Genomic DNA, 288,358 nt, shown 5'->3' on the forward strand with positions numbered 1-288,358 from the left:
GCTACATTTCAAGTGCTCAGTAGTCACATACAGCCCAGAGGCTATTCTACTAAACACAGAAGCTCTACTGTAATTATTTGTGTATTCATTTGTCTTCCCCAATAAGTCAGACTATGTCTAATTTATAGGAACCTTTATATTGCCTAGCATAAGGGTTGGCACTTAAGTGGAGTTTTTTAAGTTTGTTCACTAAAGAAAGATAGATGGAGAAATCACTTGACTCTATTGCAACATTAAATCAAGAATACTCTTTCTTAAAGATTACAAATGGCATTTTTGTAGTTATATACACATGTACAAGTACACATACGCAGAAGTAACGGCCTGTATAAAAACTAATTAAGAATAGCTACATTTCTCTCTGTTATTGATTCCTTCAATGATAAAAAAAATGCTTTATACATATCCCCCTCTCTTCTGTGATATTCCTTCTTTTCTCCTCTTAACACACCATGGGTTTTCTCCACAGCACTCTGTTTTTACATTCTCTAGTTGCTTCTCTGTCTTACCTTTTCAAATTACATTTTAAGCTACTGAAGACATGGGGGGATTCCTTGTATTTTAAAATTACTCTCACACCTGGCTCAAAAGTAATAACAAAGTGCAGAATTTTAATATATGACATATAATCAATTTTCAGGTGACTTCTCTTTTGTTCAAAGTTTTCCCAATCAATTCTAGAAGCCCAACTCAGTATTCACAGTGGTCCCACTACCTCTGGGTAGCTAAGACCAGAGATCTACCACCTAATCAGTTTTATTCTAGGCGTGACAATGTGCTCTGTATGTAATTATCCTTCCTCAAGAAGGTGGGATGATTTCCTAATCTTCGTCACACACCCCACCATTACCTCGTCAGAGTGTTCTCAACAAAAATGTGCAATGTGTCAGGGAAGAGGCTTGGCGAAAGAGCAGTTAACTTACATGCGTGAGACCCTGGTTTGATCCCTGGCACCTCCCTCCCCCCTAAAAAAATATGGGCCCCAAAAGCAAAAGCCAAGCCTAGACAAAACATGTGGAGAAACAGAAAGACAAATGCCTGATGATCTCACTCTTTTGTAATCTGCGGTATATAAAGAAACAAATGAAAGAAAACCTTTATAGTTCATCAGAGTGGAGGGGGGGGGGGGAACGGGCTAAAATGATGAAGCCTTCAATGGACTGCGATGGAAAGATAAATTAGTACTTGAGTGGTGGGTGTGTGGTAGCAAGACTGTCCCCGTGAAAACATTTAGAGTCTTATGTACGAATTTGTTAAAAAACAAAATAAAAGATATTTCAGTAAATGTTGCTTCCTGTCTTCATTCCCATTACCCTCTATCAGCCAGAGGATGAAGCAACATTAACAGAAGAGTATTCAAAGGGGCGGGAGATATCCTTGGTCTCGTTACTCACATCTCCCTCGAACAAATAACTCTGATCAATCTGTTCACACATACATTCCTAGGAAGGGGACTGTAAAAGACTTAATTCGAATTCTAATAAATTAAAAACAAAAGGAAAGTGGCACTAAGACGTCTCGGTGAGTGGGTCGTGGGGCGCCTCGACGTCGGTGCTGGCACTCTTTCTGTTCTGCTGGGGTCGCTCTTGAATGGCTCTCATCTCTGCCGGGGTGAACTTGGGGGTTAGCACCACACTGTCATAATCAAAATCCTCATCGAGTGAGAAGGGCTGAACTTCATCTCCGAGTATCTATAAAAGGTGACAAAGGAGGGAAAACATATGCAATCATTGTAAATGAAGATAAAGCGGAACGCACAAACTCCCTATTAATATTTAAACAAACTTTTTTTTCAGGCTTTAGCACTCTCAGCTGATTAAGCTGTTTTTAAGTAAAGGAATAAATTCAATTATTCAATTTGACCTAATTTAAGCTTCTTAATATGCCCCATTTGTACCATCCTGCATCTGAATGAATATCATTAACTAATTCTGCCCGCGGCAGAAATCAGAATGCCTCTTTTGCACACATTCATTACATTTTTACCACTTGTATTGTCAGGGCTAGTGGCAAATAATAACACTAAGTTACATTAAAATATGGGAAAACATACTTTAAGATTTAGATCAACCTTACACTGCCACCATTTACCAAAAAAAAAAAAAAAAATGTTACAGCGGTTAGGGCGTTTGCCTTGCACTCAGCTGACCTGGGTTTGATTCCCAGCATCCCATATGGTCCCCAGAGTAACGGCAGGGGTAATTCCTGAGTGCAAAGCCAACCCCTGTGCATCGCCAGGTGTGACCCAAAAAGAAAAAAAAAACCCAATTGTTATCAATTTTCAAATATCCAAAGGAATAATTAATACACTTAATATTTCACATAATGATTGTAGTTATGTGAAACTGGGTCTATAACAGTTGGAATTGAAAAACTCAGCTTTGGACCCAGGGATGTGGCTCAGTGGTAGGGTACCAACTCTGCATGCCTGAGGCTGACGGTTCAATCTTGGCATCACCCCACATCACTGGGTACAATCCCCAGAGCTTCATGTGCAATCCTGTATGCAACTAGTATGTCCCAAACCATCAAAGGAACAACCACAATAAAAAAGAGGGAAGGAAAGAGGGAAATATGAAAAAATAAAAATATAATTATCATCTTAAAATTTAAATCTTGAGAATACCTTTTATTCTGTGATAAAAATGTTAGAGTACTGTAGATCTTATATACAAGATGGTATACCTGCAAAGATGTAACATTTTTATATAAAGTTATTCATAATCTAAGTTTTAAAAGCCTTCTAAAGTAATGAGAATTGTTTTTCCAAGCATATTTTCCAATAAACAAAAGAGACTATCTTAAATCTCCTCGTTTCATCTTCTAAAAAGTCTTTCCAAAAGCAAATGAAGTGTGAGGCAATGAAATCAAGGCACCTCTATGTCTATAATATGTATGGTTATACTGAAAAATTGAAAACTAAGATTTATGCAAGATTGAGGGGAAACGCCCTAAAGTTGCAATCAACTTAAATATTCTGGCAAACATGTGGCAAAAAATCTTCAGTGTATTTGGCAATATTCTTGAAAGTGAACTGTAAAGCAAAGAAACAACATGCTGTTGCTCTTACAGGTGAAAAAGAAAAAAAAAACAAAACAGAAAATAACCATTTTCCATTTGGTTCCACCACTATGTCGCCTGTCTTTGTAAGTTGCACCTCACAGTTTGATGCACAGGGCGAAGAGCAAGCACATCTACCTGTCAAGTGGGCCAGAGAACAAACCTCAGGACCCAGATTATGCCTCTATTAGGAAGGGTCTGTGCGCTTTCCAAGGAAGATGATGACAGGATCTGCAGGGGTGCAGTTCCCTTGGGTGCCAGCCCCCGCAGTAGGAGCCCTATGGGCACAAGCAGTAATCTTCAAGAGCTCTGCCAGCTGGCAGCTTCACACCCTTCTGCAGGGGTGAACAACTTGCCCAAGGTCACAAGTAAGGAAGGAAAACAAGATTTGAATTACCACTGACCCCCCCCCCACCCCCAGACTAAGCATCCCCTTCTCAACAACCACCACCACCACCACAACCATAAACCCCAGCATAAATCAACCTTGATGTTGTCACTAAGTCATAGCTCTTTGGGAGAAAAAACCCTTCTGAATAAGCAAAATCATTTGCAGAATCACTCACTTGAAAAAAATGTAGCCAACACTCCGTCTTTGAAAGAGCAACTGCGTACAGGAAGTAAATCCATTTGCAAGAGTGACTGATCTGTCTGTGCACTTGGGTCACCTCTATTTTGGTCTTTGGACAACATTCATTGGTGCCTCAAGGACTGCTCCCTGGAGTGCTCAGAGGGATCGAACCCTGGGCGCCCACGTGCAAAGCATGCCTGCAGTCCAGCCAAGTAAGTTATCTCCTCAAGCCCCATTTCAGTCACTTTACAAGAGATTGGTAATCATCACTGTCCAAGTGGCAGCAGGGTCATACTGCAAAGTCCAGCTCGAGAGAAGAAAAACCTACACTCTCTCACCACCAGATCCTTTCCTTAAATACAAAGGCTCTGCCATCCCCAGCTCTCCTCTGTAAGCACGGAGTCCTACAAACACCTGCCCACACTCCGGAGCTATTCTACAAAACCCAGGGAGAGATCATGGGGGACCCCTTTAGGTCGATGGAATTCTTGCTACCCTTGTCTGCCTGGCGTCCACATATCTAGCAAGCTTGAGGCTGCCGTTACTTATGTGTGTCCTGTGCACAGGTGACTTTGAACCCTGTCTGCAGGCACTAAAGCCTGCTTAGGCCTTTCTAGTCATTCATTAGATGCCATTCAATCACTTCCTTCTGAAGCTGGAGTCCAGTCTTCAATTAGACAAAATGGGTCAGGATCTGGCTCAGTGGTTGCATATGTGAGGTCTAGTTTTTGATCCCTGGAATTAAAAATAAAAAAAAAAAAAACACAAGGGCTTGGGAGATAGCCCAGTGGTCAAACAGAACTCAGCACCACTGGACACAGCATAGCTCTTAGGCCCTAGGAGCAGATATCAATACGAGTGGCCCCTGGGTTATCCGAGCACAGCTTAGGAGGGACCAAATAAATAAATCAGCATCAAAGCTAGTGATCTCAAAATGGAAAGACTTTATTTTTGGTTTGGGGGCTACACCCAGCAGTGCTCAGGGATCACTCCTGACAGGGCATGGGGGACGAAATGGGATTCTGGAGAAGCATCCTACCTGCTGTATTACTTCTCCAGGGTCTCAATATGAAACTAGAGCCAGGCTGTCTATGGGAAGAACTGTAGACTGAGCACAGAGCTCCAAGGGAAATGAACCCAGGAGTGCATGAAGGGAAAAACCCAAAGGAGAAAGATGGTAAGAAAAACACAGTAAGCCCTCACTTGCTATCACTTACAGATTCTTAGAAACCTGTGCTTCAAGGAAAATGACTTACAGTGAAATAATTTTGACCACAAGCAGACTTCTCTACAAATGCTCAGTTCCCCTGACCCTTTTCTGGTCACAAAACATTTTCCATTAGAGACCTCAAACACTTCTCATCCACAACAATAATTTGTATTTATTTGCTCATTCATTTTTCAGCCCACTGACTCAGACTCAAAAAAAAAACAACAAGGTGGGGGTTGGGGGAGGGAGGCTGTCACAGTCTGTCACAGAACTCAGAGCACACAGAACTAGGAGTGCACTTCTCACAGAGGGGTCTGCCATGCACACTCAAAATCACACTGACAGGGAGAAGTGAGGCCCCCGGCGAAGGAATGTGCACCTCCCTGGGTTGTCAGAAGAAGCAAAAATAACACCCGGAAATAGCCACGCAAACCAGGGGAGAACCGGCAACGCCATGCAGGCGCTGGCTCCAGTGAAGAAAAAAATTGTTTGCCCTCTCTCTTGTGTTTCCATAAGAACAATGTCAAACTAAGCACAAAAAAAATTTCTGAGGAGAGCAACCGATAGAGTGCAAACCAATGGAGTGTCAGGGGTGACCATGCACGTCAAACACATTAGAGACACTCATTAAAATAAAGGCTAAGCTGGAGTGATAGCACAGCGGGTAGGGAGCTTGCCTTGCATGCAGCCAACCCGGGTTCAATTCCCAGCATCGCATATGGTCCCCTGAGCACAGCCTGGAGGAATTCCTGATTGCAGAGCCAGGAGTAACCCCTGAGCATTGCCGGGTGTGACCCAAAAAGCTAAAAATAAAAATAAAGGCTAAGAGAGCTGGGGAGAAGCACACCCGGCAAGCACACGAGAGATGCATATAGGATGCCTGAGTTTGATCCTGGCACTGGGCAGTGCCCTGAGCACTGCCAGGAGCAACCTCCATGCAACATTCCAGGAGTAGCCTCTGAGCACTGCTGGGTGTGGCTTGAAAAACCAAAACAGAAATTGAGTCTGACATGTGTTCAATAGGACTAGGCAGTATTAAGTCACTCAATTCCAAATACATCTAAGCAGGCGATTGAAACAAGGATATCATGCAGGACATCGAACAAGGAGCTCAGGAACGGAAGCAGAGAGCAGCAGGAGAGTTAAATCTGAGGTTGACTAAGACCTCTAAGGAAATGAAGAACAGAAAAGGAAAGACTGGCAAGTAACCTAAAAACAGCTGAAGGTAGTTTCCTTGTTCACATCAGAATGGGAGACTTGGACAAGCTTGCAGTGTTGCGGGAAGGGAGGGAGAATGATGCCCTTACCATCATCTATCTGAAAATCACACCTCAGAGGTTAACGAGGATGTTGATTTTTATGCTGATGTCAATAGATATCAATAAATATTGGCCACCTGCCCACGATATGCATGGTCCACCGAACTCAGCACCAATTCCGACCTTTCTGCAACTTAAATGAATTCATTCGTCCGTGAGTGAATTTAGTGTTCCAAGACAAGGAGCACTAAGAAACCGGTGGCTCATTGCCACATGAAGCCAGCTTTGATAAGACAGCTCTTAAGAGAAAGTAAGGCTGCAAGCCAACGGACGGGTTTCAGCTGTTGGCTGTGGTGGCACACTTTGAGAATGCTCTTCTTTCAAGCGAGGTTCATTCTAGGGTTCTAAGCTATTACGACTCCAAGGTTTTTGGGCTGGAGCACAGCGGGTAGGGCGTTTTACCTTGCACACGGCTGACCCGGGTTCAATTCCCAGCACCCCATATGGTCCCTTGAGCACTGTCAGGAGTAATTCCTAAGTGCAGAGCCAGGAGTAACCCCTGTGCACCTCCAGTTGAGATCCAAAAAGCAAAAAAAAAAAATTAATTTAAGGGGCTGGAGCGACCCGAGTTCGATTCCTCCGCCCCTCTCGGAGAGCCCGACAAGCTACCAAGAGTATTCGATATGCCAGACACAGTAACAACAAAGTCTCCAATGGAGACGTTACTGGGCCCGCTCGAGCAAATCGATGATCAACGGGAGGGCCTTTACTTTTACTCAAGCAAGGGGCTGGAGCGATAGTACAGTGGATAAGACGTTTGCCTTGCTCGGAGCCGCCCTGGGTTCAATCCCCGGCATCCCATGTGGTCCCCCAAGCACCACCAGGAGTAATTCCTGAGTGTAGAGCTGGGAGTAGTCCCTGACCATCACTGAGTATGACCCCCCCCAAAAAAGCTAAATAAATAAATTTTTATAAAAAGACTCCAAGGTTTTTAGATTACGAACTAAAATCCTGACCTATTTCAAGAGAAGAATTTGTGCAATGGAACTCCAAATCCCCTGCTTCGAAGCAGGAAACAACTGCGAATTAAGTTATTAACTTGTTATTTTTGCCTAAGGAGCTGCTGAGAGAAATATGTGGATTTCAGGTGTCTAATTTCAGATCTAATTGAAATCTTTTGTAGCCTCTCAGGAAATAGAATTTGTACACTAATAGAAACTGCTAGTTTCCTTAAAATTGCTCATGTGACTTAGTTTAACAGAGACACTGTTACAGAAAGAATCATTTCTATTCATAGTAGTACACAGGCAAATTAAAGAAAACAGAACTAATGCTCAGATCAATAATGCAGCGTTTAGCCATAGGCTATCTTACAAAGTAATATGGTAAATAAACTGTCTTTTTAAGTGAAAAAATTTAGAGTACCATTATGAATTTAAAAAAACTGGAGATCTTACTAAAAGATGAACATAAATTTCTTCTTTGACCATTTCTGTGGTTTGAGGGTGTAGAAAAAAATATATATATATATTTAAACTTTTGGGGTGGGTCATACCCAGTAATGCTCAGGAGTTACTCTTGGTTCTGAACTCAGGAATTACTCCTGGCAGTGCTCAGGGACCATATGGGATGCTGGGGATAAAACCAAGATCAACCATGTACAAGGCAAATGTTGTACCTGTTGTACTATCGCTCCAGCCTGAAATCATAATTTTTTAAATTTTCTTAGCATAAACTCTTATTCATGTCAAGAACTCTTTAAAGTGCTTCAAAACTTCCAAAATTCATCAAAATCAAATAACTAAGAACTTTCTTAGAAATAAAAGGTGAAAGTTATTGGGAAAGGTACAATTTTACATAAAAAAAATCCATGTACAAAAGCTGTGCTAAAGAAAGAATTAAATTGCAGAATTAAATTGCAATCCATTTCAGGAAGTTGATGGATTCTTATTAGGTAAGTAAGAGGAAGTTCAGGCATTCAGGAGATATTTGCATATTCTGACACTGAAGTCACAGAATGCATTTACCATCTCGGGCCCAAAATAGCCCTTTGGTAAGCTTTTAAAGAAAATATTTAAAATAAACATAAAATATATTTTATAAAATACAAAATAGTATGTATTGGAAATGGGTGATTATACTCTGATATTGGTGCTTCAAAGTAAGTTTTAAACTATTAATCCAAGGAAAAAACTGGTATACTATTGTGATTCTAGACAATTCTAAAAGTTTTCATAACAAATAATGATTAGAAATAAAAATTCCAACCAAGGTTCTGCTTTAGATAGTCCAAGAACAGCAAAAGTTATTAATGATGGTCTATGAGTTGCCAAACAAAAACTATTCATATCATTTTGACTCCAATATTTTTTAAATGTTTATATTTTTGGAAATATATTTTGTTCCTCACCGGGGCCCCTTGGAGGGGAGCGGGTTGAGCTTTCCTCCCGGCCCCGATCAGGGCTCCGGCAGCCGAAGACCTCCAGGACCAGCCACCACCAGGCTGAGACCACTCTCCGCACACATGAAGGTACTGGCAGAGCGACAAATCCATGCGGGTTCTGGGGCCGAGATCTCCAAGCCTACTCGGATTGGAGTTGAGCATCCTCCACCCAGATCCTCCAAATTCCAGTAGACGGGGGTCACACCCACCACCTGGCCCCCTGGCGCTGTGTAATCCCATCAATGGCCAAGACTCAGAGACTATAAAATCCAGCTCCCAGAACCACGCGGCCGCAAATGCAGCCGCGCGACTTCTTATTATGACATCTTATTATCTCATTCCTACTTTGGACAAACTGGCAGGCTACCGAATGTAGCCTGCCCACACGGCAGAGTCTGGCAAACTCCCCGTGGCATACCAAATATGCCAAATACCAGTAACAATGATGGGTCTCATTCTCCTAAAGAGCCTTGAATATAATCTCAGGGCTAGGATGAAAGAGATGTTACTGGGGCCTGCTCGAGGCAATCGACGAATAACAGGATGATGAATGAAAATGAATTTTTGGAAAGAAAGATGCGTCTGTAGGTTGGTTTTTAGGTTGATTTGTGTTGGGCCACACCCAGTGATGCTCAGAGGTTATTCCTGGTCCTGCACTCAGGAATTACTTCTGGCGGAGAGCAAGGAAGCGAACGGGTAGCCAGGACGGAACCTGGGTTGGTGTGTGCAAGACAAGGCAAACACCCTACCTGCTGCACCGTTTCTTCCTATTGCCATACGATGGGTTTTAAATCACATTTTACCAGCTACTTGATAAATTCCAAAATCATATTTTTCTCTCCCAGCCCCACCAACTAAAACCACTCTTAGGAGACGTAGTAGTGAATCCCAGAAGACAACAGCTCATGGAGATCTCTCCAGCCCGTGCTAAGGGGATTTCATTAGGCTTCTCTCAGATGAAGCGGGTGTCCCTTCTCCTCCCACTCCAGATGAATCCCCGGTGATTTAGAGTCTCACAAATGAATCTCAAAATAAATTAGTTCTCTACAGAGATGTCTCTGGACCCCAATCATTTACATATTTAGAATTCCGGGAGAGGCCATGGGACCTCTCATGATATTCATAATAAGCATTAGAAAATAAATTATCTAGAATCTGCCTGTGGCACGCAAGCTTGAATGGTGGTGAGAAATTTTGAAATAATGGTGCTGGGAAGGTGTAAGTGGTGGGATTGGTTTTGATATATTGAATGTATCAATTGATGTGAACAATCTTATGAAAATAAAATTTATAAACAAAAAAAGACAAGCACCTTATTCAATGTAAAAATAAATGAATAAATAAAACCATTCCTACAACATTTTTTGTAAGTACGCAGTGCCTCGACCTCTGGCTAGTCTAATAATGTATTAGACTATAGCTGAAGTCATAAAAAAGTCTTTAAAAAAAACCTGATTACTTCTAGAAAAAAAAACAAACAAAAAAAGCCTTGTAATTTTAGTTTCTGACTACTCAGAAAAAGCCATCTCTAATTCTAAAAGCATGCTGAAAAGTAGCTATCCCTGACAGTTTATCTGAGAACCAATTTGATGTTTTAATATAAGCCAGCAAGCATTCTACATAAACTTTTGTGATGTCCATGAACAAAAAGCTCTATGAGAAAGGGGTGCCTGAAATTTGAAATGTGTGGGCTATTTCTGGTAGACTGTTTTGATATTGGAGTAACTTTAAGTGACTAGTATCTGAGTGATTCCTCAGATACCCAAAGATTTATTAGAAAACAGTAATGAAGGGTTTGTAACAACTTCTCACACCTAATCCTCTTTCATGCTCCTTCCCCAATCACCAGTAGCCTCAGCTGATGCATTTGTTTTTTTGGTATATACAGAGTGGCAAATGATAACGAAAAATGAACAGTTTTCAAGGGTCTGAGTGTGCATGGGGTTAGGGCACATGCCTTGCATAGTCAACCTTGGTTGTATTCCTGGCACTATATGGCACACCCAAAGCATCACTGAATATAGCCCTGGAAGCCCCAGATCATCCCTGAGTACCCCTGAACCAAAACCAGGGTGGCCCAGGTAATTTCTACCATCACAGGGCCTGAGCAGCACCACTCCTTCAGGCTCTAACACTGAACCCCCCTAGCTGAGGTTGATCCAGAATTGACAGGCCCCCTGAGTATTGCTGGATCAGCCCGCCCCCACCCCCGCACCACCATCAATCCAACAACAGTAAGAAAAAAATAGATGCACAACATCCATGCTCTACACTGAAGAAGACAGAAAGTGCAGCAGAACTTCATTCTTCTGGCTCTTCCCCCAGGAAGCATGTGACTAGGTGATATTAGTAATCCCAGCCTTCCCTTGACCAGATATGGCTGCATGAACTGTAAGGTCACCAATGGAAAATGGACAGAAACTCTGAGTTCAAACCTTGAGGGAACATCGTAGCCCCTGGCTCCTTCCCATCCTCCAGGTAGGACAATAACCTGACTTTGGACAGTGAAGTACACTGTTGTAAGGCAAGGGTGGGGAACTTTTTCCTGCCTGGAGCCATTGAGATGTTTAGAACATCACTGGCAGGCCAGGCCATACCAGCAGATGTGCTGCAGGGAGCCAGTGCATCCAAATCGGTCTTATCGTGCAGCGATGGTCTTTTGAGCATAGGCTTTGTATGGCTTGCAGACCCAAAGTTCCCCACCAGTCTAAGACACAGTAGAGATGGACAAGTGGGCTCTGTCCCTGATGGTCCCAGGAATCAGAGCTACCAGCTCGGTTAACGCTCTTGAAAGACTCCACAGACTGTTTCTGGAGAGAAACAAACTCCTATCTCTTTTCAACCTAATAAATTGGCATTGGTATTCTCTCCAAGAGCAGCTGGCTTTACCTTAACTAATACAAAAAGTCTGTACAATCATAGAAAACAATAATAATAATAATTAGTATTAAAAATCAAAGAAGATACGGCCAGGTTGTGCTGAAGGCTAGGAGAAAACAGTCTATCTGTTCTAACCAGTCTATCTGGTCAAATTCCCCAGGCAGCACTGTCCTCTCACAGTGTGCATCGTGACATCGGAATCGTTTTCATGTCAAAGCATAATTGCACCCTGAGCTTAAAAAGAAACACTCATGTTCAAAAAAGAGATGGCTATGAGAGGCACCCAATGAGGCGAACTTAAATGCTCAATTCTTCCAGTGTCTGAAAAGGACAGTGGATGATATCCAGGCGTTTTTGAAAGGACAAATTCCCCAGGGAGTACCTCTTTCATTTGTAGGGGGGCTCCGTTCACAAGGGGTCGTGGCTTTACTTCAGGGGCAAGTGGCCGGTTCACAGAAGGCACGAAGGACGGAATGCTGGTGCAGATGTCCTGTTCTACTTCTCCTGGAAGCAGCAGCAGCAAATCTGCTGGACACAAAATATACCACTTGATCCTGATACCAAGTTCACAATTTACCTAAATCATAGGAAAGTCTGTAATAGTCACAAGAATGAAGCAAATAGGCTCCAGGAAAAAAAAAAACAGCACTCACAATTCCTGCCTGACCTCATTTAGAACCCTGACTCAAGGGACTCCCCTTTTTATAAAATAGAGGCCACTGGTGCATTTACTATTATCTTATTGTGACAAAAATTACATCGTAACTAATAGGTCTGGGAGAAATAATTGTTTGGGGAGTTACTTGATCATACTTTCCACCCCCAGCCCAATTTCTACTCTGTAGAAAAAAATAAGGTAAGAAGATGCTCCTTCGCCTCATTTTTCCATATTCTCCTGAGGGGTTAAAAAAAAAGAGAAAAGAAAAGAAAGTGGAGTGCTCATTTCCTCCAGAAACAATAAGACAGTATTTCAAAAAATGTAATACCAAAAAAAAAAAAAGACAATGATGCCAGAAGGAAAAAACTAAATTTCAGAGAAAAATCAAATACTCTGTCATATTAAAAATGTAGAGTCTAAGGTTCTGCCCTTGAAGCAACTTGGCTTGGGGATGATAGTACAATGGGTAGGGCATTTGCTTCGCACAAGGTCAACAGGGATCTCCAGCATCCCATATGGTCCCCCCGAGCATTGACAGGAGTGATCCCTAAGTGCAGAATCAGGAGTAACCGCTAAGCATCACCAGGTGTGACCCAAAAAGGAAAAAAAAAAAAACTCGGCTTCAGTATCTTCACACATAGTCAATATCTAGTGCTGGCTTCCTGTTCGTTTCTATGTAGCTATGCTCCCTCATTTCTGCATGTGGGAAAGAACACAGACAAGTCACAAACAGCTAATCACTTCCCAGGGTCTTCTTTGAGGAGGGCAAAGAGGAAACAAAGACACACGAGGAGCAGCACTGGGCTCCTCCTCCGGCTAAACTTTCCGAGAACCAGAAGGACAGTTAAAGCTACTCAATGTGCAGCTGCCTCAGGATGCCGCTGCCTGCTCTTCAATGATGATCCTAATTAAGATACTAATTAAGTTCTTAGTGGAAATGATTAATTAACAACAGGCAGGCTTTGGCTGTGGCCAATGGTAGCATATAAAAATGGAGCAGGTATTGCGATTGAAACATTGCAACAATAACTGTCACTGTCATTGTCCTCCCATTGTTCATCAATTTGCTCAAGCGGGCCCAGTAACGTCTCCATTGTGAGACTTGTTACTGTGTTTGGCATATCAAATACGTCATGGGTAGCTTGCCAAGCTTTGCAATGCGGGCGAGATACTCTCGGTAGCTTGCCGGGTTCTCCGAGAGGGTGGAGGAATCGAACTCAGGTTGGCCATGTCGGCCGCGTGCAAGGCAAACGCCCTACCGCTGTGCTATCGCTCCAAATTCCTAAGAGTAGAGCAATGGAAAACCTAGCATAGAAATTGAGAATGTGATGATCCCCGAGCATAGATCACGATCACAATCAACCTGTTGTTCGTCGATTTCCTCGAGCAGGCACCAGTAATGCCTCCTTCTTCCTAGCCCTGAGATTTTAAAAGAGCCATTTCAATGCTCTTTCAGGATTAGGAGAATGAGATCCATCATTGTTACTGGTATTTGGCATATTGAATATGACACGGGAAGTTTGCCAGACTCTGCCGTGTGGGCAGGATACTTTTGGTAGCCTGAGCATAGAGCCAGGAATTAATTATGAGCACAGCCAGGTGTGGCAAGAGCCAAAAGAGAAAAAAAGAAATAGCGACTATGTGTGGAAGGTGGGGATGGTGAAGAAGGTAGTTAAACTATGATTGATGACTAAAAATGAAGAAAATAGGGATGTCAACTGATCCAGCCTTTTGGAAAACTATACGAACATTCCCCAAAAAACTAGGAACTGAGCTTCCATTCAACACAGCAATTCTGCTCCTAGGAATAGGGCCCCCAAAATACAATGCAGGAAAGGCATCTGCACTATGTTCATTGCAGCACTATTCAAAATAGCCAGAATCTGGAAACAACAGAAGTGCCCAAGCACGGATGAGTGGGTAAAGAAACAACAGTACATCTACACAATGGAATATTATGCAGCCGTTAGAAAAAAATGGAAGTCATGAAATTTGTTGATACATGGTTAGACAAGGAGAGTAGCATGCTAAGTGAAACAAATCAGAGGAAGAGGGACAGACATAGAATGACGGAGCTCATTTGCGAGATATAAAAAAAAAACATAGTAGGAGAAAAATACCCAAAGGCAATAGAACAGAAGGCCAGAAAGACCATTAGTAGGAGGCTTTCCACAATAGGGGGAGGGTGGTTAGGTCAGAGAAGAGATGATTATGACAATGACAGTGGAAAGTGATCACTCTGCACAAAAACTGTGTGCTGAAAGGAGGTAAAGCAATATGCATGATGGCCTTTCAATAACAGTATTGCAAATTACAGTGCTCATAAAGCAAAAAAAGAAAATGTCTGCCATAAAAGACGGCTGGGCTGGACAGTGTGAGGGAAGTAGACACCGGTGAAGTGATGGGTTCTCAGACATTGTACAATTAAAACTCAATCATGAAAAACTTTGCAATTTTAGGGTGTTTGTCTTGTACACAACCAACATGGCCGACCTGAGTTCGATTCCTCCGCCCCTCTCGGAGAGCCCGGCAAGCTACCAAGAGTATATTGACCGCACAGCAGAGCCTGGCAAGCTCCCCGTGACGTATTCGATATGCCAGACACAGTAACAACAAAGTCTCCAATGGAGACGTTACTGGGCCCGCTCGAGCAAATCGATGATCAACGGGAGGGCCTTTACTTTACTTTACTTATGGTAATCAATGAATCAAAGGGAAAAAAAGAGAATGGTACCTATGAAAATTAAGAGAATGTGGGACCAGCATGAAAGTACAGAAGGCAGGGCTTTTGCATTTGCACATGGTCTATCTAGATTCAATCCCCAGCATTCCATATGGTCCCCCAAGCATTGCAGGGGTAATTCCTGAGTGCAGAGTCAGGAGTAATCCCTGAACATTGCCAGGTGTAACTCCAAAAGCCAAAAAAAAAAAAATTAGAGGATGTGATCTAATTATTAGCATTGTAGCACTTTCCTCCCGTTGTTCATAGATTTACTAGAGCGGGCCCAATAACATCTCCATTATGAGATTTGTTTTTATTGTGTTTGGCATATCGAATACATCATGGGTAGCTTGCCTGGCTTTGCCATGCGGGTGAGATACTCTCAGTAGCTTGCCAGGCCCTCCGAGAGGGGTGGAGGAATCGAACCTGGGCTGACCGGGTCAGCCGTGTGCAAGGCAAATGCCTTACCCACTGTGCTATCACTCCAGCCCATGTGATCTAATTAAATAGAATAAATAAAATATATATATATTGACAGTCAACACATATAAATTGAAACTGCTTAGGTATTAGCTCAACTAATCCTCCCAGCCCTCTCTTAGATCTTATAGGCATGAGCTGTAAGCACTAACTATAACGTCACTCAAACCACACTGGAAAGCAGAGAACCAGGTAGTCTTTCTGCATTGCCCGTGTCAGATCCCATGTCTTAGCCCAAAGGCCTTATTATGACCTTCTTCCAAACAGGCATTAAAAAAAGACAAATATGTAATAAAGTCTTCAAGCTATGTATCTAAACTGAGGGCCCAGAAATGTCCCTGCCACAGTTACTCCATATTAGGTGCGACTCATACAATTTATATCCCAAGTAGTATTTTTATATGTAGTAAGGCTGGCCTTCTACTGCCCATGTCCACAAATTCAAAGCCAAAGTCCCTCAACTAAGACTCCTGGTAAAACTACCTTGACCAGTACAAGCCTGGGTAGAAACCTGCCAAGTGCAAAGGTATGAACAGAAAGGCTTAATGTCTCTTAATGTGAGAACCATCACCCTCTGACCTGTTGGCCCGCAAACATCAATTCAAATGTGAAATCAAAATCTATCCTACTTCCAATACTATCTAAATTCTGATGCACTGGGGAGGAAGAGTCTTTCATTTATTTACTGAAATGCTTTACTTCCCTAATGTACTTGCAAAGGAGGTAATGTTTTCCACAAAACATGGTTTCTTTCATAAAATTTCCACTTGCACAGGAACAATCCTTTCAGCACAATAAGACACCGTGTCCTCAGAATTTAAAATTCTTGTCATTTGCTGCTTCAATGCAAAAGTAAAATGCCCAACTGCATATCTACCGGTGCTTAACATATATCTATTGGTGCTTTCTACACTGTAAATTCTCAACAAATGCTTGCAAATACGAAATGAATCTCCTGCATCTCAACTTTTAAACTAAACAGCAAGTATCACGTCTACCCTGTCCAAAGAACATTGCAGATGCTATAAAATATGTGTAGGCCTTACCCTCAAATAACAAATTTTGTTACAGGGATAAGATTCTTATACATGAAATCAATCGGAGAATACTCAAGAACAAAAGTGAATAACTTTAGTTTGACCGAGAACAGATTTGCAACAGTGTGAAATCAGGAAGGATGGGAACAATCTGATCTCAGTTATGGACAGGGACAGCAACAGAGCACTTGCCCTACATGTGTGAGGCCCTGGGGACATGTTATGAGAAAACTATCTTGTTTTCGCCAGTTCACAATCATAGGTGGGTTTATAATCTATTCATATTCTCTTGGAGTGAAATTATTATGTCCAGCAGTCTAGAGGCTACTTCTGGTTATACTTTATTCTGCTGGTCAGGGTGCATGGTTCCGTGGTGGTGCTGGGGGCCCAGAGGACTACACAACTGATACTCAGGAGCCACTAAGACTATACCCAGTAAGTCACAGTGGGCCACCAAAACACTGGCTGGCAATGCTCAGTGGTAGTGGTGCCAAGGATTGAACTCAGGGCCTCATGCATGCCATGCATGGGCTCCAGTGCTCTGAGTCATCTCATAGACCCCATGAAAATGATTATTTACAACAAATTTATCTTGTGAAATGGAGAAAATCTGAGAAATGCAATGGCTTTCATATATTAATATCTACATATCTAATAAAGGGAAACTGGATTCTACATTTACTTCTGCATTCAACCTTTAGAAAATGATGTTTCTGGAGTTGAAGCGATAGTACAGTGGGTAGGTATCTGCTTTGCACGTGGCCGACCCGGGTTAGATTCCCAGCATCCCATATGGTCCCAGAGCACTGCCAGGAGTAACTCCTGAGTATAGAACCAGGAGTAACCCCTGAGCATCACCAGTTGTGACCCAAAAAATAAAAAAGAAAGAAAATGATGTTTCTACTGAAGTAAAAGAAAATCTAGATATATAGTCTCACATAGATATACAGTTGGAAAGCGGAGAATTACAGTAGTCTTTTATAGATATCTTTCCTTGGCACTACATAGAATCTGGACAAATAAGTTTCTAAAAGTGAGTTTAAGGTACAATCTTAATCCATTTCAGCAAACTTCTCATGTTATTCTGTTAGAAATCCACTAGTCTGTCTTATGTATTGAATGTATCTTTCCACTATTCATGATTTTGTAATCTTGTGAATAGAAAATATTGGTTCACTGTGTGTGTTAAGCAGATCTTCTAAATGTTGACATATTTCATTATCCAGTCTAAAAATCACATTAGTTAACAACATCAATTTTACAGAAAGAGATTTTAAATATTAGGAAGATGTCAAGCATACAGTATTGGATATAAGTTTTCCAAAAAACCTAATTTTCACTTGATCCACTGCCAATTTTATCATTGCCAATGAATATTACCAGTCATTAATCTTCAAGAGACAGACTCACTTCATTCATTTTTTAGAACTTTAGTTTGTCATTCTTTCAAGCACAAATGTTGAGTCATGAGAAAAAAAAAGGAAAAAAGTAAAAGTTCAGCACATCATTCAATCGCACAAGATTTTTGCCACGAGACAAATACTGTATTTCAAATGCAGAAGTTCTTCATGCATACTTATTTTAATACACAAAACATTAAAATGAGCTTTACTTGAGGACAGAGATTTAATAAAACTAGTAACTTTTACCACCTCACCAAAGATATTCAGTGGAAAGTGGCATTTGTTTTTAATTACAAATTCTTTTAAAAAATTATTATTATGTCAATGGTAAGATTCTGTGTATAATAATTCCAGCCCCATGCCCTCTGCTACAGGGTCTGCTTCCCTCCACCATCGTTCCACTGTATCCCTACCCCCACCTCACCCCATCCTATTCCCCTTCAGTACAAATTCATGAAAATGAATGATGAGTAGTTAATTGGTGCCACTGCCATGATCACAGTTAAGTTATAAGCACTAGATCCCACACTGTTTTTGCAATATCACTACAAACTTGAATACATCTGACCCTCAGATAGCAGACTTTCCTGTGGGTTACCAAATCATTCTCAGGAGTGTGGTTAGTCTAATCTTTCCACTGCGTGCATTAGAAAAGCAGGATAAATTACAAAAAATCAACTCTTCAGAGGAATTAGAGAACTACCTGGGCAGTGCAGGACTTAAGTAATCAAGGTCCCATACAGCAAGAAACTTCTAAAAGGGGAGTCTAAGAGTCTAAGCTGCTTTCCAGGTTGTGGTATTTATTGCTTTGTAATTAGAGATTGAGGAGACAAGAAGAAACATGGTAAGAGGCAGGAAATCCAGAACAACCAACAGGTTTACAGGGCTGAAAGAGTAAAATTTAAGAGTTTACAGGTGATCCAAAAAAAGAGGGGACTTGAAGGTCTATCCACTGATAATAAGCAAGGAACAGAAGAAGAGCATTCCTTACAAAGCCTGAAATTTAGTCCCATATCGATTCAACCACAAATTAGTTTAAGATGATCTATTCCTACTCTAATGTCAAGCAAACCACTCAAGCAATCTTTTTTGCTAGAATAGATAACCATCATCCAGAGTCTACATATTTTATTTATAATGACTAACACTCAAATAAAAATGATCAGGTAAACAAAATGTATCAAGAAGAAGATATTAAGGGGACAGAGACATTGTATGGGGTTAAAGCTCTTGCCTTGCATGAGGCAACTCCAGTTCAATGCCCAGCACCATATATGATCCCAGAGCGTCACCAGAAATGATCCATGAGTACAGAGTCAGGAGTAAGTCCTCAGTACAGTGGGGTGTATGATCCAAACATCCCTTCCAAAGAGGGGTGATTTAATTATATAAAGATACTCATAGGACTTCTCACTTATTTGAATTATGAAACATGAAAACAAATACAAATAAAACACATAAATGAGACATAAATAACTACTTAATATGCTCCAAAATTATATCACAAAAAATTGATAATTTGAACAGAGATCTAAAACTATTCTAGATCTCTTTCAAGAACTTCAATAAATAAAATATTAATAGCTTTAGATACAACACAAGAAAAGACTAGTAAACCAGAATATAGATAGCAGAAAATATTCCAACTAAGTAAATAAAATGAAATATATCACATCACACAGCCACCACCATGTAAACAACAGCTCCACAGCTTCATTGGAAGAGAAGATCTTGAAAGAGATACAACCCAAGCTGCTGAAACTCATGGTATAGTGATCCAACAAATGAAAATTCTAGGATGTCTCTGGAGTAGAGAAGTCTGAGGATTGTCCCAACTCTACAGATCCTGGATTTCCTGGAGTACCACACCTCCAAAATCCACACTACTGACAGCCCGGTAGGCGCACACCCAAATTAGATGGGAAAGTAGCATTACTGCTCAATAAATAATAACACAGAAGACTTAACTAGCAACAAGCAGTTCAGTAAACCCTCAGACAATGACTCCACTGACCCCATTGTGAGACAGAGCAATTTTCACAAATTTTCTTTTACTGAAGTATGTTTTGATAATCTCAATAACCATTTTGATGTAACAAGCAATATAATAAATTATTTTGGACCTGCTAAGGGTGAAGACTTGAGGGGGTGGGAAATTGTGGACAATGGTGAAGGGAAGGTCACCCTGGTGGTAGGATTTGTGTAGAAACATTGAATGCCCAAAACAACTGTATTATGAATAACTCTGTAAACCATGGTGTTAAAGTTTAAAATATTGTTTTTAAAGAAATAAAATAGCTCTCCACAGGTTCAGACAAGCCTCACCTATGAGGGAAACTGCAGAAAAACCCAAGTACGCAGGACCCATGACTGAGATCTCCAAGCTCACTCAGAACAGGACTGTGCCTCCTCCCTCCAGGTCCCTAATTTTCCAGTAGCTTGGCAGTCACACCCACAAACTGTCCCCGGCACCATATAATCTCATCAATAGCCAAGATCCAGAGACCCTGAAATAAAGCTCCCAGAAGAGAGTGCCACAAAATGTTCTAGAGCGCACGGCTACGATCTCTTACACTCTAGTCTACTGATGTATGTACCAAAAGCGGTATACATTTGTTTGGGTTAAACATACATGCTTGTAATCTCGTATATAAGGACTTAAATGGCTCCATGATGAAATACAACAATCTTCATACACTTTCCTCTTATGGTAGTGGGAAGGTGTATGGTGGTGTGATTGGTGTTCAAATATTAAAAATAATGAGTTATTGTGAACAACTTTATAAAAACAAAATTTAAATTAAAAAAAGAAAAAATAATAATAAACATGATGCTGGGGCAAGAGTGATTGCACTGTAAGTAGGGCACTTGTCTTGTATCTCTCTGACCTAAGCTCAAGCCTTAGCACCCAACCTGGTTCCTTAAGCCCTGCCAGGAGTGATCCCTAAGCCATGAGCCAGTAATGTAGCCTGCGCACCACCAGGTCTGGCCCAAAAAACCAAAACCAAACCAAAACAAAACAAAAAAAGCCAGAAGATGCTATAAAGACCATAAGAGATATATGAGATATGGTAAAAAAAAAATCCAGGCACTGATAATATTCAAAGTGGTACCATTGAAGGCGTTCCAAGCCGCTCTCTTCCTCCTGCGCAGCTCGGGTGCCAGGTCATTTGTCATGTTGACCTCTCGACCTAGGTACACATAGCTATTGCATTCGGAGATGGTCGTTCCATTGAGAGCGAATGGGGCGTCAGGAACAAGGCTGTTTCTCATAAACATTGTCTTCGTAAGATTCAGATGTAGTCCTACCTTTCCACACTCACGGTCAAAGTCAGCCAGCATTTGTGCCGCTTGGCTGATGTTTGGTGTTATTAAAACAATGTCATCAGCAAAGCGGAGGTGGTGTAGTTGCCGACCATCTATCTTCACTCCCATTCCTTCCCATTCCAGTCGTCGCATGATGTTCTCGAGGGTGGCACTGAAGAGTTTCAGTGAAATGGTATCACCCTGCCGCATCCCTCTCTTGACATCAACGATCACTTCTTTGTAGAATGGTGAGATCCTGGTAGTGAATCCGCAATACAGCTCACGGAGGATCCTGATGTATTGGGCTTGAATGCCCTGATTGGCTAGGGCTTCAATGACCGCTTCCGTCTCAACAGAATCAAAGGCCTTCTTTAAATCAATGAACGTTAAACAGAGCGGCATCTTGAACTCCCGAGAAACCTCAATGAGCTTGGTTATTGTGTGGATATGGTCGATGGTGCTGAATCCTTTGCGGACCTGCTTGCTCGCATGGTTGTCCTTAATCTAGTGTTCTGCCAATCCTATTTAGGATGACTCGAGTGAACAACTTGTAGATGACAGACAATAGGCAGATCGGGCGATAGTTACCAATGTCATGGATGTCTCCCTTCTTGAACATTAGTATGGTCCTGCTGGTTTTCCATTGGGACGGAACCTTGCATTCAGACAGGTAGCGAGTGATGAGCCAAGCCAGTGTATTGATGAGTACTGACGGCAGGTTCTTCAGGTGTTCAGGTCTGACCTTGTCTGGGCCGGGTGCTGTTTGTTTTTTTACCGACGAAATGGCGTGTCGGATTTTGGAAGGGAGAACGTTGGGAACGACATATCCATCCTGTGGAATTTGTTATGTCGGCAAGTGGACATGGCTATCGAAGAGATTTGAGTAGAAGTCATGGATAATCTTCTCCATTGCTGTTCTGGAGGATGTGATGGATCCATCAGGACGTCGGAGGGCAGTCATCTTCGTCTTATAGTTGGCGAAGGACAGGCGGGCCTTACGAATACTTTTCCCGGCTTCTGCCGCATCTACCAGTACTTCTGCTCTTCTCTCTTTAAGGTCTTCCTTGATCACATCTCTGCACTGCTTTGCGAGCTCGGACGTTAGCTTGCAGTTGCCTGAGGCATGCGCCAAACCACGCTGGTGAATTAGCTCAAGAGTTTTCGAAGATAGGCGATTTTTTGTGGCTATCTCTCTCTTGGCGTTCCTCGCACATTCATGGAGGTGGTGAACCAGTCGATCGTATTCCTCGTCAATGTTGTCAACAATGGCATCTTCCCATGTTGCCGCAATAGTACCAAAGAGTTCCCAGTTGGTGGTCATTCTGGGAGTTCTCTTTTTGAACTTTGCAGCCCTTTCTCCCCGCTCTGTGAAGTAGAATTTTGCACGAAGGAGATGGTGGTCCGATCCCATTCGAAATTTTGGGACAACAGCGACATTGGTCAGGCAAAACCGTCGATTGAATATGATGTGGTCTATTTCGTTGTGGAATCGTCCACCGGGAGACTCCCATGTCCATCGTTTAGATTCTGCCTTCTGGAACTGTGAGTTACCATGAATGGTCTTGGTCGACATGATGAACTCAGACAGTCTCTCACCCTATTCGTTCCATTCTAGGCCATGGGTCCCAATGTGAAGTTCTTCAGCTGATCTTCTCGGTCCTATCTTGGCATTAAAATCACCCACAATGATCTTGTAGAAGGTGTGGTCTTCTTTATAGAACTTCTCTAGCTCCATATAGAACTTCACGATTTCTCTTTCATCATAATGAGATGTTGGTGCGTAGACAACGAAGATAGAAACTGCAGGCAGTGAGCCACATCTATTCAAATGTAAACGTCTGATTCGGGTTGTTAGGCATTCGAATGAATCAATGCTCTTGGCCAAGTTTGTGTTGACAAGGACACCGACGCCTCCAACACCTCTTTTATCGCATGTTCCGAGGAACAATTCTTCTCCAGTGTCGAAAACAGCATGGTGAGATTCGTGCCTTCTTGTCTTGGTCAGACCAGTGATGTCGTACTTGATCATTCGCGCTTGTACCATCAGGTCCTCGATGGATGCATCTGATGCTAGAGTACGTGCATTGAAAGTACAGACGATCATTTTTGTCTTCCTTCGTAGTGGCAGCCTAGGTCGGCCTTGAGATTTTGTCGGCCTCTCCTTTCTCATCCTTCTCAGTGCTGCCATGTCCGTGAAGCCTTCAGGGTCAGGTGAATGAGACCAGTTGTAGTTACTGGTTTTGGCATATCGAATACACAGCAGATAGCTTGACAGGCTCTTCCGTGCGGGCAGAATACTCTCGGTAGCTTGCCAGTCTTTCCGAGAGGGATAGAGGCTTTTGGGGTGACCTCTAATCACCCTTGTAGGTGTTACCATATTTGAACCCTATCAAATATGGTACGACAATTCCAGAAGATGGGTATTTAGTGTTTTATGATGTGTCCGGAAAGCGTCCTGGAGTGTGGCGACGGCTGGGTAGTGGAAGTAGTGTCGAGAGTGGAAGTCTGCCAGTGGGGTATTTATCTGGGTAGGGTGGGTCTCCTGTGTACAATTCGATCCCTGGGTGGTTGATGGAAGCAGACAGGGCAGGGTAGGGTAGATAGAACGTCGAAGAAATAGCTAAGAGGACGAAGAACCTCCGGGTCCGGGCACATCTCTTTGATTCCACTGTTCTTCCTGCATTAACATATGCCTCAGAGACCTGGGCCCTATGCAAACAAGATGAGGACGCTATTCAGGTCTCCCAAAGAAGAATAGAAAGATCTATGCTTGGAATATCACGTTTCACTCAAATGAGAGAACGAATCCAGAGTTCTGACATCCATCGACGATCAAGGATCAGGGACGCTGTCTCATTTGCCAAGGTGTCGAAAATCAGATGGGCTGGTCACGTAATGAGATTTAAAGACGACCGTTGGACTAGAGCTGTTACTGATTGGATTCCACGGGATGTCAAAAGACCGCGTGGCTGCCCACCTACCAGATGGTCAGACTTCTTCGTCAAGATCATGAACGATCGGTTTGAGGCCCTTCATGTTCCCAGAGCGAACAGATGCCATTGGGCTACACTAGCACGCAACAGGGACAAATGGAGACGTTACTGGCGCCCGCTCGAGCAAATCGACGACTAACGGGAAGTTAAGTGATAAGTTAAGTGATAAGTGGTACCATTGAGAATTTCCCAATATTGACAACACTCTTTACAAAACTCCAAATAAAAGAAATACAAATAAGACAATACCGAAGAGTAATGAAATTACTGTCAACAAAAAGAAAAACACAAATGTGTTCAAATAAGAGGGAAAATACTGTTTCTAAGCAACAGCAATCTGATTGACATCTGGTGTTTCAACAGCTTTCAATAATTAACACCAGAATAGAATAACATCTATTACATATGAAGGGTGTGCGGGAGACCAGAATCCTTTGCCTGACAAAAAGAGGAGTCCACAGGGTGGGAGAGACATGCTAAAAGTAGTCTATAGACCAAACATGATTGCCACTCAATGCCTCTCTTGCAAAACACAGTACTCAAAAGAAGAGAGAGAGAACCAGGGGGAGTGCCCTGGCCACAGAGGCAGGGTGGGACGGGGGGGGGGGGGGGGGGAGGGGGGATGCTAGGACCTGTGGTGGGGGAGGATGGGCACTGGTGGAGGGATGGGTACTTGATCATTGTATAACTGAAACCCAAGCACAAAAATTTGTAAGTCTATAACTGTACCTCATGGTGTTTCACTAAAAAATGATAAAAAAAAAAAATAAAATAAATTATCGAGTAAAAAAAATTTTTTTTAAAAATAAAACTTTAAAAAAATAAAAAAAGAGGGGTCCACGGGCCAGAGGACAGTACAGCAGGTAAGGCACTTCCCTTACGAGTAGCTGCTCAAGTTTAATCTGCCATCCCATATGGACCCAAAACCCCATCAGGAGTGACCTCTGTGCACAGAAATAGGAGTGACCCAAAGCAAACAAACAAAATACAGGCCCTGAAACTGTGGAGACAAAGGTTCCCTCAGATACTACTCAATATCAGGGCATGGAGCTGTCTTCTTCTGAGAAAGTGTGAGAGACAGGCTCAAAATGGACCACCAGAATTAATTTAGCTTAGCTTAACAGGAACCCACATTGCAAAATAACTGGTTTTTCTGACCCTGAGCAAGGAATTCAGATACAGGTGCCCCGAGTTGCAAGTCATGAGAAGGTGTGTGTGTTGGGGGGGGGGGGGGGGGAGAAGAGGGGGCGGTCAGACCAGATAACCAGATGTCTCTCACAAGACCCATGTCACAAGACCCAGGACTGCTGTAAAAAAAAGGACATTCCTAAGAACTGACGCAAATGCTGATCTTTAAACTATAGGCTAAGAGTGATGTACTTTAAAATGGATTGGTCAGGAAAGTAAGGGTTATTACAAATCTATTGGCTATGAAATGCACGGGCTCTGCTGTAACGGCCGAGGAAGGCCTATATAAGATCTCCTTTGAAGAAGCTCGGGGTCTTTACCCAACCTGCTGGACCTGCGTGTCCGTGTAGGCGGTTGGACCCTGGCTAGCCAGTCTTAGAATAAACCCTGCTTGCTGTTTGCAGTCTCTGGAGTCTCTTTGTCATTAAAGGGAGATTTCGATCTGCACCCTTAACAGAAAGCACCCAAAGTGTCTCCACCTGGGATCTCCAAACAACAGATCCAATATCGGGAAGGAAAGGAATGACATACCTGAACCCTAGAAAATATTTTTGAAAGCCAAGTGTGGTGAAGAAATAAAGTCAGTGGTAGAAAAACAATACGACAGGCCCTTCCTTGTTGCCCCAGGCAAAGCTGCTGCTTAAACAATAACAACAGAATCTAATCAGTAAACCTCCCAGCTGCCAAAATTATACAAGCATCTTGCCTATTTAAAATGTCACATTTCCCATCTGATATAAATATTTGCCTTCTGCTCACATTCCTGAAGTTTAATACAAATTAGATTCAAACTAAAATTCACCTTGGCACAGGCTATTTAATTTTCTGTCCTTTCAAATGACCCAGATTGTGCATTATGAATATCGTGAAGCCCTGGTGGTCTTTCTGGTAATTGGAATGGATCCTGGGCGCTGGGTCTGCTTTTCAGCCCAGACTTTCTACATTACTTTACACGAGGGAAGGTCTTAACTAGTTCATTCAAATCTACTGAGACATGGCTCAGCCTCAGGAACCTTCCATACACGAATGCAAGACTACCTATTACCTGATTTCCGGTGTGTGTGTGGGGGGGGGGGGGGAGGGACACTCATCATCATCATTCTTGTGCCATGTTTTAAACTATAAAATTAGAGAAGGTAATTTAAAAAAAAAACTTGAAAGACTACTTAAAGCAAACAATGTGAAAAGAATGGAAGGGCTTAAAAAGGCTAGTTTAAGAGACAGATATCACCAAAATCAGCTTCATTGGCAAGGTCATTTTATGTCAGTAATCAGACCTTCAATCTTACTGGAAGGAGGAAAGAAATGCGAAACAGTACAAAAAATGCACAACATGCGCTTTTACACCCTCTTAGGAATCTAATTTTATACTGCATATGCTCTACCTGCACACCAGAAGCATTTGTCTCAAAAGTGTTTCCACAAACCTTGTCACCTAATCCCCTAGAGCAACAGGTTTAAAATTCATGTTACTAGATTCTACCAAAGACCTGAATTAGACTTTTTCTTAGGTACAGAATCCAGGAATCTGCATGTTTAAAATAACACACACACACACACACACACACACATACACACACACACACACACACACACACACACATCCTCACAAATTAAAAAACCCAAACCCTTCCCTCAAATTCAAAAAGAGCTTTCAAACTCAGCTTCCTGGTAAATCCTTCCTATCCCTTCTAATTCAATTGGAGCCCCTAAATTGCTCATACAGAAATTCAGAGCTGCCTAAGCTATTACAGTTACGAGAAACTCTCCCTGGAGCAAGTGATTTCTTTAGATCTCTGATCTCACTTGAACCAAGTAAGTAAAGAAAAAAAAATCCTGCAAAGTCTACTGGTAAGGAGAATGCTTGAGAAACAATCCTTTCAATAGTGCTGTGTACTGATTAGAGACAGAATAAAAATACTAAGTGCTATCAATTAGCAAAGCCTCTCCAAGACCCACAACCAGGGGATACAGAACCAATTTACGGAGCTTGCCATCCCTAACCAGTCACTTTAATACCAATCTGTTTATCATAAGCCAGTATTCCCCAAGTAATGGCCACGATTCGTGTTTATTGTACTTTTAGGCTGCAATCAACACATAGGCACCAATTCAATGAAGCTGCCTCTTCCCTACCATTCAACTCGACTGAGATATTCCTGCATATACAATCAGAAGAGAGCGTTTTCAAAGAAAATATTTTGAAACCATAATTTTGAACATATTTTAAAGATCTTTCAACAACAAAGGATACTTATACTCCCACACAAATGTTAACCCAGAAAGGAAAAAGCCCTCATCTCTATAATTAAGCATCAGTAACTAGTACGAAGTCTGTCTGTCTTAGCCCAGCCCAGGGGGCGGAGAATGCCCCAGAAGAAATGTTTATGGAATGTCTTTAGTACTAAGTGTTTGGTCTACATCACAATCACGACCACCCTGTTGTTCGTCGATTGCCTCGAGCAGGTGCCAGTAACGTCTTCTTCGTCCTAGCCCTGAGATTTTTTTTTTTAAAGTGCCATATTCAAGGCTTTTTCAGGGTTAGGAGAATGAGACCCATCATTGTTACTGGTATTTGGCGTATTGGGTATACCACGGGGAGTTTGCCAGACTCTGCCGTGTGGGCAGGTTACATTTGGTAGCCTGCCAGTTTGTCCAAAGTAGAAATGAGATGATAAGATGGTAAGATGATAAGTTTCTGGGAGCTGAGTGTGATAATCTCTGGATCCTGGCCGTTGTTGGAGTTATACGGCAGTTGGTGGATGTAACTGTCTAGCTACTGGCAGGTCCAGTCCCAAACCGTGCAGGCTTGGAGATCTCAGCCCCGGGTCCCACACACCTGGGTTCCTCTGCCAGTTCTTTTATGCGTGAGGCTCATCCAAGTGTGTGGAGAGTGGTCCCAGCATGGCCTTGGCTGGGCCCCAGAGGTCTTCAGCTGTTGGGCCCTGGTGGAGACAGTCAGGCACAGGGTAGGAGACTCTGCCTTGTTCTCTCCCAGGAGCTGAGTGTGATAATCTCTGGATCCTGGCCGTTGTTGGGGTTACACGGCAGTTGGTGGGTGTAACTGTCTAGCTACTGACAGGTCCAGTCCCAAACCGTGCAGGCTTGGAGATCTCAGCCCCGGGTCCCACACACCTGGGCTCCTCTGCCAGTTCTTTTATGCGTGAGGCTCATCCAAGTGTGTGGAGAGTGGTCCCAGCATGGCCTTGGCTGGGCCCCAGAGGTCTTCAGCTGTTGGGCCCTGGTGGAGACAGTCAGGCACAGGGTAGGAGACTCTGCATATTTGGTCTACATATTTGGTAAATATCTATAAAAATAAACATTTGAGTCTTATTTTTAATCCTTTATTTTTTGTCTATTTTATAATCAACTCTGATATTCTATGATTTATGATTAACATTCTATCACTCAAAAATAATCTCAATTTACAACATGGAGTATCTTGTCTAGGAATTAGTTTCATTTAAATGATAATACTTGAGAGAATTATAAAAAAAAATTTCAATCTTCTGGTAAACCTTGGGGAAGAGGAGCACCTTTATTTCATTTAAAATCAAAGACATTACAAGCTTTCACATTTCAAATGGAATTTTTGTTACTGAAAAACTATGAGTCTAGTTTTTTCAACCTCTGGGAAGTCAGAACTTCATGTTTGTTGGGGGAGGGGGGGGCAGGTGGAGGAAGGAAGAAAAGAAAGAAGGGACGGAAGGAGGGAGGAGAGGAAGGAGAACTGCCTAACATCTTTTTTGTAGACAAACTGTAGAATAAGGGATGGAGCGATAGCACAGTGGTAGGGCATTTGCCTTGCATGCAGCCAACATGGCCGACGCGAGTTCGATTCCTCCACCCCTCTCGGAGAGTCTGGCAAGCTACCAAGAGTAACTTGCCCACACAGCAAAGCCTGGCAAGCTACCCATGATGTATTCGATATGCCAAACACAGTAACAACAAAGTCTCCAATGGAGACGTTACTGGGCCCACTCGAGCAAATCGATGAACAATGGGAGGACAGTGACAGTGACTATAGAATAAAGAAAAACAGTAGAGAGAGGAAGCAGAAAACATTCATACCCTGGCTCATCTGCGGCTTAATCTCTTCATCCACATCCAAGTCTTCTAAAGCTAGGAAATTGTCAACCTAGAATAAGATTCACAGCATTTTTATGCATATTGGACCTGAAGAAAAAAAGTGCAATTAAGAATGCATGAACCCACTCCCACAACATGCAAAGGAGCGACGGCACACACTTTTCTTATTAACTTTTGGGTCTCAGCTTAAAGCCTTTGTGCTCATGATGTTGTTTTCCCAGAAACATTGGAAAGAAACAGCAAAACTGGAAGTTGGCCTGGACTTTGTCGGCACACAAACAAGGTCTCTATCCTGAAAGGGGAAAACAAGCCTGCGGAGCTTTTGAAAAGGGACTTCATTCCAAATTCTCTCCCAGAATATAAACTGTGGCCACCAAGACAACCAAAACAGGGCCTGGGCTTTTTTGTTTTTGTCTGACTGCCTTTTTGTCTCAAGCAAAGGGTAGTCGCTGGTCTAACTATAATCATAACAGCGTGTTTTGCTCTTAAAAGAGCCATAGAGAAGAGACTAAAAAAAGGCAGGAGAGAAAAAGTTCCTTCAAAACAGAATCATCCTGCCCCAAGTAAATCACAAGAGAGGTGAGCAGGGCAAAAAATCAAGTGTTCCCTCTTTCGAGCAAATAAAACTGAAAATTACTTCAAAGGTAAAAAGCAGAGCAAATGACCTTTCCAGACACAATAGCAGCATTTCAATGAAAAATATTCCTTCTGGATTACTGCTTTCCACAGCAAGCTGACAATGAGACATTTTAGATTAACCAAATGGTAACATTTCAGACAAGAACTAATTCATCTCTGGGTGAATATCAAAGAGGGTAAATAAGAAAATGATTCCACCACTGGTAGGAGGGAGGCCTCGTAGCGGCATAATAGCAAGATGCCTTTTATGCCCATGACCTAAAACATGTGCATAACAAAATGCCTTAAAATTACAAATTTACATCTCATAATTGGAATTCAAAAGACAGCCTGGGTCTTCCTCCAGCTCTACTTGGCAGACCATGGCTAGTACATAAGAATTAAACATGGTAAGTAGCTCTCCCTGCTCGTGAGCACGGAATGCAGTTATTTCTTGACACCCAGTGACAGCAAAAATTTATCTTCCATATGACTGGTTTCAGAGATCTGAGATCAGAGAATCTGTGAAGACTGGAATTTCCCTGAATGGTATTTTCTCTGAATGGTAAAGTCCTGATTCTCTATCAAATCCCCCCTTCAATTTGTTAAGGTTTGAGAAAGAAAACCATATTCCACATATTCCAGAACCCAGATCTAACCAAGGTCAGGTTAAATTTCTCAAACACTAATTTAAAAAAAGAACTCTCTCTCTCTCTCTCTCTCTCTCTCTCTCTCTCTCTCTCTCTGAAAAGCTGCTAAATTCTCCATCACTGTATGAGAGACCATGAATGAGTTAATGCATTCCATGTTTTTCTATCTTTAAGGTTTTGCAGGGGAGCCAAACTCTGCCACCCCAAAACACATCTTTTTCTTTTGGCAAAAGACTGAATTCCTTTGAGGGGTTTTGAAAATGACTCTTTTGTTTTGTTTTTTGTTTGGGGACCACACCCAGCAGTGCACAGGGTTTATTTCTGTCTCTGTACTCGGGGATCACACCCAGAGGTGTCTGCGGGACCATAGGTGGTGCAGGGGATTGAGAGCCAGTGTGTGCAAGGCCAGTGCTTTACCATCAGGAATGCCTCCTCGCCTGCCCTTTATTCCTGAGGAAGAGTGGAACTCGAACCTGATTATCTTTGTTCACTGTGCCTTCTCTGAAAACTTACAACCCTGACCTTCTCTTTCTCCTTCCCAGTGGCTTCAGAGATAGCTGAGCCATTTAAAGATGGTCAAGTAACCAAACATGATGAGTTACTCAGTGTCGCTGTCTCTCCCAGGTACACAGGAGGTACACATGTTCACAGGAAGTCCATATTAAACTGCCTTTGGATTTTTTTTCTCCTATCAATCTGTCTGAAGTGTGTGGCCCAGCTCATGAGGAACCCAAAGGGGAAGCTGCTGAGTTCCTTGAATCCTGACAGGTTTGTTTTTTGTTTGTTTGTTTGTTTTCTAAAGAATAAAATTGAATCATGACTTACCATTATCTTTCCTGCCCGACTCATATCACCATGCAGGGAACCACCAACTTTCTGACCTTCATCCAGGACTATCTGGAAAAATAGAGGAAAAAAAATAAAAACCCCAAACAGTGAGGAAATCTTATTGAGCTAAAATGAAACAATAAAATAAAAAATAAATAAAGGAGCTGATCTTATAAGCCCTTCGGATGACAGAATTGTCCTGCTGGTTTCTGGAAATGAGCTGTGCATAATGGGCCAGATTCAGCAGGAATGGTCAGGAAGTTTTCGGGATTTTTACTTCTGTTCTCATCTATGCTATACCAGATTGCTAACCTTTATATTTACAAATGAAAACGCTTCCCACCACAATACCCTTTCATTCTTTCTCTGGGAACCCCTGAAGGTCAAATAAAAGAATACTAACATGTTTTCAAGTTAATGATAAAATAATGCCATCAAACATTTCTTTGCTTCTCACATGATGGTTATAAATTTCACAAATAATGTACTTCCAATTTGCCAAAGGTTGCCAGTAGAGAGTGAATCTATTCATCTCACTGGAAGTAAGTTCTAGAATTATAGAAATTTAGGTCTCTGCTAGAGATGAGACTCATATATCTAACACAGATTGTTTTGTTCCTTTCCTAAAATGACAGTCTCATAAACCAATGTTTCTCAATTTTTTTCCAACTGTGGCTCCTTTCCGAGCTTGTATCTCTCTGTCCTATCAGTTCGAACTCTAGTCTCAATCTCCCATTTATGAGATTCTAAAACTTGTGGACACCTAAAATATCCTGGGGGGGGGGAGGGGAGTGTGTATACGGCCCCCAGTTGAATAACACTGTCAAAAAGAGTTCATCTTTCTTTTTGAAAGAATGATGGAGTAGAAGGTAGAATCTCAAATGACAAAAAAAAAAAAAGTAAAGTAAGCATTCTGTGAAAAAACACTAAAAGTATTTAAAACATCTTTAAAACATTCTGTTAAAAACACTAAACATGGGGGTTGGAGCGATAGCACAGCGGACAGGGCATTTGCCTTGCACACGGCCGACCCGGGTTCGATTCCCAGCATCCCATATGGTCCCCTGAGCACCACCAGGAGTAATTCCTGAGTGCAGAGCCAGGAGTAATCCCTGTGCATAGCTGGGTGTGACCCAAAAAGCAATAAATAAATAAATAAATAAATAACACTAAACACATAAAATCTTGAATTAAAATTAGAAAAGATAACATCCAACATTTATTGGTTAAAACATAGAAAACCATGATAACAAATTCCACTTTAAATCTGAAAGAGATTAACCCACTGGACAGGTTAAAGGTAAATTTTGAAAAGGAAATTCTTTAAAAACATAATAATAATAATAACAAACTCTGTTTCAAACAGAGGATACACTGCTGAAAACACATTCAAGAAGAATGTGTAATGTCAGATCCCAAAAAGTTAAAAACTGGGGACAACCCAAGTTACCATTATAAACTTTGGTTGGTGAAATCATGAAACATAATGATGATTTTGAAAAACTTTACCAAAACTCTGCACCCTTCTAAAATTAGAAGTCTGAGTTACTGACCCAGTAACAGTCCAATATTTCGGTCTTACAGGCTGTCTCGTTGGAGGGCAGGGCTGCGGGGGAGGGTGCACATTCCTAAGCAGTGTTAAGCAGGTAGGAATGGGTGGGTGGGGGGCACAAATTCGTGGCCAACTGGTCTGGAGGATGCTGTGCTGTTGCTCAGCCTTGTGATTCCAGGGGTTCCTGGATTACCACTACCAGGGGGTCTCATGGCCATACTCAGTGGTACTGGGAGCCAGAGGGAGGTTCTTCAACCAGCAGTGTTAGGAATCAAACCCAGGTATACAGTGCTTGCTAGGCATGTAGTAGTATCTCTTTTACTGTTGTTTGGGGAGGGGGGCACACCCAGCATTTCTATGGGCTGACTCCTGACTCTAAGCTCAGAGCTCACACCTGGTGGGGCTCAGGGGACTCTATGGAGTGCTGGGGATGGGTCCAGATGTCCGTGTGCATGGTAAGGTGCTGCCTTCTGTACTAGCTGTCCAACCCTCTCTAACTTTTAAATGTATGCTGTTTCAGGGCCGGAGCTATAGTATAGCAGGTAGGGCATTTGCCTTACACGCGGCTGACCTGGGTTCCATCCCATATGGTGCCCCAAGCACCAACAGGAGTAATTCCTGAGTGCAGAGCCAGGAGTAACCCCTGAGCATCTCCAGGTATAAGTAAAAAAAAAAAAAAAAAAGAAGAAGTAAATGTATGCTGTTTCAACTGAGATTTTTCCCCCCTCAGACTATTTCTTTAAATACACAATGGCATCACCTGTTCCTCTTCTGAACATTGTGATGAAGTATGCAGAAAAATGGTTTTATTTCTCAGATGGTGGCCCTCTGGTTCACTTTCATGAGTTGATTTTCTTGAAGTAAATAAGGTTTCTGAATAGTCAGTTCCAGCTACTCTTCTTTGGGTCACATCATCCTCTGAAATGGTAAAGTTATATAGTATTAAAAAGAATCTGCTACATTCAGTTTAATTTATTTTTTTGTTTACTAACAGCATTTTCTTCACGACCCCCAAATATTTTCAAAGAAATGTATAAAATTAATTATCCTAAGGAACTATGCACTCTTAACTTTATAAAACTCTTTCTAAAATGCTAGGAAATATAATACTATTTCATATATTGTTCTAAAAATACATACTGTGAGCTTATTATATACCAAGCATTATATATATACCTGTTGTTTAAAGGTCAGCATAGAACTTAAAATATGTATCCCATTTCCTCTTAGATTTTAGCAATTTTTCCCTTTATACGGAAGCAATAAGGTGAATTTTTTTCTCCTTATATGTCCAAGTGATTTTAGAAAATTTGTAAGACAAAATGACAAGCATCATAATCCTAAATGACAGAAAATCCTACTAAATAAAAATTTTTTCAGAAGCCATCTTTCTAATCATTACACATATATATGTTTAGATCATATCAAATTATACTGTTAATATTGTAGTAAAATGTAATGAACAATTTTTTTCTAAATGTGATAGTCATGATTTATTTTTAGAATAAGGAAAAATCTCAAATTTGTCCAATTAATGGACTGAGAAAGTTATACCATGATGCCACTCTAGAAATGTCAGGTATAAATCTGGATGAGATATAACTCATTAAACTTTGGCCATGTTGTCTTTGAAAACTGTGAGAGGACTGTCCCAGAGGGTCCTACAAATGTAAACTAAATTATCAAAGCTAGAGACAAAAAATAATAAATTATTCTGGAATCATGCTTTAAACTACAAATTATTGTTAATGTCATTACTTTGTATAAAACAGAAGCTCACAAATTTATTTGAATACCGCCCTCTTTTTAGAAAAAAATTACTCTGTGCCATCCTGTAAATATTCATTCATTAAACAAAGAAAAATTAATCCCCAACTGCACTTAAGCTACAGTCCTCCCCCCCCCCCATCTCCATAAACATATAATTCCAGAATCCATGGGAAGTGGTATCACCCACTTTGAAAAACCCTAATAAAACCACAGTATTAAAACAAGTAACATTAAAAACCAGCAATACTTTTAATAAGCATCTACTATATCTCATTTAAGCCTTAAGACAACCCTAGAGGTATGTATCTGTAGGATAACATTGGTATGTCATTTCTCCCTGGCCACAGGGAGCTTAGGTTTTTTGGGTTACACCCATCACAGTGCTCCTGAGGCATTCCCATTCTGGTGCTTATCTTTAATCTCTTCTCTGTGCTCTCTTCCCCAACCAGTTAATCACCATTTTCCCCTAAAAGAGTACCTGCGATTGTAAAGTCAAATTCCTCAGAAATCTGACTTTGTATTTGTAAGTGAAATACTGCTTTTCTCCTTCCCTTATGTCGTTTTGCATTGTTTACTTCAGAGTAATGTACTTTTTTTTTGTATAAACACAGGAAGACAGTTAATGTTATGCTTCCTAACTTCAGAGTTAATTGACTCCAAATAATATTCACTCTTGGGAATCAGTTTTCTTGACTTAAGCCTCAGTTGCCCTTACTTCCTAGCACCCCAAAAGCAGTGTCCCGACAAGGGCCTGGATGAACCCAGGGCAAGCTGTAAACTACCCTAGCATCAAAAGGGGCCAGGGCAAGCACCATAATACTTAAGCATGGTTAAGAGCATGGTCATGGTCAAATTCTGTCATGATCCAAAGAGTAACAACTGGTTTTAGATCCTACTAGGGTTAGGAAAAAAATCTGGCCTGAGCACTGCAGTCTGGGATCTACAGCAAAAAGTCCCCAGGAGAGCCACCCTACAAGCTTAATGTATCACTTACTGTGTCCATAAAAAAATGAATAATATTAAGAAGTAGAATTAAGATGAATGTTTGTGGTTGTTGGACTAAGGAAAGGAGAAACACACTCCTAGATGGTATCTGGCCCATGAGTGGATCTCCTGGCTGCAGATCTTTAGAAGAGCTTCTCCAGAAGGAAGGTCCTCTACATATGTTGATTGTGCTGCCTCACCTCACCTGCTACCCTCAAGGCTTGGAGGAAGCTGCAAGGTGGAGTGTAGAGACTAGCAATGAGGGACAGGAAGAGACGGGAGTGAGGGGCGGTGTGAGACTGGAACAGGTGCATAGGGAGAATGGAATAAATGGCAACTGATCACCAACCAGCCTGGTGGCCCTGTTCTCTCCTTCATACATCTGTTGGCGGCAGATGCAGGCTAGGGTGAGGGCAGTGGCTCATGGCCCTGAATGCAAATGACAGACGAGAGATACATTGCCACCACCTGCAGTGCTCACTCATTTATTTTGTCATTACACAGATATCCTTAGAGCCCATTCTACAGATAAGAAACCCAAGATCTACAAACAGGTTACTTATTTTGTCCATGCTGTTAAGTAGCAACGTGGGGATCTGAACCCAGGTCTTCTGAGTAAAAATCCATACTCCCAACCATTAAGCTACGCCACTTAAATCTAACCCAGATCTTCTGGCTAAAAATCTATATTCCTAACCATTATGCCACTTAAATCTAACAGTCCAAACAAAAGAAAAAGGGCCTCCGAGAATTAAGAATGCAGCAGAAAAAGAAATTCCAGAGAAGAGACAAGGAGTGAGTGAGTGCAATAGTACTAGACGAACCAAGGACCAAGTTCTTAGCTAAGATGTACTAGGTATGTTCCAAAAGTAGAATTCCCTTGCAACAAATGAAAAAAGTATAGACAGGAACTACAGAAAAGTGACAGAGGGGTTCAAGTGAGGCCAAGTGGCACAAGTCAAAGTATTGTCAGGTTGGGGAACCCTTGTTCAACCCTTCTAGTGCTCCACCATGAGTGTTTCCAGAGACACAGAAAATACTTAAGCGGTGAGCTTCTTAAACAGGCTTCTATACTGAGGGGACGAAGTGATAGCCTAATACAGTAAGGTAGTCACAAGTGTTTCTCTTCAGTTAATAGTTCTATGGCACCAGTACTGGTGAGATCCTTGATCTGATCATCACACCCTAGGACTGTCCAGTTGGAATCCTTTGTTTAATTCTGAATATTGGATCGTTGGTAGAATTAAGACTTGTGGAAATCTCCATAGAACACCGACACAGAAATACCAAGTGGGGAAGAGAGGTAAACAAGACAATAATACACTGATAACTCATTAAGCTGGGGAGGGAAAATACAAACACTGAACACATCACTCTCTCTAAAAGGATTAGATTAGCTAATAACCACAAGCACAACAGGCCAGCTTGCTCTGTTTCCTCCTGCAGGAGCTTCATGATTTCTAATTAGTTACTACTAGGAGGGTAACCCCTGCGTTGGCCTCCACAAATTCCAAAAAACTTGAGCATAAAGCACTGGCCTTGGCTACTGGAGTCTTAGAGCAGCAGGGGTTTCTGCTATGAGTCAGGCAGAGGGAAGATTGCTACTGTAATAAACAGCACGACAGAAGACAAGTTAGGAATCATTTTAGGATTCAACCTGCTTACGTCTTGCTCATTTACAGCCACAACAGTTCCGTCCCTAATCAGTGCCAGCGCCAGATAACAAGTGGTAGAAGGGCAGAGCAAGATGATCCTGGGTCTGCTTGAGAATGGGGGTTATCTGCATAATAGGGCTCCTGCAACTTCATCTAAATAAGACGCAATGCCTCCTGTGATGACCTGTTATTTCTTAGTGTCTTGTTTAATACAGAAAGGAGCAAGCTCAGCTGTCCCTGCCGTCCCTGCCTGTCCATTATGTCTAGCACAATCTAAATCCAGTATTTACTAAGAAAATACTATATACCCAGCACAACACGGCTATAATTATCTATTGACATGAAAACTTGAAGAGCACAGTGATTTCTGGGAAGAACAGATGTTTCAAAAGGATGGGTTCCATTTGTTCTCATAATCACTCAATGTACCCCTCCATCTGCAATGAAAGAGGCAGGTTATTTGACAGAAAATCAGATGAGATTCCTTCAAAATTAAAAAAAAAAAAACGCATGTATAATGAATGTCCAACTGCTGATGCTGATGTTGAATTGATGTTGGGTATTCCATACCTAACAAAACTTCTGGTTCACTCTTTTGAAACTTCTTCCTTCTGTAAGCATAAAGCTTTCATTTTTAAAAAAAAAAAATCAGAAGATTTATAGAAGATAAATATCTTTCTCTTTCACACTCTCTCCCTCAGTTCCTTCTTCCTATAACTTACAAAAATAGAGTGCATCACTCCAAAAATCCAGAAATACTTCTTATGAAGGATTTTATCCACACCTGGAAGTTCTCAGGGCTTACTCCTGTCTCTGCACTCAGGGATCACTCCTTGTGGAGCTCAGGGGACCATACGTGGTGCTGGAGATTGAACCTGGATTGGGCATATGAAAAACAAGTGCGCTACCCACTGTATGATAGCTCCAGAGTTTTATAACTTGTTTAAAAACAGCAAATAATAATAGCTCTTGGCAGAACGAGATGGAGAAAAAAGTTCTTTTCCAATATGAGAGTGTCAAAAAGGCAAAAACCGGTGCAGTCCAGAATCCACAGTGGCCAAACAGCTGATTGGCGAGCCAGCCTCTGCTTCCTAGAGCTATCCTGGTGGCAATCCGAAAGTGCCACCCAAGTGTCTGTCTCATCTTCTTCTGTTTCTGTTTTTCATCAGAGCTCTTTTCTACTGTTTCATCTTATCCCTAATGTTTCTTGCTTTGAAATAAGTGTCAGACATAATACACTTTAGAAATCTGACAGCAATATTTCAGAGAACAAGTAGGTTATTGAGACCTGAAAGAGCGTTTCTTTGGGCATTTCTGAGTCAAAACTTCAATATAGATGAAACAAAGAGGTTTTTTCTAAAGGTTTCATTATTCTGAAGCAATGGAATTTCAATTTTCTTTTGATACCAGACAAGCTTCCAACAGATCTCCCTTACAAGGCCACCAACTATATCTACAGTGTCTAATTTCAGGCCAAAGAAAAAGGTTACACTCCTTGAAAAAGCTGAAAATACCAATGCTCTACCCCAGAGCACTGCCCAGATGGCCCCGGTGTCCCTGAACACTCCTAGAACGGCAAGGTGGTCCCAGGCACCACAAGGACTGAGTACCATCACCCTGTCAGGTGGCTTAGTACTCACTAAACCACCACGCTGTGTGGGCTGAGGAGAGCCAGGAGTCATCTTTGAGTCCCTTTATTTGAACGATCGGTTTGAGGCTCTTCATGTTTCTAGAGCGAACAGACGCCATTGGGCTACACTAGCACGCGACAGGGACAAATGGAGACATTACTGGCACCCGCTTGAGCAAATCGATGATTAACGGGAAGTTAAGTGATTAAGTGATTAAGATTTGAAAGCACCTCCCCTCATGAAGAAAGAAAGAAAGAAAGAAAGAAAGAGAGAGAGAGAGAGAGGAAGGAAGGAAGGAAGGAAGGAAGGAAGGAAGGAAGGAAAAGAAAGAAAGAAAGAAAGAAAGAAAGAAAGAAAGAAAGAAAGAAAGAAAGAAAGAAAGAAAGAGAGAGAGAGGGAGGGGGAGGGAGGGAGGAAGTGAGGGAGGGGGGAGGGAGGAAGGGAGGAAGGAAGGAAGGAAGGAAGGAAGGAAGGAAGGGGAGGGGGGAAGGAGGGAGGGAGGGAGGGAGGGAGGGAGGGAGGGAGGGAAGAGGGGGAGGAGTGAGGAGAAGGAAAAGGAAGGAGAGAGGGAAGGGAAGGGAAGGGAAGGGAAGGGAAGGGAAGGGAAGGGAAGGGAAGGGAAGGGAAGGGAAGGGAAGGGAAGGGAAGGGAAGGGAAGGGAAGGGAAGGGAAGGAGGAAGGAAGGAAGGAAGGAAGGAAGGAAGGAAGGAAGGAAGGAAGGAAGGAAGGAAGGAAGGAAGGAAGACGCCTTGATCAATTCTAGCACGAATCACACACTGATTGACATCTGCCTGATGAAAGCTCTCAGTCCCTTTCAGAGAACTCAATTTTGAATGAAATTTTAAGATTCAAATTCAGATTCAGATTCACCCACTCCAAAGCCAAATTCCCCGTCATGCCAAGAAGCCCCATCACCCATCACAGATCACTCCAAATTGCCTCAGATTTCCCAACAAAGCCCGCCAGCCACCTCTGTGTGTTTGTTCTTCTGCACCACGGTCAACAGCAATATAAATCAGGAACATGCTCTCCGTCACAAACAGATATTGACTGTTGCAAGATGGAAAGGAAACATTCATGGGGGGAAATTCAGTGCAACAGCGGGCAGTGGCAAATAGCCTTCTGCAAAGAGAATAGGGGATAAGCAATCATGCTTATAACAAGGTTGGGTACTTTGGAAGTCAGGGGGTGATTTTCACATTATACTCCTTGCCTAGAGCGATGTTTCTCTGGACAATAATATTTGCTCTTGATTTGTCCAGCCAAACTACTTCACTCCACTGCTCCTTGATCACAGGCGCCTTGGTATCTGGCCTCCCCCGGAGCGATAGTCGTTAGGATTAAATAAGCAATTTAAAAACCAATCAATCATAAATCAGAATAAATCCAAAGAAGCTAAATTCAGCAGACAAATGTTTTCTCTAAATTCCCTTTGCAGTGCTCCGAATTCCAACTGTTTTATGTTCTTCATTTGAAAGGGCACAGGGAGGAGAGGATTACCTCAGCCTGGCCAGTCGGGAATAATTGTGCTTTCCCCGAGGCTGGATGATAATTGACTCATTATTCATAGTCATAGCTCTCAAACTGCCAAGACACAAATGCGCAACCCAGGCCCGGAAACAAAAAAAAAATTGTGTGTCAAAAGCCAAGAAGAGGGACACAACAGCAATAAGTTGAAAATCTGAAATGTCTAGTGGCAAGCACTTACAGAGAGAAAAGGGAGTAAAGTAGATACAAGTTTATTTTCAGGAAGAAAATCTACCTTAGTGGCGAGTTCTATAAGTCATCCCATCCCAGATTTATATGCTGGCTACTCAGCTATTAGGAAAGATGAAATCTCACCTTTTACTACAGCATGGATGGACCTGGAGGGGAACTTGCTAAGCAAAATATGGTAGGAGGAGAATGATATTGAAGGGTGACACGTAGATGGAGTATATAAAGAAACAATGCAAGGGAGCAGATGATGCCAATGAAAAGGAGGCTTTGAATTCTGACCACAGAACAGAGCTTACAAAGAAGGGGAGAGAGTGGGTGAGAAGGGTGGAAGGGTTCAGTGAATTATTACATTCACTGGCAGTGAGCTGAATTATTACATTCACTGAGTAGTAAGACTTAAAACACGTTGACACCCTACAACATGTAATCATTTACAGTCTAACATGGCATTAAAAAAAATTAGATCACCTCAATAAGAAAATAAGTTAAGAGGTTTGCTTTCCAAGCCTGTGTTCTCTCTGGAATGATATTAGCTCACTTGCTTGCCTCGGTCTCTGCTTTTTCCACTCTGCAGAAGCGCCTGTTCTCTCTTGAACACCTTCTTTCTCTCTTTCTCTCCCCTCACATCATTCTAATCAGTGTCTTTCTGTAAAAATTATCTTCCTTCACATTGCCATCTCCACCTGAAAGTCTTTTCTGTGAGGGAAGGGGACAGACCCAGAACACCTGTGCCAAGGTGAGGACTGCCTTTCCCTTCCTGCAAAGGGCAATTCCTTGCTCCAGTCTTCGTCCATGGCATCCCCAGAAATAGGGTGACAGGGATCAACTTTCACATTGTGCAGAACAAGTGGACCCCAAGGCGTAACTTGATGGCTACCTAGAGGTGCTGGTGGGACATGAACGTCTGTTTCAGGTAGGTGTTCATGGCAGACTTTACCTGTCCTAACCCAAGCCAGGCATTTCCCCAAGCACTGGTGGCTGAGGTGGGTCAAGCAAGTAGAAGGGCAAAGCATCCTTTCCTCAAGTCTACCTCCCTCACTCCCAACTTTGCAGAGCCACCAGCAACACCACCATCCATGTGACCTTCTTTCCTCCAATGTTTCTCTCCCAGGCCCCAATCCAACCACTTAGCCAGCACACAACAAATTCACTTCTTATTGCTTCCTCCAAAAAAAAAAAGGAAATGGCAAATGAAATTATCAGGGGGGAATTTTTTTTTAAAGCAAAAAATGAACATAAGAAAAAGTTAAGAAACAAAACTTTCATTCTAGACTTCAACTATGTGCAAGATGACGAAGCCCCTGTCTCTTACAGAATTTACGAAGAAGTTAAGCCAGGGGACAGAAACCACCAAAATTGAACACCGCCGTGGCAGAAGGTAAGAAGAAAGGGACCAAGTCAGAGCATGGGTAAAATCACAAGTGGTTTGGGAGCCTCGCTACCTGCTTCCCCAAAGAACGGGTTGTCTCAGCTGGGCGTGGGAAGACAGAGTTTCCACCAGCAAGCACAGGGAGGAATGAGTTGTCCTGGAGAGAGAGGGAAAACTGACTATGCACCCATGGGGAGGAGGCACAGAGGCTGAGTAAGAATCACCTCACCCAGCGGTCCAGTGGCGTGTGTGTTATATATACTATACTGATGCCACCCTGGTGCCAGCAAATTGCTATGTGCATTGACACTGTAAGAATCAGCTGATGAAAAAGTGGGGCCACTGAAATGGAGCAGCAGCCTCTGTGGCAAAGCTGTGGGTAATAGTGAATCATGTGCTATCACTCTTAGTGGACATGAAAAAGGCAACAACAGAAAAAGACCTGGGTGTGGGAGGTGCCTTACCCAAATCAGAACTCACAGGGAGTCTGATAACACACCACTAAAATAGGTAAGGGTATCAAATTAGTCCAGATATAAGGACTTCTAGACCCCACCCATGGTCTGAAGACTTCTCCAAGAAGAAAACCTTAGAACCCTTACTTAGGAGAAGAGGGACCATCCTCTCTGCAAAGACACAGCTGTGAAGGGACTCTCCGGGCTTCCACTGCTGTTGATCAGCTAGCCTGTTTCCTGAACCTCCATCTTCAAGTGGTTTGTGCCCACCTCCACTTCACTCTTTCCTGCTACTTGAATTGCATGCTTGTATTTGTGTAACGTAGAATCCCTCAATAAAATTATATTGTAGCTATATGCAGTTGGCTTGAGTCAGAGTAAAACCTCTTCAGGTTAAGGTGGCAATTAGCACTCTTGCAACCAAACCTGATATTATAATTTGGAAAGGGTGCAGTATACTGAACATTACCATGGGCCATGGGATTTACAGTCAGAACTGGGCTTTAAGAGATCAATCAGGGACACTCCTTCACTGTTGGTGGGAATGTCCACTGGTTCAGCCCTTCTGGAAAACAGTATGGACGATTCTCAAAAAATTAGAAATTGAGCTCCCATTTGACCCAGCAATACCACTCCTGGGAATATATCCCAGAGAGGCAAAAATGTATAATCGAAGTGACATCTGCACTTGTTTGTTCATTGCAGCCCTCTTTACAATAGCTAGAAACTGGAAGAAACCTGAATGCCCAAGAACAGATGACTGGTTAAAGAAACTTTGGTACATCTACACAATGGAGTACTATGTAGCTCTTAGAAAAGATGAAGTCATGAAATTTACATACAAGTGGTACAATATGGAAAGTATCATGCTAAGCGAAATGAGTCAGAAAGAGAGGGATAGACATAGAAAGATTGCATTCATCTGGGGGATATAAAGTGACAAAGTATGAGATTAATACCCAAGAATAGCTGAGATCAGCACCAGGAGGATTACTCCATAACTTAGAGGCCAGCCGGGTATCCTAGAGGAAAGGGCTGTTCGGATAGAGAAGGGAGCACCAAATAAAGGATGTTTGGAGGATCCTCCCAGGAGGGGAGATGCATGTCGAAAGTAGACTATGGACTGAACATGTTTGCCACTCAATGCCTCTTTTGCAGACCACAACACCCAAAAGGAGAGAGAGAACACAGGGGATTGCCCTGCCACAGAGATGGGGGGATGGGGGGATGGGGGTGGGAGGGATATTATCCATGGTGGTGGAAAATGGGCACTGGTGGAGGGATGGGTATCTGATCATTGTATAATTGAAACCAAAGCACAAAAAATTGTAAATCTACAACTTTAAAAAAAATAAAATAAAATAAAGGGGAAAAAAAGAAAAAAAAAAAAGAGATCAATCAATAGAACAGAGCACAGTGGTTAAGATACTGGTCACAGTAAGTACTGCAGGATAACGTTGGTTTGCCCTTCTTCCCTGGCCACAGGGAGTTTGGGTTTGTTCATTGCTCCCCCAAACTGTAATTACCTTTGCCTCCTGATCAGACTCTGCTGACTTGTAAATATTGTTTTTCTCTTCTCCTTAATGTCCTTTGCATGGTTAGTTACTTCAGAGCAATTGTATGGACACAGGAAGACAGATAAAAAGATAAGCCTGTAACTTGGGAGTTAATTGACTCCGGATAATATTACCTCTCTCGACTTAAGCCTCAGTTTCCCTTACTTCCTAGATCCCTAAAATCAGGGACCTGACAAGGGACTGGATGGACCCAGGGCAAGCTGTGAGCTACCCTGGCATCGAAATGGGCCAGGCCAAAGTGCTATAATGCTTAACTATAAGAGCATGGTCATGGACAAATTCTGTCATGATCCAAAAAGTAATAGGTAGATTTATTAACCTGCTACGGTTAAGAGATTAATCCAGCCTGAGCACTATAGTCTGAGTCTGTGGCGAGATGTCCCCTGGAGAGTCGCCCCTATAAGCCTAAATGTATCTATTACTGTGTCCATACAGAATGGCAAATATTTGAAGAAATAGGAAGTAGAATTAAGATGTTATTTAAGTTACTGGTCAAAAGAGAGGAGAGAAACACCTTAAGTGCTGTTTTGCCCTAGTGGGCTGCTGGTAGTCAGAAAAGCTTAATAAACATGTTGATTGCGCTGCGGGGGGGGGGGGGGGGGGGGGAGGCTTGGTTTGGGAGGCCTCGTTAGAGAAGAGGTGGTTGCTGGGGAGAGACTGAGAGTTAGAAAGTTGGGGGCAGAGCAAGGGGCCAGAGTTGCAAGGAGATTACACAGCAGAGGATGGAGAGAGCAGGAAGAGCGTGAGAGTTGGAGAGAGCTGAGGGTGAGTTGGGGAGAGAGTTGTGACATTGTGGAGAGTTTAGGAGAGATGAGAGATAGAATAAATGGCAACTGATCACCAACCAGCTTGGCCCTGTTTCCTCCTTCTTCGGCCCAAGGCAACGGCCATCCCAGGTGGGGAGGCAGTTCAAGAGCCGTACACAGGCATTAGTTAATGTGTGTTAGCATCACCAGAGCTAAGAGGAGTTTACATCAGTACAAAGCTAGTGTCATAACCCAGGTGAGAAGTACAGAGAGACTGCAATGGATTTCAGAAAGGAAAACGGGTCTTATAAATTGAGACTGAGCTCGGGGCTTCTAAAAAAGAAATGAAAACTCTCCTATAGGTTATATTTCCTCTCTTCAGATATTTACCTTATCTTGCCACTGAAATCTTTACTATTATTTTAGCTGAATTTGGTATGCACTGGGTAACATATTTTTCCATGATTTCTATGAAAATAGAAATAAAGCAATTTCTATGGGAGTAGTAATAAAGCAAGCTTGCACCCTGCCAAATGGGCCATACTCTGATGCAGAGAGAGAACCCATATTAGCCCTACAGATAAAGAGCTCACTTTCTCAACAGAGTCAGTCAAGGCCACCCAAGGGAACCAGCTCAACTCCCTGAATCCCTGACAGAGGGACAGCTTCTGGTGAGGATGACCACAGTTGAGAGGCACTTTGTCATTACTAAAATGTTTGCTTCTTTTTTGTATCACAATCACATCTACTTAAAACTTTAATTGTTTTGTTTGTTTAGTTTGGGGGACCATATCCAACCGTGCTCAGGGCTTACTCCTGTCCCTGCATACAGGGATAACTCATCACTGGTAGTGGACTTGGGCAACCATAGGGGGTGCCAAGGATTGAACCCAGGTCCGCCCTGTGCAAGGTAAACACTCAACCTGCTCTACTATCTCTCCACCTCAAAACTTTGAAAATCTGTTCCCCAAAACATGTATTTTCTAAATAAAAACAAATATTTCCAAATAGGATTTTCCTAGTTCTTAAGCAAAATACAGACTCACAAACCAAATACTCATTCAGTGAAAATTGGGTAAGAATCTATGTATCCTAAAATATTGCCTTGCATACCTTTTTTTTCTTTTTGTGTCACACCCGATGATGCACTGGGGATATTCCTGGCTCATGCACTCAGGAATTACTCCTGGTAGTGCTCAGGGGAACTTATGTGATGCTGGGAATTGAACCTGGGTCGGCAAAACGCCCTACCCACTACGCTATCACTCCAGTCCCCTGCATATCTTTTTTGAGGGCTAATTTACAATCTGTTCACTTTAAATGTACCAACCAAAGGTTTTATGTGCAATCATTATGACAATTAAAAATTTTTAGATCATTTTCCTCACCCCAGAAAGGTCTTCAGTCCTCATCTGCAGCTACTCTCTGCTTCAACTGCAGGCAGACACTAATCTATGTGTTTAAATCAACAGATTTGGCCTTTTCTAGATATTCTATCTATATAAATAAAATCAGGTGAGATACGATTTTTTATGCCTGACTTCTTTGCTTAAGGATAATAACCCCTTGTTGATACATCCAAGTAAGAATATTTTACTTATTATCATTCTCAACCACTATTGTCCATTTGTTTTACAATTCACCAGTCAATGGACATGTGGATGGTTTCCGTATTTTGCATCCCCTTGATTATGAAAGAACCACTATCACTAACTCAAGTCTACACAGTATCACAATATGGTAAAATGGAAACAACAACAGACGATTGCAGAATTCTGATTTTCTTTCCTCTGTTCACTGACACTGCAAAGGTCTACCCATCTTACTTCCTCAGTAGGGTCACAGTTTTACAATCAGACTACTCACTATATACGTTCCTGTTTCTTCAGGTTTAGATGAAATCATCTGCTATTCATTAATCTACTTCTTCCCATTAAAACAGAAACCCAGGAAAGCTGGGCTCTCTCCCCCAGGAATTTAGAGTTCCTGAAAGGGGAAATACCCATTCACCTCTTCAAAGGATGTATAACAATTAATTCTAGAATGCAGTGTGCTATCCATCCTTCAGCCCGTGAGCCCCTGTTGTTTAACACTGGCTAGGCTGAAAGGCCAGAGGAGGAGCTCAAAAGGTACAGGACATGGCCTCTGTTTATCAGAAATATATTTAATAAATCATGCTCACCCAAATGCATACATTGTGCCTATCTTTCTGCCCATATTTCCACATCTCAGAATTTATCCAAAAGAAATAATTAAGTGGGCAAAGATTTTACTACAGACACAAAAATATCTACTTTAGTCCCTTTAAATGTTTCACTTAACCAAGGCTTTAAATTTTTACATATCTTGGGGCTGGACCGATAGCATAGCGGGTAGGGCGTTTGCCTTGCACGCAGCCAACATGACCGACACAGGTTCGATTCCCAGCACCCCATATGGTCCCCCGAGCACCGCCAGGAGCAATTCCTGAGTGCATGAGCCAGGAGTAACCCCTGAGCATCGCCGGGTGTGACCCAAAAACCAAAAAAAAAAAATTTTTACATATCTTTGAACAAGCATTTCTAAATATAAAAATTTATCCAGTGGCCATAAAAATTAAGGGTACAATGATGCAGCTACTAAAACATATTTATCTATACACATACGCACAAGTGTATTATATTTTGTCAATAATTTTCTGTGTCTATGTGTGCATATATTTGACATATTAGCATATGTCTAAACCTACATATAGTCAGCATTACAACAAGGACTTTCAGGACTACCCAGGTGATCTTCACATGACCTTAGGAGTCCCAAGAGGGACCTAAAAAATAAGGACCTAAAAATTAGTCCACAAACAGGACCTAAAAATTAAAAAGCAGGATCTGTTCACTCATAAATAGCAGTTAGAGAAAACAGATTAACTACAAAAAAACAAAATTCAACACTGAGACTATAAGACCAAGTAATGGCCACCAGAACAGAAGAGGAAGAAGTGGTACAACTGAGACAAAAGGGACAACTGTATGGTGAAGGACAGAACTGGAGTTTTAATGGGAAACACGGTAATGTCTACATGTGCTAACTTTTACCTAATGCATGATTTTCAATGATGACACATTTTACCTAATGCACGATTTTCATATGATGAAGCAAAGGTTCAGATGCTATGCTACTTCAATTTAAATTAGCAAATAGGATGATGGGGTCATGTAACACTGAATATAAACTGTGCTTTAAAATTTAATTAAATTTAAAAAAATCAAAAGGTATCTGACACCTTATTTTTGTCAAAGCATGTAAATACCTTTTCCTAAAGGTTATGTGTAGGCATAGTATTTAATCTATCCACAAGAGGCCAGTATAGCATTAGATCCTGAACTGTATCATTTTACACTACAAAATGGACACCACAAACACTGTATAAATGCACTATACAGAGACACTGCGTATCATATATTATTCCTACTTGGTTTTACTCTACTACATATAACTGGCTTATTTTACTACACATGGTTGGTTACTTCTAGAAATAGAATACGAATAACTAATGCTATAAACAGAATTTTACATTTTTTATATTGCACATTTAAGATTTCTTCAATAATTAATCTTGATGTAGCTCTTCTAAGTCATGAGCCTCATAATCAAAAACCTTTACCCTTGGGGCCGGAGCGACAGTTCAGTGGGTGGGGAGTTTGCCTTGTACCTGATCAACCTGGGTTCAATCCCGGCTTTTTTTTTTAATCTAAAAAAAAAAAATCTTGTAATGCACAATTGATAACAGATAACATTTTAAAGAATACTTTTACAAAAGGAGAAAAGCCTGCAACAGGATGGCTCCCCAGAAGGAATCTATAGACTGCCCATGACGTTCAGACGAATCAGGAGTAAGCCCTGAGTATTGCCAGGTGTGACCCCAAAGAGCCAATAAATAATTAAAAAAAAAAAAACCTTTACCCTTGAGTAACTCTTTAAAACTTACCAAGTACCTCTTGTCTATTTCCTCTGGTTCTCACCAAAAATATATGAGACACTGAGTGCTTAGAGTAGGTAAAAGAACAAACATGATAAGCTCTCAGTATCTGTGTTACAGAGCACAGTGCCCAGAAGTGGGGGAGGGAGGGAGGGAGGAACAGAGGAGAGAGAGAGAGAGAGAGAGAGAGAGAGAGAGAGAGAGAGAGAGAGCCTACCATAGACGCAGGCTGAGGGAGATGAGGTGGCGGGAGGAAAACTGGCATCATTTGTGGTGGGAAATGGAGACTAATGGAGATGGGTGTTGGATCACTGCATGACTGAAACCTGATCATGAGCAGTTTTGCAACTGTGTATCGCACAATGACTTAAATTAAAAAAATTAAAATTAAAAAAAAACACACTAGACCATCAATGCAGATAGAAAGATTCTTGATTTATAGATTCAGAGAGCCTGAGACACACACTCAAGTGGCAGCCTTAATAAGTGCATGGACCAGATCTTCTGAACTTTAAGCTAGACTACAGAATATACTGGCCCTTTCCAACATACTGGCCCCACCCAAACAAAATGAGAAATATAAAAACTGTAAACTTCATAAAATTCAATCTTATCAACCAAAAAAAACTCCCCATTTCCCTGAAACTAAACTCTTTTGCTTGCTTGCATTAAGATGCCTCGTCTTAACTTTCAATAAAAAAATTTAGGGGCTAGAGCGATATCACAGCAGGGAGGGCATTTGCCTTGCACACAGCTAACCCAGGTTCGATTCCCAGCATACCATATGGTCCCCCAAGCACCACCAGGAGTAATTCCTGAGTGCATGAGCCAGGAGTAACCCATGTGCATCACTGGGTGTGACCAAAAAAGCAAAAATAAATAAATAACAATCTTTTCTTCACATAAATTTGGAGAAAGTTATATGAAGCAACTTTCTTTTTTGTCTTCTTTGCAAATAAGTTCTTGGAGTTTAAAACTTTTTCAGGTAGAAGAACCTCTTCTGCAAAAATCTGTAACAATCCAGAATTTATACACTAGTGTGCAACATAAAGGCAATATCAGAGCCAACAAATAATACATATCTCTTTCATATTTCCTCATTTTTTCCAGGGTACTCCAGAATATCCCTCATGGAAAAGGTCTAAAACATAAAGATAGAAAATTGTTCTTACACTCTTTTCTTAACTGGTAGAGAATGTCCATTCACCCTAAAATCAAAATCCCCAAACCTAGGGTTATATTCTGGATGTGGTTTTATCAGTACTGTGTAAAAAGTAGTGAGCATAGCCTTACCAATCAACCCTCACTCTACAGACTATAAGCAAGCAAGCTGCCATTGTGCTTCCACTCATCTGGAGCCTGTGGAATACCAACATACAGAGAGAAATGAAGATTGACATGTTCAAGTGAGGAATCTGGGTCATTCATCTTCTGGTCCCAGATGCCAGCTAAATGCTGAATATATGACAGGAATACAGCCAATACTGAAATCACTGCAACATTAACACTCCATTTAAGGGCTAAAACCAATACCCAGAAATTAGTTGACTGGCTACAAGTCGCAAAAAAGTGTCATTCATAGGTAAAGGAAAAAATAAAATATAACATTTGATTCACAGACTCCCTGCTTTTCTTTTCTAGCTAGCAAATCATATCAAATCTAAAACAGACGCTAAGTCCAGAAAACACATGAAAAATGCAGGAACGGTTCTTTCCTATGCTACAGGATAGAGAGCTAACAACAGGTATCACTCCAATTGATCTCAGTTCAAACAAACCCAGAGTGGAGAAAGCTGCAGAGAGAACACTAAAAATCTCATACTAGACCAGCTGTGATTCCAGTTTCGTAGTAGGAAAATATGAGTCTGGTTAAAATCAAGTTTCCTGTTTGCAACCCTTTGGGTTTAGCTGACCATTTCAAAGAAAATATTATCGTACTATTTCAATGGCTTGAAATAACATTTTGCTAAAACTATCCATATTTGAATATGTGCCCAGTCAATCGAATCAAGGGATGTACACAATTGTATGACCTCCTGGGTGGAGACACTCTTTTCCCTCAAGTACGGATACAATTACCAACAAGTAAAATCAACACTTCAAGCTGATTTAATACATTTCAGATAAATACATAGACAACAAAAGTGCACCCATTTCACATAGTTTAAATCAGCTACTTTACGGTTGGTAGTAGCCATCATAAAAGTTTGTTTGGCTACAAGTAGTCCTCTACTTGTATTTTGTAAAAATTCAGAGCAATAGCACAGTGGTAGGGCGTTTGCCTTGCACGCAGCCAACATGGCTGAACCGAGTTCGATTCCTCCGCCCCTCTTGGAGAGCCCGGCAAGCTACCGAGAGTATCTCGCCCGCACGGCAGAGCCTAGCAAGCTACCCATGACGTATTCGATATGCCAGACACAGTAACAACAAAGTCTCCAATGGAGACGTTACTGGGCCCGCTTGAGCAAATCGACGAACAACGGGAGGACCTTTACTTTTACTTTACTTTACTATAAGATCCTGGGTTCGGTCCCTCGCACCAAACACACACAGAAAGTTCAAAATCCTATTGACTTGAGAAATCTCTCTCTCTCTGATTTATATGTATGCATAAAAATATGTTCTACTAACAAAAGTGCTTTTATTTGTACACAAAACAAATTTGACAATGTCTCAAAATATCTTACTTCATGGAGAAAAATACTAGAAGAGATATTTATTGTAACCAAATACTATGCATTAAAAGTACTGCCAGAAATAAATTTAATGATTGTAATTCAAAATGTTGTAAATACTTAAATACATTTTCCTTCCTTATCCAATTACACCTAAACTACAGCAGACACGGAAAACAAATGATTATCTACGGACCAAATATTCATGTGTAGAATAAACATGAATTGTAACAACCACAGCTGAAGATTTATGCTAATATATCTGAAACAAAATGGCTTGATCAGCTCAAAATCCATCATAATTTGAGGGGGGAAATTTCCTTCTGCAACTGAACCAGCAGTTTTCTACGTTTCATAATTTGTCAATTTGTTCCCTAAGTGTAGTGATTTAGTGATGACAAAAGAAATAGAAAAACAAATGAAAATTGCTTAATTATAGTTTGCAGATGTTCCCTCAAAGAGAAGGAGCAGGTTAGAGCAGCTGATGCTATTTCTTCCATAGGGCTCTGCTATAAATTAGTTCACTTCATTCCATCCTTTTTCCTCCTTCAGCATTTCTATGTGATACTTAATGTTACATAAAGTTGTGATAAAAGAGTCACATATGGATAGCCACCAAATTTATGATCAACAAAAAGCTATGAACTTTTTATTCTTCTCTCTCTATTCTTTTAAGGCAACACCAAAAAAAATTCTAAAAAGCTTTGAAATAACACTGGTTCTTTATTCCCTCCCCTTGGGATACTAAATTAACTAGGTGGGCTATTTTTTAATTGCTTTCAGCATCAAATCCTCCTATGATCCTTTCTACAACAAATTTTTGTTGAGGTTCATATCCCAATGGCCTGTGTCTTACGTTGAACTAATCCTACGCTGTGTGCTGGGTTATTTTCAAAGTGCACTCTTTACTGGTAGATTCACATTTGCAAAAGTGCTTCCCGAGTTGCCTGTTTTTCTTAATATGGCTAACGGAAAAAAAGAAACAGTAAGACACTGCAAATGGCCTATGAATCAAAACACCGGTCTATATTCTGTAGGGAATTAAATGTCTGATAACAACAGTGCAGAAAATGTGGTTGAAGTGCCACCTGGAAGCATAAAACTGGTCAGTTCGTTTCCAACTTCCTCTGGTAGGCAATCTGCCAGTTGCAAGGGTATCAAAACAATGTTTAGCCCACTGGTGTCGATCTAAGACTCGACAGAAAACAACTGCAAAAGGCTATACGCAGCAAGGATTATTTTTTTGTTGCTGTTTTCTTTTATGAGAGTAAGCTGTTTTTCTGCTCTGCTGAAATTCCTTTTCCTACTCTGAAATTGGTAAGAGGGCCAGCTGTTCTCTCCGTTTTCCTCTGTGGTATTTTTCGAAGCAGACTTTATATTCATTCTTCAGACTGGCAAAAGACTCTATACTCTGGTGGAAGTTTAAAGATGCATTTCTAACGTTCAAATTCAAAATAGCTTTGGGGGCCCAAAATGACATGTCAACTTAGGAAACGAGTTGTTTTATGTGCTGTCACTGGTTTTGTCTTTAATTACCTTTTTTGGGAAGCTGTCAAGTGTGAGTACTAATATCCATGGCTGAACTGACAAGTCAAAATTTACCAGTCCACAAGTGGAAACCAAATCCCAGCCCAAGACTCTAAGCTCTTGACAGAACATACTCTCAATAAGGAAAGAAAGACAAGATGCCTGAAATTAGACCTGTGTAACTTTAAAGATGTCACACAGCTTCTGCCGATCTGTGTCTCTAAGGCCCGAAACTTGGGACTCATCTTTGACTCTCTTCTCCTTTATTCCCACCAGCTGCTGTCACTCCCTCACTTACAGTGTCTCATCAGCCCCCTTTTTTCTGCATTTCCTCCTCCAGTCCTCTTCCCTACTGACACAAACATTTCTTCTAAGCATCCTGGAATTCAGCTGCTTCTCACCTTTGCCTCTTCTCTCTAGCTCTCAAGATCACTTGCAATGTGTCTATGTGCTTACATGTACATGTGTGGGTGCATGTGTGCACACATGTATGTGTGTGTGTGTATGTGTGTGTGAATTCCACTGTGGCTCACCCAAAGCTAAAATATGAAATGCAAAGCTGGGGATCATACTACATGCCTTTGTAGGCTCTTCTTTCTCAAGACTTTTCACTAAATGTAGATGTCTTTTAGGACCTAGAGATGTGGTACAGCCCCTGCTTAAGGCGAGAGGCCACTAGTTACATCCCCTGGAACTACAGCACATGCCACGTGGGATGATAGAAGAAATCCCAGTGAGATCCCTAATGGCACAACATTCTCCAGTGCACCAAAGCCACGAGGGGCAAGCATGAAAACCAACTGTGTGACCAGACAAGGTAATCACAATAAAGGCAAGGGGAGGAATATTAACAAATACGAAGGAAGAGGGAAGTTGACTTGACAGGATACTCTTTCCCAGATACATTCATTCATTCATTCATTCATCCTGTTATTTGTCGATTGCATCGAGCAGGCCCCAGTAACGTCTCTTTCATCCTAGCCCTGAGATTATATTCAAGGCTCTTTAGAAGAATGAGACCCATCATTGTTACTGGTATTTGGCATATTTGGTATGCCACAGGGAGTTTGCCAGACTCTGCCCTGTGGGCAGGCTACATTCGATAGCCTGCAAGTTTGTCCAAAGTAGGAATGAGATAATAAGATGTCATAAAAAGATGTCCTGATAAGATGTCGCGTGGCCACGCGGTTCCGGGAGCTGGATTTTATAGTCTCTGAGTCTTGGCCGCTGATGGGATTACACGGCGCCAGGGGGCCAGGTGGTGGGTGTGACCCCCGCCTACTGGAATTTGGAGGATCTGGGTGGAGGATGCTCAACTCCAATCTGAGTAGGCTGGGAGATCTCGGCCCCGGAACCCGCATGGCTCTGTCCCTCTGCCAGATTCATTGAAGGAAAAAGAAAATGCTACAAACATCAAGTATTGCAAGTATAATGAGAAAAACATAAATAAAGTAGAAGTGAAACTATGTACAAAAACACAAAAATTTTGACAGAGTCCTATCAAGTTCAGTAACTATTCAATGAATAGTACATTAGTATTGTAAGGTAATATAGAAATAAGTAAAATCGCTTGAGAAATTGGATCCTAGGAATTTTAAGATCAAAATGAGAGAAATACTTATCTTAGAGTTAGCCACAAAAAAATCTGAATAAAGGGGTATGGGGGGGAGAGAGAGAGAAGGACACACACACACACACACACAGAGAGAGAGAGAGAGAGAGAGAGAGAGAGAGAGAAGAGAAGAGAAGAGAATCGCTTAGCTACTCTAACCTCCATCTAACTACCCTGGTTACTATATATAACAAAAAGGAGCTGAAAAAGAAAAACCTGAGTATTATTTTCTTAGCCACTGCTCCTGAAATACATAATTTCTGTGTAAGGGGAATAGGCACAGTAACTAACCACTTGAAAAGGTGAGAGCAAATGCTTCTCAAATTGGATCATGTGACAATACTGGATGGACAATTAAAAGAACCTGTTTTTTTCCCCTTTCAGCAGTGTAGCCATAACTCTACATCTTATTAAAAACAAGGCTAAACTCCATCTTGAAAACTAATTCTTCAGAAAATATGAATACCCAGGCTGGTATCTCAAAGGGCTAGGGTTCATGTTTTGCGTGAGGGAAGTCTGGATTCCGTCACTAGCGACACTGAGTATGGCCCCCCAAGACATACACAGTATATGTAAATATATTATTTAAGTAGAGTCATGACAAAAAGGGACCATCACGAAGAGATCCATTTTCATTTCTTTTAACTACAGCTCTGACTTGTGCTCTATGTCTTAGGACTCCCGGCCATTTTGGTTCAGTGATTATCACAGACACACCTCAGACAAACTCTTCAAGAGCAGACTTTAATATCCTCCTCCAGGATCACTGGATGGCCCTCACATGAGCGAGCTCGCAGAGACTGCGTTTCTTCCCACTAAGGTACTCAGACGTAAGTATAATTTGCTTATTTGTGTCTCTCATTAGAGTACCTGAGGAACATAAACTATATCTTAAGTAATTTTGAGTTCCTGAGTGCCTAAAATAATACTTAGATCATCAGACAGAATTGTCAATGAGTGCAGTAGCAGGTAATCAAATACAAGTATTCCCATCTTTTGGGAGATGTGTGCAGAAAGTAGATAAAGGACCAAACATGATAACCTCTCAGGGTCTGTATTGCAAACCATAATGCCCAAAAGTAGAGAGAGATTTTGGGGAATCATGTCTGCCATGGAGGCAGAGGGAGGGTGGGAAAGGGGGGTTATGCCAGGGATATTGGTGGTGAGGAATGTGCACTGGTGGACGGATGGGTATTAGATCATTGTGTGATTGTAACCCAAACATGAAAGCTTATGACTAAAAAAGATTCCGATCTTTTTTTTATAATCTCCAAAATATAGATGTATGACAAAAAGGAGGCATTTTTTTCTTTCAGACAAATATTCTAGAGAGTCTGATAAATTAATCATACAAAGAGACAGAAATACCAAAGATTGAAACTTCGTCGCTTATCTTTTTCCACAATAATGTCAAAGATATAATAATGTCTTTACCTGTAATGAATAAAATAAAAATTTGCATGATGATTTTATAATACCAATCTTACAATTTTGTCTTACTCCTTTGAACAGATGAAATTGCTGAAAATTCAATTAGCTCTTTGCTAAGAATTAACAAAATATATATCATTAAACAGTTTGGGAAAACACATTTATTATCTGGTAAGAACTATGTTTTTATAAGCTGTTTTAAAAAATACATATCCTGCAAAACATAATCAACACAAATGTGCTGTATTATGCTATGATATTAACAGCTTCCAACTGTTTTCCAAGAATCTAAAGCAATAATGTGAATTTCTTTCAGTAGGGCTGTAGTTTAATTTTTTTCCAGGAAAGTATTTTTAATAGGATTACTGACCCTTTTAACACTCTTGGAAAGAAAATGAATCCCATGCGCATTCTGGCATATAACTATTATAAAAATAAATAGAACAGTCAATCAGTAAAAACGGTAATGGACTTGAGAAACTAAAGCTAATAACGAACTGTATGTTAAGTATATGCGATGATAACCACTTTAGCAAAATTATTCCATTGCATATCAAAAAAGTAAAATAAAATAAAATGACCCCAAAATAAATGAAGGTATGGGAAGGGGAAAACTTTGAGGAAATATCTTATGTCTTTCTTAAAATAGAACCACCTTCACTGGATCAATTCTTCTGGCTATCACTCAACTCTTAGTCCTGTTTCATATTAAAATGTTTTAGGGGTATGAGTAGGGGGACTGCAAGGACATTTACTGATTTAAGGCACATTTTTGCATTCGCAATTCGGTGCTTTAAGAGGAATGTTTTTCAGGTCATTAGTTTATAATGTGAAGTGGAGCCTAGGGATATTTTGAAAGGGGAAAAACCCAGTGCTCAGAGATGCAGTTTATGTGACATGCGTCATCATTTATTTCAGCTCAATTTGGGGCCCAAAACTAAACTCAAAACGAAGTCATCACATCTGCAGCAGTTTCTTTCTCAGCATGCAATGATTGTACAGAAATCTGAAAACACAGTCAAAACCATACCCCCAAAACAAAAACATTATAACTTCCTGAAAGTCTTAATGCCCTTGCAAGAAGTTCTTACCATTTCATAGCACCAAAATTAAATCAGTCATACAAATAATTTCCAAAATACCTGTATTAATATCAAATAATCCACTAAAATGCCACTGGCATACCAGAAGACAGTTATTTCTGGCAGTTTTTTGTTTTGTTTTGTTTTGTTTTGCTTTTGCTTTGCTTTGAGGCCACACTCAGAGTGCTGGGGGATTATTCCTGGCTCTGCACTCAAGAATCATCACTCCTGGTGGGTCTGTGGACCATAGGTAATGCCAGGCATTGAACTCAGGTTGGCAAAATGCAAGGAAAGAACAATAGCCACTGTACTATCTCTGTGGCCCCAATTTCTGCCAATTTTATATTTGTTCCCACACATCATCCTCTCCACTTCAAGATGCCATGTTTGGGCTCTTAAAATAGGAACTAAATCATTGGCAAGCACCTATTTAAATTTTGTATAAAAAGTCCTATACGAAAAGAAGACTTGGTCATAATCTTATTCACTGCAATTCAAAATCCCTTTAGTATAAATGAAACAAATGTCTGCACTTTTATTTAAGTGAAAATAAAAGTTGTAGATATTCCATCTTGCACAGTGAAAGAAATACATAATAAGCAATTTCCCTTTCTTCATAATGAACACCTTCTTTCTCTCTGGTTAAGGTATGAGTCATGTCTTAAGAGGGAGGTACTCCCAGAGTTTCTTTACCTCTGGGATTACGTAACTCTGTTCTCAGTCTTGGGATCACTTTAAACTCACCAAACGTTCTTTTACAAATAACAAGATTCCTAGACGCCAGCTATGATTTAGAGTGGGCGCCAACATCAGTATTCTCAAGAGTGCCAAAAAGATGGAAACCAAAGGGTCAATGACCCCAAAAGGAACAAGTCTCTGAGCAAGCCAAAGGCAATCTGAAGCAGGACCAAGAACAAAGATGAAAGATAAACTCAAATGACTACCGGGGCCACTTACATTAATGAAGCAGGCAATTTATATGCAATTTTTCAGAAAGTGTGAGCGCCAGAGAGGGTGACAAACTCACAGAGTTTGTTTAGCTTCTGAAGTTCTAGCAGAAATTGACAGAGAAGTTATAGTTTCTCCCTTACTCAAAACACACACACACACACACACACACACACACACACACCCACACACACGATCACGATCACAACCATCTTGTTGTTCGTCGATTGCCTCGAGCAGGCCCCAGTAACGTCTCCTTCGTCCTAGCCCTGAGATTTTTTAAAAAGTGCCATACTAAAAGCTCTTCCAGGGTTAGGAGAATAAGACCCATCATTGTTACTGGTATTTGGCATATTGGGTACACCACGGGGAGTTTGCCAGACTCTGCCGTATGGGCAGGTTACATTCGGTAGCCTGCCATTTTGTCCAAAGTAAGAATGAGATAATAAGGTGTTGCGCGGCCGCTCGCTTCCGGGAGCTGGGTTTTATAGTCTCTGGGTCTTGGCTATTAATGGGATTACATGGTGCCAGGGGGCCAGTTGGTGGGTGTGACCCCTGCCTACTGGAATTTGGAGGATCTGGGTGGAGGATGCTCAGCCCCAATCTGAGCAGGCTTGGAGATCTCAGCCCTTGGACCCGCACGCCTTTGTTCCTCTGCATAAAGGTACCGGCAGAGGCACGCACACACACACACACACACACACACACACACACACATTCAAAATTTAAAATGGGGACTCTATTAAACAATATTAACACTCTGTAGGGTAAACACACTATAGGGGTTTGGTCTATCACAATGAGTTTCTCATTTCTAGTCTAAAGGGTAGAAACAATAACATCACTATCATTACAACAACACAAACACGCACTCATTTTGTAAGTCCCCTTGACAAATACTCACATTGATGACCTCAACTAACTTCCATCAACCTTTGAATTATAGACCTTTATTCTCCCTTTATTCTTGCTTTATTCAGTAAATCCACCATCACACTAATGACTCTGAAGCGTTGGAGGCAAATGCTGGGATTCAAATGTAGCCAGTGTCTGCCACAGCATACAGCAGATTGTATTTTTTTTCAAGTTTTAAATATGCTTTAACAATCTCCAGTGATAACATATATGTATTCAAAATTGAGCGATGAGAAAATACTAATTATTTTTTTTTTTTGCTTTTTGGGTCACACCCAGTGATGCTCAGGGGTTACTCCTGGCTTTGCATTCAGGAATTGCTCCTGGCGGTGCTCAGGGGAACATATGGGATGCTGGGAATAGAATCCAAGTTGGCTGCATGCAAGGCAAACACCCTAACCGCTGTGCTATCGCTCTAGCCCCAAAAAATACTAAATGATTTCTCAGGTTCAATGACTATTCTCAAGTTCAATGACTTTGATTCCAGACTAAAACTCTTGGTTGTATTACGATATGGTTATTTATATGTATCTGTTGCAAGCTGCCCTGATGATAATTACTTGGTCAAGAAAATGGAGTGACTATTTATTAATTAGCCTGTCTGGAACGGCATCAAAGATAGATATGATCATAATAAAATTGTTCTGGACTTCAAATGCCATAAAAGAGCCAATTCTCCATTTCACCCTTGTTTTATTGTTGTTGTTGTTATTGTTTTCTGAGCCATACTTAGTAATGCTCATACGTTACTCTTGGCAAGATGCTCTGAACCTATCGCAGCAGTGATACCTATCCTCAGGGGACCATGTGGTGCTGGGGATTAAACCCCAGAATCTTTCATGTGTTCAAGCTCTTTGAGCTGTTTCCCCAGCTTCATCCACTTTACCTTTTAAAAGATGAGTAAAAGTGCTCAGAAATTCTTCATAGGTTTGCTCATGACAACTGACAAACTTTTCGAGAACATCTTCAACTGATTGCTCTTCACCCATGATCTCCAATGCAGATATCTGGGCAGGCATTCCTATTCACAAGGCCACTTTATCTAAGAGACAAAGGAAAGTATGAGCTAGAGAGTAAAATAAGACACCAGTGTCTATGAAAACACTAAAGGTGGGAGACAGAAGGAGTTCAAGTCTCCAAAAGAACAAATTAAGACAATAGAGCAATAAACTCTGCATTAAGACATAAGAATTTTACCCAAATTCTGAATGCTGAATTTCTTAAAAACCACAACTGAATTTCGCTTCAGCTTCCCTATTTCCATCTTAACTCACTGGAATATCATCACAAAATTGCAGTAGATAGACGAGTTTTTTGAGTGAGGTACCCTTCACAGAATATGTCAACCTCTCATCCATCCAATGACAAAAACAATTTTTTAAAAGTTTTGTTGAATTAAAGAGCCATCCTTTATGAAGTTATTGATAGATGCACCTTAAGCATATAATATCCCAACCCAGTGTCACCACCAGTGTCCAAAAGTATTAGTCAACATTTATTAGCTATTTATTTAGAACTCATGATAAACAAGTGCTATTCTGAGAACTTTCCTGGTTTGTTTCTGTTTTGTTTGTGGGGGGGGGGGTGTTGTTTTGTTTTGTTTTGTTTTGCTTTTTTCTCTTTGCAGTATCAGGGGTCAAACTAGGCCATCATCACACACCATGTGTAAGGCATGTCCCTAAGTCACATCCCCGGCTCCTGTTCTCAGCACTTAAATGGTAACTTCATACAACTTAAGCAGGGTTAGGGATATTGCACAGTGGTAGAGCACTTGCTTTTCATGTGTGAAACCTGAGGTTCAATCCCCAGTACCCCCCAGCACCTACCAAAAATCCTAACAACCCTTGCCCAGTTAACAGCCAGCAGGTTAAAATTGCCATTCTTAGGAGCCTAATTCCAGGGCCTGTGACCTTAATCACTTCCTCAAGCTTAAGCCTCTGCATTGTGTGATAACCATTTACTCATGCCTGTGCTATTGCATTACTGCTGCCTAACAGTGGACCTGTCTGAGCACCAATGTATCTACCAACTGAGAACTCTGAACATTCCAGAGAATCTTCAGGAAAGCTCCATTAAAGACTCCCTCCAAAACTGGGCCTAAATATCTCTCCCTGTACACTAACCCAACTACCCCTGAGCCCCATAGGATGGTAGTAAATAATTTTAGTCCTACGTGTACCTGACATCCTTTCAAATGCTTAGAAAAGTCTATGTTGTCCTTTCTTAGTCTTCTCATTTCATTCACTGAAATAGAATTTCATTTTCAAAACCCCGCACAGATTTTGTTTCTCTCTGAAGGGTTTAGTCATCCATCTCCCATTAGCCCCAGGGAGAGCTAGTCAGAATGTCTCTTAATGCCTTGCTTTAGGAATAGTTGTGTTCATTTCTGTGTTATTAGACCTGGCACCCATTAAGGGCAAGATCCACATCTTTTCATCGTTTTATCCCAGATGCTTAATAGCTTAAGTTATGGCATTGGCTAGCAGTCAATCAATACTAATAAAGAATAACCGATTTGAACAGGTACTTTAGTCAAGTATTGCTAAAAGTTGGCAAAACATCCAACTACAACTGCCCAATCACTTCACCTGTGACCTTATGTGACATAACTTCAAATATTTTCACCTCCTGATCAATCTCCCTGAAAAAGTCTTCTCACTAACCATACCGCATGCTTTTAAAATAAGCCATGTAGAAATTAGGACAAGACTTCAAATATGGTCTACACATAATGAGATCTAAGTTTCTCATTCTAAGTATTGCACTCCTATTCAATAGCTGAAAATCCCATTCTTCTGCTGGTAGCACCCTTCACACTGACAGTTTATACTGTCAGCCTAAGATGTAATATGTAAATCCTTGGCACAGTTTGAACTTTTTTACTTGTAATATTCCATCCACTCTGTAAGAAATCTCATTCTTGCTTAGTTTAGAATTAACCTACTACAGAAAGCTGAAGAGCTAAAGAATAATTACTAAAGCCTTCCATATAACTACTGGGGAATAATATAAAGAGGCATTTTTCAATATTGCATTGCTAGAAGAGAACATACTTCATTTCTTCCCTTTTGTGACTCAAAATAAAAATCTACCCATTACTGAACTTTATTTGGTACTTAACAAAAAGCCTGTTAGAAAAAAAAATGCTTCTAACCTCATTTAACAATAATACCTGTTCTCAGCTAACATGAAGGTACTTAATAGTTTTTATTTATTCTTTTTAATGAGACTATTTCTCAGAGGGAATACTTGCTTTTTTCTTCTGAACTTGCTTTTAAAGTATTTTACCAGACTCACTGAGATTTTGTGTGAGACAGATAGAATTTGCATCAATTGTCTTTCTACATACACTCCCAGAACACTCCAAACATTTCCAACCCCAACGGTTTTAAATAAGGAATCATGGGGGAAAGAGAGATAGTACAGCTGGTAGGGTATTTGCCTTATAGCCAGGGTTCAATCCCCAGCACCCCATAAAGTTCTCTGAGCCTGCCAGGAGTGATCCCTAAGCACAGATACAGGAATAGGACCTCAGGACAACCAGGTGTGGCCCCAAAACAAACAAAAATGAAATGTTAGCAAAGATGATAGTGACAGTTGTTAATCAGACTTAGAATTTTGTCCTTTGCCTACCCAAAGAGGTACACAGACAGGGACCTCTCTTGACTCTATGGTATTGATATTACCTAAAGATAAAACAATTCTAGGTGAAACATGGTGGGCGGGAGGAGACCAGCTGAAAATAAAAAGCATAGCTGTGTACCAACTCAAAATAAAAGAATCTGTTTCAGGCTATTCGTACCTAAAAATCAGATATTGGAAAAGCCATCAGTTACAGCTTATGCAAATTTATCTGCAACACCGCCAGCCTTCACCAATCCAAAATTTAATAAATTATGCCTGCAGTTGATAGATAATGATGATAAAAGCACTCAAAGTTGGTTATTATTTTTTGAGCATAGGATACGTGCTTAGAAAAATTAGAAAAATGTCAATCTGCTTTTCAGAAGTGGACCCCACAAAATTCCAACACTCCATTATGTCAGGGTCTTCCTCAAACCATCTGGGTCATCTACTTCAACAAGCAAATCCCAAACTGAAAGAGCCAGTTTGAATTTTTATATTTCTGCACATGACTTCTGAAAGATTCTTTAAGAGTGATAATAAACATTTCTTAAGACTTCTTTCCAATTCTCAATTTGATTTGTTTTGAGGATCTAGACTCAACACTACTCACTTTTTACTAAAGAAAAGTAATGGACAGACTGTTCAAAGCACGAATTCAAAATTCTTCGAGGCTTTCATTTTGTGTGGTTATCCCAGTACGAGGAGGCTATGTTCTTAACTGATTTGGGGGGTGAGTGGGTGAGGATGGAGGAAACTGTTGGGAAGTCCAGTTTCACCAATTATCATTATCCAAAGAATTTAACAAATGCTTACCTTCAAAGTTGGAAGTTTTTCTTATCTATAAAACTAAAATCACCTAATGTTAAAAGTCCCCAGGGACTGACAGACCATATAATCATTAATCATAATCATTTACACTCCAGTGGTTTATGCAAATCCTAGTGGTTTTCTAGTAGGAAGCATAATCTTCAGTTACCATTCATCTATTGTGTTTTATCAAAAAGTACTTTTCTTTAAAAAAAAATTTGAGACTAGATAATAGACTTCTTTGTGTTCTATTTGGTTTTTCTGTTTTAAGTTTAGCATGCTACACAAAAGACCCAGAAAAAAATTGTGATAAAAAGTAAATATGTATAATTATCTACTGGTAAATCAGCAACACTTCCACAATTAAATCCTCCAGAAGCAAAGGGAAATGCTACATTCTGCTTAAACACAATTAAAGGAAAAGCATGAGCTTGGGCTTGGTTAAGAACAGAGTTCTCCTTTTACCAAGTCTCTAAGACATAGTGAGAGGAACAATTATGTGCCAACGTCCTCTACAAATTTTTCTATCAATAAATAAACAACACTAAATCCAGTTCGCATTCTGAGATCACTGAAAGGATATTATTATAAAATATAGTATCACCACTGATTTTGAGCATCTTTGACGTTTATCTATAGGTTCTTGCTAAAAGCCACTTACTAAAAACAAATGCAACTTTAAGAGGCAAGAGTGGTAAACCTTGAAATATTAGTCTCTTCTCAAAGTACATAATAAGCTTTTTAATTATGCATTGTATATCTGTAAAGTATACTTGTTGAGTTGTACATCTGTCAAAAAAGAAAAATTTTGACCCTTGAAAATAATAAACAACACATTTTTATCACACTTGATAGCCTGTGTAGAAACTATCAAAGTCAACTGGCTCCAATTTTCATAGTTCTGCTCAACAGAAATCTCCTGCTGTGCTGAGAGGTAAGAGTGAATATGATCAAAATAATACCTTGCCTAAGGAAATAAAACCATCAACCTTAGTTCTTCACAGGATGAGTCCTTTTTATATTTAGGAAAATGGACAAATCTCAAAAAAATCAAATTATATTGTAAGTGTACAGATTTATTTATATGTCAGAAAAGAAATGGTATGAACTGATTTTTTTCCTTGACTGAATTATAAAAAGTTTGTATCTTCTATTTTTTTTTATGTCTTTTAGATCTGAAAAAAAATTCCAATGACAGAAATGATCAGAGTTGAGAGATATCTCAAGGTCATCTAGTCAAAGAGAATCAATGAAAAAAAAGTTAGGTAAGAATTTTGCCAAATAACATTTCTATTGCTGAACATTATTCTCTGATTCTCTATCAAACACAGAGTAATTAGATGTTTCTGATTATTAATTTCAAGGCATACATGAAGTCAGCTGAAATTAAGCAAAAAGCAGCAGTTCTAATTTTCCTGGATGAATAAATCCATATCTCTGCCTATATATGTATCCCAACAACACAGAAAACTTGGGTGCAAAGTAGATATTATAAAATATATAAAAAATATAAATGAAAGTATGCAGGTAAAATGTATATATAGCACTGATATACTATAAATATAAATGAAATATAAATATAAAATATAAATATAAATGAAAGTATGCAGGTAAAATGTATATATAGCACTGCAAGGTAGCACCGTCCTCCCATTGTTCATCGATCTGCTCGAGCAGGCACCAGTAATGCCCCCATTGTGATACTGTTTTTGGCATATCTAATATGCCACGAGGAGCTTGCCAGGCTCTGCCGTACGGGCAGGATACTCTCGGTAGCTTGCCAGGCTCTCCAAGAGGGATGGAGGAATGAAACCTGGGTTAGCAGTGTTTCATGGATAGCATGCCCTACCCACTGTGCTAGCATATATATGAAATAGAAAATTATTCTACACTTCAATGGACATTGTATCAGAATGAGATAAAACCGAATTCTAGCACTAAAGAATACACTGCACTTCGAGATCTAAAACTCTCTCAAGAAGTCTTATCTACACTTTAAAAACATGGAATCACCAAAAACACTGACAGTATAAACATCTAGACTTTCATATAAATCTCCCGAGGCATTATTCTTTGTAGGGACTTTTTTTTAACAACAACACTATTGTTTCAGACATACAGTACTGTTATTATTAAAGTCATCATTTGGTAAGCAGTAGGACGGTCTTAGAGATAATTGTTAACAACAAAACTTTAGAAGAGAGAAGCTGTACTGTCATCCACTTAGAGTGAACAGAAGTACACAATGACTGTTGACTACAAAATTTTAGCTGAGAGAAGCTGTACTATCATTTATGAAAAAAATTGAAAGTAAGCATGCCTTTTTTTAATGGGTTAGATATTTTCCCACTATTATTAAGATCCTATAACTTACAATACTGTGACTGACAGTTTCATGCTTACAATGTTTGCACACCACACCCACCACCAGAGCGCCTACTTTGCTCCACCAGTGTTCCCAGGACTCTCCCAGCCACTCTTCTTCCCACCCTACCCCAGTACACTAAATTCTGTATACCAACTTTCCAATTTTATTCCCTATAGCTATTTTTTGCTCTCTTACTATGCATCTTTATATTTCTCACAAGAGAGATCATTTCCTATTTGTCCCTTCCCTTCTGAATGACTTTACTGAACATGATACCCACTAGTTCCATCCACATGGTAACAAATTGCATTATTTCAACTTTTTAAATAGCTGTATAGTATTTCACTGAGTAGATATACCACAACTTTGTTTGTTTTAATTTTGAAGCCAGACCCAGTGGTGTCAGGGCTTATTCTTCACTTTGTGCTCAGGTATCACTCCTGGCAGGGGCCATATGGGATGCTGGGTATCAAACCCCGGTTGGTCACATGCAAATATCCTGCCTACTGTACAGCCTGGCCTCCACCACAACTTCATTATTCACCCATTATTCACATTTCAATTGTTTCTATAGCCTGTGTATAGAAGCATATATTAAAGTTGCAATGAATACAGGCTGCATGTATCTGTTCAAATTAATGTTTTATGTTGGGGGACAGTGGGTAGATGCCAAGTACTAGTATTGCTGATTTGTATGGGTGTTCTAGTACTTTTTTTCCTTTTTGAGAAATCTGCATACTGCTTTCCTTACAAGTTGAATTAGGCATTATTCTCACCAACAGTGAACAAGTGTTCCTTTCTCACCACAACCCACTAACACTGGAATAAAGACAGGATCACAGGCCAAAAGAACAGAATTAAGAGTCCTAAAATAAATGATCAAATTTATGGGCAGCTAATCTATGACAAAGGAGCTAAGTACTTGAAGTAGAGCAAGGAAATATTCTTTAACAAATGGCGCTGGGAAAACTGGATGGCCACTTGCAAAAACAATGGAACTATCTCTCACACCATTCAAAAAAGTTAAATCAAAGTTAAAGACCTCAAGATTAAAGACCTCAAGATTATATCAGAATCCATAAAATAAACTTAAGAAAACTCAGACAAACCTTTCCAGGAAAAGGACAAGACACACATCATCAATGATTTGACTCCAGGGACGTATACAATAAAAAGAAAAATAAATAGCACTATATTAAATGTAAAAGTTTTCCATGAGGAAACATAAGACACCCTAGAGAATGAATTAAAAAATATTTGCTCACAATGTACCAGATAAGGGCTAATATCCAAAATGCATAAAGCACCCACAAAGCTCAACAATAAAAAAATCCAATAACCCTATCCAAAACTAGAGAGTGGTGATAAACAAGACTATCCCAAAGAAGACATATGGATGGCTGGTAAACTCATCGTCACTTATTATTAGGGAAATGAAAATCAAAATAACAAACATATATCATCTCTCACCAGTGAAAATGGCATATATCCAAAAGATCAGAAGTAGGTATGTCTTTGCTGTATTTTTGCCTTGAGAAAATTTTGCCTTATGGAAAAAGACAACAATACTGAAACTTGTATCTAATAAAAACTGTGGAGTCAAATATATGTTACCATGAACACAGATGTCACAGAAAATGCCTTCACAGAAGACTGAGTTCCTTCCTGAAAAAAACATTACCTGTCTATTCAGACCTCCATTTCTGAAATAGGAATGGTGCTGATGGGCTGTTGCTTCATAACTATTTTTAAATTAGCGCAATAAGAATTGAGTGAACGTTTTTAAGTGAAGAGTGTAACAGGAACAAAAACAATTAAAATACATCAAAACAGAATACACAGAAAACAAAAAAACAAATCATAGACAATCTTTAGGCTATGATAGGCTATGATAGGCTTTAGATAAGCTTGATACCAAAAGCATGATCTAGAACCAGAGAGATATGGTTCAAAGGGTTGGAGTGTGCTGGGCATATTGGAGGCTAAGGTTTGATTCTAGGCACTGAATCAAAATCTTTAAAAATCTAAGTATCTATAAACATAGAGCCTTTTAAAAAACATAGCAAAGACATACCTACTTCTGGTCTTTTTGATGCCATTCTCACTGGTGTAAATGATCTTTGTTATTTTGGTCTGCATTTCCCTAATAATAAATAATGATGAGTCTATCAGCCATCCATATTATGTCTTATTTGGAGAAGAGCTTTTCATCACCTCTTAGTTTTGGATAGGGCTATTGGATTTTTTTTGCTGATTTTGTGGGTGCTTTATAAATCTGTCTCCCAGCACCTCCAGGAGTCATCCCTGAAGAGTGAGCCAGAAAAAAACCCTTTGTAACGCTGGATGTGGCCCCAAAACAAAAAAGTGACATAAAAAAGGTGACATGATTCTTAAGATAAAAAAGTAATAAATATTATCAAAAATTCAAATATTTTCTATAAAAGATCCTCTTAAGATAAAAAAAAAATTAAGGGCTTAGAGAAAGTACTCATATATCACATATACAGCAAACTCAACATTAAAGAAAAGTACAATTTAAAATAAATGACATGCACAGACATTTCAACAGAGGATCTAAATGGTAGTTCATATGAAAATACATTTGATATCATTAGTCACTGAAGAAATGTAAAATTAAAATCACAATGAGATAGTAACGCCAAATCTGTCAAGAATGCAGTTTCTAGTATAGATAAGCCATACACTGCTGGCAACCACATAAATGATTTAGCTCTTAAGTTCTTTTGAAAACAAAAAATGGACCCACAAACTAACAACTGCATTCATAGACATTTATATCAGAAAAATAAACTTCTACCCAAGCAATAACTTGTACTGGAATATTCATAGCAGCTTTACTCATGATAATCAAATCCTACAAACTATTTGCTGTGCTCTAAATAATGTATGGATAAACTGGAGCATTCATACCATGAAATATTAGTCTATAATAAAAAGAAACTATTAATTTATGTAATTTATACAATATCATGGTTGAATCTCAAAGAAATTTCACTGAGTGAAAAAAAGCCAATCTTTAAAAAAATACATAAATATACATGACTTCATTAATGCAACATTTGTGAAATATCATAGTTCTCCAGACAGAGAACAGGTGGTTGCCAAGATCAGTGATGAGGAGTAGAGATGGGGATGGATCTACCATACAAGGAGTTACTTCAATGGAAGTACAGCTGAGTATCTGAATTGTGGAGACAGATTATACAAGTGTATATATTTGAGTTACATACACATATATAAATGTGTGTGTAGAATGGGAGAAATCTAAATATGCTCTGTGGATTGTTCCAGTGCCCCCCAATTTTATGTTCTAGTTTTTATAAGACATTAACATTGCTAAAGACTGGACCAAGATTTCATAGGATCTCCTTGTATATGTCAATTAGTCTTATCTCGTGAGTCCATAATTATTTCAAAATTATAAGTTTGAAAAGTGGAGGAGAGAAGAGTATATCAATTAAGGAAAAATATAATCTAAGGGGAAAAATATTATTACATTATTACAAAAAATTTACCAAAACGTTTGAACTCAGACATGTTGATTATTTTCCTCCAGCAGAAAGTTCTGCAGGTTGGGAATAATACTAATCTTTAAAATTATACGTTTAAGCAGAAATTTTCCTCTTGAAAAACTTGTTTCTCTTTCCTGTTTATCCATCCAGGCTACCGTAATAAGGTTTCGTGAGGCCATCATTCATGAAGCCTTGCTGTTCATCAGCATATTACATAAAATCAATTTTATTTGCCCAAAATACATTCTTCCTCCAAGGTATTTAAGTCAATCCAGAAATGTCTGCACTCACTCACTGAGACAGGTCAACCAAATATTAAATTGTTTTCAATTATACAGTTATTAATTCCATTAAACAAAAAAGAAGTGAAGTTAACATTCGACTTTCCTCTCCATCCTCTTTTTGATTAATTTCAGAAGATCCGTTGTTTTGAAAATAAGGATGATTACCTTTCCACGACTATTTTTGTTTCTTTATTTGAATTCTAAATTCAGAACTTTAGAGCTGTGTGTAATCACACAACTACCTTGAGTCCTAACAAAATTCATACAAGAATATTAATTGGCCTCAAGTCTAGTACACTTAGGAAGAAAAATCGACAATACTGCAATCATTTCCAATTTATCCTCAGAAATGTGATCAGCTACCTACACCAGTGAGTGAAGGCAATAACAGTGAGTTTCTTGAAGAACATTAGTTCAGTTTTTTCATAAAGCAGTGACTCCATAAATGGCAGAGATTCTGAGTCGACTTTATAGTGCTATGATAACACAGTAGCAATCCAATATACAAGATTTGCTAGCTCAATTGTCATTCCACCTTTACATGGGATGCAATGGCCCATCAATGCACAGTTCATCTGCATTATACAACAGTGACTCCACCAATCTCCATGAAAGTTACCCTGACTCTCTTACTCTCCACTTCCTGATCCCTACTTCACAGAACAGAGAATACCAAAAGGCCTATTTGAAAGCAAAACTTACAAAGTTACTTAGAAGCAGTCATAGACCAAAGTGAATCACCTCTTCTTGCAGGAATTTATTTCCAAGTGTTTCAAAATTCCAGGTATTGTAAAATAAAATCAATCTTTTCATTTGAAAATCTCTTGGAAGAAATAATATTTTAACATTATTTTTTATATTTTATTTTTATAAAATATTATTTTAATATTATTTAATAATAAGACATTTCTCAGTTATTTTTGATTCTACACCTCTATGACTGTGGAATAATAATAAACAGATTTTAGAGGTAATTCTAGACATCCCTAACTTACAACTTCTTTCAGTATTTTGCAGTTGTTTTTTTGGTGGTTGTTGTTGTTGTTTTTTGTTTTTTTGTCAGGTTGTCTCAATGTTCACAACATAACACACACACAAATAATTTATTTTGGGGGTGGTGGAAGAGTAACCTCCCGGCAGTGTTTGGGGACCATGGGGTGCCATGGATTAAATCCAAGGGACATATATAAGAAACATACACTCCAATCCCTTGAGCCCTAATATAAATAATTTCTTTTTTGCCAACATAATTTCTATACTCAAAGATAGAAAGTAAGAAATGCAAGTCCCCTGCTTCTCTAAAAATAAAATCTTAAGTGGCTTTTTTCCATGTAAAACGTATCAGAACTGTTTTTCCATCTTATTTTACAAGAAAAAAAATCCCCTTCAAAATGGAGAATACAGAACATATGAAAATACCAGTCATTCTGGTTGAGTGGTCTGCTTTAAAGAAAAGTGACAAGTCACTTGTCATGAGTTCTCTTAACAATCCATCATATTAACTGTAAATCGCTTCCTCTATACATTTCCTTGTCCTTCCTCTTTTCTCTTCTTTACCATTTTCAGTTGTGGTTGAATGTGGGATTCATTCAACAAGCCAAACATCTTCCTTTTCGACACTGTTTATCTATTATTAATTTTCCTTGAAAAGCAATCACTTTTTTTGAAAAAAAAAAAACTAAAAACTGCCTGTGCTTATATGAATAGGACTAAAAGCTGTCACAAACCTTATTTCAAACATTAACTCATTGGGCAACAGTATCACTTATTTCTCCAGACAAGTGGACACGGAAGTGTCTGAAAGGTGCACTGCATTTCTTGGAAAACTTGATCGTTAATTCACAGAAGGATATTCCCCCCACTCTCCCTCACCCCAGCCACATGCACTGCCCTTAAGCTCTGTGACCCTCGTCAAGTCATTTCATTCTTATGGTCTTAAGTAGCTGAAATATAAAAGTATGAGCTTGAAGCTGTCTTCCATAGCATTCTCTTTCTCCTATTAAGCTGTCTTTTCACTCAATTATTGTCTCACTATATTCAATTCCTTTATTTCCTCTGACCGGGGTGGGGGTAGGGGAGATTACTTAGATTACTTTATTCTGTAATTACACCAACTTGTATTCTCTATTTTCCCACTATTTTTTTTTCCTTTAAGGTAGAAAAGAACCAACAGATTGGCAGTTTGCATTTTCTTATTCTGCCTCAAGTCTTAAGAATGGGCTCTGTGACCTGTAGTTATGACTTCTTGATGAACTTCTAAGAACTCTAAAGGGTAAATGTGGGAGTAATGTAAATAATGCTTATTCATAATTAAAATTTGCCTCATCTTTCTACTACATATGTTCTCTAAGGGTAAAACCAGTTTCCAATATTTTTTCCCCTAATTTCACATGAGTCTACACAGTGAATGTTCAGGAAATATTGAGAACTATTTCATATTTAGTTTCTATACTGTGCATTTTGGTAGAGTGTGACCTTGACTGAACGAGAGAGCACAGAAAGTTTAATGTTCTCCTAATGGCAGAGCAAGGGCTCAGAGTTTTAAAACTCATTTCCAAAGGTGTTGCTAATTTCCAGTTTCTTCAAAAAACGACTAACACATTCAGCTAAATGTCATGCCACAAACTGCTTATTTTTTAGTGCTGGTAAAAATGCAAAGGCTAAAGTACTTGCCTAAACCTACCCATGCTCACTGTGTTCCATTTCCTACTTTGCTATTACTGTGGAGTTATCCAATATGTCAACTTTATGAGCGCTGTCACTGTCGCTAGAATTTCAAGTATCATAATCATTATATAACACCATAAATAGGTTACGGAAATAATTCAATATTCTTTTGCAGACAAAGAAAAAAATCATCATGGATGTAGCTAGAGAAATTATGATGCCTTTTTAAAAGATGAATCAACATTTCAAAGACAATCAACCAAGCAACTATGCTATTCACCAAGTGTTTTTAGTCAACCCAGAAAATATCCTAAACTCTTGCATAAAAAAGAAGGGTAACATATATTTCCTATATAACTACATAGCATCACCATCATAAAACAAAACATACGGAGTACACTGTACTATGCAATTTATACCAATTAATTCTCACAATGGGCTGGAGCTATAGCACAGCGGGTAGGGCATTTGCCTTGCAAGTGGCCAACCCAGGTTCTGTTCCTCCGCCCCTCTCAGAGAGCCTGGCAAGCTACTGAGAGTATCCCGCCCACACAGCAGAGCCTGGCAATCTCCCAAAGGCGTATCCAATATGCCAAAAACAGTAACAACAAGTCTCACAATGGAGACGTTACTGGTGCCTGCTCGAGCAAATCGATGAACAACAGGACAGTGTTACAGTACAATTCTCACAATAAGGCTGAATCACCTCCCATGATGGAGACTAAGAAACTGAAGCTTACTAAAGTCATTCAGCTAGTAACTGGGCAGAGACTCTAAACTCAAACCCAGACCTTTCTGCTTCTTAGTTTTTTGTTTTTTTTTGTTTTTTTGGTGGGGGATGGGGGGGGTCTGTGCTCAGGGCTTACATCTGGCTCTGCACTCAGATCATGCCTGATGGTGCTTGGGGAATGATAAGGGATGCTGGAGATCAAACACATCAGCCACATGCGAGGCAAGTGCCCTACCCACTACACTATCTCACCCTGAGCACAGAAACCCCCCCACCCCCCTCGGAGAGCCCAGCAAGCTACCGAGAGTATCTCGCCCACACAGCAAAGTCTGGCAAGCTCCCGTAACTTATTCAATATGCCAAACACAGTAACAACAAAGTCTCAAAAATGGAGACATTACTGGGCCCGCTTGAGCAAATTGATGAACAATGGGAGGACAGTGACAGTGACATATGAAAGAGGATTAAAATTAGAATACAGCACATATATAAAATGAAAAATATTATAGTTGGGTACTAAGCATAAGGGGTCATCTATTTTTTCACGTAACAATTATAGTAATCAAAACAATGTAGTATTTGTAAAAAAGAGAAAAAAAATAGATCAATGGAACAGAATAGAAAGTGCAGAAATAGAGATAAATACAGCTAACAGATCTTTGAGGAAAAAGTCCAAGCAATACAAAAGGGAGCAATGACAATCTTCTCAAAGTGAAATCTTGCCTTTTGCAAAAACACAGATGAAACTAGAGGGGGTCAGCTAAGTGCAATAAATTAAAAGAAAAAAGAAATATAACAGATGATATCACTCATATGTCAAAAAGGAAAGCAAGGCACATGAACAGACAAAACCAAATTAAAACAAACTCTAGATTCCGATCACAGAGCTGAAAGTACCAGAAAAAACAAAAGGGCAAAGTCCATATGGGCTCCAACTGACTATGATGGAGACAGTGGTACTTCAGTGGTGGTCGTGGTGATGTGCTAACATATATTTTGAATAGACATGACACTGTGTGCCTAAAACATACATGGTAGTGTAAACTAATATTATAACAATTCAATAAAGATAGCCTTTTTAGCAAATCATACAAGAACAAGTGTACACCTACATGCAAAAGGAGGAAAAAATGAATGGAGAGGGGCTGAGCGATAGCACTACGGGTAGGGCATTTGCCTTGCACTCAGCCAACCCAGGTTCAATTCCCAGCATCCTCTATGTTTCCCCGAGAGCCGCCAGGAGTAATTCCTAAGTGCAAAGCCAAGAGTAAACCCCTGTGCATCACCAGGTATGATCCAAAAAGAAAAAAAATGGAAACAGAGTTTGTATACCCTTCAAAACAATTAAATCAAAGTGTATCATAGATATAAAATGTGTACCACAAACTATGAAACTCTTATAACAGAAGAAACCTATAAAACCTTGGACACAGCAATGATTTTTACCTATACTACTAAAGACTACTAAATGATTTTTACCTATACTATTAAAGACAATCCAAATGCAACAAAATAACTGATAAGGTAAACAATATATATATATATATATATATATATATATATATATATATATGTGATACACACATGGTCTATAAAGAACAAATAGAAGAGAATGGGGAAAAACCCACAGACTGGGAAAAATACTGCAAATGAAACATGCAATAAAGAATGATCAACTTTATGTAAAGTAAAAGTAAAGTAAAGGCCCTCCCGTTGATCACCGATTTGCTCGAGCGGGCCTAGTAATGTCTCCATTGGAGACTGTTGTTACTGTGTCTGGCATATCGAATACTCTCGGTAGCTTGCCGGGCTCTCCAAGAGGGGCAGAGGAATCAAACTCAGGTCGGCGATGTTGGCTGTGTGCAAGGCAGACGCCCTACTCGCTGTGCTATCGTTCCAGCCCAACTTTATGTAATTCATAGTAATTTAAAAAAATAAGTAATTTGGTAATGGTAACGGTAATTACCATTGTAATGGTAATTTTAAAAAATGGCTGTGCAAATTATATAAAAAAAAATTTTTTTTGTTTTTTTTTGTTTGTTTGTTTTTGGGTCACACCCGGCGATGCTCAGGGGTTACTCCTGGCTTTGCACTCAGGAATCATTCCTGGCGGTGCTCAGGGGACCATATGGGATGCTGGGAATCGAACCTGGGTTGGCCGCGTGCAAGGCAAACGCCATACCCACTGTGCTATTGCTCCAGCCCCTAAAAAAAACTCTTAAAATTAGCAACAACACAATTTTTAAGGCAGGACAAAGGGATAAAGACTTTAACAGGTACCTCAGCAAAGAAAACATACAGATGCAAACACTTCATACTGAGAGTCACAAAAGAAAATGCAAATCAAAATAAGAAAACATTATGTATCTATTAGAGTGGCCAAAATCCAGAATGGTATGACAAAATAGTACTGTCACTATCAAAGACAGTCTAATGGTTCTCCTCAACATTGAACAAACTATCATATGACCTACAAATTGTGCACCTTGATATTTACCCAAGAAGTTGAAAACTTATATTCACATTGAAAACTGAAAAAGAATGCTTATAGCAGCCAAAAGACTAAATCAACTAAGATAGCCTTCAATAGGAATATAAGTAAATATAACTATGGTAACATCAATACAATGGAACACTAGACAGCACTAAAAATAAAATCAAGCTATAAAAGCATGTAGAGGAAACATAAGTGCACATTACTAGAAGAAGCCAATCTGAAAGGCTATATAACATTTGATCCCAACTATATGAAATTCTAGAAAATATAAAATGTGGAAACAATAAAAATGAAACAGTCCAAGATACCAATATATGTAGTAAAGAGTACTGTGAGGACAGTGAAACTATTTCATTGGGGTTTTTTTCAGTCAAGCAAAATAATTTTTATTTAAAGAAACTTCCCTTAGAGAACTGTGAAAGGAGAGAGCAAGAAAAAAATGTGTTCAAGAGAAAACACAGGCTTTGCCAGAGGTGGGGGGGGGGGGGGGGTGTGGAGGGGGAGAAGCTAATAAAGTTATTTTATGTGCTGCAACAACAACAAATACGTGTATGACAAGTATGGATTCTACAGATCTGACCAAATCCATAGAATGTACACCACCAGGGAGTCTTTATGCAAACTATAGACTTTGAGTGATAACGATGTGTCAATGTAAGTTCATCACTGTACTGAATATACCTGTGTTAAGGATACTGATAACTGAGAAGGTATGCAAGAGTTGCAAGGAAGGGTGAGGCATTTGGAAAAGCCCTAGGCCTTCTACCTGTTGCTATGAACTTAAAAATGTTCTGGGGGCTGGAGTGATAGCACAGTGGGTAGGGCATTTGCCTTGCACGTGGCCGACCTGGATTCGTTTCCCAGCATCCCATATGGTCCACCGAGCACTGCCAGGAGTAATTCCTGAGTGAAAGAGCCAGGAATAACCCCTGTGTATCACCCGGTGTGACCCAAAAAGCAAAAAAAAAAAAAAAAAAAAAAAAAAAGAAAAAGAAAAAACTGCTCTGAAAATTAAAACCTATCTAAAATAAAGTCAGCTCTTGAAAAATGTTCTGAATCCTTTGCTTTATCCTTCCCTAGCTTATAAAACTTTGAAGGAACAAGAAAGTCTATCAACATAGTTTTTGTCATGAAAACAAAAGGGGGTTATCTTCCATGGCTCAGCACTTTAAAAGTTATCAATTCAATTAATATTTCTGCAAGTCTTTTGCAATGAGTATCTTCGGTATTTGTTTGTTTTTTGCTTTTTATTGGGTCACACCCAACAATGCTCAGGGGTTACTCCTGGCTACACACTCAGGAATTACTCCTGGCAGTACTTGGGGGACTATATGGGATGCCAGGGATTGAACCTGGATCAGCCGCATGCAAGGTACATGCCGTATCTGCTGTACTATTGCTCTGGCACCACAATGAGTATCTTCTTTACCCCATCTCAGAGACACAGAAACCGCTAAGGACTGTGCCTACTTTATATAGAAAAATGGCAGAGCTGGCAGAGGAAATTAGATGGATGGATGGCCTTGATACCAAAGACCATTTTCTGAAGCATTGCAGAGTATAGTATAACCAAGCAACCCCTTAACACAAAGCTGGAAGTGAGCCTCTAAAAATTATTTCCTTCTAAATCTTGCTTTTTACGGGACCACTGAAGAGCAATCTGCAGACAAAATGATGGACATTAGTATAAATAATCTCTGCTTTAGGAAAAACAATTTCCCATGAAAGTCCCGAGAGTATCTACTGGAATCACAGTTGCATTCATTTTATTGTTTTTCTAAAATGTTTTCAATAAAAATATCGTAGTATCATTCAGATTTCAACAATTTTTGTGTGTCATAGCAGAAGAATAGTAGTGGGTTGTGTTTATGTTTCCCACCAGTAAGGAAATAGTTAAATCTTGAGGGCACATTCTGGTGTCTATCTCCCTCAACCATCTAAAGAAAAAATTTAAAAAAAGAGGTCACAGTCAGTTACTCCCACTAGACGCCTGTCTCTGAACATCTGTAGGCAGACACAGACTCTCTCTCTCCTGCCTTCTGCTTGCCAGTAAGACTGGGCAGTGACTTTCCCTTGCAAAAGCTGACATTTAGTGCCTGGGTTAGCTGCAAAGATTCAGAGAGGGACTGAGCAGCCCCTCTGACCTGCAGGTAGGTCCAATACCTTTCATTTCTAACAAAGCTTTTAAAAGATGGAAGCTTACATGTGTAAATTTGGCCTCCCTGCTCCAGCAATGTGTTAGTACCGCTGGACTGGGTATCCAGGTGAGAAAGGGTTGATGGAGAATATGGAGACTGTGGGACTTTTTGGTCTTAGGAGTGCTGCAAAACTTTAATTCTGGGCTGGAGCAAAAGTACAGCAGGTAGAGCTTTTGCCTCACACATAGTCAACCAGAGTTCAATCCCTGGCATCCCACATGGTTCCCCCAGCACTGCCAGGAGTAATTTCTAAGTGCAGACCTAGGAATTACCCCTGAGCATTGCCAGGTGTGATCCAAAACAAAAACAAACAAACAAAATTTAACTCCCGTAGCATCAGAGTTCATGGACTTAGCTCAATGGCATAAATGCTGAGCTAGCCTAAGAATCAGGAAGACTACCTAATCCTGATTTCCTGGTTTCACTGCCAGTAAAAAAAAAAAAAAGAAAGAAAAAATAGTGTGGTAACCTGATTTTGCAAGAGAGTATTAATTCGAGCATTCAATGACAGCAGTAACCGGAGGATATGAACTATAGAGAATATGAGCTATTTGGGACCAGTCAGGAAAACATGAGCAACACTGATGAGTAAGAAATGTCCAGAGTACAGTAACTTTCTTTGGAAAGAAAGAAAAAAGTCAGTTCAGACACAGGAACGTACAAACCCAGACCTTACACCGTTAGCCCTCTTTTGAGTCTCAGCTGTGGCCTGGCTTCACAGAGAATAAATGAAAATCACCTTACTGCAGGTTGTTAGCACGGGGCTGGGAAAATTGTATAACTGCTGGCCCGATATATCTGTCTTTTTAAAAGAATCTTTTATGTGCTGACTTTGAAACTTCTTTCGGTTGAAGAAGTGTCGACTTTTTCAAAATCTACCTGTTTTTATCTAGCCTATTTAAAGAAAAATAATTGACTGGATTATTTTAGTTCTAGTATAAGCTTTTTAAAACTATTTTTAAAAAACAAATGATTTAATACACTTATATTAAAGCCAAAGAAGATATGTCATATTTTAAATCAGTGGAAACATATTTAAGCTAGTCAAGCAAATGTCTCAGAAACTTAGAGAGATGTGGGAAATAATGGGGAAATGGTCTAATGGTCTGATTATTCTTCAAATATATAAATCAGTAGGGCTTTAAAGTGAATAATCCAAAAATTAAGTTGCTGGAGAGTATTATGAGAGGATCTAATTCATCTTAACAGTAATAAAAATTGCCACCATCTTTAGGGCTTCAAAATTATGATGTGAGTTAATAGCAGATTATCATCTGGAGAAGCCTGGCCAAGAAATCAGAAATCTTTATGGATGAAACTATAAAAATTATAATACTCTTTATGTATTGCCCAAGAAAATGTTTCTGTTTAATCTAACAATCATCATGTGTTCACTAACAAAAAAAAAAAAAAAAGCCAAAACCCTCTGGCAACCTTAAAATGAAGAACCTTAAAATAATACGTCAAAAGCTACTAATGAGGACTTTTTTAGTTTTTGAAGTTTTCTGATTTAGTACAGTGGGCAGAGTATTTATCTTGCACGCAGCTGACCTGGGTTCAATGCTTGGCATCCCAAATGGTCCCCTGAGCATCATCAGGTGTGGCCCTAGGAGGGTGGGGGCTGGAGGGGTAACATCATCTATGTGTATGTTTATCCCTTGGGTTATGGCTCCCTTTATATCCCTGTAACAGTCCTCGCAGGAGTTTAAAAAGCAGGTTTGACTTCTCACTTCCTCCACCCAAAAGAAGGCAACTCTGACAAACATCATACATCATGATGAGTGTAACTGCATTTTGACTGAATGAAGGTACAATGTTTCCTTTTAGTATCATAGGAGAACATTTTCTTACCTGCACAGATGCCTTCCCTTATGTATCCTTGAATAGGCCAAAAATGAAAGAAACATTTGTCTACATACTTCATAAGCAGGACAAAATACTGAACCTGTAAGCCACCAAGGTCAGAAGGAGAGATGTACTTTCATAACATTAGTAGGAACCTTCCCCATTCACTGTTCCATCACTTAGTTTAATATCCCACAGAATACTCATTAAAATAGCACACCTTGAAAAATCTCTCAAGTAAATGAAAGATAATAAGAAAATATTCACCATTAACTTCTGACCTACAGGAGTGCTTCAAGGCACTGCACCCCACCAACATCTCATTAAAGTAACCATGGACTCTAAATGGTTCAAGGAACTTCCACAGGGAGGATAAAAATTAATTAGGTATCAGTTAACATTCATTGAATACTTTTTATATGCCAGGCACTGTACTATTTGATTGACCACCTTATTCCTCAAACAACCCAATGAAGAATGCAATAGTAATATTATTCCCATTTTCAGCTAAGAAAAATAAATAAAATAATTTTATTTCAGACTTAGATTTCGATTTAGACTTAGACAAACCAAGTACTGAGTCTGCATACTTAATGAGGGATCAGAGGAATATTTCCTGCACCAACACCTGCATGGCATATGCTTCTCAAATTCTCACTGATTGAAAAAAAAATCATCCATCTGTACCCACTAAGCAGATTCAGAGATCCTGCAGCCATTCTAATCATCCACAACATGATAAATAGCATCTGTTGTGACTGGTATTTCTACTATTAGTATAACAGTAATATTATCAATACTAATTAATACTAATATTATTACTATCACATATTATATAATTACTTGAGCATAATCATAAGAACTATCCCACAACTAGTAGAAGCCATGCTCTAAAAGTCTTATGTGTATGAACTACCTGTAACTTACATCAACTTGTGAGAGAGAAAAAATGAGCTCTTATTACTGATGAGAAAAATAATAACACAGATGCAGCCTAGTATGTACATGCGCACAGCCAGCCAGCCTTCATAATTCACATTCCTCTTAACCAAGTTCTAAACTTAATGTCTACACTGTTTATACTGTTTATAAGCTGTTTTAAACATTAACACTTTACTGCACTTTACTGTTGTAGTTGTAACAGTCAAGGAATTTGTGGTATCTTTTTTTTTTTTTTAGCCTTTGATGCTAGGACATCACTCTGCAAACAGGGAGTGTATTTCTCATCAAGGCTCCTTTTATCGAAGGTAAGTACGAATAAAAACCAAATAAAGTATCAAGCTGACACCACCTCCTAAATCTCTAGCTTAAAATACATAATACAAATATTAAATCTCAAATAAACGTCGCGCCTCTCTGCTTAGTGCCCGTTTCCTACACTACTAAAGAATTCTTTTAGGTGCATAGGGCTAAAAGAGGCATCTAAAATAGTAGCCAGTGATTATTATGCAGAAAGCAGGCGAACAAAGTGGGAAAGGGAAGAGGGAGGGATAGAAGGAGGCGGGGAAAGGTGTTTAGAAACTCCTGCTTGCCTAGAGAACCCTAAAAACACGGGCAAGAGCACCTGCAAGAGTGGTGAGTGGTATTATCGAGTTGTTTTTCCCCTACACTTGAAGTATTCGGAAACGGAGCTTACGATTTTGTCGTCGTTTTTGGAAAAACTGATGCCCCCTTTAACGCCACCCCACCTATATCCCAGCAACCGCCGTCCCATCCAGCCCCCAGCAACTGAAGGATGCTCGGGAGTTGCGAGCCCCGGCGTCCCTTCCTCCTGCTGTTTCCAGGCAACGCCACTTTCCCTACTGGGTCACTCCTTAAGTGTCTCAGGGAAAGGCGCCGGCCACCCAGGCGCACCTCCAGGTGCTGCAGCCCTCCCGGAACCCGGATGTGGGGTCTGCGGACACTCTCACCTCCCATTCCCCACTTTTCCGCCTTGGCTCCCATCCAGTCACTTCGCACTTTTGAGTGTCCTGGACTGAGACATCTGGGGTGGGGGGATTGGGGGGGTGGGGGGGGAGACTCCTTTTCCGGAATAATAAACTATTGGAGCCAAGACGTGCCCAAGGGAAACAGCTTCCTGGGAAGTGTAGTTCTTTCTGCTAATAAGTAGTGAATTGTTAAGAAAAACGGACTACACTTCCCAGAAATCTACGGGCAGGCAGTCCGTTTCTGAAACATGACCCAGCTGCTTAGATTGTAATTAGGTAGAAAGGTTCTGGGGCTCTTTGCTTTCCTGGCTTTCTGTGTTTTGCTTAATTCTGTTCCTGTGTTTGGCTAATTCTGTCCCTCTGTTAAGCTTGTGGGAGAACCTGTTTTTCCGTAATGTTTTTTAACCTGAGAAGGAATCTCAGCATAGTGATTTATATGAAGAATTCCTACGGTGGTGGGGAGTTTGAAGGGATGGGTATTGGAACCATGAATAACTTTTTAATTGTATATCTCAAAGTAATAAAGAAAGAAAGAAAGAAAGAAAGAAAGAAAGAAAGAGCCAAAAAAGTCATCTAAATGACTTTTTTCTTAAATATTTTCAGATAAAAGACCTAAACACATCAGAAACCATGTCCCTGCAGATGGTAACAGTAAGTAATAGCATGGCCTTAATTCAACCAGGCTTCTCACTGATGAATTTTGATGGGCAAGTTTTTTTCTTTGGTCAAAAAGGTTGGCCCAAGAGATCCTGCCCCACTGGAGTATTCCATTTTGATGTAAAGCATAACAATCTAAAGCTGAAGCCTGCATTTTTCTCCAAGGATTCCTGCTACCTACCTCCTCTTCGCTACCCAGCCATTTGTCTATTCAAAGGCAACCTGGAGTCTGAAAAACATCAATACATCATTCATGGAGGGAAAACACCAAACAATGAGCTTTCAGATAAGATATATATCATATCTGTTGTTTGCAAGAACAACAAAAAAGTTACTTTTTGCTGTACAGAGAAAGACTTAGTAGGAGATATTCCTGAAGCCAGATATGGTCATTCCATTGATATGGTATATAGTCGAGGCAAAACTATGGGTGTTCTCTTTGGAGGGCGCTCGTACATGCCTTCTGCACAAAGAATCACAGAAAAATGGAATACTGTGGCAGACTGCCCACCTCATGTTTTCTTAGTGGATTTTGAATTTGGATGCTCTACATCATACATTCTTCCAGAACTTCAAGATGGACTATCTTTTCATGTCTCAATTGCCAGAAAAGATACCGTTTATATTTTAGGAGGACATTCACTTTCCAATAACATTCGCCCAGCCAACCTGTACAGAATAAAGGTTGATCTGCCCCTGGGTAGCCCAGCTGTGAATTGCACAGTCTTGCCAGGAGGAATCTCAGTTTCCAGCGCAATACTGACTCAAACAAGCAATGATGAATTTATTATTGTTGGTGGTTATCAACTCGAAAATCAAAAAAGAATGGTTTGCAATATCGTGTCTTTAGAGGATAACAAGATAGAAATTAGTGAGATGGAGACTCCAGACTGGACCCCGGATATTAAGCACAGCAAGATATGGTTTGGAAGCAACATGGGAAATGGAACTGTCTTCTTCGGCATTCCAGGAGACAATAAGCAGGCAGTTTCAGAAGCTTACTATTTCTACATGTTGAAATGTGCTGAGGATGATGTGAATGAGGATCAAAAAGCACTCACAAATAGTCAGACATCAACAGAAGACCCAGGCGACTCCACTCCCTTTGAAGATTCTGAAGAATTTTGTTTTAGTGCAGAAGCATATAGTTTTGATGGTGATGATGAATTTGATGCCTATAATGAAGATGATGAGGAAGATGAGTCAGAGACAGGCTACTGGATTACCTGCTGCTCTACTTGTGATGTGGACATTAACACCTGGGTACCATTTTATTCAACTGAGCTCAACAAACCTGCTATGATCTACTGCTCTCATGGAGATGGACACTGGGTCCATGCCCAGTGTATGGATCTGGCAGAGCGCACACTCATCCAGCTGTCAGAAGGAAGCAACAAGTATTACTGCAATGAGCATGTGGAGATAGCGAGAGCATTGCAAACCCCCAAAAGAGCACTACCTTTGAAAAAGCCTCCACTGAAATCCCTCCACAAAAAAGGTTCTGGTAAAATATTTACTCCTGCCAAAAAATCCTTCCTTAGAAGGCTGTTTGATTAATTTTGCAAAACACTTTCAAATTTGATGCATCAAAATTTTAACCTTTAATTAAGGCATCAGAAAGATATATTCTTATTTATGATTATTAAAATACTGTTTTGTTTACGCCCACATGCATAAATATATATAAGGTGCCATGAAGAAATACTTCTAATACCATGCTAAATACTTGAAATATTTTACTCCAACATCTTTTAAATGAGAATTTCTGATCTCAACTTTTAATGCAAGGAGTCTTAAAACACAGAAGTGATGGCAATCTGAAATGTGTTGTGCATGAAAAACTATCAGTAACAGTTTTGTAAACCACAGTGCCTAAATTTTTAAGTCCCTGTCATAAAGGCAGTCTGGCAGGTTGTAGGGAAACTGGGGACATTAATGTAAGGAAGTGGACAGTAGTGATGGGATTGGTGTAAGAACATAGTATGCCTGATACTTAATCATGAATAACTTTGTAAATCAAGCTACCTTAATAAAAAATATTTGAAGAAGTGATAATCACAAAGGTATACTTTTAGTTAGGGAATAAGCTATGTAATAATTAATATTAAATCAGTAGAAAAGCTAAACCCCAAAGGAAATGAATAAGTTATTTCATGCATCCTAACAATTTTATGGTTGTTTAAAAATTAAAACTGAGTAGATCTGTATTCCAAACTTGAGCTCTAAGTTGGTGCCTTGATTATTTCTGTGACCATGAGAAGTTCCTTCTAGACAGAGAGGAGATAGACATTATTGATGTGAATGAAGAAAAAGGATTCTATAACATGTCTGTTGCATTGTATTGGTAATCTGCATGCTTTATCCTAAAAGAACTCTCCATCAGGTATGGAGCACAAAGGATAACCTAAAGTCAGTCACCTGAGCTGATTTTCTGAGAAATTTAATGGAAACAATCTATTGCCATTGAGCATTCAGAAGGGGGAGATGAATGGGAGTGTGCCAAGAAAGAATCACCAAATAAATATAACGGAAAAGAATAATATTGATTATTTTCCCAAATCATAAAACATTAAAGAACTCCATAAAGTTAACAGCAAGATGAAAATAGAGGGAAAGGAAGTGTGCATGTGTGCGTTGTCTAGCTTGCTGCCAAGGAAAAGTGTGAATAGGCTTACTAAAGTCTAATGAAAATTTTCATACGCTAGTATGAAAATGTAAAAGGACTGTTCATTTGGCAGTTTCGATATATAAATTGATAGTAGCCTTAGAACAAATGCCATCCTTCTTAAAAGTATTTTTTCTGGAAAAACATTTCACCTACTCTAAGCTTAAGCTAGCCTCATTGTCAATCAGTCTTCACTGAGAGCCCACAATGTGTAAGGTAATATTGCCTAATGTAAGGAAAGTAGGAACCACAACAGATTTAGATAACCTAAATATCTCAAGTATATTAATCTTTAGTATATTTGGTAGTATAATTTCGCCTTAGATTAATATGGGGGCTGTGCCAGGGAAGCAGAGGGAGAGTGCAGGCATCAAGACACATGCCTTGCACGCAACTGCCTCAGATGCAATCCTGGTTCAGATCCCCGGTATCACATAAGTTCTTCTGCTAACAGTTCCATGTCTCAGATACTAATAGGGACCTGAATAAATTAAATCCTGTTTACTTTGGGGCTATACTGGGGATATTGGTGGTGGGGAATGTGCACTGGTGGAGGGATGGATGTTTGATCATTGTGTGATTGTAACTCAGACATGGAAGCTTGTAACTATATCTCACAGTGAATCAATAAATTTTTTTTAAATCCTGTTTGCTTTGTTTCAATTCTGTAACATTATCTATTCCTTTGAATAGTTGGCTGTACTATTTGCATTTTTGTTGTTTCTACCACCTCTATGAAACCAATAAAATATTTTAAATGTCTTTTGTTCAAACTGATTTATTCCAGTTATTAACAGTCATATTAATCTACGGTCACGGTCACGGTCCTCCCGTTGTTCATCGATTTGCTCGAGCGGGCTCAGTGATGTCTCCATCATAAGACTTGTTGTTACTGTGTTCGGCATATCGAGTATGTCACGGGTAGCTTGCCAGGCTCTGCCGTGCGGGCGAGATACTCTCGGTAGCTTGCCGGGCTCTCCGAGAGGGGCAGAGGAATAGAACTCGGGTCGACCATGTTGGCCGCTTGTAAGGCAAACGCCCTACCCGCTGTGCTATCGCTCCAGCCCCCATATTAATGTAAGGCAAAATTATACTACCAAATATACTAAAGATTAATATACTTGAGATTCTGTAGTTTTTGTTCTTGTTGCAATGGTGGGGGAGACTCTAAGTAGTGCTCAAGAGGTCCTGACCCACCCAAAAATTCTAACCAACCAGGCTAGCAATTCAATATCACTTGATCACTTGACTTCCCATTAATCATCGATTTGCTCGAGCGGGCGCCAGTAACATCTCCATTTGTCCCTGTCACGTGCTAGTGTAGCCCAATGGCATCTGTTCGCTCTAGGAACACGAAGAGCCTCAAACCGATCGTTCATGATCTTCATGAAGAAGTCTGACCATCTGGTAGGTGGGCAGCCACACGGTCTTTTGACATCCCATGGAATCCAGTCAGTAACAGCTCTAGTCCAGCGGTTGTCTTTAAATCTCATTACGTGACCAGCCCATCTGATTTTTGACACCTTGGCAAATGAGACAGCGTCCCTGATTCTTGATCGTCAAAGGATGTCAGAACTCCGGATTCTTTCTCTCATTTGAGTGAAACGTGATATTCCAAGCATAGCTCTTTCTATTCTTCTTTGGGAGACCTGAATAGCGTTCTCATCTTGTTTGCGTAGGGCCCAGGTCTCTGAGGCATATGTTAATGCAGGAAGAACAGTGGAATCAAAGAGATGTGCCCAGAGCCGGAGGTTCTTCGTCCTCTTAGCTATTTCTTCGACGTTCTTGAAGGTGTTCCAAGCCGCTCTCTTCCTTCCTGCGCAGCTCTGGTGCCAGGTCATTTGTCATGTTGACTTCTCGACCTAGGTACACATAGCTGTTGCATTCAGAGATGGTCGTTCCATTGAGAGCGAATGGAGCGTCAGGAACGAGGCTGTTTCTCATAAACATCGTCTTTGTAAGATTCAGCTGTAGTCCTACCTTTCCACACTCACGGTCAAAGTTGGCCAGCATCTGTGCCGCTTGGCTGATGTTTGGTGTTATTAATTTTCCCTAACCCGAGCAGGGTCCTAATCTAGATGTTACTTTTTGGATCATGACAGACTTTGTACATGACCATGCTCTTAATTTACAATTAAGTATTATGGCACTTTGGCCAGGCCCATTTCGATGCCAGGGTGGCTCACAGCTTGCCCTGGGTCCATTCAGACCCTCGTCAGGATCCTGCTTTTGGGGTGCTAGAAACTATGGGCAATTGAGGCTTAAATAGAGAGAACAGATGCCCAGGAGCGACTGTCATTCAGGACTCCCAAGTTACAAAAGCATAGCATTAACTGTCTTTTTGTATCTATAAAAAAAGGACATTGCTCTGAATTAACTATGCAAAGGACTTAAAGAGAAGAGAAAAGCAATATTTACAAGTTAACAGAGTCTGATTAGGAGATAAAGGTGATTGACCGATTGGGGAAGCAGAGCACAAAGAAAGAGGTTACAAGTAAACACAGAGGAATGGGAGCACTGTGATGGGAGTAACCCAACAAACCTAAGCTCCCTGTGGCAAGGCAGAAAGGACAAACCACTCTTATCCAACAAAGGAAGAGAAGAAAATAATGTCACTCAAATACAGGGTGACCGTGGTAAGAGAAAGTGACCAAGGTGAGGTTATTGCAGAATCTCCCTTTTCCTACCTGGGGTAAGTGGGAATCTGATCTGGACAAGAACCACAAAATCGGCAGGCATTATGTAACCAGCCTAGATATCAAAAGTGCTTCAAGTTACTACTCCTCTGTTTAAATGCTTCACATTCACAATCCTTCTCAATTTTGTGCAATTCCTGCGCATCCCAGTCCTGACAAGAGCTATTGACAGATGCTCATCCTTCCTCTGCAGGTACTCATCAGGTCCAGCCTCCAACTCTTTAATCACCTCCGGGATCAAGTCTTCTCCCATATCACCAAGACCTGCCCCAGGAGGGTCTGCCCAATTCTCCATTATGCATTCTCTTCCTCACCTTAGGCCCATCTGCCCCTGTCACTCTGACCTCCCTTCACATAGTTCTCCCACCACAAAGTTTCCCAAAGGCTGTTGTTCTAGGTCTATCACCTCCTCATCTGCCCTCATCCTCATTTTGCCATTTTTGGCTTAAAGTTTCTTTCCTCCTAGATACACAGATTCCCCAGTTTATGGGAGGGCTCCCAAGTAGTGCTCAGGAGGCCTGAAGGTGCTTCTCAGGAATCACACCAAGCAGTGCAGGAGGCCATACTCAAAAGCGTTAAAGGAACTACAAGGTGCCAGAATTTAAATCATGGTTGGCTGCATTCAAGGCAAGTATTTTACCACCCTGTACCACCTCCATTGCCCGATTCCCCAGTTCAGATTCCATAGTCAGGTTGAAGAGAGAGTCCAAAAGGTCCGTTACCAAAAGACTAGGGCATTAGTCTTACAGTCTTTTTTTTTAAATTTTCCTCCTTTGGTTTTGTCATTCATTCATTCATTTATCATCCTGTTATTCGTCAATTGCCTCGAGCAGGCCCCAGTAACGTCTCTTTCATCCTAGCCCCGAGATTATATTCAAGGCTCTTTAGGAGAATGAGACCCATCATTGTTACTGGTATTTGGCATATTTGGTACGCCACGGGGAGTTTGCCAGACTCTGCCCCGTGGGCAGGCTACATTCGATAGCCTGCAAGTTTGTCCAAAGTAGGAATGAGATAATAAGATGTCACAAAAAGATGTCCTGATAAGATGTCGCATGGCCGCAAATGCAGCCGTGCGGTTCCGGGAGCTGGATTTTATAGTCTCTGAGTCTTGGCCGTTGATGGGATTACACGGCGCCAGGGGGCCAGGTAGTGGGTGTGACCCCCGCCTACTGGAATTTGGAGGATCTGGGTGAAGGATGCTCAACTCCAATCCGAGTAGGCTTGGAGATCTCGGCCCCGGAACCGCGTGGCTTTGTCCCTCTGCCAGTACCTTCATGTGTGTGGAGAGTTGTCTCGGCATGGTGGTGGCTGTTCCTGGAGGTCTTCGGCTGCCGGAGCCCGGGTCGGGGCGGGGAGGAAAGTTCAACCCGCTCCCCTCCAAGGGGCCCCAGCGAGGAACAGGCAGGCGCGGGGGCAGGAGACTATCATGGTTTTGTCATGGGAAAGATATTGGTGAATGCTGCAGAATATACATTAACAAATAAGTGTGAAACAAAATAATAAATTGGTGCTATAATGCTATTGAATCACCTTGAGATAGAACATTACAAAGCTGTTCATGATTGTGTTTCAGTCAATGTTCAAACACCCTTCCCTATACCAGTATAACTTCCCAGCACCAATGTCTCCAGTTTTCCTCCTCCCAAACTTCCCCCACCTCAGCCTGCCTTTATGGTAGACACCTCTTTTCTCTCTCTTTCTCTTTCTCTTTCTCTCTCTCAACATAGGCATTATGGTTTGCAATACATATGTTGAAAGGTGATCATGTATATCATTTTTCCTACCTTCAACGCTCAGTTCTTTTTTTAATTTACTTTTATTTTTTAAAAATTCACAATAATTTATTACATTTAATATTCCAAAACCAATCCCACCACCATTACACCTTCCCACCACCATATTTCAAATATTTCCACCCCAACCCCCAAAGCCTGCCCCCAAAGCAGGACCTATTTATACATGATTTATTTTGTATTCCTTGTTATGAATAATCCACTAAAAAATGATCCCAAAAAGTTTCCTTAGAGGAAAGTGTGTAAAGATTATTGTATTTCACCCTGAAGCCATCAAGCCTTTGTCTTGGAACATAAATGGTGTAGAGTATGAGATATCACGCAAGTGCACGCTCCAGGAATACTAAAATTTTAAATACAGTGATACAGCTGCTGTTAACAATATACTTTTAAAAATGGATGGTGACTTTGGAGTCCAGAGGCATCTCTGTGGCATCAACATCCAGTTCTTGTCCAGAGTGATCATTTCCAACTAGTGTTGACATCATGGACCCTTCACTATCTTAACTACCCTCCACCCCCCAACACCCTTGTAATTTCCAACTATTTTTTTTAATTTATTTATTTATTGAATCACTGTGGGAAAAGTTACAGAGCTTTCGGGTTTAGGTCTCAGTCATGTAAATATCAAACACATTTCCCTTTACCAATACTTATTTTTAACCCCGAACCCCAATAGACCCCCACCTCCCACCCCTCCCAATTCTTGTGAGGGAGATGAGTTCTAGTTAATACTCTATCTACTTTGACTAGATAGATTGTTTCGATAGAAGATGCACAATTATTGTTTAGAGTTTACGACCCACCCCCCACAATCAGATATGCTGAAACAGCGTTGTGAAATGATTTGCTTTCTACAACTTGGTTTAAGAATAAAATGATGTCGCGGCCGCACGGTTTTGGATTTCTGCTATTTTACTTATTGACCCTGGAAGAATTTCTATTAAAAGTTAGATAGTTAAGAGATTGGTTTCTGTGCTCTGGAGTCGTGGCCGTGCCGGAGAGCCGCTCGTGGGGGGCAGCTGGCGACCTCGGTGGGGCGTGGGGGACGGCCCACAAAGCCCCCCTTCCCATGAGGTCCCCGCCGCTCCCGCCGAGCCCGGCTCAAACCTGCTGTCCACAAGGCTCCCGTGCGGCCGCCATCTTTCTTTCCAGAGAGGAGTGGGCCCACAAGGCTCCCGTGCGGCCGCCATCTTTCTTTCCAGAGAGGAGCGGGGTAATTTCCAACTATTAACTAGTCCTCCTAGCCCATTTTCCCTGGCCGTGGACATTAGTTTTATATTAATGTTTTTATATTCGACAAATGTATGTGGTCATTTTGTATCTGTCCATATTCTTCTGACTCATTTTATTGAGCATAATACTTGATACTCTCCAATTCCATCCTTTTATAGGCAAACTTCATGACTTCATTTTTCCTGACAGCTGTGTAGTATTCCATTATGTAGATGTACCATAGTTTCTTCATCCAGTCATCTACTCTCAGATGCTCAGGTTGTCTCCAGCTTCTGGCTATTCTTAATAGTGCTGCAATGAACATAGAAGTTCAGATGGTGTTTCTGCTATGTGTTTTTGGACCCCCGGATATATGAAAAAATGCTTTACATCACTAATCATCAAGGACATGCAAATGAAAACAGCAATGAGATATCATCTCATGCCACAGAGACTGGCACGCATCCAAATGAACAAAAACAACCAGTGATGGCAGTTGTTTTGGATTGCATGCATCCAAATGAACAAAAACAACCAGAAAGGGACCCTCATTCATTACTGGTGGGAATGCCTGTGGAGCAGGGTGATGGGCACTGGAGCAGGAAAAACCCAACCTTGCAAAACAGCCCTGAAGTGAAATCTCGCAAGAGGGAGTAACTGGGCAAATTTAGCAAAACAGGATGCCTGTATCATGTGTCTGGCCTTAAGCCTCTCTCAACCCCCTAGTCACGTAGGCCTGAAATGCAGAAGCCATCATTTATGCCTTAAGCAAGTCATTCTAACCGCAACATATAGCTTTGAAAGGGATTGGACCAGGGACAAAACAGAAAGGAAAAGGTGATAGGCTAATAGTGTTAAGTGTTATGTGATTGCACCTCCTATAAGCCAAAACCCTCTATAAAAATGGGTGTGTGTGGCAATAAAGTGAGCTGTGAGCAACTGCTCCTCTGGAGAGGTTTCTCTGCGCACTCATCCTCCTTCATCCCACAGCCGGGCTCTTGCCCAGACACATCCAGGCATCTTGGGGATAACTTCTCCAACATATGCCAACTGGTACGGTCTTTTTGGAAAACAATATGGACATTACTCAAACACTAGAAATTGAACTAGTTGACTTAGCAATACCACTTAATATGCCTTACAGTCTTGAGTTCAGTTCCCAGCACTGCATGCCCACCTCTTTCCTGACCCCTGCCACACACACACTTTAGCACCATCAGAGTAGGCTCTGGTGGCCTCTAGCACAGCTGAACTAGAGCAGCACCTCATCACCAGGCCTTAGCACTACACCATCAGGCTAGCTAATACAGAAGGATAATATATCACAAAGAATAACCCTCAGACCCCCTGAGCACTGATACAGAGGATTTTCTCCCTTACACACTCCCCCAAAAATGAGGAAGGAAAACCCCATGGTCCTATTGTACTTGCATGAACTGCTCTGAATGCATGCAGTGCTCTCCTTCATGATACCTAGGACAATTTGCAGTTACGTATTTATTAGGTTTATTATTGATTTAACATCTACTTCCCCATAGCTCTTTGCAAGCAGAAACCATCTGTATTGTTCCCTGTTCTATTTCTAGTGCCAAAAGCACATTGTCTGCTTATGGAAGGAATCCTATAAATGATTAAATATAAACTGAAGGAATTATAAAACACATCAGGAGTGATATGGAACTTGGCTCACTCTTTGAGGGTATAAGATGCCACATCCTTCAAAGGAGAAATAATATTTAAACTAGATCAAGGGATACAAATTTTCCATTTTAAGATGGGCACATTCTGAGACTCTGATGTACAACATGATGATTATAGTTAACACTGGATTACACATTTGGAATATGTTGAGTGTAGATTTTAAATGGTCTCACACACACACATAGTGGAAACTATGTGAGGTGTCAGATGAGTCAATTAACTCCTTGTTGGTAAACACCACATGTATATACCTATCAAATCATCGGGTTGTACACTTTAAATATAGTGTATGTTAATTACAATAAATCTGGGAGGTGGCGAGAGAAATAAAACAATGCAAGATTAGCACTCTTCAAAAGAAAATAAATTTAGCTGGTGTTGAAGAGGATTGCTAAGGGCCCACAGAATGCCAAAATTTATCCTTTTACTTTCTGGTCTGTGAGTTCATGAAGGATGGGAAGGGGCAAGGCTGGGGAGGCTGCCCAGGGAGAAGAAACAGCCTGCTTACCTACAAATGCATATAAAGTCCAACATTTTATTTTATTTTTTTATTTTACTTTATTTTGCTTTTGGGGTCACACCCAGTAATGCACAGGGATTACTCCTGGCTCTGCACTCAGGAATTGCTACTGGCGGTGCTTGGGGGGACCATATAGGATCCTGGGAATCAAACCTGGGTCAGCCGCGTGCAAGGCAAACACCCTACCCACTGTGCTATTGCTCCGGTCCCTAAAGTTCAATATTTTAAAAGTGGTTGTGATTGTTCTGAGGCACCCACTACGAATTTCAATTCAGAGTTGAAAGAAATGGGAAGTCTCCATAGAGGTAACCCTGCGAAGCCTGAAATGTCGTGGTTCATGAGTTGACTGAGTCATGCACAGGAAGACAGAGCAGAGGGGAAATTGTGAACACGTGGCTTTGCTATTTTCTGCTTGAGATAAATTTCAGTGACCCTATATGTATTCAGGAGAAATCAGTAATACCAAATTCGAAAGGATGAAATAAAAATTATATGCAAAATGCTTACTACAAAGAAAGTGGTCAAGGTAGTTGCTGTTGTTATTGCTGTTGTTACTATTATCATTATTATATCACTTCTATCAGGAATCGTACCTAACTAAAAAACCTGGGCTCTAGATCTGTTCTACTGTGATCTGTGTAGCCCTAGACAAGTCAACCACTTGAACCAAAATTCTGAGACTATAAATATCCTCATTCTACATATTCATAGAAGAATAATGAATAGGGAAAAATTCAAGTGTGAAAGGGAACAACTTCACATTCTTATCAGATTCTCAAGGAGTTGAAAACCAATGATTTCCCAATTCTAAATTTTCAGAAAACGTATGATTTACTTGAAGCATCTCATCCTATAATAGGATAAATTACAAAATCACAATCACAAATCACAAATCATCCTGTTATTCGTCGATTGACTCGAGCAGGCCCCAGTAACGTCTCTTTCATCCTAGCCCTGAGATTATATTCAAGGCGCTTTAGGAGAATGAGACCCATCATTGTTACTGGTATTTGGCATATTGGGTACACCACAGGGAGTTTGCCAGACTCTGCCATGAAATTACACTCTGCTGTGAAATTACACTCAGTATCATCTTCCTGCTATTGCCCCTTATGTAAAAGGTCACCATATTTGTGTTTCATTTCCTTAAGAAAAAAATTATCACTTTATTTTTAAATGTCGCAGTGGTTTGAATATAAATCACAACTAGCCAGTATTTCAAATCTTAAACTTTTATTTCAAATACTCGCCATAAAGTTGTTAACAATGACCATGATGTTAACAGAAAGTGAAAACATTTAAACATAAAAGTATTAAAACACACACTTCATTTAATATTATATTTCATATAAGAAATAATAGAAAAATTACTCAAACGTTCCCTAAAACAATAACAAAATGCTCTTTGAAGTCACTGAACAACGGGAATTATTTGTAGAAAAATAAAGTGAAGTGCAATTCCATAAAAAGAAACACGTCACCAAAAATTATTCTGAGGTATATTTATGTTGATTACTATTGATGGAAAAAATAAAACTGGCACAAAAATCTGCTTTTATTTAAAATCACATAAGACTGAAAGAACAGAACCATCACTCATAGAGTAACTGAAATCACCTAAAATCCTACAATCAAGAATTACTTGCATCCAATGATGATTCATGTCTCCTAACCACCACAGCTGCTTACAAATCCTGCTTCCTACCTGTGTGGAATTTGAATTCTGTTTGATGTAATGCAAGATCCACATTCTCATCCAAAACATTTTTTTATTTTCATCTATATTTTGTGAAAACAAATTGAAGCAAACCCAAATTCCAGTTTACCTGGGAAGAAAAGACATATTTTCCTCCTGCTTTTGCTTTTCAGTGCATGTTTATTAATCCCAAAGCGCTTTTTTGACCCCACATGAACCATTCATCAATTTTCATCAACCATTATCAGTGGTCCCTGCGGTGTACCTCAGTGGGTTGGCAAAAAAACTTGTAGAATCAGGTTTCACAGGAGAAAAATGCATTGCACTTCTGAAGTCCCAGTCTATACTTAAAAAAAAAGAAGAAATCTTCTTTCCATGTGCTAAATTTCCCTGGAGTAGATGACTGCATTTACAATAGGCATTGTCAAAAATAAAACTTAAGTATAAAACCAGGGTCTAGGATATTGCAGTCTCAACAATGAGCATAAAACAACCAATGGCAGTATTTCTACATATTGAAATTCCTGAGGCCAGATGTTCCTGGGGTTTATCAAAATGTGATCTGATTAAGGGATTATGGGGAAGGTTGTGTTATAAATCATGCTGTTAGTTACATGCATTCAAAATAGTTTCTACAATTCTAGGAAAAGGGAATTTAATATTGGAAACTACTTACAGTGGCACCAATCGAGTAATAGAGTAGAAACAGGTAAAAAAATCTACACACCAATGTCAGCATGCTTCAGGGAGTAGGATGATTACATGAATTTAACTGTGTATTAGTGCAGAGACATGCTTGTTAGGATTAAACAGGATGAAGGAAAGAGGTGACTTTGAAGCCTATTCGTTTACAAAATGCAAAACTAAGTTTTCAAGAAGTAACATTAAAATATGTATAATGTTTTTGACAATTACAAAATGTCTTTGACATTCTCTACATATACATATATATCTTTATAAAGCAAAGAAACTGCTGCATTTTCTAATGGAAAATACTGGGTTCAATCCCTCGAAAAGCACCAAATGCATACCATTTAAGATAATGTCACTGATGCACTTTTGACAACTAAATTACAAAGCTCTTTGATATACTTTGTATGAAGAGTGGTAATTATGGCCAATAAAATCAAAAGAAGAAAAAACTAATTAACACTAACATATCATTACGACTCACTAAGATATAAAATCCTATGCTTCCTCTAAATTGCCAGCAATTGGCAAATTTCAAATTCCCAAGGTTACACACAATAAGTTCCAAATCACTGGAGCCCCAAAGGTGTGTGTGGGGGGGGGAGGGGTCGAGGAGGAGGGCGTGGGGAACTATAGCATTATTTTCTTCTCTGAAAAATATTCACAGCACACCAATGACAAAAGTCAACTCATTGCATCCCCCAGGAAATGTAATCTCAAGATTGTAAATACAATTTATTAGATGTGAATCCAAATCTCATGTTTCCTCATAATGATTTTTTTTAAGATAAGTTGTGGTTTGGTTTTTTTTTTCTTTTTTTTTTTTTTTTTGCTCTGTGTGATAGAAATAACAAGTAATTTGGAGATAAAAATCCTATGCTCAAATTCCAAATTTAGGTAATTATATTCCTATAATTTGGAGCAAATAATTTAACTCTCCATTTAATGGAGCTTATAAAAACACCTAAACCACTGAGTTCCTGTGAGGAAGTATGAGGCAAAATGAAAATAAAGAAATTCCAAAATTGGCAACAAATGCTCTATAAATGTCAACTCTTCCCTGTCTTGATCTAAACTTAGCAAGTGGAAAAATACAAAAGCATCCTGCTACAAAAATCTGACCACATGATAAGTAAATCGATCATAGTAGAAAGAACAATATATTGAAGAGGGAAGGATTCTATGAGGCCTGGATTTAGTGCAATTGACCCAAGTTACTTGTGGGGGAAACCTGACAAAAACTTTCAGCAAGACAATAAATCTATTTTACCTCAGTGAGTAAACCAAGAGTGTAAAAATCTCATGGCTTTAAAGTATATGGAAAAGCATTTGGCCTCTGTAAATTAATTGAAATTAAAAAGCAAAAAAAAAATTAAAAATCAGAAAAAGGGCCAGGGAGATATCTCAATTGGTCAAGCACATGCCTAGCATATGTGAGGCCTGGATTCAATCCCCAGCATAATAAGACACCCCACCCTATCACTGCTGCTGTGGCCTTGGTGAGCCCCAAGCGTATCATTGCCGGGTCTATGCTCTGATCTGTCAGATGTACACAGCCTGACTGAGCATCTTGGAAAATGGCCCCCAAACACCTCCACCACACTCAGCAACACTAGGCATAACCCTTCCCTGCAAAAAGTAAAAAACAAAAACCACACTTGCCTACTAATAGGTAAGTCAACAATATTATCAGAATAACTACCTCAAGTTTACCATTGTATTCTCATCTCATTATTTGAAAAATTCACAGCAATAAATGACCTCCTACACTTAAAAAGGTACAACAAAGACTTCATTTAAACCTGCAAAAAAAGGGTGGAATTTCCAAAAACTTTCTGGATGTAGGGTATTTCTGCACAAATGTACCAAACGAGAAAATGCATTGAAAACACTTGGTAGAGGTCATTGCCCCATACAAACGTAAGATACTATTAATAGAGAAATCTGAAAAAGCTCTTTTGAATCTTCTAAGCCAACAAAACTTATAAAATAAAGAACCCTTTCTAAAATATGAAACAGACAACGCCTGTATCTCAATACAAACTCAAATAAATTGAGGGGAAACAATGCAAACCACCAGACCAATTCCCTTTCCTGGCTTCACTGCTGTTCTTTGATTTCGACACCCTCAGTCACTCACACGTTCCTTTGTTCATCTCTCTGCTCCCCTGCAGCTTACTCCTGATCTGAGTTATTGAGCTTTCAAGTAACTGATTTCTCCTGTTGCTTTCCTCGACTCCTGAAACGGCTAAAGTCGCCAGCTCATCAGTTACCCATTCCTGACCAGGTTTCTACATCTGTGGCCTCTCCCACCTGCCACTTCTTGTGTGGCAAAGCCCCTTACACAGGCATAGAAGGGTGCTCTGAGAAGGCTTCACTGCACTCCCCCCACCAGGGAAAAAAAAAAAGCCTCATTAACAAAACCAACTCAAAAGTGGCTGTCTTTCTCAAAACTCCATCGAATCCTGCATGTCCAGAGAGTCCTCTATGCCTAACGGATCCCTGTCGCCCTCCTGCGAGTTCATGAGAAACCCAGTTTTTTTTAACGCCTTATGCGCATTCATAAACTTCTGCAGGTACTTGGAGGTGTACAGCCAGTGATGCTTCAACACATCCTCCATCTCGTAGCACTTGGACTGCCTGGCGTTCATTTTGCGGAAGCGCCTGAAGAGTTTGTTGCCGGACTCGTTGCCCTCGCTGGCCCAGGCCCCGATGGAGCCGTCCCTCTCGATGATTTCCGGCACGTGGGCCAGCGTCTTGTGAAAATAATTGGTGATCTTGCCCTCGTACCGATACTTGAACTTGGTGGAGAGGAGCTCGGCGAAACGCTGCGAGTTGAAGCTGTACTGGCAGAGGGCCTCGGGGCACTCTTGAGCCGGGCAGGAGGAACGCCACACGGGTTTCATCTTCAGGTAAAGGTCCATGAGCTCCCGCAGGGCCTCGTGCCTCTCGGGGCTGGGGATTAATTCGCAGACGGCCTCCACCGTCTCCTGCGTCATGAGCTTCCGGGCGAAGTTGCCGTTCATGCGCATGATGGGCTTGAGGTTCATCTTCTTGCGGAGGTGCTTGTCCAGCGTGGCCTGCCACCGCTTCCGCTCCTCTTTGGAGGCCTGCGGCTGCTTGTAGGCCTCCCCGATCTCCAGCTGGAAGAGCTTGTAGAACTCGGCCGCGTTGCCGATGTCGCAGTGCAGCGCGTCGATGGACGGCACCGTCTCGATGAAGGGCTTGGCCGAGACGCCCTTGACGCGGTCGCGCAGCTCCTCCACCGACTCGTGGTAGGGGTTGGACCGCCACACCTCGTAGCGCTGCAGGTTCTCGCCGTGGCTGCGCGTGATGGAGTGGAAGACCAGGTTCTGCGAGGCCTCCAGGCGCGTGGCGTCGCACAGGGTGCAGATGTACACGGAGCCCGACGCCTCCAGGCCCTCCACCTCGCGCACCAGCTTCTCGTCGTAGCCCGTGCCCCGGAAGCGGAAGTGGAAGGTGCGCGGCAGCCCGCCCAGCTCCAGCCGCAGCTGGCTGCCCTTCATGGCCTCGCGCTCGGCGATGAGAGGGCTCAGGATGGCCGTGAGCGTCTCGTGGTCCGACTCGTCGGCCAGCATGAGGCACAGGGGCTTGCAGCACAGCTCCGAGTTGGGCTTGGACTCCTCGAACACCGTCACCTCGCCGCCCCCGCGCGGCACCGTGATCCGCATGATGGTGAAGGAGAAGCGGACGGCCTTCTCGGGCACGGCCGGCCCGCTGCCGTGCTTCTCACTCACGTCGCCCATGCCGTCGCACGACTCTTTCACCACCACGGTGAAGGGGCCGTCCAGGTAGTCCTCCACATCCTGGGCCCTCATGCCGTCCAGGATGTCCTCTTCCATGTCCATCAAGGCCGACACCAGGGCCGCGTCGTAGCGGAAGCGCTTGGCGATGGTGTCCACCGGGTACTCGTCCACGGACGCGGACAGGCCCGAGAGGCCGTCGATGATGCCCACGTCCGTGCTGGAGGAGACGTTCTTCAGCGGGGGCTGCCACTCAAAGGCGTGGTACCCCGGCAGCAGGACCTTCTCGGCGCTCCGCAGGGCGTGCAGGGGCTGGAAAATCTGCCTCCCCGTGATGGCTTTCACCGTCCGGTACATCTTGTGGTACTGACTGCAGCTGAGGAAGGTGTTGACGCGGATGGCCAAGCAGACGGCTGGCTGCAGACCAGACCCGCGGCCCTGCATCAGGGCCTCCAGCTCGTCTGCTTGTCTGTGCTCATTCCTGGCCCGCAGAGCCAGCAGGAACAGGGTCAGGCACACGGACTTCACGTCACCCCCTTCCTCTTTGTCGGCGAAAGCCTTGACTTGCATCTTGAGCTCCCTGAGCCGGTGTTTCTGAGCCCTCCGGGTGAGGGAGAGGAGATGCTGGCGGGGCCGGCCTCCTTTATTAATATGCACCAGAGTCTCTTTAGAGTCCTTGTGGCTGGAGATGTGATGATTATATTTTTGCAAGCTGACCTCTTCCTTGCAGTCTTTGGCGGGACACCTCACCAGCAGGGAATTCAGGATACTCAGAAAAGACTTCGCTGGACTCTCCAGGTCCATGGGAAAGCAGGGATAGTTGCAAGAAGGGCAATAACTGCCCAGGACTTTGAGACATCTGAGAATGCAGGTCCTGCAAAAGACATGTTTACAGCTGGTCTCCACTGGATCAGCCAGAATATGTTCGCAGATCTGGCAGGAGATGGATTTCACAAAGTGTGCAGGGAAATCCAGAGCAAGGAGCTTGGTACTGAGATGCACCTTGCTGCAGTCCGAGATCTTCTTCAGAGCTTCCTTCCTGCGGAGCCCTGCCAGAGCTCTACTCCTGCGCTGACGGGCTTGTCTTGCCCTGTCAATCACAGTTTTGAGCTTTTTGCTAAGCTGAGCACTGGGCTGCTGACTCTTCCTCTTGAGTCCCCGGTGGGCAGCAAAGCAGATGTCACAGGACGTTGTGTGTGGGAGCCACTCCCTGGTGGCACTCCTGGGGAGGCGCACCTCCCAGGAACCACTCCGAAACTTCCGGTGCATGAGGCTCCAACAGTGGTGGCAGAATTCCGTGGGGTGCACAGAATCGACGTCCGCTTTCACATCAATTCGGAAAACCTTCGCAATGAGGTCTGGCCAGGAAGTGACTCTCTTTTCTTTCTTCCGCAAGAGGCCTTGGGTTTTCCCATCCACAGGCCCATGGACTGGGTATCTCCTCTTGTGGCCAATGGTTTTGAAAGAATTCCCACAGATGCGGCAGAGTTGTCGGAGGTTGGCTTTGTGGATTGCTTTGTCTCTTGCTTTCCCATCACTGTGGGATTTCTTCAGAAACTTGGGGTGGGGTTTTAAAGCTGGTTGAGTCGGGGCTGGCTTCAGACCTTCAGCCTTGTCTGGGACGGTCAGAGACTTCTGAGGAGAAAGTCTCTCCTCAGAGGAAGCTTTTTCCACTGGAGGTTCTTCGGGTGCTTTTTCCAAAGATCTCACCCTGAAGAGCTTAAATTTCCACTCTGAAAATTTAAGGTATGGGTGCTGGATTTCATCAGGGGGAGTACTGAGTGCCAGGGTGGGTGGCAAAGAGACAGCCATACTGGCTGAGGTACCTAGGAACAAAGAAAACAAGTCAGAGGAGGGGAAAAAAAATCAATATTCCATTGATGTTTCTTGGAAGGATTGCAAATAGAGGCATTAAATAATTCATTCACTCAAAATGTTATTTTTCAGACCTATTTTAATATGCTCTGTCAGGCACTAACCATTCAGCAGAGAACAGTAATTTACTGTTCTAACAAGTTCATTTATACTTTGTGTAAATGAACAGTGTGACTGTGGATACCACTATGGATTGTTTTATATCTGTACATAAAAATGCATTTCCTTTCCACTAAAACTCCAAAGTCTTTAAAGGAAAAGAAAAAAATACTTGAGTGAATCCTCACTGCCCCTTCTTCTCCCCACCCCGACCCCAGTTTCCTAGTACATGTTTGCTGAATAAATGAAAGGGGAAAACTGACAAGATGAAAGAAAAGTCATATTTTCCACACTGTATTAGATTGTATTAGCCTCGTTGCACTAGCTGGACAATATATTTCCAGCTTTTTAAAGCAATCTCCCAGGAGGCTGGTTGTTTATTTCTTCCAAACAGGTCATAAAGGGGTGATAAAGCTACAGACCCAAAGAAACTAATTACTCAGTACTTGAAACGGATGAAGTGAATTTTGAGCTTTATGAATCCAAACTAATAATAAGTATCATGGATAGTAATTAGGCTTACAATTTTAATTAGCGAATGCTGCTGTAAATTGTAAAGCTGTGTCTACATTAGGAACAAAAACCACAGAACTCTCTAAATGCACAACAAACTATGGTGTGCATGTACAGATTCCAAAGGGCTTTTGAGAAGAAAAATGCAAAGTATTTTAGGTACTACACTGAGAAGAAAAATGCAAAGTATTTTAGGTACTACACACAGGTTGGAGCGATAGCACAGCGGGTAGGGCATCCGCCTTACAAGCGGCCAACATGGCCGACCCGAGTTCGATTCCTCCGCCCCTCTCGGAGAGCCCGGCAAGCTACCGAGAGTATTCGATATGCCAGACACAGTAACAACAAAGTCTCCAATGGAGACGTTACTGGGCCCGCTCAAGCAAATCGACGATCAACGGGAAGGCCTTTACCTTTTACCTTTACACACAGGTTATCCTGACAGTCATTACTCTATCATTTGTAATTAGAAGAGGTAAGAGTAATATTTTTACTTCTGACAAGCATCAGCAATTTTATATGCGGGAAAAAAATGACTCACCGATCTGTATTGTGGGAAAGATATCAATGGTGCTACCAAAAAACAAGTCTGATAAAGCCAGTTGAGTCCTCTCTAGATCCAATTTTGAACAGCGGTAGGGCGTTTGCCTTGCATGCAGCCAACATGGCCGACCCGAGTTCGATTCCTCTGCCCCTCTCGGAGAGCCCAGCAAGCTACCGAGAGTATCTCGCCTGCACGGCAGAGCCTGGCAAGCTCCCTGTGACATATTCGATATACCAGACACAGTAACAACAAAGTCTCCAATGGAGACGTTACTGGGCCCGCTCGAGCAAATCAATGATCAACGGGAGGGCCTTTACTTTACTTTACTATGTTAAAAAATACATGACCAACTGGGACCTGTGGTGGTGGAAAATGGGCACTGGTGGAGGGATGGGTATTTGATCATTGTATAATTGAAACCCAAGCACAAAAATTTGTAAGTTTACAACTGTACCTCATGGTGTTTCACTAATAAAATTTTTTAAAAAATACACTACCATCTGTGAAAATAAATAAGTTCAATATTAAACTTTTATTATAAATAAGTCAACCACAAGGTATGCTGCTAGAATCCTGTGACCTATCTCCCTTCCTCACTCCCTGTTCTGTTGACTCCATTGACCTGAAATGTCAAAATCTACCAACATAGATTTACTAAGTACTCCTCTGAAAAGAAGTGTCATCACCAAGCAGTTATTGGCTATTGGCATCCTGATGATAAAAAAAAATCTGTAAGGTTTTTTTTTCTTTTTTCCTACTTTATTTAAACACCACAGTTTGCAAAATTGTTTATAATGATTTGTTACAAGCATTCAATATTCTAACATCAATTCTACCACCGCTGTCACCTTCCCTCCACCTTTCTCTCCAAGTTTTCAACCATCCCTCAAGTCTGCCTCCATAGCAGGCCACAATAATTTACTTTATATTGCTTGCTATCACTAAGTGGCTGATGGAATGATCAAGAAACACTTCAGTGAAAGAAAATTTGTGAAAATTGTATCTCGTGAAAATGGTTGTATCTCACAATAGATTAGTTTGTTTTCTAATAATTTTCAAAGCTTTATCCAAACTAGAAGCAATATAGGGGGAAAAGAGTTCATCTTATTTTTCCATTAAGACACACCAACATGCATCTCTCTGTGGAGGCTTTAGCAGTTTTATACTTTTTAAATCTTACCTATGACTTTTACTTTTTCTAAAATAAACGTGTATTGCTTTTAGAAGAAGATAGAACTATTAAGAACTAGGTCTAATGAAATTTTTTAAATACATCTCATTAGTAAAAATTACAAATCTTGCCATTACTCAGCATTAGTGATGATGTGGGGAAGTGAGAGTGTCTTCATACATTCTTGTAGAAGCGTAAATTGGTGTACTACAAAAAATAATGAATAAATTGATGTATTATATTAGTGGAAAGTGTATTAATGTCTTTTCAAAGCTTAAATATATTATCTTTCGTGCAAGAAAAGTAGGTTTAGGAAGTCATCCTATAGAACATTCCTACAAGTATTCAGTAATTTTTCTATGGAGAAAGGTTAGAAAGCATGATAAATTAAAAGATTTGTTTTTAAAAGTATGTTACTTTAATCTAAATAATCACCAATAGGACATTATTCAATAAGCTCTAATTCAGATGGATAATGGAAAGCAGCACAGAAATGTAAAGTGTCTGCATACATTGATGTATGTGGGCAGTTCCTACGAACATCAGGGACATGGAGGGATACCCATAGACCAAAGTGTGAAGGAAATAGGTGGAGTCAAACCCCTGAATGCAGATTTGTTTAGATTTGTATAGAGCTGAAAGTACAAAGATCTGGAAGGAGATGTATTAAAATCTTAACATTTGCTTTTTTAGAAAATACAGAGCCAGAAAGGTAAATAGGGTTTTTTAATCTATTTTATATTTTAATCATTTTATATCACTTCAATTTTCTATAATGATCATCTAAATTTTTGTTTAAAAGTGTTTTTAGGGTAAAAAATTTTCAAGGGGTAAATGTTCTTAAAAACTAGGTGCAGGAAAAGATAGTACAGCAAGTAAGGTGTTTGCCTTGCACACAGCTGACATATGTTTAATCTATGTCACTCCATCTGATCCCTCAAGTACCACCACGAATGGCCCCTAAGCACAGAACCAGGAGTAAGCCCTGAGCACAGGCAGCTGTGACCCCCAAATAGGCAAAAAAAAAAAGCTAGATGCATATGTATCAATCATTTCTCCATATTCCTAAATTTACCCCAGAAAATTTTAAGGCCTATCGAAGCTTCAAATCACCTTTCTTACCCCAATCCTGTTTTTATGGGAAATATGTAGAAAGGAGACTAAAACATAGCCTTAAAAGCTAGCTGAAATATAATGTAAGGACATGAAAGATTTATTTGTCGTCCTGTTTTGATATTCATAAATCTTGCATATGCCAGTTTAACCTGCCTTTTAACAAAGGTCAAGTAGTAGGACCAGCCTCAGAATCTGAAAGGTAAAGTAGAAATGGCTGCCTCAGCCCTGTGCCCACTGGGCATTCCATTGCCATTCCTGCAATCCCCTGCACTCACAGCTACAGTGGCCCTTCCTCCACCTTGCCTGACTTCATTTTGACGCATCAGTCTAGGTGGTTATTGGGTTTGAGCTCTACCATCAGATACCCCAGAGAATTGGCTTCAACAGACCCTTCCTCATCCCCCACACTTCTACCTCCCAGAACTGACCCCCAACTTCACATCTTCCACATGACTAAAATGCAGTTCCAAGTGACAACTCTGTTCCAGTGTCTCATTGTCACACCTGTCCTACTCACACTTTCACTCCTTCCACCAAACTACCATCTGTTTGCCAACCCTGACATTAAAAGCCAAGAGCATCACTAACCTGAGCTAGCTAAAGCTCCTGGTAGGGCACGTGCTTTGCATGTCTGACACCTCAGATATCAGGCATTGTCCAAAACACACAACAAAGCTGACAACACCAAGTACCTTTCTGCAAAGTTTCAAGGATCCATAAAATTATCACAGTCTTGCTTGTTCTTTCTTCCAAGCAACTTTTTTTTTTGCTGGAACTACTTCAGAAAGAAAAGTCTAACAGCACAAACCCTGAATTGGAGTCCTAGCTCAAGCACATCATCTCAGAGCAAGGTGGCAATTGTCAAAAATGTTGGTGCATCTGAATCACTAGAGAGCTTGTGTTTAAAAGGTAGTGCAGATAATCAGCTCCCAGGAAGTTTGATTCTGTTTATCTGGGATGGAATCAGAAATTCTGTGTTTTATTTTTAAAACAACCTTCCGATGATCCTTCTACGAGTGGCCCACTGGTTAGACTTTCAGAAGTAATAGTCTCCTACTACTTCACTCTAGTCCAGATACTTACCAGTACCTGGGAAACCATGCATTTCCTTCAATCCTGGAATTTGCTTCTGATTATTCTTCTTGCCTGCCTAGCATGGTGCTCTTTCTCAGATTAAACCTTTCCTCTGCTAATTTGAGTACTCCTTCACTCAGGATGCACCCCTAAAGCCCTTTCTCTCTTCAGCACTCATTTACAATAATATAGTTAGCTTGCATCTTCTTTAGGACCCTCCAGTGTCTTTGTAAAGTTAGCCTCTTGCTCCTGTTCTCTTTTTCCATGCACTAGAGAAAAACTCAAATTGATGTCACTTTACCTTGCTCCCTCCCTTCACCCTCCTGCAAGGAAAAAAAAGTCCAAGAACTTTGGCTTATAAATAAAAACTGGAATAAATACTGTGACTGGAGGCATGAAAAGTCTGAATGTTACCTTGCTCACAGGCTGCCTGGCCCAGGTATTGGGAAATCTGTGATTCAGTTGATGTTTCTGGAGACCAGAGAGAAGCAAAGTGTTTCCCTCTTGTTGCTCTCCTGTTCCTCTGGGGCTCCAGCTGCATTATTTATCTATTGGCCTTCACAGTTCTTCCTAGCCCCCCCACATCAGAGAGCTAACCACAAATGATAGCGACCAATCACAGGCTGGGAGCCCCCCAGCTCCAGCTGGCACCTGGCTCTTAGGAAGCTGAACTTGGGGGGAGGGGGCTGAGTGAAGAGAAGAACACAATTGTTTGTGTTGGAGAATTGTCAAAGCTGCCTGCTCATGCCCTATGGCTGTTGTGGTTAGAGATTATCCTCCACCATGATCTCTGGCTTCTGTCAAGATCCACCAAGAGCTATAGCTCTGTGCCTCAGTTTCCTCATCTTTAAGATGGGAAAAGAAACCTGATAAATACACATGTATAAAAGCTTTTGCAATAAAAATGAAGGTGGGAAATGACTTAGCTCTGCATATGCCCTGGATTAAAGCAAATCAAATACTAACTGTACCGTAAATTCTTTAAATGTTGAAATGGTATTCAAAGCATCTAGAATCCTCCTACCTAGTCAGTTTGCAATCAGGGAGTCTCGAGGTACCTGTCATAACCCTAAGTTTAACTGCAGTTGTGAAATCAACAGATGTGTAATTAAATCTTGTCTTGGGTATTTGAATCCTTATTTAAACTTTAAAAGCCAAAATCTTCTCATCTACGAGTAGAATTCATAAAATTTACCCCAGGTTATTAAGAGCAATAATATTATATAGCGTTCAATTGTCACACAAGCTATGTATTTACATTGTTGCCTAAAGAATGAAAGTGGAAGTTGAGCACAACAAAGTTGCCTATGGTCACGCCAACACAAAATAGTAAAGTGGTATGGGCTCTCCAACCCTTGTTCTTAACCACTCTATTAAATTGAAAGTCACTTGTAGTAACAGGGCTTGGTTGACTCAAGAATAAATGTCAAGAGAGAGTAGGCGACAGTAGCAGAGTCTCTGTTTCAAATCCCCTCCTAATTCTTAGACTAATGTCTTCTTAAAGTGCCTCTGAGTTCATTTGTTAATTGTGGGATTGCCTTCTTCTCATAGGATGTTTGTTCAACAGAACAGTCAAAGGGGCAGGTGCAAGGATTTTTCCTTGCCTTCATTAATTACTCCTAGTCCCTCAATTTGTGCTTATTATGTCTGTCCAACTACACAATAATCCTAGGGACACAAATTATGCTTAATTTACAAGATTAAATTCATTCAATACTATTAGAAGAGAAGGAAAAGTGGTTTGTGGCTTCTAGAAGTTCCTGTGCATTTATACCCAAAGGGATGAAGGAGTCTTTGCCTGAGGTTTACATGACGCAGTGAGGCTGGGCAGGTCAGAGCTGAGAATTTCCTGAAGAAAGGTTAGGATTCAGAATGATAGGAAGCAGAGTCTCTAAAATACAGGCTTTAAGTCTGGATATCCTCTTAAACCATGGGAGCCTGGTGCAGCCTCATGGAAGCAAGTGGACAATTCAGAAGTTAATAGCCTTAATATCCATCATTCCACACTCCAGAATCCTTTATTTCCAATGGATATGTGAATCACAGAAGGAGAAGAGACTGACCAAATTTCTTGCTTTCCACGGAGGGGAACAGAAACAATACCATCGAACAGAGCAGGAATAAATCATTAAATTCAGGCTCCTAGGGATCACGTTTCAGTTCTACAGACCCACTGAGAAGTAAAACTAGGGTACAGAACCAACTGACTGTCCCCAGTACCGCCTGGGTTTAGCCCTGAAAGTCCATAGCAAACAGGTTAGTTGGTCACCCTTCAGCGTCAGACAGAGTTGGAAATTTTTGTCCAAGCCCCCGAATTCATAAATAGAATCCTTTCCAGTTGTTCTTAGGGAAGTGGGTATTTTAAAAGAGTCATCATAGAAAATGCACTAGACCACAGGGGACAAAGGCATGAAGGTTAAATTGGTTCAACAGAGCAATGTCATCAGTCATATAGAACTTTAGTAAGTAGAAAATAAAAACAGGATTGGCAAGTTAAGTATTAATAATAAACCTTAAATGCTTATTTTAAACAAAAAATATTGTTTTCCTATGGATACCGTCTTGCTTTGTAAATATCTGGATTAATACCTCAGATTCTTTAAAGGAATGATTTCTACCCTTTTTTTTTTTTGTTCTTCATAACACCTAGTATCTCTTTCCTCTATGGTGAAATCATATAGCTGCCCCCTGTTCCCTGGCTGAGAGATGAAAACACTGAATCACAAGGAAGAACAAGCTGACCATAAACCATTATCTTTTCCTGCTCACTAAAGTCTTCCCCAGCCTTACTGCCGCCTAGTATTTCTTGCTTCAAATCCTTCCCATATGGAAAACCCAAGCTCAAGCAAATTTTGACTTCCACCATAGAGCAGGAAAGTCTGAGCTTGAGTTCTACAGAATTTTAGCAAATTAAAAGAAAACATTGCCTACAGATCTTAGCCAAATTGAGCAGGTGGAAATGAATTAAAAGGGTAAATTGGAGTTTTGAATAATCTGCTGCCAGTTTCCATGCTAGAGTTGGGCCCTCTTTGCTAAGTGATGTGTTCTGGGTTAATCACAGATATTCCTCCCAGGTCCAGTACTAGCTGATTCCCTCCAGATACCAGCTGTCACTCCCTTTTACCTCGCTCTGCATCCAAGCCCCAAGCCCTCCTTTTAGCAGGTTGCCTTAGCTTATTCTTCTTGGCCCCCTACAGGCCCTTCTAAGAGACCTTTTCAAATTCAATTTCTTCCCTGACAGCCATGAGCTCTAGTTGCTGATATCAATCAAAATCTACTCCTGCCTTCATGGACTGAGTGTTCGAACACTGCATTTTGCACTCTTATCATAATCCACCAGATGCTGTTTACTGACATTGTGATTACATATAGTATCATGTATCTATATATCTCCAGCTAGCAAAACACTTGTCTTCTAACATGGCCAATTGAAACGCCAGAGCTTGGAGTGAACATAGAAGTTATCTTCCCAACGGATACATCTTAAAAGTGAGAAACAGTCCCCGAAGGGCACTGTTGTCCTGTTCAATGTCACAAGAGAGATTTAGCAGCAGAACTAGTTCTACAAACCAGCCTCCTAAGTCCCAGAACAAGACTGTTTCCACTTCTCTGAAAAAGGAGCCAGCCCTTCCTCTCTTGCCCCAAACCCCCTTTGCTCTCTCAACCTAAAAAGGAACTGGAGCTGGCAAGAAGCAGGACCTGAGCAAGTCACTGTTAGCTGAGAGACTTGGTGATGATACAGATTCGCCATCTCACGGGACAGGAGACAGTCAGCATCCCCCTCTGCTCATTTCTCTCCCCCCACTTCCCAAGTCTCGAAATTGCTTGCTAATTATCTCAATGTGGATTATCCCTGTTAGTAAATTTTCTAATGCTTTATTAATTGCTCTAAACGTCAGCTGCAGCTCATTCCCCTCCAATTCAGGAGTGCCAGGGCCTTTGTTTCTGATGTGAGCTCAGCTGTTTTCTAAACAGCTAGTGCCATCGTGTGGACCCAGAAATGTCTACATTACAGAAGAGGCAGCAAAAGTTATCAGAAAGTCTCAAGACATTATCAAAGCTGTGAACTGGTTAAGATTGACTCATCCCCTGCCTCTCCCTATCCAACTTCTACCCTCAATACCCCAGCCCCTTTCACAGTCCCCTGTCTCTGTAGGAAATTCCGTAATTTCTATCAACTAAGAAATAGCACCAAAAGCCCAGACTGTCAGAAAACCTTGTTCAAGACTCCATACCAGGTGAACTCTGGACAAAAGCCCACTTGTCAAGTGAAACATTATCAACAGTTTCAAGCAGGGCACTTGCCTTGCATGAGGCCAATCTGGGTTCCATCCCTTTATCAAAGCTGTGAACTGGTTAAGATTGGCTCATCCCCTGCCTCTCCCTATCCAACTTCTACCCTCAATACCCCAGCCCCTTTCACAGTCCCCTGTCTCTGTAGGAAATCCCGTAATTTCTATCAACTAAGAAATAGCACCAAAAGCCCAGACTGTCAGAAAACCTTGTTCAAGACTCCATACCAGGTGAACTCTGGACAAAAGCCCACTTGTCAAGTGAAACATTATCAACAGTTTCAAGCAGGGCACTTGCCTTGCATGAGGCCAATCTGGGTTCCATCCCTGCACCCCACATGGTCTCACAAGCATAGCCAGGTGTGATCCCTGAAAACGGAGGCAGGAATAAGTCGTGAGGAGAGCTGGGTGTGAACCCCAAACCAACCAACCAACCAAGGAACAATTGTTTAAAAAAAATTGAAAGGTTAAAAAAAATCTTTCTGTGATTCCTTCTGGGGTTCTAACTCCCTGTGTAAGATGCTGATTCCAAACAGGTGCAGCTCTACTATTCCTCTGAGTCCTAGATTTTCATTTTCAGGTTGTGCTCAGATTTGCATGGAAAGTTGTATCCCTGTGACCGACTAAGTGGCTCTTACTTTGCTTTCAGTCAGTGGTTCACTGCTTTCTGTCCCACATTACATAGCTGAAGTCTAACTCCAGGTGACATGGCTTTTTGTCTTTTAAAAGACCCTTCAATGGTCTCGCAAGGTTGATCTAGTGATGATGAATTACTTTAATTTTTATTTATCTACAAAACCTTTATCCTTCCACCCTGTGACAACCTGACAGGATACGTTTCTCAACTGAGCATCCTTTTCCTTCAGAACTTAGAATATCTCCCTGTCATGACCTTCTGTGTCTGTGTGGTTTATGTAGAAATCCATACATAGACTAGGGGCAGAGGATCCCTTATTTATAATTTGTTTTTCTTTGATGCTTATAGCACTCTGTCCTGATCCTCAGAGTTTAACTCTCTAAGTACAATAAGTCTTAGAGTATATTTGTTTGGCTTTATTTTGTTTGTAACTCTTTTATTTAAATATATATTTATTTATTTATTAATAATAGAATGACCAATGTTACTGGTTTAGATCTGCTGAACTGTTGCACCATATCCACCACCAGATTATGTCGATCCCTTCCCCAATACCCCAAAATTCCCTCCTACCTCCCCCAGCACCCTCAGATCATACTTTATTTGACTATGTATAATTTATTTTCACCAGAAATTATCTAATTCCTTACTTTGTTTCCTTATGTTCCATAAATGACATTGAACCCCTTACATTAGAAGGCTTAGTTCCTTTCCCAATTTAGGGAAATTATTGACTGCTTACTCTTCAAATACGGTTTCTCCCCCTTCATTCCTTTCATTCCATTTCTTCATTCCATTCTCCCCCTTCCAAGACCTCCACAGTGCTTTACTTACCTCTTGATGCCAACTCTGCACAGTTTACCATTCTGTTTCCTGTTTTCCGTTCCAGTTGAGTGTTTTTTGAAGGCCAGACTTTCTGCTCTCAACTCCACCCACTGTCTCTCCTTGTTGACCATGGAATCCCTCTCTGGTGGGCCTTAGTTCAGCCCTTCTCCCTTCTTTATTTGAGGGACAGTGGTATGGATGTTGGTCAGGCTTCATCTCAAAGGCAAGGGCGGATATAGAATCAAGTTCTAATTATTTTTTGTGAAGACATGTCATGAAGTCATCTGTAAGCTCTTTCTCAAAAAATATAATTTACTAAGTGATTTTAAGTGTTTATCTTATAGACTTTTCTAGAGATATTCTTCCCATTCACACTACACATGAAGGTACAATCTTCAAATGCAGATAGAAATTCCACTTCAGGGACCAACCATTACAAAAACCTATGATGATCTTAATTTAGTATGTATTATGTGAAAAATTAGTACCATAGAAAAAATATGTTGTCAGAACATGACAGGACATCATGAATAGTTCTCAGACCCCTTAAGCCTCCTTGTGGCTTTTCTTTTTCTCGTTTCCCACAGATTGTTATGAGATACCAAGACTATCTTGTGAGAGATCTGTGTAAGTTACCAGCAGTCAACTCCAATTTTAGTGGTCTTTTGGCCACCTGGGCTCATGACTTACTTTCTTCAGCAAAGCATCTCCTCCTTGGTAATAATAAATTTCAATCTGTAATAATCAATATTTCAATAGTATAATGTTGAGATAATTTATGTTTTATGCCTGTTGATCTGAAAGTAGGTGTTGTGTTCCCCAAATTTATATGGTGAAACATTAACATCCAGTAATAGTTTATCAGACAGAACAGAAAGAGATAAAATTAACCCTTCTTATACCTTTTTTTTTCTTTTCAGATCTTAAACATCGGTAGATATTTGATGATATCTACCCATCTTATGGAGGGAAACCTGATATACTTATTCCTTTATCCAAATGCTAATATTATTCAAATGCATGTCACAGACACACTCAGAAATAGTGTTTCACTAAATACTGGATACCCTGCAATGCAGTAGTGCTGACAAAAAATGTATTATCACAAATGCCTCCAAAGTCTAGAAACATATGATATGAAATTAAGGCAAACATGGTAGCTTGAGACAATGAGATTGTGACTAAAGAGTTCTAAGATTCTTATTCAGTTATTCTTATTCAATTATTCAGATTCAATATTCTGCTCTGTCACTCTGTGGCTCTGATTTTGAAACACTCATGTGACCATACTTGCATGGTGAGTTCCTCTGTCATTTTTTGCAAAAATGGATAACCCCTTCTTTCAAAAATGTCCATGAGGATTAAGTAATTAAGTAAAAATACCTGGCCCAAAGTCTGACTACTGAAAGATATTTAATAAATAATAGGTGCTATCTGGGGATAATAGGCAAGTGATCACCCTTTAAGAATATTTGAATAGGGGCTGGAGTGATAGCACAGCAGGTAGGGCATTTGCCTTGCATGCGGCCAAGCTAGGTTCTATTCCCAGAATCCCATATGGTCCCCTGAGTACTGCCAGGAGTAATTCCTGAGTGCATGAGCTAGGAGTAACCCCTGTGCATTGCCAGGTGTGACTCAAAAAGAAAAAAAAAGAATATTTGAATAAAGTTTACTTTATTACAGTAAACTATAAGATCAACCCTAACAGATTAGAACAGAGATATGAAAAGTCAGACCAAAAAAAAAAAAGTCAGTCGTTAGTTTATGGAATGAATGGTGTAATCTCAAAATTTATATACTGATTTCCTAAGTTCAGTGCCCACAACATGACTATATTTGAGATAAATTACTCAAAGAGATAGTTAGTTTTAAATAATATCACTAAATTGGGCTTTTCTCCAATATGATATCTATCTATATAGTTATAGATATAAATGAAGAGATCCGGACACAGATACACACAAAGAAAAGATAGAGGGAGAAGATAGTCACCAAAAAGTCAACAAGGAAGGAAACCCATCTCTGAATCAAACCTTAGTAAAGTAAAGTAAAGGCCCTCCCGTTGATCATCAATTTGCTCGAGCGGGCCCAGTAATGTCTCCACTGGAGACTTTGTTGTTACTGTGTCTGGCCTATCGTATAAGTCATGGGGAGCTTGCCAGGCTCTGCCGTGAGGGCGAGATACTCTCGGTAGCTTGCCGGGCTCTCCGAGAGGGGTGGAGGAAACGAACTCGGGTCGGAATCAAACCGTAGAGAAATCAATTCTAACACCTTAATCTCAAGCCACTAGACTCCAGAATTATGAGAAAATGAATTTCTGTTGTTAGACATTCCATCTGTATTTGGCAGTCTGAGCAAGCTATAACTATCATGAGTGAACCCTCTGAAATGAGAAGTCAGAAAGATCTACAGGTATACATAGAATCAACAAGAAAGTTCCAACCCAAAAATGTGACTTTCCAATATTGCATCATTAATATCTTGAAGAACAAGCTATCATTGCCTGATTTATCATGTTTTTAAAATCATTAAACCAAATATTTTTGCTCTGGTTGCATTTTCACTTTACATTATCTAATTATAATTTGAGTTCTGCTAAGAAAGTTTATATGGTAAATTTTCCAGATGTCTAAAATGTTTCAACTGAGGCTGAACTCTCCCCCATTTCTAATGAATTTGACAGAGGTGTCAATCACATAGCCTTTCCTCCTTCATTGACCTAAAGTCCGCCAAAGTTTTATATCTTATTGGACAGTGATTGGACAGAGGTGATCATATGGCCTAAGTAAGCCAAGTGGATCTGGAGAATGCTCTGAAAATGAAGGAGAGGAGCCCTCTCTTCTCTCCACGATTATAAACCCAAAGGACTCCTCTTCCTCGAACAGAAACCACTGAACCCATGACCTGTAGCTGTCAAACATTATCATGCTACCTTATGACACAACTTCGACGAAAACGAAACCCAACTAGACTACACAAGAGAACAGAAGCAGCTAAAGAGAGTTGATGATGTATTTTAAACTCTTTGGTTCAACTATGTGTGAAACAACCTTCAACTTCACAAGCCTTTCAGTTATAGTAACCAATTATTTTCGTGTTTTTTATTCTTAGGTTGGGCTGAATTTAGGTATCTTCCCTTAAAACTGTAACACAGATACTTTCTTATATGACTCTTCTTAAAAGTCTTTGTTTTCCGGAGCTTTGGAGTCATATCTTAGGTTAAATTTCAACAAAATGAGGAAATATCTGGAAATTTAGAGCCTTTCTTGATACTGGCAGGCAATATGACAACTGCCAAGTTCCTAAGTTATAAGTTTTAATTTTGATTGGTCAGGCTATTTTTTTTAATGTAAGAGTACTGCTATTTATTCAGCCACTGATTAGCTGATTGAATTGTGCATGAACTCCACCTTACTTTTTTTTCAATTTTTATAATTTTATTTATTGAATCACCATGAGAGCAGTTACAAAGCTTTTGGGTCTAAGTCTCGGCCATACAATGAAACACCCGTACCTTCACCAGTGCCCATTCTCCACCACCAAAAACCCCAGTACACCCCCATCCCACACCCTCCCCCTACCTGTGAGGTAGATGATTTCCACATTACTCTCTCTCTACTTTGATCACATTCATTATTTTGACACCAGACCCACCATTATTATTTGAGATTTTACCCCAACACTCAGATCTGCTGAAAAGGTAACAGTAGACAATTTGTGTTCTATTGCTGGCTATGAATAACATATGATGTCACGTGGCTACAGTAGGGCCATGTCATTTTGAAATTGCGAAATTTTTACACTTAAATGTGGAGGGATTGAGGCTGGAGAGATAGCACAGCGGGTAGGGCATTTGCCTTGCATGCGGCTGACCCGGGTTCGATTCCCAGCATCCCATATGGTCCCCTGAGCACCGCCAGGAGTAATTCCTGAGTGCAGAGCCAGGAGTAACCCCTGTGCATCGCTGGGTGTGACCCAAAAAGCAAAAAAATAAATAAAAATAAAATAAATAAATAAATAAATAAATGTGGAGGGATTTCTGCCAAAAGCCACTGGGTTTCGAGATTTGCTCCTGAGTGTCTGGGATCATGGCCGTTGAGCAGCTTGATCAGGAGCCAGAGAGGCCATTCGTGGGCGATGACTTGGGGTCTCGTTGGGGTGGGGAGGACAGGCCCGGCTCTCAGGTTATTATTTTTTTATGTTTTGCTTAAATTAGGTCAAATTTGGACTTCTAATTTGAACAAAAGGTTATCTTAACAACTGTTATTTGTAATACATAAAATTTATTCTTGGGGCCAAAGAGACAGTACAGCAGGTAAGGTGTTTGCCTTGCATGTAGCTTACCCAAGTTGATTTCCAGCACTCTTACGCTCTCTCAAACCCCACCAGGAATAAGCCCTTAGCACTGCTGCATGTAGCCCAAGTACAAGCAAAACCTAAAACTTTTTTAAAGTCTCTAATGTTAACTGCAGCTGTGTTTGTTATAAAGTTAACATCACGTAAACATCCATCAGTAAAAGAACAGAAACTGCAAAAAAAAAAGTACAAATGACACAACTTGTACAGACAGCAGTGGGCATTATTGCCAGAATTTCATGTGTCCTGTATCATCTCCTCAAACTGTCATAACAACACAAAATACCAGAGACAAGGGAGCATCAAGGACAGAAGAGCAGGGGCTGGAGCGATAGCACAGTGGGTAAGGTGTTTGCCGTGCACGCAGCCTACATGGCCGACACAGGTTTGATTCCCAGCATCCCATGTGGTCCCCTGAGCACAGCCAGGAGCAATTCCTGAGTGCATGAGCCAGGAGTAACCCCTGAGCATCGCCAGGTGTGACCCAAAAAGAAAAAAACAAAAAAGGACAGAAATGCATCTCTCACACCTCTTGAGATGGACCTCCAGGCCCGAGAAGCAGCAGCAACAGTTTTTGGTGCAGGTTCCTTCCTTGTCTTCCAGATGACACCCTGTCACCTTGTCCCACTGCTGTGACCTCAGCTCCATGTTAGCACGCATCCACTGTCCCTTTTTTCTACTATAAGGGCCATTACAAAGTAAAGAGGAAACTGAGTGTTCCTCCAGGATAATGTTTAAGAGTTATTGTTAGCCAAGTACAGAACACTGCCCTGGCTAGAATTTGTTAAAAGGAGAGGGAAAGTACGTTAATGTGTTGTTTAAATAAGCATTTGATATCTCTGAAAAGGCTGCCTTCAGAACAGGGGCCTGTGCTAAAGGTGAATTTTTGCGTTTCTCTACTAGCACTGTCCTCCCATTGTTCATCGATTTGCTCAAGCAGGCATCAGTAACATCTCCACTCTGGGACTTGTTGTTACTGGTTTTGGCATATAGAATATGCCACGGGGAGTTTGCCAGGCCCTGCTGTGCGGGCGGGATACTCTCAGTAGCTTGCCAGGCATTCCGAGAGGGGCGGGAGGGGCGGAGGAATTGAACCTTGGTCGGCCACATGCAAGGCAAATGCCCTACCTGCTGTGCTATCACTCCAGCATTTTTCTACTAATTTTTACATTTGGAAAGGTTCTGGGAAACAATTGCTTCCTCAATTCTTCTGTCCTCTGGAGCTGGCTTTCTCACATTGGTCACTAACACCCTCAGCCTGAGTGGCCGCCCTGGCTTCTCCTCCTCTCTCTGCCTTCCTCTTAAAAGGAAACCCATGATTGTGTCTCGAGTCCACTAAAAAACCCAAGATAATCTCCTCATCTCAAAATCATTTGCTTAAACACATTTCCAAATTTCATGCCTGGTAAGTAACATGGTTTGAGAAATTAGGACCAGTTATCTGTGAGGCCCATGATTTTGTCTATTGTATCCATCCCTAAAGAATGACAGAGGATGTTTACTGGATATTTACTGGTTTTTAAATTGTGTCAAATGCAAATGTTCCAATGCTAATGAAATTGAGGGCACTAGATAAAGTATATATATATATATATATATATATATATGTACATATGTATGTATGTATATGTTATATATTACATATATATGAAAAATTCTCTGTACAGTCTTCTCAATTTTTCCCATACCTCTTAATTTGAAAGAGACCACACATGCACACGTGGTGTTTTTCTCCCCCACTGCTTTTTTTTTTTTTTTTGCCTTCCACACACCAGTGCAAGGGGAGCTAATTATAGACCTTCTTTCCCTATGTGTCAGGCTTTGAGTTTGTAAAAGTCTAGACAAACATCATGCTTGACTGCTTCTGAAACAAACTCTCCTTCCTCCTGATCAACCAGATATCACAAGTCAATTTTTCCAACTACACCAGCTTAATCCTTTAAGGACACATTAAAATAGAGTCTCAGCCTTTCCATTGGTAGAAATAAGAGACAGGTGAAGATGCTAGCATCTCCTGAATCATTCTTGGTACCACCTTCCGTCTTCTTTATTTGTCCAAACATCCCCAGTGCTCAAAACAGATGAGCAGATAAATAAATGTGTTATAAATAAACATATCACTGTTTGTCCTTCAAGAATTTCACCTTGATTACTGATAGTAATTTACTTAAAGAAGTAGTAGTATAGGCTAGAAAATAGTCATTAAAAAGGTGTAAAGTGGCAAGAAAATGTCATCTGTTAGAAATGCCAGAAACAACAAGTGCTGATGAAGATGTGGAGGACAACGAACTCTCCTTCACTGTTAGTAGGAATGTAAAACTGGCTTACCTCTATGAAAAACATAAGGAGATTTTCCAAAAAGTTAAAAGTAAAATCACCTCGTGCAATTCCACTCCTAGGTATTTCAAAAACACAAAAGCACTAATTTGAAAAGATATATGATCATTCCAATGCTTCTTAAAATAGCCAATATCTGAAAACAACCTCAATGCCCCCAAATAAATGAGTGGATAAAGAAATGTGTTATTGACACACAATAAAATACTATATAGATATTAGAAAAGATGAATCTTGCATTAGAAAAGAATCTTGCATTCTCCTACAATATGGATAGGACTGAGAAAGTCATGTTAGGTGAAATAAGTTCAAAGCATAAAAATAAAGATCATATGGTTCTACCTGCACCTATATGGGACCATAAAGAAACAAAGCAAGGGAATAAATAATATCCAATGAAAATAAATCCTTAGAATCTAACTACAATGCAAAAGTCACCAACAGAATTGTAAATAGTCTATGGACAGAGAAAGAGAGAGATATACTAACACATTAATGATGGAGGCTTTTAGTATACCCCTAAAATATATAAACATTTACACATTTGTAAACAAATGTTATCTCAGTTCTTTTAAGCTTAACAAATAAAATAAGAGACTGGAGCAATAGTACAGCGGGTAGGGCATTTGCCTTGCATGCGGCCAACCCAGGTTAAGTCCCTGGCATCCCATACGGTCCCCCAAGCACCATCAGGGGTAATTCCTGAATGCAGAGCTAGGAGGAAACTCTGAGCATTACTGGGTGTGACCCAAAAAAGAAAAAAAAATTTGATGAGTGTAAAGACTGCCCTACACCAAACAGATACTATCTCCTTCCCAGTATATATTGAATAAATAGGAAAAAGAATTCATGGTCAGCGTACTCACTATTAATGTGTATCCAACTAAAATCATCTATTGTACTACCTAAAACCATTTCAAGAACCACAGTGGATATGGTAAAACGCAAAGGACGTATGAAGAATTCTCCTCATCCTAAAATGATACAGCTTGTGTATGTTCCTGACCACACCACACCAGCTTCCAATGGAAAGTCAGTTCCCGAATTAATCCCGTAGGTGGCAGGACTAGGACAAGGGCTGCAGACGCACTTTCTTAATATAGCTCCTTGCACTTACAGCTGCATGCCTGGATGCCTGCTCAGCAAAGCCTTCCTCCTCACCTGCTGTTTGTCTACATCTGCCTTAAGTCCCTAGGAAAAAACAACAGACCCGTAGATCTCATCATGTGGAAACTGGGATGTACAGAACATTTGGGTAGCAATCCCCAAACCCCCTCACTCTTATTCCTCATGGAATCAAAATGCATCATCAAAACTAGGAAATGAAAAAGAATCAACAAGAACCCTATGCTCTGATAAAATTTTACGTTTTTAAATCTATCAACCTTTTAAAGCACAGCCTCTTTTTTGTTTGTTTGTTTGTGTTTGTTTTTGGGGTCACACCCAGCAATGCTCAGGGGTTACTCCTGGCTCTGCACTCAGAAATTACTCCTGGTGGTGCTCGGGGGATCATATGGGATTCTGGGAATCGAACCCAGGTTGGCCGCATGCAAGGCAAACACCCTCCCCACCGTGCTATCACTCCAGCCCCTTAAAGCATAACTTTATGTCAGGCAGGAATTATGGAACATGCTAACCTATTTGCATGTTATCTGCAGGTTTCTTGGGTATATGATCCAGAAGTTGTTGCTATGAATGAGATAGGCCTTACTGCCAAATTACATGTTCAATGCCATATGAAATCTAAAACTTCTGAGATTAAGGAAAGCATATCTTTGTTTCCCAAATGCCCCATTAAGTGTCTATAAAAACATCCGAAATGTCATAAATTTTCAGTAATACCAGATATGAAATATAATGCCATAGGATAAATGAAATGGTAAGGTGAAACTGAAGGAACAATATGTTTTCAACCAAATGTAAATGATTTCAGGCCAGTCAAATGGAATAAATGCATCATTCGAAACATAATTAAAGTAGTGGGACAAGAGAGCTCAAAGGGCTGGAGCACATGCCTTGCATACATGAATTCAATCTCCAGCACCAAACGGCCTGCCCAAACACTCCGGTGCTGGCCCTGGTGATCCCCAACATGCTGAATTATCAGGCAAGAACAGTCTAACCAAACATTACTAGGAGTGACTCCAGGACCTTCTGAGTATTGCATGGGAGGCTCCACTCACTGCAAATATATATATATGTGTTTGTGTCTATCATATATATACATATATATGTATATATATACATATATATATACATATATATGTATACATATGTACACATATGTATATGTATACATATATGTACATATAGCACAGTGTGTAGGGTGTTTGCCTTGCACGCGGTCGACCCAGGTTCGATTCCTCCGTCTCTCTCAGAGTAATCAAAATTTCTGCAAGCTACCGAGACTATCCCACCTGCACGGCAGAGCCTGGCAAGCTCCCCGTGGCACATTCGATATACCAAAAACAGTTACAACAAGTCTCACAATGGAGACGTTACTGGTGCCCGCTCGAGCAAATCGATGAACAACGGGAGGACAGTGACAGCGCTATATACATATATATACATATATACATACAATTATACACATACATACACATATATATGTATGTATATGTATATAGCGCTGTCACTGTCCTCCCGTTGTTCATCAATTTGCTCAAGCGGGCCCAGTAACATTGGTGAGACTTGTTATTGTGTTTGGCATATCAAATATGTCACGGGTAGCTTGCCAGGCTCTGCTGTGAGGGCGAGATACTCTCGGTAGCTTGTTGGGCTCTCCGAGAGGAGCAGAAGAATCGAACTCGGGTCAGCCATGTTGGACTCTTGCAAGGCAAGCACCCTACCCGCTGTGCTATCACTCCAGCCCATACAGAGCCCATACGGAGCCCATACGGCCCGCAGGGTAAAGCCTGGCAAGCTACCTGTGACATATTCGATATTCCAAACACAGTAACAATTGTCACAATGGAGACATTACTGGGCCTGCTCGAGCAAATCGATAAACAACGGAAGGACAGTGACAGTGACAGTGATGTACATATATCACTTAATCACTTAACTTCCGGTTAGTAGTCGATTTGCTCGAGCGGGCGCCAGTAACATCTCCCATTTGTCCCTGTCGCGTGCTAGTGTAGCCCAATGGCATCTGTTCACTCTGGGAACATGAAGAGCCTCAAGCCGATCGTTCATGATCTTCAGGAAGAAGTCTGACCATCTGGTAGGTGGGCGGCCACGCGGTCTTTTGACATCCCATGGAATCCAGTTGGTAACAGCTCTAGTCCAGCGGTCATCTTTAAATCTCATTACATGACCAGCCCATCTGATTTTTGACACCTTGGCAAATGAGACAGCGTCCCTGATTCTTGATCATCGACGGATGTCGGAACTCCGGATTTTTTCTCTCATTTGAGTGAAATGTGATATTCCAAGCATAGCTCTTTCTATTCTTCTTTGGGAGACCTGAATAGCGTTCTCATCTTGTTTGCGTAGGGCCCAGGTCTCTGAGGCATATGTTAATGCAGGAAGAACAGTGGAATCAAAGAGATGTGCCCGGAGCCGGAGGTCCTTCGTCCTCTTAGTTATTTCTTCGACGTTCTTGAAGGCGTTCCAAGCCGCTCTCTTCCTGCTGCACAGCTCGGGTGCCAGGTCATTTGTCATGTTGACTTCTCGACCTAGGTACACATAGCTGTTGCATTCGGAGATGGTCGTTCCGTTGAGAGCGAATGGGGCATCAGGAACGAGGCTGTTTCTCATAAACATTGTCTTCGTAAGATTCAGCTGTAGTCCTACCTTTCCACACTCATGGTCAAAGTCGGACAGCATTTGTGCCGCTTGGCTGATGTTTGGTGTTATTAAAACAATGTCATCAGCAAAGCGGAGGTGGTGTAGTTGCCGACCATCTATCTTCACTCCCATTCCTTCCCATTCCAGTCGTCGCATGATGTTCTCAAGGATGGCACTGAAGAGTTTCGGTGAAATGGTATCACCCCGCCGAACCCCTCTCTTGACATCAATGATCACTTCTTTGTAGAATGGTGAGATCCTGGTAGTGAATCCGCAATACAGCTCACGGAGGATCTTGATGTATTGGGCTTGAATGCCCTGATTGGCTAGGGCTTCAGTGACCGCTTCTGTCTCAACAGAATCAAAGGCCTTCTTTAAATCAATGAACGTTAAACAGAGCGGCATCTTGAACTCCCGAGAAACCTCAATGAGCTTGGTTATCGTGTGGATATGGTCAATGGTGCTGAATTCTTTGCGGAACCCGGCTTGCTCGCATGGTTGTCCTTCATCTAGTGTTCTGCCAATCCTATTTAGGATGACTCGAGTGAACAACTTGTAGATGACAGACAATAGGCAGATCAGGCGATAGTTGCCAATATCATGGATGTCTCCCTTCTTGAACAGTAGTACGGTCCTGCTGGTTTTCCATTGGGACGGAACCTTGCATTCAGACAGGTAGCGTGTGAAGAGCCGAGCCAGTGTATTGATGAGTACTGACGGCAGGTTCTTCAGGTGTTCAGGTCTGACCTTGTCTGGGCCGGGTGCTGTTTGTTTCTTTACCGACAAAATGGCGTGTCGGATTTCGGAAGGAAGAACATTGGGAACGACATATCCATCCTGTGGAATTTGGTATGTCGGCAAGTGGACATGGCTATCGAAGAGATTTGAGTAGAAGTCATGGATAATCTTCTGCATTGCCGTTCTGGAGGATGTGATGGATCCATCAGGACGTCGGAGGGCAGTCATCTTGGTCTTGTAGTTGGCGAAGGACAGGCGGGCGTAACGAATACTTTTCCAGCTTCTGCCACATCTACCAGTACTTCTGCTCTTCTCTCTTTGAGGTCTTCCTTGATCGCATCTCTGCACTGCTTTGCGAGCTCGGACTTTAGCTTGCGGTTGCCTGAGGCATGCGCCAAACCACACTGGCGAATTCGCTCAAGAGTTTTCAAAGACAGGCGTTTCACCCGGAAAGTCTCCATGGCAGGCTTCAGAGGGCAGAAAGGATGCTGGGCTTAAGACCAGTAGCTCACAGGCCCCTGGGTCATCCCTGCAGCTCTACATATATATATATATATATATATATATATATAATTAAAATCAGTTTTTCAGAGATTAGTAAAGCGTCAGCTTTAATAGACTTCATTATATTCTGATTTTTTAAATAAAGGAAAAATGAAAAGGTTGGTCTGGGACTGAAGAGCTAGCTCAAAGAACTGGAATGCATGCTTTTCATGCTGGAGGCCCAGATACAACCCAGTACCACTTAGTTCTCTGAGCACTACTGGGAATAACTCTTGAGCCAGGGGTAGTCCCTGAGCACCAGCAGGTTTGGCTAAAAAAATGAGGGAAGGAGGGAGAGAGAGAGAGAGAGAGAGAGAGAGAGAGAGAGAGAGAAAGCAGAGTTAGTATGGAGATAGTAAAGGGTTGCTTTGAAAAATGAAGAAGAAAAAAAGAGAGAGAATAGTCATCTCTTCCAAGGCATGGGTTGCTATTATAATTTTTATTTAGCTACAGTAATCAGGATTTTGTGGTACTGGCAAAGCAATGGATCCATTGGCATATATATTAGTGGAACATAATAGAAAAAAAAACAAAAATAGATCCACACAAACATACACAATTGATTTTTGACAAAGTTTCAAATGTAATTCAACGAAGAAAAGATTGCCTCTTTTGGTTTGTTTTAATTTGAGGACCACACTACATGAGGCTTAGGAGGTTACTACTGGTTCTGAGCTCAGGAATTACTTCTGGAGATGCTCTAGGTCAGCCTTGCATGAGTCAAGTAATGTCCACTGCACTGTCTCTCCAGTCCCAATAAACTTCTTAAACAAGTGGTGCTGGGGCAATTGGACATCCAAAGACCACTTGTAAAGAAAGTTCAGAGAGAGAGAAAAGAGAGAGGAGGGAATATAGAAAAAGATACTTGATCTAGACTCACACATTATACAAAAACTAACTCAATATGAAGCAAAGTCGGAAAACTACTAATCCAATTAGAAAATAGGTAAATGACATAACTTCACTGAGGTATTTTACCAAAGAGAACATCTGCATGGCAAATAAGTACATGAAAGGTGGAGCATAATATTGGCAACTGAAATATGTGAATTCAAGTCTTATGAACTAAAACCACACATCTGTCAAAATGGCTAATACAAACTTGAAGTGCGTGCATATTTTTGATGATAATGTTTATTGTGGGGCTGGAGCGATAGCACAGCGGGTAGGGCGTTCGCCTTACAAGCGGCCAACATGGCCAACCCGAGTTCGATTCCTCCGCCCCTCTCGGAGAGCCCGGCAAGCTACCGAGAGTATTGGATATACATAGTAACAACAAAGTCTCCAATGGAGACGTTACTGGGCCCGCTCGAGCAAATCGACGATCAACGGGAGGGCCTTTACCTTTACCTTTACCTTAAAAATGTTTATTGTACAGGTACTCTGCAAAACTAAGGGGCAAGGCATCTAAAGGTTGAAATATTAATACAATATGACTCAGCAGCTGAAATCGTGGACTTTTGACCCAGAAAAAGAGACATTTATGTCCAGAACAAAACCTACACAGGAATATTTGCAGTCAATTTTAGTCTAAAATTTTCAGTCTAAAAAATTCTATTCATATAACTTTTTTTATTAACTCTTTTCTTCTTTTTAAAATACAATGTGTAAAACTAAATTAACAATCAATTAAAATATAGTATGTAAAATTAAGCAACATAATTCAATGAACTACATCAAGCAATTAATAAAATGATATTAATTTCAATAAATTAAAATTTTGTTTGTTTGTTTTGTTTTCTTTGCTTTTTGGGTCACAACCGGCGATACTCAGGGGTTACTCCTGGCTCTGCACTCAGGAATTACTCCTGGAGATGCTCAGGGGACCATATGGGATGCTGGGAATTGAACCAGGTTGGCCATGTGGAAGACAAATGTCCTACCCATTGTATTATCGCTCCAGCCCCAATAAATTAAAATTTTAAAAACATAAAATAACTAGGTCACAGGCTCCCTAAAAGTGCCTGAGGCTAAGGATTTGACTGTGACCCCTTGCTTTACCCAAGAGTCAATCCCAATAGCTTTGCTATTGTTATTCCCACAGTACTGTACAGACAGAGGATGGTCTCAAGTGCTCTGCCACTGGGTATACACCCATCACCTGTACCTCCAATTGTAGCAACAACAAAAAAAAAGGGAAGACAAGGATGAGCAGAAGTAACAAATTCAAAACAATCCTATGCCAAAGAGGTGTGGCGGAGCAGATGGGCTACCACAAACCCTGCCACTTTGGCATGTGGATTGTTTTGAGCTGAGAATAGTCAAGGTCCAAAGGGTTCAGAAAGAAGTTTTGAGCTTCCCCTTAGAAACTGCCTAAGAAAATTAGAGGACCAGTCTCAGGAAGAGACCCACCATCACAGATACCTACAGTGTCATTTGTGTGAGACAGAGAAGAAACTAGCAAAATCTCTAACAATGCCTCTCTGGGGACTGGTCTTTAGTAGGAAACTTACTATGCACGGTGGGGGGCAGAGAGCAGTGGATTTTATTAGAGGGGGACACTGGGGGATGAAGGGAGAGGTAAGTAGATGCTTGGTGGAAGTTTAGTGCTGGAACGATTTATTCAAGATAGTCGACCATTAACATATTATAAACCATAGCACTTAAAATAAAATAAAAGTAGAATGCTTATTTTAAACAGTACTGTTTTCAACGAAGAGAAATTAGGAAAGGTTTTCTGGGGACACATTAAGAAGGCAGGCAGTCTAGGAAATAGAAAGCTAGACTCTCATGTAATTGACAATTTTATTTTTATAGTTTGGGTTCTTTGGTTGCAATAGTGCCAAAGTGTATAGTAATTATGGACAAAGTTACCACTACACCCAACTATGGAAGGGTCCACAACCCTCCCCGACTAGCCTTATGCCACCTCTGGTTGAATCATTTTTGTCTTTCTTTGTGAAGAAGATATATTGACTAAGATTCTTTTTTACAGTATTGTTAAAAATGTTTTTTATGCACATAATTCCAATACTACACCCATCACCTATGTGCCCATTTCTCCCCTCCACTGTTAATAAAAAAAATTCTGAGACTCAGTGTTTCTGAATAGTATAGCAACATTTGTTTGCAAAACATTTGCGATATATATATATATATATATATATATATATATCTTCTTTCCCTTCAAAACCCCACAAATCTGCCCTCTTTTCCCTAATTCAGAATGGCTTATACACCACATTTTCCTTGAGTAATAATGCTACTGTGAAACTCCGCACAGGTAATTAAATTTTATTTTTCACTAGTCAACGGTCTAATATCATTTTAATTATTAGAGCAGCTGAAGAACCTAGAAGTCAGTTATCACTGACAAATTAATTCAGCCAGATTAACTTTTCATTAATTTTAGATCAATATAGATGAAATGTAGGGCTGGAGATATAGTGTAGCATGTAGGGCACTAGCCTTATACATGGCTGACTCAGGCTCAATCCCTGGCACCCCATATTCAGTCTCCCCAGGTACCCAGGTTCAGTACCTCAAAGCCCCATCAGGAATAATATCTGAGTGCAGAGCCAGGAGTAAGCCCTGAGCATCACCAGGTGACAGCCCCCCCCCACACACACACATAAAGATCAAATGATATGTTTTGTGAAAATCATTTCATTTGTGAATTTTTTAATTTTATTATTATTATTATTTTGCTTTTGGGGGGGGTCACACCCAGCAATGCTCAGGGGTTACTCCTGGCTCTGCACTCAGGAATTACTCCTGACAGTGCTTGGGGGACAATATAGGATGCCGGGGATTGAACTCAGGTTGGCCATGTGCAAGGTAAATGCTCTATGCGCTGTGCTATCGCCTCGGCCCCTCATTTGTGAATTTTAATTATGAAATATACAGAGAGAGACAATGAATGAAATATGAAGAGAGGAAGGAAGGAAGGAAGGAAGGAAGGAAGGAAGGAAGGAAGGAAGGAAGGGAGGGAGGGAGGGAGAAAGGAAGGAGGGAGGGAGGGAGGGAGGGAGGGAGGGAGGGAGGGAGGGAGGGAGGAATGAGTAGGTTAAGAAATAAAATGAATGAACAAAATAAATCCAAAGCAAACTCTCAGAATGCAGAAACAAAATAGTGCTTATCAAAAAGAAAGGGAAAGGGAGATAGATACTTTGGGTAAAAGTGGTCAACTGTATGAGGATGGATGGAACTAGACTTTTAGTGGTAAGTGTAATATAGAATGCACAGATGATGATATGTAGGCCTGTATATCTGAAACCAGAAATTTCAATGTTACCTCAATTTATTTTTTTTCTTTTTTATTTATTTATTTATTGAATCACTGTGGGAAAGGTTACAAAGCTTTCAGGTTTAGGTCTCAGTCATGCAAATATCAAACACATTTCCTTTTACCAATACTTATTTTTTACCATGAAGAACCCCAATAAAACCCCACCCCCCACCCCTCCCAGTCTCTGTGGGGCAGATGAATTCTAGTTAACACTCTATCCGCTTTGATTAGATTCATTGTTTCAATAAAAGATTCACCACTATTATTTAGAGTTTACCCCCCCCCCCAAATCAGACATGCTGAAAAAGCATTGTGAAGTGATTTGCTTTCTACAGCTGGGTTCAAGAATTAAATGTTGGTTTTGGATTTCTGCTATTTTACTTATTGACCCTGGAAGTATTTCTACTGAAAGTCAGATAGTTAAGAAATTGGTTTCTGTGCTCTGGAGTTGTGGCCGTGCTGGAGAGCCGCTTGTGGGGGGCAACTGGTGGCCTCCGTAGGGCGTGAAGGGCGGACCGAAACGCCCCCCTTCCCATGAGGTTTTAGTCGCCCCCACACCCCCGGCTCATACCTGCTGTCCACAAGGCTCCCATGCAGCCGCCATCCTTCTTTCCAGAGAAGAGAGGGCGAATGGGGCAACACCCTTTCCCCTCTGGCAGACTTGATGGCCTGGATTAACGCATAGTCCGTTCACTTTTCTGCTCCAAGCTGCCGGGTTCTGCATTAAGTCCTTGTGTTTCTGGGGCTGTGGCCGTGCTCCAAACTTAACTATGATTTTCAGAGAGAAACATTGGGTGGTTTACTTCCCATGGATCACTTTGTATATAGAGAGATGTCTATAAACATCGAGTTTTGAGGAAAAGTCCTAGTTCCTGCATACTCGAGCTGTGCTTGTAGAGGCTTCTGGTCACCGGGGTTCCATCTGGGGGAGGCGAGATGCGGTACCTACCCCATCTTGGACTTCCCGATGATCTCGGCTCTTTTTGGAACCCGTTTTTTTTTTTCCTTCGGGATCTGTGGATCCCGCCCTCCATGTAGTCCTTCTCTTCGGCTGTATGCTGTAAAGATGGCCTTACCTCAATTTAAAAAGAAAAAAAAAACAGCATGTGTGAGAGATGTTTTCCTTTTTTCTGTAAAATGAGAGGAACACCCAAGTCATCATCGTTAGGAAAATTTTTGTTCATTATCTGACAATGAACTGGGCGCTGGGAACTGCCTTTGTGTTCTTTCAGAGGTGTATACCCACCTCTCCCCAATTTAATATTATTCTCACTCCTGCTACCTTTAGCCACAGACTTTATAAACCTTGCATAATTTATCAAGGGCATTTATAGTTAGCTATTCTTCTCTTGGACCTGTCTGCTTCAAGATCTTTGCCTGAAAAAACCATCATGCAGGTTGTTAGGTCAAATTTCTCCTCCTCAAAAAGGCCCTCCCTGACTACTCACTCTAAAAGTCCTCAAGGGACTTTACTGACTTCCTGTCATTTTCAGGGTACTTATCACTGTGAAATAATCTTGTCTTTTCTGGTATCTAAACATTTATGACTTACTCCTCCACTTATAATGAAATGTAAGTATAATAGGAAACAGGATTTTTTTTTTTTTGGCCTCTAACTCTATTGGACCTAAGATCAGTGCCTTAGGTCTATCAGTTGTCTATAATTAAAAATGCAAAAGACAAACACAAGTATCTATTATGTCAGTTCCTGTGGGTCAGGAATTCAGAGGCAGCTGAGCTGGAGAGTTCCAGTTCCAGGCCTCTTTTGAGGCTTCTGTCACCTGACACCTTCCCTGGGACTGGAGGACTCACTTCCAAGATGATTAGTCATCTCCGAAATGTTTGACAGGAAGTTTCAACAACCAGTTGACTATTGACAAGAGGGTTCAGTTCCTCATTGCTTGGGTCTTTCCATATGACCTTTTGGGAATCCTTATGACATGGCAGTAGTTTCCCTCAGAGAAACTAATTTTATTTATTTTTTGTTTTGGAGTGCTCAGGGTTTATTCTTAGCTCTGTGCTCAGGGGTAACTTCTGATGGTGCTGCTCAGGAAACCATATGTGGTACTGGGAATAGAACCAGGATCAACCACATGGAAGGCAAGCACCTTATGCCTGTGCTATCTAACATGTGAACTGTGTTTTAAATTTACTGCTTATCTAATGGAGAGTCAACTTACTTCTAAATATTTTGGGAAAAATCTCTCTCCTCTGCTCTCCACCGGAAAGGTCTTAAAGGGTGTGTCCTAGTTAATTTCTCAAAAGGAATGTGAGAAACAGAAATTGAGAATGATATGATGAATACTTAAAGATCTATAATTTACATGTAAAAAAACTAGTTGACAAATGTTTTAAATTAGCAGCATTTCAGAAAACCCAAGCCTTGTTACTGCTGTACATATTAGGCAACTCTAGTAATCAGACTACTCATTTCCTTCCAAATGCCTAAGATGTTCTAGTTTGCAAACTACATATATGTATATACACATACACACATATGTATATAAGTATATATAATATAAATTTCATTTGAACTCATATCACTTCTGAAAAAAAAGTAGATTTTACTCCAATGAGCAAAGAGTATAGCTGAGCTGTTTCCCATTTTAGTGAGGCAAAATCACTTTACTTTTCCGATTTTTAGTATGTGGAGCTGTGAAGACTTTGAGGAAGAACTGTGCAGAGCATAAGCTGTGTTAAGCTGGAGAAAGACAACTTCAACATCCTGGTGGTTTAAACCAATAGAGATCTTTATTCTGTTCATTTAAGTTTAAAACTGATTTTTTTTCTAGTCATATGCCCCCTATAGAGTAATTTAGTGATCAACACTCTCGATCTTGAAATAAAAATCAAATGCTATAGCCTAAAAATGATTTGTACCCATTCCTCTTACTTCCTGTGATCCAGAACCAGTCTACTGGCTCTAATTACAAAAGCATAGGGAAGCATTTGTGCATTTCTTGTGTTCCCTCAGCAAGGGTGAACACTGAGGCTCCCTAGCATCTATGACAGTGAAGAGCAGACTCCAGGAGATAGCTTAAAGGAGTGGGTGCGTGTTCTATACCCAGAGCTTAATCTCCAGCATCACATTTCCCCACCATAGCAGCACTGCATCTCCTGATTCAGTTCCTGAGAGTTGCCTCCACCCTAGCACTACTCAGGAGGCATCTTTACCTCTGAGGTGGGGGGGAGGGGGGCCGTGGGGGGAGGAGGGGGAAATACAGTGAAGAGTAAATAAGGTTTATAGAAATAGGTCTCAAAGGCACTTATGAATATGGTGTAAAGAAAGACACTCAGAAATCTAACCTTGGGGTATGGTGCCGCCAGCAAGTCAATCTGTACCTGTGAAGCATCAGTGCATCAGCAGCCTGATTGCGCCTTCAGACATCCAGGTACCCCAAAATTGCTGCTGTGCCTTTGGCCAGACCCCGAAAACTTGGGGCAAAGTTTACCAAGAAAGTATACAGCCAAAAGTTAGGTATGTGGGAGATACATCCACAAACCACCTCTGGCTCAGCTATATAATTGGAGGCTTGGCCTCTCTGGTTCCTGATCAGACTGCTTAACGGCCATGATCCCAGAGACTCAGAAACAAATCTTGATACCCAATGGCTTTTGGCAGAAATGTGTCTGGTCCCTGCAATAGGTTACCTGTGCCAGGCCACCCCAGATGGGAATAGGTTTCGTACCTTGGCCTGTTCCCCCTGGCGGCCTGGTGGCCGTCATCCTCCAGACGCCACTGGACAGTCAGATTTGGGCCCGCAGTGATTAAGATACGTGGGGCCTCACAGGATGGTGGTGGAGCCGGCCCTTTCCTCCCTGTCCCAATGAGACCCCGAGTTGCTGCCCATGAACGGTCTCTCTGGCTCCTGATCAAGACGCTTAATGGCCATGATCTCAGAGACTCAGAAACAAATCTCAAAACCCAGCAACTTTTGACAGAAATGCGTCCAGTCCCTGCAGTAGTTTACCAGAGCTGGCCACCCCAGGGGGGAAAGAGTGCTGTCCCTCCGCCTGTTCCCCCTTGGTGGTTCAGTGACTGCCATCCTCCAGAGGCCATTGGACAGTGAGGTTTGAGCCCTCAGTGACAAGAAACATGGGGCCTCAGGGGATGGGGTTGGAGCCGGCCCTTTCCTCCCCGTCCCAACAAGACCCCAAGTCGCTGCCCAAGAACGGCCTCTCTGGCTTCTGATCAAGCTATTTAACAGCCATGATCCCAGAGACTCAGGAACAAATCTCGGAATCCAGCAGGTTTTGGCAGAAATCCCTCCAGATTTAAGTGTTGAAATTTCGGAATTTCAGAATCGTGCAGTCACTACTGCAGCCGCACGACATCATATGTTATTCATAACTAGCAATAAAAAACAAATTGTCTACTGGTGCCTTTTCGGCAGATCTGAGTGTTGGGGTAAAATCTCAAATAATAATGGTGGGTCTGGTGTGAAAATATTGAATGTAATCAAAGTAGAGAGAGAGTAATGTGGAAATCATCTGCCCCACAGGTAGGGGGAAGGTGTAGAATGGGGGGATACTGGGGTTTTGGGTGGTGGAGAATGGGGCACTGGTGAAGGTATGGGTGTGTCATTGTATGACCAAGACTTAAAACCGAAAGCTTTGTAACTGCTCTCATGGTGATTCAATAAATAAAATTATAAAAAATGAAAAAAAAAAGTAAGGTGGAGTTCATGCCCAATTCAATCAGCCTAATCGGTGGCTGAATAAATAGCAGTACTCCTACATTAAAAAAAAAAAAGAAGAAGAAGAAGAAATCTAACCTTATTGAAAGCCCGACCTTGCATCATCTTTACCCACTGATCCCAATAGCCTCAAGGTAGGTATCATCCCCTTTCTCATGGTTTAGTAAACTAAAGCTCATGGAGATTTCATAGCTCACCCTAGAGCTTAAGTGGAAGTCTCACTCCTTTGTTCTTCTTTTTCTCTATCTCTGAATTCCATATTATGATCTCTACTCCAACCCATAGAGACTTATTTTTATAAGCCGGATAGGGATACACCAGGAACTGGTAACTCTATTAAAAAATGTTTAATTTATTGAGCTGGATAAGCACAGAAATGTGTGCATATGATTCTTTACACTTTTTTGTCTTAAATATTTAAATATGTACATTTTTAAGAAAGAGTATAGTATGAAAAACAGTGACAGTACCTCATTTTGAAAACACATTTTATATGAATAAGGGCAGCCAAAAGCAGAAAATATAAAATATTGTTACATTTACTATGTCCAATATAAATTAAAATATTTTTACATATATTAACTTATATCACCTTCCCAAAAAATCTCCACGGTAAAAAGTATTATTAACTCTATTTTATTTTCTTAAAAAATTTTCTTGGGCCTGGAAAGATAGCACAGCAGGTAGGGCGTTTGCCTTGCAAGCGGCTGACCCGGGTTCGATTCCCAACATCCCATATGGTCCCCTGAGCACCGCCAGGAGTCACTCCTGAGTGCAGAGCCAGGAGTAACCCCTGTGCATTGCCAGGTGTGACCAAAAAAATTTTTTTCTTTTAGTTTTGGGACCGCACCCAACTATGCTCAGGGTTTACCCTTGGCTCGATGCTCAGGACTCACTCCTGTCAGGACTGCATACCAGTTATCTACCCAGCTGGGTCCTGTGCAATGCTGGAGCCCAACTTGCTATATTATTTCTCAGGTCCTTATTTCCATTTTAATGTGAGATGAGAAAGTTAAAAACAAAATAAGAACTATCTCTAAATACATGCCATTTATTTCTAAGGATGGATCGAGCAAAGTCAAACCTCTGTCAGAACCCGTACGTATTAAAAGCCACCACTGGTTCGTACCTTCCCTAGTAAATTGGATTTGCAGTAAAGGGTCAAAAATCCATGCGCACCTCCTGCGGATGCCTACCATCTTCCTTAGACACTGTGGCTCTTAAATAAACAGGAAACTCAAAATAACTTTCCCATGACAGTGAGAGAAACGAGGATGGTGTGGTTGTCAGCCGTTCCAATTAACTCTTGGTTCCAATTAACTTTTGTGTATTGGCAAAAGGGGGAAACCAGGTGATTGGGGAGTTCTACCAATAAACTTCCTCTCTAGCAAGGTGGGTGGAGGTGGAGAGAGAGAGAGAGAGAGATAAGAATTCCAGGTCAGGAGACCTAGTCTACATACTTGGGATTGTGTGTGTGTGTGTGTTTCAGTTTGGGATTGCTACTAAAGCGCTGTAACTGGTGCTCAAGAGAGGGTGGAGGGCGGAGAAAGGGACACAGAGACAGACCTACAGACAGATACAAGGGAGACAGAAGCATCAAGAAAGGCAGAGGAAGAGACATGCATAAAGTGGTGTAGAGAGAGTAGGAGGAGAGGAGGAGGGGATGGGGGAGGGAGAGGGAGAGAGGGAAAAAGGAGGGGGAGGGAGAGGGGAGGAGGAGGGGAAGAGGGAAGGAGGGGGAGGGAGGAAGAGGTGAGGGAAGGAGAAAGAGAGGGGGAGGGAGAGAGGGAAAAAGGAGGGAGAGAGAGTGAGAGAGAGGAGAAGGGAGAGGGGAGGAGGAGGGGAAAGGAGGGGAGAAGGAGGAGAAGAGGGGAGAAGGATGAAGAGAGGGAGATGGAAGAGAGGGGAGGGGGAGGAGGAGAGGGAGGAGGAAGAGGGGGAGGTGGAGGAGGAGAGGAGAGGGGGAGGGAGAGAGGGGAAAAAGCGGGGGAGAGAGAGTGGAAGAGAGGAGGGGGAAGGAGAGGGGAGGAGGAAGGGAAAGGAGGGGAGGTGGAGAGGGGAGGAAGAGGAGGAGAGGGAGGAGGAAGAGAGGGGAGAGGGAGGAGGAGATGGGAGGAGGAGGAAGAGGGGCGAGCGGGAGGACCACCGGCAGGGGGCGCCCCCGCGCGCCGCCGCGCCTCCGCCCCGCTGCCGCCGCCGCCGCCGCCGCCGCGGCCCTTCCCCGCCCCCGCCGGCCCCGCCCACGGGCGCCCCGAGAAGGCGGAAGTGGCGGCGCGCGCGGCGGGGACTCGGGCGATCCGGGCGGCCCGGGGACGCGGCGGCGGCGGCCTTCGGGCCGGGACAGAGGCGTCCGGGCCGCCTGGGCGGGACGGCGGGCCCGAGAGGAGGCGTGCGGCTGGCTGGCGGCCGGCCCGCGGGCGCGAGCGGTGAGTGTCCGGCCCCGCGGCCCCGCTCCCTGGTCCCCGGGGCGCGGGGCCCGTGTGCCCCGCCGTGTTGGGGGGATGGGGGGTGGGGAGGAGGGAGGACGCCTTCCTCGGCCCCTTTCCCAGAACGGGAAATCGCGCGCAGGCTCGTGCGGGCCCTGGGCGTCTGGGGGACAGCGACCCCCTCCTACCCCCACTCCCTAAAAAAAAAAAATCGCTTTTAAGTTTCCGTCGGGTCCCCACACCTCCGGGCGCTGCTGTCCCGGGAGCGCGGAGCAGGTGGAGTTGATGGGGGGGGGGGGGAGAAGAAGGAGCATTTCCAAGCCCCACCCTGGGAGGTCCGCGCGGCGACCCCAGGACGGCTCTGGCCGCGGCGGGGTCCCGGGCTGGGGCGCGGGAAATGTGTGTGCGGGGCGCGTGGGGCCCGCTGCCGGACTGGGACGCCACCCCACCCGGGGGGCCCTGCGCCTTTTATTTTATTTTATTTTATTTTCCTCCAAGGGAACCCCCTACCGTGCCCAGGAAGTGGGGGGGGGGGGTGCAGTACCGCCCAGGTGGGCGTTCAGGGTGAAGGCCACACTCCCGGGCATCGGGGCGCCCTCTCTCCTTAAAAGGGGCTCTGCGCTTCGAGGACAACTCTGGAAGGTGGCCGGGTAGACAAGCTCCGGTGGCTGAGTAATGTGCACCGAGCAAAAGAAAAGAAAAAAGAAAGCCCTTTCGGGGGTGATCGCGGCAGTTAACTTTGTTGGCGTTGCGCGGCTGTGCCTGGCAGGTGAAACCCTGTTTGAATTTCCGCGGAGAGGGACCAGGTCGGTTTCTTTTCCCTTGGCTCGCTTTCCTCTCGGCATCTACCCAGCCTAGAAGGGCAAACGTTTCTGTACGTTCCCCCTCCTCCCCCCACCCCACTCCCACCACCCTCTCTGTGCACCCAGCCCCCTGCAGTTCACAGTGCGCGCCTTCGGTTGTAATATATACTCAGGTACTGATTTGTAAGACGTGAGCCTTGATTTGTGTTCTTCCGTTTTCATTATGCAATCAGAATAAGGTGGCAGGAGTTACAGCCCCTGGTCTTTAATGAAGACAGTGGCCGCTACATTCACAGCTGCACCAAAAAAAGGAAATTGCTATTGTGAAGCTCTTTCACCCACAAAGCAGGGAATGGGGAAAAAAGGTGGTAAAGGTCATTTTCATGGTACAGGTGAGAATCTTTACCTACTTGGAGCTGGAGCGATGGTACACGGCTTGTCAGAAGTGGTCCTTGCACACCACACCGCCTGGTGTGGCCCAAAAACAAAACCCAGAATATTTAGTAGTTCTTTATTTTCTCTTATGTAAAGCCGAAGCTTTGTTCCAAGCTTGCTTCTGTAGTTTCTCATGAGGTATATACCTGCTGCACTGGGTAAGGGGAAAAAGAACCCTGATAGGATTTTTTTTTTTTTTCCTGCATGGATGTCAGATCTTTATTCATTCTTCACTGCCTCAAAGCCTTTTCAGGTGGTTTCCCCCTGAGTCAGCAAGTCATTGCCTTTTATAAAAGCAAAGGGGAAAATGATTTTAATTTTTCAGAAAATGTAAAAATACTAAGTACCACTGGACGTACTGTTTGTAGTTTGTTTACCTTCTCACTATATTTAGGACTATGCACTGTAGACAGAGCGCTCCACTCTCAAAAATGTTTCTTTGGAGGATGTAGATCTTCATTAGGTGCTCCCAAGCAATGTTCAGGGCACCTGGGGGTCATTCCTAACAGTTCTTGGTCAATCAGGCCAGACCACTTAATGTTAGGGCCAGGGGAGTTATTAATTTACTGTTGGCTTATACTACTATAAAAGTTTGGGTGTATAGCTTCACCCTTCTATTAGTGTATCAGCCTTACCACACCCACCACCGAAGTTCTAGTACCACTATCAAAATAACCCCCACACCTATCTCTGCCCCACCCCCCATGATAATACCATATACTGTAGCACTGTCCTCCCATTGTTCATTGATTTGCTCGAGCGGGCACCAGTAACATCTCTATTGTGAGACTTGTTGTTACTGTGTTTGGCATATTAAATACGCCACAGGGAGCTTGCCAGGCTCTGCCGTGAGGTTAGGATACTCTCAGTAGCTTGCCGGGCTCTCTGAGAGGGACAGAGGAATTGAACCTGGGTCGGCCGTGTGCAAGGCAAACGCCCTACCCGCTGTGCTTTGGCTCCAGCCCATATATAGAAAGAAAAATGAAATGACATAAACTCGACAAAACACAAATTGACATACTGCATGCATTCCACAAACTAGATGAGTTCTGCGACCAGGTAGACTCTGGTTCTTATTCCAGCTTTTATTTGGTTAATTCTTCACCCATTTTTAAGTTCCATAGCTTTCGCTTCATTTAAATGAGGACAGTAAAACGTAAAAATAGAATTACAGGGGCTAAAGCAGTAGTATGGCAGGTAGGGTGCTTGCCTTAAACACAGCCTACCCCAGTTCAATCCCCAGCATCCCATATGGTTCATCCCCCAGCACTGCCAGAAGTAATTCCTGAGTATAGAGCCAGGAGTAAGCCCTCAGGTGTGGTCCAAAAGGAATAAGGAGAAAAATTAGGGGCTAGAGAGGTAAGTTTAAGGCATTTACTTTGCATCCCTCCTCATCCAGATTCAAATCCTTAGTGTCACATGCATTTCTCAACCCCACCTGCATGAACCTGCCAAGAGTCCTTCTGAGTCAGGAGTAGCCCCTGAGCACCACAAGGTGTCACACAACAAACAAACCAATAACTTATTAAGTAATCATACATAGATCTGCGCATAATATTTATGCAGTTTTAAGTCCCTTAACATATAATACATTTAATCCTTGTAGTAATTGAGGCGTGGATTCTAGGGTTCCCTCCATTTCCAGATGAGGACCCTGAAGCACAGAAAGCTTAGCAGGTCCTACACCAAGTGTTGACAGAAAGAGTTAGACCTAGATACCCAATTCCTGCCCCTCAGCTCTTCACCACTTTGTGGTTCTTTCTCCAGCCAGAGGTGCACCTTGTCCTTTGCACAGCAAATGATACTCCAACTCTTTTTCTTTTTTCTTTTCTTTTCTTTCTTTTTTTTTTTTTTTTGAGAATAAGATGGAAGTATCTGTTGTGCTAAAAGATTGAGGATTACTCGCTTAATCCACCTTTTGGCATGGTGGCAGCCAGAATTTTTATTTGAAAGTGAGACAAGATAAGGTATATTGACTGAAGAGTTAGATTGTTTCTAGAACTCTCTGACCTATAAGGAATTTACCTAGCATTTTCCTCAGATGTAATTATAGCAGGCACCTATTTTCCTGGGCTCTGAATTGCTTTTAGAGCCTGCCTTTTCACTCTAAAATACCACAGTGATTTAGAGTTGGAAGGCATCGCATCTGATTGCAAACCATAGTTTTCTATAGGCAAAACTCATTTGTTTTTCCAGTCATTAAAAGTGAAACATAATTACTTGACTCTAGGCAGAAAAATATACAAAGAAACTTTAAGTTGTGTTCTTTCTACCTAACAGAAATCCCCGCACTGAATATTTCAAAGTACACATAATTTTAGATTTAGAAGAAGAAAATCAAGATTCAGGTGGTTAAGTAATTTACAAGTGGATATTCCTGATAAAAGGTAAAAAGGCCCTCCCGTTGATCGTCGATTTGCTCGAGCGGGCCCAGTAACGTCTCCATTGGAGACTTTGTTGTTACTGTGTCTGGCATATTGAATACTCTCGGTAGCTTGCTGGGCTCTCCGAGAGGGGTGGAGGAATCGAACTCGGGTCAGTCATGTTGGCCGCTTGTAAGGCGAACGCCCTACCGCTGTGCTATCGCTCCTGATATGGCTGAGTATTATAATTAAGGTGCATTTCTTCTAACTTTATAATCTACCTTTGTACTCTATCATAAACTACCTGTTACAAAATAGGAAGCAAAGTTCACAAAACTTCGAAAATGTTCTCTGAATGCAGTTACTGTATATCAACTAAATGATGATTGGCATCAGTCGGTTCTGATACCTGTGTGTTAAAACTTCTTTTCTAGCGGTTTTAAAGGGCACCTGATAATCCCGTGAGTATGAGTCTGCTAAACTGTGAGAGCAGCTGTGCGTCCAGCCAGTCTGAGGGTGACTGCTGTGCTGCCATGGCTAGCTCCTGCAGCGCCGCGGCCAAGGACGACAGCGTGAGCGGAGCCCCCAGCACCGGGAACCTCTCAAGCTCTTTCATGGAAGAGATCCAGGGGTATGATGTGGAGTTTGACCCGCCCCTGGAGAGCAAGTACGAGTGCCCCATCTGCTTGATGGCCCTCCGTGAAGCAGTGCAAACACCATGTGGCCACCGGTTCTGCAAAGCCTGCATCATCAAGTCCATCAGGTACGTGAACATGAGTCTGCCCTGCGAAACCAGCACTAGAGAACTTTGCTACATGGCTCACAGGATTTCCCAGGAGTAGATTTGTACATAAAACAATTGCTCGGGTTTTAAAAAAAAAAAAAAAGGCTGGATGGAAAATTGAGAGATTGAGATTTTTATCCCAGTTCCTGCTATAGTATGTAAGATAACTTCCTTCCCTGGCCTTCAGATAAATAAGTTGATGGTTTTATTAAAGACATTGTTGTATTGTGAGTCAAGGTGTGAGGTGCTGTGCTTTTATAAAATAAATGTAGCACACATGAAAGCACTAGACTGTGGTAATCTCACCCACACAAAGAATAATGTTTGTGACATGGTAAGATACTCTAGTTTTAGCTACCTTAACTTTTATCAACTGCTGGATGTCTGGTGGGTGTTGTAAAATGAACAGTTTAAAAAAGGTATTGTTTGATGACTGTACAGAATATATCTGAAGTCTAATCCCTTCTCACTCCCTGCCCTCCTGTTCTGAATCAACACTAACTCCCTCACTGGCCTCCAAACTTCTACCTTTCTCTTCTTCCTAGCTGTTCTCAGCATAGCAGCCAAAATGTATTTGATGAAGTAAGTGAGGTGATGACATCTCTGCTCAGTACAGGGCAGCAGGTAACCCAGGAGTTATGATTGCCTGTAAGGCTCTCGGAAGGCTCTGATCAGTTTGCTGCATTTCTCTTTTCTCACCTTCCATTGTTTTTGTTATTACAGCGGTAGGGAATTCTGCATTTGGGTGAGGTGCTTGCCAGGCTTTGTGCCTTTGCACGCTTTAGTTGCAGGTCTTGCACAAGCAGTGCATTGAGTTTTGCACACATTTGTTGTGGTTGGGTGGATCACAAAAGCAGTGTCACTAGGATAACACTTGGCATGTAGGACACTACCCTGGATTGAACCCAGGGTGCCATCGTGGGGTCCTCCCAAATTCATTCTGCTCTATAGGACAGATCAGCCCCTCACCGTGCACTCCTTTCTCCTCAGAACATGTGCCTCAAGCATGTTCCTGTTTGGGAGTCAGCTATTGCAACCCTTACTGGTAGGGATACTGGACCAATTATTTAGTAGCACCTTTTATTCTCTCCAGTGTCTCAAATGATTTTTTTCTTCAGTGTCTTGGCCTCCTCGTATATACCACAGCAGGCCTCCATTACCACCTCCCTATTCTCTCGGTCTCTCTGAACTTCTTTTCTGGTTTTTCCTGAGCACTTTCACCTTATTAAGATGCAAGTTAATTTGGGGTTGTGAGTGTGACTCTGTGCAACTTGCCTTGCCTACGTGAGGCCCGTGGTTCAATTACTAGCACCAGAAAAATTTCCAAATAATTTTTGGGTTTATTGTCCTTTTGCCTAAGTGGAAGATGAATTTAAGAATAAGGATCAAGGGGCTAAAGAGTTACTATAGCTAGCCTTGCACGCCACCAACCCGGGTTCAATCCCTAGAACCTCACATGGTCTCCTTAGCCCCACCAGGATTGATCCCAGATCACAGAGCCAGGAGTAAGCCCTAAGCACAGCCTGTGTAACCCTAAAACGAAAAATAAAGTAAGGGTCGAGGGCCAGGGAAATAACATGGGGCTAAGGGTTGCGTACAAAGCATGCCCTATTGATTCTGGTCACTGCATGGTTTCCATAGCATTGCCAGTTATAGTCCTGAATGCCCCCTAATGATCCCAAGCACTGAAGGGCCCAAAACACACTGTATGTTCAGGCCCTCACATTAACTGTCTGGCCTGCTTGGCTAGTATCTCACGGAGTGGCTACCAGGCCCCCTGAGAATTCTTCAGAGGCCTCCCCTCAGAAATAGTTTAGATATGTTTTTAAGTGCCAACAATAGTGCCTACATACAGTATGTGCTCAGTATATCATAGTTACTTTTAAGAAAAATTACAAATAGGGAGATTTTCTGGATATGTTTGTAATTTATTAGTGAGATCATTAAGTAGGTTCACTAGTCTTACAGGCTTTTCTTTTTCAAGTTTAAAATGTTCTCTCTTCATGAGTTTAGGGTAACTGTACCCTTCCCAAGTACTCTGCTTTATTTCTTTAAAAAAATTTTTTTTTGTTTATGGATCACACCTGGTGAAGGTCAACCTCATGCAAAGCAAGTGCCCTATCCACTGTACTAACTCTCTGGCCCCTTGGCTTAATTTTAATGACAAAGGTACATGTTTCTTTTGGTTTTGGGGGAAATCCAGTATTGAAATTGGCAAGATCTAGTTCAGATACGTTTTCCCAGACTCCTCACTGTTGATATTTGGGACCTGTGAATCTCTTAATGTTGAAGAATGATTCAGCAGCACCCTTTGACTTCTCACTACATCCTGGTCCCCATTGTGAGAACCAGAGTGTCTCCAGCCACTCTGGACAAGCATGCCTCTATTGAGATCTCTAGTTTAGGGTATACGTAGGGGCAGAAAAGGGGCCTAAGGTTTTTCAGTAATTTATTTCTTGTTTTATTTTGCTTTGGATTTTTGGGCTACACGTAGGGTTTTTAGGCTCCAGGGTTACTTCTGACTTTGCACTCAGGACTTATTCCTGGTGGTGCTCAGGGGACCATATGGGATAACAGAGATCCAACCAGGATTGGCTGCATGCAAGGCAAGTCTCCTACCTGCTGGACTATCACAATTAACTTCTTTCTTGATAATAATGCTTTTTATTTATGTTATACTTTCGTGAAAATGGTACCATATTATGGACGATTGGTTTTTCTAGAGTTAGAAATGTGTAGTGTTTTACCAAGTGTCGCCCATATAGAGGAAGAGAGCTAATCTTTAACAGTTTTTAATAGCCATATAATTATGATATTAGGAGGACAGTGGCCTGAAACGGGAGTAAAACCACTAAAGGAAGTCTGAGGCTTTATTTTCCTCTGTCTTGAAGCTCAAAGTGACCACTTTGATGCTAATGTTCTTAAAAGGAATGGCTCTGAAATTAATTCTCAGCAGTTAAGACATTTGGGGACTCAAAAATAAATCTTAATTCATTTCTCTTTTTTGTTGTTAACCAGGTTCGGGGAAGGAAGGAGTAGAGAGTATGGCCCTTGTGTGTGTTTGTTTGCTCTTTTGTGGTGGCACCCAGGGCCTCGTGCACGTGACGCCTGTACTTTATCACTGATATAACCCCAGCCCCTAAATTTCATTTTTCTTCTAGCAAGACCACTAATGCACCTCATAATGGTTTCCTTTATACTTTATACGATTCTTATATGTTTCAGACATTCATCAAGTTTGGGATAAACATAAGTTTGTTTATGACTCTTCTCTATGTTTCAGAAAATTCTTGGGGGAAGTAATAACTTTATGCAGTATGTGTGAAGCCCCGTAAAGACTGACGAAGACTGGGGGTTAGGAATTGGCTTAAAGGGTGCATGTCTATCATTCTCGTCGACCCTTATTTTACCCCAAGCCCCCTGAACACTGCTGGGTGTATGACCTTGGTGTGTCCACAGACAGCCTGGTCCGTGCAGCAAGGTACCATTGAGCCCAAGCTGAGCGCCTAAACCAGACCTGCATAGCTGGGCTGAGTATTGCCAGAGCATGCCTGCTGAGTAGGCCCCCCAAAAGACAAAGCCTCTCTCCATTATTAGTTTGAAGGCGTTTGATGGTAAACCTCATAATAGAACGTCTTTTTTACCTACTGCAGCAACTTGCACTTTGGATTTAGGCATGGCAGGGCTCACCAGATTGGCAAATGTTTTGAGAGCCTGCCAGACTAATTCTATCTTCTGAGCAAAGAATGAGTCGTCCCAAGCTTCCTGGAGAGTTTTTGCCCCTTGTAGAATAGCATAAACCGCTGAGAAGGGGAACACAAAGGTCCTCCAACTCCGTAGTGCATTGTATTGTAGACACACAGTACACAGAAATAAAGAAGTCTTTTGTTGCCTACAGGCCAGGCTATTCAGAGTAAAATTAATAACGTGACTTATAATTTAATTTTCACTTACAACTGAGCACTGTACTATAAACATACTGGTATTATGAAGAGTGTATTTAATCTTTAGTATAGCGTATAGCTGCTGACACAACAGAAAGATGGCCAGAAATTCTTCCCACCTTCCAAATTATGCTGATAAAAATAGAATTTTCTTTGTATTTTGTTGTTGTTTTGTGGCCACAGCCAACTGAGGCTTCCTTCTGATTTTGCTTAGGGTTCTGCTTAGCTTAGCAGTTCTTGGGAGACCATATGCAATAATGGATTAAATTGGGTTAATTGTGTGCAAGCATCTTGCCTACTGTACTGTCAGGCCTCAGTTTTTCTTATTTTTTGGTTGGAATCTATTCCACAATCTAAAGTCCCAGAGTCTTTGATAGTTAACCAATAGAGAACTGGTTATATTAATTTCATAAAAGAATTGTTAATGAACCAAGGATATAGCTCAGCATTAGAGCACATGCTTTGCATGTGAGACCCCAGGCCCATAATTCACACAGCAAAAAGAAAAAAAAAACTACAAATTTTTATTCATAAGTTAATTTTGGTGATATTCTCTCATACATAGATAAAATCCTATTAATAAAAGTTTGTTATTTTATAGATACTGTTACATTTTTCCATTGACAGTAATGAAACATTTGTGTGTGGTGAATTAAAAACTTACTTTTTTATAAGAATGTTTAAATTTACTGTGTGTCCTTTTTTATTTTAGGGATGCAGGTCACAAATGTCCAGTTGACAATGAAATATTACTGGAAAATCAACTATTTCCTGACAACTTTGCAAAACGAGAGATTCTTTCTTTGATGGTAAAATGCCCAAATAAGGGTTGTTTTCTCAAGATGGAACTGAGGAATCTTGAGGTATTTTTTTAATTTTTTAAAATTTAATAATGTTTAGACAATTTATATGCAAGACTGTTCCTGGAGAGTAGAGACTATGTGTATAGGTAATACCTAGCACATATTATACAGATTGGTAAATAAATATTTCTGAATTAATTTTAATTAATCTTTTTGAGTATCAGAACACAGAAGTTGGCTTTTGGGCCATACCTGGCAGCACTTAGAACTTGGCAGTTCTTAGGGTACCAGGCAGTGCTGGGGATCAAACCCAGGGCTCCTGCATGCAGAGCAAACCAGAAATGTCTTATTCTGTCTACTCTAGCAAATAGTGATAATAGAGAAGAAATCAGTATTCTGATACAAGTTTTATTTTCACAAGTGTTTGAACTAAAACTGAAGCATATTTTAAAGAAAACTGTTATAATCCCATAACTTTATTTCTCTCATGGAAATAAGCAATAAGTCCCATGTAGTGATCACCTTGGTATCCTTGGTATCCTTTGACCCGGTTTTTAAATTGTGCATTTTATTATAAAGTAAATGGAGTACTCCTATAATAACTGAAAACATCAATTAAAATAAAGTGCTCTTAAATTATCTGGATTTTCTAAGCAGTTAAATGTTGTTTTATTTGAATTGTAAACTGCCTCTTTTTTAAAGAGTTCTTTGACACATTACTAAATTAGTAATCAGAAAAGTTTGACTATTTTCCAAATCTCCGCTCTAAATGGATATATTAATTTGGGAATTTGTTTTTCATGTAAACTTGCAATTTGTAGTCATTATTTGAAAAAAAACTCATTCAGACCGGTATTGGGGTTCTCTGGTATGTAGAGAAGAAAATAATGTATTCTAAAAAAAAGAAAAATGTTTAGGAGGTGTCAAAGGGATTGGCAGTTACTAATCAATTATTTTTTCTTTTTAGGATCATCAAGTACTTTGTGAATTTGCTCTTATGAATTGTCCCCAGTGCCAGCGACCCGTCCCCAAATACCAGTACCGCATGCACATGGTGAAGGAGTGCCCGAGAAGACAGGTTTCTTGTGAAAACTGTCTTGTGTCAATGGCATTTGAAGATAAAGAGGCATGTATTAACTTGGGTTGTTTATTCTACTGTTCTTTAGAAAGTTTATTAAATGTGTATATTGAGGGGTTTACTAACTTTTCATAATGCATAAGGGGTTAGTAAGAGGTTAGTATGTAAGCATGTTCCTTCCATCCTTTCCTCCCGTTGGGGGCCACACCTGGTGGTGCTCAGGGAATTACTCTTGGCTCTCCTCTTAGGAGTCATTCCTGGTGGTGCTTAGGGAACTGTATGGGATGCCGGGGACTGAACCCTGGTTGGTCTCCAGCAGGACAAGTGCCTTACTCGCTGTATTCTCTCTCACTCTCTGGCCTGGTACTCCCTTTCTGAGTCTGTATTTTCATCTAGTGGGGTTCAGGGGACTATATGGAGTGCTGAGGATTGAACTGGGGTCAGCCGCATGTAAGACAAGTACCCTACCTGTTGTACTTTCTCTTCCACTCCAATAATGAGATTCTGGTCCTGGATTCCTTACCTATGTCTTTACTAAAGTAATCTGCATATAATATTCTCTTATTACTTCTAAGATATTTCCTTAAACACTAAATTTATCTTGGATATTCCCCTCTTTTCTTTGTTTTGTTTATTTGTTTGTTTGGGGCCACACCCAGTAGTATAGCACAAAAATGGGTCTTAATGTTTCCGATTTTCTCACACTTTCCTTATTTTTTTCTAACACTGTAGATCCATGATGAGAACTGTCCCTTAGCAAACGTCATGTGTGAATACTGCAATACCGTGCTCATCAGAGAACAGGTATATCAGTTCCTTTTTATAAATTAATACCATAAATGCATTGAAGATAGGAGTTAGATTTTCATTTTTAAATTTAAACCAGTAAGGAGAAATGAACAGGTTAAAGAGATATTAGAACTGTGAAATTTTTCATATAAAGTGGTACACTAAAATACTTCGAGAACAAAATATTTAGCCCCTTCACAAAATATTTAAAATTCCAAATTCACACATGTAATAGCCATGTTTATAATTCATAAATGTTGCAGACAAAGCTAAGTGATTTTAAGATAAAAAATCATTTAAAAATCTCCACTTAAAGGGGAAAAAATCACCTTTAATATTTAGGAATCTTAAGTATCCAGCTGGAAAAGTAACAGCAGTGAAGAAGAAGAAAGTGTGTCTGTTCAGTGTCAGAATTGTGTAGTTCCAGCTCCTGAGATACTGGGAGGATCTGTAACCTCCGTATTCACTTGTCCTGTAGGTGTCATCTGAGGGTGCAGCAGCATCAGAAGTAGTTGTAATAGAAAACTGTATGTTATTACTCATTGATGTGGAAAATTCCATGTGATTGTTATCATTTGGCATTTGTGAAGTATGCCAGATACAGATATTAGTCACATTATGAGCCCACGAAATCTGCAAGCCCAGAGATCATAATGGACATTTTTTTTTTCCCATCAAGGCCTTAATTTGAAGTTGTTAATTCCTTTTGCTTATAAAAGGTCACGGGTTTTTCTTTTTACAGTGGTATTATTTAAAGGAAATCATGCAGCACGTTTAACATACAGCAGAAATAAAACTTACTACAGGATAACACTGTAGGTTAATAATCAGAGAACCTGGATTCCGATCCTGACTCTGCTACTTACTGGCTCGCCAGTCTGACTAGCTGGTGAGAAGAGGGCTCAGCAGACAAGCCCTCCCTTCAGATTGCTCCTCTGCCTCTGACCGCTGTGCTGTTATATGAAGAAGTAAACGAAGTGTTCTTTGAAGATGTTCCTATGCCAAAGATCTGTGACTACAGCCAAACTAAATTCTAAAGGGAATTTTGTGCCATTTTCAAGGAATATTATTCTGCATAATGGGTCTCATCTTAAAGAATGTTTTAGACTCACAGAATTGCAGGCTGAGACTTTAAAAAAAATTTTTTCTATATACTTAATACAACATTTGTCTCTGCACAGCATACCTGAGGTTAGAAAAACTCAGATTTATAAAAGGTGGTCAGTCATGAAGAGATAAGTGGGTATCAAACAGTGACCCTAATGTGTATAGTTGACTTCACCTTATTAAATGGCCTGAAACACTGTCCAGGGTAAATTTTTAAACTGTCACTGACGTATGAAGGTGCTTTTTCTCTAAAATGCCACAAGAGGGTGCCAGTTCCCAGCAATGGAAAAAAATTTACTTTAAATTTTCAGAGAAGGTTGAAAATGGTATGCAACAATGATCTTTCTATTCTCTTTGACTTATGAGTAAATGTTTTCATCTTTGTGATTTACACAATTTTTCATGCAATTTCTCTGCCACTGTGATGTAAAAGCACCTTTCATCGTATATCATACGTGATTTCAGCTTTCATCATGTATCATACATGATATTGATATATGAAATGGGTGTCTAGGTTTTAAATGTGGTCATAATAAGCAGAATATGATGATGCAGAGAAAATCACTATTCATCCTTTGCTTTGGGTTTCAGATGCCTAATCACTATGATCTAGATTGTCCTACAGCTCCAGTTCCGTGCACGTTCAGTACTTTTGGGTGCCCTGCAAAGGTAAGAGTTTTTTCTTTTACTTCTTGAATCTGGCTCAGAAAAATTCCCCTCTATATTACAATGCCTAATGCCAGTGGAAATGGATTACATACTGGGTCTTAAGCTCTGGAGAGAAACTGGAACTAGGAGTATTAATTTGGGGAAGTAGTTTGTGATGATGGTGGAAGGTGTGATTGTGACCATACAGTGTGAGTGTGTACAGGAAAGAGAAGTGGACTAGGAAAAGAGCCATAGACTAACAGGGTTAGGAATTGATGACGGCGATACAGAGAAGGTAATATGGCCTCTAAAATTAGTTTCAAGACTAGTTAAATTGTATTAAATGTCTGAGCAATAATCATGATAAATGATTCTGGAGAGAGTGACTTGATTTTTGATTTTTTGTTAATGCTTTTGTATCTCAGTTATCACCGTGTAATATGTAAAATGGGAGCTGGAGAAAGAGTACAGTGGGTAGGGCACTAGCCTTGCTCACCATTGACTTGAGTTCAATCCCCAGCATCCCAGATGGTCCCCGAGCACTGCCAGGAGTAATTCCTGATTGCAGAGCCAGGAGTGACCACTGAGCATCATTGGGTGACCACCTCCCAAAATAAATGGGCTGGTGATGAGGCTTAAGAGGCAGAGCACATGCAAAGAGGCCCTAGGTTTAGTTTCAGTTCCACACAGCCCCAGTTGCACCCGAGCACTAGAAAGTGTTCCTATTCCCAAAGATACTACCTGAGGCACTGCTGGGTATGACCCTTAAGGATGAAGTAAAAGGAGCAAATGGTAGAAAGCAGGATTGCTTTTTTTGTTGGAAGATTCTATATTGTTGGTGTACATAAAGAAACTTGAAGTACTAGAAGAGAGGAGTATCCAAGTGAAAGAAAGCTGATACTTTGATATTTCCGTGATTTAAGAGGCAAGATCAGGTCATTATATTGAGAAGGTAATGAAGACAAGGGTATAGGGAATTGAGGGACCTAGTGACACTACTTAAAATCATTTCTTTGGCTTGGAAAGATCCCTCACAGTTCTTTGACTGTCTACTCCTAGCCTAATGCTTGTGCTTAAATTTCAGATGCAGAGGAATCACTTGGCACGCCATCTTCAAGAGAACACCCAATTGCACATGAGGATGCTGGCCCAGGCTGTTCAGACTATGAGCCTTGCCTTAGCTCCCATACCCCAACCCAACATACATCCCTATGATCCTTCCAGTTCATCTCAGGTTTCCTCTGGGTGTCACCCAGAGGTCCAGAATTTCCAAGAAACCATTCAGCAGTTAGAGGGTCGCCTTGTAAGACAAGACCATCAAATCCGAGAGCTGACTGCTAAAATGGAAACTCAGAGCATGCACGTAAGTGAACTCAAACGAACTATTCATTCCCTCGAGGACAAAATTACTGAAATAGAAGCACAGCAGTGCAATGGGATTTACATCTGGAAGATTGGTAACTTCGGGATGCACTTAAAATCTCAAGAAGAGGAGAAACCTGTTGTCATACACAGCCCAGGATTCTACACAGGCAAACCCGGGTACAAACTTTGCATGCGCCTGCACCTTCAGTTACCAACTGCTCAGCGCTGTGCAAACTATATATCTCTCTTTGTCCATACAATGCAAGGAGACTATGACAGCCATCTCCCTTGGCCCTTCCAAGGCACAATACGTCTTACAATTCTTGATCAGTCTGAAACACCTGTACGGCAGAATCATGAAGAAATAATGGATGCCAAACCAGAGCTGCTTGCCTTCCAGAGACCCACAATCCCCCGGAACCCAAAAGGTTTTGGCTATGTGACTTTTATGCATCTGGAAGCCTTAAGGCAAAGGACCTTTGTTAAGGATGATACTTTGTTAGTGCGCTGTGAGGTTGCTACCCGTTTTGACATGGGTAGTCTTCGGAGGGAGGGCTTTCAGCCACGTAGTACTGATACAGGGGTCTAGCATCCCCTCATCATTGGTTTAAAAAGTAAACCAAAACATCCAGCGGGAGAAGCTGGAAGAAGTGCCTTTCCTTGCCTTGTTCTCAATAATAGTGTGCAACAAGCAAAGCAAACAGGTAGGATGTAGTACCCACCAGCAAATGTTGCCAGAGAGGTTGCTTAACACTTCTGGATAGATAGAAGTAAGTTTTTCTTGGGATTCTCCGTGTTACATGGCTTTCACCATTATACCCGAAGTGCTATGGAGTAATGCAGCAGCTATTTTGTCAGTTTTTTTGTTGTGCTTTTGTGGACTTTTTGACTCCAGTGCAGTGTTTAATTGCCCAAAAGACTCTGGTTGGAGTGATAAAGAGCAAACCTTTTAATAATAACAGACATTCCTTAAGACTTCAGCTTATTTTTATGAGATATATATATATATATAATATATTAAACTTGAAAATCACTACCGCCTTGTGCTGGTGCCAGTGAGGAAAGTTATGCCTCTAGAGTTCTCATTTTATTTGACCTCTACAAATTTCTGAGGATTTGATCCTTAATCCTTAGAAAATTTAAGTTCTCATTATTACTTCACACCCTACGTATACATTCTCCCCTCTCCACCCAGGAGTGTTAACTAGAATGTTCAGGGGCTAGTTTACACCTAAATATCTTATTTAGTGATAACATGTTGTCTGTTTGAGTAATTCTTGTTTAAGTGTTTTATTTGACCTTGCTAATATATTTCCTTGATCCTACAAAGCAGCATCTTCTCCAGAATTAGAAAACTGAGAACCCTGTTGATAGCAGCTGCTCAGTGTTATGCTATAAATTCCCTTTTTGTCTACTGAGTGCAGTGAATTCCACAGCCCTGCATGTATTCTCTGCTGCTTAACATTTGTAGGACAAGGAAATGCACACATAGTCACCTACATAACAATTAAAAGTGACTCAACCAGTCAACCAATGTGACATCTTATTGACAGTGACAAAAGCTATGAGTCAGAAATTTTCAACTCTTTGACTCACCCTCTGGGTGAATTCATTTAAATGGAACAAAATTATTTCCAGCAGAATTTCTTAACACTTAGGAGATAACTGAGTGGTAGTTAAACTAAGGTTAGAGGTCATGGTGGCTTTATTAGGATGTGGTTTGAGCAGGTGCTGAGGAGAGTCCTATGGCATGTACTGAGGTGGCCAAATTCTCCTCCCAGGGAGCGGTGACTTTCAGGCATTCTATATATGTCAGTGGCCTATCAATTTTAAATGTGAAATCTAGTTTTCAGGGAGTCCCACAGCTCTTACAGATTCTCATAAAGAATCTAAGAAAAGCCATTTCTCAAGATTGTTTAATGTTGTCCAGTCATGAGAAAGATGATGGGGGTCTACCTTGGAGTCCCTGGTCCTGCATTCGGGCTATCCTTCATTTCCAGAGGAAGCCAAGAAACGTAGTTTGTGTAGAAGTAGGGTTTCCATTCCGGGTAGACACAGCAAATTGCAGTTGACCTTCCCCTTTGTCTCTGCCTTCCTTCCCCAGCCCATTTTTAAGCTCCTGCTCTGGTGGATTTATGTTATACATGAAACTGAAGGTCCTGCAGAAACCCTATGCCATCCTCAAACCACCTGTTCATCCATGATTCCCAGTTTGCCTCTTGGCTCCATGTCCCTCTGCCACCATGCTTCCCAACCATCTCTTAGGAGCCTCACCTCACAGGGATCCCTGTACTGCTGCTGTTCTGTGATTATCTTTCAAGAAGTAATTGTCAAGTTCCACTTATAAGTGAATGGTGGTTATTTTTGTATTGCATAGAAAAGATCTGAAAGAAATATACTATTTTTGATGACTTCCTTTCTTTTTGTGCTTTCTTACACGTTTCATGATTTCTACTTACCAGAGGGGGGAAAAAATAATAAATGTCCCTACAAAAAACACTACCAAAAAAGGAAATGATATTTAAAAGCTTTCTGGTCAGATTTCTATTTAAAAACATGGTTGTGCGTTAGATACGGAGGCGAGTCATTTCCTGCCCTGGCTATTTTTTCTACTATCAGCCTTAATCCAAACAAAAATGTGTGGTTTTTTTTTTTTTTTGCTGAGCTTCAGCTTCCCTTAGCTTCACATTTCCCATTTGTAAAATAATGAGTTGGATTAAGTGTTTCTGAGTTCCACTCTAGCCATAAACTTCTCTACTAAGAAATTAAGCTCTAACTTGTAGAACATTGGCAATACTTATTCGAGGACTCTGCCACTAGAAAATTGCCTTCTCCTTTTGCTGACATAATTACTTCGATTTAAAGTCCATCCACTGGGTCACATCTTGATTCAAATAAGCAAATTCTTTAATTCCCAACATCTTAATTCAAACAAGCAAATTCTTTAACTCCCAATATTTGGCATGTTGTAACAAACTAAACACTTATTCTAAGGTGGTAATTCATTGTGAATATAATGAAGAGCCAAACTGTCATTCCATATGGATACTTTCAGACATCTAGGATTCAAGTTTTACCTGGAAAATTGTTCACTTCCTTATATTTTTAAAAGTACCTCCTGCCCCATTCTGAAATATGCTGTTTCACCCTGTTGGCGTATACGTTCTTGGCCCATGTACTTTTATTAACCTTTTAACATTTGTCTTTTGACATTATTCTTGAATATGCCTAAATTAAATTTTTCTTTTTCCCAGAGATTTTTGCCACAATTATAAATGAAGCATTCATTCAATGTAAACCAGTTTAGGATGAAAATTGCAAGTCATACATTTTGCTAATGGAAAACAAGTCAGGAGGTTGATTTGTATGTAGTTGGTGAATTTTTTATTCTCTTGGCTGTTGTAGCAACAGTAATTTCTGGTTTTTCCTCAGTATGACACAATTTTTTTTAGGAGATGGAGAGAGAAAGTAAAAAGAATAAATAGTGAGTTTTTTATTCACCACTAGACGATGTACTAGTGTAAGAATTTGTAAGTGTTAAGAACTTACTAGTAGTAGTAAGAAACCAGCAACTAGTTTTTATGATAGGTACAAAATAAAGTTTAACTGGTTTTTAATTCCAGAAAGTCCTGGATAAACTAAGAATTTCATTTATGAATTATGTAGACAACTGAAATACAGTATCCTTAAAGAGAAATAGTTTGTCATATTTTTGTCCTGGGAATCCAAACCTCTGGTGACCAAAAAACAGTTGTTAATTTTTTCTAATATAATGCATTTTTTAAAATACCATTAAAATTTCCAAACTGCTGCTCATAATTGTATTTATTTTGTTAAAATGGCATTAGGCATTTTTAAGAGGACTAGGTTTGTAATACCCAAGTTTACAGCAGGTATAGTTTCACAGAAACTGTTACTGTATCTTTAGAATAGAGTTGCCACTTACAAAATGCCAGTAACCAGAAAGACCAATTGGATAAATTCCAGTTGGAAGGATCTCTACAGACTAAAATATTCAGTTACAGCCTCCAGTTTCAAACACTTGAAAGGCATTGTGCCTGCCTGGTTGACTTCGCCAAATGTCATCAAAGTCTGTAATGTTCTTCATACATTTTCCTCCCAGGAAATTTAAGTTACAGTAATGCACTGTTCTCCCATGTTCATTGATTTGCTCGAGCGGGCACCACTAATGTCTCCATTGTGAGACTTGTTACTGTTTTTGCACATCGAATACGTCACAGGGAGCTTGCCAGGTTACACTAATGATGTTCTGAAAAATAATTTTTGTGTAATGAATGTGGTGCTCCTCCTTTCCCTCTCAAAACACTTTCTTAGTAGGACACTTTTACACCAGGAGGGAAGGTGGGCCACCTGTACTCTCAGGGCATGAAGCTGTGGTGTTGGTATGACCAGCACTCATTGGGAGATTCACCAAAGCTCAGCTGCCCGGCTGCACTGCACCTGGCCAAGGGTACTCCACTGACCCTAACTTTCTCCCGGTAGATTTCAGAATCCCAGGACGGCTGTTTCCTCAGGAGAAGTTGCCCTCAGCAGTGTCAGAGGTATGCAAGAAAAGTTCCACACCCGCAGGTGGGAGTGAACCCCGGGACATCACCTCCTGGTGCCGCGGCACAATGCCTGACTCAGAACACACATCCTCAATCATGAGCGTTTGATCAAAATACTAGTTCAAGCAGATCAATTTCAATGTGAAATTGTCAGTAAGGTACGACTTTTTCTCCCCAGCACATTATTATGAGACTTTTCATACTCGTAGAAATGTTGCAAGAACTTCACAGCCACCTCAACAACCACCTCAAGTTGATAAGAACAATTACCTTGAATCCATAGATGGTATTTTGTTTGTTTAAGGTCACTTTTAATTTTTTTTTTTGTTTTGGTTTTTGTGGCATACCCAATAGTGCTAAGTAAGGGCTTATATTCCTGACTCAGAACTTAGGGATCTCTCCTGGCATGGTTTGGAGAACAGTATGAAGTACTGGGGTTTGAACCATAGGTGAGCCTCACGCAAGTCAAAATAGAACTTTACTTGCTGTTCTGTCCCTTAACCTACTCATCAAGCTTGATGAAAACTTAATCAAGTTTGGTTTCTCTCAAAATCTCCCTCTATGGCCAATGTTACCCTGAATGTACTTGATCTCATTTGATGACAAATTATTCAGATTATTGAATAGTGTTCTTCGAGTTGTCTTAAACTGGGGAGACTGGTGATCTCTGTATTGTCACAGGAATTATAGTCCTCACTTAAAGCTAGTTTTAAACTTATAAACCTGATGTGCTGAATTTTAATCTTATTTATTTTGCCTAAAGGGATTTTTAATGAATTTATTTGAAAGTCCTTGATGGTTATATAGAATATATTGTTATTTTCACACATGATAAATTATCCAATTAATTTTTCTGGTGAGGATGTAATTTTGGACCCATTTTGCTTATACAACGTATCAGAATTTTATTCCCAGAGGGCTGAAAAGTCAGTGTGATTTAGCTTATAACCAGAAAATTAGGGGCTAAGAGATTTAGATTTTACTCCTGATTATGGGTAGATCAGTCCCTTTTTGTCTTTGTGTCTGTTTACCTGAAAAATGAGAACTAGAATGTGAAACCTAGATATTAGTAAGCTGAGTAATATTTAATAAATACTGGTTTATTAAAAGAGGCACGGAGAGATAGTGCAGAGGGGAAGACGCTTGGCTTTGCACACAACCAGATCTAGGTGCAACCCCTGGCACCACAGGGGTTACAGTGAGCACTGCCAGTACGATCCCTGAGTGCCATCAGGTATGGCTTCCAAACCAAAAAGAGCCACTGAATTCAGGGAGCCTCTTGGAATCCTGTAACTATGACAAGGTGGGGAAGAACATCTTGAAAACCTGAAATGCAAGAAGACAGTTAAAAAGGGTATTCCTCAAAAGTCTGCCATGGCTTAGTACTTACAAAGACCGTCACGGATTGTTTAGATGGTGTCCTAATCCATCTGGACTCTGCAAAGATGATGGTTGGTGAGAGGGAGTCATGCTGAGATGGAAGGAAAGGGAAAAAGAACCACAGAAAGACAATTATCAGTGTTCCATTTCAGAGGAACCTGGATGGAAGATGGGGAGGGCATGTCATGGAATAATCCAGATTGACTGCAATATACCTGCTTCTACCATTGGTAAGTTGTAGGTGAGCTGCATGCAAGTATAGGCACATAACACCAAGGCCCATCCAGGCAGTTCAGCTCCTGGGCTCCATGGACTCATACAGGTGCAAATTTAATGAGGATAAGTAGGCATTGGGCTCTATCTAGCAGCTAACTTTCCTTTCTAAATGTGCTACTGTTTTGTTTTTGTTGGATCACTGCTAGTGGTGCTCGGGGACCAGGTGTAGTTCTAGGGGTTGGCCCAGGGTGGGCTGTGTGTAAGGAAAGCACTCCACTTGATGTACTATCTCTCCAGCCCCTGGACTGATTGGTATTTATCTAACAAAGACTGCACATTCTATTGTAGATCACGTACATATTAATAGTGGACCAAGAGAATCGGGGATGCAAAGATAAAACCAGAAGAAAGGTGGTATCCTTGCGTGGTGTCATATTCAATATGACTCCCAAGGGAGAAAAGCCAGTCACGCCTGTGCACTCCCATTCTTGTTGATTTTCTCCTCACTGCTATAGATTGCACAGTGTCTTTGCCAAAATAGTCCCTTAATTAAAATATACGTATATTCCAAGAGTTTTAAAGTAATAATTGCATTAACTTTTTGCTTTACTTTGTTCTATTTAGGAGAAAGGCTGTAAATCACTTATATTTTGTTTGGTTTTGGGCCAAATTCCACAGTGCTCAGGGGCTATTCCTAGCTCTACTCAGGCATAACCCTGTCCGTGTTTGGGACTTTATGTGCAGTATCAGGGATTGGAACGTGGGTTAGCTCTGTGCCAAGCAAGTGCCTTACCTCCTATACTATATCTCTCTGGGACCTTGTAACTCACTACTCAGAGAGGGAAAAATGAAACCAAGCACTAGATTTTACTTGAAATTAAAAAAAAAAAATAAATACCTTGCTTCAACAGGAAAGGGTAAGGGGGAACTCATTGTAGTCCTGCGTTTAGGATGTGGTTTCTATGCTGGGGCTTTAAGACGGTATTTGGGCTTCAATAATATGACACCCAAAGAGAGAGAGGAACTAAACAAGTATGAAACCAGCTGGAAACATACACTTTGCTCAGGAGATGAAGAGCCTTAGTTCTCTGTAATTCCAGGACATGGCTCTCCCTCTTTCTTTAGTTAGCAACCCCTAAATGGTTGTTTTTGTAATGGGACTGGTTCTATGATGAGATCATTAAAAAGCATTTTTGGAATTTTTCTGTGGATCAACCCTGTGTCACTTCTAAATTAGATTCAGTTCCCCTAAAGCTGATAAGACATGTAAATGTTTTACAGAATACCAGTTTTAATATTCAAGTTAAAAAATGAATTGCTATTGTAAACCCCAGTCTAAACAAAATGTCTTTGCCTCTCACTTGCCTTACCCATACTCCCCAAATAATTATATTTTAGTTCACTTTGGGAGACAGTACGAAGACAGAAATCTTCATTCTCTCTAACCAGAGTAAACTAGATACGTAAGCTAGGTAAATTGATAAATGGATGGTTACAGAGGGATCAATGAATATATAATATACCAACTCAAGAGTTTTATGAAACACTTGCTTTTGCTATATCTGATGTGTTCTCATGTTTTCTGTTCCATTTTAAAATGTAGCCCCTGGGGGACAGATAGCTAGTCGTGTGGGTAAGGCACTCACTTTGTACAGCCGACCCAACTTTGATCCCCCCCACCACAAACCCCAGGAGTGAGCGATCCATCAGCACTGCCAGATGTGGCCCAAAGACAAAACAAAACGCAGCACCAGAACACAAATGAGTTGAATGCAACTCGCTTCTTGAATCAGATATAAGGGTTTAAAATAATCCCGAAGGCTATATGCATTCTCTGCCTCTCTAACCCTTTGTCTCTCTGTCTCTTCCACACATGCACACCAGTACCAACTATCAATAGGGGGTTAGTGGCAGGTATGTAGGACCCGTGACTGAAATCTCCCAAACTCGCTCAGAGGAGCAGGATGGGCCTCCTGCCTGCACCTCCCAAGTTTTCCAGTAGCTTGGCAGTCACGGTATCACGATCCGTTGTTCATCAATTTGCTCGAGCGGGCCCAGTAACGTCTCCGTCATGAGACTTGTTGTTACTGTGTTTGGCATATCGAATATGTCACGGGTAGCTTGCCAGGCTCTGCCGTGCGGGTGAGATACTCTCGGTAGCTTGCCGGGCTCTCTGAGAGGGGCGGAGGAATCGAACTCGGGTCAGCCATGTTGGCCGCTCGTAAGGCAAACGCCCTATCGCTGTGCTATCGCCTCCTGCCTGCACCTCCCAAGTTTTCCAGTAGCTTGGCAGTCACGGTATCACGATCCGTTGTTCATCAATTTGCTCGAGCGGGCCCAGTAACGTCTCCGTCATGAGACTTGTTGTTACTGTGTTTGGCATATCGAATATGTCACGGGTAGCTTGCCAGGCTCTGCCGTGCGGGTGAGATACTCTCGGTAGCTTGCCGGGCTCTCTGAGAGGGGCGGAGGAACCAAACTCGGGTCAGCCATGTTGGCCGCTCGTAAGGCAAACGCCCTACCGCTGTGCTATCGCTCCAGCCCCACCCACAAATTGCCCCCGGCAGCATGTAATCTCATCAACGGCCAAGATTCAGAGACTATAAAATAAAGCTCCCAGAGGAGAGCGATGCAGTATTTCCTGGAGTGTGTGGCTGCATTTATGGCTGCCAGACCTTATGCTCTAACCCACTGATGTATCTAAAGTAGCATACATGTGTTCAGTGTTTAAGCCCGTATATAAGAGAATACTTGCCTGTATTCTCTTATATACGGGCTTAAATGGCTCCAGAATAAAATACAACCTTCACACACTTCACCCTTGTTGTGGTAGGAAGATGCTTGCTGGTGGGGTGAGTTTTTAACATTATCTGTAACGAACTATTGTGAACTATCACTGTCACTGTCCTCCCATTGTTCATCGATTTTGCTCAAGCGGGCCCAGTAATGTCTCCATCGTGAGACTTGTTGTTACTGTGTTTGGCATATTGAATACGTCACGGGTAGCTTGCCAGGCTTTGCCGTGTGGGCAAGATACTCTCAGTAGCTTGCCGGGCTCTCCAAGAGGGGCAGGGGAATCGAACTCAGCTCAGCCGGGCTGGCTGCGCACAAGGCAGACGCCCTGCCACTGTGCTATCACTCCAGCCCATTGTGAACTACTTTATGAAAATAAAATGTATAAAAATCGCAAAAAAAAAAAGCATTGCTTTATCTCTTTATCATAGAGCTGCTGCTGCTGCTTTTATTTTATTTTGTTTTAAGGGTTTTTGTTTGTTTTTTGCAGGGCAGGTATATCTGGCAGTACTAGGATTTACTTCTGGTTCTGTAGGAGGACTGGAGGGGATCGAACCGGGTTCGATTCCTCCGCCCCTCTCAGAGAGCCCAGCAAGCTACCGAGAGTATCTCGCCCAGCAAAGCCTGGCAAGCTCCTCGTGGTGTAGTTGATATGCCAAACACAGTAACAACAAAGTCTCATAATGGAGACGTTACTAGGCCCACTCCAGCGAATCGATGAACAACGAGAGGAGAGCACTGTGCTCAGGAATCACTCCTGGCAGTGCTTGGAGGTGTGTGTGGGGGGGGGAGGGGGGGCGGGGGATAATCTATGGTGCTGGGATTCAAACCAGGGTTGCTCTCACGCAGGACAAGTGCCTTTAATCTCTATACTATTTCTCCAGCCCAGGGCTTCTTAAACTTCATTCACTTGCAACCTCTTTTCACCTGTGAGAAAACTTTTTTGTGTGTGTGAATTTTTAAATCTTGCTTTAGGCACCGTGATCTATAATGCTGATAATGGCAGGGTGTCACCCATAAAGCATCCCAGTGCCCCTGCGTCCCTGCCTCCCCTCCTATCCTCCCGCCACCCTGATAAAGTCATATGCCTCCTACTAAAGATTTTAGGTTCAGTTTTCAGTTTTGAGCGTAGAATTATTATACCTTCCTGAGTCTCTAGGTATATACAAATAGGTAGCACTGTAGCACTGTCCTCCCGTTGTTCATCAATTTGCTCTAGCGGGCACCAGTAACATCTCCATTGTGAGACTTGTTGTTACTGTTTTGGGCATATTGAATATGCCACAGGGAGCTTGCCAGGCTCTGCCGTGTGGGCAGAATACTCTCAATAGCTTGCTGGGCTCTCCAAGAGGGAAGGAGGAATCGAACCCGGGTCGGTCGAGTACAAGGCAAACACCCTACCTGCTATGCTACCGCTCCAGCCCATACAAATAGGTATACATATCAAATATTTACTGATAATAAATCACAAGTGTAAGACAAATTTTTAAGTATTTTGCAACCCCCACATGCCATTACACCACCCCAATATGTGGAGTTGCAACCAGTATATAGTTTGAGAAGACCACAGGTGAGGACTGTAAGAGCTTCCTTGGGAATTACACACCTGAAGGACCTGCTGTCTCCAGAACAATGCTGCATTCTATGCCCGGCCAGTGTGAACAGCGCTTCAGTGCAGTGCAGTGTGTGAATCACAAACAAATGCTTCCCCACCCAGGGAATTCCAGGACTCTGGTGGTATATGTTGGCAGCTTGTTTGGGCCTCCACAAAACTCAAACTGAAAGAAAGCCTAGCAAAGTTGCCTAAGAAGTCGGTGGCAGCAGGGGGCAGCCAAGGCCCATCCTTGGAGAATGCAGCCCTCAGCAAAGGCAGCCTCAGAAATGAATTTGTAAAACAGAATTAACGCAGATTTTAAGGAGCCCATAAATTCTCCCCCGAGGTTGCTCAAAGACTGTACCTTGTGCATTTTTCTGGGAAGAGAGTCTTTATTTTTTTATTTTTTTGCTACCCGTTCTGATGACAGCCACAAAGCACTTGGCCCACTAGTGGAAATTTTAAGCTCCAATTATCTGCACAAATTGGTTGCCAATTAGCTTCAAATTAGAAACATCTGAGAAATTACTGCGTTGCCCCTACAAGCCCACTACTTTTGTTGGGTTGAGAAAGTTGAGTATTAACAATTTCTTGAAGCTGATCCTACCTCTAGTACAGATTCCCTGTCGCCCCCTGCCTCTATGTCCACATCTCTGTGCTCTGCTACGGCCCATAAGTGAATGAATATTTGCAATTGGCAGCCATCCTCCCAGATAAAGTTTAGGTAAAGGAGTTGTTGAACTCTGTAGTGTATCCTAATGCTTGCATCTCTCTCTCTCTCTCTCTCTATATATATATATATATATATGTATATATATATATATATTTAAGACACAGTGAGATATAGTTTCAAAGTTTTCATGTTTGAGTTTCAATCATAAAATGATCAAACACCCATCCCTCCAACAGTGCACATTCTCCACCACCAATGTTCCACCCCCCTTTCCTGTCCTCCCCCTACCTCCATGGCAGACAATTTCCCCCATACTCTCTCTACTTTTGGGCATTATGGTTGGCAATACAGATACTGAGAGGTTTTCGTATTTGGTCCTTTATCTACTTTCGCACATCCTGAACAATTCTTCCAGCCATCATTGTCTTAATGATCGCTTCTCTTTTCCAGCTGCCTAATCCCCCCCAGCACATGAGACAGGCTTCCAACTGTGGGGCAATATTCCTGGCTCTTGTATCTACTGTCCTTGGGTGTTGGCCTCATGTTATGTTATTTTATATTCCACAAATGAGTGCAGTCCTTCTATGTCCATCCTTTTCTTTCTGACTCATTTCACTTAGCATGTTACTCTCCATGTCCATCCACTTATAAGCAAATTTTATGACTTCATCTCTTCTAACAGCTGCATAGTATTCCATTGTGTAGATGTACCAAAGTTTCTTTAGCCAGTCGTCTGTTCTCGGGCAATGGGGTTGTTTCCAGATTCTGGCTATTGTGAACAGTGCTGCAATGAACATACAGGTGCAGATATCATTGCTACTGTGTTTTTTTGCACCCTCGGGATATATTCCCAGAAGTGGTATTGCAGGGTCCTATGGAAGCTCAATTTCTAGTTTTTGAAGGAATGCCCATATTGTTTTCCAAAAAGGCTGGACCAGTTGTCAAGGCCTCAATATTTAACCCATCATTTCTGTCCACCTTGAGCGATGGAACCATGTCAGCATTGGGGCCATCACCCCACCCCATTCACTGGGGAGCTTGAGTTTTCTCGTCTGAGGACTCACCACCTCCTGTTAAAATGAATATCACTAAATTTAATCTCAACCCATAGCATGAGTCTTTTTGAGGGGCTCCACATTCCAATAAGGTTCTCCAACTTTTTTTTTTACTTTATAAAAGGAATCAAGGCAAGCACGTGGACTGAAGGCCATTGCTATTTCCTTATGTAATTGTTACAATGGTAAAATTATGACTCTTGTTCAAATACAGACGGACTCAAAGATTCTATTCATTTTGTTAATTTATGATAGCACCATTAAATGACAAAACCCATTCTGAGAGCATAAGGGGAAACGAGCATTTACATGACCTTCCAGGAAAAGTATTTTCAAAACAAAAACGGATGGTAGCATGCAATTGCTAGGTTACAGCGAAAGCTGGTTCGTAACCTGCAGACTAATAAAACATAGCCTTTGGGGTAATCTTTCCTTCTAGATTAAAAAAAAATTTAAATTAACATGTAACTTCACAGCATCATGGCAATAGTCAAATGATAAATAACAAAGGTCTAACACAGGTGCGTCCTCTTAGAAATTAAATAATTCTTAGAGGAAGGACTTATTAAATAATTCCTAGTATGACTTTGAAAGGACACACAACCCAAATTTTTTGCCCGATTTCCAATTTTTGAAGTAATTCTTTTTATAGCAGATGAAGACAGCAAAACATAAAATGTGTGGACTTGGCACTCTGAATTAAAAAAAAAAAAACTGCGATGGCAGCAGATAGAGCCACAAAGAAGAACCAATTAATTCAGAGGGAGGAGAAAACTGACTGATTTTCAGAATTCATGTATAACCTCCTTGGATTTATTTTAGACCCTAGCTGCAACCACTTCCTCCAGCTTTTTCAATAAGCCATTTGTTATCTTGGTAATGGTATGACTTATGAACTAGCCATGCCTTACTAATTTCTCTTACAAGTTTATCCTAAAAGTTTGCTGTGGTTTCATTTTTTTAAATGTAAAATTCGAGCACTTTATTTCAGAAATAACTTCTGGTTTGGGGAAGAGCAGTTGTCCACCTAGGGGATTAAACCAGAACCATTTAGTGCCATGAAATGACAAAAATCATGTGTCCCAACTCATCCTCCTTGTTTTCACGGCTTCTTCCACCTTCTGAGGGATATTGGGGGATGAATAAATAAATCTGCAGCAAATAAAGATGGAGGGTCAGTCTCTCCTTCACTTTAATTCCTTTGAGTACTTTCAAATAAAATTTAAATGTAGTTATTATTATAGTCTCCTTTCAGTGCTATCTTTGAATTCACAGATATTTGTTTTCTTTGTTTTCTCCTCTAGTTTCCTGTTTTGGGGAGAGAGAGGTGGATATTGGGTTTGGACCACACCTGGTGGTGCTCAGGAATCATCTGTTGGTGGCCAGGGATTTGAATCCAGGTCCGGATGTAAGCCAAGTGCTTAACTCTTGTACTATTTCCCTCCTTATTTTTTTTAACCCAATAACATATTTTTTGTTTACATTACTTAGTTTTTTAGAAGCTCACTTCATTGATAAAATTGACCTTTCTTTAAATTGTAGATGAAAACTGTGCCCACCATTGCTCTTCACAAAATCACAAAAATCACAAATCATCCTGTTAATCATCGATTGCCTCGAGCAGGCCCCAGTAACGTCTCCTTCATCCTTGCCCTGAGATTATATTCAAGGCTCTTTAGGAGAATGAGACCCATCATTGTTATTGGTATTTGGCATATTGGGTACGCCACAGGGAGTTTGCCAGACTCTGCCGTATGGGCAGGCTACATTCGGTAGCCTTTGTTCTTAAAAAAAAAAAAAAAAACTTTGTTCTTAAAAAAAAATTGTGTTCTTTGTTTGTATGTTTGTTTTCCCCATTTCCTTTTCTCCCTCTGTTGTGATTGTGCAGTGAGGGCCTTGTACACCTTTGGGGGTGTTCTGGGTGTTCTGGATGTCTGTCTAGGTTGTTTCCAGCTGGGAGTATTCCCTGTGATTTTGTTATGACATCAGGGACGATACTCAAAATATTGGATTTTACTCCAGTCTCACATGTGCAAAGCAGGGGTTCTGAGCTGTATCTGTAGCATCCCCACCACCGCATTTAACTTTTACATTTATATGCTTTAGGCAGCGGGGAAGGGTCACATCTCGTGGTGCAAAGGAACTACTCTTGGTTCAGGGCTTGAAGGTGACTCTTGGAAGCTTGTAGATCAGTGTGCTGGGAGTCAACCAGGCTTCCACATGCAAAGCATGTGCTCAAGCCCTTTGGGCTATTTCGTAGTTCAAAGTTTTATTTTAAAATAACTGTATTGAGATATATTTATTGTAAAGTTCATCAAGTTCAAGATAGCATAGCAGGTGCTTACCTTGCATGTGGCCAACCTGTATTTGATCCCTGCATCACATCTGTTTGCCCGAGTCCTGCCAGGACAGAGAGCACAGGGCCAGGAGTAAGCCCTGAGCACTGCTGAGTGTGGCTAAAAACTAAAAATCAATATTTATACTGTATGTTTATTTTTTTGATGGACATTTGTGATGTTTCCAATTTGGGGCTATTATAAATAATACTATAATACATTTGGGTATATAAATGTCTTGAAATTAGTGAATTTTGCTTTGCTTGGGATATATTTATTTTCTACATATACTGTAATATGACGGAGTAGTATTTAGCTATAAAGAAATGTTAGAACATGTGACAACATAAATAAACTTAACAACTTTATTCCAAGTGAAACAAGCCTGTCACAAAAGGTATCTTATGATTCCAATTCCACTTATATGAGGAATATAGAGGAGTCACATTTATAAGATATAGAATGCTGGGCTTGGGGGGATGGTGGGGAATACTTATATACTGGGCACAGAATTTCAGTCGGGACGATGAAAATGTTCTGGATGATGGTGGCACAACATGTGAATCAACTTAATACCCCTGAACTAGACACCTAAAAACGGTACATTTTATGTATAGTTAACTGCAGTAAAAGAGAAAAAATGTAATTTCCGGTGTGTAATTCAATGACAGTGACTTTACCAAGCGGTGCAATTATCATCATAAATCAGTCTTAGAACAGTTTCTTCCCTGCAGGAAAATCTCTGTTGCCTATTTATGGCTGATCCGCGTTCCTACCCACCCCCGCCTCTCCCTACCCCTCATATAGGCAACCCATAACTTAGCTACATGTGGACATTTCGTATAAATGGAATTGAACAAAATGTCTCTGTGTCTGCTTTCTTTGACTTAGCATTATGTTTCGCAGTCTGTCCCTGAGTTTGTTTGTGCCAGAGATCTGTTCTCCCCCCTGTCCCCCGTACCCCCTCAACCTCCCACCCCGAACAGAAGTTCACACTGTAAGCATACCTTGTCTGGTGGAGTCCTTCCCTTTTTGTTTTTTTTTTAATTTTTTATTAGTGAAACACCATGAGGTACAGTTGTAGACTTACAAATTTTTGTGCTTGGGTTTCAATTATACAATGATCAAGTACCCATCCCTCCACCAGTGCTCATTTTCCACCATCACTGACCCCAGTATCCCTCCCATCCCCCAATCCCCTCATCCCTCCTGCCTCTGGAGTCCTTCCTTTGTCGGATGTCTTGGTTGTCTGCAGCTGGGAGCATTCCCTGTAATCACTGCTCTGAACGCTCCTAACTCTACCAGTGCTGACCCAGCCTACGTGCTTCCAGGAATAAGCGGAAGTATGTACTGTGCACGGATGTATATGAGTGTTTGCCTGCATGCTATGTGTTTTCGTGACTCAACCTGAGAGATGGATCTTCTTAGCTGTCCTTTGCAGAGGAATAGAGGTTCAGAGGCATCTCAAAAGGCATTACCCACTTAATTTTGCTCACCCTGGCAAAGCGTCTGACTTTCTTTAGAGGGAGGCAGACAGGAAAGGAGAAAGTCTGAGGTTGAATCTATCAAGTGTGGTTCCTGGTTTCTCTGGGAAACTTTGCTCTCTTGTGCTTGCTGACTCTCTGCTGCCTTCCTTGGGGGCTGAGCCTCAGAGCAGGTTTTTCTCACACTCTGGGGAGGTTGTCTCAGAGGGACTTCCCCTACAGGAAGCCAGGTGTTGTGAGCAGTGACCCTGTAAACTCACACTTTTCTCAGTGATGGCACTCCTGCTTGGTAATTGAGTTTACGTTTTTTTCCAAGGAGTGAAGGAAGAGTTTTCAGTACTGGTAAAAAGCACAGTCTCTGAAGGTGGGATCCAAACCTGGTCTGTCACCTGGCTGTGACTCACCCTCTCTGTGCCCAGTTCCTTTCTGCATGAAATGGGAAGATTAATGGTATCTACCAGAGAAATAGAAAGAGAAATGGAGAGAGAAAGACACACAGAGAGAAAGACCTGGTATAGAGTAAGATAGACAGAGAGAGACAGATTGATCCAGATTTCATCAGTAGCTGGTCCTAATAAACCCTGAATGATTATTAAATGCTGTTACTCTATTTACTTGATAAAGAATTATCCCCACGGATCTGAAAGTTTAGCAAAGCATGGGGTTTCTACATGACCCAGGCTCTCCAACACATCATGCCCCAAACATCAGCCCGTTTAAGCTTTTTTCTGGTTGCACATGCAAGGTAAGCACTCAGGAGGAAAGAGGGGTGGCAAGAGAGAGCAGTATCCAGCAGAGAGCAAGTTCCTCAGCACAGGTGGTTATCTTGGGGCAGAGGACACCTGTCCCAAATTGCACACTCTAGGAAGGGCTTCTTTTTGGGATTCCCCCCCCCTTACCTGACAACATTTCCTTCCTCTCTTGAGGCTCTCCTGGTCCCTTCTGACTGAATCTGTTCCCTAACCTCCCATCCAGACATCTCAGCATTAAGGGTCACAGGTTAGACCTAGAGGCGGCTCTTCTGGATTATCTAGTTTTCATGCTTTCTTTCCCACATACCACCTGTGGAGATTTGGTTTGGACTCCAGGAGGCTCTTCTTGGTCCTGAGATCTATCAGCCCACCCTCCCCTTTAACTTCAGAGGAGGGACTGAGGTTGTTGAATCTGAAACCTGGTGAGATGGAGCTCCTAGGCAGTTACACTTGTATGGACTCAGGGTGAATGTATGGTGCCTTTCTTTAATAGGGACCACATCCTGGTGCTAGGGTTGGGGATAGAGCCAGTGCCAGTGATGCTCTGCCCGGCTGTGATACCCTGAGGCTGGGAGGTGCTACCAGACAGCCATGGGGCCCACACCTGGTGCTGCTGGAGAGGAGGGAGGCACACAGTGTTGAGCCCCCAAACCAAGACCTCTGCTCTAAGATGTAAGCTAGCTCCCTTCCCTTAATGCCCAATTCTTTCTTTGGGGGTAGGGGCTGAGGTCTCGGGTTGGGCCAAACTTGGATGTATTCAGGACTTAGTCCTGCCACTGTGCTCAGGGGTCTTTCCTGATGGTGTTCAGAGAGCCACATGTGGTTCTGGGTTTCATACCTGGGATGGCCACATGCAAGGTAAGCACCCAACCTGCAGTGCTGTCTCTGACCTACTGGTGCATGATTCTTAAAACTGATGAATCCTGTTCTCGAGAATGAGGACTGAGAAATTCCAAGAAGTGAGGCTTCAAGAGAGTATTCCAAAAAATAAATAAATAAATAAATAAAAATGAAAATTCAGGTGCAAAAAAAAGTTTACTAAAACAAATATGTTTTGGAGACAAAATTTAGTCCAATGTCATGGCTTAATTTCTCTAAGCATTAGTTTTCTCATCTATAAAATAAGGATAACATGCCTCACAGAGCTGTGAAGGTGAAATGCAGTAAAGAATATAAAGCTCTTATCACAGTGTCTGGTTTAATAAAGATTATGGGAATGGTGTTTCAGAAAAAAAGAGAGAGTATTCCATGAACTGGTCGTTCTTTGTACCTTTGGGGAATCAACTGTACAAATGTGTTGAGCATTCAGCCTGTGTATTCAGTCTCAGCATTCTCTGAGAGAGAAAGTGATACCTTCATTTTTGTTTGTTTGGGGTTTATTGTTTTTGCTTTGTCTTTTGAGATACATCTGGTGGTGTTCAGGGCTTATTCCTGGCTCTGCTCCAGGCTTATTCCTGGCAGGATTCAGAGGACCATAGAAGGTGCAGGGGATTGAACCGGGTCATCTGCATGCAAGGTAAGCACCTTATTCGCTGTATTAGTTCTCCAGCCCCAGACTACTTTGAAGGGTTTTCAGGGGTCCCTACAGCAGGTCTTCTCCTTAAGGTTACAATATCTTCCATGTCCTCGGGGACCCTCTCCATGGTGGTTCAAGCAAGCATCCCCCCATAGTAAGGTGCCTTGGAAGCAGATTTGGGATTAAGAATTCTTTGGTCAGCAGACCTGAACACACACTGGTCAAAACTGGAAAGTATCTTCTTTAAGAGACACAATCTATTAAGAACAGCCCCTGCTCCAAAAATCTCCTCACAGGAGTAGGAGTTTCCCTAGAAACCTTTGTTCGTTTTCACTCTCATCCTCATATATAGAGTAACATAAGTCATCCACGCTTCTATTTACCAAAGAGTCACAGAATAAAAAGAAATTTTTTGCTAAAAAAAATTAAAGAATTAAAAATCAACTCTTTGGCCACAAAAACTAGGTTTGAGTCTTGTCTCCTTTGTTTCCTGGTTGTGTAACCTTAGGCAAATAACTCAGTCTCTCTGAACTTCAATTGCTCATCTTACCGGGGATGATCAATTTTACTCCACAAATTTGCTCAGAGGGTTGCACAAAATAATGAATTGAAATAGGTTGGTGTTTAGTGTCTGGTTGGTGACCAGTAAGTGGTGACCTTTGCATACATTTATAGCTCCATCTTGAATTAATATTGTGAACTTCACAGGATTCTAAATAAGCAACAGCAGGCTTTTTTGATTAGCATTTACTTATACAGCATATGCTCTCCTTCTGGTTTTCGACTTCTTGGCTCCTAATACAGCATGTCTCTTATAAGCACGCTGTTCTTCTTCAATCTAGTCTGACCACTATTATCTTTTCATTATGTTGTAGTTGGGAGAAGTGGCTCCCCAAAATAAGTAGGTCTCATATTGCAGGCCAGCTAACTTGGGTGAGCTGGAGAGTGAGGGAGGAGGGAGCCTTGAGAGGAGGGTGCTATGGTCTGTGTGCTTTGCCCACCCGGTCTTCTTAGGGAAGTACCTGTGGGGGGGGTGTGGAGTCTTGGAATGGTAAAGTTTAAGTGAGCGAGCGAGTGAGCAAGGCATCCAATAAGCTGTACCTGAGACCCATTTGATTTTCAGGCTGTGGGATCTAGTTCCCAGCATCAGAGTTCTCAGGAGCCATAGAACCAGACTGAAGCAATGAATTGCTCTCTGCAGGAAGGAAAGTCAGTCCTGACTTCAGGTCAGGCTCCCAGGCTCACTGTCTACTCACTCAGAAAAGAGTTTCAGGTTGGAGACATATAGAGAAGTGAGACAGCTTGGCTCAGGAGAGATAGTGCAACAGGGAAGGCACTTGCCTTGCCTGTGGCAGACCCATGTTTAATCCCCGGCATCCCATATGGTGCCCTGTGCTCTGCCAGGCATGACACCTGAGCACAGAGGCAGAAGTAAGCTCTGAGCACCTTTGAATGTGCTCCTAAAACAAAGCACCTTTATCCATGAAATGAGAGGAGAAAGAGACTCTTTCAAGAGAGAACATGGGCTTCTCCAGAAGGGAAGAGAGTCAAAGGCAGAGAATCGAGAGTCCACAAAATCAAATTCAGATGTGGGTGAATTCAGAATATGTATGCCTCTCACTCACCTCTGCAAAGTTAGTTCTATAAGATTTTTCTCAAACTGCCCCACCAAAGGTTTTCCATGTGGATAAGAGTCTATTGTTAAGGTGTTGTCAAGGAGAAGAGCTTGGGACTTCTGGTGGGTGTCTTTCAAATTCTTGCTATAGCCTTGTGTTGCTAAGGAGCTTCTCCTCTAAAGGCTTCCAGGCTAGTGCTAGTACCCATTAGAATTTTATTTGGCCTTGACTGGTTAAAGAAACTTTGGTACATCTACACAATGGAATACTATGCAGCTGTTAGAAAAGATGAAGTCATAAAATTTGCATGTAAGTGGATCAACATAGGAAGTATCATGCTAAGTGAAATGAATCAGAAAGAGAGGGACAGACATAGAAAGATTGCACTCATCTGTGGAATATAAAGAATAAGTAACAGAATGGGAGACTAACAGCCAAGAATAGTTGAGATGAGTACCAGGAGGTTTGCTTCATGACTTGGAAGCCAGCCGCACATGCTGGAAGAAAAGGCAGCTCAGATAGAGAAGGGAACACCAAGTAAAGGGTGTTTGGAGGACCCGCTCAGGATAGGAGAAGCATGCTGAAAGTAGACTATAGACTGAACATGATGGCCACTCAATATCTCTATTGCAAACCACAACACCCAAAAGGAGAGAGAAAGAGAGAGAGAGAGAGAGAGAGAGAGAGAGAGAGAGAGAGAGAGAATGTCCTGCCACAGAGACAGGGTGAAGTGGGGGTGGGAATGGGGTGGGGGGGTGGGGGGGGTGGGGGTGGGAGGGATACTGGGATCATTGGTGGTAGAGAATGGGCACTGGTGGAGGGATGGGGATGGATACTCAATCATTGTGTAACTGAGACGCAAGCACAAAAGTTTGTAAGTCTACAACTGTACTTCATGGTGTTTCACTAATAAAAAATTTAAACAAAAATAAAAGAAAATACAAAGAAAACAAAAAAAAAGCAAAAACTAAAAGAATTTTATCTGGCCTTCATTTCCGCATCTCAGTGGGCTTCTGGCCTCCATGTTTTTTAGGCTGGTACCTAGTAACTCTTTAACCCACACTGCCAAGACCTCCCCCTCTATCTACCTGCTTCAGTTAGAGTGTTTAGTCCATTTATAGTGAATGTAATCACAGATACAGTTGTGTTTACGTCTAGCATTTTGCATGACGCTGACACCTGCTCTGTGGCCCTTCTGGAGTCTCAACCAAAGACTCAGAATTCCTCTAGCCAGAAAGAATTTTATGACCTCTCTTCTAGGCACTATGCAATAACTCATCGACTTTGTTTTCCTTCTGCTGCTTCCAGGAGTCAGCCAGTGACCCAGGGTGGGTTTATATGTAAAGTTCTCACTTGGTCTGTTCCACCATTTCACCTTCAAGTTCCAGCTTCTCGGACAGCCTTAACCCCTGACCATCTTAAATCCTACTAGTGATTTGAGGATATGTCCTCCTTGCAAACAGCATGGCTGTGAAGCTTGGTTCCTACGTTTCACTTCTCTTTGGGACTACAGCTGGCCAGACCCTAACATTGGGTACTCTCCAGTGATAAGTGATAAGTGATCAACCATAAGTGCCCGATAAGTGTTATTTGGCTTTGATAATTATTTTGGCAGGAAGATAATCTGATACTATTTTCCCCAATGGCCAGAGCCCAAAGCCCTAGGTTTTTGCCATGTATTGAGTTCTTCTTAAAACTGTCTCCAAGAGGCCTGCAGAAGTTTCTATTGGCATGCAGTCTCTAATTCAGTACTCAGAGACTGGAATGACCTCAGAAACTGGACCCAGGACATGCTCTCTGAGATATTTAATATCAAACTGAAGCTCAGTGTTTGTTATGTGTTCCCAAAAATATGAAAAAACTCAGGAGCCTAAAAATATTGAAGACTTGTAGACAGTTTAAGAGTCTTCTCAAAGGTCATTAGATTTTGTACCTGTATTGCAAATCATAACACCCAAAAGGAGAGAGAGAGTAAAATGGTATGTGCCCACCACAGAGGCGGGGGATGGAGGAGGTGGGGTGATGGTAGGAAGGATACTGGGAACATTGCTGATGGAGAAGGTGGAGGGATGAGTACCTGATCACTGTATGACTGAAACATAATCATGAAAGTTTGTAAGTCTGTAACTGTATCACGGTGATTCATTAAAAAAAAAAAAAGAATAACATATTCTTTGATAAAAAAAAAAAAAGAGGTGATTAGGTCATCTGCCAGGGAGGCGCCCTTCCGCTGTGCTATCTCTCCAGCCCGGAGACTAAAATTTAAAGTGCTGAGGAGGTGCCTAGGCCAGCTGGTGCTGCTGTTTCTAAAGGAAGGTGTTGAGATAAGTTCAGGGAATATGGGAACACTGCAAGCTGGAGCTAGTGCTGCTGCTGCCGGACCCAGCTGTCGCTGCCAGGCAACGTTGATAAAGACAGGATAAAGACATGAGCCGCGGCTCAAGGTTGATAAAGACAAGCTCCACCAGATCACAGCTCTCTCTAGCGCCCCCGACTGGTAGAGCCTAACAGGGCATCTTCTTGCTGGGGACCCATCTAAGGAAGCTGAACTACAGTGCCTGCATTCCAAAATGTTGGACACGGCACTGCACGCTCACTTCTTATCATTGGAAACTGTGACTTTAAGCGAAACGACATATGATAAAACCAACAGTATCTTGGGGCTGGAGCGATAGCACAGTGGGTAGGGCATTTGCCTTGCACACAGCCTAACCGGGTTCGATTCCTCTGTCCCTCTTGAAGAGCCTGGCAAGCTCCCCGTGGCGTATTCGATACGCCAAAAACAGTAACAACAATTCTCACAGTGGAGTTGTCACTGGTGCCTGCTCAAGCAAATCGATGAACAGCGGGACGACAGTGCTATGACAGTGCTGCAGTGCTACATCATGGGCAAATGGGTATTAATGAGTTCAGTACCAATGGCACATTTGTGGTCACAAAAACATAACCATGCTCCTAAATTAAACCCCAAAATAGGAAGTTAAAGCCCTTTCTAATAGGAAACAGTTGCTTGTATTCCTCCCTTCATTTGCTTTACAGCCCCATCATTTTAGTTCAGTCTCATGGGTGGTTGGAGCCCGTTCTGACAGCTCAGGGCACACATACCCCCTAAGAGAGACTGGGACACTTGAGATGCCCGAATGAAACCCACATGCCCATCTTTGGGATAATTTAGGAAACAAGAGTCCGCTGAGAAAAGCCACACAGATATAAGGGACATGGAGATTCACACAGGTAAGGCACTGCTGGGCTGGAGCAATAGCACAGCGGGTAGGGCATTTGCCTTGCACGCGGCTGGCACAGGTTCAATTCTTCCGTCCCTCTCAGAGAGCCTGGCAAGCCACTGAGAATATCCCACCCATATGGCAGAGCCTGGCAAGCTCCCCGTGGCATATTCGATATGCCAAAAACAGTAACAAGTCTCACAATGGAGACGTTACTGGTGCCCACTATAGCAAATCAATGGACAATGGGAGGAAAGTGCTACAGTGCTACATGGCACTGCTGGGAATTGGGGCATTTTTTTTCCTTGCCATGCTGTAACAACGTTATTAAAGAACCACCTATATACAAAAGGTTTGAAACCATGAGACAATAGCTGAACAATTAACACACTGGGGGAGATTTAGGTTTAAGTGCAGAAAGATGGAACAGAAACAAATTATAGCACTCATTGGTGTGTTAGGAAGAAATCCATGCATATTTGCTCTTAGACACGTGATATTTAAAAGGAAAAGGCTATTAGAGTGACAATTTTACAGCTTCACTTTAAAATGTATAATTGAGTAATTAATTTAGACTTGTGATTTTTTATGGTGACATCTAAGTTTAACTAGAGTATAAAAACATTTAAAGTTTCTCTTATAAGTTTATTAGTTTCTGTGTGAATTTAGGGTTTAGGAAAATTTTGCATGCTGTCAGAAAACCCGAAGCACTTAGAAAATAAATAAATATATTATATTTATAAATGCATTTAAAAGTGTTTGAAGTGCTGAGCTCAGCTTGTAAATATAGCCAAGCATTATTCAAAGGCTCCTTCAAAGTTATTGCTATACACTGCTAGACTTATAAATAAAATAATAACATTTTCAAGTTGAACTTTAAAGCCTTTGGAAGGATTTTAAAATATATATTGCAAAGACAAAATTAGTACATGTATAATTTGTTCAATAAACACTAATATTTAAAATTATTAAAATATTACTGTAAGTCAACTTCAACTTTGTTACTGTTGTTTTTCATGCAGGCGACTGAACCTAGAGTCATACACATGTGCTCTACCATTGAGTTAATATATATAAAGTTCTTAATTTTTTTTGTACTTTTTATGTCACACTGGCGATGCACAGTGGTCACTCCTTCACTCCTGGATCTGCACTCAAGATCATCACTCCTGGCAGTGCACGGGGAACCATATGAGATGCTGGGAATCGAACCGAGTTGGCTGCCTGCAAGGCAAATGCCCTGGCCCGCTGTGCTATAGCTCTAGCCCAGGTTCTTAATTTTTAAAGGTACTCCTGCATGCAAAATGTGCCTTCAGCTGATTGAGTTATCGCTCTCCACACTCTCTGTCCAGCTTTTAAGACTGGGGGACAGAGGCAGACACTTGTCTCAGTGCCACCCAAGACAACATCACTGCAAGTTCCCTTGGTTATGAGCTACAGACCTCAATAGGAACATTTCCATCTCTCCTTGCCTTCTGTCGAGATTGATGTTTTCCATATTCAGATTACACCTGGCCCGTGGTCCCACACACAGATAGAGAGGAGGTGGGTGTGATTCGCAGCAAGAGGGGTTCAACTCACAAGGGCTGATTTGGACCTGGAGGATGATGCCAGGAGTCAAACCATCCAGGCGCCTCTAAAAGCTGGCAGAGGCAAGAAAGTTCTCCCGGAGCAACTCAAGGAAAAGCACTATCCTGCCCACACTGTGATGTTAGCCCAGGACATGAGCAGAACTCCAGTCAATAGACGGAAATGTAAAACTCTGAGTTGCTTTGAGTGAGATTTGCAATAATTTGCTATAGCTGTGGTCGGAAGTGCAGTTGTGAGACTGGCTCCTTACTTCAGCTCACTGGCCAAGTCAGCTTAGAGAGAACTTCTCTTGTCTCCTTCCTGCCTTCTCTTCATCCCTAGAGTCATTGGATTGGGCCATTTGACTTCTGGTGACGCACTTTATTAGGAATTTGCCCATGTGCACTGACTGCCAGGCTTTCTTCTTCAGACAGCGAGCACAGGTTTTACATGCAGGAGGCCCAGGTCTGGTGTTGAGCACCACACAGATCCCCGAGCACTGCGCAGGGCAACCTGAGTAAAACAATTAACAATAACAACACAAGAAAAATCATGTGTTGTTTTTCATTCTCCAGGATTCTCTATTCATTTGGGTTTGGATCTCTTTGGATTTCAATCTCTTTGGATTTGAGAACTCTTATTCATGAAGCTCTGAAGATCTCAGACTAACACTTCTCCGGTTCTAGGATGATGTCTATAAAATTCAGCTGACCTTGGGCCAACACAGGTTTGATCTTACATAGTGTTTTCCAGTACACAGACTATACTGGAAAATTAAAGCATCAAGAAATGGTACAGTCTTGTTTTGAGTACAGTATGTTTCCAATAACATCTTTTCTTTTGTTTATCTTAAGAAAACAAGATATAATCATACAAATGACATGCAAAATCTGTGTTAACTGCTTATGTTATCTGGAAGACACAACTAACAGCAGGCAGTGACGTTTATCAGTCGAAAGCTCTCCACAGGATTTTGGTTGCCTGGGGGCCCAGGCCTTATGGGGTTCAAAGGTCAAAAGCATTATCAATCTCCTCTGCACAATCAGTGAGGAGCAAACTAGATCCAATATGCTGGGAAGAGTCCAGAACTGTCTTGAAAGAGGCCTCACCTTCTCAGACACTGATTTCTAAACTCCACAGACAGCACTATTTCTCCCGGAAATAATTTGCCCATCCAGCCAGGGATGGCAGACACAACCCAGGGGAGAGATTGGCCAGAGTGAAGCAGGCCTAACCCAGCAAAGGCAGGAACAGGCAGCTCGGGGAGAGTGAGCACGGGTGGGATGCTAGAGAGACTGAATGGGCTCCAAATTCAATCATCCACACAGGGGACCAAGCTAACGTGTACAAAATGTTTATTGAATCTGCTTTGGAAACAGACGACACGAAAGGGTTTGGGTTTGTGAGCTCGAGTTGAGAGTCATAACAGCTTCCTCTTATTAAACCTCAGCCCCCGTCTAAACACAGAAAATGAATCTCCTTCTCCTAAAGGGAAGAAAACGTGCTTTAAAACATGAGTGCTGTCACTTTCGCAATAGCTCTGGGGGGTGGGGGGGAGGTGTTAAAATGCCCATAAACACGAGCAAAAATGACCGAGGTGCAACCTGAAATATTTACTACATGAATACCCGATGTGTACAAAGGCAACGTTGTAAACTGGCTCAGAGCCAGCAGCAGCAGCAGCAGCAGCAGACTACGCTGGGTCTGCAACCTACTTAACTGATGGCTGCTGTCCTCAGCAGAGCTATGTGGTATATGGAGAAGGCCATCTTCTTTTTTTTTTTTTTAAAGCATGTATCGTTAATGTTGTAAACTAAAAAAGCAAACCCAAGCACGATCAGTCACTTTGGCTGGATCAATAAAGACTAGTCCCCAAGTACTAAGTGTAGCCAACAGGATAGTGGCGATTGGTTGAATGTCTCACCAAGTCAACTCCCTACCACGTTGCTCCCCACCTGAGGTCCCATTTGTTACTGCACCTTGGGCAGTGGTGGACTCCATCCACCCCTTGTGTTCTGAAACCCTCAGCTCTCTTTCAGACATGTCTCCTTCGTTGCTCTTTTAGAAGGATGACAAGGATATAAATTTTTAAACCTGACTTTCAAATTGCAAACCAGCCCCAAGTGCGAGTCTAGTCAATCTCCCCCTCCACTCCAGCCACCTCCTGCCACACTGAAAGCAGAGCTAGCTATCACCAAGTCTGAGACTTCATCAGCCAAGTTTCCCTGGTGCAACAGGATACCTGCTAGGAGTGAGAAAAGCCAAGGGAGCTGTTATCAATGGGGTCCAAAGTGATATACAAGGAGAGCAGGACTTCATAGTGAAAAAAAAAACCCAGAATTAGAGGGAGATGTGTTTTTTTGTTTGTTTGTCTGGGTGGTTGGTTTGTTTGGGGGCCACCCCACTGGTGTTCAGGGCTTGCTTCTGGCTCTGCACTCAAGGAGCAGAGATCACGCCTGGCAGGGATCAGAGCAGAGGACCATATGAAGTTTCAGGGATGGAACTCAGGTTGGCCATGTGCAAGACAAATGCCCTACCTATTTGTCGATCGCTATGATGCAGGAAGGAGCAGTGACAGCACAGTACTACAGCCTGTGACCTCACAGGGGATGAGTACCAGGCACTTCTGGGTATACACACACACACACACACACACACATATATATATATGTGTATATATATATATATATATATATATATATATATATATATATATATCACCACACCTGGAGAGGTACAGGGGTTACTCCTGGCTCTGCACTCAGGAATCACTCCTGGAGGGCTCAAGGGACATATAGGATGCCATAGATTGAACCCAGGTTGGCCACGTGCAGGCAAGTAGGGCAAGTGCCTTACCCACTGTATTTACTATGTCTCGGGCCTCTTCTTGGTACTTCTTTAGCAGAGATGAATGTCTCTGTAAAAGGTCCTGCCCTTAACACCCTCAAGTTACCCCCCCCCCCCCCCCGCAAAGCACTGGGTCATTTATTCCCTTTGTTACAAGCCTCTGTTCATGAAATGAGCCGGTCTCCTGCTCAGTGTTCCCCAAAACCCAACAAATAGAAGAGAGCAACACATCCTTCTGGAACTCGGAACCTCTGCTCTGGGAAACCCCGCCCACCGGCGAGCCCCGCCCACCATCAAGCCCCGCCCACCTCCATTGCTTTCCTCCTGAGTCCCTTCTGGTCTTGTAGTTTGCTCACTTTTCTGGCTGAAGACACACCTATGGGCATGAACAGTGCAAGAGCTTACGTGCAAATATTTGCAAACAAAGTGTGTGTGTGTGTGTGTGTGTGTGTGTGTGTGTGTGTGTGTGTGTGTAATGATGCACATTAAAGAAAAAAAATTCAAGTCAAATCCAGGAACAGACTAATTGGTGGGCATTAGGCGGCCCATCTTCCCCGAAAAAGGGAAAAGGTGGGTTTCTGAAAAGGGAGAGGGAAGTTAGTTCCTTGGGCATGGGAAAAAGCCTGGAAGAGGGGACCACGAAGATACAGGGAGGGAATGCTGAGGCTGATGAAAGAGGGGGACATTCCCAGCTCTGGAAGTCAGCAGACTTCCTGGAGGAGGCAGCACGTGGGATCTGGGCAGAGGTGGGGAGAGCCCACCAACTGGGAGACTCTCCCTGAGTCATTGGGAAGTCAGGAAGGTGCATTCCAGCACCACTTGGGGGAGGGGCAGGGAGGGGGGGGGGGAGGAGGCAGGATGTGGCAGCCTTGGCTCTACACAGAGCCAGGGGCAGCAGAGGCAGAAGGGAAGGAGGGAGGATGGACCCCCCACATCACAGCAAAACCCAAAGGGGTACCCCAAAGCCACATGCATCCCACACAACCTCCAGCAATAGCAGCAGCAAGGCAGGTGGGTGCATGGGACAGTCTGAGGGCAGAGGGAGAAAGCAACTGAGAGGAGGCACAGAGTCCGCTGACCAGGCTGGCCACGAGCAAGTGGACACAGACATGCGGGCCTGTGGGGCGGCCCAGGACTGGTCACAGTCGCAAACACGATGAAGTTTATAACAGATGTGGTCCATCGGGACACTCAGAGCAGGCCTGGACCCTCACTCCACCCCACCCCGCACCTCAAAGGAACAAAGTAGCATTGCCCCTAGGCCACGCACAGGGCGGTGGGTGGACAGAGGACGGACAGTGCCAATCTCAGCCTGGCACCGCCAGGGCGAGCCCGCGGCGGGGCCTCAGCTGAGGGACGCACAGTTGAGGTCGGAGCCCTCCTGCTCGCCGCCCACCGCCTGGTCCAGCGGGCAGCAGGCGTCGGGGCCGTCGGTGATGTTGGGCTCGCTGGAGCACTGCCGGTGGGCCGGGGGGAAGTTGGGTGGCCGCAGCAGGCGCCGCTGCTCCTCCCCGCTGCTGCCGCTGCCGCTGCCCGGCTCAGCGCCCAGGCCCGGATGCGACACGCTGGCCATGGCCAGCAGCTGGATGTCCGAGTGCGCGTTGGCCACCGTGTGGCGCCTCACGCTGCCGCACTTCTCCAGGTAGGCCTCGCCCTCCTGCTCCGTGAGTGGACTCAGCGCTGAGTCGGGAGGGGGTCGCCGGGCGGCCGGCGCTGGGGAGCCGGAGTTCAGCAGACTGGCCTTGGGTCGGACCCTGGAGTGGCGCCGGGCTGCAGGGCAGAAGGCGGCAAAGGCTGTCAGCGGCCGGGCAGGTAGACGCTCCCCGGGATTCCCGTTGAAGAGGGGCAGGAGAGAGCCTCAGCCCTTGACTCTGGATCTCTGGCACCGGTGGTGCAGATGCTGTCCCATACTGCAGTCACCCAAGGCCCTGCCTGGTAGATGGTCACCAGGGAACCTTGTCTCTCTCTCTCTATTATTATTGTTATTATTATTATTTTACTTTTTGGGTCACACTCGGTGATGCACAGGGGTTACTCCTGGCTCTGCACTCAGGAATCACCCCTGGCGGTGCTCGGGGGACCGTATGGGTTGCTGGGTATCGAACCTGGGTTGGCCACGTGCAAGGCAAACACCCGCTGTGCTATCGCTCTGGCCCCAACCTTGTCTCTTTCCTGGCTGCAGCCTCAGCTTCACCACCCAGTTTGCCCCAAATTCCTCTGCTGAAGCCCTGGGTTTTGGCTGGATCTGCGTCCAAAAGCATCCCTCTGTAGGCCGCAGACAGTATTGGTTAGGATGCCAGTGCCCAGGGAGCACCCTGCCAGGGCGCCATCCTGGCACCAAGTGGCCCCTGAGTATAGCTGGGTGCAGTCCTGGAGGGCCCATGCCACTGGGGTAGTGGGTATCTTCAGCTCTGCAGGGTCTGAGCAGCACCCCTGGCTGAACTACTCATGGGACCCCCCCAACACACCCCACATTCACATAATATACATACATACTCATATACCTGTACACACCCACTTACACACACCCCACAAACTCACAAATACGCATATACCCATATGCATCACACATCCACACATGCACACATACACTTCTACCCATACACACCTACACATGCACAACGCCCCACACTCACACAACACACACACATACAGTCACACATCCACATCCCCTTACATGTGCATACTTCCACACTCACACAAAACTCACACTCATATACCCACCATACACACACCCACACAACACATACTCATATACCCTTACACTGTAGCACTGTAGCACTATCCTCTCGTTGTTCATCAATTTGCTCGAGTGGGCCCAGTAACGTCTCCATTGTGAGACTTGTTGTTACTGTGTTTGGCATATCGAATACGTCACGGGTAGCTTGCCAGGCTTTGCAGTGCGGGCGAGATACTCTCGGTAGCTTGCCGGTAGGCTGGCTGCGTGCAAGGCAAACACCCTGCTATTGTGCTATGGCTCCAGCCCATAAACACACACACACACACACACACACACACACACACACACACACACACACCATATTAACACAGCACACACACATACTCACACACCCAAATATATCCACACACCCCAGGGGTTCAGGAGGAGGGGAGGCACACACACCAATGCTCACCTAAAATGACCCCCTTGTCCTCCAGCTGGGCACCCCCCAGTCCCACCCTCGGGCGGCATCTTCCTCCTCTGGCTCTGGCCCAGAGCCTAAACTCTTCCCAGCCACACAGTGGCCCCTGCTGGCAACCCCGGAGAGGCTCAGCTCTTTTTGCTTTCTCAGTGAATCTTGTGACTCCCAAGACTGCATGGCTGAGTTGGGATCCTGAGGGCGACGGGCTGGGTCAAGTCCCACGGGCAGAGTGACCTCTCTGAGCTCCAGCTGGAGCCAGGCGCCAACCCTCAGACCAATGCACAGTGCATCAGCTGTGTTATCCATGGGATTGGCTCCCCTGGGAGTAGGTGTGTGTGTGTGTGTGTGTGTGTATGTGTGTGTGTGTGTGTGTGTGTTGGGGGGGGGGGGGTCCCTGGAAGCTTTAACCCCAGGCTAGGCTAGGCTGAACAATTCCTTCCTTCCCCTTCCTCTCCTCCTTTGCACCAGGGAAAGTCCCTCAGGAGAAATCCCCCCACTTAAAGGCTAATTAAGTTGCAGCACTTGCCCCTCCCCATTCTAAGCAGAGAGAGGGGCTTGACACCTACCGCCAGGCCTCCTTGCTGGCCTTTCACACGGGGTGGGGGTGGGCCCCTCATCCCTCCCTCCCTCGCCAGGCACCCCGCTGAGCTCCATATTGACCCCACACTGCACAGAGCCAGGAGTGGCAGCTCCTTTCAAATCCCCAGAGTGAAGCCAGCCTGGGATGAGGCCTGCGTGCTGGGGACCTTTGTTGGGGACTCGGTTCCCAGGCCTTTGATCTCCCAGGCTCCACGGCAGGGGGCTGCCAGAAAGAGGCTGTGACCCCTACACAGTGAGCTCTTTGTGGGGTCCCTCTCCAGGGCCCTGGCACCTGAAAGCCTGGAATGCCAGCTTGTCAGGAGCACCTCCCTGCCAAACAGTGGAGAGAGGGCCTGCTGCGGCTTCCAGCGCTGGAGACGTGGAGGGAGCCAGTGCCAGAAACTTCTGCTGAAGGCCCAGGGAAATGCCAGGGATCAACTGGGAAGTCGAACCAGGACACAAGCTTGGCCTCCAGCAATCTTCTCCCTGGCCCACTGCGCCCCTCCCCCAGTCCCCGCAACCCCCAGAAAAGTGGCAGGGTCAGGAGGGAGGATGCACATGTATGCATACAATGCAAACACAGGCATGCAATCACGCATGCACATACACACACACACACACACACAAACATACACACTTGTTCACCCAAGGTCTCACACTGCGTTTTCCAACCAGAAGCAAGCCTGAGTGTCAGGTGCACCCCTGCCCCCCTCCATTGGAGAGACTTCCCACAAAGCCCCCTGGGACCCACCCCACAGGCACGTCTCCCAGGGAGAACTCCCTGCTGGATCAGAGAGCAGGTGCCAGGGTGCTGAGACCCCATGCCCCATGCCCACTCAGCATGTGAACGTGATGGGGTGTGGGACAGGCTCCTCTCAGAGGCTCACAATCTGACTCAGGCCCTAGTGAACGTGCCCAAGCCTTCCCCAGTCACAGGATGGTCCCGTCCAGCCCATCTCTTCAAACTGCTCATCTGTGCTGTATTCATTGTTGTCTCCTGTCACTGAGGACCAGAGCATCCTTCTGGGAAGGGCTGACCCCTGAGGAGGGCGGCACCCTTTGGCCGCTGCAGCTCTTGAGCACTTTCGGGAATGGACCAATGCCTGGACTTGGGTCCTTCTAAGACCCAGGAAGGAGAGGGCCCGGGCAGGTCCTCTGTGGAACCTCCTGGGACACCCCGTCACCGTCTGATGAGAGGAAACGTGGGGTTGGGTTGTGAATAGAGGACTTGGGCACGTGGCCTGGGGGGTCTGGAAGCCAGGTGCAGTAGCCCCCTGGGCCTTCATCCCCACTGGCCTCCCCTGGGTCACAGAAACAGTCCCGCTCTGTGGTGTGGTGTGACCTCAGTAGCTCAGCAAGACACCCGGACACCACCTTTGGTGGCTTCTCTTGCCAATGGCCACTTGGCAACTTTGAGACCTTTTCACTTCCCCATTCTTTGTTGCCTTCCTGTTCACAGTTCTCCCCACCCTGCCAGAGGATTTGCCAGGGACATTCACTCTGTCAACTTGTAACTGTCCTATGGGACCCATCACAGGTATCACTGCCTCTAGGGAGCCCTCCCAGATTTCCAAGTTAAGGTTACACCTTTCTCTATCTCCATTCCCTACCCCTCCGGATGGACTCCATGGTTTGTATGCTTCCCACTCGGCGGATGAGTCACCATTGTCTATTGTTTGTGACTTCCTCACTGCTGCCTTCCATCTGGAGGGGCAGGGATGGGTCAGTTCTGGTCACTGACAGGCCTGTGGCACCCGGGCCCAAGACAGGGTTTCTGGGTAATAGGCTGGAATAATAATAACAGAAAGCAATGAAAAGAGGAAGGATCTCTTCCCCCTCTGGGCCAGCACAGTCCTTGGTCCAAGAATTTAACCCCAGGCCTTCGCTTCCGAACCAGATAAAATATGTTCTATTGTCTTCTCGCTGCTGGAGATTGCAGGGACCCCTCCCAAGGTGACTCTTCACTGAACTGAAGAGACATCCAAGCTTCCCCTATTCCAGACTTTGGGCCTGGCTGGGCAGGAGAGCTCATGCCAGGTCCCAGGTTCCCCGGACTCCCCTGTGAGCAGCTTCACGTTGTCTGATGCCCCTGCCTTAAACTCAATGAGCATAGGAAGGGGTGGGGGTCCTAGCTCAGGGCAGGGAGGACAGACGCTGCTTTCCTCGGCTGTCATTTCTGCTGCGCCCACCACATCTGGGTGGGTTGAGTGAGCGAGTGGGACTGAGGGTGAGGGAAGGGCAGGCGAGAGGCTGGCTAGGGCGTGCACCCTCTGATTTGCAATTGGTTGTGGTCCATCTGGTGTCTCTGTGTTGGCTGGCTCTGCCTTTCTTCTGCAGTGGTGAGGCCCGGGGATGGGGGGTGGGGGAGGTGGGTGGGAGGGGGCACACTCCCTCCACATTCTCCCAAACTCCCTTAAAGCAAGAGAGGGTGCAGAGGGGCCCCAATTCAAATCTCCCTTCCGCCTTTGCACCAATTTGGCGTGTGCCAATCTTGGCACTGCCTGCTCTCCATCTGGCATGTTTGTGGAGGAGGTCTCCTTAGTGGTATATAAGAAGCCAGGGCCACCCTAATGCCCACCGCCACCCCCTCATCCCCGGGCATTTCTGTTAAGCAGGCCAGTGGTTCAATGTGAGCACCAAGGATATGATGCAGGTGAGACCCTGAAGTGCTGGGGGGTTACTGGGATTTCCTGGTCATCCTGTGGGAGGGGGTTCAGTGCCACCCCGGTGGTGTTTGGGGGATTGAACTGGAGTCAGCGGCATGCAAGCCAAGCACCTTAACTTCCCGAGCAGCTCTCGCTTGGGTGGGGACAAGATTGCTGAGACCCAGGACAGCAGGGGGTTGAGAGGGGGGAGATAGCAGGGGTGTGCGGGGACCCCTATGGGGAGCAACAGCCCAGAATGTGGCTGGGGAAGGTGCCGTTTGTCCTGGTCTCCCACAAGCTCTGGAGCACGCCGCTTACCCAGTGCAAAGGTGGGGCCCGGGAGGCCTCGCTCCTCGCTGATGCCAAGGAAGGGAGACACCACTTGCTTCACCAGCTCCTCCAGCTGCAGGTAACCCTCACTGGGGCCCGTGGGCTCGTGAACGCTCTAGGAATGAAGAGCCGAGAGGGACAAAGGTCAGTGTGATTGGCAGGGAGTCAGCAGGCACCCTCTGTTCTAAGCCTTATCCAGTTCCCCCTCCAAAGAGCTACGAGGGAGGCCCGAGGGACTCCCGAGACCACAATTACAGGCCCTTCAGCGCAGGTCGGGCCAGGCAGTGCCCATCCCACCTCTCAGACCCCAGAGAAGTAACTGCCGCCGCCCTAAGCCCCCATCGCCATAAAGCCGCCTTCTCAGGGGCCAGCAGCCACTTGCTCTGAGGGACTGTCGAAACTTTTTGCAGCTTTGCCCCTTCTCTTCTCTGCTTCCCCTCCCACCAACCCTAACACACACATACACCCACACTTGGGCTCTCTGGGGTTAGAGATGGCTTGGCCTGAGGCTGGGCACTAGCAGGGGGTGGTCACCTGTCTCCGGGAGAAGCCAATAGTAGTGATGAGGATCCCAGATCCCCACCCGCAGGAAAGTCAAGGAGACGGTGGGTGGGCCGCCTTTCTCCTCACCAGGCTACAAACACACCCTGCCATGCCTCTCCACCACTTTCTGATCCTAGGATGTGTGATGTGTGTCCATTGTATGTCCCTCAGCTGTGCAGACGCCACATTCCCCTCAGGAATCCACACGAGTTTCCTGGTGGAAGCCAGTATGGCTCATCAAAGTGGATCCTGGCTCATCTCTCCACAGTGAACCCTGCAGCCTGACCCCGATGGACTAGCTTCCCAATTGAAGTGGTTTTCTTGACAATAAAGCTTCTCTCTCTCTCTCTTCTCTCTCTCTTTTTTTGACTTTTTGGGTCACACCTGGCAATGCACAGGGGTTACTCCTGGCTTTGCACTCAGGAATTACTCCTGGTGGTGCTCAGGTCAGGGAACCATATGGGATGAACCCACATTGGCCGCATGCAAGGCAAACACCTTACCCACTGTACTATCGCTCTAGCCTCTCTCTCTCTCTCTCTCTCTCTCTCTCTCTCTCTCTCTCTTTCTCTCTCTCTCTCTCTTTTTTAAAAAGAGATTTTATTTTTGTTTATTTAAGTTTTTGGTTTCCCGGTCATGCCTAGCAGCATTCAGGACTTATTCCTGGTTCCGTGCTCAGGAATCTCTCCTGGTGGTGCTTTTGGTGCAGTGCCAGAGATTGCACCTGTGATGCAGATGCAGCAGATGCAGGCAGTGATGCAGGCAAGCTCCTTACCCACTGTACTATCTCTCTGGCCCCCTCTAAAACCTTTCTTTTCTATTCCACTCTCCGTGCACTCTTTTGGATAGTACATGGTATATAAGAACATATGGATGGATGCACAGAACGGCCCCCTTGCCCCCTCTCCAACCCCCCACCCCCAACCCAGCCTCAACCACCTGAGGAAGGTGGACTTTGCTCCTCATCCTTCAGAGGGGAGAACTCTAAGAGCCAGGCAGATCTGCCATTCTCCTGGAAGATGCAGCTGGTAAATGATACATAGTCAGAACAAGAGGCCAGGCTACTGGGGTCCCAGGCCACAGGCTAGGACCAGCCAGGCACACGTACTGGCAAAGTCCAGAGACACATGCAAAAGAGAGGGGGAGGGGCTGAAGCGATAGCACAGCAGGTGGGGCATTTGCCTTGCACAAGGCCGACCCGGGTCCGATTCCCAGCATCCCATATGGTCCCCTGAGCACTGCCAGGAGTAATTCCTGAGTGCAAAACCAGGAGTAATCCCTGGGCATTTCCAGGTGTGACCCAACAAGCAAAAAAACAAAAAAGAAGAGAGGGGTGAGCCCCCACAAAACTGGACACATTCAGCACTGGGAGGCAGCCGTGACCCAGACAGTAGGAGGACCTGGGAGGGCCTTGATGCTCTAGCCCTGCTCAGTGTGAGCAGAAAGCAGAGTCAGAGAAGCCATCAGAGGAAAGAAGTAGGGGGAGCCAGAAGGTGCTTCTCTTTAAGGAAGACACACAAAGGGAAAGAACCCACGGACGAGAGGGAGTCGATCCATACACTCCAAGAATCACTCCTGGTGTCAAAAGCAAAGAAGTGCTTGTTTCAAATCACCCTGATTGGGTGTGAGAGCTGAGTATATGGTACTGGATTTTGTTCCCCCTAGGGATATCTCCCCCAAAACCTTTGCCCTGCTGTAATTCATAAGTATAAATGGAGAAATGACAGAAAGGGAAAGCAGGGAAAGGTGGGAGGCAGTGGGGCAGGATGGTGGGATGGGAGGGTCCCCCCCAAGAGGCTGAAATGGACTCTGACAGCAGCTGCTTCCGGAGCGAAGCTGGCTCAGTCGAGGGTCTAGCACCTGGCTGTCTAGCACGCCGCTGATTTGCAAGGCCTAGTGCAAGAGAAAAATGTACCAGGCCTGAGAGACAGCACTCAGGTTAAGGTGCTTATCTTGCATGTGACTGACCCCTGTTCAATCCTTGGTACCCCATGTTCTCCTGACCTTCCCCAGGTACTGCCCCGGGGCCTCCAAACACTATGAAGGTGGCCTGGATGTTTTCCAAAACCATCGAGCTTAAAATAAAAACATATCCTTGAACCACTTGCTGGCCTAGTACCGAGTTATCGCTGGGAACCCTGGGCCTTCTGAACACCTTGTGCCCCCACAAAAGACAAAACTGTAGAGCCCCCAAACATGATAACCTCTCAGTATCTGTATTGCCAACCATAATGCCCAAAAGTAGAGTGAGAGTATGGGGGAAATTGTCTGCCATGAAGGCCGGGGGAGAGTAGGAAAGGGGGGTATACTGGGGCGATTGGTGGTGGGGAATGTGCACTGGTGGACGGATGGGTGTTTGGTCATTGTGTGATTGTAATTAAACATGAAAGTTTGTAACTGTATCTCATGGTGATTCAATAAAATATAAATAAATAAAATGTACTAACGGCAAGCTACCGAGAGTATCTTGCCTGCACGGCAGAGCCTGGCAAGCTACCCATGATGTATTCAATATGCCAAACACAGTAACAACAAGTCTCATGATGGAGACATTACTGGGCCCGCTCGAGCAAACTGATGAACAACGGGAGGACCGTGATGATGATGTGAAATAAAATGTAGGGTCCCTTGTTTATGCAGTTTCAAGAATTTACAAAAGGTTCTGCTGGGCATGGGGCCCGGGGTGATGTCCTTCTGGCCAGGTCTCCTTGGAAAGCACTGTTCTGGGGTGTTCTCAAATCTGGGTGAGAGACCCCCAAGCCCTCGCAGAAGGAGCCGGATCACACTGCTCAACATTTCCATTTCTGTTTCCCATGAGTACAGACGGAGGGTAGGAGCACGTAGCCCACGACTGTAGGAGAATAGGGGCCCTGAGTTGTAGTTTGGGGCAAAAGGGGCTTGCTCGGGGATGCTTTGGAAGCTCAAAAGAAATGGTCAAGATGCAGGGATAAGAAGCAGCTCTTTCCTCTGTATAGTCAGGCAGCACCCATGGCCCTGGGGACAGTGGGAGGCTAAGGAGGGAAGTTCCCACGATGGGAGCAGCCAAGTTTCAGGGCAGTGCAGCCTGCAAGCTCCACTCCGACCCAGAAGCTATTGCCCCTGCAGAAGAGGGACCTCTCTGAAAGGGCAAGACCCACATTCGTTACATTCCAAGGCTCAGACTGTAGCGCTCCCAGCACGAGGAGGAACACAGCCAAGAAAATGAGTCCCGCAGCCACCAGGGAAATAGTGCCAAATGCCATGCATTCAAGGGGTGGCACAAGTCTGGGTGGGTGTGGACTGTTTCCAAGCTCCTGGGAGACGGGAGGAGGAGAGGCAGCATAACTAAGGAAGGCTGGGTGGGGAAGTCGAAAGAGCAAGAGTTTAGGCATGGGAGACCAAGCCAACCCTCATCAAAGTGAGCATGTGGAGCCAGAGCTCCTCAGCCAAAATCTAAGCCTCTGTCTCATCTCGACTCATCTCATCCCATCTTGTCTGTGAGAGGGGCAGCAGGTCCTGTCTCTCACCCGACTCCAGACATTCATCACACACATGGACTTGCTCCAGCCACACCTCCAGTGGCCCACAAGGGACTCTGGCCTGATAGGCACACACATTTAACAGTTCTCGGTGCCAGAGACTTTTCTGGGTGCTGTGGGCACAGAGAAATGAGGACACAGACATCTGCCTGGGTGGATGGCTTTTTTCCCCCCAGGGGACAGGGTGCTCTGAGCAGAGGGACAATGAGTACCAAAATCCTGCTATAGCAGAAGAAGACCAGTGTTTCTGGAGGCCAGAGGCAAGAATTTTTTTCAAGATTACTAAGGACCAATGTAGAGTCTAAACTGCCTGATGGAAAGCAAGCTGCAGGAAGGACCAGAATGAAAAGAAGCTTCTCCTGGGCAAGCAGATCGTTTCATCACTAGGGGCCTTGGGGAGTGATGCTACTTTCTTCCATGGTTGTTGGACTGTCCTCAATAGTGTCTCATATTTCATATTTTGTTCGATTGGGTGTTTTTTAAAAATTTTTAAACTATACCCAGTGGTGTTGAGGGCTTACTCCGGTCTATGTGCTCAGAGATCTCTCCTGGTGGTGTTTGGGGAGCTATATGTAGTACCAGGGACCAAACTGGGGTTGGCTTCATGCAAGGCAACACCTCAACCCTTTTTGTCTCTCTTGCCCTATAGTGTCTCTTATGATCGTTGGGTTGCTGTATCTCATAGTTTTGGGTGGTCCCTGGTTGTGTCCTCCTACAGTGTCTTCACATGATCATTGGTCATCCCCAATAGTGCCTCACTGAGTGTTTGTCCTGTCCAGCTAGAGCTGGAATGCGAGAATGTCATTGATGCTTTTCATGGCAACACAGAGGCCCCTCATAGCCTACGACCAACGCATAAGAGCCCTTCACTAAACAGACATGTGATAAAGGAGTCATTTCTCATCCCTAAAATGTTATAAATGGAAGCAGGAAGGTGCAGATCCTACTTCCCTCGTGGTTCATTTCAGAATCCTATAGGCCTCATTTTCTGGAATCCTTGTTCAAACTCCAAGCTTGATTCTAGGCTTTTCAGACAATGATCGGAGACGCACACTTTTCTAGTACTCTTTCTTCTCTTTCTCTTCCAGGAAGATAACTTGGCCTGATGTTTGAGCAAGGTACAATCCCTCTCATATTATTAGGTCACTTTCACTGGTTTCAAGAAAGAGGGAGAAAAGTTCAGAAGGATGATCTGATGAGTCAGCTAGAGGTCCCCAGGCTGGTGAAGGTTGATTCTATCTTCTGCGAGGACAGGCTAAGACTTACTGCTCCACCTTTTGAACTTGATACAGAATTTGGGGAGGTACAGGAGCCACCTCTGGGAGATGCCCACCCCACAAGCCCTCAAGAATTATACATCTTCACCCACAGGATAGGGCTCTCTGAGGCCACATTTATACTACTTGATCTAATTCATAGAGGAGTCAGTTACCTGAGCTAGACCAAGCTGACTTTCCCCTGAGCTTAAATAGTGTTAATTCTCACTAGTTTTGGTTGAGGAATGGTGGGGGAGGTCTGGGGCGGGGGAGGCAGTGGTGGGACAAGCACACAAACTTCCTGGGCTTCAACTTCCTTCTTTGTTTGTTTTGGGGCCATACCTGGCTGTGCTCAGGGCCTGCTCCTGACTTGACACTCAAGGGATCAGTTCTGGTAGGGCTCAGGGACCATAAGGAATGTTAGGGATTAAACCCAACGCTGGCTGCATGCAAGGCAAGCACCCTCCATGCTGTACCATCTCTCCAAGCCCTTGACTTTCTTATTTATAAAATGAGAACAACATCTCCATCCACGCCATCAGGCATGATTGATTTCAGAGAGGAAACCCTTCACTCATGCCTGGCACACAGCTATAAACCATGAAATATTAGCTCATCCTACAACTTTTGATTCAGAATGAGAACTTTTGAAGCAAACCTCTGGGTCATCTTTTGGTAGAAGTGAAATTTATATTTGATCAAGTGCAAACAAAGCACTAAACAAAATTCTCCAGGGAGGACGTCTAGCAGGGGAAGAGCAGAAGAGGGGAAGCAGAGAAAGACAGACAGACAGATCAAGTCAAAGAGAGACCAGACGAGGTGAAGTTAGGAAGCATCCAACAGAAGCAAGGGTGCTAGAGACAGTACAAAGAGATAGTACTCTTGCCATGCATGTGGCCAAGCCAGGCTCAGTCCCTGGCACCACATATAATTCTTTGAAGACTGCCACGATTGATCCCTGAACCCAGAGCCAGGAGTAAGCCCCGAGCACAGAGGGGTATGCCCAAACCAATAAATACACAAAGAAAGAAACAAGGATGATGAGAGTCAAGTGGAGAAAAAGGAGAGTAAGGCTTGTATTTCTGTGACTAGATTTAAGCTGGTTTCTGATTGTATTTCCCAAGGAAGCTCACATGCTCCAGGAATGTCCTGGTGAATTCCTGTTGTTACTCATAGTCTGGTGCTCCTGGACATGCCAGGAGAGGTGAGAAGGATGTTCCCTTCGTGAACGAAAGCACCAGGCTCCTGACACTCCCTGTCAGGACCCCAGCACAGGGACCTTACAGAGGTTCAGGGGAGGCACCGCAAGTGAACTAAGGCACATGGGTAACCCTGCACTGAACTGACACACTCATCACTTCAGTCCTTCCCTCCTCACAGACAATGGACGTTTTTTCCTACTTTACTGCCTGTCTTGGGGGCCAGGTCTCTCCTGGGGCCTCACCTGCAGGATGAGCAGCATCTGCACGATGGACGAGGGCAGCTGGGATGGTGACAGCAGCAGCAAGTCCCCCAGCTTCACCTTCAGCAGGACCAGGTCACGGAAGCCCAGCAGGGAGATCTGGCGAATGGTCAGCTCCTGGCCCTGGAGAGGAAAGAGGCACAGGCTCGGGGTGAGAGGTAACTGGATCTGCCACGAATCACGTCAGGTTCAGTGTCATGATCTGTAGAGAGCACCCTGGATGGAGCAGGTTGATGGGACAAGGTGTCTGCAAGGTCCTGGGGAGCAGTCAGAGAGGCAGAGAATGGGATCCCATACTTTGCAATAAAAGCTTCCTGTACAGTAAGGCAGGACAAAGATGATACATCACATATATTGGGAGTGATGCTGACATGGGTCCTCAGAATGATCTGAGGGAAGGAGAGAGAACACGGGGCAAAAGAAAAGACCAGATCAGCAGCACCTCCCTACATCCAAAGAAGCGTCCTCAATGTTAAACATATGAGCACTCATCATACACCAGGTCCAGGAGGAAAAATATGAGACTTCTTAGACTTACATACATGTGGGTAATGTAGGGGGAAAAATAACTTGAAAAGGGGCTTGTTCAACCAGCTAGGAAGGGGGAGTAGAAGATAAAAATTATGACAATTGCGCTGGAGAACTGGTATAATGGGTGTGGCACCTGCCTTGCACACAGCTGGACAGGGTTCGCTCCCTGTTGCAGGGGTTATCCCCGAACACCACCAGCTATAGCCCCCCCCCAAAAAAGAAGAATCATCATAGTTAAACCGAATATATTACTAAGCTGTGATTGTGTGCTAGGTATGATTAGAAATATTGTCTTTTTCTTTTTTAAAATAGGGCTGGAGCGATAGCACAGCGGGTAGGGCGTTTGCCTTACAAGCAGCCAACATGGCCGACTCGAGTTCGATTCCTCCGCCCCTCTCAGAGAGCCCGGCAAGCTACCGAGAGTATTCGATATGCCAGACACAGTAACAACAAAGTCTCCAATGGAGACGTTACTGGGCCCGCTCGAGCAAATCGACGATCAACGGGAGGGCCTTTACCTTTACCTTTTTTAAAATATGGTGCTAGAGAATGTAATCAGTGTGAAGCCTGCACTCTTACATTGATATAAATTTCTGACCCCCCAAAATATTTTAGATGTAAGGAACACATTTTGATTGGTGATCCCCAAGGACACCCTTTAAGACAGGTACCACTTCCATGGGTGAAAAACCTGATGCCAGTGTGGTCGCATTTACCCAAGAACTGGATTCCAATCCAAAATTGTTCAATGCAAGAGCTCCCAGGTTTTCTGACACAGGATGGGGAAGGAGCGACCCCTTTCCAGATCCCTCTTTGCACACAGACATACAGTTCATCCCCCAAAGGGAGCACTTTTGATATAGCCAAAGGTATCATTAGGATGCTCTTCCAAACAGGACAGAGCTTCTCATCCCCTGAATATGCCCAGGTATAAGCAAGCTTCACATTTCCTTTAACTCCTTAGAGGTGGGCCAGGGTAGTCTGACCCAAGAGAGATGCCATGCCACCTATACTGGTCAGCTCCATTCAACCAAGCTCTCTGATGGCCTTCCCCCACCACCCCTGAGAGCAGTGGTAGCCCTGGTCTATTTTCTAAAGGACTACACTCTCTATTTCTTACATCAAAACCCAGGATACAGCACTGACTGCTCCAAGAATCTTGCTCCATCTCCAGGTTGCTCACTTTCCTAAAGCAAAGTAAAGCTCTATACTCTTGGCCCTAGCAGGGAGTCCCCACCTGATGGGTGCAGTGAGCTAGTAGGTCTCAGGATCTCTCTCTCTCTCTCTCTCTCTCTCTCTCTCTCTCTCTCTCTCTCTCACACACACACACACACACACACACACCTGTAAGAAGTCTCTGGCTTGACTAAAAGACACCTGAGTTCCCTACAGTAGTGTGAACCCCTAACCCAGTGGTTCTCCAAGTGGAGTGCCTTGGCCAGTAGCAGGGGTGTTTTTTGGAGTCTGGAAGGAAGGAGAGGACAAAGCAATATCAACAGTAGTCAGATGTCACCACTTATCCAGGGAAGTAGGACAGCACTACCATGTGTAGACCTGCGACCAGAGGTTTCTGCTGTGACTTTTAGAGAACCCTCCATGCCCTCTGGGACTGTGTGGGGGGGACTTCACCTGCCCAGACCCCACCTCCAAATTTGAAACACATTTTCAGTGCAGCTATCCTGCACTGCCATGCTCCAACAGTCATACAACCTCTCCAGGAGAATGCCAGGCAAAATAGATGATGCCACACAAAACCCAAGATTGGCATCTTGTTTTTTTTTAGTTTTCTTTTTGTTTCACATATTTATACTTATTCATCTGAAATTCACCCCTCTCGGAGAGCCCGGCAAGCTACCGAGAGTATTCGATATGCCAGACACAGTAACAACAAAGTCTCCAATGGAGACGTTACTGGGCCCGCTCGAGCAAATCGACGATCAACGGGAGGGCCTTTACCTCGAGCAATCTGAAATTCACTTCACTTATTCATCTGAAATTTCAGATTTCACTTGGTCAGCTGTCTTTGCTCTGCTAACTTCGTCCGTCTTTTCTGTTTTCTTCTCCCAGTGCTGAGGATTTTTGTTTTTCTCCCAGGGCGAGGACCATACGCAAGTGAGGCAAAAGTTTCGCCACTGGGCTACACCCTTCACTGTCACTGTCACTGTCCTCCCGTTGTTCATCGATTTGCTCGAGCGGGCCCAGTAACGTCTCCATTGGAGACTTTGTTGTTACTGTGTTTGGCATATTGAATACATCACGGGTAGCTTGCCAGGCTCTGCCGTGCAGGCAAGATACTCTCGGTAGCTTGCCGGGCTCTCTGAGAGGGGTGGAGGAATCGAACTCGGGTTGGCCATGTTGGCTGTGTGTAAGGCAAATGCCTTACCACTGTGCTATCGCTCCAGCCCCAGGTATTGTTTTGTCGTAAAGTACCACAGCATCAACCCTATAGTAAGCACCCTATGGCTGAGTCTCATACCAAAGTCCAACTCTGTGTTTTTTTTTTTTAAATTTCTTGTGTGTGTGTGTGTGTGTGTGTGTGTGTGTAGGGGCTCCCAAGTTGTGCTCATGAAGTTGGGCGGGGGGGGGGAGTCCCCACTGGCCATTGGCCACTGTTGTCCAGCCCAGCCAGCGATTCAATGCCAGAGTCCAAGGATGCAATGCTGCCCGGCTCCTGCAGTGCTGGGGGTTGCCAGGGCTGCATCCAGTGATTCCTGGAAGACCAGATGGTACCAGGAAAGGTCCTTAGATGGGGCACATCCCAGGAGACACTGTACTCTCTCCTTCCATAGTCCATTTGAAAGAAGATCAAGGACTGAGTAGTGGAGGGAGGGTAAGAAGGACGATACAGGGACTAAACTGTCCTCCCAAGTACAGGAAAGCCTCTCCTGGGGGAGCTGAGGAAGGGAGAAAGAAGTAGGGGGCTTCAGGAGACAGAGCCATCCGCTGGATTCATTAGGAGACAAACTGCAGGCTTGATTTCCCAACAAAGCATTCTATCTACTGATCCTTATTTACATATTTAGGGATCACTCCCAGCAATACTCAGCCTGGCGGTAATAGACTTGACTCAGCCCAGTAGAGGGCTCCAGACTGGCCATCATCAGGGTCCACAGGATTCATCCATGTGAGCTAACTCCCTGGCCCCACTGACCTCTATTTTAAAGAACTCCAAGTTCCTCTAGACCCTGAATTTTCAGCAAAAAAGCACACATGTTCCCTTTTCTCAGGTTCAAGATCACTGGCGAGTTTCCGGGCTGCTCTTCTGCACCCCAGGCCCTCCTGAATGTAGTGCCATTAGCTGTGAAGCCTTAATGAGCCTGGGAGGTGAGGACAGCAGGGCCAGAGCAGCTGCATGGGGAGGGAGAGACGCGGCTGCCTTCCTGTGGCATCTCTGGGCTCCCAGTGGGGAGCCCTTCTCACCCCACTGCAATGAGACCTGCAAGCCTGTTTCAGACGTGTTACCGGGAATTGGGAAGCATCGTAGAATGAGCTGCAGGTCCAGAGGAAGAAAACTAAAGGCACACTGCTTGCCCTGAACCCCAAAGTGCTGAGTCTGCAGACAAAGTGTCGCTGTGCTCAGAGCATCACCAGGCTTGGTCTGAACCTACTGAACGGTTGATTCCGGGTCAGTGTTCTTTCGACATCAAGTGCCTTCTCATCTTCAGGGATTCCCTTAACAAGTCCAAGGAACACTGTTCTTTGCCCACAGTTCAGCAGCCACTGGACACTGGCTTGACAATTATGCTTCAGAGACTAGTAGGGATGTACTTCTGGGGTCTGGGTCCATGATTGATCCGGGCACCTACACCTCTGTCTACCCCTAAAAAATTATGTTTCAAAAAAGGGGGGGGGGGTTAATGAGGGATGAGGGAAAGAAAGGGGAGAAAACTCTCTCCTCTACTTCTAAAGAGAAACAAAACAAACCCCCAAAACCCACTGGAGAATATAAAGACATACACAAAACCAAGAGGGTGAGGAGAACTGACAAATGACTGGTTATGGAGACGCTCTTCTCTGCTAAATATAGATCCAGAGAGTTCCTCCAGCTGGCTCCGCTGCCAACTCAAGTGCCCAAACGCCTGGTCTCCCTTCATCACCAGGAGGCCCTGGGCTGCCAGGGCCAAGAAACCACACAGACTGCTGAGAGGGCAGGAGGCCGCCCCCAGCAACACTGACCTGAACTGGATAAAATATGGCCTGCAGGGTGGGGAGGGTCTCAGTGAAGAAGTGGTCCCAGACTTCAGCCAGAACCTCAATGCGATTTTCACCTACATGAGGGCGAGAAGGTGGGAGGGGAGAAAGAAAGAAAAGAATGTGTCATTTCCTGTAGGAGAGGAGAGGAAGGCAGTGCCATGTGAAATAAAGCATTTGGATATGATCTTTTTATTTTTTTCCCTTTTTTGGGTCACACCCAGCTATGCTCAGGGGTTACTCCTGCCTCTGTGCTCAGGAATTACTCCTGGCAGTGCTCAGGGGACCATATGGGATGTCGGGGATTGAACCCAGGTCAGTTGCGTGCAAAGTATACGCTCTATCCACTGTGCTATCACTTCGGGCCCCTGAAATGGAGCATTTGGGGGGGGGTGTGAGGGGTCACAGGACAGAGAGTTCATTCTTTGCAGGTGACCCAGAAGGGGTGAATTCCTGCAGGAAATGGAAGTATCGGGTGGGAAGACCCAAGTAGACACACACAAATGTGCCTTCTCTCCCCTGATCCAGAAAAGGGAGGCACCATTTACAAGTTAGTGAATAAGCGCTCTCCCCGAGAGCATGGCCGCGGTGTCATAGGGCAGCTGGCTGCAGGGGAGGCTTTGTCTAGATGGTATCTCGGGGAACACTCTTACTCCATTTCCATAGGCTTGCAGCAAGTGAAGGGTCAGCTCCAAATTCACAGAGTGACAAGGTACAGCTGGAGGCCCCCAACCCTTCCTCTTGATCATGTGCAGTTATTATTTTATTTACTTTTAGTCTTGGGGTCACACTCCCTGGTGCTCGGGGCTGACTCCTGGCTCTGTGCTCAGGGATCACTCCTGGCGGGGCAAAGGGGACCCTATGCCAGGTTGAGGATCGGACTGGGGGTGGCCCGCCACATACAAGGCAAGTGTCCTAGCCCATGCACTCTCTCCCCAGCCTCTCGTGTGCAATTCTATGTTGCTGTGCAAATCACTGGAGGGATAGCACAGGGGGTGGAGCGATAGCACAGCAGGTAGGGCATTTGCCTTGCATGCAGCAGACCTGGGTTCGATTCCCTCTCCCCTCTCAGAGAGCCCGGCAAGCTACCGAGAGTATCCCGCCCGCTCGGCAAAGCCTGGCAAGCTCCCCGTGACGTATTCGATATGCCAAAAACAGTAACAACAAGTCTCACAATGGAGATGTTACTGGTGCTTGCTTGAGCAAATCGATGAATGACAGGATGACAGGGTTACAGTGCTACAGTACAAATCACTAAGACGCTGGCTTTTTCTCCTGCTTTTGAGCTGTCAGCTGGGGGAAGGACAAGTTGGTTTGGGCACTGTCCCCTCCACCCACGGTGGCCACCTTCCAACAGGGTGCCTCCACTCACCCCCAGAACCAGGAAATCTGACCTATGACCAGACAACACACCAGGCTGACAGCACAAGGGTTTCATCCAGCAGCCCCGGAAGGCAAGGAGGGGAACTTTACACAAAGGCCCACGTAGGCAGAGAGGAGCCGGCTGGGTGGCTGCTGTTTAATGACCCAGATAATAGAACCGTGGTGCTCATCTGCAGCCCCAAAACTGGGTCAGCCAGATTAGACACAGAGATGCACTTGGTAACGGGCTGCCAGTTCCACCGAGCAAACCTGAAAAGATTCATTTAGCACCTCCTGTCTAGCAATTTAATGGACAGTAAAAGCCAGAGCTGGCTGGGAGCGGGGATGGAACAAAGGCATAGCCAGTGGCTGGCAGGGCCACGGCATGCCTGTCCTGAAAGGTCAGGTGAAGGAAGCCCTCTCCTCTGCAAAGCACTGGAATAACACCTCTGTTCTCCCTGCTCTATCTGTCCTCCACAACCCCATGTTCCAGGTCCTTAGCAGTAGGGCTGGGAGCACCAATAAATCAGTTTTTTAGAAATCTTTGACTGAATGCATGGCATGTATCAGGAACATAGATTTTTACAGACTTAAAAGGTTGGAAGGAATTTGTCATTTTAACTCAAAGGACAAGACAGAGCAGAACCTACTAGTAATTTAAATATTTTTCTTTTTCTTTTTTTTTTGATTTAGAAACAACAATAAAAATCTGGTCTGGGGGGGGGGGGGTCTGCTCCTGTCTCTTTAGCTTCTTCTGGATTGCTCTCTGTCTTTGAGCACTAACCCTGTAGGTTTTATTTCAGACTCTCACACTCACCATGCTCCCTTAATGCCACAGGGCCTTTGCATATGCTCTTTTGTCTTCAGATACTATTTCCCTCTCTTCATTCCCTAACCTGCACCCGGTTTCAGCCATAGCATCATTTCCACAGGAGATGTCTTTTCCTAGGAGATAAAATCTCTCTTCCACAGATTATTTTAGCCTTTGTCTCTTTTAGCCTTTATTACCTTTGGGGATCATTTGATTATCCCTAAATGTATTAAGGGGGCTCTCTGACTATCTGTCTTCCTAGGACGAGTTGTTGGTATTTGTCACCACACTGTTTGTTTCCTGGCAGTATGGCTGAGAAAGATTTCAGTGCATGGCTAGATCATCCTCTTTTCTTCCCCCACCCCTTTTCTTGTTTTTGAACCACACCTAGCAGTGCTCAGGGCTTTCTCCTGGCTCTCAGCTCATGGTTTACTCCTGGCAATGCTTGGGGGACCATATGGGGTGCTGGGGATGCAACTGAGGTCAGCTGTGTGCAAGGCAAACACCTTACCTGTGTTCCTATTGTTCCCTCTCTACCATCCTCGTTTCAAAAGGAGATTCTGCTAGTTCACAGCGGGGAGAGTTTGAGCAGCCAAACCCTCTGAAATATAATTAAAACCAACTGAACCCCATACGTAGACAATACCCCAGAGGAGAAAAGGTTCTTCCTGCTCCTGTATGAAGGTTCTGTCTAAACCTTCCCAGACAAAGACAAGTAGAAGTTAGCCCATATGCAGGAGGGGAAGGAGAGTCTGCAGGTCGGAGGAGGAACTTGGTCCCCACTGGCCAGCTGGAAAGTGCAGGTGAGGGTCTTCCCCAGCCCCCGTGGCCTGAAGTTACCTCCCTGGAACCAATGGCTAAGTCCTGGCTGCCAAAGTGATGAAGGTTTCGGAAAGCATTCAGAGAATAACACCTGACAGACCCGGGCTAACCAAACAGGGTGGCCCTGGGGAAGAAGCTGTTCAAGGAAGGAAGTGACTGATCCCCAGAAACGGCCCATGAGTCAGGAGTGCAACTCCTGACAAAGATGCAAGGGGGCTTAGAAGGAAGGTTTAGGTTGCCAAGGGCACGGAGTACAAGACATTCTTTTTAGCCCAGGTGACTAATGAACTGAGATTAGGGACAGTGGCACAGCCAGTGAGAGAGAGAGAGAGGCATGGACGAGCAACTCTGAGCTCTGTTGCCTCCTGACGCAGAGCCATGGGCCCCAAGGCTGACGAAACAGGCTGGATCCCAGCCAGGGACTACCAAACTATACAAAATCTTTTTCAGAGTTACATTTCATAAAATGATATGGCAAAGATGTTCTTGCTGAGTGTTTCTCACTCTTTTTTGTCTGTTTATTTTAGTGGGAGATGTCATCATCAGTGGTGCTCAGGGCTTACTCTTGGCTCTTAGCTCAGGGATCACTTCTGGCAGGGCTTGGGGGACCATATGGGGTGCTGGGGAGCGAACCTGGGTCAGCCACATGCAAGGCCAGCTCCCTACCTGCTTTACTATTACTCCTGAGTGGTCCTGCCTCCTGAGAAAGGAGACAATACTCAGACCCTGGGACTAGGGACCCTGAGAGAATTCCTAGGCTCTGCTCCTCAGTGGGCTCACTTTGCTCTGTCCAGCTTCATGCCTGCAATTTCATCCTGAACGTGGCTGTGCTGAGTATCACTGTCATCATATGGCGGCACCCAAATCCCCAGTGTTGCTCAGACTGTTCTCGTCAGGCTGGGCTTTCCACACTTCTGGGGACACATAATAACTCCACCCGGTGACCAACAATTAGCATGACTGTGGCTGTCATCTTTTGTTTATTATTTTGGGCTACACTTGTCAGTGTTCGAAAGGTCACTCCCAGTGCTCAGAGGACCATGTGGGGCCGGATACCAAACTCGGGGCTCCAGCATGGAAAGCCCATGCACCAGCCCTTTGAGCCAACTGTCCCACCCCCTCTTCCTAATTCTTCCTAAGCAGCTGCTTCCACATCTGTGCAACACCTTGATTCCAAGATGCAAAAGAACCCACTCCCCCTGCTCTGGTCAAAGGCCTTTAAGAAAAGGCCTGAGATTCAGGGGTCCTCGAAAGGTTGGAAAAGTCTCCACCCGGTTGTATTCAAGAGCAATGAGGGTCCAAGTTTTATCAGCACTCAGACATCCAAATGGTACATTTTTCACTTCTGTTCTTACCAAGGCTTAGCGAGCACTGACTCTGGGTGCTAGGCACTGGAACTTTCCAGAATCCAATTTTTCATTTTTCTTCCTACTTTTTCTAAGACCCTCTTCACTGAGCACAAGACTCTTTCTGGGAAGGGAAAAAGGAATGAAGACAAAGCCTGTTGTGTCTGAGTCTGGAAACAAACTGGACCTCCAGAGGAAAGGGATATAGTCTGGGCGCGGCTGTACCAGGGCTGGTGTTTCCTGACACCTCATGCTCCCTATAGTCTGTGGACAGCTGGTATTTTTCTTTTTTTTGTTCTGCTTTTTGGATCACACCCAGCGATATACAGGGGTTACTTCTGGATCTGCATTCAGGAATTACTCCTGGTGATGCTCAGGGGACCATATGGGATGCTGGGAATCGAACCCAGGTCGGCTGCGGGTAAGGCAAACACCTTACCCGCTGTGGTATCACTGCAGCCCCACTTATTTTTTGTCTTTTAGCTATGATGTTCTTATGTGTTTGTTATTTTAGGGCCACACCTGACAATACTCAGGGCTTACTCCCGAGGGCTTACTCTAGGTGGTACTCAGCAGACCATATGTGCTACCTGGAACTAAACCCAGGTCAGCCAAGGCAAGCACCCTACCTCCTCTGTTGTCTCTCCAGTCCACTTTTTTTTTAAATTGAAGTAACACTGATTTTCAATACGTAAGTTTCAACATCGTCATTTTTTCAGGTTTTTGTTTTTTGGTGTTTGTTTTGGGACCACATCTGGCTGTGTTTAGAATTTATTCCTGGCTCTGCACTCAGCATCAGTCCTGGTGTGCTTGGGGGAACCTTAGTAGGTGCCGGGGAGCTAATCCGGGTCAGTCACATTCAAGGCAAGAGCCTTACTATACTATAGTTCCAGCTCCACAACACTGTCACTTTTTAAATGAGAATAACCAAGGCCGAGAGAAACTAGAGACCTGTGAACTGCACCCAGGATGCTGAGCTATGGTCTGCTAGGATGGGCCCTGCACTAGGTAGACAGTTGTCCTGGGTGGACATGGCACAGCTTGATTCTCACCTCTCTGGTCCTGCTCCTACCTCATACTCAGCGCCTTTTTAGCTCATTCTTTGGCTCAAAACTCTACCATTATTATTGTGGGGAGGGTGTTGGGGCCACAGACAGTGATAGCTAGTCCTGGCCCTGTGTTTAGGAGTGACCCCTACATCAGTCAGAGGATCTCAACTGGGGTGACCACAGACAAAGCAAGAACTTTCCCTCCTGTATACTCTCTCTCTCTCTGTCTCTCTCTCTCTGTCTCTCTCTCCGTCTTAAGGGTTCTAAAGTCATTTGAGACCAGGAAATGGTCTTCTTGCCTGTCAAAGCAGATCCTATTATGTGGGTGTCTGCTTATCCTCACATCCCCCTCTCCTTCCAGTAGGGGAGGCCTCCTGTTGTGCACGATCTCAAGGAATATGGGGAATAAAATACCTATAGGAAATGGTCTGGCCCAGACCAGAAGGAATACCAAGGAAGCATGTGCTGAATAATTTATCCCTTCACAACAGACCACCAACACACATGCAATGGACAACCCCACTACCCACAGCGAGGTCTCCAAAGCTGGCCCCGTTCCACATCAGTTCTCTGCACACAGCTCTAACTTGCAACGCCCTGCATGCAGACTGCAAGCCAAGTGCTGCAGCCCCACTGGGCTGACTCATTGCCTTTGGAACCTGCCCCTTTTGGAATGAAGCAGTTCAGCTGTCCAAACATCAAAGGCTGAGTCACAGGGGCCCCAGCTCTACGAGAGATGCCTTGTACTTGCCTTCGCACAGCTTAATCTTCTCTTCCACAAACAACAGTCCTTTTGCAAGAAGCTGGTTCTGCCAAGAGAAAACAAAGAACACAAGAGTTGGGTGACTTTACAGCGTGACAAACCCTCCTCCACTTCCAGTGGGCGAGAGCTCAGAGTTCTAGGCACTTGTGTGCTCGGCATGTTTCCAGGGTCCAAGAGCTTTCTGTCCTCTCTGAAAGCCAAGACTGCAGGAGAAGACATCAACATCAGAGCAAAAGAGCAAGACAAGAGCCAACCCAACCCTCACACCCTCACTATCATCCCCACCCCTCCACCCACAGAACCATCAGTTACTGTTTAGCTCCCTTGAACACTATGGAAGGGCAATGGGTTGACGCTGTGCTTTAGGTCATAACTCTCCATTTTGAAAAGGGAGCATGGAGGCAAATGTGAAATCATGTGAAAATCACTTAAAAAGAGATTATAAATGGAGCAAATCACGCTCACATGCAAGAGACAGCATGCCAAATCTCAGGCGTCAGTGAGTGGTAGCTGTGCAAGGGAAAGCTGCAGAAAGGGAAATTTAATGGTTTCCTCTTTTTGGCTCTGTGTGTGTGTGTGTGTGTGTGTGTGCGCGCGCGCGCGCGCGCGCACATGCGCGTGACATATTCGGACATACATATTCGGCTTATGCCTGGCTCGGGGATAACTCCTGGTAGTATTTGGGGTAACGTATGTGGTACTGAGACTCCAATGAGAGTTGGTTGTGTGCAAGGTCTTAACCCCTGTACTATCTCTGGCCCATTTCGCAACTAATCAATTTTGAGTTCTTGGTGCTCAGTAAACCCTTCACATCACAGTAGATTCTTGGAAACTGCAACTTTAAGTGAAATAATATAAAACTAGAGTAGGTCTTAAATAATGTTTCCTTCAATTTTTTTTTAATTGCCAATGTTATATGGAACCAATGTTGGAAGACATGATGTTATGTAAGGAATCCTCTACATATCAGAAGATTTATATGCTTCATCTCATTTATTCCCACCATCCCAGTAATTGTATCAGCTTAGTGTAATTGTCCTTTGTTTCCAAAAATGAGACTTGACCACAGGAGACAGAGCTGGACCTCCGGGCTCTAGGAAACTTGCCCTTCTCACTCTGCACGACTGCCTTCCCTCAAATCTTCCCACCCAATCCCCCTCTTTCAAGAGGCTGCAGCTGATCCTGTGAAGACACAACAGCCCCTGCATTAGTCGCAGTTCAGTGAGCAAATAAGAGCTGATGCCTCTCCACTCATTTCCCATTATCAGATTATCAAAGGTCTCCATGTAGGGGGTGGAGGGCCTGAGGTGATATGTATCTTACCCAAACAACAAAACCACAATGCATTGCTTCCTGTTCTCCCTTTTAAAAAAACCCTAATAATCACCATCACTGGTGGAAAGCACTGGGGTTTCAGACAATTCATGGTCCTCAAAATCTTCAGTTCCTCCCTCTGTAAGGTGGTATGATGCCATCAACAGCGTAAAATTCTTGTAAGAATTAATCATTATAAGCATACACACATTAGCTATTTTATATCTTAAGTAATCAGGGGGAGTCACGTTACTCTCTGGGCCCAATTATTTTCACAAAAGAAGTGGGAGGAAGGGGCAGTTTTGAATGGGCCTACATCAGATGCATTGAAATACTTTATCAAAGTACCATCACTTTATTGTTGTCTTCCTGTGACTAATATTTGTAAACCATATTTAAGATGACCTATTAAAATTCACAGAATAATTTTTTAAAGGCCACCCTTTAGTTTTGACATGACAGATGTACTCCTCTCTAATCAGTGTTAAGAGTGTTATCTATGGCAGTAAACAATTTTCATTAAAGAAAAAACAAATTCTTAGGCCTGAGTGACAGTACAGCTGGTAGGACGTTTGCTTTGCAATTGGCTCGCCCCAGTTTGGTCCCAGCATCCCATAAGGTCCCCTGAGCACCTCCAGAAATAATTCCTGAGTGCAGAGCCAGGAGTTCTGGGTGTGATCCAAAAAGAAGAGAGAAAGACAGACAGACGGAAGGAAGGAAGGAAGGAAGGAAGGAAGGAAGGAAGGAAGGAAGGAAAGAAAGAAAGAAAGAAAGAAAGAAAGAAAGAAAGAAAGAAAGAAAGAGAAAAACAAATTCAAACAAATTCTTATGGAAAAAGACAAATACTTAAGGCAAAACCACTGGTGTTTTTTCTGTCCTCCAGGCAAGCAAATGAATCCCAGTGGCTTCTCATTCTGAAAACAAGGTACACCCCAGAAACAAATTCAGACTGTGAGCCAGTTGATCAGGACCATAGTGACTGTGAGATGTTTGCAGATGGTCATCAGGCCACAGAGTGTTTCTCAGTTGGGACTTGGAATCTCTGCCCACTGGCCTGGATGCAGTTCTCTGAATGTCTGCCCAGCCCTCCAGTTCAGGGTTCCCAAGCCTTTATTCTGTCACCACTTCTGATTTCAACACTAATGTCCCTTCTTCCAAACCAAACCCTTTTAGAACTTCCTGTTTCTGAGAAACCCAGAAATGCACCTGCAGCTGTTAAACTCCCAGATAAGCAGCCAGTACCATTCTGTTCCATCACTATGGGGAAAACAAGGCACTGAAAGCAATAAAAGTCTAGTCCAGGTGATACATGAGTTAGCAATACACAGGAATTAAAGCTTTATGAAATGAATGAAGATTCTGGGGTTCCCAGGGGGTGAGGATTGTGTTTCTTTTATGTTACTTCCTTTGACTCTAAAACAGTGCCCAGAACATAACTGGTGCTAATAAATATTTATGGAATGTCTATATTGTCTCTTTCGGTGCTAAGCCATTTGGTACTTGGCGGGCTGCAAAGGTCACACTCACTCAGCAGTGCTCAGAGGATATTTCTAGCTCTGAGATCAAGAGTGACCCCTGGCTGTGCTTAGGAGACTCTATGTGGTGCCAGGGATTTGACTGGGATTTGGCTGGATGTAGGACAAATGCTTTAACTTCTGTACTTACACACTCCCTAACTCCCTCCCTCCCTGCCTTTCTCTCTCTCTCTCTCTCTCTCTCTCTCTCTCTCTCTCTCTCTCTCTCTCTCTCCCCCTCCCTCTCTCCCTTTCTCTCCCTTTCTCTTTCTCTCTGCCCCCCCTCTCCCTCCCTCCTTTTCTCTCTAACTCCATTTTGTGCCAGAGGAACAGTAGAGTAGGTAGAGCCTTCCAGGGTTCAATCCTTAGCACCCCACATAGTCCCCAGAGCCCCATTATGAGTGATCCCTGAGCACAGAAGCAGAAATAAGCCCTGAGCCATGCCAAGGGGTTCCCAATTCCCCATCCCTTAAACAAAGAAAAGAAATCAAGATAAAACACTCTGTTTAAGAAGGGAATAAAGTGATAAACAGTGTTTAAATCTATTTTCTTCATTTGATAAAAGTTATGCTCGAGCGGGCCCAGTAACGTCTCCATTGGAGACTTTGTTGTTACTGTGTCTGGCATATCGAATACTCTCGGTAACTTGCCGGGCTCTCCGAGAGGGGCGGAGGAATCGAACTCGGGTCGGCCATGTTGGCTGCGTGCAAGGCAAACGCCCCACCGCTGTGCTATATTTGGAGGGACAAACTTTTAAAAAGGTCCTAAATTCTCTTGTTCTCATTCCTAGTCATTCTCCTTCCAAGGAGACTTTTTTTTTTGGAGGAGGAGGAGGGGGGAGGGCTGTTTTTAAGAAAAATAAGTTATTTGAGTATTATGGAAAAATGGAAAAGAAAACATTCTTTTAAAAATTCTCATGATACACAGCATGGAAATTCTGCAGCTGGGACGGAAATAAGAATAATCAAACCTTGGGGTTGGGAGGGCCCTCAAGGATTATCTAACCGCTTGCTCGCTCTCTCCCTCCTGCGGTCAAAATCAATTGGACACACAGTTCTGATGGCATTTAGGTGAACTACGGTTTCTAGGAAACCAAAGCACTTTTCAAAAATCCTTTTGCAAATTCTAATGCTGCCAAGGCATTCGTCAGCTTTGCTCTTCGTTTATATTTGAATTAACTCAGGTGAGATGGAAAGACTCTGCACAGGGGAATAAAGCAAGAACTTTGGGTCAGCCTCGTTGGCCACCACCAGCCCCTTTTCTCAGGAAAGCCCTGCACTGTCTCCCCAAGCGTCTGGGCCCTCTTGCTCATGCAGCCTGCTCCTACAAGCATGGGTTTTCTGCTTCCTGGCCCGCCCCTTACTGGATCTCCAACTTCTCTCTTACAGGCACTTGGACTCCTACGCTCCTGAGGTCCTGGATTATTCTTCTCCTTCTCCTTCTCCTTCTCCTTCTCCTTCTCCTTCTCCTTCTCCTTCTCCTCCTTCTCCTTCTCCTCCTCCTCCTTCCCCTTCCTTCTCCTCCTCCTCCTCCTCCTCCTTCTCCTTCTCCTTCTCCTTCTCCTTCTCCTTCTCCTTCTCCTTCTCCTTCCCCTCCTTCCCTTCCTCCTCCTCCTCTTCTTCCTCCTCCTCCTCTTTTTTTTTTTAATGTGCTAAGCGGTAGGGCGCTTGCCTTAAACATGGCCAACCCGACCCACCTGAGTTCAATTCCTCTGCCCCCCTCGGAGAGCCCAGCAAGCTACTGAGAGAATCTCGTCCGCACAGCAAAGCCTGGCAAGCTACTCTTGACCTATTTGATATGTCAAACACAGTAACAACAAGTCTCACAGTGGAGACGTTACTGGGCCCGCTCGAGCAAATCGATGAACGATGGGAGGACAGTGACAGTGAATGTTTTAATTGAGTCGCCATAAGCTACAGTTATAAAACTTTCATGTTTGAGTTTCAGTCATACAGTGATCAAACTCCCATCCCTCTACCAGTGCATATTTTCCACCACCAATGTTCCTAGTATTCCCCTCCATTCTGCCCCCATCCTAACCCTCCCCCTTTCTATATGACAGACAATTTCCCTCTTACTCTCTTTCTACTTATGAGCTTTATGGTTTACAGTACAGATACTGAGAGGCCACCCTATTTGGTCCTTAGTCTACTTTCGGCACACATCTCCCATCCCAAGCAATCCCTCCAACCATCATTGACCTACTGATCCCTGCTCTATCCCAGCTGCCTTCTTCCTCAGCTCATAAGGCAGGTCCTGGATTCTTGAGGCTCTTCTGGTCCACAGGCAGGGTCCTGAAACTGATATGTAAGGCTCTTCAGGACCACCTTCAAGTTTTCCTGTGCTTCTCTTCAGATCTGTGTTTCATGAGTAGAGCGTGCACTGGGGCTGGGGCTCAACTCCCACCATGCCTTGGAAGGCGGGTGTTTCATGGAGCTGTTCCCCACCTCTGCTGCGGGGCCGTGCCAGGGCCTCACTGCTTGCCACTGCCAACTCTTACTGGAGATGACATGCTGGTGCCAGAAGGTCTGAGGTTGGCGCGCAGACAGCAGTATAGTGAAGAGGGCCATGGGGAGAGGGGCGCCTGGGGACTGGATCATCCCATCTCTGGGCCTCTCAGGTGGTGGGGGGATGGGGACCACCCGTCTGCTGCAGGCAGCAGCAGGGACTAAGGCTAGGGATGCTGACTTCCTGCTCAGCTCTTTTCATGTCTGCATTTTCCACTGGGCCCTGCAAATTTGAAGGCTTACTATGACTCCTGGCAACTCCATTCAAGCACAGACTGACTATCAACAGGACTTAAGGCTGCTGCTCAAGTGAGCTTTTAGAGACCTTGAAAAACAAAAAGAAGAAGAGGAGGGGCCTGAGATACAGTACAGCTGGTAGGGCATTTGCCTTGCATGCAGCCAACTAGGGTTCAATCCCCACCACCCCAAATGGTTCCCCAAGCACCACCAGGAGTAATACTAATTCCTGAGTGCAGAGCCAAGAGTAACTGCTGTATTGCTGGGTGTAATCCAAAAACAAATATGGAAAAACAACAACTTTATTTTGGTTTATTTTGTTTGGGGGTGATACCTTGTAGTGCTCAAGTCTGTGGCCCAAATAGTGCACTGGTGCTATTCCTGGCTCTGCACTAAGGGATCAGTCCTGGCAGTGCTCGGGGGACCATATACGGTGTGGGAATTCAAACTAGAGTCTGAGCTTGTCTTCTGATGTTGCTATTCTGTCCAAACCTCACACCTCATATTCTCAGCCCCTGAGAAGTGACTTACTCCAAAGCCACTAAGTTTTCGTTGGCTGTGGGCTAATAGTGATGGCGCTGTCTGTTAACAGGGCTAGACAAGAACCCCTGATGGGACAGACCAAACAGCCTCCAGAGCCCTAAGGTTTCACGTCAAACAATAGAGGCTAGATAGAGCAGCCACCTGGCAAATAACTGGGACCTTAGCACTGGGCCCTTGTCTCTAATGTGCCCCCTACCCCAGCCTGAGCTTAGATTTGATGCATGTGCTTTAACGAAGAGACACCAAGAAGTGAGAAACAGAGGCTACATCTCCTTTTCTAAGACACGGAAGATGGCGGACTATCAGTAGAAAGATGAGGCTCAACTTGGACTGAAAAAATTATAGGTGGGGGTGAGGACCCCAGGAAAGAGTAGAGCAGTTAGGGCACCTGGGGGATCCCCAGCATCACATGGCTTCCCGAGCATTGTGAGGTGTAGCCACAAAGGCGCCAGTGGCCCCTGACACTGCAGGGCCACAGCAGCGCTACATCTTTGGTCTTTGAACTGAATAGCCAACCCGTGGCCTAGTACTGCCTAGTGACCCAGTACCTAGTGACCCCCTCAACACAAAAAGAAAAATAAAGATGTCTGGGAGAGGGGTCTAAAACCACTCAGGTTTCAGTGGCTTGGAAAGACTCTCTTCCGGGGCCCAGAGAGATAGTACAGTGGGTAAGATGTTTGCCTTGCAGGCAATGACCTTTGTTCAATCCCCAGCATCCCATATGGTCCCCTGAGCATCACCAGTGGTGATTCCTGAGCACAGAGCCAGAAGTAATCCCTGGGCAGTGTCAGGTATGGCCGAAAAACAAACAAGAAAAAGAATAAAGACTGTTCAGAGACCCAAGAGATGATATAGAGGTGAAGTCACTTCTGAATCTTGATTCAATCCATAACACCATATATGGTGCTCTGAGCCCTGCCAGAACTGACCCCTGAGCACAAAGTCAGGAGTCAATCTTGAGCACTACCCAATTTCCTTCTTTCTTTTTTCTTTTCTTTTCTTTCTTCCTTTTTTTTTTCTTTTTGGGCCATACCCGGTGATGCACATGGGTTACTCCTGGCTCATGCACTCAGAAATTACTCCTGGCGATACTTGGGGGACCATATGGGATGCTGGGGATCACACTCAGGTTGGCCACGTTCAAGGCAAACGCCCTATCTGCTGTGCTATTGCCCCAGCCCTGCCCAATTTTCTACCCCAGAGGGCTCACACAGCTGTGTCACTGGGCCTTCCATGAACTGGCACTAACCAGCAATCCCACTTCAAGGGCATTGTTTTCAAGGGCTACTGTTTCTGTAACAGTTCCTGTTGCTCTTCTGAGCCAGAGGGACATCCCAGACCACCTCCGTTTGTTTTCCCTCTGTGGCTGCGAGAGGACAGGGACCACCTCTAAGGATGTCTCTCTGTCCTAGGATTCCAGATGCCTTCCTAAAGAAGCCACAGAGAGTCTTACAATAAAAACAAGACCCCCCCCCCCAAGTGTAGAGAACTCCTAGTGAACCAACCACACTATATGGGAAGGAGAGGGGTGGGAGTGGGGGGCTGGAACAAGACAAGAGAGAAATCCCCAGGTGGAAGTAGAAGATTAGAAACCTGCTACTCATCTTCCTTTAGCATCACTTGCAGATTATTGAGAAGGTAAACTGGGAAATTTTTAAGGAAAGTTTTTTTATGAGGAAGCAGAAAAGCAGTGTCTTGTTGGACACTAAGAAAAAATGATAAATAACAATGACATTTCTCGTCTTGGTTTCCCTATTTTGAGAAGGTAAACTGTGAACTTTTAAGGAAAGTTCTTTTATGAAGATGCAGAAAAGTAGTGTCTTGTTGGACACTTAAAAAATTATAGATAAGAATGATATTTCTCTTCTTGAGGTTTTCCTGTTTTGTTTTGTTTTTTCCCAAGGGCTGTCTTAAAGGGCATCTTAACATTTTATTTTATTTTATTTTATTTTGTGGTTTGGGGCTATGCCCATCAGTGCTCAGAGCTTACTCCTAGTTCTGCGCTCAGGGATCACTCCTGGCAGGGATGCTCAAGGAACCTGATAGGAGTACAGAGATAAAACCTGCATCATCCATGTGCAAGGCAAGCACCTTCCCCACTGTACTTTTTTTTCAGCCCCAACAATTTTTTACATTTTTAAGTAGAATCCATGAGATTTTTCTTCCATGAGAGGATGGCCTGGGTGTGAGCCTATACTCTACATTTTTTTTACTTGTAGAAGCAAAAACTCCCTTTTCTAATGCTCTCAGTTGTAATATCTGCAAAAGGATAACGACAGACATTCTGTCACCCTGCCACTCCAGGGAAGACTTCAGAGCAGTGGATATCCACTGAGCAGGCAGCAGGATCAGGGAGCAATCCCCCGAAACCAAATTTGCTTGAAACTTTATGCCACTGTTCCAGACTCAGTTTGAGGTGGAGGCCTTGAGAACTTGCTTTTCCAACAACTCCAGAAGATACAGATGCTTCTGTTTGGGGGAATCAATGGCTGGGAACAATGCCTGGCATAGGATGCTTGAAAGCATTCATCATGGGTACTGTGATGTTTTTGTCTGCCTCAGAAAAAGGTGTGTGGTGTGCCTTTCCATACTGAACAGATTTGTTGGTCCTTCTGCATTGATCTTTACTTATACATAAATGGGCCTGGATTGCTGAATGTTTCCACCTTATTTGAATACCATCTATCCAGTATCTAGCCCTGCCTCCCTTCTTTCCTATCTGCTGCCCCAGACCTGGCCTCATCTACAGGAAACTGCAATTTCATACATAATGGGCCCCTGAAAACACGTACTCGTGCAGAACAAGACACATGAGTTAAGAAGTTCTGTTTCGACAGAGCTAAAAAAAGGATGATAAAATCCCTAATTACACCTCATCTTCCAAACTCATCTTCAGATAATATATTTTCAGCGTTTTGTACCTACACGCTCCCCTTTCGTAACAAGTGAATGTTCAATAACCTACATCCAATGAGGCTAAAGATTTGCCATTTCAGCACGCCTCTAACTTTCATCTCTATCTCAATTACATGAAGAACTATGGTCATCAATTTCAAGACTCGCTTTTCCTTTTATTGCTGTAAAATTTGAGGAGTGCGATAAAAATTATTCAAATAATTGCATGAAACTCAAGTAACTGCTGAGGAGATGAAGAACAACAAGCTCTGCAATGGGGACTGGAGGGGTGGCAGGAGGCTCCAGAGAGAAGAACCTGAAATCATCTGGGTCCTTCCCACGCCCTCCCAATTGGCATCACCCAATGCCGTCCCCTCACGGTGGCCAAGGGAAGCATCTCCGCCACCCCCAACGTTTACAAACTCCACACACTGTACTTTTCTTCCAGGCACTGGGGGATCTAAAATACAACCTTTAACCACATTTTCACCCAAAAACCTCTTCTTCCATCCCTTCTCTCTCAAGCCCCCTCCCCCGTTTCAAAGCTCCTGTGTGCCAGTCTCCACTTTAGAGTCAAGTAGATGTGGGTTGTCCCCTACTACCCTCTGGGCCTCTCATTATCTTTCTTTCCATTTGGGGAATCCTGCTTGCTTTAGAGGCTTTCCCAGGCTGATCCCCTATTCCACCTGAAGTTAGAAAAAAATAATTATTGCCTTCCCTTAATTTCTTTTTCAAAACAATCATCTCTCCACCCAATGTTTGATGGAGCCTCCTCTAAGTCTGATCTTTGTTCCTACAAAGTGTGTATGATCTGGGTGGGTCTCTCAGCTGTGACCCTCTTTCTTGTCTCTGGTTAACACAGGCCTGTGCGTTCCGCTGGTCGATGCCTTGAGCTGCGCCCTCTGCCATCAATTTCACACTCCACACCACTGATTGGGCCCCTTCTCTGGCTGTTCTGTGCCCTCTACCTCGTGCCATGAGCCTGTACTGAATCTTCACTGATCCTGATGGGCAAAGGGGAAACCGGCTTCCGGGGATTCTTGCAGATTCAATTGTTGGTGAAAATGTCTGCACCACACCCCAGCGTGACCTAACAGTCCTGAGGGTCGCACATTGTCCCTCCTCCCAAGCACAGAGCCTGTGGTTCCAGACAGAGCTACTAATTCCAGATAAACTCTGGTTCCATAAAAAAAGGAGCCTGCACTTTCAGGTGTGGGGGAAATGTTTTTTTAGCAAACACACTATGGCCAGGTGCTATCCACAAGTCTCCCCTTCCCCATGCCCGGAAACACCTAAGTCGCTCATTAGGCACCTAAATAGCTCATTCAGAATTCAGAGCATTTCCCATGATCATGCTTCCAAGGGACTAAGGAACAAACCATCCCTCAGAGCTGTGGCCAGGATATAGCCTTCCTCCTTGGAAAACCCAGTTTTCCTTAAGGGCTCAATTTGAAAATAGCCAAAGAAGAAAAATCAATATTGGAAATGTCAAAGACTTTTCTGGCCAATGTGTTCTGGAGATCCCGCTGTGCTTGACAAAGTACCTGTCCTCTGCATAGGCAGAAGATGAGCCCTCTCCTCCCCTGCCTCCTCCAGCTGATTCCAACACTCTGCATCACAGGGCTTTCTGGCAGGCTTTCCATATGAGCTCCAAGGCGAGACTTTCCCACTGTCAAAGGCAGAGCCAGAGACTTGGCCACAGGGGAGCAAGTGGTAACTGGATTTGGGTGCTCCTGGTAACTCACAGCTCACACAGATGGCATGGCCACCTGCCCTCTACACGAGGAACCTATTCTTCCCCTTTCCCAGCACCCTGGGTCTACCCTCCTAGACAAACACTCCCCATTTGTCTTTTTTTTTTTTGAGTCACCGTGAGATTCAGCTACAAAGCTTTCATGTTTGAGTTTCAGCCATACAATGATCAAACACCCATCCCTCCACCAGTGTACATTTTCCACCACCAATGTCCCCAGTATCCCCTGCACTCATCCCAGTCCTCACCCTGCCTTTAATCACTTAATCACTTAACTTCCCGTTAGTTGTCGATTTGCTCGAGCGGGCGCCAGTAACGTCTCCATTTGTCCCTGTCGCGTGCTAGTGTAGCCCAATGGCATCTCTTCGCTCCGGGAACATGGAGGGCCTCAAACCGATCGTTCATGACCTTGACAAAGAAGTCTGACCATCTGGTAGGTGGGCGGCCACGCGGTCTCTTGACATCCCGTGGAATCCAATCAGTAACAGCTCTAGTCCAACGGTCGTCTTTAAATCTCATTACGTGACCAGCCCATCTGATTTTCGACACCTTGGCAAATGAGACAGCGTCCCTGATCCTTGATCGTCGACGGATGTCAGAACTCCGGATTCGTTCTCTCATTTGAGTGAAACGTGATATTCCAAGCATAGCTCTTTCTATTCTTCTTTGGGAGACCTGAATGGCGTTCTCATCTTGTTTGCGTAGGGCCCAGGTCTCTGAGGCATATGTTAATGCAGGAAGAACAGTGGAATCAAAGAGATGTGCCCGGAGCCGGAGGTTCTTCGTCCTCTTAGCTATTTCTTCGACGTTCTTGAAGGCGTTCCAAGCCGCTCTCTTCCTCCTGCGCAGTTCGGGTGCCAGGTCATTTGTCATGTTGACCTCTCGACCTAGGTACACATAGCTGTTGCATTCGGAGATGGTCGTTCCATTGAGAGCGAATGGGGCGTCAGGAACAAGGCTATTTCTCATAAACATTGTCTTCGTAAGATTCAGCTGTAGTCCTACCTTTCCACACTCACGGTCAAAGTCGGCCAGCATTTGTGCCGCTTGGCTGATGTTTGGTGTTATTAAAACAATGTCATCAGCAAAGCGGAGGTGGTGTAGTTGCCGACCATCTATCTTCACTCCCATTCCTTCCCATTCCAGTCGTCGCATGATGTTCTCGAGGGTGGCACTGAAGAGTTTTGGTGAAATGGTATCACCCTGCCGCACCCCTCTCTTGACATCAACGATCACTTCTTTGTAGAATGGTGAGATCCTGGTAGTGAATCCGCAATACAGCTCACGGAGGATCCTGATGTATTGGGCTTGTATGCCCTGATTGGCTAGGGCTTCAATGACCGCTTCCGTCTCAACAGAATCAAAACCAGTAACTACAACTGGTCTCATTCATTCACCCTGCCTTTATGGCAGACAATTTCCCCCAATACTCTCTACTTTGGGAAATTATGTTTTCCCCAAATTTTCCCACCACCATTCAGGTCTGCCTTCCAGGGGCAGATGCTAGATAATTTCTTTTCCATTGTTCATTTTGAACATCAGGAGAGCTCATGCTGCCACTTTGCAGCTGTGCGCTTATGGGATCCTAGGTTGTAGGGTTCCAAAGACATCTCTGTAGGGCACTAATATACTTTGGGATTCAATTGGAAGTCTCTGGACCAAGGCTGTTGGTGCACCAAGCTGGCAGAAGTTTGTAGGCATGACAGCTAGGTCGTGGAGCAGGTGGAGAGCCAGGGTGGGACCTCCTGGCACCTCTGCCATCATGCGGCCTGGAGATTTAGTCCTGGTACCTGCATACCTGGGCCTTGCTTGTGGAAGCTCTTGGATGCCAGGGTTCCATCTGGAGCAGGCGGGGATATTGCACCTGCTCCATCTGGGGTGCCCCATGGGGCCTGGAGGGATCTCTGACACTGTGGTGACATGCGGGACTGGTTGCTGCATCTCTGGACCAGGGCTGTTGGTCCGCCAAGATGGCTCCCGGCAGAAGCTTGTGCTGCCCCTTTGTCCTAACTTCCCTCTCTCCTTGCTGTAGAAGTGTATTTCCTGGAGTCTGACTCTCTCTTTCGTAGCAGGATCTGGGGCCACATCTGGCTGTGCTCAGGGCTTACTCCTGGCTCTGTACTCAGGAATCACTGCTATGGCACTGAGGGAGGAACTGGGGGAGTACCCTGCTCACTGTAATATTTCTTTGTCCCCCTTTTTAAATGAATTTAATTGATTTAGTATTGGCGTATGCTGCTCCACACTTGGAGGAAGTAAGCTTCAGACCCCTCTAAGTGGAGGAGCAACACCACCTAAGTTCTAATTCCATGAGACTAACAAAATGACCCTATGCCCCATGCCTAATACCTTCTTCCCCTTTCCCTCTGAAGTTACACATAGGAGTTGAATGAGAAGGTTAAGCTTTTCCTGAGAAACCTACCCTTTGGAGTTTCCCTCTTCATATTATTCTGGCAGGACCTGTGAATCAGCCCATTTTCCCTAACTGTTAGGACTTTCCAAAACAAGTCTCTCTCAAAGCATCTTCACCCTTTGACCATAGCCAGGACCAGTAAAACTGTTTTTGGTTTTTGTTTTTAAACCATACTGAGTGGTGCTCAGGGCTTCCTCCTGGATGTATACTCAGATATCACTCCTAGTGGGCTGGGGGGACCATATGGGGTTCCAAGGATCTAACCTGGGTCAAGTGCATCCAAGGCAAGCACATTCTCACTGTATTATCACTCTTGCCCTGACAAGCCACTACATTATTATTCTTTTTTTCTCTTTTGAGGCCTCTTAAGTATGCTCAGGGGTTGTGGAGGGCTCTCCTTGTCAACTAGGCCTGCCATTCTCTTAGAGCCACATCTGGTGATGCTTTGAAAACCTTGTAGTGCTGGAGATTGAATCAAGGTTCAGGGATCAAATCTTGGTTCAATGTCTACAAGACCCACACCCTATTCTTTATCTCCTAGACCCCCCCCCACACACACACTATCATTCTTTCCATATTCCTTCTTGAGTTATCAACTTGTTGAACACATAAATGGTGTTAAAAGGAAACTGTAACACCACTGAGATAGAATGTACTAGAACGACCAACTCCACAGTCGCATGCCAATGGTAGATCTTAATTAAAGCCCTGAGCTGAAGACATGAAGCAGGAGGTCTGCTCTCTCACTTCCTGAAACACAGGAGCCCAGGTCTGGAAATGTCAAAGGCATGTGAGACTCCTGGGTATTGGACACACCCAGTCTCTCCTGAAGTCAGAAGTGCGAAGGGAAATATGATAGAAAAGGAAATCGGACTTCCTAAGCTTCAGAATTGCTGTCCTTTAATGCCACCGGGAATTCTATCTACAGTTTCCTCACAGATCTCTGGAGTTTTGTGCCACCTGGACATAAAATCTCTACTAAAAGCCCCAGTGTCTAGGAACACATTCTCTCCAGTCTAGCACCTTGACATCAGGAAAAACGTAGATTCAGAACTGCAAAAACTAGTTTCCATCCCACAGCCTCAGAGAGGAACTCACTATTCTGCCCCCAGTTTCTCTGATTACACCCTTGGTAGAAAGTGGCATGTGGTTATTAGTTGTTAAGCATCTGGCAGGCTTTGCAAGCAGCCTTCACCACCCACCCCCACCCCCGAAAATCTGAGGGCTTCCCAGATAAACAAGTCCCCACCCAAACTCTCTCCCCCACCAGTCCTAGGGTTGGGCACCCCAATGCCAAAACGCAACTGACATTTAAAACCTGATTGAAACCACATAGACTGTGCCAAATGTCAGTAAGGAAGGCATCAGCCAGCCAACAGCCTTCTCAGGCTTCTTCAGCAGCTGACTGAAAAACCACTTCTCTGCCATCCGTTAAAAAATCCACCTCACATAAGAACAAAATAGTAAACACCTACCTCTAGATAAAGTAGGAGAAGAGGGAGGACCAAAGTGACCTTTGTGCCCCAGGTCACTGAAGTGATCCACATTTTTTTAATGCAAAGAAATATTTTTAAAAATTCTCATAATTTTTAAGTGTATGAAGAGGCATAATACAAACCTTGCATATAGCTGTTCTAGAAAATTAAATAAAAATTGGTGTATGTCAATGCATCAATATAACATCAAATGGGTGCATTTTACAAATGGGTGCACTTTACTCTATTTTGTCTTAGTTAAACATTTTAGATACAATTTCTTCATAGACTTAGGGGCATAAAAATGACCTACAATATCAGTAGTAATCCAATCATTTATCTTTTTTCTTTTTCCATCTCTTTTTAGTTTAGAGTATAATTTCAAGTCAACCATTTTTAAAATTTTATTATAATACCATTATTTACCAAGTTGTTCATAATACAGTTGTTTCAGGCCTTAAATGCCCCAACCCCAATCCCACCACCAGTGTGATCCTCCCTTTACCAATGTCCTCAGTTTCACACCCACCACCCCAGCCTGCCCCCTTACAGGCAAAAACATTTATTTCATACTGTTTGTTATAACACAAAGGTAAATGGAATTATAAAACCTTAGATTAACAGTAGTCAACTTCATAATTGTTATATCTTACACTGGTGTTACTAAAGTCATTATCTGAAGATCTATTTTTCTGATTAGTGCTAGTTGAGCCTTCTGTGATATTGTTTATGTTCACTGAGCTTGGTAGTCTTCTATGCAACTTTCCTATCAGATTTGCTGTGATCCTACAGGGCTGACTATTAAATTACTATGAAATTTGGAGGTGTCCCAACCCCATCAAAAATGGGGAGAATAAATGAACAGAAGTTTCCTCAAAAAAGAAATACAAATGGCCAAAAGGCACATGAAAAAATGCTCCACATCGCTAGCCACCAGGGAGATGCAAATCAAAACAACAATGAGATATCATCTCATACCACAGAGACTGGCACACATTCAAAAGAACAAAAGCAACCAGTGCTGGCGTGGATGGGGGGGGAAAAGGGATGCTCTTTCACTGTTGGGAAAGTCCACTAGTCCAGCCTTTCTGGAAAATAATATGGACAGTCCTTCAAACACTATATATTGAGTTTCCATATGACCCCGCAATACCACTTCTGGGAATATATCCCGAGGATGCAAAAAAGCACAGTAGAAATGACATCTGTACCTATATGTTCATTGCAGGCATTGTTCACAATAGCTAAAATCTGGAAACAACCCAAGTGCCCTAGAACAGATGATTGGTTAAAGAAACTTTGGTACATCTACACAATGGAATACTATGCAGCTGTCAGGAGAGATGAAGTCATGACCTTTGCTTATAAGTGGATAGACATGGAGGGTATCATGCTAAGTGAAATGAGTCAGAAAGAGAGACAGACATAGAAGGACTGCACTCATTTGTGGAGTATAGAATAACATAACATGAGGCTGACACCCAAGGATAGTAAATACAAGGGTCAGGAGGATTGCTCCATAGCTGGAAGCCTGCCTCATGAACGGAGGGGAGAAGGCAGATGGAATACAGAAGGGATCACTAAGAAAATGATGGCCAGAGGAATCAGTCAGGATGGGAGATGTGTGCTGAAAGTAGATAATGGACCAAACATGATGATCTCTCAGTGTCTACTGCAAACCATAATGCCCAAAAGTAGAGAGAGAGTATGGGGAATATTGTCTTCCATGGAGGCAGGGGCAGGGTAGGGAAGGGGGTATACTGGGGAGACTGGTGGTTGGGAATGTGCACTGGTGGAGGGATGGGTGCTTGATCATTGTATAATTGTAACCCAAACATGAAATCTTGTAACTTTCTCACGGTGATTCAATAAATTTTTTTTAAAAATTGGAGATGTCATGTGGCTGCATATGTGGCCGCATGGTACAAGATCTATAGATCTGGAGCAATCTGTTGGCATGGCAGTTTGATAAGGTTCAGTTGTGTAGCTGGCCTTTCTATGTCAGAGGTTGTCGGGTATGGCTATGGACTACTGTGTCTTCAGACAGAAAGGGGAATCTGCCTGCCCCCATTCTGAGAAAGCCCCAGAGTTCTCAGCCTAGACCAGTCTACCTGGGAAGATGCAGCAGTATCATATTCTTTTGGACAAATGGTGCTGGGCCATATCTCTACCAGCAAGATGGTCTTGATCCACATTTGTGGTTAAATATCTCTTTCTTAATCTATAGGTGGGTCTCTTCCTTCCTTTAAAGTAACTTCAACTTTTGGTCCAATGAATTTCATGCTCCTGTTGGGTGTTGTTTCATCCGGAGGTTGCCTGATCCTTTTTTGCTTTTGTGTGTGTTTTAAATCACTGACATTGGTTGTCTTTCTTTCTTTCTTTCTTTCTTTCTTTCTTTCTTTCTTTCTTCTTTCTTTATTAAAGAGCTCGTAGAAGAATGTGTCAGAGCAAAAGTACAGTGGGTAGGGCACTTGCCTTTCATGTGGTCAACCCAGGTTCAATACTCAGGACCACATATATTCCTTCATTCCCTGAGCTTGCATGTAGTGATGCCTGAGTTCAGAGGCTGCAGTAAGCTCTGAGCACTGCCAGGAGTGATCCCTGAGCTCAGAGCCAGCAGGAATCCCTGAGCACCACCAGGCATGATCCCTGAGCTCAGAGCCAGGAGAAGAACCTAAGCAGTGCTGGGGTGGCCCAAAAATCACTGGGGAAAATAATGAAGCTTCCTGATTCTTGGAAAGGAAAATTAAATAAAGGGATGACTGTGTTGTGTTTTAATACCCAAATGCTCTTTAAATTTAAATTATCTTCAAGTATATTCCCCCTAGAAATAAAGCAATACCATCAACCTGAAGCCAAGATATAATGTATTTTTTCTGTCATTTTCCCATTAAAAGTATGATAGATTCCACTTTAGCATAATATGTATAGCTATAAATTGAAAACACTCATTATTCTCTCTCTGAGTTGCTATTCTGGGCAATTTATAATTATTTAACAATAATAATATAACAATCCTATGAGGTTATGTCCTATTCTTTTTGTTTTACAGAGCAGGAAAGAGAGTTAAACACAGAAATTCAGCAACTAGCTCAAGCTCATACAGTGAGGAGTGGCTAAACTAAGTATTAAACCCAGATATTAAACTATGGACTGTTCTCAGAACCACTCTTCTATGTTGCCTCCTCTTCCTCCTCCTCCTCCTTCTCCTCTTCCTCCTCTCTCTCTCTCTCTCTCTCTCTCTCACACACACACACACACATACACACACTGTTTCTTTCTCTCTCTCACACACATACAGTATCTGGAGTATTGCATGTGTCATTTTATGCAAACCATACAATGGTCTCTAAATCAAGCCCTCTGTTTATTCCCATTTTACAGATGGGAAAATGAGACACAAAGCAGGAATGCAGCATGTTCCCCAAAGCACTCCATTAGTCAGTAAAAAGTTGAGACTCAACTGCACTGAACATCCTCCTTGTCATCCCAGGCTTCCTGCCTCTCCCCTACATGACTTTGGTCTGACTAAGTGGGGTGGGCAGTGGAGACGGGGAGGGCAGTGCATGCCTGTGGATCAGAAGCCAGTGTCCTGGCACTCCAGCCCTACATGACAATATTTAGGCAGAAGGCCTGCAAGAGCAGATACGGGAATTCTATTTTTGCAAAGCCTAGTGGCAAGAAATAACTTGGCTAAAGGCATAAAGTGGTACCCAGTTGGGGGGCAGAGGAATGGTGACTAAAACAACAATTCTCAACATGTGTTTCTAGGGCCATTAGGGGATCCTAATGGCTTTGCCTTGCACTTGGTCGACCTGGATTTGATTCCCAGCACCCCATATGGTCCCCCAAGCACCGCCAGGTGTTATTCCTGAGTGCATTAGCCAGGAGTAATCCCTGAGCATTGCTGGCTGTAACCCAAAAAACAAAAAAAAAATGTTAAACTTATAAAACACCCCCACTTTTTATTCCAATACTTATATTTTTTAACCAAAATGCCACCTAGGCTCAGATGAATGAGTGAGGCTTATATTTCAATGAATTAAGGCAAAGGTCAAAGTGTCTCAGGTGTAATTTATAATATGGTAAAGACACAGAGAAAAGGGATAATTTGCTGACTTTTAAGAGCAGAAAAGGCTCCTGAGATTGGAAGCCTGAGAACATAATCTCTTAAGATAAGAACAGGTTCATGCTGGCCTCCAGCTCTCTGTAGTCACTGCACCCTCCACCCTCCCCCAGCCAGGCAGGAGGAACAAGGGGTGTGTCATTTCAGATGTTGAAGGAAGGTCCGGGGGCACAGTGCTGGCCATTCCATGAGACCCAGGGTTCCTCCTCCACAGTGCCAGGTGCACAGACCCATGTGGCTTACCTGGAAATAGTCAGATATGAATGATCCCAGCTCACTCTTCAGCAGCCGCCTAGGAAGAGAGAAGCACCGTCAAATACCCTGGATGGCACAGCACCGGCAATGCAGGACACAGACACCCAGCAAAGCTGGGGTCTCCTGAGGGGCTCAAGGACCCAGGTGAGGCTGAGAAAGAAAGGGTACTTCCCAAGGTCCTGACAACCCTCCCACCCCAGAATCCCCTGCAATGCTTCCTGGGCAATGGGGGTCGCAAATGCAGGAGGGGAATCTTGATCAATCTTTAGTTCATGCTCCAACATTATTGCCCAAAAAGGGGTGATACAGCCCCTGAGGGGTGCTGGCATGATTCAGGGGGCAGAGTAGCAGTTTTAGGTGCAACTGGAGGAGATCTTCCTGTTTTTCTTTAATAAGGTAAGATTTTTTTCGGGTTGGGGGGATGCTGGGTACTGAGTAATTTTTTTTCTCTGAAAAGGGTGAGGTTGACCAAATAAGTTTGAGAACCTCAGCTCTACAAAAAGGCCTTGCTAAGAGGGAGGTAGATCTCAATTCTAATCGAGGAAAGAGGCAGGACCAGGTATGTGAAGCCAAAAATCGCCCCAAGCAAAGAAATAAAGTAAAATATAATAAGGAGGAGAAAGTACATATTTGTTCATCACCCCAAATCTGTAGGCTTTATGATTAAGTGCATTTAAAAAAATTTTTTTCAATCAAGGATGATAATTATTTCTGGGTGGTGATTATTCCTCTGCTAGTACAGATGAGTAAATAAAGGCTCAGTGAGGTCCCCTGTCTCTGGGAGAATGAAGATTTGAACCCAAACCTTCTGCAAAGTCAACATCTCTTCCCATATTTCCCCCCTTTCTCCCCTGAAGTCCACCAGAGACATTCAACTTGTCGTTATCGTTTGGGTTGTCTTACCACTCCACCCCAAGGCACTGGGCAGTCCTTCAAAGGGACCACAGCAGGGCGTAGAAACTTATCTTTCCAGGCAGCCAATCCTTATGGAGCCACCCACTGTGTGTGAGAAACTGTTCAAGCACCAGGTGTGCAGAAGTGAACAAGCCAGATACCATCTCTCTCATGCAGCTTCTGTTCTTGCAGGGAAGCATGTGGATAGACAGCATGTGAAAGAAACTTGCAAGTTTATTTCAAATAGTCTGAAGTACCTCCCCAAAATAACCATTGAAAATTGGGAGGTTGGCACCAGATCATCTTCCTGGGACAAATCATGGAACCATTCTGACTTCTTTTTTCTTTAATTCCTCCAAATAAGATGAAGGAACTAAAACAAAACACCCAGAACCAGAATAGTTGGCTCCCTGCACCGGTGAGTTTTCTTGGGGGAGTGGGGAGAGGGATATGCAAATTCTTCATGACTTCATTTTCTCACACTACCAGCCAAGATGGGCTGGAGCAATAGCACAGTGGTAGGGTGTTTGCCTTGCATGCAGCCAACATGGCCGACCCGAGTTCGATTCCTCCACCCCTTTCGGAGAGCCCGGCAAGCTACCGAGAGTACTTCGCCCGCATGGCAGAGCCTGGCAAGCTTCCCATGACGTATTCGATATGCCATATTCGATATGCCAAACACAGTAACAACAAAAGTCTCCAATGGACATGTTACTGGGCCCGCTCGAGCAAATCAATGAACAACGGTAGGACCATGACCGTGACCAGCCAAGATGATTAAGGAGCAAATGCTCAAGTTTCTTCTTCTTCTTCTTTTTTTTTTTAATAAAAAGTGTTTTAAATTTTGTTTTGTTTTGCACAGCGGTAGGGCTTTGCCTTACAAGTGGCCAACATGGCCGACCCAAGTTCGATTCCTTCGCCCCTCTCGGAGAGCCCGACAAGCTACCGAGAGTATCTCACCCACGCGGCAGAGCCTGGCAAGCTACCTGTGACGTATTCGCCGTGACATATTCGATATGCCAAACATAGTAACAACAAGTCTCATGATGGAGACATTACTGGGCCCGCTCGAGCAAATTGATGAACAACGGGAGGACCGTGACCATGACCGATTTGTTTGGGGGACATACCTGGCTGTGTTTAGGGCTTACTTCTGGTTCTGTATACTCAGGCATCACTCCTTGTGGGCGTGGGGGACCATATAGGGTGCTGGGCAAAGAACCCAAGTTGGCCCCAAGCAATGCAAGCACGCTACTTGCTGTCTTCTTGCTCTTGCCCCACAAATGCTCAGGTTTCTGACATATCTGTATGGCGTTCACTCCTCTCAAAACAAGTTCCCACCTCTAACTGTGAGATGGGACAGGAAGCCACTGTGAGAAAGCCCAACATGCTGAAAACACACATGCCAAGACTGAGACATGCTATGCTTGTGGACAAAGCCTCTGACGCCACATTGACACGCCGGTTCCTGATCAACCAGCCCAACCACACAGCCCAGACTGTCCCCAAGGTATGGACTCCGACAGATACACCAATGTCTCTTTGGTCACTTAATCAAGCACACTCACTCCTGGTCCCTCAATGAGGCCACTGGTGGCTCAGACAGGAACCAGAAACATGGCGGGCATCCCCAGATGGAAGAGATAAGGAGCTGGCTTCTAATGGGGAAACACCTCCCAGCTAAAGGTCCCTCAACCCCCCCAACCCCCGCAACTGGGAAGTCTTAAAGTCACTGGTGGCAAAAGAAATCCTAACAACAGGCAACTTCCAACCCATCTCCCAGATGAACACTATCTAGAGTGTTCAATTCAGTTGGGAGGCTTAATACGCTTCTGAGCCCCCAATCCCTGCAGAATGAATGGGTGTCCCCAGAAATTGACACTGGGAAACTACATCTCATGAAGATACTCTGGGTATGATGGAAAGAGGGAGAGGATGTGGGAAGTAGGGGAAGGACTGTGAGGTCAAGGACCCAGCGATCTTCCAAGGACAACATGCTGAGGGGTCTCTCGGGGAGGTGGAACAAAGGGAACCCTAGTCAGGACTCCACAGGATGTTACTGCTCCAGGGATCAGCCCTGTGCTCCTCCCACAGCACAACTTTGCACCCATTGAAGGAAGACTTTCCTTTCCAGAAAGTCGGAGATCCCAGAGCAAGTGTGTGAAGGTGCTCTGGACTGCATCCGGACAGTGGTAAGACAGTGCTGAGGCCTGGATTTTGCAATGGGGCACAGGAAGTCCAAACTGGAGGAAGAAATCAGCTGACGAAAGAGCAAGGGTTAAGGCATAAACCTGATGCAGTTGCCAAAACCAGGATGCTCAGCCCAAAGGACTGGGAAGTAGCCAGTCAAAGGGCGAGAAGAGCAATAAAGGAGCATAAGGAACAGTACGCTGAGGGCACCCTTCCACAATGACAAGTGTCACCACAGCCTCTACTTAGGAATGGCCACATGACAGGTGACATTATACTCCCCGAATGTAACAGATGGAGTCTAGGTATTGCTAAGGGATTCACGTATTTGTCCTTTCATCCAATCCCAAGTTCAAAACCACTTGCCTCTAGGTACTGATATATTATAAACCTAAATATTAGGACAGAATTAAACATTCCTGTTCATTTAAGTCACTGTTCTATGGCCCTTGGTGATCAAGTCAGTAATCTACAGTAACTGTTAGACAATGAGTTTTTATGGGGCGACACCTGGCACTGATCAGGACTTACCCCTGGCTCTGCAGTCAGGAATCCCTCTTGGCAGTACTTCGGGGACCATGTGGGATGCTGGGGATTGAACCCAGGTTGGACACATGCAAGGCAAGAGCCCTACCCGCTGTACTATCACTCCAGCCTTGACTCTTAGAAAACCTTCTCTCTGAATGTGCTGTAAATTAGCCAGATTAGTGACTATACAGAGTGCTTGCTGCAGCCATATATAGGTATATAGGCATCCATATAAGCGAACACCAGTAAAGCGGGTACTAGGAAACTAAGGTTAATGGGTAGCACAGGGTTTAGAGCACATGCCTTACACGTGTCTAAGACTGATTTGATCCCCAGCACCACATAACTCCTGAGCATCAATGAGTGGAGCATCCTTGGAGGCCCCACAGCACTTATTGGGGTGCCCCAAGTGATCCTCAGCACCACAGGGCACAAGCAGCACACAATGAACCCCATCTGAGCATCATTAAACCCACTAAACCCGAAATTACAGTTCATTTGTACTACAGAATTCTAGTACATTTAAAAAAAAAAGTGAAGACTTGATCTAAGCAGTGTTAAGAAAGGATCTCCTACATTAAGTAAAGAAAAGCAGGATATTTGAACATATACAATATGAACAAATTCATCAAATCTAAGTGATTGAGTTTACAGCACAAGCTTTCATCTTGAAGGATATGGAATTTGGAAAACACATAATTCAACTATACTCAGTTCAGTTGTTTGAGCAAAACAAAACATCTGAGTTATACTGAAACAATATTGCAGGTAATCACCGTCAGGGTCCTCCCGTTATTTTTTGATTTGCTCGAGAGGGCCTAGTAATGTCTCCATCGTGAAACTTATTGTTACTGTGTTTGTCGTATCGAATATATCACGGGTAGCTTGCCAGGCTTTGCTGTGTGGGTGAGATACTCTCGGTAGCTTGCCGGGCTCTCCAAGAGGGGCGGAGGAATCGAACCCGGCTCGGCTGGGCCGGCTGCGCGCAAGGCAAACACCCTACCACTGTGCTGTCGCTCCAGCCCTGTGCTATTGCAGGTAATGTTGCTAGGTAATTTGCAGCTCAGGAACAGCCAACCACAGAGATAGCTCTGGTGGATTGCAGACCCAGGGTGGAAACTCAGATACAACATGACCCCCAGCACTGCCAGTCCTGAGCAGAGAAGTGAGGATGCACACCTCTCTCCCAGCACTTCTGGGTGTGGCTCACCTGCCACAAAACATTTTTTAAAAAGGGAAAAAATGTACCTAATCTTGGGTATCCTGGGATTATAATTTAGCTTTTATCCATAGGGAAAATCTATTTAAATATCCATAGGGAATATCTATTTAAATTTTTGGGACCTCACCCATGCAAGACACATGCCTCTCCCCTCTGTGCTACTTCCCTGGCCCCAGCACTTTCATTTTTAAGCCCACATCCATTTTGTAAATTTGTTTTGGGCCATACCTGGTTGTGCTCAGGGCTGACTTCTGACTATCCTCAAGGATCACTCCCGGGTGTGTTTGGGGGACTATGTGTGATGCCAAGAAATCAAGGTACCATCAGTATCAGGAAACAGGCTTGCCATGGGTGTAACGGATAGCCTGACAGAGCCCAGATAATCTGCCAGTCTAGACCTACCTAATGCTGGTGAGCTGGGCTCAGAAAAAGGAGGAGAAGGGAGGCACAGCTGGCGGAGCTGAGCTGACTGGCACTGAAGTGAAAACCTGCTGTTCTGTTTCTTTACAAAACACTGGCACTTGTGGAAAACTTTCCAAAGACTTGGCTGAACTGAGAGATAGGGACATTCCACCTCTTGCTTTAATGTGCCATCCCCAGGGGGTACCCCTTCCCGGATGCTCCCCTTCAAAACAGGAAGGCACCACTGACAGATAATAGGGAACTCCATGAAGAAATTCATCAAATCACAACCCCTGACTGGAACTCTACCACGTGTCAGCCAGTCTCAGGATGCTACCGGAAGGACGAGATCAAGAATTTCTCCCCACTGGGCAGCTTCTCCAGAAACAAACGCAAAGTCCAAAGCACCTAGACTCTGAGGCACAATGCTCTCTGCAATGAATCTCAGCAAGCCAACCAGCTTTGGGGTCCTGCAGAGACAGCACAAAGGTCGTCTCGCATGCAGCTAATCCCTATTCAAGCTGCAGAACCACTTGGTTCAACCCCGCCAGAGTGACCCTGGCACCATAGGACCTGAGCAGCACTGCATCTGCAGGCTTCACGTTGAACTTCCCTCCCTGTTGGTCAAGAATTTCTAGGAGGGTCCCCTAGAAATGAGCACCTCTTTGGGAAACTCCTTCCTATGCCCCCTCCCCCACCACACACACACACACACACACACACACACACACACACACACTAATTTAGCAGCTTAGCTCAGCAAGTTTCCTCAAAGAGAGAGAAGAGCAGAGGAAAGTGAGCAGAACTCAAGAGCCCGTGATTTGTGGTTCTCTGGGCACGAAGGAGATCAAAGCCCCAATTCCTGAGCTCCAGGATACACGTGTTCCCACTCAGCAGAGACCAGTACCAGCCTCCCTTCCACTTTTCTTCATCCTTTTTAGCTGGAAATAGGAAAGTAATTACTTCTAGAATGAAAAAAAAAAAAGGTAAGGAATAAGAAACACAGCGCTCGAGGGAGGGAGCCTGACTCTTTTGAAGGCTCAGTTTCAGCTCCCTGGACCTTGTCCAGCAGTCAGACACTATGCTGGGCAAAGGCTCTGCACTTCCTCTTTTGAGCCTGGAACAAATGTGAGGCCACAGGGCTATCTCGAGGAAACTGACCCGAGGAGGTGACTAAGGAGATGACATGCAGTCACACAGGCCTGAATGGGGAGAAGCAGCCTTAAGTGCAAAGAGGTGGCAGGGCTGGTGGTGGCAGAAGCGGTAATGGCCTAGGTCTGAAGCCTGTCATTAGCAAAACCCTTTGCCAGTACGCTCTACAGATTAGTCCCTTGGACCTGTTTCCTCAAATGGGTTCGGGGGTAATGAGAATCATCATGTGGGCAACTGAGTTCATCCTTAAACTGGTTTATCCACCACTGGTCCATGAGCCTTCAGGGTCAGGTGAATGAATGAGACCAGTTGTAGTTACTGGTTTTGGCATATCGAATACACAGCGGATAGCTTGCCAGGCTCTTCCGTGCGGGCGGAATACTCTCGGTAGCTTGCCAGTCTTTCCGAGAGGGATAGAGGCTTTTGGGGTGACCTCTAATCACCCCTGTAGGTGTTAAGTGGTTAAGTGGTCCATGAGCCAGTGCTGGGTCATAACTGTAGTAAGGTTGCAAACCATTAGTCTACTGCCATGGTGATTACAGTCGGTCTGTGGACCAGTATGCACGACAGGTGCCCGACCGAAGGTGCGGAGAGGTTAAAGGACACTGTCCTAGTTCCCAAAGCACCCTTGAGCTCTGCCAGCGTCTGCCAGCACCACTGTTCTGACCCAGGCATTAAGAGCAGAACCTCATCCCACTGCTCTATGGTATCTTCTAAAAAGCAGGTCCTGGTCCAGGCATTAAGGATCCGGGTGAAACTCACGAAGGCCCAAATATGTGGGTCAGGATTCCTTCTCCTCTCCCCCCCCCCCCCCCGCCCACACACACACACACACAAAAAGGTGGAGGTTAGAGGGTGAAGCAGTGCTGGGAGGAAGGGGTTACAAGAGTTGGAAAAGTATTTCCCACTTCCTGTTTCATGCACTGTACTTGTATGCTTAAAAACGGGATCCCAGCATCCACTGTGACCAAAGCAGAAGGAAGTGGAGGGCTTGAGAATCATGGGAAGGAAATGAGTAAGTGGGACCCAGATCTAGAGGGAAATGGGGCATGAAACTCAGGCAGAAGCTGAAAGGGTCATAGTTGCAGGGGGAGGAGGGAAAAGGGGAGCTTGGTCTGTATTATCTCACCGCCCTCTCCCTCCCAGCTGACCTGGTGAAACACAGAGGACAGGATTTCCTGTCATCATGCAGACCCAACATCTTGGGAGAGCAGGTCAAGCAAGAGAAATCACTCCGGGTAAGAACCACAATCTCCCTGGCACCCAGACAAGAGCCAAGGCAACAAGTTCCCCAGGGACAAAGAAGCTGCTCAATGCTGCATGCCATAGGGCTAAGGTGTCGCCAGGGCCAGGCAGGACACACCCAGCTGATGTCAAATGTGACTGTGCCCTATGGAAATGAGGGGCTGCCCCAGGTACCCAAAGCCCTGATTACAGGAATCCCACAGTGCAAGGATAGCAAAGGGTGTCCGGGCCCCACCTCCCAAATTTACAGCCAGCCCCTGAGGGCGAGAGATGCTGAAAGTGCCCACACTTCACTTCCAAGACAGGACAAGGAAGCAACACCTTTCTTGTCATTTTATTTTGGAGTCATACCCTGGCGTGCTCAGGTCAGGCCTTACTCCTGGCTCTGTGCTTGGTGATCACTCTTGGGCGGGACTCGGGATCATATGTGGTGCCAGGGATCGAATCCAGGTCAGCCATGTGCAAGGCAAGCACCTTACCCTTTGTATTATCTGTCTGCATAATCCCCCCCCCAAAAGGCAGCATTTTTTTAAGTTTTGGGGTCACTTCCAGCAAAGCTCAGGGGTCACTCCTAGCCCTACACTCAGTAATTACTCTTCACGGTGCTGGTGGGACAATATGGAATGCTGGGAATTGAACCCAGGTTGGATGTGTGTAAGGCAAGCAACTTGCCCACTGTACTCTCTCTCCAGGCCCTAAGAGGCAGCATCTTTGAAGCAACTAGACATGAAAAAGCTCCATTTCTCCTCTGGATTATTCCAAGGGGCACTCCTAGAGGTAGTGTCCATGACCAGGCATAATGCTAAGACTCTGTCCTGTCTCTGGAACACCAGTGGATGGCAGTCGAGACAGTGAGAAGGAGGGGAGAAACTGACAAAGACCATCTAATGAGATCCTGATTATGGCCCCGGCCCCTGCTAGGCACTGAGCATCCCAGTAATCTCCCAGGTAAAAACCTGCCCACATTCTTCAGGTGAAGAGATTAATGTGGAGTTTTTTCTCGTTGGGTCTAGGATTCTCAGTGTGAGCTCCACAGAGAGGTCTGAATTTTTAGGGGAGGTACCCAGATTCCTAAATTCTGTCAGCCAACTACCACATGGGTCCACCCTTCCCTCCCACCCTGGGTCTAATCTGTTTCTTCGCTATTGCAGACATCTTTACTATTGTGTGTCAATATGCAGACAGGCAAAACAACCTGAGCCCAAAGTAAAGGATTCCTCCTTTAGTCTGTCCCAGTGAGGGTGCTCAGAAGACTATGCCCTCATACCTCCTGATCCATTCACACATCTATGCTTGATACATCAATATAAGTCACTCATGCGTCTATGCCTGAGACATCAACATAATCCATTCATATATCTATACCTGAAACAACAACATGACCCATGAATGCATATATGCCTGAGTTATCAACATGACCCATGCATGCGTATATGTCTGAGATATCAACATGACCCATGCGTTCATATATGCCTGAGATACCAACATGACCTATGCATGCATATATGCTTAGATATCAAAACGACCCATGCATTCATATATACCTGAAATATCAGCGTGACCCATGCACACATGTATGCTTAGATATCAAAACTACCCACACATTCATATATGCCTGAGATATCAACATGACCCATGCATACATCTATGGCTGGGGAATGGACATAACTCATGTACACATCTTTGTCCTGGACATTAACATGACCCATGCAAACAACTACGCCCAGGACATCAACATGACCCATTCACGCATTTCTGCCTGAGACAGCAACATTACCTATTCATAGATTTATTCCCAGGACATCAAGTTGACCCAGCATGCATCATGTCTGGGACATAAACATGACCCAAGTGTGCATCTCTGCCTGGGATATCAAGGCTGGGATACTGCCGACTCTGTGTGCCTTTTGCAGTCACTTCCTATGTGTTTAAGAACATTTGGTTAAAATCCCAATTTGGCTATTTAATAGCTGCAAACTGGACAAAGAAAGCCAGCCCCCCTCTAAGATACTCCTCCCTCAGTGCTAACACAGGGCTATAGTTCCTGTCTCAGATGAGTTTTCAGGGATACCTTTGAAAATAATGAAGGGACCAGAAGTACTTAAAACAAAACCTGTTCAGACTCAGCAGGAAGCACAGGTCAACTGTCATCTCTTCTTTAGGGCTCTCTCCTGGTGCTTTTCTACCTTGCTGACCGGCAGGCTGCATCTGGGCTCCTTGTCTTCCCATCTGCTCCTGCTGTAACCAACAGACTCCGTGAACTGAGGACTGTGGTGTGTGTGTGTGTGTGTGTGTGTGTGTCTGTGTGTGTGTGTGTGTCTGTGTGTTGGGGGGAAGAGGGTTGCAGGGGACTTCCCTTTGGGGATTCAGGTAGCCTCCTAGCTTAGAGGAAGGACATTTTGAGTTGGCTCTGTCACAGATCAAGCCTAATTCTTGGAACCTCCTCTTGAAAAAAATCTCTGGGGTTTCCTTCCCACCACCTCCCTCTCAGCAAGAAAAGATGCAAGGAGGTTCGAGGGAGAAGGAAAATGTGAGCTTCCTGCCTCAGGGCCAGCTGCCGACAGATAACTCATCTCTGGTTTCCGGAAGCCTCAACTCTGAGCATTAATTTCTGCAGAAAAAAAATCCTCCCTGAGAGAAGGGGGTGGGCAAGAATGGAGAAAGCAGCAGGGAGAAAGACTGGAGTTCAGTTTTCCCACTTGCACACCTTGCCTTTTTCAGCTGAGGTATATTGTCTCCTAAATCTAATTATTTGCCCATCCCCCACACTCCTGGAGCAATCTATTCAGCCAGTGCCCAGTGGAAAATAGAGTACTCTGCAGTTAGCTCCTCTCTCTCTCTCTCTCTCTCTCTCTCTCTCTCTCTCTCTCTCTCTCACACACACACACACACACACACACACACACACACACACACACACACCCCAGGAGCAAGAACCCTCCAGCTCCACAACCATCTGCCATCCCTTACTAAAAACACCCAAAGAATAAAAGAATCCCTGGTCCCCACCCTCTACACACTCCCCTCAGGCCATCAAAAAAAGCAAAAGCACCTTTCAGACTCTCTTTGCTGAAACCTGCTGCTTCTTAGAAAAACCAGCAAACCTAAGCCATCACTATGTCACATTTTCTAATTCTTTCTTCTTGGTCGCACAAAGTCCCTAGGAGAGTTATCTGAAAAAGAGAGATACAGAGACAGAGAGACGAGACAGAGAGAGCCTGTGCCACCATTTGGTCACTCTCATTCCTGGAAGAATGTGTAACTCAAACCTCTAATCCAAAGAGGCTCCCCATGGCCAAACACAGCCCTGGCACGACTGTTTGGGGGGGAGGGAGCGGGGGCTGAGCTACCACATCAGCGGCCATTGAAGATTTTAAAACCAGAAAAGAGCCAGGACCAGCCCTCACTGGGGCAGATGGAACTTCAGGGCCAGCGGGACTGTGCAGCCGTGACTCAGGATTTCACGAGACTATGTCTGCTCTGAAAGGGCATTTTTCTTGCCTCGAGGGGCATAACAATGTGCAAGCTGTTTTCTAAGGCTGTGTCAAAGGCAAATACTCTGATTTATGATCTTCCTGTTGTCAGATCATATGCCCTGACTTTCAATTAAGGACAATTTTGCCCTTTGATTAAGTTGTGACATTCCTGATGAATTGGTCCTTCAAAGATCTCCACATTCTTCTTTTGATGGGTTTTTGAACTTGGCCATCCTGAGTCTCAAATTCTGGCTAAGAGTTACTTCAAAATTCACCTTCTGGGAGGCTGGAGCTATAGTACAGGGGGTAGGACGTTTGCCTTGCATGCGGCCAACCCAGATTGGATTCCCAACATCCCATATGGTCCCCTGAACACCACCAGGAGTATTTCCTGAGTGCAGAGCCAGGAGTAATCCCTGTGCATCGCTGGGTGTGACCCAAAAAGCAAAAAAAAAAAAAAAAAATTCACCTTCTGGGCAGGGAGAGAATAGGGGTTAGGGTATAGGCCTGGCATGCACCTGACCTGGGATTGACCATCGCCGGTGTGGTCTTGGTGGCAATTCCTGGCATCACAGGGCCTGCATAGCATTGCATCCTCAGTCTGTGGCATTGTCCCACCTGCCCAGATGGCAAAGTAACACCGGGAACCACTGCCCCCTCTCCTAAGCATCATTTGGCACCTTCCTCCACCCCCACAAATACGCTTGCAAAAATGGAAACAAACTCATTTTTAATCACATACCTTGGAAGAACAGGCCAAATGTTTGTAACGACAGCATTACAAACAATCACATCACAGTCATAAACAATTACCAACATTACACCAGGACCCAGTTACATACAGCTTGCACCCTTCTGGTTTTCCTTTAGATGGCCTACAGTTTCAGTGAATTCACATTTCCCAGACACATGCTAACTCCACAGTGAGAAACATAGACAGGGATGGCTTGGGGTGAAGCAGAGAAGCTAATTTAGTTTTTGACACTGGAGCTGGAGAATCCATCACAGTTTATTACGGTTTGGCTTGAACAGAATGGAGAACCAAGAGACTCATTTCCTCTTGTTCTTTTCTCTGTGGAAAGGAGAAATAGCTGGCTCCCCTGGTAAGAACACAGCCTCACCCAAGCTTCAGGTCCAGCACATTCTTGGGGAAGTATGTCCCCCACACCCCTCTCGTTCAAAGTGAACGCACCTCATACAAAGTGAGAGGGAAATCTGTATTCAGTACCATCCATCACACTGCACTGAGTTCCTGCCTAGCCCCACCCAACACTGATCACTTTGTTACTGCTGAATTTTCACAGAACTAGGAATGATGGCTAGACTACATTACACATTGGACCCTGTGTTAATGTTTTCAAATATGTTTTTAGTATTCTGTCAACTCTCCCAACCACCATGATGTACAGTAGTTTAAAAAAAAAATGAAGAAAGTTGCCCTAGGTCATACAGCAAGATTAATTTTGATTCCCAGTCTCTGAATCCAAAAGCAACTTTTTAAAGATATTAAAACATCTGTTGAACTTGGTACAGACCTTTTTTTGCCAGGAAATGGTCATGACTGATTGAAAAATAGGATACGAAATAGCTTAGTCTTCTGCACCTCCATTCCTGTTATCCCCTTCCCTCACTCACACTCTCCCTATTGGCCAGGCCTGTTTAGTTCATGGTTCCATTCTATAAACAGGCCAAAAGGAAAAAGAAAAAAAGAAAAGAAAAAAATCAACATCCAACTGTCAATTTGAATGTAACCAGAGAGCAGCATGTCTATGTGGGCCCTTTAATTACTGAAATAAGGGGCAATTATGTTTATTTCCCCATAAGAACATGGAGGGTTCAGATCGCCTTATTCAAGTGTGACCTATGGACCTTGAGTGCAGTTGAGAGTCTCATTTGCTCCCTGAGTCTCTGGAATGTGACTCATGCCAGAGTCTCCATCCTCACCACCCTCTTAACGAAAGCCGAAGAAGATGGAAGGCACAGAAACATGGGTCAAAAAAAAACAGAGTTTAAACATTTTGACTTTGACTTTCTGATGGTCTCAATTCACATCTGAGCAAGTAGTTTCAAATCCCAACCTTAAGTACTTCTTATAGAAGTACTTAAGACACGGCTCACAGCCTAGGAGAGAAGGCAGCTCCCTACCTCCAATGAGGGAAAGGAGGACTAGGGGAGTGTTCTGCTCCTGGGAAGGGTGTTTGGAATCAGAGCTGAGGATGAAAGAGAGGTCCAGGAGACCAGGGGAAAGGAACGATGGCTGAAACACTGAAACCATCAGCCAACTCTTCCTTCCAACCTGAAACCTCTCTCTGAAACAACAACCAAGCACAAAGAACACTTGGGTTTCTCTGAACCAACCTGCATCACCAGTGTGACTTTCAAAAACCTACCGCTAAAGTGATGGTCCTTGGAGAAGGGGCCTTTGGGAGGTTTAGATGAGGGCATGAAGACAAAGTCACAGTCGTGGGATTAGGGTCCTTCTGAGAAGGACAACCAGAGGGTTTGCTCTCTCCCCATTGGGTGCACAAAGATGTGGTCATGTGAGGGTCCAGCAATACAGCTAGACAGTGGCCAGGAAGAGAGTCCTCAGCAGAACCACAGATGCCCACATCCTCATCATGGACTTCCCACTCCCCAGGACAGTGAAGAATAACTGTCTCTTATTTAAGCCACCCAGTGCATGGGATTTGTTAGAGAAGTCAGAACAACCCTGCACAAGCAGGAGATCACTTCTGGACTCTGATGTTTATAGTTATATGATCTTGGACAAGTTGGTTTTGCTTTTCTTAGCCTGAGTTCTCTTCATTCTTAATCACATGCCTTGAACGAACAGGCCAATAGTCGCTCCAGGAGGCCCTGGGCAGGGTGGAGTGTGTTGATGCACGTGAAGTGTTTTTCCTGGTACCTCCAATTTCCTTTGGTTCCCCTTCCCCCTGCACATAGAGAATGTGGGACTCGCCACCCCATCATTGTACGTCCCCCCTATGCATGCTACAGTTGATGTGTAAACAAGCAGTTGTCAAGTTCAGCCAACAGATGTGGGTTTTTTTGTTGGTTTTCTTTCTCTTTCTTTTCCTTTTTTTTTTTTGAGGGGGGATACACTCATCAGTGCTCAGGTGGCTCAGTGCTCAGTGGCTCTGTGCTCAGAAATCATGCCTGATGAGGTTTAGGGGACCATCTGTGGTGTCTGGGACCCAACCAGGGTCAGCCACATACAAGGCAAGTGCCCTCCCCACTGTCCTTTGCTCTGGTGCCCATAGGTGTGTTTTGTTGGCCAATAACCATGGGTAAGCAAAAAGTTTAGGTTATTTAATCCACACTGAAAAGCCACGAAATGTCACATCGAATCTCAACTTCTGGTCTTTTTGAGAAATAAGATGGCTTTTCTTTCAATGAGGCAACCCCTTTGACAAGGGTGGGGCTGACCTCCCAGTACCTAAGTCTTAAAGTCCTGCTTACTACCTGCAGGCTTCTAACGTCACAGCTGCTGGGCCTGTGAAATGTGCCATGGGTTAAAATTTTCTGAGCTACCCACAAAAAAAGGCCTTTACGTGAAATTTTAGGATAGGAATTCTGAAGTGAGGAATGATGAACATGTTCTGAGGCACTGATTTATTTACTTTATTTCTATTATGTGCTCAGGAGCCCTTACTCCAAGATCTTAGTTCTTGGGACTAAAATTGAGCTCTTACAACTCAGGACTTGGCCGACCTAGCTTTGCCCCTGTCACTCAACTTCTTGGGACCTCAGTTTCTACTTCTGTAAGGAGACACTTTGAGCTAGTTGATCTCTATTGTCTCTTTCCATATCTGTATAATTATGATGTGAAATTCAAGTACAGGGGTAGAAATTTAACACAACTCTGTTCACCTCTGAGTTCAGACCATTTCAATGAAAGAAAGCTATTGAGAAACACACACACACACACATACACACACACACACACATACACACACCCTCAGTGAACCTTAACTGAATGTAAACAGGATTCAAATAATGACCTTGTATATTGTTCTGCCCCTTCCAGGGTTGGTTCAGCCCTTCACACACCAGAGAGGAATGAACACCAGGGCATGAAAATACCTGATGTTTGATCCAGTCCCCAGAAGAACTGGATTTTGGGTCCCTGTCTGCCTCTCTGCCCTCACATCACCAAAACACTCAACTGCACCCCCAGCCAACCCCAAGAACCTTGTGCACCTGGGTCTACTTTCAGTTCCTTTCTCATTGCCATCACAGGACATTTGTCCTTGTATTTTCCACCACATAGAGCCAGTTCACATAGTGAATTCCCACGGTCCTTAGATTACATTCACCTTTCTGGGCCTCCTTGGCAAGCATAAATGATCCTTAGAGTTGCTTTCATCACGACATCTGTGTTATTAACACTGTCTCAGTGCTCATTCACATTTCACAGGTGTCACTGACTAGATTCCCAACTGGCTATAAGTTCCAGGAGGGCAAGTCCATGTCTGTGTGTGTTCATTGTATCCCATTAGTACCTGGCCATCAGAATGGTATATCAATAAATGAGAAACAAACATTACTCTCCTAGGAAAATTCTGGAAGGCAATGAACTCAGTACAACCATGTCTCTGGAGGGTTGTATTGCCCACACATCACAAAGGTGTGACACTGACGGTAGAGCCACAAGTACTAAGAACCCCATTGTGATTTATAAAACACAACCCAGACATCAGCAGAAGCTATGGAAGTGGGCACAGTTACTTCCGGTCCCTGTTTGACAGAAGAGAAGAACACAGCACAAATAAGTTAAAGAGTCAGGGCTGGAGCAATAGCACAGTGGGTCGGGCATTTGCCTAGCACTCAGCTGACCCGGGTTCAATTCCCAGCATCCCATATGGTCCCCCGAGCACTGCCAGGAGTAATTCCTGAATGCATGAGCCAGGAGTAACCTCTATGCAGTGCTGGGTGTAACCCAAAAAGAAAAAAAAAAAGAAGAAGAAGAAGTTAGGGAGTCAATTAGCAAAGGGAAAACAAATTCCTATACAGCAGTCTGGCTCCAACTACTTAAGCCATCTTATCTTATAAAAACGGTGCCTCCTCATTAATTAGGGTACAATACTGTTCACAAGTAGATGACAAGACCCATCTCTGTCAATTCTCTACTCTCTGCATGCCCCTCTTCCCCCCAACACCTCCTACTCTCTGTGTGCAGAACGTCTCCACAGAAGAAGGCCTTGGAACTTTGCAGTAAGAACAACCTCAAAGCCAACAAAAACAAAACCAAAAGAAGCAAGAGGAACTAAGGGGGGGGGGGGGAGAAGAAAGAAAAGGAACAGCTTGGAGATAAGGCTCCTGGGGTGGGGGGTGGGTATCACCAGCTCAGGCCCAGAAGGGGAAACAGGCCCCCCCATCCCACCAGTCACCTACCTGATATTTTCATTCAGGGCATACAGCTCATTGCTTTGCAAGCCACCGCCTTTAAAAACGTTGATCACGGCAGTCTGGACGCTGTGGGGAAATAGAAATGACCCCTGGTTAGAGGATCTGCCTCCCGGGGACATCTCAACAAGCAGCTCGGGGCTGAAGGCGGCTGGGAGGGCCAGGAAACCCGTGGCACAAACACAGCCACGATTTCCATCCCTGGAATCCATCACTTCCTTCCCAGGGTCCTTGGGGAGGAAGGAAGAAGAAAGAACCCGAAAGCGGTGCCTTCCCCCACCCCCCACCCCCATCCTACACACACTTTCTCGAAGGCCTTCCTCTCTGGCTTCAGAGCAGCCCAGCTGGAGAGCGGCAAAAACAAAGACCAGGCAGGCGGGAGCAGCCTCAGGAAACTGAATGGCCCTGGCCACAAAGACTCAAAAATGGCGTTTGCAGTGACCGGAGCCGGTCTGTGCCTAGAGAACGGCTTCCCAGCCCCCAGGCCCCTGTCTTCACAGGTGGATTGCACGTCCGAAGCTCCTAGGAAATGACGATTCCTTGCCTTTTTAATCATGTCCTTGGAATAATTTCATGAAAGCCTGCCTCGCAGGTGAGTCCCTTGGGGAGACACAGCCAAGTCCTCACTCCGCCGTGTCTAGAAGCCCAGCCCAAATCATTTTTGTTTTTCTTTGGTTTGGGGGCCACACCCAGCAATGCTCAGGAATTACTCAGGAATTATTACAGCCAGGCCTGTGTTCAGGAATAGTTCCTGGCAGGGCTCAGTGGACCATATGCGATGTTAGGGATTGAACCTGGTTGACTGCATACAAGTACCCTACCTGCTGTACTACCTCTCCCACACCTGATAGCAGTCTCTCTCTTTTTTTTTTAAACTTTTTTTTTCTTTTTGAGTCACACCCGGCGATACTCAGGGGTTACTCCTGGCTCATGCACTCAGGAATTATTCCTGACGGTGCTCGGGGGAACATATGGAATGCTGGGAATCAAACCTGGGTTGGCCGCGTGCAAGGCAAATGCCCTACACTCTGTGCTATTGCTCCAGCCCCTTGATAGCATTCTTTTGGGGGGGGGGGGGAATTACACTCTTGTTTTCATCAAAAGCCCTAGTTTTTTTTTAAAGCACAAGGATCCATTTGACATCAAAACCTTTTAGAGCCTTCTCTCCATAAAGATTGTATCAATTCGCTCACACTCATAAAGTCCAAAACGACCCAATGAATTCATGAATGCTTTAAGATAATGATGCATTTTAATGTAACCAGACACTGCACTAATGTGAAAAAGAAAAAAAAACACAGTAGCCACAGGTGTGCAAAACTGCATCAAATTCACCTCTACTCCATGCATGGGGCACAAAACGTAGGCCTGAGGCTGGAGAGATGGTACAGCGTGTAGAACACTCACCTTCACACAGCTGACCTGAGTACAATCCCCAGTACCACGCACAGTCCACCAGCACCCTGAGGAGAAGTGATCCCTGAGCACAGTCAGGTGTACACTTCCTTCACCACACACACACGCACACACATAACACACACGCACACATGCACGCTCACACGTAAGCACACATGCACACTCACACGTACGCATACACGCACCCACATACACACGCACACATATACACACGCACGAACGTATGCACGCATGCACACACACACGCTCACACATACGCACACATGCATGCACATACACACACGCACGTATGCACGCACGCACACGAGCACGCATACACACACACACACGCACACACACACCCCACATGTGAACTAAATCTAATTTACGACAGTGGTGTATAAAACATCAGCTAGGCTTGATTTAGGGCAGCTCCGGGGTTCCAAAGGACAGATGATAATCCCTGATTTATGCAGGATCATAGTGAACTTTCAGACTCACATCTTACCTTCCCCCAAGGTGCTTAATGTTATTTATAAGGCCCCACCCTGGGGTGCCTTGTAAGTCTGGGGTGTGGCTAGTGAGCAAGAAAACTAATCGTTATATTCCCATTCAACTGTCCCAGCCTGATTAACAGATGCTATAGCCCTGGGGGCTCACTCCCACCCGCCCCCCACTCCTATCCCCGCATTTCCCCTCTACTACAAGAAGGACAAAGTTCTATGTAGGAACTCACTCTCTTCATCAACTGCCCCTGTAATTATGACTGAGCCTGAGATCTCAGAAGGTACAGGAGCTCGGCCGGGCCCCTGACAGCCCTCCAAGTGTTCCTCTCTCACCTGTTCCAGGCGGAGTTGGAGCTCAGCTGCAAAGCCTGCCGGGCTGCCTGGAATCGGGGGAGATCGCTGAGCACTGGGGAGCTCATGAAGCGAGGTCGGGGCCTGCGGAAGGAGCCCATCTTGTGGAACTCGCTGGGTAGGCTGGGCGCGAAGCCGCGGGTCATAAGTCCAGGTAAGGGGGCAGCTTCTCCGCTGGACCAGAAGGTTCTGACCGCTCACAGACAGGGCTTCCCCCAGGCACTGTCTTCCGGTCCAAGGGCTTTCTTTTTAAAAAAGACAAATCCTGCTGACACCTGAAAAGAAAGGACAGCTTTGACTGAAAACTCCTGGGCTGAGTGCTGGAGGAAGTTGGCCGCGAAAACCCTGGAACAGCTCCTGACCCCACAGTAACCCTGTGGGTTCCCATCCACAAGTTTCTGCAGGTCTCCTTTTGGCTGTAATTGTGGGGTCACGTCAGAGTGGGAAGGCAGGGTGGGAAGGACAACAGGGCCAGGTTGAGGCCAGTCTTAGAGAAAAGTGATCTCTAAGCTGTGGTTCTTACACACGCCCATCCGAGCCGGGACACTGGCTGAGTTTCTGCAGACGCTGCAAAAAAAAAAAAAAAAAAAAAAAGGTGCATTGACAGATGGTTGGGGGGTGGCATGGGAGAGAGCTCCCGTGGCAGGGAATAGGCCTGATGTGTGCGAGGTTCTGGGTTCAATCCCTGGCCCAACTTGTTCCCTGAGCACCACCAAGTCCAGCAAGCATGGTCCTGAGCCCCCCATGAATGAATACCAACTGGGTGTGGTCCTACAAAGTAAGATTTTCTAAGTGAAACTGCGTCAGAAGAAAGACAAATGCCAGATGGTTTCACTTGTTTGTCGAATAGGAAAAGTGATAAGGAATACACAGAGCAAAAAACTCAGCATCATTCTGACACCAAGAACTGAGGTTAGCCAAGGGGAAGGCAGCGCGAGCTATGGGGGTTTAGAGTGGGGTTTGGGGATCAGGACTTTGTAGGTGGATGGAACCTCTAGCAGACCGAGGCGAAAGTGTGAACTTGAACTCTTCCCAGGTTCAAAATCAAGGAACTAAAAAGCGGCAAGATTTTTCAAAGTGCTCTTTACCAGCAAAGCTACGTGGAGTGTGGAGGGAATGCATTTTTAATTTCATATAGATCATTTACTTGTCTTGTAATTCAACAGCTATTAAGATCAACCTTGAACCAAAGTCTAGGGTACACAGGAGCAAAACAAAGCATGGTCTGTCTTGCCCGTGCCAACCCAGGGCTCCACTTGGGATAGCGCCAAAGCAGGAATGGTACCTTGAGTCACTGTTCGTGATTTCCCCGCTTGAATTTCCAATGTGCTTACATGCATCTGGACTCTGACACAAAACTAGGTCTACCATATAGTTCACTGCAACTGCTGCTTGATACATAACCCAGTGGTAAACAAAACATCTTTATTTGATGCACAATGCTTTTATTCCAAATTCCTGGAGTTTCTTCACTTCTCCTCACTCTTTCTGTGCCATCCATCTGAATGCATCAGTTGAGGGGGGTGTTATTTATTAAGCACTGGGCATTACAGAGCATCTAAGAATTTCTAAGACCTGGTCCTTGGTCTCAGAGGCTCGTGGCTGTTGAGAGAAGTCTTGGCTCCTGTGTTTGTTTATGCGATGAACAGGGGGAGCATGTACCCACCAGGAACATGCAGAGGCACTCTAGGTATCGTGGGGGCTAGGGGGGGCAGAGAATAGCATCTCTACCCCACTGTGCAGCTGAGCAACAGCAAGCTGGGTTCCACAGCTGTATTTCCTTTCTAGCTTTTTGAAGGTGTCCACTGCCCAGATGGTTCTCCTTTCCTCCATGCTTATCTTAATCCAATTTCCCCTGAAATTGAAGCTAGGTTCAAGGACTCTGTTCCCGGGAGCACTTCTGGGGAGATTTTATGGCTTCCAGGTTAAAGGTGATGGCTTTGGAGTGAACCTGGGTTCAAGGGTTAGTGAGGTCGTACCCACACCGTGTGCACCTGGGCAGCTGCGTCTAAGTCCTCAGCTGTGGTCAGCTCCTAGGTGAATAATAAATGAGCTCCTGAGCACACCCTGCAGAGGAGGACCCCAGGAGACCCCGGCTCCTGGGCCATTTCCATCTCCACTGAACTCGGGCTTGTTCTAGTTCTTCTGGACCCATCTTTCCATTCCTAACTCTTGCTTTATTTTGCAGCCACCCCCTTGCCCCCCTCCATAGTCCTCAGAGGCATCTCTCTGGAGTGCTGAGGGACCATGATGATCTGAGGACAGAACCCAGGGCTCATTTCATGCAAAAGCACATCCTCCAGCCCTTTGCGCCATCTCCCTGGGTACCCTGTTTATAAGAGATAAAATGTGAACCTAGAGTGAACCTTCTCTAGTGAACCTCAAGTTTCAATGGCAGACTCAGAGTGCATCTTGGGGCTCACCAGCATGAAGGGTGGAAGCCACCACCAACCAGCAAGGATCCCGCCCCTTTCTTCTCAAAGTCTTTAGCACAGAAGCACTCTCGTTGCCCCCTTCCTCATGAACAGGGTGCCAGCCATCCCCCCACCCACCCACCTCAACTGATACTGAAAGAGAAGATGCTCCAGCCAGAAAGGTCATTCAACCTATGGGCTGGCAGCAGGAGTAGCTGTCTCGGCTCTCACTGCAGCCTGTGAAGAAAGGGGAACCCACCTCGGTGCCACCTCCACCCTGCCAGGGTGAGAGGCAAGGCCTGAGGCAATCCCACATGAGGCCTAGAGAGGGCGCTGGAGGTCCAAGAGCCCCAGGAAACAATAGCCCAGTGACAATGAACTTGTCAGGCCAAGGGCCAGAAAAAAGAAATGGCTGGAATCTCTTGAACTTTTTTCCCCCCTAAGGAAAGCAGACTAGTGAGATATTGTCTTTCATGCTCTCACCCCATCACCTCTCCCCCATTTCTAGAAGGAGCCAACAGTAGCAACAGCACACCTACTTTTTTAGGGGGGTGAGGTGGGGTAGGGAAGGGTAGTGGAGTTGAGATCACACAGGCAGTTATTACCGAGGAACACAGGTACGATGGATTTGAGTTGGGGTCGGTAGCATACAAGGCAAGCAGCTTAACCCCTGCACCTTCTCCCTCCCTGACCCAGTTATGGGGTGCGATGGGACCTTGGCTCCAGGTCAGAGGGTCTCCATCATACTTAGTCTTTGACAAAGGAGCAAGAAATGTGAAGTGGAACAAAGAAAGCCTCTTCAAAAAGTGGTGCTGAGAAAACTGGATAGCTACCTGCAAAAAAAAAAAAATGAACTCTGACCTCTGTCTAATGCCACGCACAAAAGTCAGATCAAAGTTGAGTAAAGACTTCAATATCAGACATGAATCCATAAGGTACATAGAGGAAAATGTAGGCAGAACTCTCCATGACGTGGAAGCTAAAAGTGTCTTTAAGGATGAAACAGAGGGTCTCCATCACACCTCTAGGAAAGTGCAGAGATCTAAGCACGTCCATGAATGAAGAAAAAGGAAAGAAAGGTTGGTCAAGAGACAGTGAAGGGAATTCAGGCGTTTGCCTTGCACATGGCCAAGCCCGGTTTGATCCCAGCTCCACACATGGTTCCCCCAAGCAACACCACCAGGAGTGCTCAAGGAGTGCAGAGCCAAGAATACATCCTGAGCACAGGTGGCTGTATTCCCCTACAGGCTTCCAGGATCCTTTCTGACCAGCTGGGGCACTTGCTGACCCAGTGTTGTTCACTCTCGAGAGCATCTGCCTTGCCGCCCTGGCTTCAAGAACCAGCCCAGTGCAACTTGGCCTGAAATTACAGGATACTGACTCCTTTTACGAGCCTCCTCACCCCGAGGGGCTGGCACCACTGCTCACTCCCCGGGTGCTGGTGCAGGAAAGCCGAAAGAGGAGCAGGGGAGCAGTTCCAGGGGCTTTCTGTCCACCTTCCTTCCGCTCACCAGGAGCTGCCCCTGACCCCTCTGCATCTCTGTTAGTGCCTCCCCTCCCCTGCGCCACTCTCCCCAGCGAGGGGCAGGGACTCCCTGTCCATGGTAACTCCCTCTTTGAAATAAGGGCAGTTTCCGGCCAGAAGGATGGTGACTATAACTCCCCTGGACTTGGTTCTCCTCACTGTCATCTGCAGTGCAGACAAACTCGTATTCCTACTTTTGGGCAGAGCCCGGGGCTGGGGGTGTGGGTGGTGGTGGTGAGGGAAGGGGGTGGTCAGAACACCCCCAGGGAGGAAGCTACTGGCTCTCAAGGAGTATCCTCCTGCCACAACGCTGGCCTGCCAGGCACAGGCTTGTCCTGACCTAAATGTGACGAATCAGAAAATGACAAGGCAGATAGGACTGGAGTCCATCCAGAGCTCTGCTGAGGGTAGAATGAAAACGGGGCTCACAGAAGCAGAGGAACTGCTACCGTTTCTGACCACAGCCCAGCCCCCCAGGCAGCACCACACACTCCCTGGACCCTCAAGCAAATCTCAGTTCACTGCAACAGAGGAAGGAAAGGAGAATGGCCAGTGATCTTATTCCATCCTCATAAAGCTCTACGTGAAGATCAAAGATGTTAAGTAACCTCTCAGAAGTCACACAGTCAATAGTTGCAACTCATGGGCTGACACCCAGACCATCCTAATTTCAGAGCCCATTCCCACTTCATCCCGTCCCCAAATAGGGCCCCAAAAGCCAGATTCAAAGCCACCAAACTAGTCAGGAACATCCAGTCATGACATTTCTTATCAACAATTAAAGATAAAAAGATAAACAAATGCACAGAACTCTATGACCTCATTTGACCAGAGCAAAGGCAGCAGGGAGGAGAAGGGAAGAACCGAGAAAGAGGCAGGGGGCACGGGGGAGGAAGATCGTACAGCAGGTAGGGTTTTTGGCGCGCAGCTGTCCCAGGTTCGATCCCCGGCATCCCAGATGGTCCCCTGAGCACTCTGAGGAGTAATTCTTGAGCGCAGAGCCAGGAGTAACCCCTGGACAATGGCCAGGTATGGCCCAAAATATCCAACCTCCCACCCTATCCCCAAACAAAAATACAACCGAAAAAGGAGAAAGTGTGGGCCACCTTTATCTGACACCTGACATCTGGTGTCACTGGCTCTGTGACCAGGGCAAGCTACTTAACTGCTTCTTTATTATATTATTATTATTATTATTATTATTATTACTATTATTATTATTTTCCTTCGTCCCTCTCTGAGAGCCCAACAAACTACCAAGAGTATCTCGCCCGCATGGCAAAGCCTGGCATGCTACCCGTGATGTATTCAATATGCCAAACACAGTAACAACAAATCTCACGATGGAGACATTACTGGGCCCACTTGAGCAAATCGATGAACAATGGGAGGACAGTGACAGTGACAGTGATGATGATGATGATGATGATTATCATTATTTTGTCTAGTTCTCCCTCTCAGAGAACCTAGCAGGCTACTGAGAGTATCTTTGTCCACACAGCAGAGTCTGGCAAGCTCCCTGTGGCGTATTTGACATGACAAAAACCAGTAACAATGATGGGTATGATTGCCCTGACCCTGAAAGAGGCTCCAATTGGCACTTGCTAAAATCTCAGGGCTAGGACAAATGGAGGCATTACTGGTGCCTGCTCGAGGAAATCAATGAATGACAGGATGACAGTGACAGTGACTTTATTTTGCTTGGGAGCCACACCTAGCAATACTCAGGGGTTATTCCTGGTTCCACGCTCAGGAATCACTCCTGGCAGTGCTCAAGGGATCAAACCCTAATTTCTATGCTGGGGATGGAACTCACATTGGCCGCATGCAGGGCAGATGCCATTTAACCACTGCACTATCTCTATGGCCCTAACTATTGTTGAGACCCCACTTCTTCCTGCATGAAATGGTCATGTGAGGTCACTGAAGATAAAATGAGCACATATTTGTGAACAACTTAGAACAGTGCCTTGACAAACAGCCAGTGCCCTAGAAGTGCTTGTTAAATAAATAACTAGTTCTTTCTAAAGCTTCAGGCAGTGAGGATGGAGAAACAACAGTTTCTGGCTTCTCAGCAACACCTGAAAAACACTACATTCCAGCAAGGTCCCTCTTTCGGTCCCCTGGGGCATCACCAGAGCTTTGCTTCTTAGTTCTTTGGTCACTCAGGACATAAATGACTGGTCCTTCGCTTCTGTGTACCAAGTTCATCCATTTAGAAGTCTTCCCACACCTTAGCCCACTTAGCAGACAGGGTACTGATCCCATCAGTTTAGGGAGCTGCAGCTTAAGCAGCTGAGGGACCTGCCCAAGGCTGGGAGCCTGTAGTTGGCTCTGTAGGTGATTTTTTTAAAAAAATTTACCTATATTTAAAAAATATTTTCTTTTTTTTTTCTTTTTGGGTCACACGTGGCAATGTACAGGGATTACTTCTGGCTCATGCACTCAGGAATTGCTCCTGGTGGTACTCAAGGGACCATATGGGATGCTGGGAATTGAACCTAGGTTGGCCGTGTGCAAGGCAAATGCCCTATTCATTGTGCTATCACTCAAGTCCTAAAAATATTTTCATGGTAAAACACACCTTATTCTATCTATGTGTTTCTTAATTTGGGATTTTGGACCACACCCCGCAGAGGCACTCAGGGTTCATTTCTGGCTCTGTGCTCAATCCCGGCTGTGCTCAGGGGGCCACGTGTGGTGCTGGGATCAAACTGGAGGCAAATTCTTACTCCCTGCATTATCTCTCTTGGGCTGGAGCGAGAGCACAGTGGTAGGTCGTTTGCCTTGCGCGCAGCCAGCTCAGCACACAGAGAGCCCGGCAAGCTACCGAGAGTATCTGGCCCACACAGCAAAGCCTGGCAAGCTACCCGTGACGTATTCGATATGCCAAACACAGTAACAAGTCTCACAATGTTACTAGGCCCGCTTGAGCAAATTGATGAACAATGGGAGGACAGTGCTATAGTATTATCTCTCTGACCCTTAAACATACTCTTTAAAGGAGTATAAGGGCTGGAGAGATGGTTAGAGGTGCGTACCTCGCCTGTGCAAGGACCCAAGTTTGACCTCTGGCACTGCATGTCCCCAGCTGGCACTGCTGGACAGAGGACTTGAACAGCCTTGGACCAAAGTGGCACCACAACGCCACCCCACATTGATCTGTACGGCTGTGTTGGTTGAGTCTTGTTGGGAGAGGGCCCCTGAGCCCTGCCAAGGAGGGCATCCCCTCTCCCCACTCAAAATAAATACACACATACATCTTAAATAAGCAAATGAACTACTGCTTGCCTGAGAAATAGAATGTTGATAGAAAATTCTGAATTTTTTCATAGCATATGCTTGCTTTTTTTTTTGCTTTTTTATTTTTTGCAGACAGTATTTGATGAATGCCTGTTGTCTATTTTTATGACACCTTGCAGACAAGCTGACTGAACAACAGACATTTATTTTTTCATGGTCCTGAAGGCCAGAGGAGCCAGCCAGTGGGGCACTCTCCTGGCTTGCCTGTTCCTGCTCAGTGCCTCCCAGGACCTCCGCTCTATGGACACAGTCCTTGCTGTCTCTTTGGGGCCAAAGCTCCTTTTCTTAAAAGGTACAGTTGTAATGGATGGGCTCACTCTGACAGCCTCCTTTTATAGCTCCCCACCCCCAGCCCTGCTAGGAAGACCCTCTCCACACACACAGTCCCATTGTAACTGAGTGTGAATATTTACCCAGACAAACTGGGGCTGGAGAGGGACCCAACTCAACTGTAACAACCAGCATCACCATCATCATCATCATGACAGTGTTCTTTCTTTGGCATCTCTGAGCAAAAAAAAAACAAACAAACAAACAAAAAAAAAAAAACCTACTGTGTTGGGACTGGTGTTCTCTTCTGCCAGGTCCAGAGAGTTAACCACAAAAAAGATGTGCTTTCACAAATAATTTCCACTTTCAGTGCAAGCTTCAGGGACCTGAAGAGCTGGGTTTTTGGATTTCTGGGAGCCTGTGGGTATCAGGTGTGGGCCGGGATCATGCCTCTCCCAGACTTGCCTCCCAGGGCTTTCTGTGAAAACCCCCCACATTCAGGATTCAGGATGTGCTTCCTGGAGAGGTCAGACACAGGGCCAGAGGACCTCAACAGTGGCACTGCGTCGGGGCCAGCGGGGGAAGAAAGGGGTGAACCCAATGGAAAATGCAAATGAATTCCACTAAGGCTCCAACTCTTGGCTCTGAATAAGGAAGCAGAATTAAGAGTACAACTTAAAATAAAGAAGTGGCTGGTCACCATAACCGAAACTTCCAGGAAAAGGCTGTTCTGAGTTTCAATTACAAGAGGGTCAAAGAGAACAACACAGGTGACCACCTGGAAAGCCAAGAGTAGGCAGTGCTCTGAGGAATCAGACAGACAGACCACTCTCCTCATCCCCTCACCAGCCCCAGACAGCCAAGAAGCTCTGTCCCTGAGTCATAGTGTAGAGAAATGAAGACCTGGTGTCTTTCAAAATTTTCATGACCCAACATGGTCTCTGAACTTCACAGACCCATTCTCTAACAGCAGCCAGAAAAATCTTTATGATGGTGACGACAATGACCACAACAATGATGAAGATGATGGAACCATTTACTGAATACCAACTATGCAGCAAGCACTTGACAGGTATTACTCAGGATTTCTAAAACAGAAAAAAAAAAATGGTAGGAGGTGTTCGTTGGAACCCGTTAATGAAACAGAATTTCACAACACCTCTGGCAGAAATACATATTCTGAGTCCTGACTTGAAATGTGTGTTTTATAGTGTAGGCAACCCCACAAATTGTTTTTGCAAGACCCTGTGAATTATTCCCATCTCTATCTTAGAAACACAGAAATGGAGGTGCCAAACCTGTGTCAAGCCACAGAACTTGGCTTGGTGCTGGAACTTGGGGGTGCTGGAACCCAGGAGTTCATTGCTCCCCTTTGACGTGACTTCAATGACGTGAGTTCAATGCTCACGTCAAGCTGTGCCTTCAATGTCTTCAAAGACTCCTAACTATGCTTAGAATAACCAAGCCACATCCTCATGTCCTTGACCTCTTGCCACTCTCCACATCAGCTCATTGACCTTTAGTTCCTCAAAAACCACCTGCCCCAGAACATTCCCCCATACTGTGCCCTCTGGGGTCCTACCCACTTCTCCAGCACAACCCCCAAACCCTAGATGACCCATCCTATCCTCATACAAAGATACCCTCCTTTCCCCGTTGAGTTGGCCACATTATCTCCCAAAGCACCCTCCCTCCTCCTTGTCCATCTGGTCAAGTTCGAGCTCCGTGAAACACAGAGCCGTTACTGTGAGGTACGGGGCCTGTCTGTCTAAGATGTACGTACATGGCTGAGGACAGCACAGGAATTCCCAGAGCTGATGAAGGTGCAAACTCATCAGAATGGCACGAACACTGGGAGGCACCACGTCAAGGGAAGTGGAATTAAGGGCCAACGTGGAATGCCAACCCCTAAAACCACCTTCGGCTTTACTCTAGAAAAACATCTTGGAACCAACATCTGACTAATCTGAGTTCAGACCCGACCCTTAACACCTTCTTAGCTGGGAGGCCTGGCTCTGATTCCCAAACTCTCCTCTGTTGTGAAATGAATGGTGCTTATCTCACTGTTGATAAGATGGAAGGAAGGAGATAACCAAGATCATGGCCTGCACCAGTTTAGGGGCTGCAAACATCAGACTTGTATTCATTCACTTGTTTACAAAACACCATGTTCTTCACCCAACCGTGGCTGACTCCCAAGGGTGACATCTGGCCTGAATGCCCGATGACCAGTGGCACTCGCCCTGTGTGAAAGTTGACTCAGCCAGGCCAGCCGCCACGCAGGGGAAATCTGCCAAGGTCTACCAAAAACGGCAAAGGCTGTACCCTCTGACCCAGCAAGTATACTTCCAGGAATCTTACCCCAGGCAGGCATAGCAAGGAACTTACGTAACACAGGTTTTCACAGCAGCCTTCCTTGTTAGAGCAATAGGTTGGAAATAACCTTAGTGCTCAGCTATGAGGCCTGGCTATATCCGGCAGGGGGATTCCAGACCCTGGAATCCTCTTGCGTGAAAAGGAAGAAGAAAGTTCATTTTGTACAGACTAGGGGCCTCTCCAGGGGATGCTGAAGTATGCTAAAATCTCAACATGAAATCATGAGCAAGTAACGCTGCCCTCCATGGAAGGAAAATTGGAGGAAAGAGACGGATGAATTCCATTCCCCAGAAACTGCTGGTTTCCTGCCAGGGCAGGGACTCGCGTGGGAGGAGGCTGTTCTTTATGAACCCCTTGACACCTCCTGAATTTTGAAATCTGACCTTGTGTAATTTATTCAAATCAAGACAACAGTAACATTCCTCGTCCCCAACCAAACTAACTCAGATTTTTAAACATTCTTCAAAAAAAAAAAATTAAAAGATTATATCATTTGTTGTCCAAAGTCACTCAACTCAAAGTCACTCAACTGTTTAGAGGAAGTCGAGATTTAAATTTGGCTTCTGATTCCAACTGCTGGGCTCTGTCAATTACAGTCTAGTCACACTCGTTCATTGAACAGAAATTCTACACAGTCAGCACTTTTGCTAATGGTACTGCCTTGGTGGGGACACACACATCCCAGAAAATAAACTCTGGCAAGAAAAGAGGATGAAAAGAAGACCGAGGGCTCTCCTTCACTCACATCATGCATCACAGTAGCTCAGAACAGAACCATCAATGGACAGAAGCGGCCTGGGCTGAGGGAAGCTGCCGCCACTCAAACAGAGCCCTGTGTGGCAAGATCTGAATTTTCTAAAACAAGTCCAAAACTCTGATTTTTGCACTGGGGCGGGAGGTTGTGGGGAGATTGTTATTTGTTTTTTGGATCACTGCTGGTGGTGTTTAGGGGCCACACCTGACAGGGTCACACCCGGCGGTGTTTGGAGGCCAGATGCTATGCCAGGATTCAAACCAGCATCACACCACAGTCACGTGTTAGGTGACTAGCACCTTTGTGCTCTCTCTTGGCCTCCACATGTAAAATATGAAATCACCAGCTAAGTGCTTGCTCCTCACAAGCTGCCTGGCACTTTAGAGGGCTGACATAAGGCCTGTGACCTTGACTTCATCCCACCCCAGCTTTGTCCAACAGCCTCCTCACACCCCATACTCAGGTACAACAGAATCTGCAGGAACCAGCCACTGTGGGTTAGGCAAGTCTCTATCTTTTTTTTTTTCTTTTTGAGTCACACACGGCGATGCACAGGGGTTATTCCTGGCTCATGCACTCAGGAATTACTCCTGGTGGTGCTCAGGGGACCGTATGGGATGGTGGGAATTGAACTCGGGTCGGCCATGTGCAAGGCAAACACCCTACCCTCTGTGTTATCACTCCACCTCCCTTGGGAAAGTCTCTTCTATAGAGAATTTGGCCTCTACATACAGAAATCTCAGGTGTGATTCTCACCCCTACGAGGTCTTTCCCAGAATACTGCAGGGATAACCCTGAGCACTGTGCAGGAAGAGTTCACGAGCACTGCTGGTATGGCACAAAAATGCCAGAAAGTGAGAGTTTAGCTTCGCAAGCCAGGGAGATAGAACAGTGGGTAAGGCTGGTTCCCACCCCTCTGCCTGCTTTGTCTCTTTGTTCACAAACTCAGAATTCATCCTCAAGCAGCGTCTTACCACCCTGTCTAGTTGGGCCGCTGCTGGATGGACAGCCTTCTTAGCTCATTCCCACACCACCACCCATCCTCCATGCGATCATAAGCACCTTTGCAGTTGCAAACACTCAGACACTTTCTCAGCAGACAAGACAAGCTGGTAGTAGCTGAGTTTTGCTAAAAGATACAGAACCGACTCACTAAGCCAGAAAACTGGAGCCGAACACCCAACAGCCCACTCAAGCCCAGTGACTGGGAGCCAGGGAGAAGGAGGTGCTCAAAAATAGTGGGACCGGTCTGAAGTGATAGCACAGCAAATAGGGTGTTTGCTTTGCACGCAGCTGACCCGGGTTCGAGTCCCAGCATCCCATATGGTCCTCCGAGCACCACCAGGAATAATTCCTGAGTGCATGAGCCAGGAGTAACCCCTGTACATTGCTAGGTGTGACTCCTTTCCAAAAAAAAAAAAAAGAATAGTAAGACCATGTTGCAAATCCATTGTTTTCTGTGAGTATTCTGTGGCTGATCCAAACAGACCATTTTCCTCAGAGGCTGGCCACGCTGACTGGGATCCCAACCTTCTATATGCATTTCTCGTGTCAGCTCATTTCCACTGGACCCACGAGGTCTCATCATTCCCAATTTATCTATAAAGAAACTGAAGCAGAGCATAAACTTACCTAAAGTCAAGTGGTTCACAAAAGAGCCCACCAGATTCCAGTGTTTGAGCGTCTGACTCTTGTGTTTCGAACAGTGCCCTGTCTGCTGTGAGCCAAAGCCTGAACCCCAGTAAAGGCCACCCTTGCACAGCGCCCCCAAAGGTGGTTTCTTGACCTGTCCAGGAAGTGAGCGGAACAGAGTACTGTTCCTCACAGGAAGACGGCTCTGTTTCTTCCAGCCTCTCGCTTGTCCTGCTTGGGGTCTACCTCACCCCAAAGGAATCAAAGTTCCTTCAAAGCCTCCGCCTGGGCACAGTGAGATGAGCATGCAGCCCACCCCAGGTAAATACTTTTGAAGGATGGGATAAAGTGTGGGTTTCATCAGGAGGAGTGAACTTCCCACTTCTAGAAGGCCAGAAAAACTCTCCCCAAAGCTCAGTCCACTGAGAATTCTTTTATTTGCGGTGGGGTGGGGTGGGAGAAAGACTCCTAAGTGGTGTTTGGGAACCTCAGAAATCCTCCATCAGCAGTGTCTGATGGTTCAATGCAAGGGTCCAAGGATTCAGCACTGCACAGACCCTGTGGTGTTGGGGGCCATGAGATCACCCCTGTAGTGTTCAGGGCTCTCCAAGGGGACACCTGGAGATGCTCAGGGGTCATGGTGATGGTGGGGCTTAAAGTAGGCTCTGGCACAGCATGAGATCTACTAACTCCCCAGCTCCTGCAAGCCTGCAAGTGAGTATTCTGATGTGCCGGCTTGTGAGTCTGGGCAGCTGTGCCCATGAGGAAGCCTGAAGTTGGCCACTGGTTGGTAGATGCTCCCACCTTGGCAGAACACAGTGCATTTCTTATTTTTTCTTTTCTTTTTACTTTGCTTTTTGGGTCACACCTGGTGATAGACAGGGGTTACTCCTGGCTCATGCATGCAGGAATTACTCCTGGCAGTGCTCAGGGGACCATATGGGATGCTGGGACTCGAACCCGGGTCAGCCGCATGCAAGGCAAACGCCCTACTCGTTGTGCTATTGCTCCAGCCCCCCGGTGCTTTTCTTTTCTTTTCGCCGGGGACCATACTTTCTAGCACCTAGCCAAAGCCGGCGCAGAGACAGACAACCAACAAACAGGATACGAGCTCCAGTGTTTATTTTGTCTCTGCACACTAGCTGTTGCCTACAAGTTGACAGCACTCAGAGCCTGGCCACTGTTAGCTCCACCCAGCAGCAATTACTGCGTCTCAGTCCCATCTTCACCATGGCTTGCAAACCAGCCTGCAAACCGCTGCAGGATCATCTGAGAAAAATCCTCCTTCAGTACCAGGGAAGCAAAACTTCAGGGGGAATAACCACACATCTTATTGACTCAGCACTAAGCTCCACTTTAAGTCTCAAGTTTCTGAGAGTGCAAATTGTTTGGGTGTGGCTCTAAATGCCATCCAGTGCCCACCAGGAAAAGTCTAGACACAAGCAGACTGACCATTATATGAACAATTACATTTCTCACATGGAACATCTATTTAAAAAAAAAAAAAGCCTGGGAGGGTTTAAAGCTACTGTCTGGCAACCAATGGAAGGTGTTTTTTTTTTTCTTTAAGTTCTGGAAGGGGGGGGTTTAAAACGGTCTCTTAGTGAACATGTGCTAGTTATTAAAAACGAGTTGCACTGTCTCCTGTTGCAGGAAGAGGATGAAATGCTTTTCCAAGATGGATGGAAAGGAAATTTCTGCCCAGGTCGCATAGCCAGGCGGTAACACCATTGAGCACCAGAAGGTCCAAACTTGAGATGAACTCATTTCACAGAGGTCAGGAGTTCAACTCAAGTGCTTTCAACAACCAGAGGTCAGGAGGTTCCCTGTGAGGGAATGTGAGGGAGGAAGGGGGAGAAGGCAGAGAAGAAGAAAGCAGCTGCCCCCAGCAGGAAACACTCAGGAGTCATGCTCTGCTAACACACCGGAAACAAGCTCGACCCGGGGAGGAGGCAGCCACTGAAGATGGACAGCTGAGCACAGACGGAGGCAGAAAGCACAAACCTCCATCCAGTTGTGACCAGGTCAATCAAAAATGAGTCACAGAAGAATGTGGACACTGGAGACTGGAAGGGGAATTGGGGGGGGGGGGGGGTGAAGCTTTCACCGCTCAGTGCTTTCCAAGTTCAAGGAGAATGTTTCTGTAGCTGCGATGAGGTAGAATAGGATGAGAAGATCACATTTCAACAAAGAGCTCAGCAGGTCCTGCTGCCCTCGACACAAAGACGGAAAATGGGCCAGATAAGGTTCAACCAATAACACAGTAGGCACAAGAAGAGAGTGAGAGAGAGTATAGGAATTTGGTTGTGATAGGAGCAAAAGACAAGAAGGGATGGTAAGCTCAGTGCCAAAAGAGGGGTGGGGAGTGTGTGTGTGTGGGGGGCTGAGGTAGGAAGAATACAAACTCATATATATGTTCATATATATATTCAACAAGGACCCAAGGTTATATTCCGATCAGTTTTAGGGAATGATATATAGATCACTGTCACCGTCACTGTCCTCCCGTTGTTCATCGATTTGCTCGAGGGGGCCCAGTAACATTGTGAGCCTTGTTACTGTATTTGGCATATCAAATACATCATGGGGAGCTTGCCAGGCTTTGCCGTGCGGGCGAGATACTCTGCCGTACTTGCCGGGCTCTCGAGAGGGGCGAAGGAATCGAACTCGGGTCGGCCATGTCGGCTGCGTGCAAGGCAAATGCCCCACCCGCTGTGCTATTGCTCCAGCCATATATATATATATATATATATATATATATATATATATATATATAAAGGCCCTCCCACTGTTCATCAATTTGGAGACTTTGTTGTTACTGTGTCTGGCATATCGAATACATCACGGGTAGCTTGCCAGGCTCTGCCGGGCGGGCGAGATACTCTCAGTAGCTTGCCGGGCTCTCCGAGAGGGGCGGAGGAATCGAACTCGGGTCGGCCATGTTGGCTGTGTGCAAGGCAAACGCCCTACCGCTGTGCTATCGCTCCAGATATAGACATAGACATAGATATTTTTATATACATGTATACATATGTCGTCCCTTTCAAAATGAAACTCATACCAAACATAGCTGATGCTCTAGGTTGGCCCCAAGGCCACCAGCCTGAGTCCCTGCACTTGAGAGAGAAGAAAGGGGAAACAGCTCAGAGTCACAAGGCTGAACGAAGGTCTAGTGGAGTCAGAGAGTCACTAAGGTCGGCCTGAGGGCAGATGAAGCCATCCCGGGAAGAGCCAAGTGACAGTGCCAATAAAACACAGCCCTCGGAGGTCTATGGTGGAAAACTCTCTACTAGCTTCTGCACTGTCCTCATCCTTTTCTATTGCTCATGCCCAGGCCACCCAGAAACCAGTTGATGCATGCATCGTGTGTGCCTTCTTTCTGACACAAAAATAAATGTGGGGTCCAGAGCAGGTGAATATTTGGGCTGGTGTCCTGTGGTCAGCATCGAGCAGCCCTGGGAGTGAAGTCTCGCAGTGCTGCTTTTCCAGAAGTTCAAAGAGAGGAATTCCCGCTATCTACATCACCTGGCTAATAAAGGCGGAGATTTCATCACCTGGTGATAGTGATTCATGGGGGCAGAAATGGAGCTCTGCAGACATCTTCTTTGAGAGATGCTCATCTACAGTCAGGCTGAGGCATTGGATAGTCCATGTTCTCAACCATAGGGCTCTGTATCCCTTCCTCCCTCCCCCAGGAGACACTTGGCAAAGACTGTGGGACATCTCCCTCTGGGAAATCTCAGGGCATCTGGTAGGGAAAGAGGCCCAGGTGGAGAAACTAGACTGGTGTGATCTAGACTGTAGGGCCTACTTAAACTCAGTTCTGATAATTAGCTGAATCACCAGCACCCAGGACCATGCGAAACACTGAGGTCCAGCCCAGGTCCACGGAACCAAATTCTAGGGTTTCCACCAGATCTGTAGGTGATTTGGCATGCATGCTGAGATGCGCTGTTCTACCAGTGGTTCTCAACCAACTGTCCATGGGCTGGCGCCGTACCAGGCGTAGAAAGGTTTCCAATCAACTGGTCTCCTGCAATAGTCACGGACACCAGTCTGTGGACTGGTACACAGACAGTACCAGTCTGACTGACCAGCATTTCTCCACTAGGGGTCCTTTGGCCCCTATGGGCCTCCAGGACTTTCCAAGCGACACAGAGGTGAAATTTTCATGAAAGTAGGAGGTCAACTGGTAGGACAGGGGCCCCCAGGAAGAAAACAGGATCAGAAGAGGGTCACAGTCAGAAAAAGATAGAGAAATAAGAGTCTAGCCCCTCAAAATGAAAAGGAAACTTGATGATGGATTAGTTTCATTATTTTATCAACGGGAAAACTGGGGCCTAGAGCAGTTGAGCAACTTTCCTGTGACAGGGCTGAGATCAGAGTCCAGAACTCAGTTCCCCGACCTGTGTCATCGCTAAAGTACCCGTGAGGGGAAGAGCATGGATTTTTCCATACCTCTCCTCTCTGCAGTGTTTGCACTGGCCTTCAGAGGACTTTGGGGGGCTTCTCTGAAGCCTGAAAGAAATCCATTGTCAAGAATTTTAGGGGTTGTGCAGGGAGAGAGCATAGAGGTCAGGAGCACAAGCTTTGCACGTGCCCAGCCCCATCTGAGTCCCAGCACTGCTTGACCTGCCTCCCGCCACCATGTACGGCTGACCCAGAGACCCCCAAGCACTGCAGGCTGTGGCTTGGGTGGTCCCTGTCACTACAGCACCCACACAGCACAGCAACCTTGGGCCTTAGCACTGAGCTGTCCAGCCTGTCTGATTAAATGGCAGCAGAAATCATTCCCAGGCCCCGGAGCACTTCAGAGGAGCTCCCCTCCCCACACGAACAGACACACAAGCAGAGTGCAGGCCCTCCTGGGCCTACCTGCAGGGCTGGGAAGTGGAGGGGGAGGGGGTAGGAAGAGGTGCTGTGATCAAACTCAGGCATGTGCTCTGAAACTTGAACCACATTTCTGGCCCCTGTGGATTAAGAACTGTGTTTTGTAAACTGTGTTCCCAGGTACTATTGAACCTGGAACCTCATGCACACAGTCGTACTACCATGGAGTCACACCCCCAGTCTCTGGTTCAGCCTTGTCAAAGTGGGCAGGAGACACAGATGAATAGGTTGAGTGCATGCCTTGCATGCAGGAGACTCAGGTACAATCTCTGGCACCAGGTGCTCCCCTAAGCACCAATGGGTGTGATGCCCCCTTCCTCCCCCAACACAAAGGATGACCCCATTTATTCAGTCATGTTGTCTCCAGAGATGAGACCATGCATGGCGACACAGCTGTTTCATGGACTCCAGCAGCGCAACAACCTGCCCAGGTAGAATTCTGTAAAGCGAAGGCCGCCATCCACCAGGTATCTCTGTCAGACATCTGGGGTGTGGTGCAGAACGAGCTGGAGAGTAGTTAGAATTAAGTAAGCAATGCAAAAGGAAGGTTTGTGCAGCGGAGGGCATGAGAAGGCTGTGATAGGGTTGGACGCAGCTTGGTTCAGAATAATTGAGACACACATCAGAGTTCTTGCTAGATTTTTGCCCCAAATGTTGAGAAGAAGACAAATAGACGTTCTTCCAGGTCAATTCCCTGACATAGTCTTTGTGGCCTAAAAGGCAGGGAATGAGGGAATCCAAAATGGATTCCTTAATCCTGTATTTGCTAGAAGCTTCACTACTGTCACCAACCCTCCACTAAACAAATAACATGGCTTGGGCCAAAAAGAAACAGCCACCGTGGAGACAGGCTGAGTGCATGCTTTGCAGGAGACTTCAGTTTAATCCTCAGCACCCCCATGATTCTCTGAAGCCCCCAAGAGCTATACCCAAGCATTGAGTAACAGTACCCAGTGAATACTGCATATTCATTGTCCTCGGTATGAATACAATGAAAAATAGCCCCTGAGTATCATTGGGTATGGCCCCTAGACAAACAACACATTGGAGAAAGTTATGTAGCAAAGAGAGAAGTGAGAAACTGAAGTTTGGTACCCAGCTTGAGGCAGAGGCGAACACTGATGTGTATGAGATGTCTCAGAAATTAGGGGTGAGAAAGAGACTGCAGCTCAAGCCAATAGATCTGTGCTTTCTTTCTTTTTTTTAATTTTTATTTTTTTATTTCAATGAATCACTGTGAGATACAGTTATAGACTTACAAACTTGCATGATCATGTTTCATTCATACAATGTTCAAGTACCCATCCCTCCACCAGGGCCCATTCTCCACCACCAATGTTCCTAGTATCCCTCCTGACCCCTTCCCACCCCCTGCCTCTGTGGCAGGCACATTCCTTCTTTCTCTCTCTTTTTGGGTGTTACGGTTTGCAATACAGGTACTAAGCGGCCATCATGTTTGGTCCATAGTTTCAGCACTCATCTACCATCCCAAAAGAGCTTCTCTATCCCAGATGCCTTTTCCCCCAGCACATGAGATTGGCTTCCAAGCCATGGAGAGATCTGTGCTTCCTTGAGACACAAGACTACAGCCCCAGTAAGGAGGATGTGTTGGGCAGTGACACAGATAGATGATAATCAGGTTTTTGATCAGGTCACAAATGGGGCTATGATTTTCCCATGACTTGCACCTTTCTCCCAAACACTTCTGGGTACAGGGCACCTGTGAGTTCACCAGGACAGAGCCTAAGTGATATGGTCTGAAAGAACTTAGCATTTTCTTCCCAAGGACTAGAGGCAAACATATGGCAAGAACTCTGATGCGTGTCTGTATTCTTCTGAACCAAGATGCCTCCAACCCCATCCCAGTCAGCTCATTCCCTCAGCTGCTCAAAACATCCTTTCAAACTGCTTCTGCACCTCTCCATTACTGGCTGCTAGAGTCCACGAGGCAGTTGTGTGACCATGCATAGTCTCATCTCAGACAAAAATGACTGAGTAAACGAGGTCATCCTTTGTGATGTTCTGTGTTGCGGGAGGAAGAGGGCATTGCACCCAGCTTCAGGGACCACACAGTGGCAGGGATTGAACCCAGGCCTCCCCAAGCAAGGATGATTTTCAACTAATAGAACTTGCGGTTCAATGCTAGAGCCTGTGGGTACAGCGCTGCTTGGTCCCTGCAGTGCTGTGATGATCTAGGTCACCACAATTGTTTTGGGCCTTCATGACCATTCCCAGTGGTACTTGGGGGAACCATAGGGTGCCAGGAGTTGACCCAGCCACATGCAAGGCAAATATTTTAAAAACCTCTATGCTGTCTCTCTCAAAGGATAATTCAAAACTCAGACGAAGTAGAGGTGGCTGACGATTTATTCTATGCCTATGTCTTTACTGCAGAATAGAATGCGTGAGTCATCTTGCATTCACAAAGTTTCCCTGGGGTGTCCTGGCTGGGGTTGTGGCTCAGTGAGAGATTCCACGTCTTGCACGTGTGAGGCCCTGGGTTTCATTCCCAGCAGTGAAGGGGGAAAAATGCAAGGGTTGAGAGAAATAGTACAGGAATTAATATTCTAGTCTTGCATGCCCCTGAGCTTTAGTTTGATCCCCAGCATCCCACATGCTCCCCTGAGCACCACTAGGAATGACCTCTGAATACAGAGCCAGGAGTAAGCCCTGAGCACCACTGAATGTGGCCCTAAAACAAAAAAGATTCTGTTTCACATAGATAGCCCTATATTTCTGACAAAGAAGGCAGCTCACCGACTTGCTCTCCAGAGGCTGACAGAACCAGTTGAACCTGGCTGTGAACTACTGCTTTTTAATGAGGCCAGTATATAATAATCGTCATTTATTATCCTGCAATAGAAAATGTAATATTTTTTACAGGGGCACGAGGGGAGGCAGAGAATGAAAAAATGTCCTCTCCAGATTCAAGATTTTCTTTTTAAGAACCTCCAAAAATCCCAGAAACAGTCTGGGAATTTTTAAAAAGCCAGCTTAAATTTAATAGACCGTTTAAATTCCTAGTTGAAGGTAATTAGAGAGTGAGCAGTATTTCTTTAAGCGCTGCTAGACAGAACTTAATCCAATTTAGGTAATCACTAACCTTTGCTTTTTTTTAACTTTTTTTTTCTCTCTCCTCTAAGTGAAATCCTAGGATTGATCTACAAAGGCCATAAACTGGCACAGCATATGAAAAGAATATTTAAAGAGAGAAATTGGGTAAGCATTACCTCAAAGGGTCAAGTCCATTTAAAATGGAAACAGGTCTTTGGGGCGCCCTCATTCATCTGGGCTATAACCCAGGGCATCTAACCAGGCATTCTTCCAAGAGGAGGAGGCCTTTCCAGGCTTTCCAGGGAGGGGGACAGGTGTGTTCTCCCCCACATCTCCTCCCTGGGTATCTCCTGAGGCCTGCCAATCACTACCACATCCAGCTCTGTGATGTCACCACCAGTCCCAGTCAGACCCAGGTGAATCACCCCTATAATGGCCCACCTCGATCTTCCTATTATAAATAACTGTTGTCAGAATTATCCAGATTTCCCCTACAGCCAGCATCCAGACTGCCCCTTCAGGTTCCACCTCTCCTTCCCCCTCCATTTAGAGCTTCCACAAGGCTCTGGGAATGACTTCTGATCCAGAAAATTCCGTGTGAAACACTAGGACTTTCTTGAGGGCTTGGGACTCTGGGTTCTTCGGGAAAGTCCCATGAGAAAAAACATTAAAATGTTCTGGCAAGAATAAGAGATTTAAGTTAACGGCGGTGTGACATCAGGAAAGTGACAGACCTCTTGTGGCCTCTATTTCCACATCTTAAAAATACAGAAAAGAAATTTTACCCGCCCCAGTTGTGGAGAGGCAGGTTAAATATCATTACCATAGTTCTACCTGCTCACAATAGTTGTCAAAAAAAAAAAAAAACAAGAGGGTTTATACACATTTCAAAGTAAAGGACAGATCTCCAGGCCCTGATAAAAATGTGTACAAGAGGCTGAGCAGAGGCACATATCCAGCACCACATGGTCTCCTGAGCATTGCCAGGTATTGCCCTGGAGACATCCAAGTACAGACCGCATGGCCCAGGTGACCTCAGGCATCTTAGGGTCCAAGCAGTACCACATCTTGGAACTTAGTCTTCAACCACTGTCCCAACTGACTGAGAATTGCCAGGTGAGGCCCTAGGACAGATGAGCAATGCTTGAGAGCCTCCCCACCCCCACCCATCATGAACAAACGCATCACCTCTGATGCCCACATAAAACAAAAAATAAAACACTTTCTCAATACTCCAGCCACTGTGGGATACTATGAGACATGAAAGAAAGAAAGTAAGAAAGAAGAGAGAGAGAAAGAAAGAAAGAAAGAAAGAAAGAAAGAAAGAAAGAAAGAAAGAAGCCATCAAGCTAGTCAACTATCAGGAGAACAAATCAAAAACTGAGGAATTGAAGGCAAAGACATCTCCAGGACATCCTGGTACAAACCTGGGCTAATTGACTTGGTGTCTTCGCTCAGCTTCACTCCTATGTGAGTGCTTTCAAAAGCACTTATGATCTTTAAGCTTCAGTGCATTCACCTATACAACGGGGATAAACAGTACCTGTCCCATCACTATGTAGTGCTGTTGATATATTGTTATCTCTATTTGGGGTGGGAGTTGACTCAGGGGCCTCAGTAACCAGGCCTCAGGGCTTACTTTTGCGTCTGTGCTCAGGGAGCACTCCCAGTGATGCTCAGGGGTGCTCATGGTGCTGGGGATGGAACCCAGGTCAGCCATGTGCAAGGTAAGTTCCTTATCTGTTGCACTATCTCTCTGGCCCCAATAAGCACATCTATTAGGGCAAAGTGTAAGCCTAAGACCTAAAGAAGTTTTGCTTCCTCTTTTGAGAAATTTTATAGTTTTTGATAAAGCGCAAACAGAATATTACTGAAATTCAGCTGAAGTGAGATTCTAACTGAAGTAGACAAATATCTAAGAGCTGCTGCTGGCTCTGAAAGATGTGAAGTCTCCTGGATGACAATTATCTATTCTAAGAGGAGTCAGTTAAGACTAGTTTAGATTCTAAGGACTTGGGTTTGTTTTTTCTTTTATTTTAGGGGTCCAGCCTGGAAGTGTGCAGGGCTTAATCCTCGCTCTGTGCTTAGGGATTACTCCTGGCAGTGCTGGTGGATCATATGGGATGCCAAGGATCAAACCTGTTTATTTTGCAGTGTTAGGCAAACGCCTACCCGCTGTACTATCCCCCCGCCCCCCCCCCCCCCACACACAAGGCCTTCTTGTTTTCTTAAACCACAAATGGCTGTTTCTTAGACCCATCGCCCAAAATACTGAAGGGACAACGTTTGAGGTTCAGTGAGCTGAAGACGCTGTGAAGGGGCCAATCACTGTTTCCCTTGCCTAGAAGATTCTGCAAGAAAGCATCCTGAACAGCTGGCTCCCTTGGCCACATTCTAGGTTCAGTCCTACCACAACGTGGAAACCAACCAGACAGGTTCTACCGAGAGAAGCCCAGCACCTTTCAGAGTCATATGGGGAAACCTCACAGGGGTGGTGGAGTTGGGGGGGGGGGGGCGGTAACGTAAAATGTGGCTCAAGCCGTTCTGCAAGCTCTTTCCTTTCCTGACCTTGCTGCCTCCTTCTGCCAATAACGGCGCCTTCCACCCGAGAGCAACGGACCAGAGCACAGTGCTATGACGTTTGGCACTGCACAGTGCTGGGAAGCAAGCGTCAAGACTGTAAAGGGCGGTGTGGTTAGGACCACCAAAGCGAGGTTAAAAAAGGGCAGCCTCTGAGGCTTGATCCCCGAGCACCCTTGGGGAGCCAGGGAATAGAGGGGCCAAAGGCGGGAGGAATCTGGATGCCTGGCATCCTCCGCTGGGCAACAGGTCCTCAACTCCGCCCAAGCAGGGATGCCCGAGACTCCTGCACAGACTTTTTCCCCCACTCCCAGGAACTTCTCCCGCGTCCATGCCCGGCACGGCACGCAAACCTTCCACCTCGGGAGGCGCATCGCCCTAATTGAAACCGTGCACACCGCAGGGTTGCAAGTGGTTTCTCTAAATATTCACTGCTTCACCGCAGACGGACAGAACGCGGGCTCCTGGCACCGCCGCCGAAGAGGAACGAGCAAGTTAACGGGGTGGGGTGGGGAGGGCGAGGGTTGGGGAAAGCCTGGGGGGTGGCATGGAATGCAGAAACAACCCTGCTGCCAACTAGCAAGGCGCCCGCCTCGCCGCCAGCTCCCCGAAGCACGGTTTGTTGGTTGTTTTGGGACTTTTTTTTTTTTTTTTGCACGCTCCTAGCTCGCTTGGACCCGCGGGGGCCGCGCCCAGAGTCCCAGACACTTGGGCGGGAGCGGCCAGCGCGCCCGGGTTGGCGCGAGCTCGCGATGCGCGCGCACAGCAGGCGCCGCACGTGGGAAAAGCCGAATAGTGGGGGGGGACGGGTAAGATGAGGCCCCCAATGGGGGTCGGGGGACAGCAGCCGAGTCTCCAGGTCCAGGGCGCGCGGGACAAAGCGGCCGCCGGCTCCTCTGCGCGCCCCTCCCGCGCCTCCCTCCAGAGAAGAGCAAGTTTTTCGGGGCGCCCACGTAGCCCGGTGGTGGGGGGCAGCTCTTGAGCTCTGCCCCTCCCACTCGGGCCCAGCAAGGACCAGAAGGACCAACGAGCAAACTTTCTTTTTCGCTCTCCTGGCTGGCTCGGTCCGGGTCCCCACGATTCGCGGCATCTCGCATCCCACCCCGCCGGGGCTCCTCCCATCCCCCCACCCCAAGGTGGGCACGCGGCCCCTCTCGCCACCCAACACCCGCAAGCGGCAGCCAGCGCGGTCCTCCGAGTCGGCCGGGCGCGTCCCGCTCCGTCACCTCGTGGAGGTCCCCCACCCAGTTGTCTCCCCCTCCCCTATGCGGGTCCGCGCTCTCCAAGCCTCCCCGCCTCGCCGTGTTCCGCCGGATCGTGCCTGGCCAGAGGATTTTTCTCCTGGCAGGGACTTCCCCCACTCAGCCCCCTTGGGGTCCCCCCGCATGAGTCACCTCGAGGAGCGCGCGCGCGCATACACACGCACACGCACACACACACGCGCGCGCGCGTACACACACACACGCATGCACACACGCGCGCACATATACACGCACACACACCCCGCAGCTTGCTGCCTCCGCCCCGGCTCGCCGCGCGTCCAGGGGAAAAAAGTTTCCAGGGAGCCCGAGCAAGTTTTCTCACCCGAGAGAAGCAGGGGGGTGAGCGGCAGGGCTCGGGCCGCCGCGCTCGCCCGCTCGGCCTCCCGCGCTCCGCTTCCGCGCTCCTCCCGCTGCTCCTCTCGCCGGGGGGGCTCCGCTCGGCCTCCCACTCCGAGTCAACAAACACAGCGGCCCGCCGAGCTCCGGGAGCGGAGCGGGTGACTCGTTTCCCTCCTCTTTCTGCTTACGGCCTCCTCCTCCTCCTCCTCCTCCTCCTCCTCCTCCTCTTCCCCCCCCTCCTCCTCCCACTTTTTTCTGTCCTATGCTCATCTCTTCTCGCTTCTCTCCAGCCGGCCCCCACCTCGTCCACTCCTCGCTTACAGCTGGCCAGGAGAGAGGGGGGTGCAGATGGGGAAAAGGGGTGCCTGCACTTACACCCCAGTTCAACAAGTTCAGGAAATCCCATTCTTGAGCTGAAACGGCCCCCGGGTGAAGGCAACAGGTCTAGGGAGCTCAGCGGCTGCGCTGCGCTTTTCCCTCTTTGCAAGCCCCCGAAGCATACCCGCCCCCTACCCCCGCCCCACCCCCAGCTGAGATCTCTCAAGCCTAGAGATCTCTGTGGGGCGCCCTAGGAGGAACAGTCCCTAAGCAGATGCCAGAAGTTAGGTTTTTGCTTTGTTTTTGTGTATTGGGGCCACACCCGGCGGTGCTCAGGGCTTTCTCATGGCTCTGTGCTCAGGATGTACTCCTGGTGGTGCTCGGGGAAACATGCGGTGCCAAATTCAAATGGAACTGACCTCATGCAAGGCAAGAAACTTTAAAAAGAAAATAAGGAGAGACCAGAGCCATAGGACGGAGGGTAGTGTAGGGGTTTTTTTTGCCAAGCACGTGGCCAACCAAAGTTCCATCTGCCGCATCCCATATGGTCCCCCAACTCCGAACCTGTCAGGAGTGATCTTTGAGTACAGAGTCAGCAGTAAGCCCTGAGCACTGCTGGGTGTGCGCCCCCTAGCCCCGCCCCCCCAAAAAGACCCAAAAGAAAAGAAAAGACCTGGTGATGCTCAGGGTCCATTCCTGCAGTGCACCCAAGGTCATATGCAGCGCTGGGAATGGACCAGGGGTGGGCTGTATGCAAGGCAAGTGCCTTACCGCTGTGCTGTTTTCCAGCCCTGCAGAAGTTTCAAATGCATTCATGAAAATTCATTCCTGGGGCAGCCTCACCCTTAGATGTATAAGATCTCTCTCTCTCTCTCTTTTTTTAATCCTTCAAATTCTCTTTTCTGCTGAAGATTTAACGAATCGTGAGGTCCCTGCAGAATTGGAATCAGCGGCAGCAACAACAAAAAACCTAACCAATCCTTAAAGTGAAAAACAATGTAAAATTACTTTCAAAATTTCTCGGTGCAGGTGTTAAGAATCTGCAGCAGCTGCCTTCAGGACTGGGGTGACTTGCATAATTTCACCCCATAGTTGAGCAGGAAATGCTTTTCAAATGCAACCCTCTCCACATCACAGTTCAGCATGGAAACCACAGTGACATTTGGCTGTCAACTAGATGTTAGTGTCCCATGTCAAAACAGAGAAAAAGAAACATTGGGTTTGTTTTGGTCACCATGATGTTTCAAATCTATGCTCAAGGTGTGCTAGGGTGGGGGTTGAGGGAGATGGGTGGCTGTAGCTGTGATGGTGACACTTCTCCATGACACTGTATCAAACTGAAGTATTCTCAACACAAGTCCCCAGACTGATGAAGAGACTGTGACTTGCGTCTCAGCCCGGGAATGGCATCCTGTGACTTCTCACTGAGCATGGTTTTTGGAAACTGACTGAAAGCAGCAGATGGAGGTATAGGGCTGGAGCCAGTAGGAACTTTGCCTTGCATGCAGCTGACCAACTGGGGTTCAGTCTCGGGTACCCCATATGGTCCCTTGAGCTTGCCAGATGTGATCCCTGAGGGCAGAGTCAGTAGTCAGCCTTGAGCACACTTAGGTGTGGCCCACAGACAAACAGAAACAAAGTCAAAAATAAGGAGAGAGGTCAAGTGAACCCAGGAGAGGTCAAATGAGAGGTTCCTAAGAAAGAAAGGTGAGAGGAGGTAGTGAGCAGGAGGAGAATGCAGGGTTGTCTTCCAGCAGCTGTGCTGCAGTGTAGCATCGTAAACCTGGAACCAGAGTGGCTTTTATACCACCTCCACCTTTTACTGGCTGCAGGATATTAGCAAAGGGACATATTATGATAGGTTCTGCTTTACACCTATGAAAATGGAGGTAAAAGTAGCTCCTAGAGTGGTTATGAGGATTTAGTGAATTCATGCAGAGCATGTGCTGTAGAGTCTCGGAGGAGAGTCAACAGATACTAAGCAGCATGGTCAGTCCTGTGGTTGCAATAAAAAGGGAACTGCAGGAAGGCCAGTCTGTTGTGCTGTTGTGGAAACACTTTACACTGATCATTCCTCCTCTGCATCAAGTTTTTGCCCAATGAGGCCTGACCTTTTGTGTGTGTGTGTGTATTTAAAACTAGATCTCACTCCTATGTCCCAAGCCCTCTCATTCATCTACCACTTTATAACATACTGCATTGTTAACTCCCCCCCCTTTTTTTTTTGAAGTGGGAGGAGTTATGAGCAGTGGTGCTCAGGATTTACTCCTGTGTCTGCACTCAGGGATCACTCCTGATAGGCGCTGGGGGCTGTATTTGATGCTGGGGATCAATCCAGATTAGTCACAGGCAAATAAAACACCCTATTGGCTCTACTATTGCTTCAGCCCCACTACATTGCTTATTCATGCACGTGTGCGCGCACGTGTTTGTGTGTGTGTGTGTGTGTGTGTGTGTATAAGGAATGTACTGCTACTAAACGTCTTCTGTAAGGTTAATAGCCCTGAGAAATTTTTTCTTTTTAGTACAGCATGTTATAAATATATTCCTGCCCCTGAGGAAGAGCAGGCATTTCCACATGTAATACATTGTTTACTTTATTAAAAAAAATCTTGGGGCTCTGTGGGTGGCAAAAGGTGGTTAAGATGGGAAGGGACCAATATGACAATAATAGTTAGAAATGATCACTCTGGGCAAAGACTGATGTTGAAAATAGGTAAAGGGATATACGTGATAACCTTTCAGTATCTGTATTGCAAACCATAATGCAGAGAGAGAGAGAGAGAGAGAGAGAGAGAGAGAGAGAGAGAGAGAAGAAAATGTTCCTGCCATAGTTCCAAAGAGGCAGGCAGGGGTGGGGGTGTGGGAGGAAAACTGAGGACATTGGTAGTGGGAAATATATACTAGTGAAGGGATGGGTGTTGGAACATTATATGACTAAAATCCAATCAAGAAGATTTTGTAACTGTGTGTCTCACTGGGATTCAATGTCACTGTCACTGTCCCTGTCCTCCCATTATTCATCCATTTGCTCGAGGGGACCCAGCAATGTTTTCACTGTAATACTTGTTACTGTGTTTGGCATATCGAATACGTCACAGGGAGCTCACCAGGCTTTGCCATGCGGGCGAGATATTCTCAGTAGCTTGTGGGGCTCTCCAAGAGGGGCGGAGGAATCGAACCTGGTTCAGCCAAGTTGGCCGCGTGCAAAGCAAACGTCCTACCCGCTGTGCTATCGCTCCAAAAATTAAAAATAAATTAAAAAATCTGGGGGCCAGAGAGATAGTTCAGTGGGTTAGGTGCTTGCATTGCACAGGGCTGATCCTGGTTCTATTTCTGTTACCAGCTATGGTGGCCCAAGTACACGAAGTAAGCTGAAAGCACTGCTGGTGTGGCCCAGCCCCATTCTCACCACCAAATATCTTCCCCACTGACTTTTCTTTCCAGGCTAGAACATCAGCTGTGTAATATATAGGTTTATATATATATATATGAGACTAATATAAATATATATATATATGAGACTGCCCCAAATTCTACAATTGTGCCTGGCATATACTATGTACCCTGTAACTATAGTATGAACAATTCCACGAATAGATTCATTTCGCAACTTCAAACTTATTGCCTTCGGTGGGTTGGGCACTGTGCAATAATAAAATTCTAATCACAAAGACTTTCCAAGAGTTAAGACAATTCTGTAGCAGTGTTCTCCCTAATAAAGGGAAGTATTCACAAAGTAGGCAATGCCAGCTTGGTTGGGAGGCCATAACATTAGGTTCAAGGTCTAAGAAGGAAAGTTTCAAGAGGTTAAAGTATCCTCAAAACCTAGGAGCTGCTAATTTTCTTAGCAGAATTTTCTTAAAATAAGAAGTAGTTAACAACTGGGAGTAAATCAAAACTTTTGAGGACTATTAATATTATATTAATAACATAATATCATTATATTTATATTGATAAATATATTTATCACCGCATTTTTTAAAAGGCTCTAATAAAAAATGACAATAAAATGTCTCAATACCTTCACTTGCTAGGAAACAAAATTTTGTTACAAAAAAATCAAGACGGGTTGTCCACTTAAACATTCATTTACAGAAAAGGACATTTTAGGACTTTACTGGACAAATCAGAGTTTTCTAAGGACGCTGCCTCTGTAGCCTCTGAAGTTATTTGGATAGGGGTCTTATTTAAAGGGTAACCCTCAGGCAGCCATTCTAGACCCAAGGAGGAGGATCTGACCCTGGTGCAGTAAATCCTCAGATGTGCCATGTGACAAACTCTCACCCCAAAAAGTACAGTGGGGCAATCAGTTTCCATATCCAAAATGTGAGCACGCGCACACACACACACACTGCTAATAACGTGAAAGAAAAATAAAAACTGAAAGATTATGCTTTTGTCTGGACTGGAGATTCTAGAAGTTGCAGATTAGTTCCCTGTGGACAAGCTAGGTATATGTCTGCCTTGTACTGTTGGCATCCCTTGATATCAACATTTTTGTTGATATTAGTGCTCAGGGGTTACTCCTGGCTCTTGGGGACCATCCAGGTGCTTGGGGACCATCCAGGATGCCAGGGATCAAACCTGGGTTGGTTACACACAAGGCAAATGTATGGTCAACCCGCTGTACTATAGCTCCAGCCTTAAAGGTCAATATTTTTTAAAACCTACCGACAACATGTAAAAGTCAGAAAACATCCATGAAAAATATGAATTTTCAACCTGGTTTGAAAGAAACAAAACACTAGCAACGTCTGGCTGTGGGCTTGCATGGCCACAGCTGTGCCCTGCAGGAAAGGCAAGAGGACTTCATTTTGTCACAGTCCCAGCCGCTTGCTGTTCCCTGTTTGTCTTATTCCAAGCAAGCCACACCCAGATCTCTGTCATCCCTGCTACAGCCTGAAAAGGAGGGGCTTGGGAGTCTATAAGGAAGCAGAAATTGTGCAATCAGGTAACATGTGTTCAGACCATTTTTTTTTCTCCCCAGCCTGGGAACCCATTATTCAAAAACAGAAACTTCCTTGGGACCACATCATTTGAATACTATTGAGATAAAGGAAACTTGTGGGGGTGGGGGGAGGTATACATAAAAAGGAGAGTTTGGGTGGGTGGCAGAGAGATAGTACAGTCTTGCACATGACAAACCAATCACCTGCATCCCATGTGGTCCCCCAAGCACCCCCAAGAGTGATTCCTGAGTGGAGAGCCAGAAGTAAACCCTGAGTATCACAAGGTCTGACCCTAAAACAAAAACAAAAAAGCCAGTGGGCAGCAAGAACAGGAGAAGCAGAGTCCTCTTCTGGGAGTTGCCCTGGGAGCAACACACACACACACACACACACACACACACACACACACACACAGTGAACAACCCCACTCCCCACCCAGTTCCTGCTTTCTAGGGGCTGCTGTTCTACCTGTTATTTGTGGGAACAACGCCTGCCTACTACATCTAATACATTTTTATCCCCTAAAATCTAATTAGACCAAGTTCAAGAAGGGTTAGAAACTTGTTCAAAGTTTTGCACAGGTAAGAAAGGGCAAGATGAGGATTCCTGATCTCAGTTACTGCTCTACACTGTACTACCCTCTCTGGTGTCATGTCTGCTTCCTTCTCTGAAGAATCACTAAAATCAGCTTAAGTTCCAGAAGTATAGCCCTTGATGCCCTATGGCCCTGGTTTATAAGAGGGTTGAGCTGTCTGCTGAATTTCTCTGTTCATAATATGATTTCTAGTTTGTGTCTCCTTTTATGATACCATGGTGCCTCATTTCATGTCCTAGAAGAATTCCAATGAAAAATCTTCGAAGGGAAAAATATCCTTCCAAGGAGAATAAATTTCTTCCTGAAAGAAAACTTCCTGGAAGTTTTCTGTTTCTTGGGTTGGAGACATAATATAGTAGAAGGGCTAAACCAATTGACTTGCATGTAATTGATCCTAGTTCAATCCCCAGAACTGTCCATGGTCCCCCAAGCACTTCCAAGATTGATCCCTAAGCACAGAGCCAGGAATAGTTCCTGAGCATCACTGGGCAAAAGAGAGACAGAAAAAGAGAAAGAGAAAGAAAGATAGAAAGAGAAAGGAAGGAAGGAAGGAAGGAAGGAAGGAAGGAAGGAAGGAAGGAAGGAAGGAAGGGAGGAAGGGGAGGTGGGATGGAGGGAAGGGAGAGAAAGAGAAAGGGAGGAAGGAAGTAAGAGGAAGAAGGAAGGAGGGAAGGAAAAAGAGAAAGAAGGGAGGAAGGAGAGAAGAAAGGAGGAAAGGAAGGAAATAAGGAGGGAAGGGGAGAAGAAAGGAAGGAAAGAAGGAAGGAAGAAGGGAGGAAGAAGAGAAGGATGAAAAAGAAAAAAGTTATTTTCTTATAAATGGAAAAATTAAAGTTCTGAATATCTGAGATCCTTTGCCAAGACCTGGGACAGAGACTTCAAGGAACAGGGGTAGAGTCCCAAGGCACATGTTCCCAAAACACATGGTGCTTCTCATTCCCAGTGCTCTAGCCATAAAATAAGTTAATAAAGTTACTCATGCTAAATACCGATCTAGATATAGAAGTTGTGTAAATGCTTGGTATATATCCACAGCATGGAACCATCCATAAAATAAAACCATCTGAGAAGCAAGCTTGTCATATGATCTAACACCAGGTTGTAAAATCAGTGACCTTTAGTTCAGCAGGAAGACTTAACACACAAATGAAAAACATTTTGCTTCCTTCTCTCCTCATTTAAACTTCTACAGTGGAAATGTCGAGAAACTTGAAGTCTGGTATTTGAATGCAACCACCACCAACAACAAAAAAGTTCTTTTCATCCTTCCGTAAAATCAATGAAGTGATTTTGGTGTGTTGACTTTTTTCCTGTTACTTCTTTTTGGGTGTTAGAAAGTGGTTGCTCTATATTCAAGGGCTGACATGTCATTAAATCTGAATGTTCTTTGAGAATAATGTAAATAATAAGTAGCTCTTAAAGAGGGAAAGAATTTTATCATTCTAGGTAAATTTTCCCTGGGTAATTCATATCTCAGTGATTCTTTCCCTAGTTCTAGTTGTTGGCAAATATTAACTGGTCACTTATTGGAGTGAAGTTCTACGATGCAAGGCCAGAGCATCAGTATAAGGCACTTGTCTTGCACATTGATGACCCAGGTTTAATGTCTGGCATCCCATATGGTCCACCAAGCTCCACCAGGAGTGATCCTTGAGCACACTTAGGAGTAAACTCTGAGTACTGCCAGAATATGGCCCCAAAACAAAAACTTTCTGGGAGGAAGCAATAAATAAGATATAGAAAGTCCCTACCATAAAGGAACAGAAAATAAACACGTGAAAGAGATCGTTTTAAGTATATCCTGGGCCTAAGACTTTGTACTGAGACTGTACAATGAGGTAGGAGAGTGGTTGGAATAAGACATGTTCTAATCTAGGGGCCTCAGTCATAGACTCACAGAGAAATTTGCTTTGGATTTGAAGTTCAAAATGAAGGGAACCATTTGTGGGAAAAGAAGACTATTCTGAAGAGAATGAAAGGTCAGTACAGAAATCTTGACTTGGTTGGGAAAGTTAGGGGAATAATAAAGAAGTATGGCTTTTGACATAGAAGACAGGGGTAGAGGAGAACAATATGAACTCTCCAGAGGTCAGAATCAGATCAGATGTGTTGTGATGAGTCCTGGTAAGAGGTTGATCACAAAGGATATCATTGGAGAACTTGGGTAAGGAAGTGATGTGATCTGATTTCTGCCAGATGATAATCCATCTGGCTGATGTATGGTAGGTAAACTGGAAAAACTGAAGGTCTGGTGGCCCCTTGAAAGGAGGTAATTTTGGGTAGACCAAGGAAAAGATTATAATACTTGAGTGTGTCTGCAGAGATGTTTATAAAATATTGTGAAGTAAGAGATGATGGGGATTTCTAATGGAAAGTATATATGAGAAAATAATAGGTCTCGCACTTTGGTTTTGAAGCAACAGGATGAATAATGGTACCACTTACTCAAGAGGGAAAAGACCAGGAGAGATAGTGAAGTGAGGAGGAGAATAAATAGTTCTGCTTTAACCATGCCAAATTTAAAACACCTGCTCAAAAACCAAGCAGACATGTCAAATAAACATTTGAATGTGTGAGATGGCATTAAGGGTAAGAGAGAGAAATATGAGATCTCTCAGCATCGTAGAAGGTATTGAAAGCCAAGGGACTAGATTTCCTGCCATGGAGAGTGAGTCATGCATTGAGAAAAGAAGGCAGGAAGAATAGAGAAGTATCATAAAAGAAGAAAGAGGAACCAGCAGAGGACTCAAATAAAACGAGTTGGTAATGAGTTGAAAAAACTTTCCTACCTCATTATTAACACCTTTCGTTTTATTGAAATGAGTGGGATGTAGAAACAGGGTGAAAGGTTCTAGGAATGAAGGAATTAAGTATATTCAAAGCTGTCAAAAGATGAAGAAAATGAGAAAAGAAAGTTCACTCTTCTTTGACAAAATGTAGGTTATTGATGACCTTGATAAGAGTTCTCTCTTTGGGGTGAATGGGAGGAAATTCCATTCAAGTGGACTGAGAAAAGGAAAAGAGTTGAAAAAATGAAGACAGGGAATATTAACAACTCTTTCAGAAGTTTTGTTATGAAGGGAGCAGAGAAATGGAACCTACCAAGTAGGAGGGGACTGGCAGAGTTCAGAAAAAGTCTGTTGATTTGACTATTCGATGAACTTCAAGTGGATAATAAATAGTAAGGCATGTTTTAAAACTGGTGGGAATTATCTGGAGACAGAGGGGAGATGATTTAGGTCTCTACTCAGAATTTGGAGGGCAATGTAAATAAATATTTCATTGAGTATATTCTTCAAATGCAGCACTCTGAGGACACATTTTAAATGCTGTGCACTGGTAGTTTGAAACATGATGAAAAAGTGTTAGTGGAAATAGTGTGTCTATAAGATATTGACATGCAAAAGGAAGGCTCTCTTTCAGGGTTTCTGCACTTCGTGACTGCAAGAAATTCCAGTCACTGGGTTCAGAGTGAATGGGGATCCTGCAATTGTGTGAAATGGTCCATGTCCTAAACAATCTTTAGGCAAGTCGCCCCTTTCTCCTTAACCCCCACTGCCAGTCACTGGGGTAGGTTCATCGCCAAACTTTCTCCTCCATTAATGTAAGGATCTGCTATACACATCAATGCATGGACCACTGTCATGTATGAAGATGCTGACATTGTACTGCCCGTTTATCAGAAAGCCTCTTGCATTCAGAAACAATGGGAGACATTCATGATAAATCAGACAGAGAAGCACAACTTTTGTGTCATGCAGTGAAGTTCAGCACACACTCTATCCATCTTTGTACCCTAACAAGTAGAAACATCACAAATAAATACTCAAAGTTATTCCCCCAAAATTATTTGCACTGGCCTCTGCTCTTGAAGCTAGTATTTGGTAACACCTGTTCTCTGCCTTTTTCTCCAGGATCCATTACCTACCTCAGATTCTGCAGGATGGGTCAGCAAATCATCCTAAAGTTTGTGACAGGTGACAGGTCCTGGAAGTGTGCAGGACAGGAGCATCAGTTAGACTGCCCTGAAAGTACATAGAGCACTGGGTTACTCTGTAATTCAGGTGCCTTCTGGCCTCATACCTTCCCCAGCAAGAGATCCAGGGACTCCCTGCTTCCTGGTCACACTCCAACTGCTCTATACCTTCTACACAATAAACCAGGCTCATGGTTACCTTTTCTCCAAACCATCATCACCTTGTGGGCCTATTTTTCTGTCTCCAAGTCATTCCCTAGTCTTCAAATTCTATTAATGTGGTCTGGAACTATAGCTTTAGCATCAGTGAAAATTTCTCTAGCTAGAACTTTTTTGGTAAACGTTCAACTCAGTGATTCTCAAACATTCTGATCTCCAGACATTCTTAATAATTATTGAGGATCCCCAGAGAACTTTTGTTTGTGGGTTATATCTATCAATACTTATTGGAGTTAAAATTCAACTTTATTTAAAATTAAGTTTTTGATTTAAAAAGAATCATAATAAAGCGATCTCCTGTTTTATTATATGAATGATATATCATTACTTTAGTCATCAGAAGATTGTCATTGTTTCACATTTCTGTCAATGTCTTTGACTTTTGGTTTAGCCAAAGACATTTGAAGTCTTTTAGTCACTTCTGTACTCAATCCATTGTATTATCAAACATCCTATAGCTTCAGGAAAATTCTGCTCTATAGTTGGGATAGTATGAAAGTAAAAAGACAGTTTCTTAGTACACTATGAAGACTACCATGCTTTAGTGTGTGGGTCTCTAACAGAGTCTCAGAAATCTCCAGCCAGACTCAAAGTCATCACCGAATCTGGTTTTCTTCCTGAGAGCCTATGGTGATCTCTCAACACTTTTTGTTTCACTGAATAGAAAAGTCTAGCAATCATTTTCCTTGATTCTTCTGCCACTTCCAGATGACAGTTCCACCTAGAAAATCCTCTCCAACCATCAGACTATTCTACTCACTTCCCCTCTGTATTGTGACCATTGTAGATCAATTCCCTCTCTCTTTCTTTGAAGCTTTAACTCCTAATTTCTGGTCACTTTTTTTAGTTTTATTATAATTTTTGGTATTTGCAATATCCACAGAAAGAATCCTTCCAATAGACTGAAAGTTAAGTCCTTTGATAGAGAAATCGGAACAGAGAGAAGGAGAGAGGGGAGGAGGAGGAAGGGGAAGAGAGAGAGAGAGACAGAGACAGAGACAGAGACAGAGAGAGAATTTCTTTAGCAAAAGAATTCTGCCTAGACATCTATTCTCAGGACTTAAAAACATCCATTCATAAAGGATGCAGGCACACCCTTATTCAATTCCACACATAGTAAAATAGCTAAGATATGGAATGAACCTTGCAGCAGCAAGGAATGATGAGGCAATGCAGTTTGCAGCAACCTACTTGGAACTGGAAGATATTATGTTGAGTGAAGAAAGCCAGAAGAAGAAAGACAAACACAGTATGATCTCACTTATCTGTGGTATATAGAATAAATGGATAAGGAAATGTAATGTAATAAAGGGGGGATGACTAGATCACCCTTGACCCCAGAGATTTGGGAGTAGAAGGACAGAGAAGGAAAGAAACCAAGGGGAGAAGGAAGAAGGTGAGAAAGGAAAGTAATCAGGAAACAGGGGTCAGGGCTTCAGCTATACTAGCAGTATGGGAGAGCGGTAAAGCTATATAACCAAAGCACAGAACCAACAACAGTGAAAATATGAGATCTTAGCTGCCATTACCAAACCTTATAATGTTCCTGATGGGGGCTGGGGGTGGATAATGGGGAGGATGTGGGTGGGGGGCAGGGGGAAAGGGAGGAGTATGGAAACACAAGTGGAGGAAAATTGACACTGGTGATGGGATTGGTGATGAAATATTATATGCCTAAAACTCAACTACCAATATCTTTCACAGTTCTTTAATTAAACACAAAATTATTTTTAAAAAGTGAAAAAAGAATTCTACCCACAGTAGTTCATCTAAGCTATTGTCAAAAGAACATATGAAAAATTCCTCCAGGTATCTGGCCTCTTTCTTCATTTAATGCCCATCACATAGACTGATAACCACTAACCCAGTATCCTAGGTACATGATACACTCACAAGGAGTCTTCCACGCAAAGTCATATTTTTTTGAGTTAACTCATGCTAACTAAATTTGTCCAGAGTTGTGCATATAAACTAAAATAGAAATTAATATATCACCAGTAACATTAGTTCCTGGGACTCTGCCTAGAATCACATTTATAAATTATTTCTTAAGGTTAAAGAGTCATATTAATGGGAAATTTATTCATTTTCTCTTTTAATGTAAGTTTTCCTTTGCAAAATAGAGTTTCCATATTCTCAAAGCATTTAATATGCCTGTTTCTCTCTCTTTTTCTCCCAGCTCTTTCTCTCTTGCTATCGCTTTCTCTCACACACAGACACATCGCACGCACGCACACACACACACACACACACACACACACACACACACACACATACACACTCACTGTCATGTAAAATCTATAAATGCAATTGCACTCAACAATAATAGCAATTGCAGGTCTATAATGTGCCAACATTATCCCAGGGGCTTTGCAAGCACTTACCTCTTGGACAACACTATGACACAGTATTTATACTGAGACTATAAGGAATGGTTTTACCCTTTCCCAAGGTCACAGTTTGTCAGAAGTAGAAATAACCAAAGTGTAAGATTTTATTTCCCATTGGAGGGTCCTCCCTACATTGAGGCATTTTGACCTCCAACTTAGGGAAAGGAAGTCACAGAGGTATTTAGGGAAGATAAATACAAACCACCGACTCATCCAAACCACCAACTGTAGGGAGGTCGCCTGCTGGGAAATGAGGCAGAAGCTGCAGTAACCAGGAGTAGCAAGACTGCCTAGTGAAGCCCTCCAGTGAGTTTGTCAGCAAGGTGAGCTAGGCTGGGAAGGGGCCGGCAGACATCCTTCACAGAGACCTCGCCATCCATTCTCTCACATTATCTGGGGAAGAAACAAACAGACCCATTTATCATTCAACGGCTTTCACCAGTGTCCCTTAGATTTCTAAACGAACATTTCTTAAACTGTGCTGAAGAGAGCTAAAAATGGATAGAAGTGGCAAGAGGGTTCCTGCAAAGGGAGCCTTAAATAATTTTTAGGACCTCACATCTGATGGCATAATCTGTATTAGTAAATTAAGAACTTGGAGGTGGTCTGCAGGAAAGAAACATTCTTAATAATTTAATTTCTTTTCACGGAACACTATTAACAGTCTAAGGATGTAATGTTCCCCCAGAACACAACTGAGCAAACTCTGTCCTCGACAGAAGAACTGCATGTTGGTCAAATTTGCTTTGAAAAGGGCCGAGGACTAAATAAGATCAAGGGAAGATCTTAATTGAGTCTAGTTGGTAGACTCTGCTTTCTGCTTTTTAATTTCTTGGATGACTAATCTACTGATAGTGTCCTAAATTTGCAGGGAAAAAAATACCCCAGCTTCACTTTCCACTGCTAAAACAAAATGAGTCACCTTGAACAATCCATTCCCCATGACCTGCCTAAGTACCTCATCTGGACTGGAGAAAAGAATTGGGTGAGCTGTTTCCTCCATAAGAAGGCCCCCCAGGTCTCCCATATAGACATGTTCCAAGGAAATTATCCTAAGTCACATTTGTATTGAATATCCACTCGGTCCCCAGTTCCTTGAGAGCCCAGCAGACGGTCACTACTTTAACCCTTGCAGCCTGCCAGCAATGCATCTTTGTCCTACCTATTTGATCTCTATCAACCATATAGTCCTGTGCCTCCAGGCTCAATAATATATACGAAAGGAAGAGAGGAAGGAAGGAAACAAACTGAGCCTTGGAGTTGAAGACTTGCCCAACATCACAGTTCTTGCAAGCAGGGGAGCCAGGATGCAAGCACTGGATGGTTTGTTGCACTTTCCACACCTCTCCAAACTGCCAAGCTTTTGTTTAGTAGCACAGAACCATCCTCCAGAGCCAGCTTGCAGCCCTGGCTTTATTTTGGCATCATTACAGGTGTGCAGTCAAAATTGCTGTGTTCTCAGAGCACCTTTGTTTTCCTTGAGCATGCTTAGTAATAACAACTAGGAGTCAACCAGACCTCATTAGGTGCCAGCCACTATATGAGACACAGTTCATCACCTACCACCATGTCATGACAAAGGACAGAGCCCCCATAGTCAGAGGAAGAAATTTAGTGACAGAGCAATAGGTGACATCCCCTAATGAAGAATTTGAAACCCCACATTCTTGTGCTGAGCCTCACTACTCAACACATCTCTGTCGAATGTCAGCATGAGGAGAGAAGAAAAAGACAGGCAAGTGCCATCTGTAGCAGGACAATTAAGTGTATTTGCTAATTTAACCCCTAAAAGTGTTTGCTAGGTATAATTCTCACCATATCACAAACATGGGCTCAGAAAATTCTCACAGTAACACAAAATAATGGTACGAGGCCGGAACCATTATTATTTCCTTTTCACAGATGAGGAAACAGAGGCACAGAGTTAATAAGTAACTTGGCCAACAGTGCAGTTGGTGGCAGAACTGGGATTTAAATTTGGGAAACTTGGTTCCTTCTACCTTAAGCTTACCTCCGACTGGGAACTAGTAGTGACCTTATGCCAAAGTGAACTAGTAGGCCCAGGCCAACCCAGGAGAAAAGTATCTGCCTTAGAGCTAGAACAATAGTACAGAGGTTAGGGTGCCTTGCAAGTGGCCAGCCGGGCTTTGATCCCCGGCACTACATATGGTTCCCCAAGACCCACCAGGGAGTGATCCTTGAGCACAAAGTCAGAAGTAAGCCCTGAGCACCTACAGGTATGACCCCAACTCCCCCATCCCCAAATTTCTTTTTTAAGCATCTGCCTTGCCAGCACAGTGTTGTGAGTTTGATCTCTGGTGCTTCCACAAGCACAACGGATGGGCCCAGCACTTCTGCCATCTGGGACAGGACTGGCTGTCACTGAGCAGTGTGCCATCACATTGGATCAGAATGTGTTAAAGCTCCAAGAATAAAGAATAGGACCCCCTTGAGCATGTGTGCAAGCACTGAAATCAGAAGTGTAGGACTTTCAGAGCTCTGCATCAAGAACACCACGACCCAATAGACAATTACCACTAAAGTCAGTGTATGTGTGACCCCATCGCCGCAACAGCAACAGAAGCAAACAGAGGGATGAGATGGGGCAGTTTAAAAAAAATAAGCAAGGGCCAGAGAGAATATAACATGGGTGAGGCACTTATGTTTCTCTTTGTCAACCCAGATTTAATCCTTGGTACTCTGTATGTGCTCAAAACCCCACCAGGAGTGATCCTTGAGTGCAGAACCAGGAATGAGGATTTATTTATTTATTTATTTATTTTGCTTTTTTAGTCACACCCAGTGATGCACAGGGGTTACTTCTGGCTCTGTACTCAGGAATTACTCCTGGTGGTGCTCAGGGGACCATATGGGATACTGGGGATCAAACCCGGGTCAACCACATGCAAGGCAAACACCCTATCCACTGTACTATCACTCCAGCCTTCAGGAGTGAGTATTTAATACTGCTGGGTGTGGTCCAATAATGCCCCCAGCCCCCCTCAAAAAAAAAAAAGTAAAGCCCAGGAAATAGTATAGTAATTAGGGTGCATACCTAGTGTGCATTAGACCTGGTTCTCATTCCTGGCACTACATGGTCCTCCAGCACTGCCTGGGGTGGCCTTGGAGACCCCAGCAGCACAGGGCTGGCCTGGGTACAACCCCTCCCCCTCCCCACACACGCACACACTACAGGGTCCTACCAGCATCTCATCCTCGGCCCCAGTCACTGAACCACCAGCCTGTTTAGCTGAGAATCACTGGTGAGGGTCCCCAGGCTACCTGAACACCATTTGGGAGACTTCTCCCCAACCCACAAGATAAAGTAAGTAAATTAAAGTAAATACTAACTGTGGACCAATTCTCCTGGCTGGAAGTGGGTAGAGGACCAAACACGATGGCTTCTCAGGTTCTATCTTGCAAACCATAAGGCCCACAAGTAAAGAGAGAGTAAGATGAAAAGTGCCTGCCATAAGGGTGGGCTGGGGGCATGGGGTGGTGGTGGAAGGGGTATTGGGGACATTAATGGTGGGAAATATACACTGGTGGAGGGATGGGTGTTGGAACATTGTACAATCATGAAAGTTTTGTATCTTATGGTGATTCAACAAAAACATTTTTTAAATTAAAAAAAAACATATTTTTTAAAGTAAATACCATCTCAAGACCACTGGCCAAAACCATGTGGGAGACGAACACAGAACCATGGGCCCATCCTGGAAGTTAAGCCAAGCCTGGGAGCTTGAATGACTTAATCGCTGTTCAATTTAGATTTCCTGGCTAAGCAGGTTCCTGTCCGTCCCGGGGGGCGGGGGGGAGGAAAGAGGGGGCTTAATCACAGATTATTTCTGGGCATTCTTGCGGGAGGGGTGGGATGTTCTCCTGGGCCCACAGTGGTGCCAAGATTCAGCTCTCAGCAGGTGTCAAGCAGGTGAAGGCTGGAACTCACACAGCCAAACGCCTTTGTCTAGGGAACTGGACAGAGGATGGGGATCGTCCCCAACACACACACACACACACACACACACACACACACACACACACGCACACTCCTCTCTCCTGCTCTCTCCTGGCAGGAAACCTGCTGTGGGGTCAGCTCCCAGCCCTTCCGCACCTCTGACAGAGGGAGCAGGAGGAAGGAAAGGAGGCCAGAAAAGACCTGAGTTGGGTGATTTGTGAGCAGAAGGAGCCAAAGGTCTTTGAGAGAAGCTCAGGGAGCTACAGGGCCTGCGTCTGCAGAAAGGGCTCAGAAGCGTTCCGGGCTGGAGCGATAGGACAGTGGAGAGGATGCTGGCCTGGCACATGGCCAATGGATTCCGCATCCCGTATGAGACCCCTATTCCCCAGGAGTAAGCTCTGAGCACAGAGCCAGGAGTAAGCCCTGAGCAGAGTCAGGTATGAATCCACCCCGCCAACCCAAATAAAAAAAAACTACAGAAAAATTACCGTTCAGCTGGACGCAGACCCTGCTATCCTGGAAGGACCCGAAGCCCTGAGGACCCAGGTCATGACCAATGCAGTAAACTTGTGCTAATGACTCGGGTCAGGCAGAGAAGTAAGCAGCGGCTCCAAGATCCCAGCTTTCGCTGGTCTCTGCTCTAGTCTTGCTCGCCTTCCTTTTCTGTTTCCTCGCAACTGCAGACACACTGTATGACCTCTTGATCACAGTCTCCTTCCCTATCCTGTTGTATTCATTTGTCCACGTAGGGGGTCACACACAGCTGTGTGCAGAGACTATATGGTGCCAGGGACTAACCCTGAGCTTCAGCCCTTTGAGTCCCACCCTGGGCCCAGTTGCTCTTCCTTGGTCCCACCTCCACCATGGCCAGGTCATACTGAGCTGCCTGGGGTGCCCAGAAAGGCAGAACTGCAGACCGGGTAGGGTGTGAGCATGATCTGGGACATCTTCTTGATTCTCTCTGGGCCTGAGGATCCTTGCTTCCTCTTTCCTCCATATGGAAACCCGGTACCCTGCACGACCAAGCATCATCCTTCCCTGCCCTCCCAGGAAGGCAGCCCTAACACTGCATACTTTTCTCTCTCTCTCTCTCTCTCTCTCTCTCTCTCTCTCTCTCTCTCTCTCTCTCTCTCTCTCTCTCTCTCTGTCTCTCTCTCCACACACAACACACACTCACACACATACACACATAACACTCACACACTCACATACACACATGCACACACATACATTCATAAAACACTCACACACTCACACACACACACAGGGCATTCACCCTGGTGTGGAAAAGGAATCAATCACTTCCCTTGTCACCACTCAAAATTACAAAACTAATGACATCACTCAATTTATCTTTGAATCCCCAAACCCTCTGCAATGCCTGGAATATAACAAAGGCTCCTTAAAAGCTTTTCTGGAAGGAAAAAGGAAAAAAGTGAGAATAAAGAAAGACAGGGCAGGGCAGAGGGATAGTACTGAGGTCAGCACTTTGCCTTGCATGCAGCAGACCCAGTTCAATCCTTGGCACCACATATGGTTGCCTGAGCACAGAGCCAGGGCACTTTTTGATGTGCCCAAGCTTCCCCCGGCCTCCTAAATAAGGACAAATGGTGGTGAGTTGAGGGGAGGGCCATATATCTGATGACCACTTTAAAATAAACACATGGTACTCATTTGTGGAATATAAAGTAACAAAATGGGAAACTAAGACCCAAGGATAGTAGAGATAAGAGCCAGGAGGATCATTCCATGGCTTGGAAGCCAGTCTTACATACTGGGGGAAAAGGCAGCTGGGATAGAAAAGGGACCACTAAGTAAATGATGCTTGGAGGGCTCGCTCCTGATGGGAGATATGTGTTGAAAGTAGACTATGAACCAAACATGGTGGCCACTTACTACCTGTATTGCAAACCATGACATCCAAAAGGAGAGACAGAGTAAAAGGGAATGTGCCTGCCACAGAGAAGAGGGTGGGGGGTGGGTGGGACGGGGTGGGGGTGGCAGGAGGGATACTGGGAACATTGGTGGTGGAGAATGGGCACTGGTGGAAGGATGGTACTTGATCATTGTATGACTGAAATGTAATCACTAAAGTTTGTAAGTCTGCAACTGTATCTCATGGTCATGATCACAGTCATGATCATCCTGTTGTTCATCGATATCTCAAGGTGATTCATTTAAATAAATAAATAAAATAAAGGTATGGTTTGAGAGAGATACTAGAAAAGTAATCTTTCCTCCGGAGGTCTATTAACTCTATCGTCTCTAACATTTGTTTTGGGGAGATTGATTCCTCAGGACAAAACTATTGTCCCCCGGATCTCCTTGTTTCTTTTCTTTTGTTTCCTTTGCTTTTCTTTTTTCTTCTCTGCTCTGTCCTCACTTGAAACATTTTACAATGCTGGGCTGTGGGATGTGGTCCTGTAGCAGAGCACCTACCTTGTTCGTAGGAGGCTCTGAGTTCAATCATGGGTACCAGCCCTCATGCCAAACCCCATATCGTGGGCACTGCTGTTTGGGACTCTGGCACCTCAACAAAATGTGTGCTCTCTGCTACGCAGGCCTCTGTGTTTGTGAGCAGAGCTGAAGCAGACCGCCCCCAGCAAGCTTACTGGTTCGGTGCCTGAACGGACAATTGACAGTGCAGAAAGGCCAATTTTGAACTGCATTTGAAGACGCAAGACATCTGAGTTGGCAGGCACTCCCAGAGATGAAGGGACGAGAGTTGCTTTATTGGTTAATGGTTGGACATTCAGAGATCTTACCCTAATGTGGGTTATTCAGCCACATTTCACTCTGAGTTTCTCCTTGTTTATATGAGATAAATTTTCACGTGTCAACTAGGGACAAGTCCTTTGCAATTGGTGCTGGCAGTGGAGAGAGCTCCCAAAAGGAGCAAGGCTCCACAGGAACAGGGACATAAATGTCAAATCCCAGTGAGCCAGAGACTCAATGAGGAGAATATCTAGTTCCCATTCCCTCCTTCCTTCTGTGCATCTCTTCTAGAAAGTTCCCAGGCTCTCTCCCTGGGGACCATTCTCATGGGTAACATGGAATCTTGAGTGAGTGCAAGGCTGCTTCATGCTGATGGAATGTCACCTCTCTCTCCTCTCTCTCCCTCTTTCCCTTTCCTCTCTTTCTCTCTCTCCTCTCTTTCTCTTTCTCTCCCTCTCTCTTTCTCTCCTCTCTCTGTCTCCTTCTTTCTTTCTTTCTTTCTCTCTCTCTCAATCTCCTCTTTCTCTCACACACACATTCTATCTGTTCTCCCCCTCTCTCCTTTTAGCAGGATGGGCACTCCTCTGAGTATGCTCAGGAGGCTCAGGGGTCCCTCCTGGTGATTATCTGATTCTCAGTCAATAGGGCCAGGAGGTTAAAATAAGGGTTCAAGGGGCCATCCCAGCAGTGCTTGGGCAACCTCCAGTGCTGCATGAGAGATCCTTGAGGACTGTGCAATGCCAGGATTGAAATATGCCTTAACCCCCTCGAACTATCTATCGAGGCTCCACCCACCTCCCCTCGCCCCCCCCCCACATACCTCCACCCCCTGCTTTTTGAGATTTGTATGTAGCCTTTTTTTAAGATTCCTCCACATCTTTTTATTACTCGATAACCATCATTATATGCCACCAAATACAAATGTTCACAGTTGTTTATCCATTCATTCACCCACCCTATTGTAGGAAATTATGGTTGCTTCCAATTTTTAGTAATTATAAATAAAAGAGTTGTAAACATTTTTGTGCAAGCTTTTTTTTGACTTTTGTATTTTTATTTTTTTTTTTACTTTGACCTTGGAAAGAGAACAGATTCTCATCTATCAACATCTAGAAGAACGAGTGACCTCAAGGCCACTTTCTCTAACTCTCTGTCTCATACCAGAGACCTTTCCAGCATTTCCCTCTCAAGTGGGCCCCTTAATCCCCTTGAAAAAAAGAGGGGCTCTTTGCCTCTCAAAGCAGCCATTCCTTTGTGGAAAAAGTACAGAAACTACATTCACCCAAGGCAGAGGCTCTCAAATTTCCATGAAGGAGAAACAAGTGAAAACCAGCAGTGTGTGCTAGATGGCATTTGGGGGAAATTCTGCAGAAGTTCAAGACAAGAAAACAGTTGGGGAACCAGTGCATAAGTACAACGGGCAGGGCACTTCAGGGCAAGTACACAATGTGCACATATACCATAAACAGTGCAGCATCTCTGCCCCCACTGAACTGGTGTTGAAGCATTAAAGCTTCATTTTTGTCATGATGACTAGCATGATGAGACACGCATGGTCTTTGACATCAAGGAGAATTGTAACCAAGACAAGCCATTGCATTTATTTATTTTTTTAGTCATTTTTTGTATTAGTGAAACACCATGAGGTACAGTTGTAGACTTATAAACTTTTGTGCTTGGGTTTCAGTTATATAATGATCAAGTACCCATCCCTCCACCAGTGCCCATTTTCCACCACCATGGATCCCAGTATCCCTCCCACCCCCATCTCCCCCATCCCACCCTGTCTCTGTGGCAGGGCATTCCCTTTTGTTCTCTCTCTCCTTTTGGGTGTTGTGGTTTGCAAAAGAGGCATTGAGTGGCAATCATGTTTGGTCTATAGTCTACTTTCAGTGTGCTTCTTCCATTCTGCGAGGATCCTTCCAACAGACAAGGGGACCGCAGTGGTCTAAAGTGTTGGAGTACAGTGAGCTGGGGACAGTGAGGAAAGGCACACCTTCTGGGAGTTTGTTAGTAATGGGCAAGAAGGACAGAGAGGAACCATCAGCCATGTGAAGGCTTGACTTACTTTTCTCCCTGAGATGATAAGTTATCACTTTGAGGAAGGCAAGAGAACCAGGCATAGGATAAAGCTGCTGCACGGGGAAGAAAGATTTCCTGAATAAGTAAATAAATGTCTGGAAAGAGATGGTGCCCAGGGCCCTGCTGGTTTGGGAGGAGATGTTTGGACCAGCTTTCTGGGAAGTCCCAGATAAAGGGCTGGAGAACCTCTCAGTAATCTAGTCCCACACTATCCTGAAAGTACGCACTCTCCAAGCATGGATGATATGTTATCTCACTGTTAGGAGAGACTGTCCTGGCACTGCTACTAAAAGTGGTGTGATATTGGACAAATCAGAGAGTGTCCCTGAGCCTCATCTCCTCATCTGCAGAGTAGCAAACTGGAAATGAAGATCCCACGTCTCTTCTTATGAAGAGATAGGGGTGTCCCGCATGGTAAGGGAGGAGGAGCCTCTGTTTTAGAGGGAGATGAAGGGTGATTTTGCCAGAAAGTGAAAGGATCTGCTGAACACATAGCATGGATGTAGAAATGGGCCGATCAGTTACTGGGACTCTAAGGATTCTGTGTACTAGAATAGAGAGCATCCTGGATCACACACACACACACACACACACACACACACACACACACACACACACAAAGTCGAGTTTCAAGAGCATCACGGCACAGTGCTGGCCTGCTGCTGGAGATGGCTCTGCCCCGACATCCCACCCCATCCAGCAGAGGGGACTTGCTGGTCTCCCTACATGGCTGGTCCTTGGGACGGAAGACTGGAGGGTGTATCTATGTGATTGATCGCTAGTTACAATGCCTCCAGACCTCCAAAACTGTAAAATCTCATGCAAAAGGGCAGGTAAAGTACCTACGATGTGGCAGGCACCAATCAGGAAAATGAAGAGCCTAGAGAGCGGTTTTGGTGATCAAAACCTGTAACCACAATAAAAACACAAAACAGGAAACCATGAGAAGTATGAGCATCTCATGTGCAAGGAGTGGGAGTGCAAAAGTGCAACACATCAGCTCGAGGGTGTGTGTGCTAACATGTGTGTGTAAAAGTGTGTGGGAGAGTGAGTGTGTGCATATGAAAGTGTGTGTATATAAAAGTGTAAGAGTGTGTGTGAGTGTGTGTACCTGCATGTGTGTGCAAGTGTCGACTAATAGACTCAGCAAGGGTGAGAGCTTTTGTGGTAGAAGGAGGAGTGAAGGTCTGCACAACTTTTTGGTGGCTCACTTCTGGCGGGACTCAGGGGCTACTTAAGCCTCAGTGCTTGAGGGTCACTGCTGGTGGTATGTTGGAGGGTCTTTGCAGTACTGCATACAAAGTGTACACTCAGCATGCTGAGCTATCTCTCCTGCCTGCAGCTTGCACTCTTACCTTGTACTGGGTATATTAAGGCTCAAGCACACATAGACCTGATTACCCAGCAGCTGAAACACATAAACCCACGTGCCACTCCTATCTCAGTGGCACCTCAGTGCGTGCTGATGGCCCTTGCCCGCCATCCAGGTCATGGTGCAGTAAACCAGAGACAACACTCAGGCTCCATGCAGTGACATATTCCCACCCACCCCCCCAACCCCTCCACCCCACTCAGCTAAAGCCTTTGCTGTCTTGACATTCTTAATACTGTCTGAACAGGCACTCTGCCTTTTCCGTTTGCAATGCAAATTGTGTAGCTGTTAGTGGCTTAAGACGCTTTCATGGGTCTATGAACTCAAAACTATTTTGACAATAACAATAATAATGTTAGAGTCTTTTTTTTTTTAAGTTTGGATTTTTGAATCATACCTGACAGTGTCAGGGCTTACTTCTGGCTCTATGCTCAGGAATCACTTCTTTTTTTTTTTTTTCTTCTGGCAGAGTGATAGGGCAAAGCCTGTTGACAGTGTTCAAGGCAAGCGCCCTACCTGCTATACTGTCTCTCCAGCACATCTGGGGTGTCCAGACACTACCTACCTGACTTTGGTCATGCAACAGAAGCAGCTAAGAGAATCCAACTACCTCTTCTGAAGCAAAGCACAAAAGGAGATTTGCAGAAGTGGGAAAAAAAAAGTCCCCCCTCTTCCTTTTGTATTTGGGGAAATACAGCCAGTTTTGTGTTCACATGTCTTTTAAATTTTTTAATGAATTTATAAATAAGGGGATTTTTTGATAGAGATTTTAATACATTTCCTATAAATAAATATAATTAGCCAAAGCAAGAAGTTCAGGTGCCATCTGTATCTTTGCAACACAAAGAGGCACCCAGCTCAAGGAGTTTGAGAGTCACTGTTCTGGAGGTCTTTGCTATTTCTATTTGAGAAACAAACTCTTGGAGGGAATATCACCAAAAGATATCCTGTGTTTGTTTAGATATGTGTTAGTCAGAGAAACAGAACTCTTTCTCAGTCGTTTGCAACTCTAAGGGGATCAAGAGTTTGAGGTCACAGTACTTGTTCATTTATGCACCAAACAAAAGTGTTGATTTCTGCTCTCAACTGTTTCAGCCAGTCTTCTCTTGGGCCTATTTTCTTAAAACAGAACAGTTTGGAAGCCTGTCAAGACAACCCATACCCTCTCCGTGGTCTCAGAGATCTATGGGATTCTTACCTTTATGACTAAGGGTCCCTTTTTATGGGCAACAGTTCAAGTGAACCTTAAATGTATGGAACACCCATGGCTTGCTGCAATGTCTCCAAGCAGCTCTTTCCACTTTCTGCAAACTAAGCCCTTTACTGCCCCACCATCTCCTAAATTTGCATGAGGCTTCCGAAATTGTTGCTCAGCTCTACACCAGAATTAAGCTGTTTTTTTGGCTTTATTTCTCCAACTCGCTCTTCGCTTTTCTTTGCCTCTGGCTAATAGCTATAAAGTTCACAGACTCAACTTTTTTTTTCATATTTTCTATAATTCTGTTGATTCTGCATCATCATCCTCTTCATAGATGTCATCACCATCATGGAAGACATTTCCCAAGAGTTCACTCTGTGCCAAGTGAACTCTGTCTCGAAGCACTCGGTATGAATCTCCCTCCCAATTGTTCAGTTCTCTGCTTTAAATAAATGCACTTGTGGTGCATTTATTTAAATAGGACAGTGGGTAGGACTGCACCATGCCTGCCTTATTTTTCAAGCAAGGGAACCCTGTATGGTCCCTCAAACGTCTCCAGGAGGGATCCCTGAGCACAGAGCCAGGAGTAAACTCCAAGCACCGCCAGTGTAGCCCCCAAACAAACAAGCGATTGCACTTGCGTAATTCTGTAAGGTAAGGTAAGGTAAGGTAAGGTAAAGGCCCTCCCGTTGATCATCGATTTGCTCGAGCGGGCCCAGTAACGTCTCCATTGGAGACTTTGTTGTTACTGTGTCTGGCATATCGAATACTCTCGGTAGCTTGCCGGGCTCTCCGAGAGGGGCGGAGGAATCGAACTCGGGTCGGCCATGTTGGCCGCTTGTAAGGCGAACGCGCTACCCGCTATTCTCTCACTTTCAACTTCTAAAGTCTACCTTTTCTTTCACTTCCATTTTGAGTGCACATTTCTTTTGCAAGTAGCATATTCAATACTCTCACTGCTTTCATAAACATAGAAAATCGTGAATTAAGTTAAAAATCATAAAACAGTTCAAAACCAAACGTCCACATAACCTACAAGCCATAATTAAAAGACAAGCAGATGTCCTAAGCCAAAACAATGGCCCCAAAACTTCCTCTTCTCTTTGTTGGTGGCCATTGATATGCCTTTTCCTAGGTCACAACATCATTCCTGACAGTGAACTAACACAAGCTAAAAGACAATAGGAGAGACTATTACCTGTAAGCTTACTATTTACTGGATCCTAGGCCCTGTGCTATGAGCTTTGCGTGTATTATCTTCTGGAATCATTGGAACAATTATGATCTGAGCATGGTTATTGTCTTCAATCTACAGACAAGGATGCTAAGATTAAGAAACTAATTGGCCCAAGTCATATTACACTAAGACCCAGACACAGATGAATGATTTCAAAACCCCTGCTCTCAGCAATTCAACTCCTAGGTTGATTTCTGAGGCCATATGTTCTCCTAGTTCTCCATCTATATCTGATTGTTGATGCCTGTTCTGGTTTCCCGCCCTTTCTTCATTCCTTGAGAAATTATCCTTCCTAGGATTAATCATCCATTTTCACAGCCTCCCTCTTCTTCATGGGTCCCTCTCACTCACTGCCTCCTCAAAGCCTTTCACAGGTCCTGGCACAGGGACATGAGCAATACTGATTAGCTGAATGAATGAACCAACCACTTTCTAAAGGTTGCTTTAGTTATTATTCAATTACATTAATATTTTAATCTAATTATACATGAATTAGATCACCTAATTATCTACTTAACTTTGAAGGATCTAAGAGCGTCAGTCTCTAAGATGTGAGGGTTTGGGCCCGTGCGATATTGGAACTCTTGACAAGCATATGACAAAAGGCATCCCTTTCCAACTGGGGGTGATTGGTACCCCCACTCCACCAGGAACATTTCACTACTTCTAGGAATATTTTCGGCTCTCATGCTGGGAAGGAATGAGGATGCCAATGACATCTGGTGGTGAGGCTATCACCTGACAATCTACAGGACCACCAACGACAGCGTAGCACCATCTGAACCAGCACATCCAAAGTGTTTAGTTTAGCAAACCTGGACACTGGTTTGGCTCTTCCTTATTCCAGTGTCCACTGGCTGAGATGGGCCAGTGACGTAGGAGTCCTACTTAACTGAGTTTATCTACATGC

At 43.9% G+C, this 288,358-nt stretch overlaps 5 protein-coding genes and 1 pseudogene across 5 annotated transcripts; 2 read left to right on the top strand and 4 right to left on the bottom strand.

Annotated features, from left to right (window-relative positions):
- Positions 1–1,308: 1,308 nt before the first annotated feature.
- Positions 1,309–81,521, bottom strand: IFTAP (intraflagellar transport associated protein). The gene is made up of 7 exons (XM_056135762.1): positions 81,468–81,521; positions 59,888–60,043; positions 33,708–33,865; positions 31,393–31,464; positions 29,282–29,348; positions 11,806–11,948; positions 1,309–1,691 (listed from the first exon to the last, which is right to left on the bottom strand). The coding sequence occupies exons 2-7, from the start codon at positions 60,018–60,020 to the stop codon at positions 1,509–1,511; spliced, it is 756 nt and encodes a 251-aa protein (XP_055991737.1). The 5' UTR covers positions 60,021–60,043; positions 81,468–81,521; the 3' UTR covers positions 1,309–1,508.
- Positions 80,744–83,699, top strand: RAG2 (recombination activating 2). The gene is made up of 2 exons (XM_056135751.1): positions 80,744–80,804; positions 82,089–83,699. The coding sequence occupies exon 2, from the start codon at positions 82,116–82,118 to the stop codon at positions 83,697–83,699; it is 1,584 nt and encodes a 527-aa protein (XP_055991726.1). The 5' UTR covers positions 80,744–80,804; positions 82,089–82,115.
- Positions 83,700–97,568: 13,869 nt separating this feature from the next.
- On the bottom strand, positions 97,569–100,697 carry RAG1 (recombination activating 1). The gene has a single exon (XM_056106567.1). The coding sequence runs from the start codon at positions 100,695–100,697 to the stop codon at positions 97,569–97,571; it is 3,129 nt and encodes a 1,042-aa protein (XP_055962542.1).
- A 33,299-nt stretch (positions 100,698–133,996) lies between these two features.
- Positions 133,997–150,729, top strand: TRAF6 (TNF receptor associated factor 6). Its single transcript, XM_056135787.1, has 7 exons — positions 133,997–134,145; positions 138,181–138,509; positions 143,187–143,337; positions 144,245–144,403; positions 145,088–145,159; positions 146,843–146,920; positions 147,984–150,729. Exons 2-7 carry the CDS (start codon positions 138,214–138,216, stop codon positions 148,851–148,853), a joined length of 1,626 nt encoding a protein of 541 aa, XP_055991762.1. The 5' UTR covers positions 133,997–134,145; positions 138,181–138,213; the 3' UTR covers positions 148,854–150,729.
- A 26,369-nt stretch (positions 150,730–177,098) lies between these two features.
- On the bottom strand, positions 177,099–238,279 carry PRR5L (proline rich 5 like). Its single transcript, XM_056132644.1, has 8 exons — positions 238,020–238,279; positions 235,774–235,854; positions 219,259–219,307; positions 200,227–200,284; positions 194,071–194,162; positions 189,346–189,486; positions 182,573–182,699; positions 177,099–177,657 (listed from the first exon to the last, which is right to left on the bottom strand). Exons 1-8 carry the CDS (start codon positions 238,181–238,183, stop codon positions 177,233–177,235), a joined length of 1,137 nt encoding a protein of 378 aa, XP_055988619.1. The 5' UTR covers positions 238,184–238,279; the 3' UTR covers positions 177,099–177,232.
- A 26,926-nt stretch (positions 238,280–265,205) lies between these two features.
- Positions 265,206–265,338, bottom strand: LOC130017391 (uncharacterized; annotated as a pseudogene).
- Positions 265,339–288,358: the final 23,020 nt, after the last annotated feature.

Source organism: Sorex fumeus, unplaced genomic scaffold (assembly GCF_029834395.1).
Source record: "Sorex fumeus unplaced genomic scaffold, SorFum_2.1 ptg000007l, whole genome shotgun sequence".
Classification (NCBI taxonomy): Eukaryota; Metazoa; Chordata; class Mammalia; order Eulipotyphla; family Soricidae; genus Sorex; species Sorex fumeus.

Excerpts from the sequence above, each read along its gene's own strand:
- IFTAP (XM_056135762.1), bottom strand. The coding sequence starts at position 60,020 with ATGCCTGCCCAGATATCTGCATTGGAGATCATGGGTGAAGAGCAATCA. Across the intron at positions 33,866-59,887 it reads TTTTACTCATCTTTTAAAAG|AGGATGATGTGACCCAAAGA; the intron begins GTAAAGTGGATG and ends TTACCATTTCAG. Across the intron at positions 29,349-31,392 it reads GTCGGGCAGGAAAGATAATG|GTTGACAATTTCCTAGCTTT; the intron begins GTAAGTCATGAT and ends ATCTTATTCTAG.
- RAG1 (XM_056106567.1), bottom strand. The coding sequence starts at position 100,697 with ATGGCTGTCTCTTTGCCACCCACCCTGGCACTCAGTACTCCCCCTGAT.
- PRR5L (XM_056132644.1), bottom strand. The coding sequence starts at position 238,183 with ATGACCCGCGGCTTCGCGCCCAGCCTACCCAGCGAGTTCCACAAGATG. Across the intron at positions 235,855-238,019 it reads TCCAACTCCGCCTGGAACAG|CGTCCAGACTGCCGTGATCA; the intron begins GTGAGAGAGGAA and ends ATTTCCCCACAG. Across the intron at positions 189,487-194,070 it reads CCATATTTTATCCAGTTCAG|GGCCAGGAGCTGACCATTCG; the intron begins GTCAGTGTTGCT and ends TTTCCTCTCCAG.
- TRAF6 (XM_056135787.1), top strand. The coding sequence starts at position 138,214 with ATGAGTCTGCTAAACTGTGAGAGCAGCTGTGCGTCCAGCCAGTCTGAG. Across the intron at positions 145,160-146,842 it reads CCGTGCTCATCAGAGAACAG|ATGCCTAATCACTATGATCT; the intron begins GTATATCAGTTC and ends TTTGGGTTTCAG. Across the intron at positions 146,921-147,983 it reads CTTTTGGGTGCCCTGCAAAG|ATGCAGAGGAATCACTTGGC; the intron begins GTAAGAGTTTTT and ends CTTAAATTTCAG.
- RAG2 (XM_056135751.1), top strand. The coding sequence starts at position 82,116 with ATGTCCCTGCAGATGGTAACAGTAAGTAATAGCATGGCCTTAATTCAA.